Source organism: Phalacrocorax carbo, chromosome 4, assembly GCF_963921805.1.
Source record: "Phalacrocorax carbo chromosome 4, bPhaCar2.1, whole genome shotgun sequence".
In the NCBI taxonomy this organism is placed as follows: domain Eukaryota; kingdom Metazoa; phylum Chordata; class Aves; order Suliformes; family Phalacrocoracidae; genus Phalacrocorax; species Phalacrocorax carbo.
Genome location: NC_087516.1, coordinates 5,147,818 through 5,436,175, shown reverse-complemented (window position 1 = coordinate 5,436,175; position 288,358 = coordinate 5,147,818).

The window sequence follows — 288,358 nt, the reverse complement described above, 5'->3', positions numbered from 1 at the left end:
ACACAGCACGAATAGTATTAGTAGGTATTAGTTCCATAATAAAAGGAAGGAACACAGTCCTGAAATACCTGGATGGAGTCTGAAATACATGAGCATCAATATCCTGACTTCAGTGGCGCTCTGTGTTACAGGAGGTCTTCAAGGTATATGAACTCTGCTGCAGAAATGCTGTCTACAAGTAAATCTCATCCATAGCCTTATATAAAAACAGAGCTGTAAAATATGTTATTGGGTTCTCTAGTTTCACAACTTGCTATTGATGAACCATTCATGAGCTGAAGGCCAACCAAAGACAATGTGCAAAAGGGCTACCATAACACCATCCAGAAGAAAATCAGTAACACTATGCCGCCTCTTGGTACTGCTAGAAATATATTCCTTTTCTCTAACTTGAATCCATTTTGCTAGTTTATACCCATGAAGAATTCATTAAACAGCAACTTCTTTCACATTTAAAAGCTCTTCTCTCAATCATGTCTTCACACTAAAAGAAAGTTAAGTCCTTTTCTGTCAGCTTTCTTCCCAGCTCATATTTTCCACTTATCTACAGACTCTGATTCCAACTCCTTTCTCCAGGAGTGTGGTGTACAAAGATGAGCTCAGCTAAAACCTTGTGAGTGCTGTTGAGTAAAAAGATACTTCTTGATATTACTTGAGTAAAAAGGAAAGATACTTCTCTCGTCTTCTAAGCTATACATCTGCAACAGCGTGCCATCATTGCCTTGTTTTCCACCTGTGATCAACCATAATCCCAAGGTCTTCTTTGGAAGAACTGCTGATTGTTCCTTGTTTTTCTATCTGTGGAGCTGATCAGTCCCACCTACATGCAAAATCTTGTATTTTTCCCCATTAAATTCATTAAATTTCATTTTTCCCTGTTAGTTCAGCTCTGTAAAAATTACTTTGAATTCAAATCCTGTCCTCCAAAATATATTTCCTGTGTCTGTGTCATTGGTAGATTTAACAAAAACATCAGAAAAGGCTGACCTAGAAGAGACTATTGCAGAACCTTCTTCAGTGTCACTTTCCATTAGTACATATACCTTGGGTGCAGTCACTCAGTTCTTTTTGTACCTGGTAGTTTTATCTAGACCTAGTTTACTTATAAGAGTTCCATCTGAGACCACGTCAAAAGCCTTTCTAAAGCCAGGATACATGACATCCACTGCTTCATTCTATCTACAAAGTCTGTTACCTTGTCACAGCGGAAGTTTAGATTGGTTTGACATGATTTGTTCATGTCAAATCTATCTTGGCTGCTATTCATCTCCTACTCATCACTCTGCTACAGGAGCAGAGATAATGATCTGTGTTGTTTCAGTATTGATTTTGTCTGCATCAAAAATAGTCTGACATTTAATGCAGAATTTTGCCATTAATCCAGTTTACTTCATAATCAGGTGAATTAAGGTAAAGTATATAAAAATGCTTTCTAAATACGCAAATAAAACTACGTTGGGCTTTCTGTGTTTGTTCAGTTAGGGGGGTTTGTGGGGGTTTTTTACCATGTCAAAACAATGAGAAGGATATCCTGGGTTTTCTTTTTCAATATAGAAAGTGGCATTGGGAGCTAACTGTAAAATTCAACCAGTTGTAACTATGGATGTCTTAAAACTGCTTCTTTAATAAATATGCACATGTACATTGTTTAAATGTCTGTGAAGCTTTTGCAAAAATATAAAATTAATAATATTTTCTGAAGTGTCTATTACTTAGGGAAGACATTGGAAATACGAGCTACATTCAAATTTAGTAGCAGAAGGGAAGATTTTCTTGCCAATATGTTTCAACCCTGTTGCAGCAGGGTGAGAGGACAGCTCCGTCTCTGCAGGCCACTCAGTCCTTGGTTTCTCTGCTGAGACCGTTAACAAAGAGGCCAGTTAGCACCAGCTGTAATACAGATACCTGTTCACAAGGCTCTGGATGGAGACCAATAGCCATTTCGAATAGGTCACTGGGCAGCCATCTGTCCTTAGTGATCTGCAGTCACTACTGACATGTGCTGGACCTCATCCAGCCCTGGTGAGTGGAAGAATCCTTTTCCTCTTACGAAGTCACTACATTTTTTCCACCCATGGGAAGGTTTTAAAGCAGGTTTTACATCCCCTTTTCACATTGCTGTCCTTAGCCTGCTGTCAGGAGCTAAAATGTGCAGTGACATTCACCATCTCTGGCATCCCAATCCGACAGGGAGCAAGAAAGAGAGAAAATTATGTCTGAAGTGTTCAGGGTGCAATCAAAATCCTCTGCTGTTGTAGCAAGTGAGGTCAGGCTGTGACAGCCCTGCATATGGGTCCTACATCAACCATATATACTCTCCATTAAGGCTTGGAGATTCTCATTTGATAAGTTTAAATCATGGCAATTTATTACCAGAGTGGTGACAGCATTTCTCTCCAACACTGTGAGGAATCTGTCCTTTGGCACACTGAGACACACTGAGATATTCATGTCGTGGTTTAACCCTAGCTGGCAACTCAGCCCCACGCAGCCGCTCGCTCGCTCCCCCTCAGTGGGACGGGGGAGAGAATCAGAAAGGTAAACGTGAGAAAACTCCTGGGTTGAGATCAAGACAGTTTAACAGGGAAAGCCGAAGCCGTGCACACAAGCAAAGCAAACCATGGAGTTAATTCACTGCTTCTCATGGGCAGGCAGGGGCTCAGCCATCCCCAGGACAGCCGGGCTCCATCATGTGTAACGGTGACTTGGGAAGGGAAACGCCATCGCTCCAAATGTCCCCCCCTTCCTCCTCCTCCCCCCAGCTCTATGTGCTGAGCATGACCCATGCGGTGTGGGACATCCCTGGGGTCAGCTGGGGTCACTGGCCCGGCCGTGTCCCCTCCCAACCCCTTGTGCCCCCCCAGCCCCTCGCTGGTGGGGTGGGGTGAGGGGCAGGAAAGGCCTTGGCTCTGTGCAAGCCCTGCTCGGCAGGAATGAAAACATCCCTGTGCTACCAACACTGCTTTCAGCAGAAAACCAAACCACAGCCCCATAGTAGCTACTGGGGTGAAAATTAACTATCTCCCAGACAAAACCAGAACAATTCATTTTCCTTTTGAGCCTGTGAGCCATCAGAAAAGCCCAGAACAAATCTGTGCCTTAGAGACTGTATGCTGCCTATATTTTCTCCCCTTCCTCCAAATAATGCACAAATGACTGTATATGGGCTTTTATGATTGTAACAATGCAGTACAGTGTACAGTGTTTTCAAAAGGTGATAATAAAGGATTAGGATGGGCTTGAGAAAAGTTTTTAATAAAAATAATGACAGTAGCATTTTCCTATGTCTCTTGAAGGCTCTCTCTTTGTTAAACTGTATCTGTACACGTACAAAAAATTGTATATTTCCTTCTGTTAGTACAAAGAATAAGGCAATGCAAATACTAATGTATATATACAAATACTAAGGTATATAGAAAAGTTGTAAATATAAATAACATTCCTGTTACGAGGGAGTAGCAAAAAGCAGAGGCAGTAACTCATTTTAAGGTGTTAACATCTTATCTTTTTAAGGAATTTCTGTGGTTGGATGCCTGCGATACCATGGGATGACTCACGCAGGGTGTCCTTTGCAGTGCTACGGTACTTAATCATTCTATACCTGTGACAGTTCCTGGGAGCAGGGCAGGGATGCTTGAGGTGTTTGGCCAGCTGGAAAGACACTGTCAGTAGATCTACCTGAAACAGTCCAGGAGCAGAGAGAGAGATATTAACCTATATGCAAGATGTATAAACTCTGACTAAAGTCTGTGAAGTCAGTGGAGTCCTGACAGTCAAAGGATTTTTGAGAACTGCTCAGATCAGTAAATCCTATAGCTCTTAAGTTATTAGCCCCTTTGGAAAGGACCTAAATAGCATATTTCCAAACTTTTAATGTCAAAAATGTTTCCTGCCTTCTTCTCAATTTATCTTGCATCCCTCCTCTTCTCTATGTCTTTTTGCTTGCAAGTATACTTTCATTCTGTTTAATCTGGTTTTGGTTTTGTTGCTTTTCATTTTGGAGGGAAAACATACTTTAATAATAAACATCCACTCCAGGAAAAGATGCTGAAATTTTTTTTCCATATCTTTTTATAATGTACACCTTACTTTTTGGATGGCTGGTCTGTGACATCAAAGATCAGCAGAGGTAGCTGAATTTTGATTGGACAGCATCAGTGTCAATCGATGCCTATATGCTTGCTTCCAACAGCTAGAATAAATACTTTACTAATGATCTGTTAGCTCTTTGACACTATGATGCATTAATACAAACCTGGCTAGAAAGCCTCATGCTAAACTCAGTCTATTCAAACTCCTTATTGGATCATTATGATTTATGAACTTAACTTGCTCCTTTAAAATCTAATACAGAAGACATTACAGAAAGAGAAAGAAAACTTTTTAGTTTATCTGGGTAACTTTCCTAATTAGACCATTTCTAGCAAAACAATGCTGACTTAACAGGATCAAAAATTTTCAGGAACGTATCTCTATTTTCCCATTTCTGCTGGGGAAAAAAAGCAAGAAAAACAATTCTTGAAGACCTTAAAATGCTCCACTCTGACTTTTTCAAAATTAAATATTTTGAGCACTGAACTTTCTATTGGAAAACTTTCTTCAGTTTTTCTATTTTTTTAAATATAAAAATATTAAAATCAAAGTAACCTTTAAATAGTAGTTTTATTTACAGAGAATTTAAATAATTCCTCGTTGCAGGTACATCCCATATCCATCCTTCTAAATTCTCTGTTTGACTGAGGTGGAACAGGAATGGCAGGATCATCGGCTTTGCCTGACTTTTATTCTCTTCATTTAACTGGAGTGTATCGGTTCAGTTTTGCTTCTGTGTCTGCCTCTGGCCTTGTCCGAAAAGCGGATCCGTCGCCCGGTGTGCAATGATTCAATAATCATGCACTCAGGAGAGACATATTTATTTCAGAGTTGCGCAAGTCTGGGTGCTCCGTGGTTTTCCACAAATCAAGCACACCGAAGCTGGCTACCTCATTATATTTATACAGTAAGTCCATACATATTCTACTTATCTAATACATATTCATTTTAATCTACATAGGTTGCGTAATGGCATTAAGTCACTCCTCTTGGCTCCACCTCAAATTCTTCTACGCATGCCTTCCTCTCTTCGGGGGTCTTGGTGGTCTTTACAGATGAAGTACCCTAACCCTTTTTACCCATATATATAGTTGCATGTTATGCAAGGACAATTTAAGGCTATTTTCTCTTGCCAACTTTCCATAATTTTCTTCTAAAAGGAACGCTTGTCCTTGATTAAATGGATAATCACTGATGGTCAAGATATTCCATCCCTAAGCTTAGGTTAAATATTAAAGGAGTCTAGATTCACACTAATTAAACATATACAATACCTGTTCTTTTCAAGGAGGGGTTGTTCTCTTACATCAGCCTCAGTCAGGGACCCAGCCCAGTTTTTCCAGGGTTGTCCCTTCACCTATTAGCTCTTGTTAATCTAGAATGTCTAGTGCCTACTTATTTCATGACCCTAGGACCTGCTTCATTCAGTACCGTCTGCCCTAGACTTGATTCATGACCAGATTTAGCATTTAGGGTTTGGTTGTTTTTTTTTTCAGGTATGAGAATGGAAAGCAGAAAGCAAGAAAGCGCTGGTACAATCGATTAGCTACTAGCCACCAAGTAGCGCAAGACCGAAGATCATGAGCCTGGTGTCTTTTTATAACCATTTGATTACTCATGCTAATTGTGTCACATTCTATTATTATATTCTTCCAGACTTTTTTTATACTTGCTTAAATTCCTCTTCCACACCTGAAACATGAAGCGAAATGTCTGCCTCTATTAAACATCATGCATGCAACGCATATATTAGGACTTCTGTAATGTTACAGTGCATATATGGGCACTTACTGTCTGTTCCTTCTTACTGTGCAGTTCCCTTTCCATTGCTGGCATAGGTAGGACCAAAAGCACCCAGTTTTGATTAGGTCGGATTCAGATGGATGCACATCCAATTACTCCATCTGTCCACCACTTAGGATTAACCATGTAGGTTACGAAGCTCTTTTTCCAGTGAGTTGCACCATCACAGAAAGTCATTAGTCATGTTGCAATTAGCTGACTGCTGTAATGATTTTAATTCCTTTTTTTTCAAGACACTGTAAGTGGCCTTGATTTCTGTCACCCTGCTTGAGATTGGCCAAGCGCTGGACTACAGAGGGAGCCATCATTTAGCACTAAGTAAACTGGGATATGTGCAAGTGAGGCAGTGGAACATGTCTCCTGTTAACTCTCTGAAGGTGTTCCATGTCCTTGAGAAAGGCCATTCAAAGCATTATATGTTCTTTAGGTGTCTGCAGTTTGTTATATATACAATTCTGTACAATTCTGCTGCTTGGAGAAGAGCGCGCCATTGCATCATGCATTGATAATGCTGCCTTGGGAAATCTTGATTTGCACACCAGTCTCTCTTCAAAAAATGGCAGGATGTTTACCTGTAAATAAATAACTAAACAAGCAATTTTTTTTGGACAGTTCTCAGTGCTATGTATGCCTCTGCCTGGTGTCACATCAACCTGAAGGCTCTTGCTTAATGACACTGGTTAGACAGTTCCTTGATAGGATCTACCTCCACCACAGTAAAATCTAGGAAAATCAGGTACATTTACTAAAACACGAAAGTGTTCTATTTTGTTTAATGAAGTTAAACAACCTAGCTAAACTAACCAAGTTAAACCTTTTCAAACAAAGTTTAGTACTTTCTCATTCCATACAACAACATCCCTGTGGTTTCTCTGTTGTGTGCTGTGGCTGTAGATGTGCTCAATATGCCAGGCTTCAAACAGAAAACCTTATGTTCGCAAACATGAGGTTGACCTTCAGAGAAAGGAAAGATACTGGAATTATAAGATAGATACAGACCATTTCTACAAGCCTTTATGAACTTCTTCCAATAACTAACTGATCTCACCTTTGGCTGTAACTGCACTGACAGCAGTGCAAACGTAAGAGATACTCATGGAGGCATAGCAGTGGAGGCCACCTCTCCATCAGACTTCTTGGTTTTCCTAATTCCAAACAACCAAGAAATGCCTTCCACTGCCCATCCGCTTCAGAGAACATCTGTCTTCTTGTCTTTTTTCCATTTCATTGACTCTCCATCTATTTTCAGACCTCATCTGAAAAACATTCTTTTCTTCCCTACCATTTCTCCCCCTCATAGCTGTTATTATTTGAAATATAAGCTTTGTGTCTTTTAATAGAGAAAAGTAAGTGTTTATGTGAGAAACTCATTGATGCAAAAATAAATACTGTGGTGACATTTCCCTGAGGCCAGGAACTTGTAGATTCACTTATTTATTATAATCCATTGTTTTGTTTAATTAACATTTTTAAAGAGAGAAGATTCCTGCTCAAAATCATGTCTTTGTGAACTCAGAATAAAAGTTGTTTATCCATGGCAGTACTTAAGTGCTAAACAGCTTTCAAAACTCAAATCATTTGTAAGAAAGAAAAAAAAAGAACAAACAGAAAAAGTATTTGTTTTTATTTTAAGAAAAGCATCTACAGGGTAGACATTAAAATGCATGGTTAGAAAACAAGAAAACAGTATTCTCTAGTTAACTGACAGATGAATGCCACTGCAGCAGTAGTCATGGCAGATTCGGTGGTAGCAGCCACCTCTCAGAAGAACTGGAAAGGGGTAGGATGGTTCTTTTCTTCAGAAGGGTTTTATGCTGAAAAAGACTGACAGAAATCAAGGAAATAATCTCGACCTTCTGCCAATGTCTTCTGAAAGAGGAAGATGCTGCCCATGCACTGCTGGGACCCTGTTTCTGCATGCAATGGCAGACGGGAAGCACCATGGGAAAGACTGAAAGGTCCCTGTCCGTATGACATGATCTTTGGCTTTCTCCTTGGAAAAGAAAAATTTCAGTTGCATGTAAAAAACAGGTTTGGTTCTCCCTCTGCCTGTATTCAGACTTGCCAGCTATTTTTTCAACTACAAGCATTACCAAAGAAAGGAAATAATATAATTACCTCCTGTTCTTCAAAAGATTTTGTAATTGAAGTACACAACCTGAACTTTCAACCTTATTTGAATGTCTGTGCAGCAAAGATGATAATATCCAACCAATTCACAAAAATGTAATGAAAAGTATTTATATTATGTCATTTTCTTTTCCAGGCTCACCTATGGCATGTGCTTTTCTTACAAATTAAATATACAATTTGGGTCAGTGGCTTATTTCAGTATCATATCCTGTGATGGCTGTGTATAATACTGCTTCCTACATTACCAAACACATATTGGAACTCACATGAGCCTTTCAGAAATTGTTAGAATGATTAAAAATATTTCTCTAAACCAATATTTCTCTCTGGTTAGTTCTCAGACCAACCAGTTTGGTCTGACTGGCCAAACAATATCCTTTGAAAGACTTTCTCCACTAAAAAAAAAAAGGTGTTTGAATGGGAAATGTAAAACCAAGAATTCATTTCAAGTTGATATTTAATCTTTTCCTCTACCTGAGCTCTCCCATACTTTGTGAAAATTATAATTCTGGAGTTTTCATGCTTCATGCTTTGACTTTTTTTCTCCTACTGCACAACATTTCCCCTGATAAACTGTTGTTTCTCCCTTTCATGACATTGTTAGACCTTGGGATATAGCCAAACAATTTTTAACTTATTCTCTGAAGGGAAAAAGTTTTAAGATAAAAACAGCTGTCAAAGTAATAGAACTTCCTACAGAAGAAACGCCATTATTCCATTGGCTTTGCTACCCACAGTAAATTCTGCAGTAGTCTTCCATCCCTATCTGCCCTGCCTGCTCCAGGCCACCTAATGTTATATCATGTGTCACTTCTCCTAGCACTTTGATTTTGTTCCACCGGTAAATATAACATTATTAAATCCTGATGTTCTGAAAACATCAGAAACACCTTTAAAGTTTTCAGGAAAAAACCTGCTCCAGAACTGAGTTTATTGTTACTAGTTTTGATTCACTTGGAAGATGGTCTGGCTGTGTTACACTTTTCAGCATCCAAGACACCTAATGGAAAGCTATGACAAACCACATACAGAAGAAATAAAAATTCAGCGAATGGTGGTAAGAGACCTCTATAATAAGACATGCTGATCTTTGGGGAATGATTGCTGTTCTTCTGGATAACATCCTACAGCGACTAGGATCAGGAAAATAAAATTGACTTACAGTTAAGGACACCGTGCGTAGATATTTGCATTGTTTTATCAGGAGCCTAGAACTGTTCGTACAGAATCAATGGAGAGACAGAGAAACACAGGGAGAGACCTGGAGAGTGCTTGGTTAGAAACCTAAACCCTGCAGGTGCACTATGGATGGTCCTTGGAAAACATCAGCACCAGGGTTAATTTGACCAAAAACAACTGACGTACATATGTGCAAACTGTAGGTTTATACACCTGTACCCGAGACAGACATTGCATACCCTTGTTATAAACCCTCGAGAGGAATAGGCATTTCATCTCACACTAAAAGTATCAGCTAGAACAGATCAGATAAATCACACTGTATTATTGACTTTTCCTCTCTATCGACTACAGAGGCAATAAACACTTGCAGATATCTCCACAGGACCAACTAATTCCTCTCTCTTGTCCCCATTACACTTTTTCCCATAAAAGAAGACACTGGTTGCTTACTTAGCACCCTATTTAGTACCAAACCCTTTGTGTTGCAAACTGATACAGAGCACATCAAGTTCAGTCTTCTTTATGACACTTGCAGCTGTGCAAGTGGTTGTGTTGGTGAGTACAGAGGCCATCAATATTCTACTCCACAATACAGAGTAAGGATACGTTTGATGTCATCTTGAATCAGCAAGCGTCATCCAAAGAGGATGTCTTTGATTCCACTTGAAAAGACTTTTCTTGGAATAAGGCTGAGGTGGCAGCAATACTGAATATAGTACAGGTGCAGCACTGAAAGGGAACCTGCTGGTAGAAACAAATCCAAGTACCTGTACCTTTAGTAGTAACTGAAGCTGTTTTATGGAAACAGTCAAGGTCAAGGTTATATAAATGAAACAAGCAATGCAATTTGTTAAACATCTATCCTTCTTCATCTATATCTGGCTACAGTCAGCAAGAGAGATGATCTGATGGATAGGTGCAGTTATCCTGTGCCTGCAACCTGCCAAGCAGATTTAAGTTACCTTAATTCATGTAATTGCAGACCTTTGGCAATAAAGCTGAAACTGCAAAAAATAAGCCATAAATGTCCTTTCCAGATGGTATTCTTACTCTTTTAATTTCACTGGCATGCTTTGCATAGATGGTATTAACCTATATCTTCTACAGCTACAGGTTCAGAACCATACAAGCTACAGTAACATTCCAAATAAGGGCAAATATGTTCCTGGGTCAAGGTTTTCTGAAAGAAAGGACATTTTCCCATTGAGTTAATAGATGCTGGACTATATCTGAGATCTGCAGTGGCTCTGGCCATAGAAACTCTGTCAAAGAACTTTGGGGAAAGTTTGGAAGTCTGAAGTAGTAAATCAATCTATAACATCACCTGAACCTTAGATTATTCAAACACTTATCTTCCTAAAACTGCAGGTTTGGCTAGCTCAAAGCTATCTTCAAATTTGAAATTGAATTTGATAAATGGGTTAAGCCAAAAAGAGCTAAAAATCTTGAATCAAGTTCACCAAACTGGGGAGGTAAATGCTTGCTGCCTTGTCAAAGGAAAACTAAACCAGAATGCAGGGAAACTGTGTTTAAAACCTTTTTTCGTGACAATTTTTTGTGCACATCTTCCAAAAGAAGATCACAGTCTGTTCTAGTTCACCCTGCTGAGCTCCCACAATATCCATGTTGTATACATATTTAAATAATAACTGGGACCAGGAGAGAACCATCAGCACATCCCTGCAGTCTGTGCTTAATCATCCCTTCCTCGCTGAGGGAAGACTGAGTGTGGGGAGTTGTTTTGGTTTTCTTTGGTTTTCAGGGTTTTTTCTGCTGTCAAAGTCTGGTGGCATGGAGGAATTCCAGACAGTTGCAGGGTTGCTATTTGACTTAGTCAGAAGCAAAATATATAGTAGACAACACCATAAAAGAGAGAATTTCTGGTTCTAGACTTCTCTAAAGAAAAAAGATGGCATCTTTTCATGGTTTTCTGACCTTGCTGTCATACAGGCGTTCTCTATCATTTATTGACAGAGGCAGGCTACAAGGACAGGTTGGAGCTTTAACCTGATAGGGAATGGTTGTTTTTAACCATCATCAGAGAATATGTCTTCCCATAAACTGTCTCAAACTCAAGATTTAGTAAATACACAGTATCATGTGTGTGCCTGCACAGAAACTCACACAGATCAACCTGGTGGCATATAAATTTGAAATTATTCTGTACTTACTGGATCTTAGGCCTCTTGCTTGAGGAAAGCAGCCTAGAGCAGAAGATCCCTATGGCTGTGTAAGACAGTTAACCTTTTTACCCTTTTGCTGGAAGCTGAAGTGTCCATTAGTAGTCTTTTTTATTCTCTATGGATTCAGTGACTTAAACATTATTCTAAATTCAAAGATTAATAGATTTTAGCTCATTTCTTTCTGTCCAGGTATTTGTGTGGTTCTGATAAAGTGTTGAAAGAATGTTCAAAAAAATGTTAAAAGTTTTTTCCAGCTTTGGTGATTACAGCTATTCCTACTTTAGGGATTTCCATTTCAGCTTAAAAGTCATGGAAAAACTCTGTCTGAAAAGCAGACCTAGCTCGCTGTCTCCCGGATAGATCATTAGCAGCAGAAAAGGGATTTGGCCACTGAATCTGAAACCATCAGTCTCCACTGTTTCGTCTTGAAAGCTTGAAGTCTGTTATCTAAAGCTATAGCAGATTCTTCTTCAACCTCTCTGTGAGCAAGCAACCACGAGAGGGAGATGGTGCATCACCCAGGGTAGGGGTGGTTGTGCCATCAGTGCTGGAGCCACCGCGACGCTGTGGGTCGGGAGGGGGGAAAGATCGGTTTCAGAGCAGGAATTCATTTGCAGCCTTCAATACTCCATAAAAATGGCAACATTTTTCACAAGGAAGCTGCTTTGCAAACATCAGCTTGTCTAATTCTTAAAACACTCAAGACAAGGCTGTAGAGAAGTAATGCTAGTAACAAATATTTGATTGAATAAAGTCAGCAATAAGGCCTACAAGCAGGAACTCTGGGTCTTAATCCTGTGTCCTTATATTCCTTTTTGCCCCTCTTTTAGGTTTGTTTTCTTGCCACATGATGTTTATTTGATGGTAGAAAAAGAAGACATTACAGAGCGGCTGATGTTTTTGAATAAAGTAATTCAGAAAGACAAGTGACTGATTACAACTGCACAGTGCCCTGAACCTTTGCTGGGATTAAGACCTGAGGGAAATTCTGCCCCTCTTCACTTTGCACTGAACTTGCTGGCTGTGTTAAAAATCTCTCACTCCTTCCTGACACAAGTGTGAGAAGCCAAAGGAAATACAGACTAGGTGATGGCATTTATTGAAAAGATGCAAGAACTATGCAAACTGCTTGTTGGTGTTCGAATTACCAGCAATTTAACCCATCTTGCCAGCAAATCATCAAACAGTCTGAAATAATTCACTCACAGCCTTGGAGAAATAAACCTTTAATCAAATGTGCTTCTCAGCGAATGACTATGACATTGTTTGTGGTTAAAGTTTGTTTAAAACAGAGAGAGGCGAAGAAAATCTTTGCCGTTTGTTGCGTTTTTATTGCTGCAGTGTATATAAGTAGTTATGTACTGAAGTATTGTTTTTGAGGGTATTTTCTTCCCAGGGATTCATTAAAAACTCCTTGTTAAAATGTTCCACATGCTTGACGCGCCATAGCAGCTAAATACAGTGTGCAGTCACATTAAAAGCCATACACCCTAGGAGACAACTTCAATTTTACAAAAAAGGAGGGCCAAGGAACAAAAAGGTTCAACGAAGGGTAAAAGCGAAAAGTTAACACACATAATTAATTAATTTCTGCAATCTGCTTATTATATCTACTCAAACACTCTGAAGCAATTGTAGGAGGTTAAGTTTTTTAAAGGAAAAGCGAGAGACATTTATTACCACCTTTGTTAGCAAAGCAGAAAGTCCTCAATTAATGTCATCTGAATAATGGAGGAGCCGCATTTTAGCACACACTCCTGAGCTAGGCTGAGAGGATGAGTCACTTCTGAGAATGGACAAACAGAAAAGAGGCTTCTGGGATTTGGCTACGGATCTGGTTTTAATTGTGTTAGAAAAGTCTTCAGCAATACTGTAGAAGGCCACATTTAATAAGCTCTTACTATTAGGCTGTTTCTTCCAAGTTTTAAGATTCTCTGGATCAGATTTACATCATAATTTCTCTAACAGAGAACTAAAGTTACTTTCCAGCAGAAGTAAACGGTATAAAAACAAAACCTAAGGCAGAGATAAATATCTTCCCTGATTTCATGCATCCAGCACCGGAGACGGTAACAAACCTGACATATTTATCTATTCAGGCAGTATCTCACTTCTATGAACCATGTTAAGTTATTTTATATAGGGAGAGGCACAGTCTGATTATATATTGTTACTGTAATTTTACCTAGTCACGGACTAGGAGCCCAATGTTTTACACACAGCACAAATGCAAACCAAGAAGTTGATCCCTGTATCTAAGACTCTACATCCCCGTTAAATACTCATCTGAACCAGCTGCATTTTACTTTGGTTAGATGTCACAGGAGAGGTCAATTGTCTCTTCTTATTTTCCTGTCCTGAAGAGCAATATCATATGTTAAAGGGCAGTAATACACCAATATAAAGAATTCATGAACTCTATCTTTAATGAAAAATCCCAAATCTTTTACCTTTTCTTTCCTCCTGAAATACTTGATTTTAAAGTCTTTTCTTGGACCTTTAGCACCTGTAGCACTATTGCAGGCATTCATGTTCTCTGGGGAATGAGGATGAGGGTTTTTTTGAGAGGGGTTTTTCGTCACTTTCAAAGAGTCGTTGGACACTTTCAAGAGTCGCCTGGACAGGGAGCTGGGCTGTCTTGTCTAGACTGTGCTCTTCCTGGAAAGGTTGGACTAGGTGATCCCTGAGGTCCCTTCCCACCTGGGGTTCTGTGATTCTGTGAGGGATTGACTCGTGGGTCACAGGTGCTGCCCAGCCTGTACGCAGACCCAGGCATCATGCAGGTGTACTGGGGCAGGTAACCCTAGCCCAACCTTCCCCATAGATCTGGGAGGTAGACTTGACGTGCTAGCTCTCTGGAGAAGTGCCAGTGACAAGGGTGAAGTGATCAGGAAAGGTTTCCAGGTCTTCTTGCTCTTTGAAGTCTGATGAGGAGCGGCTGAGGGAGCTGGGGGGGTTTAGCCTAGAGAAGAGGAGGCTGAGGGGAGCCCTTCTCGCTCTCTGCAACTGCCTGAAAGGAGGTTGTATTAAGGTGGGGGCTGGTCTCTTCTTGCAAGTTACAAGCAATAGGATGAGAGGAAATGGCCTCAAGCTGCATCAGGGGAGGTTTAGATTGGATAGTAGGAAAAATTTCTTTACTGAAAGAGTGGCCAGGAATTGGAACAGGCTGCCCAGAGAGGTGGGGGAGTCACCGTCCCTGGGGGTATTCAAAAACACGTAAATGTAGCATTTCAGGACATGGTTTAGGAGGCCATGGGGGTGTTGGATTGATGATTGGACTTGATGATCCTAGATGCCTTTTCCAACCTTAATGATTCTATGATTCTCTTGCAAGTGCTCTGCAAAGGGATCTGGGCTGGCTGGAATACCAGGAGCAGGAACGAGCATAGCAGAGCATAGGCTAATTTATGCCACCTCTCCAGTAAATGTAATCAGCTAAAATATTACTCATAAAACCCATTTAGCTGAAGGTAGCTTATTGTTTTTACATTAGTCTACAGTGTAGTCATACTCTGTAGATGGAAATCATCCATCCACACAAATGCAAGTCCATACTATAAGCAGCTTGTTTAAATGCTGGCTGTAGTCAAAAGACAGCAACACACATTTGCAGAAGGCAGCTTATCCTAACTGAGCTGAAAGTCTGAAATAGTTGGGATGAGGACTTAAATGACTGTCTTTGAGTGGACATCTTGCTTTCATATAAATTTTATTACATGAGATGACTTCTACTCTAAGGGCCAGCCGTTAGAGATTAATGAACTTTTGCATCAGGCAAGGCCAGTTTTAATACTGCTGGCCCCAGCTGTTTCCAGGTTATCAGCTTACCTTAAATACTGCAATACTAAAAGGAGCCAGTAAAAACATGGGAGGATGACATTTATTTAAGTAGTTTATGGAAAGTAGCAAACTTCTTATATTTTTTGTGTTTTTCAAGCTTTAGTGTTCATGTTTTTTATTTTTCCAAGAAGCTTTGAAATCTAGAGGTCATCTAGCTATCTAGCTGTCTACTTATAGATGTAGTTATAGAAAAAAGGCAGAGAAGCTGGTACATTAGCATGACTCTAGAATCCAGGATTTTAAGGAAAAATACTAGGATATCTACTGGATTTTGAGCAAGGATAACATTATAGTATATGAGAGGGATGTGGACAATGACCTCAGACATTTTTGTTTTCTATGTTAAACCAAAACTGATCAATGACCCTCCTGGAGACACAGAATATGTGTCAAGCTATTCGTTCCAGCTGTGTTGTCTATTTCATAATTATTCAAAAGGTCCTGATCCTGCCAACAAACTCCCTTTTGTAGATATCTGCATTCATGCAAAATTTCTGCCAAACTCAGAGGCTCTCAGCAGGCGCAAATGGAGTTGACCTTGCACATTGAACAGAACTGAAGGTTAGATGGGTGAGGAACACTGCCAACCTATCACCTGTCCCAGCAATGGGTTGTAAAAAGATGTTCTTCACTGCATATAATGTTTGTTATAATGTGAAACACTTCACTTTTTTTTTTAAATGCCTTTTGCATTGAGGACATCCTGCAGCAAGCACTGCTGTGAAACCATCTGCAGCTACAAGCTGAATTTCCAGTTTCATGTAGGCAATAGGCATGATAGTGTTACCTGAAACAGGTAGGCTAAAGAGCCACTCTAATAAGACCAAAAGAAGAGGCCTTTACTCATTACAGCCAAAAAACATTACAGAAATTATGACTGTTACAGGAGAAAGGGGACTGTTAGGTCACCCCTTCACCATTGCTATGTTTTCCCTGAAGCTTGATGTATTTTCCACCTTTGTCCAGCCTCAGTTTATCTCTCCAACATGATGGGACTCATTCTACTTGCTTTCTCACCACTGTAACAATTTCTTTGGATAGCCACTGCATAGGTCAAGCAGAGCTTTTGCTGCCAGGTTGATGTGACCTTCAAATACAAAACCAGCAGAGTTTTACTGTACTTGACTCACCCCTTTCTTTTATTTCCTCCAAGGATTAGGTGTTGAAGCTGCTTTTAGAAATAAGGATTTAGGTCTTGACCTATAGGAAGGGTGGCCATAGACTTCAACGGGTGCTGGATTAAGTCGTCATCTTGTACCCATTCCTTTTGGTTGCCTGACAGTTAAAGCTGATGTGAAACATCCTGGTGAGGCAAAGCTTTTGGGAAGAGCAAATCAGCCTCTCTTTAGGTCTGAAACAAGAATATATGTTGTAATAGAACAGGGAAAAGACAGAGGTGATGGAAATGAAATTTTCTTTACTACCAAGACTGATGCTACAGAGATTCACCTAAAGGTAAGTAAGACCTCGTGTGTATGGTTGCTTTCATTTTTCCACTGAACCATGAGGAACCAACAATAAGAGAAAAGTGGAGGGAAAAGTCTAAGGACTAGCAGGGAAGGGAATGTATCTGTCATAGGGAGAGCAGAGGCTGGATTTTGGCAGTCATTGGGGCAGGCAGATGAGGTGACAGTCCCCAGTGCTCACCTAACAGATAGCTCGGCTCTGACATGATGGATAGCCTGGCCATTCAGCAAGGTCAAAAGACATTTCCATAGCACAGATGGGAAAAATGCTGAGACACTGCTTCATTGCAAACCTTTTTCTTTTTTTCAGTCACACAGGGGAAAAGAATTCTTTATCTAGGTGGGATATATTTCTGCAGCATCATTTCTTATATCTGGCCTGAGCTGTGTTGCTAACCTTTCAAAGCAAAATAAGAAGAAAGGCTACGCCTAAAGCATACAATCTCCAAGGGTTGGGTCCTAAACACCTTTGTGCTTGGCCATATATTACAGCTGGCTAGAAGCTCACTAAAGCCAAAGAGACATCAGGACCAAGGCATTAGTCGTATGTTTGACCTTTTCTGCTGATGCTGTCTTCCTCAGGCAAATTGTAGGCTTTGAGGTTCGAAGACTTTTGTCCTCATGGCATTTACCTTGTTATAGTGCCTGAGGAGAGAGATAATGGCTAATCTGTGTGGCAGAGGACACAATGATAGAGGGGAAAGAGAAATGGCATGGGCAATGTTCCTAGTGAATCTCTGGATCTTAAAAGAAACACTCCCTGAGCCTCTTTTCTCAAGCGGAGCCCTTCACTTTCACGTGGTTCACATACTACTATTCCATAGGTTCCTATGACAGTAGGAGGCTAGACATGGTTGCCTATCCCTTCCTATCTTCTATATTCCTATGTCTAAGAAGAAAGCTTTCCCTACAGCAGTCAAGTCCATATAGCCAGAGCAGGGGAGCAATGCCAAATTAACTGTGTGTGCAAGGAAAGAGAATACAGGGCTGGTTTGGACTTATAGCTGAAACTCTCCCCTTGCCCTTTGGAAGTAAGACATAAAGCAGATCCCACACATCACTTTGGAAATGGTTAAGGAAGATCAGGGTGATCACAGTCATGTAGGCAGCCACCCCAGGAGGCAGGAAATGCCAAATATCTTTGGGTTTAAATTCTTCCATTGTTTCAAGCAAAAGTGTGCATGTGGCAAATTGTATACAAATCAGGAATTATTCCTGGCCTCCTTTCCTCCCTTTCCATAAAGTGTGAAAGTGTATTTCAGCTCTCTGGTACTGAACAACAGGTAATACATGGGAGCCATAGTGAGCTATTGCTCTTCTAGGTCAGCCGTGGAGAGGGCAGAAAGGAGAAGTTATAAGACACACAGAAATCATAAATAATTTATGTGTATATGGATAAATATTAATTCCACATGACGAATTTAAGTAGGGATCCCTCTTGCAAAGATCAATAAAACATAAGATCCTGCAGTATGATTGTATACTAAGCTATATCTCTAAGCTTATTTTTAAATAATTAAATGACCATCTGACCTTCGAAAATACTGGGGACTCAGCATCTATTAAGAGTACTCACTTCTTTTGGTTTTTTTGTGGAATCTCTCAGCACTAAAAAAAAAAAAAAGAAAAACTCTATACAAATGAACAAATGAAAAATGAAGTGTGTTACCATAGTGCTATCATGATCCACTCCTATTTTCTGAATTATTATTCTCTCACTTGCTTCCTTCAGACTACCTCCCAGTTTCCAACATATGTTTCTGAATGTTATTCCTGAAAAATGTTTTCAGGGTCAGAGGCTGGGGTCATTCTGTGTCTGTGGTAGTTATCAAGTCAATTAAAAACAATATACTCTGTTCCACTAAAAAAGGAAGATCATAAAAAAAAAAAAAGCCCCATATTCCTATATTAAAAAAAAAAAAAAGGAAAGAGATTAAATAGCAGTCTGCAGACTATCATTCCAGCTGGTCTGTGCGGTCTGGTTTTTAGTTTCAGATGCTTGCCCTAGGCCTGCAACAGTCACAACTTATTATGTACTCTCACTAGTGACCATCGGGGCAGAGAGCACCCAAGCAATTCTGGTCGTTGGCTGATTATTGCCACAAAGAACACCCAGTTCTCGTGCCCTCTCCCACTTGTGCATGATTTAGCTTTCTGTAGGTGAACAGAAAAGCCCTCGAGAAGGATGAGAAAAGGCTTGCTTATATTTTCCAAGAATAAAAAGTTTTCAAAGTGTGGGGCCAGACCCAAGAAACAGCGAGCTCAGTGGGGCTCTGGCAAAGTCAGGGTATGGTTATGTTCTATTCCATTGTATAATTCAAGAGGTATTGAAATATCCTGAAGACCTTTTATTGCTGTCTGAGGCAAAGCTAAAAGATGACGTTTACGCCTCCACTCCCAAATTTCCTCAGTGCTTTTGCTTCTTTACTGTAACAGCCGCAGGAGGCTGCATGTCTAGTCAGTGAACAAGGTTTGCAGGATCTGTTCTGAGCTCCCGTGAGCTCTGAGCTTTGCTTGCTGAGCAAAGTCAAGCAAGTAACAATTAACTGCCTGATAATAAAGTAGGTCTTGTCATACCAGCCCTGCAGGAGCAATGTCCAGAACAATTGGCATTAGAAAAGACCATCAGGACCCTTGGAAGAAGGCTATAATTTTTGTGCCAAGTGTTAGTGAGAATAGTAACAGAAGGGAGCCTGAAACATTGTGTGTGAAGCCACGTGCATTTGACAATAAAGCAAAGCAAAGATCAGGGGAGTTCAGAGCTGGAGTTTTGGACAAGCTCTCCTCTGTGTGGAACAGGAGAATTGCAAAATGTGTTTTCTAGGCTTCATTCTTTTTTTCCCCACCTATCTCTTTTCTCTTTCTTCCCTTCTATATCACCAGTTCACCTTCTCCCAGTCAAGCTCTACAAACAACCCCATGTTCAGACTTATATCTGATGCTATTTAATCCATGTCTCATAAGATTCAAAAATTATAAATTTATCAAATAAGTTGTCCGCAATGATGAGGAAAGAGCTGCTGTTCCACATAGCTGGTTTTGTACATTGTGTCTGAGACTCAGTCTATTGTGCCAATGGAAGAATAAAATAAGTAGGAAAATGTTGTCCATTTTTTTCTTATAAACTAAGGCAGGATCATGGAGCGAGATGAGAAACTGATTGGTTGAAGATGAAAAAAGGTAACAACATGGCATTTTGGTCATCCTGTGGAATTTCCTGTCACAGAATTTTGGTGATATGAAAAAGTCAAATAGACTTAAGAAGATAATGGACCTATTAACGCAAGAAAAATCTGTCTCTAGTTGTGGCAGCTTTTCTGAGTCACAAAATCCCTCATATGCAGCTACCTGAAACTTGGGAACATGTTCTGGCAAAGTATTGTTCTGTTCTTTTAGTCTTTTTTAGGCATCCACTAATGGCCATAGTCAAAGACGAGGACCCTGAGCTCAATGGAGAGGTGGTCTGATCCATTAGAGCTGTTCTTAGGGGGAAAATGTCACTGATTTGAGTAGGGCAGAGACTTTCCAGGCAGGAAAGAAGGCTTGTTATGGTTAGCTTGATGTCTCTTAGACAGCTATCCACTGGCACTTCCCAAGCCCAGGGTGGAACTTTTATATATGCTGTGCAAATCTCTGGATTTGTTCTTTGCTTGCCGACACAGTGAAAACATATTTAAGAAAAAAGTTAATTTTCCAACTATTCTTCATATATTTCAAGTTTTTCTACAGAATAAATTCTGAAATAAAATATAATTCTGAGTTAGAAACTGTGGAACTTTTTTAATTTTTGCCCAAAATTTTGTAATAATTTCAACTTGTAGGTTTGATTGTTTTTATATTCTATTCTTTTAGCTTGATTTACCACCCCGTTGATATTAGGCAGCCCCAATTTGCATTTTTCAGTGTGACAAAGGCTAAAGCAAAATAATAATTTAAAACAAATATATCCCAGTTCTAGTACAGTGGAAAGGCAGTCCTCCAAGGATTCTGCCTGCACGGCCAGTGGTGATGCTTGTGTTCTGTAGGGAAAATCTCGCTTCATCAAGTGGGAATCCTGCGCCATAATTTTGCTGCTCCTTTGCCTTTCTGATGTGATGCTCTGGCCTCTGTGCTTGTTTTAAAATAATGTAGCTCCCCAAAACCATGGAAGTAACTATTCCTGAAGCCATGTGAGTCTGCCTAGATTTACTTCTGTAGCTTCAATGAGACACAGCGCTGCTCTTGTCTGGAAGAGAAAAAATAGGAGAAAATAGGAGAAAAAATCAAATGGGACATGGAGGCATGGCAAAAATTAGTAGGTAGCCTGTAGGTATTACCTGCAGCTATAAAAAGGACCTGATCCACGTAGTGAAAAGAAACCATAAGCCAATAATAATTGTCATCCACTTGGAACAGAAGAATGGCACATATCAAAACACACAGTAATCTTGGTTTTAAAGTCTCTATATTCAGCAGCCTCTAATATGTCCTAGTCTGCTGACCCAGGACAACGTGCCAAAGGCATCAGTGGATTGTAATCACACAAGAAAAGTGATGAAAGAAGAGAAAACACAGCTGGGGAGAGACATGTCCCTGTGCAAGTAAAACGGTAGTGACAACCATGAAAAGTAAGAACACAAAAAAGAGAGGGGAAGGCATATCTGGTCTAGGTGCAAAAAGATATGCAAGAAAAAAAAAATTAAAACCACAAAAATCCAAGTAACTGCAGCATCTTGTGCCCCCTGCTCTGGGTGTCACTGCTCGAGCAGGGTGGGGTTGGACAATATGATCTCCAGCAGTCCCTTCCAACCCCCATCATTCTGTGATTCTGTGATCCTTCCAGCTCTCAGCAGGAGAACAATTCAGAAAGCATCATAGTCAAGAAAAACACATGCAACTGAGAGCAATTTTTTGTAAGTGTGTATGGGCACGATTCTAATTACAGGAATAACAGCATGCTGCTCTTCATGCAAAAAGCATACGTGACTCGAGGTTGCTTCCTAACACTTTTTTCTTTACAAGATGAGTTTGAAAAAGTAAAATGAAATTGAATTTAAACTATATTACAATTGAGAAAGAAGCACATAGGCAATACAAGCTTACATCTGAAGCGCTCCGAGGACTGCCACCAGCTGTGGTGCTTCAAAAGTAGGGATGTGAGAGGTCAAAATCTGCCAAAGGCCAGAAGCTGTGCTACCTGATGGAAAGCCAAATAGACTCCATCTATGGGCCTGAGATAAAAAGCTGTTTTATTTTTATGTTTCTCATCTCTCCAGTGGATGGAATACCTCTTCTCTGTTTTGTTTTTTGTACGTATAATAACACATAATATCTCCACGTTTCTATGTGCTGTTTGTCATAATCTGAAATCAGTTTTGAACTTCTACTGCTCAGGTGAGACTACTGCTCTCACCAAGGAAGACAACGTTAGGCAGAACGGTCCTTGCATGGAACAGCACTCTGCCATGACAGGTACAGGTCAGTTATCTGAGCCTGGGATTCAGAAACCTCATCATTCCAATCCTAAATCAAACAAAATAACATCACTCATTCAGCTGCCTCACTTTTTTCTTATACCTTATGCACCAAAGGTAAATAAACCAAGAAACAGAGAGAAATTGCTTCTTTAGAGCTTGATTGTTGGAGCGGTAAATAAACTGTTGGACTGGTAGTGCTTGCTATCAAGCTGTCATCTTCAGAACAATTTCCATGGAGAAAAAAATTAGATTTCTAGCATGATAAAAACAGAATTATTTTTGTTTTGCAGTCACATATTCCTAATAATGTTTCATTTTTGCTTTTTTATTATTATTATTTCCATTCAAAAATGTTTTATTGAATTATCTTTCAAAAGAGAGGCATTAACTTTGGTAAATAAGAAACTGGACATGTTTCTAAGGCTAGGGCAAAGAGTCTGTTAGGAATGCCTACAGTGGCCCCCTGAACAGTGTGCAGCCTGGAGAATGTCATCCTTATCAAAACAGTTTACAGACTGACAAAGGTATCTTGACATTTTGCATGAGGACCTGGCCGCAGCCTAGATAATGACTGCTGCATTATTTTCCCTTTTAATTGAAATTTAATTGAATACTGTGCTGATAAAGCACTCAATTGATTATTTGCTTCATGCTTTTGTGCCATGGGTACATGCTCTGAGATTCTCTGGCTTGCTAAGCAGTTCTCCAGTCCAACAGAGCCAGCGGGACATTTTCCTTAACTCTTTTTTTACCCCTTTGAATGCCCTCTCCAGAAGCCTGGACACCATTAATAGTCTGCTTTTTTTGTATGGGTTTTTGGGTTTGGGTTTGTTTCTTTCTTGTTTTCAAATATTATAAGCAGGAAAAGAGTGTAGCTATGGCCACGTTGTCAGGGAGACAGTGAGAACTTAAGGATCTGTGCTCCGTTTTCTGCATGATCTGTATCAGCCATTTAGGGCCAGGAACAGAAAGGGTCTCGTCTGCAGTGACGGACTTGTAGGCACCTAACCTCTAAACAAAGCCACAGCCTTGAGCGAGCTGGCAAAGATCCACTACAGGAAGGACAGCTAGAGAGATAGGCCTCTCAGAATTGTTTTTCAGGATTTCAAACAATGATATATGCATGATTTACATGTCATACATATTCACCATGTTCAAATTATTTGTTTACCTTGATCGTCTGAATAAGATACAGCGAAAGGCAATAAAATGGCTGGAGGTGTATAATTGCTTTCCAAGATAAGAAATTAAATAGACTAGGGTGCCTCTGCCTGGAAAAAGAGACTTGAAGGAGAAGTTTATAAAACTATGAACAGCATGAAAGAAAGTGAATAGGGAAATATCTGTTCATTTACACGGACAAGTGCCCAAAGACATTAACTGAAAAGCAAGTTTCAAATAAATTGACACTAAAAACGTAGAAATAATTGCCACAGAATGGTGCAGAGGCCAAAAACACAGATGGATTTTAAAAAAGGAATAGCAAAACACCAGGAAGGAAGGTCCTTCAAGGCCTATTAAGCATGAATATTTGGATTCAACATCTGCCTCAGAAAAACCCTGGTCTACATATTCCTAAAATCTGGGAGCTTGCAAAGTAAGACACTAAAATGTAAGCGCTGACCTACATGCCTGCACTTCCATTCTATCCAGCGCAAATACAGTCAATACAATCACTGAAATGGAGGGGGGTGATGCAGCTCCCGCATCACAGGTGCTTCCACTGGATGAGCTGAGCAGCTCCCTAAGCTCTGGAGGGTGCAATTCCGTTATCTAAACATAGGTTAGTGCTGTCTCAGATGTCCTGTGAGTATTGGCTGCTTCTAGCTGATCCTTTAGGAGGGCATGGGTGTCCAGGAGATCCTGTGCCATGACCACCAACACCATGTAGATTGTCTAGGACCTGTGAATCGAATCTCCTTGTGTTGAGACATTTAATTGTTAAGTGTCCCAGCCTTGAATTAATCTTACCGGCCATTGTGAGAAACACAGTAATGGAATGAATGAAACTTTGGTTTTATTCACTATGATCATTCCTATGTTTCTGTCTGTCTCCACGACATAAAGTGGACATAGCATCTTTTTTCTAGGTTTTGTGTACTATGCTATTTGGGCCCAAATCTGTAGTATAAACAATAAAGCCCTGACCCATACAAGTATTTAAGTCTTCCCAACAGCATCAGTTAATCACCTAATGCCCGAGTACATATCACACCACTCAGCGCTATCAGGAATATACCCCATGTCGTATCTTTATTTAGCAGTTTAGATGTTGAATTCCCTTCTTTGCCAGGACCCTCAGCATCAAAAGCTGGTAATCCACTTCCTTGCAAACAACTAGATACAGGAATGCAAGGCAATTCCGGTGGAGATGTTTCTTAAGGTTTCAGTAGGGTGTTAGTTTCTGTAATATTCCGGATTATTAAGAGAGCAAACACAAGTTAAACATGTTGTTTTAGAGACTGCTCCTGGTTATTTGTTGGTTTTATCCAAATGTGTTATGAGGCTTTTTTTTTTTCTTTTTTTGTTGCCTGTTGCTTCTGTCACATTCATTTCATAAACTCACCCTAAAACGAGAATAACCTGCCACAGGAGGATCATGTAGCATTTGGGGATTTCACAAGAACATTTTGCTGGCATCATCCATCCCATGAGTATCCACGTACCCACATTTCCTGGCACACTACCGAAGTGGCTAGGAAACTAGTGAACACCAGCTGCAGCACACATCCTCTGGAGGCACTGGCATTCATCAAAATCAGAGAAAGTCTTTCATTTGTCTCTAAATCAAGCTCTTACTTATTATCTGATGACTGAAAAAAAAAAAGATGGTTCTGAGTCACATAGTTGTATCAAGTAGCATCCCGCCTCCTGAGTAGCATAAAGTAAAGGTAGAAATCAAAGCCTTTTATCTCAGTATATTGCACAAACCAACATATAAATCCAGATCTTTTCATCCTTACTTTGTTCCTAGGTGTTTTCTCCTCTTCTAATTATGTTTCTCTCCCATCCTAGTAAAGTGTACTTTATTTAACCACAGTATGAATATGTATTTCTTCAACTGCTTCTCTGTATGACAGAGTGAATCTTAAAAGTTTTTCAATAAAATAAACACGCAAGGAGGGCAACAACATAAGGAAAGAATGCAGGTAATAGGCCAGACCCTAATTTATTTGTCCATGTAGTTTTCTTGACTGTAGGTAACACTTCCTTGATTGATACCAGATAATTTTTCCCTTTCCATTTAGATATTAAAGGAGGTAATGGAAATACTGAACTCAGAGCCTGATCAGATAGTGGAACAATTTGCTTAATGAGGTAATTATGGCCTTACTATGACCTTCCTGGAAAGCTGAGCTGTGTTTACAATTAAATGAACGCACAGACCTGTTCTGATCAGTGCAGTGACCTGAACTAAACTGCTCAGGAGTTCCAGCTCTGTGGTGCCTGAATGCTGCCACTCGGGCTACACGTGCGTGTGTGCGTGTGTGCGCGCGCGCGTGTGTGTGCACGTGTGTGTGTACGCACGCACATGCACGCTTGTGCTCTCCACCAGCACTGTCTCGTCAGATGCCTTGCTTCTACAACCAATAGGAGTGCTGCAGCAATCTCCATGCCCATACTGCCTACGTTTCATTACATCCCTCTCTGCATGCAGCAGGGAATAATTGGACTTAGTAGTTGCCATGAAACGAATTTTTGCTTCTTTTCAACTAGATCCAGGCTCTTGTGTGGCTTCTTGCCATCAGCAGCTCATTTGGATGCCTTGGCTCATTCAGGAGAGGTACAATGTTCTCCGTGGAAGTATTGCTACATGCAGCATATAGTTGAGGCACTCCAAAGCACACCTCAGGAGTTTCCAGGTTTGTAGCTAGCCCCTGTTTAGTATTTGTGGTATGTGTCGGATGTGTTGACTTCTGTACCTGTACACTTCTTGATTATCTCACTCAGTGCTTGTACCAGGAAAGAGGCTGACTTTGAAATTATTTTCCTTTCTATTGCGTAGTAAATGCAAACCATACTGCAAAGGAGAAGGGGGAAAAGATACTAAGAAATGAAAAAGCTATCTGGGTATATGCACTGTGGACAAACAATTTTCAAAAAGAAATCTGACATTTTATTGGTTGCCCTCCCTAGTGACTAGCACTCTCTCCTGATCTAAATTCTTTGGAATTGGGTTGTTACAAAGGTTCTGAGAAGTTGAATCCAAAGGGATCTCATTAATGCAGAGTAGTTTTACTTTAATATCAAGAGCAACCATAAACTTAGATGCAGTCTATAGTTATATTTGTGATACAGTAGTTTTCTATCTCATCTATCTTATTAGTCCAGAATGACTATTTTTTATTTGCTTTTATTTAACAGTTGTATATACACTTCTTGTTTAAGGGTTTGTATGCAACCCTGTGAGATAGACTGTGTGTCACAGATGCTATACAGAGCACTGTTTGGGAACTCATCGTTTATAGAGATGTAGAAGTAAGACCCCAAATATTTCAGAATAACAGGGTTCAACTCATGGAGAGGCTGAGGATATTAAGGAGAAGGAGGAAATCACTAATTTTCAAAAACAACAGCAGGCTTAAACAACAGTCTCTTTCGGTGTGGTTTGTTTACTGTGTTTAGCATTTCTTACAGCTTTATGATTTTAACCCTTTGACTGCATATATATGTCAGTTAGGGAAGTTCTTAGCTGTAAGTTCACTTAGGCATAATTCCTCATGAACCTATCCTTTTATTAAAAAAAAGGGTTTGTGCCTATACCAAAATGTACTACAGCCAAAATAAACATGCTATTTTCTGATGTTTGATGATGGCATTTATAAATCGCTTATATGTATATATGCACATATACATATTCAGATATACACACTCTTCAAAATACCTTACATAAAGTCATTTAAAAAAGCAACAAACTTTCTAAAATGCTGTAATCCAGTTGATATGTGTTAAAGTTTGAAGTTTTTTTCAATTTTCATTCTTTTTTCTTCTGTCTTCATCAAGGTAACATCATGTGTGACATTCAGAAGACAACTGAAATACCTCCTGGCAGTGCTCATCTCACTGAGTGCATGACCTCAAACGAAAATAAAGCCTTACTAAAGGGCAGTGCTCTTCCAGGGCTGCTTCAGTGGTCTGACTCAGGTCACTCAGCTATATGAGCCCTGGTAATCTTGACTAGTTTAACTGTAAGGTTCCATCAGATCTACGGTAACTTCTTTGGCTTCTGCAACCAACACAGACCCAGGCCTTGGACATTTTGCAGTAACATATGGTCCTGTCAAGTTTGCCTGTGACACCTAAGGAGACAGCTGAAGCTGGAGGACGGCGTGAGAGATGCCCTTCCACAGATGGTCCCATATCACCGCAGAGCAGCCAGCCACCGCCTCAGGCTGAAGTCCTTCCTCCATCCCATGGTCAGCATTTTGCATGGGATTCCAACCTTCGGCTTCCCCTTATCCCTGCCATTCTGCCCACAGAGCCTGAGACACTGGGTGCAAGGCCTACCCAGGCCTAAGCTCAGGGTCCTTTTAATGGACAAAGATGGAATATTCTTAGGGCAAATCTCTCAGCCTCTTTTTCCATGCTGGGAGAGCTGTTGGACTGAAACTGGATGGCAGGTAACAACTGGGTGACGCTGCAGACTGCCAGAGGCATGTTGGAGTTATGAAGCTGGAAGGACAGCAGACAAGAGCAAACTGGACTGTCATCAGCTGGTTAGGGACAGGGAGGAGGATGGAGGGAGTAGAGGCAGCTGGGACTATTCCTTTGTTTCACACCTGTTAGCCAGAGATACTCCAAGCAGGAAAGACATAGGACTTTTAATCCTAGCTGAATTCTCAAAACATTAATTCATGGAGCCTGGCTTTTTCCCTATCTCTATTGCTGTTACTATTTTCATAAGATAAGCCTTCCCCAAAAGTCTTTTGATTAAACAAACAAAAATCTGAAAAGCTTAATGTTTGTAATTTAGGCAGCTGCTCTCAGGGGAAGCCTATGTGCTCCGGAGTTCTTTCCCCTAACCCAGGCAGCTACCTGAAATGCCCGAGTTAGGAGTCAAGTCCCCCCAAGAGCTCTGTATAAGCACTGGTGAGAAACAGCAGGTCTATGGGTGACCCAGCACAGACATGGGCTGGATTTACTCTTTGTAAGTACTTTCATGACTCTCCAAGGAGCCTAGACTGGCTTAGCTTTTAACTTTGTTCCTTCTGCTAAACACCTGCAGTTCACAGGGATGGAACCAGCTTTGTATGTGTAGATCTATGGCCTCAGGAGGGTGAGAGCTCAAACACATCCTTCTGCTTCGCATTTCCCACTGTGTAGGTGGCTCCTACTCAGCAACAGAGGCTTAGCATCGCCCTTGAGAGGTGCTGAGCATGGGAGCCTTGGTAGCTCAGTAACATACGTGCCATTCAAGTGGGGAGTTGTTTGTGGAGCTCTAATGCCTGTTGCAGGGATCTGAATTAAATGCTCTGAATATGCCTGTGAACCTCTTAGAAAGCTTGAGGGGGAAAAAAAACACAGACACAATGTACCTTGCATCTTGCCAGCATGCAATTTGGTGCAAGTGCAACCTGAAAAAGAAAAATCGATGGCTGTGAAAATTACTCCATTATTATAATATAGTAGTTGCAGTTGATAAACGTTATGTTGCCCTGTTACTATGACTACTACATTTAAACCTTCCTATGGATCATGTAAAAAAACCTGAACTTATAGAAAGGAGTTCACCATTAATTTTATCCTTTTTTATTTCTGGATATTATGCAAAGTGTTATAAATATTTATAAGTATTTAACTTAATCAGCAATGCCTATGAAACTAATTATTCTATTAGCAGGAGTATTCAGGTACAGGGCTTGAATAGGAAGATTTGTTCTGTGAGTGAGGGTGGGACAAGAACAGTATGGAGGAGGGACAAATTCTTATTTTACTGTTTCCACAGTTATAAGTGGTGCTTGATTTAATAACTTAAAATCCAGACGTTTTTCCTTCTACAAGTAAAGCAATTTCCCTACTGTTATTTTCCTTTTGTTGTACTGTACAGGCATCCTCTCTAGATTGCCTTGAAATGTTGGTGGGTTTGCTGTTAGAAAGAATGAATGTAATTGGAAAAAGAGTATTTGCAAACAATCTGCTAGAGAAGAGAAAACAAAGAAAAGAATATGAATATGTTCTACTATATTTTAGATACGAATGAAAAGTGAAAGTAGGGCATCCAAAATTCAGCATGAAATATACGAATGAGATTCCATACCTTTGCAGAGGGCCAAAGCTTAGGCAGATGTCAAGTGAAGTAATGACCATGTGCCATCCATGTGCCCAGATATGTATTTAAGACATCCTAATGTGCAAAATTTACACCATAAGACCACTTCGTTATGTAGTTACACATAATCATGGTAACTACAGCCTGATCAGGCCTTGACCTATGGCCATGCTAGTCAGTGAACAGAATCCCAACAAACTATGGGAGCGAACACGGGTAGTTTCTCCATGTTAGATTTTCTGAAGCATGTGGGTCAAAAGCTGTGCTCACTACCACTGCTATGGATTTTGAGATTTCTTATTATTTTTGCTTTAAATATGTAATTGAAGGCTGAACTTTCATATCTGTCAAGCCTTATCTAAGACTTCCAGATATCTCTTCTAGACATCTGATAAAAACTTGACTTCTTTAGTAAGTACCCTCGTCACTTGCTAAGTACCCTCTGGCACTGCAGCCTCAGGAACTGGCTGCTTCTATCCCTGCTCCTTTGCATGGCGTTTCATTGTATCCATGTATGGAGGACTTCGTCACCCACTTATGAGAAATAACTCACTTGTTCACAGAATGCCATAAAATCCTTGCATCTTGGGTCACATCTGGGCAACAAGCCAGCTGTTCCTTACGTTTCCCTTTCCAGGTCACTCCAATACGCTTGTCCTATTATTTGCTGTTCCCTTTGCCTTAAGGAATCTGTGATCAACCTGTCTCCAAAGCCCAGGAGGAGCAGGTAGCACGGTCTTTCCTGTACCTGAAGTGCAGTAGTTTTTGGAAGATTCCTGGACCCTCTGCAGTGCTGGAGTATATTAAGGTCCCTATTTCAACAAAATATAATGCTGTTCAGAAGCAGTTACTTCTCCATCTATGAACTCAAGTGAATCAATCTGCTAAATAAAGTACAAAAATATTGCTTCCAAAAACCAAGCCAATCATGTTAAGAGGATGAATTTCAAATGAAAAATAATTTCCACATCAAAGATTTCTCTTAATACAAACCCCTATTTAAAATGGATCTAAGGGTAGCTAGATGTTTATACTTCATTGTACTGCAAAGACTTTATATGCAGCCTATCAAGTAGAAGCTCTGGCTGCAAGTATGTATATCTAATTGATACTATGCTTGAAGAGGTACAAAAATGATAAAAGAGTTTAATACATGTCATCTGCACTCTCAAGTGTATTGTCCATGTTTAGTAGATGACATATATTTTTCATTTGACTTCCAAAGTGAAATGCAGCTGTTGGTTTGTGTCAAATCAATAAAGACTTAATTACAGTAAATGTAAAAGAATTATGAATAAATGTTGTACAAAGTAAGGGTTTGATAAAAGTGCCTAAGCTCTAGAAATGAACAAGGAAAACTCTGGGGGAATGGGAGGGGGAGGAAAGGGGGCAGGGGACAAATCAAAAATAGAAACTTCTCCCAAAATGTCCCAAGAAACCTTCTTTTCAAATTATTTCTTATGATGAAAGCCCTTTGCTTGTTTACCGTTTCTCCGTAACGATCATTTTACATTCGTACAAATAGAAAGGAGTAGATCCTCATCTCGTTTAAACTGATGCTAATCCATTGACCTTGATGGAATTTTATCAGGTTCTGTTGTGAAACATCCCAGAATAAGCCCAGAGCTTAGGAAATCCCATGCAGTTCATGATGATGTTTTGCAAAGAAATTTTCTAATATAGTCTATTCCCAACACCAGGGATGTATGGTGGATTTTTTTTAATTACTTTCTTTTTTATTTTTTGCCTTGTTAACATTTAACAGCCCCCAAAAAATTCAAAATGGGATATTACAGATAATGTATCTCTTTGGCCTTCATCTTGAAACTAGATCTGAATGAGGCATTCTGTCCTCAGGTCCACTTTAGCAAAATAAGCAGCACAAAAACACAGGCTAGAGCATCAGGCCCATGAGCATCCAGACGTCCTGGCACAAATTTTCATGTGGATCAAATGGTGCTTTCACTTGCACGTGGTTCTAAGGATAGCATCGTGGAAGGACTGCTCTGAACAGAAGGAGCGGAAAGACCACCTTCTCTTGGTGGCTGACAGTTTAGCCATAGTAGCCATTGCCCTCAGATGCTGGCTTGTTTTATTTAATAGTATGGTCATCCTATTTTTAGAGAATCCCATTGACTGGCGTGAATATCAATGTGATTTTCAAGCTTAGTATGAAACCTCACTTGTACAAAGAGGAGATGCGACTTATACACAACTTCTAATTGTAATGTTTTATAAGAATGAGAAAAGAATGAATTAAAAAGGATGATGTCAACCCGGTCATCACTTCTCTTAGGGAAAACAATGTGTCTGCTGTTGTTACTACAGAACTGAATTAACTTGCAGATAATGAGATTCCTGTCTGCTTCCAGCTGCTTTCCTGCATGCATTTGACAGCATGCTGTGTGTAGCCGTGACACTCTGTCTATTCTTTCCAGAATGAGTCTGACATCCAAAGTGCTTTCCATATCTGATATTCACATATTCTTGCTGAATTCTTCAGTTGGCACCTGATACCATGCTGAGGCTGCCTAAAAGTTCATCACCCCTCATAGATGCCAGAACAACAGCACAGGAAGGGCTGAGGTTGCAAGGGACTTCTGGGGTTGTCTATCCAAACATCCCTGCTCGAAGCAAGGAAAGCTAGACCTTATTGCTCAGGGCTGGGTCCAGTTGCATTTTGAGTGTCTGCAAGGATGGAGACTCCACAACCATTCTGGGCAACCTGCTGCAGTGTTTGAAGACCCTCACAGTAAAAAATATTCTTCTTATGTTTAAATGGAATGTCCTGCATTTCAGACTGTGCCCATTGCCTCTTTTCCTGGCGCTGGGCGCCACTGAGAAGAGTCTGACTCTGGCTTGTTTATTCTCCTCTCATCAAGTACTGTTAAGATGTCTCTGAGCTCTTCTTCAGGCTGAACAGTCCCAGCTGTCTCAGTCCCTCCTCATATGAGAGATGCTCCAAGTCCTTACTCATCTTGCAGCTCCTCAGGAAATGCAGTGTTACTTACCACATGGCATTTTCATGAAGAGGCAGCGGTGTCCACAGGGGACAACATACACCAGCTTTACAAGTAAGCATTCTCTAGAGGCATGGGCTGCCTTGAGGTCCTCCAAATCCCAAGGAAAGGAGCATGTGAGCCAGTGAGAAAGGTCCAGCTGCCAAGTGCTGTGGACAGGCAGTCAGTTTGGCCCAAGCCCTTTCCTACGGATCTTCCCGTACAGCAATGAAAAGGCAGCTCTTGTCACCAACCCGTGGTCTGTTCTTGGGCTTTTTATAAAACCACTGTGTATACTTGGGAGAATCTTAGTTCTCTTTTCTAAAGGGACAGAAAGAAAAATCTAGCACAACAGCCTTTGGATAAGGGAATATGGTCTTTCACTTCAGGCTCGTATCTCCGTGTGTGAGTAAAGGATGACCCTACATAGCTACGGTAGGTGCCTAAGAGTGCTCTTTATTGTCAAGGGAAGGTACAGAAGGTAACATGGTCTGACAAAGCCAGTCACACTGGATCAGGGCTTCAGTTTACAGCTCTAGATGCTGTGAAATTTGCAAATACGAGAAAGTGTACCCTGGGGTATGAAATGCCTCTAATGGCAGCGTAGTGCTGGGTTTAGTTTCTCCACAGCACAGCGCACGATCCCCTAGGCTCTGCAGTAGGAAACCCAACAAAAAGAAGCAGCCATTGAAAGGACAGGTCCCAGATAGGATTGCTTCCAGAGAAAGTAGCTATGCCTACAGTTGGTTGCCATTGTTTCTCCCATGCACCTAATAATGTTTTTAGTCATTAATAAGAAATTGTATGTTAAATGTCTATGTTTGTATGTATATAATGGACTCTCTCTGCTATTTTGTTATTTTTAAAAAACAGAAAGCAATTCCAGGTATTCTATGGAGAAGGGACAGCAAGAAAAATGAACACAGAAATAGCGTTCTTTTTTATATCAGTGGCATGTAATAAAAGACCGAAAAGATGATTACATGACTGAATTTCAGATGCAAAGCAATACATAAGAAAATAGCAAAACCACATGGTGGATCTTAAGCAGAGATATAGTTCTGGGCAGATTCAGCTATTTCTTCTTGTTATTTCCTTTGATGTAGACGGCGTTTCTCTTCACTGAAGTTCAGGTAGATCGCTATAACACAAATGACACACACAGATGCCAAAGGCATGGATTTCAGTGGGACTATGCATATTAATACATTTAAGAGCACAGGTCATCTCTGACTTGACTGAAGGGTTACAAGCTAGAAGGGGAAAGCAAAAGGAGCCCTTTCATACTATATTATTAAGGTCAATTTCTTGCACATTCTTAACATTCGTTTTCAATAATTGCTTTTTCTTTAAATATGCACATCTAAATTCTTACCTATGATCCTTTCACACAAGCACTTTGATCCTCCCTGCCCTCCCTGGAAAACAGACCATTTTCCCTCTCCAGTTACTTGGCAACGTGAGGTAGCAGCTTTCCGGACCAGATCCTGCGCTTATTCTCCCTCGTGTAGCCATAGAGTTTTCAAATAAAAGGCAACACTCATGTAAAGAAGAAAAGCTTGGGGAACAAAGACACAGAGTATGAGGTTTAAAGCTCACAGAGAAACAACAGGAGGAATTGTACAGCCACGTATTAAAAAGCTTCAGGAACCTGCAGGTTTGAGGAGGTGGCACCAGCCCTGTGCTTCTCTTATCAGCTCTCCTTTTAACTGACAGCTGCAAATCTCCGAAGTACGTTGTTTTCTTTCGGGTATGTTGGATTTCTTTTCACGCGTTTAGCTTATCGGCTGGTCTTCTGGCAAGCAGCTAACAAATAAATGCATGATCAATAAACAGGCAGGAGAAACAATAAGTCATAGCAGGTGGCTGCAAAGTAGGACAACAGGGTTCTCTCCCTGGATCTGTCGGAAATTTGTTGTGCCTTTATGAACAACGACCTTACCTTCTCCTCTTCAGTTAATACTGCTTTCCAAAGTAGTCCAGGAAGTGACTTCGTGGTCACGTACACATACCCAAGAAAAATTTGGATGCCTGAAGTGTGTGATTGCACCTTTTATGTACCAGGCACAGACTCCAAATCCCCGAAGGATTGTCTGAACACGCATCCTCTGAACAGGGAGACATATAAAACCTGCCAATACAAATGTTAAGCACAGATCTTGTGAAAACATGCTTTCCTACACCTCTTAGGCACTAGTCAGGATTTAAGGGGGATGCCTTGCTCGTGTAAAGCTAGGAATCCCCTCCAAGGACAGGCAAACACGACCGCTTGTTCTGTTTTGTTTGACAGTCTTCATCAGAGCTGTGATACTGGTGGTGGTGTCACTAGCTAGCTTTGATGGAACAGAGAGTTCAACCAGCATGCTGAAGACACACTCCTTTCCTTAGCCTCAGGGAATTGTCAGGAAAGTACAGTAAATATCAGGCTGGCAGCCACGATAAGAGGATGAAGGACTTGCTTTTTGCTTAGTACTTTCAACAGAGGTAGAAATCTTGAGATTTTTTTTTTTCTTCTTTTAGATCCAACAGTCCAATGTTTAAATTATGTCAAAAGAAAGAATCCTGGAAAGAAGTCATCCAAAGCCTCCCCATCCAACCAGGCAAAGATTCTGTGCATGAGGCTACAAAGCTGGGTTAATTTTTTTTCTTACTGTATCTCTCCCTTCTCCTGAAAACTGTTTTGTAAAAAAACAGTGCAGTTTCACTAGAAAACAGGGATCAGGATTCCAGCCCAGCCCCCAGACCTTAAGATCACAGACTGAAAACGCACTTTCTCAAAGCAGTTATTTCAACTCAGAAAAAACCAACACCAAGAAAAAGTCTTTTGAATTGAGTAATTCCAACTACTGCAGATACCTCTGCCCTTTAATTAGGCTGCTTTTGTGGAACAACTTACAAAAGTATCTCTTCATTCCTTCTAATAAAAACAGAGCAGATGAGAGACACACCTGCTTTACTTAAATCTTCTTTGAATGATGGATGTTGAATAAAGGTCTTGTCTAGGAGAACAAACTTCCAACTGAGCATTGTACTGTCTAAAAGCATCTTCAGAGCATAATCACTTTGGAATGATAATTATAACCACATATTTAAACATATTCAGCACTGGAACACAATGTTTGACGTTTTTATGCACCTGGGTATACATATAGCTCCTTTTAAGGAAAGAAATAGTTCTCTCATCCAGTTTTTCCTTCAACATCTTTCATTCTGAAACCATATTGTGAGACATCCCCATAATATCAGAAAGATATTTGAAACAAAAAAAAACCTAAACATGAAAGGACTGTGTAATTCTGCTGTGCAGTCAACAGCAGATGTTTATGAAGTTCAGAAATATTTTAACCTTGCAGCAGAAAAGAAGGTCCTTCATCCCCATTTAAAAAATTACAGAGAAATAATTTTTTCTAAGTGCAGGGAAAATTCATTGATAAGCAGCCCCTACTACAGCAGAAAATGCTACAATCTCTTTATGCAAGAGAAGAAAACAAGAGGCAAGAAAGATAATATATTAAGCTGAAACATGGAAAAATGAAGTGGTATGGCTGAGATGTCAGAGGAACCCCTTTATGGTCTATGGAGAGAAGCCATACATTTCATATCATGTCACCCTAACACAGACATATAGAATAGGTCAGAAGTGCCCATTTCTCCTAAATAAATACCAAACATATATAATTATATACATGTTCCTTTTCCAGGTTAAGTAGAGGTGGCCCATCCACCGTGGTAAAGGCCAGTGATAATTGGCTTTTTGGCAGGAATGGTGACACGTCATGATACCGAGCCCCAGTTTGTCCCTACTTACTCTCGCCCTCATTAACACAAGCTTTTGTCACCCTCGGCAGCTCCAATGGGGTCCAGCTCTTGCCTTAGATAGATAGAGGGGAAAGGTCAGTTTATTTATAAATCATCATATAACATATTTACAATCAAGCATTACAATTTTGCGGTGGTTCCTGCTTTGCTAGCAAACATATGCACGATGGCCACTGAAGAGAATAGTGGTCGATTCAGTAACCGACAAGCTAACTTCTCCTGCCGGGAACTAGAGAGTCTGAGCTCTTTCAGTAGTTCGTAGTTGCCCTGATACCCTTTTCAAAGTGCACCTAGTGAAAATCCTATAAATTTGAGGATATTAACATTAGTCAGTTCCTGCACTTGATTTTTTAGGTGTTGGTATTTCTTAACCTTTTCTGCCGCTGCATCCACCAAAGATGTTACTTTCATACATAACTGATGTGGACAACCAGAGCTTGATCTTCTTTAACCTATAAAGAATCAAGGTGACTCATCTGTTGATATTCATAATATAGCAAGATAAAACTAGATGAAATATTTCTTAATCCTGAAGCCAGTTGGATGGCTTGTGTCTCAAGGTTCCCTCTTCCCAAAGGCTGCTGCTTGTCCTGCTACATTTAAGGAGAGGCTGAGCCAGGAAAGAGCTTTTCCTCTGTCGTAACTGTGTCAAAAGACCCGCATACCAAATTCTGCATTCATCATGAAAAAGCACAAGAGAAGTCTCAAGTTACATCATTCTAGATTTTTTCAAAACTATTTAATGACTGCTTAGCATTCTCACAGACACCAACATCAATGTGAACTGTCAAGCCACAGCAGTAGAAGCTCATATCATTTAACTAAGATGTCTTAACTGAAAACCTAGACTTTCTACGTCATCCTTGGGGCATATAAAGAATAACTGGGCAGACCTAAATTAAGTATTAATTATTCTTCACTGACCATATAAGGGCTGTAGATTCCTAATTTCTAATTTAGGTGTAGCAGTTAGGTGACTGGAAGTACACTGGGTCAATACCCCACCTCATTTCTACTGGAAGAAGCAGAATTCTGAAGAAGACAACTCTGTTTCCTCTCCCCTTACTAAATCTTTGGTGTTGCTGAAATAGGAACAGAGTAAGTTCAATTCTAAAATGTCAAGATGGAATTAGAAGGAGGGAAAAATCTTTGATTAAGAAAAAGAGAAGTACCAGAGAACTGCCAGGTTAGTACATCATCAATTTTACTTCCTTTGTAGGAGCCGAATATTTCTTAGGCCACATTGGTGTTCCTTTTCCTTTGCCACGTGAAAGGGTATAATGGCAGCCAAAGGAGTTACTCTTTTCAGCACTCCCCTTACTCAATGTTCCAGATGTCATGTGAATGTATAGCACTTGTGCCATACCGAAACACATGGAGAATGCATACATGGTATCAAGAGGCCATTTCATAATAAGAAGGAAAGTGGAGACAGTGGAGAGAGGATTCAAGAAAACAAACCAAATAAACACACACAAATGACATAAAAGCAGAAATTAAAAAATAACCACACCTTACATGACGGCTCAGCTGGTGATTAGTGAGCTAGTCTTAATTACATCTATTTATGTTGCTGACATTCACTATGCTTTCCTGTAACATATCTCAAAGCTTCCTAAGTTTACAAAGGTCTTAAATACATGAACCACGTTCACAGTATGATACTAAGACACTAGGTCCAGTTGCTTTGCATGGCTACACTTTATAAAACCTCACATAATAAGATTTCAGCCATGCATAGCCAAAAATAAAGCAGGCGAACGAGGCAATTTTTTTTTCTTTTTTATCAAATGGCTTCTCTTGCAGCTATTCAAGTCCCTTGATATGAATCCTACACATGATAGAGTTTAAAAATTGACACAGAATGCAGCATGCATTGAAACACCAGTTTCTAGTACCCAACAGTGACTCTCTATTAATTCCCACAGTTAACAAACAAGCCCTAAGGCTACAGAAATTCCTATGGCACTTCCCAAAGAGCATTTTGAATCCATTTCCTTCTATACCCATATCAACTCCAATATGTACTCCAGTTAAAACAATGTGAAGTTTAAAGCTCAGTCCTAATGCAAAAATGAACTGACACAGAAAAAAGCTGTACTTATTCTGCAAGACTGATAGAAACACACCTCACCCTGACAAAATTTCAAAGGAAAAAGAAATCTGTAGCACTTTCATATATTTGACGTTTGGAGTGAAATTTATGCTTGGGTTTTTTTATTGCTTGTTTTAGAAACTAAAGTGTTCAATTTAATAAAACTTGCCCCTAGGATAAGTCTGTTTTCCCTTAATAAAGCATGGGCACAAGATTACGAAATAAAACCTCTTCTTTGCACAAGGATTTGTATTTACCATGTAGGTGCAGATCTTCTGGGGGAAAAGGATGAAAAAGAGCATTAGCCTTCAGTTGTGAGCTCCCATGTCTGCAGACACATGGGCGTTCAGCCTTCTCATTTGGACCAAGGCTTTGATAATCTTGATGTTGTGTGGAGTGTTTAGAAGAATTGATTTCTTGTAAGCTGTTGTTGTTTAACCCAGGAGGCAGCTAAGCACCTCGCAGCCCTTGCTCGCTCCCCCCAGTAGAATGGGGGGGGGGAGAATTGGAAGTGTAAAAGTGGGAAAACGCATGGGCTGAGATAAAGACAGTTTAATAAGTAAAAGAAACAAACAAACAAACAAACACACAAACCATGCTGAGCATGACATTATATGGTATGGAATATCCCTTCGGTGAGTTGGGGTCAACTGCCAACTGTCTCCCAACCCCTTGTGCCCCCCCAGCCCCTCGCTGGTGGGGTGGGGTGAGGGGCAGGAAAGGCCTTGGCTCTGTGCAAGCCCCGCTCGGCAGGAATGAAAACATCCCTGGGTTACCAACACTGCTTTGGTCAGAAATCCAAACCATAGCACTGTACATGCTACTACGAAGAAAATTAACTGTCCCAGCCAAAATCAGTACCCTGTGCACAGAGCTCCTGTGGACCGTGTTCTTCAGAGAAGTGGGCTGTGGTTTAAGGGCAAATGGCCAACTGGTTACATCTTCTTCCCAAACAACCTGCTGTCCCCCTGGATAAGGAGTATGAAGAAAATACTTCCCATGATCTCTATGAAAAATAAGATACATAAAAGGTATATTAACTAGCCCATCCAAACCAGCCACCCCTTTCCTGAAACAGGAATTTCCTCTCTACTTTCCTTTCCAAATAAGGGGGAAAAGCTCCTTCAGTTTGAAGCTAATTATAAGACATTTGGAACATTCTCACTAGCAAATCCCTTTCATACAGAGCTTGAAGTTTAAGCATGACTTTGAAGAAAACGTTTGAGGTTAAAAAATGATCATTTAGAGCACAGCTATTTAAACAGCAGTTTGTTTAGGCACAATACGGTAAGGCTGTAATCGTAATGAAAATATTCAGACATTTAAATATACTTATATTATAATAAGAATTAATTATAGGGAGCTGATTATAAAACATAACAAGGAACCCCAAAGACACAAACGATCTCTTCAAGAACTGGTAAGCAAGAACGTCGGTGCTTGAAAAAGTAATATCTAAGCTGCACGTAATTAAGCTTAAAAGTACACCCTAAACTAATAAATAAATAAATAAATAAATGAAAAGGCAAGCACATTTGGACATCTAAGAAACAGTCTTAACTCCTGCCAGTTTTGTTACACTTAAAGATATCTCAGAACATGTTCATAACACAAGAAAGAGTAAAATCTCTGAATTTTATAGATGTTCCAGGGCTTTCTTTCACAAGTGTGAAGATGGCTATTGCAAAGTGGCATCTGCATTAACAAATCTCTTAAGCTAATGAGGCTACCAACACCATCTGTAAAGGAGTTCTGCCAGTAAAAAGATGAAAGCAGGTTATATTTTTTTTCTTCTCTTCAGACTCTAAAGGAAAGCTCCATCTCCAAAATTCAGTATTATTCTCATCATTTCTTAGTCTATTCATCCCCTCAGCTCTTTTAAGGATGGAAGCAGTGACCAGGATACAAAGGATGAAGGATCCTGAAAGTAGCACCAAAAAGAAACAGCCAAAGGGCAGAATGCCGTTTTTTCCCATTTTTTGTCATCACTAAAACTTCAGTATCCAAGACAAGACAGGCAAAGGTATGAGGATCTTCCCCTTCTAAATAGCTTCCCAAATTAATTCAATTTTGTTTGATTTTAATGGGATCCTGAAGAGGTATTTATAGCCTCAACTGGAACAGCTTCTTTCATTAAATACCAAAATGGTTTTGAATATATATTTCTACAGAAAAAAGAATACATTAAACTTGGTTAAATGAGAAATGTTTATGTTCTTACTATTCAGTATATTTTGTGTCTCAAGATAGTTTTTTGCAAGACTTCTGTGTAGCAAATGAATTTATACACTTTCTTTGATTTCAGGACCCTTATTTAAATATTTACCTTTTTCCCCATTTTTAACTGTTTAGGTTACCTCTGATTAAAAAGCAGGACATACCTAGCCATGAGCCGTCTAGCCATTTCCACAAATGAATGCAGTATGAATTCTCTCTGATGGCTTACAATTGAAAATTTTTCACTTTGAATATAACAACTTTGGCTTTAATTAGAAAACATTATTCATACTTGTAGGGAGCTAAATATGAAGAATATGCTTGAGAGAGAAGGACATGAAAATATGGCAGCTGATGAAAATCGTTTTCGTAGTCAGTTTCTGTTTTCTTTTCTCATTGTGTTTTTTCCTTAGTAAGACAAGGATTTAGTAGTGTTGTGATTGCTTTGCTTCCCCTACATTATATTGCAGTTTAACATAGGGTGGAGAACCCATACTGAAAGAACAGTGTCAGGCAATATCAAACGCTGCTTCTTGCATGTTTTCCATAGAGTTGCCTCATGAAAAGGTCCTGCTTTATCAAATTTTCAAGGAAACAACCACGGTCTCTGATTTGACCTTTAAAGTGTTGTTCTGTCCTTTAGTTCCATCATTTGTTATATCAAGGCTGACTCAGTCAACCAAGCCACTGCAGAAGCGACCTTGCTTTCACAGCTCGAAGTACCCAGCAATGCAAATTAACCACAAAGTCCAAAAAAGTTGTTATTCTCTTAACCCACATTGAACTGCATACCAGGAGTGAGGGTCTTACTTGGGATTTTGCTTGTAAAAATCATACAATTCAAAAGCTCTTACTTTTGCAGTCCCCCATGAGAAAATGGAATATACAAAAAAAGGAAAAAACATCAGGAAAGATTTGTTACTGATTATCTGAATAGTCCTTGCCCTGTGTGGGTACCATGCATACTAAACTTTGATGTGAGGCTCAAGCTAGTTCCTCTGAAGGGGTCTAACAGTTATCACATATTGGCCTCACCGATTACTACTGGATATTTTCTTCCAAGCTCAGTGCTTGGCTTAAAAAAAGGAGCTCACACAGGACATCATTATACTGCACTGCTGTCAAGTTCAGAGATGCTGAAAAGACTGCAGGAAGCAAGGCTTTTCTTCGTGCGGTGGGGCTGGAAAGAAAAGTGGGCTCGGGTGGAGGTTAGGGCAGCCGACAAGGCTCTCTGAGAAAAGCTTAGGCTGAGCGCTGCCATTCAAAACAGGATGCAAAGTCTCTGAGACCTTATACTAATGTAAGCCTTCAAAACTGAAGAACTTAGCCAAAGTGGAACAGAAGTACTAAGAATACATACTCCCTGGAGAGTCTTGGACTGAACCTGCCCTCTTTTTGATGGAGTTTTGCCCCAGTCCCCCAGTTGCATTATTATACTAATATCAAGCCACACTCTCAAATCACAGCTTGCTGCCCTTCTGCAATATCTCTGATTGTTAAGGATCCTGACCGATGAAGCTTTTCTTACAAAGTTTAAATAGAAACACCAACAATCCCCTTTGAAATGCAAAATGGTAAGTTTGAAATGTGTTTCTGAAAACAACATGGAAAACCTTTAATCTACCTAAAAAGGAAAATAATTCCTACCAAAGGCTGTCCTCTCCTATACAGTCATTCTTTTGGTATCTAACGGTAATTCTTGATTCATAAAATTATTTTTAATTCATTCACTTACATTTAACTGAAGGCTGTTGATGTGGAACAAAGGGTCTAGGATCTACTATAGCATCAGAAGGAAAATACAGAAGAGGAATAGAGTTCATAGTCCACAGCCAAGTCTAAAATCTCATGTGCTTTTAAATGACCAAGTGACATCATTTCATGTAGTAACAGCGACTGCAGTGGAAAGAATCCTCCAGCAGTTCAATCTGTTCTCTCCAAAAAGATTAACTGTTGCACCTTTCAGAATGAGACAGGTTTTTTTTCTTGAAATAGCAAAGATCGCAATTATTTCTGCAAAACCTCCCGTATTTTATGCACACACATTTTTTCAGTTGTGCAAAATGGACAGTCAGATATAAGAAAATATGCAAATGGAATGGATCATAAAATTATTCTAGTATTTCTAAGAACAAAACTCTTTATTTCTGTTGCTAAGCAAATTAAAGCAAAGAACAAGGTGGCTGCTGCAGGAGCAATAAGAACATACCATTGCACTGTTCACAGCCATGTTTGTGCATCACTTGATTATTACAAAAAAACGTAAGTAGAGTTTTTTCCCAAGATTAACCCATCGTTAAAATGGTGAATTTTGTAATCAGGAAAAAAGTTTTCTATAATTCCTATATGTTAACTTCTCTTTCAACCGTGAAAACATTGAAAGTTTTTCTTGAAAGATACATTTCTGATGTCTCAGATTACAGAAATATCAAAATATTCCCAGTAATTTTTCACTTCCACACACTTAACGTGGGAATAATCTATTTTCTGCTTCATTATTTTTAAGACAGCAATGAACTCACACAAGGAAATTTTGGAAAATAGGAAAAACCCTACTGTTGACAATGAATAAACATTCATAGCTTGTAAAAACAAAAAACTTGTAGCTAATTTTAAAAAATGCTAATAAACCTCAAACTTTAAGACACTGTTCTGGTTACAAAACTTAAAAAAAGAAAAAGTGGAATAAAGGTGAAGATACAAAAACAACATAAATAATTATCATTTTATCTTGAAGGAAATGTGAAGAAATTTTTCATTTTTTTGTATTCATTAAAATAGTAACAGAATTCAGCTTGAATGACTCAAACTTTGAGGTACGCCATTACAAGCCGTTGCTTTTTACAGCTTAAGCACTCAGGAACGAAACTGTTCAGGTGCCACAAACTATTTTGTACGTCAAGTAGGATTCCCCTGTTGTTCTTCATAGCTGACAAAATCGACGGGCTGAGATTTTTCTTGTATTCCTTTCGCAGGATGCTGAAACTTAGTCAGACAATCTTAATATTAGAACAATTTCACTTACACTGGCTGAAGCCAGTGTACCTTCACTTAAGAGCAAGGTCGTAAATGGCCAGAGATGCAAATCCTACCTAAAAAGAGATCTTCTCACAGGAGGAAAATGGAAAGGACTGGAAAGAGACTCAGGTACTCTCAAGTAAGTGACTGTACAAATTTTGTAAAGTCCGTGACTGTATACAAGTTAGATTAAACTGAGTCACCACTTTCAAGAAAAGTATCTTGCCTTTACAGGACATGATTAATCTATTGAGCAGTCTAACTTGACCAAAAGCTTGAATATAGACTGGCAATGTGAAAGGCTGAGATTTAATACTTGTAGAAGTTACTGTTGCATTGCAATTTCAAATGCAACAGTAGAAAAAATATACTTATGCTATAAAAAAAATCAACCAGATTGTAGAACGACGGCTCGTAATGATAGTCCTTAGGCTGAAACCCAAAATAAAGTTAACTCTTACTGTGCCTTTGAAAGGTTTTATGGAATTGCTAAGAAAAAGCGTAGTGAACCATACTACAGTGGATAACCGTTATCATTTAAACAGTGTGTTAAAGGTTGTAACAATGTTGACACAGTAAGAAACAACGATATGTCTCTGGAATGACTCTCAAAATATGATGTTATCCTTTTTTTGTGGTGTTGCTTTTTTTTCCTGTGGTTGCCTTCCTATCCACCCAAAAGACACAGAAAACTGCCAGCGGTCTCAGATGCTGGGATGCTCCTCCTTATAAGGCTTAACATATTCTAAAGAACATGGTCTGTCTTCACCTCAGACATCTCTGTGCTGCTGCAATACGGAAAAAATAGCAAGCAACCTTCAGGATGGCCTAAAACAGAGAAAATTTTGTCCCTGAAAGGACATTACGTTAAAAAAACCCAATTATTTTCTGTTCACCTAAACTAACGTTATTTGTTTACTCTTGTGTAAGGCTACCTGCATCCAATCGGTAACAGCTCTGATGCAGTGCTATTTCTATAGTTATAAGCAAAAACATGGTTAGGAGAGCTTTCAGTCACCAGGGCCCTCTGACAAGGAGCAGCCTGCACAATATTAATCCAAATTTAAGTGCTACATCCAAACTGCCTGCTGAAAGCGGTCGTCGTTCCACGCTGAGGGATGAGACCACCGTCAGTGGTGAGTTCTATGAACTTCTCCATTCTGCCTCCGAAGTCCCTGAAACTTCAGTCCAGCCTTGCTCCCTTTTAAGTATGCTGTGCGTCTTAAAACCTGATGTTGTTTTTCCCCTGAAACAAATAAAGTTGAAGCATTCTAGAAAACTACAACATGGGTTTGCACATCAGTGACAACTTCCTCTTTTTCAATAGAAAATGGGTTTGCAGAAATCATTGTCGTCATGTGGAACCTGTAATTCCAGCCTTGCATTGCTTCCCTACAGTGGCTGCTCTTTAATGGTTGGAAAATATTAGAGCAGAAAGCGCATGTCTGGAGTTTTGAACAAAATAGGTGTCTGTCTCTTGGATTTGGTGCTTGCAGAGGATTTTTACGGAGTTTATACACACACAGAAGCGCAGAAGGCTGTGGCATCCTCCTGCACACAGGCAGATGCTTTGATCCATCACGCTTCAGTCTTTGATTAAAGGCTTTGGGAATTTGCAGGTGTTCAATTAGTCACCAGAGGGAGCCCATATTATTTCATAAACACAACAACAACTAAAAAGCAAAAGAGGGGAGATAACTTTTAGGGTGACAGAGTGACAGAATCGCTGTGTTTCACACAAACGCCCATGTTCCCCCCCACTCCTTGACAATCAGACACCAATAGTTTGTTATCCAGTGCAGGGTGGATTTTTCAGCCACAAAAATATAAAGTGAATTTTGAGGAGGATGAGCACAAGCCCTCTTCTTCTGGGGCTATAAATGATCTTTTTGCTCCTGTATTAAAGGGTGCTGGCAAGGGATCCAAGATGCTAATGGACAATAATATAGTTCAGATGCTGGTACAGCAAAATGCCAATTATCACAGAGCCACTTGTGTGACACCAAATGTGCCAGGATAATCAAAGGCAGTAGAAAGAAACATGAGTTTAGGCAGTTTATCTATTAATCTGTTATAAGAGAATGTTGAGATAATGCAAGATTTTATAAAAGGGGTTTTCACTGGGGTTTTTCTCATGGCAATAGCCACTATCATGTGGGAAACCTACCCTTCTGTGAACTGCAAGTATGCTTTTTCTCCTTATACTAACTAGCAACTCTCTCACTCCTCAGCTTCTGATTTCCTTCCTCACCTTATCAACAAAAGGAAAAATTTACTAAAAGTGGTATCTTTTGTGTGTGCTGTATCTCTAACAACTCACTGACCCTATTCGGATATCTTCCTTAGCTATTCACCAGGAAAATGGCCTCAAATATACCACGTTTCACTTGGCAGTGTTTGCTGTTAGTATCCTCTGCGGAGAATTCTCTGTTTTGCCAATAAAGTGAAGGGAAAATAAAAAAGAGTTAATTTAGTACTTTTCTAAATCTCATTTATAGAATCGCAATGGTAAAATAACTATGCTTTTGAATTCAGTGGAAGTTTTTATATTCAGATCTTATCTGCTTCGTATGGTAGGATAGACATTCAAGTCAGCCTTTGAGGGAACCCTGTCATTGTTATAGCCTATACACATTTTCCTGTTTTCACATATTAATTCTCCTGCAGCCATCTACAAATGATCACAGTAGTTCGGAAGTCTTTGTTTTTCAGAAGTGAATCATTGGTAGTGGAGCTGTCTTCCTGCCTAATAGCAGATATCACCCTATCTGTGCCTTCACCCTTTAATTGCAAGGCAATTAAATTCCCCACCATTTGCAATATCTGCGTCCAGAATGAGTCATCGCTTCACATCACCTTTTAATTTTTCTTGCTTTTGCTGTGTGCTCAGCAAGATGTTGCTTAATATTTCTCTGTCCCCATGGAGCTGGAGCTTTCTCCCTTAATTGTTATTTTTCTAAGCTTTACACTTTAGCTGGTCAAAGTTTTCTCGCATTGTTGCATGAAAAAAAATTATAATAAAATGCCTGTTTCTCACCACAACACTATAATTTTGGGATGTGTCCAATGACACCACATGTAAAGGATAAAGTATGTCTGTGACTGATAAGCACAGATTTTAAGAAAAAATATTCCATCTCCCACAAGGCTGGTACAGAATATCCAGCATTTAATTTCAGATAGGATCTCAAGCATTTGAAGAAACGTTGTTGCATACTAAGAAGGAAATGGTCTGAAATGGTTGGGGTGTGACATATAACCAGATATGTGCGGATGCTGTCACAATGACTATAGACTGGCTTTATCAAAGCGGGCTTTATAGCACAGCTACGGTGAAGCTGCACACTTTATTTGCCAGCATGACCAGGCAGAGACTTTATGGTACTGATGATGTCTTTGCAACTTGATCAGTTGCTGCTGTGCTCTGATGCCAGTTTTTACTAATAGACCTGATGCCAGAGGTATCAGCGGGATGATCACACGAACAACAATTAGTTTTCCTCCCGGGCTCTGCCCTCCATGTCCTTACATTAGAGATGGGATACAAGTATGTAGTAAGATATATTTGTGTTGCCCTTATCCAAGCGAGGGTCTTTCCTTAGTGTTCGGTGAAAAGTAAATCCCCTTTTCTCAGACTGAAGTGACTGGATTCAAATATAAAAGTACCAATGAAGGGAGGTGGGGGGAGAAAAGGAGCTTCTCCTTTTCACACCAGCCATTTGCTAACAGCAAGCTTACCAGGTTAGCACAACGTAGAGAGAGCAGATTGAAGGACAGTTCTGGATTCCCCCTCTTTCAGACTTTGGGAAGGTTTGGCATTTGCTTGTATCAAGCAAAATATTTACAGCTTTAGTAACTTGCACGCAGTTTCTCTGGCTTCCAGATGGGCCACCAGGTTTCCTTCACTTTGAAGTCTTGTTCCCCAAATCCCCACGTTTTACAGTCTATTGTGCTGGGATGAAGAGCTTTCCTGGTGAGCCTCCTGCCCAGTTTCCTCTGCAATGAGACGCTCAGTGCAGAATTATATGTACTTTCTTCAAATCTTTTGGCTTACTAGAGTTTGTGATCTACCTGTGATATCTGGGGGTTTTTTAATTCCATTTCTCTCAGCTATGATGTACAGGCTTATTATCGTTAAGAGAATAAGTCCTGTACAAGGGCCTTCACTTTCACTTCAGTTTTATATAACTTTTGTGTTAAAGTATTCATTTTAAAACTAAACAATCTTGGCCGCCACGCCTGTAGATACATGTGAATTTTTTTGTTTTTGCTGTTTTTGTTTTTCCTTAAAGTATCTCATTTAACCTACACACTTCTTTGGAAGGGTAATGTTGAATTAAGAGGCGTATAATTGATCTGGGAGGTAAACTTATTATAGACAGGGAGTAGATCAGATGCTGATAACTTTATTCATAAAAAATAACAATTAGCTATGCTGACAGAGCCACTATGTTAGGGGGACCACTCACAGTGTATAAGTTATCAGGATCGTTTATCACACGGTGTATTCTAGTATGACAGGTATTATTATGAGTAATAATATATCAATAACTACAACAATAATAATAATCATGGTGTTATAATGTATGGTTGGCCTCACGCAATTTGCAAATGTTTCAGAAGGTGTAAAACCACAGACAATACCCAGAACTGCCAATACACAATGCAAATATATAACAAGAACCAGCTCGTCCCTGAAGTCCTTGTGGCCCATTTTGGAGGGCAGTCGAAGTGACATGGAAGTTTAGTGGCAGAGGCAAAAATAAAATCTAGATTTCCTTTTCTCGATTGTCTCTGCATTGGGCCATATCACCTTTTCTAAGAGGTCTCTGACCCCTGAAATATTTGTTTTTCCTAAGCTCTTCTTATATTACTCTCTGTAGGTTCTGCAAAAATAAGGACATTGATTTCTCTGAAAACAGCTCAAAACAATATTTAAGCTTCTTTTTGATTCCTACCAGACCCTAAGCAGTCCCCTCCTCTAACTAAAGCTGGGGGCGGGGGGGCGGGGAGGAGACAGGGAATTGTTGAATACATTATTTTTTCTTAAATCTTGCAATTAATAGATTTTGTATATTAAAAACTCAGCCAGGCTTACACAATCCCATCAGTTAATGTAGTTTATGTATCTCCATTAGCATGCTTGCTCACTCAGCAACCTTCTACCATATTTCCTTTAGTATCAAGTATATTGCTAACCTTTGCCAGGATACTACTGAATTAAGGTTATTAGCTGCCCTTGCTGTTTTTTTTTTTCTAAAGTTTTTTTGGCTTTAGAGTCTCCTAATCAACTGTTTAAAAGTTATTTCACTGCAGTCTTCTGTGGTGGTATTTGCTGCTTTTAAATACACTTTTTCTTTCCTGAATAGTCAGCACATCTCCACCTCAGAGCAATATATACTCCAAAGAGTGCTAGTGGCCAAACTTTGCAACGCTTTTGAGGGCTCCACAAGATGATAAACTGAATATAGCAGAGTATGTGAACTCTTGCAACTCCTGGCTATATAAATTATAATGAAGTGGGAGATGTGCTGATTATCACATAATACAGATGCATTATGTACAAAATAGGCACCAAGAGGAAAGAACGTGCTTTGGTTTTATCACTCACTATTATGAGAACGAAAGGACCCGGGTATGCGTAATTATAAACTGCAAATGTCATGCCTCCTCCCCTCCTTCCATCATCCAGAAAAAACAGCCCATTAAGAAAAGAAGCAATACCCTGGGTCTTGTTTATTAGCCACATGACATCAGAGAGCAAAAAGCTCACACCTACTGTCTGCAGTAAAAGAGCTTTTATATTTATCTCAGGAGTTAAATTCTGATTTTACTTCTCATGGGACTCAAGAAAAGAAGAAACGTAATTAATCTAGCAAAGGATAAATATCCACTCCTGGTCAACAGCAGCTGCTTCTAAAGTAAACGCAAGAAATACAAAGCAAAGTTTGAGGGACTGAATGAAGCAAAGAATCTTTCTTGACACTGATAAGAAATCCTCAGATTTCAATTAAACCACCTCTAACTAGACCAAAAAGCTGTAAACCTCATGGCTTTTCCATCCTATTTCTGTTTCCTTCTTTTAGCATCTCTTTCTACATCTGTGAAATCGAGAAGTGGTGATTTCCAGAGGCGATGAGCATTCAGAGCCATCACTAAGTCTGAAAAAACCCTCCACTCAGCATACTCTGAGCTCACTCTCCACCCTTGAACGCAACCTTTTACAGACATAATCCTTATGAGGTGTGCCCTTTTCTTATTCTACTGCTCTAATTGTTTCAGTTTGCTTCCAAAAGCAGGTGGAAATCCAATGTCTGCACATCTCTGTTGTGCACAGTCTCCTAGCAAAGATGTGGTTCACTTGCCTACTCATGTAAGCTACTCACTGCCATGCTTTGTTTTAGCTTTCAATTTCATAATATTTTCTTTCTTACTTTTGTCTTCCAAGACATTTAAAGAACCTCTTATGTTTATCTTCATATTCTTCAGCAGTACCGCTTCATTATTCCCATTTGTACATTCAATGCCCTCTTTATAGTCCCTCTGTTTCTTCACATAAAATTCTAACAATACTGCAGATCTTTTTTTTCCTGTAATTTTTAAAGATCTGTTTTGCTTTCATTTAACTTAGAAGATATTTCAGTCATCCAAACTGAAGTTTAATGCTTGGTTTTACATAATGGCATATTCTCCTTCTAAGCTTGCTCTACCACCTCCTAAACCTAGAGTTAATTTTATCAACATTATCTCCTTCCAAGAAGCACCGCATGTTTATATCGCTTATTAAATGGTCAACGGTGTTAAATGTGACTGTTTAAAAGTTTAATTAACCTGACTTTCTGTTCAAAATGCCATCCAACAAGTGACATTTGAAACTGTATAATAACAATAAATAATAATAATGATGATGAATAATTCCTTAAATAGTCTCTAAGAGTCCCTTTTATCACAGCCTGTTCATTTGACTTTACAGGTGTTATCCACTTTTCGGTGACTCTTGAACATAGTGGTTTTCCCCCTTTTATCCCTTGATCCTTAGATGTAACAATTCATTTGCAGCAAATTGAAGTCCTCAGTTGTTACTTGATTTTAGATCACTGAGAACACCCTGCCACCTTGGATTGAAGGATGATGAATATTTTCTGTAATGTTACTCAATGTCCAATAAATCAGGCCAAACCCTCTCTTAAAATTCTCTAAGAGGGTGCAGAAACGATGCTTCATTTACCTTTATCTTTTCCTTCTCCCTGTTGCCCTAGGGAATGTAAGGAAAACTGAATGCTGATTAAGGTATAACAAATCCAACAAAATAGAAATTTCTAACAGAAATTATCAAAGATCTCAGATCTCAACAGGCAAAAATCAGCATAATTTCACAGAAGCAATATTGAGAAATAGATTTACACTGGCTGAGGATGCAGCTCCAGGTTCATAGTGTGGTTTGTAAGCAATGAAAGACATTACATTGCAAACATGCATTTCTGGGTGTCTGGCTTATTTCTTCAGTGAGTTTTGAACCTGTTGACTAATTCCACCCAAATTTAAAAGACAGTAGAGTTTGCAAATAAAATGACATACTATAAATCTTTCTTTTATTTTTTTTGTTTTTCCTTTTTGAGAGTAGAACTACCCTATTGACTCCTCCAGTAAGGATGAAGTTGAGCTCAATCTTTATTAGAAAACAGAGTATGTACTTTCATGTGTGACATGATGCCCAGGAAAAGGAAGCATTAGCTGGAATTTGAAGGCCACTGGGCAGCTCAGCCACAAAGCAATACAAACCCAGGCTTTATTAGTCCCATGCTTTGGATACAATGTGCATAATTTAAGTGTCATGTAATTGTAGTAACCCCTGTCTTTGAGTATGTAGTGATTAAAATTCTTAAATGTATATTTCCTGGGCTTCATAGAGCTACAGCTGCCAACGAATCTGAGAGCACTCAGGTTCCCTGAATTCAGGCCCCAAGGATCCTGAATTGGGTACTCACAAAATGAACATAAGTAATTACAAGGTGCATTTTTGTCCTATTTTGAGTGGAAAATTATTTGCATATTTCATAAAACATTTTCAACCAAGGTCTTCTGTGGCAATGTACAAAATAATTTTTCCACACTTAGAATATTTACGGTACTAATAAAGAAGAAAGTATATTTGATGAGAGAGCTTTGCAAAGAGTCATTGAGCACTCATCTCCAATTTGTGTTTTTGACCCTTTCCCACAGTGTTAGCAGAGGCTCTTGACCAAACTCTCGGAAGAAACAAATGATTATTGCTTCCTTCAGCTGAAATATGACAATTCACACAAGCTCCCTTCATGTCAGTGAAAGAAGGACAGAAGGAACAGAATTGGAGCCCTAAGAACACCGGCAGAGTGGAAATGTCACACACACAAGAGACATTAATTAAAACCTGTAAAACTTAGACTTTCATGTCATGGGAAAAGTTGGTGGGTGGAAAAATCTGTTCTAAATCAGGATGAAATGTTTTATAGGACTTCTGCTTATTTGATACTATTTCTTGGGATACAGTTCTAATCATGGATTCTTTGCTATGATGTATAATGTCAAGGCATTTCACAGAAGTATGGCATCATGCTAGGGTATGTTAGTCATGTAACACTGACTCCAAGCTAAAATGATTATAGTTTTCCTCTTAGTAGTACACCGTTAATCAGAACATTTAAGGAAGGTGGGGTTTTTGTTCATAACGCTTTGCAAGAGAGAGGAGGACAAGGAAAATGAGTATTTGTCCTGACTACAGGGTGCCCAATGTCTTGTGTGAGTAATTAATCTGGGATAATAAACACAACGGTAACAGCAACGGCAAGAGAAAGCAGGAGGATGCAGATGGTTTCATTTCACAGTGCCTTGAGCCCAGATTCTTTACACTATGTGGTAGTTTCCCTTAATCACTTTAAAGGTTCTATGAAACCATATGAAGTAGAATAAAAGAATCATAAACAGACCTTTTTCAATAACTACATTAAGACTACCAACTATATTAAGACTAGCAAATGACGATAGCTATATAAATATAATATCAGAAGTATTTAGTTTAACTTAGCACATGTATTCGTTGTTCTGCCAATACTTCCACTTCTGCTGGTAAATTACTCTCTTCAGCAATAAAATACTGCCTTAGCACTAGAGGAGATGTCTTCCACCTTTTCCAGACATCCAACAGCTTGTGGGTGGGTTTTTGGGAAAACGCTGCCTGCAAGAGTTCACATTTAGCACCCGAAGGATCTGATATCAGACCTGCTAATGTTGGATGAACCCTGTATAACTGGAGGATTCTGGGCTCAGCAATACCGACAATAGGAGATAATGCAGTCACACAGATGAGGGACCAGACTGAGCTACTGGAATTAGCTCTTTTGTGTTAACACAGGTGATAGGAAAAGGTCCCAGGCTTAGCCATTCCATTGCTAGCTGGCTGATAATTCCAGATTTACTGTCTTCCATACGCTACGCAGTGCACAAAACAGTGCGGAGTGTACCTGGGGATTGTCTTGGTTACACGTCATCATGCATTCAGCGCACCAGCTCGCACCAGTACTGAGTAGCTCAACTTATTGTAGCTCCCTACTTACAGGAACCTGGGGAGGGAGAAAAGAAAAACAAAGCACTCCAGCTCACTGTATTTTCAGGTCTAATGGTGCTTGAAAAAATATCTTGACTTCTAATTTTTTTTTGGTATTACATTCTGGGTGTTTCATTTGTATCTTGCCTAGTAAATAGAATTATTACTATATAAGTGCAAGGTATTATTACTACTCATGCAGCAGCCTGTACACAGTGTGTTGTTTCATTAAAATTCAGGCCTAGATGGCTGCTGAGTGTTGGAAAGTGCATTACCAATATAACTGAATTGATTTTGTTGAACCCGTTGAAGGTGAAAGCATTGGGCATAATTTGTCTAGATTTGAGAAAAAAGCCCATTTGATACTTTACCACACAACAGATCCATTTATAAAGCCAGACAGCATAATGCAGACAGAGTAAACAATGTCCTGAAAAACAGACACAAAGGTTAGTTAAAGGAGAACACATAGAACAAAATCTGATTACATGCAGGTTGTTACAAAAAGAAGTATTAAAATCATTCTTAGTTTTGTCTTTTTAAGGACTGTTCCAAAGCTTATTAATCTCAGTACATTATGCTTAATTCTCCCCAGTTTACCAAAGATGAGATGCTGGATGTATGCACTAACCTTTGAAGGTTGGTTCTGGGAATGCATTTCCTAGAAAATATGAAAGATGATACTTTACTTTAACCCACTGCAGACATCCATCAGGACCACCGGAATACAGCTTATTCCATTTTGTCATTGCTCGGCACAGAGAGAAGAGACCGGATAAAATAAAAGTCTTTCCTGACAATTTTTCAGAATCACATAGTAAACCAGTATCTGCTGGTGAGGTGCAAACCCAAAGAAGTAATTTCCCAACGGGTGTCTACAAAGCACATCTCTGCACATTTCTGGGTCAGCTGCAAGCAGAACTGCTGAAGGTACAACTGACTGGTAGGAATATTTCCTGCCTAGTTTCAGGACTATCTAGAGTAATTTGTGAATACATTAATGGTGTCTTATTATTTTTGTCCTATTGGAGACAAAACGTATGTTAACTATTAAAAAAAAATAATATTTCAGGAAATAGTTTAAAAAGTGTTATTTCATATTTTTGGGTTGTGAACTGTGAATAAAGATCAGCTATCCTTGACCTACATGGCTGATGAAAAACTAAGTGGGAGGATGAATTCTGATAGAGAGATATGATGTTGAGAAAAGAAAGGAGTAAGTAGAATAATGTGTCTGGGATTGTAACTAATTCAGAAATAAGTCATGGACTGAAGTGTAACCAGGGACTAGAATATAAATAGGCTGAGCTGAACAATGGGAGTCTGGAGTGAAAGCAAAGTGACAGGGTCAGTAATGGAAGGAAATGCAAATGAACTCCAGAGCAGGATAAATGGATGGATAAGAGGTAATTTCAGGGGTGTTACAGATCTGTGGAAATATAATAATGAGAAACGCAGCATCAACACCAGGAAAATGCAATTTTTTTGGCCATCATTTTGTTACGACCAGAAGTTAATTTTAAGTCAGCTTTTCATCCATCCATACAGGATCTTATGGACACCTTGAGCATCTTACGGCAGGGGATTATACTCATTATTTGTTTCATGTCTATATTTCACCTACGTTTCACCTCCTTGTGGCTATCTCATTTTCCAGTTTTTTAAATGCTGTGACACATACTAAAGAGATATTTGGTCCTGTTGTTCAGTTAGAACAATTTGGATGTGAGGTGATGCAGCAGAAAGTTCTGGAGACGTGATCTCTCCAGTCTTCATCATGATGTAGGGGTTAGGACCATACTTATATAAGCATACCTTTAGTCAGCCCAGCTACTTATTTCCAACGTGTTCTTAAAAATTTCTAAACCACCTATGATGACACTATAGAGCACATCAGTGGGTATATAATTGTGTCAGATAATGCTCTGACATACCCTGATGATATCAGGACTGAGGTCTATATTTCAGCAGCCTGAACCTCAATTAAAAACCAGACTATTATGGTCATCCTGTCAGAATAGTTTCCTGGCAAAGGTAGGAAACTGAGTCACAAAAGAGTGAAATAATTTACTCTGTGTTGTTCAGATACTCTGTATTAGGAGCTGGATCCAGATAGCATGGCCCTCGGATCTCAGCCAAGTGTGGAACACTTTCAGGGAAAAAGCACCATGAATCCTTTTATATGTCCTGCCGTTAACATTAACAATCCCTCCATTATGCAGAAAGACTCAATGAATTTTGTTATCAAATTGTAATTTAACTTTAGAAAATGAAATAAAGTTCAGAATAAAATTATGAATGGCACAAGTAAGATTTTTGCCTACCTGGGATATTCTGTTCTCACCAAATTTTCATAGGGTCACAGAATCATAGAATCATTAAGGTTGGAAAAGACCTCTAGGATCATCAAGTCCAACTGTCAACCCAACACCCCCAGGCCTCCTAAAACATGCCCTGAAGTGACACATCTACACATCTTTTAAACACCCCCAGGGATGGTGACTCTCCCACCTCTCTGGGCAGCCTGTTACAATGCTTGAACCATTCTTTCCATAAAGAAACTTTTCCTAATATCCAACCCAAACCTCCCCTGACGCAGCCTGAGGCCGTTCCCTCTCGTCCTGTCACTGGTGACTTGGGAGCAGAGACCGACCCCCCCCTCACTCCAGCCCCTCTCAGGCAGCTGCAGAGAGCGAGAAGGGCTCCCCTCAGCCCCCTCTGCTCCAGGCTAAACCCCCCCAGCCCCCTCAGCCGCCCCCCAGCACACTTGTGCTCCAGACCCTGCCCCAGCCCCGCTGCCCTTCTCTGGACACGCTCCAGCCCCTCAAGGCCCTTCTTGTCCCGAGGGGCCCAAACCTGAGCCCAGCATTCGAGGTGGGGCCTCCCCAGGGCCGAGCACAGGGGCCCCATCCCTGCCCTGCCCCTGCTGGCCACACCAGGGCTGACACAAGCCCGGGGGCTGGTGGCCTCCTTGGCCACCTGGGCACTGCTGGCTCATTTTGGCCACCTTCCTATTCCCTAAAACCTGACAGGTTGGAGGTATTCAAGAATAAATAACAAGCTGCTGTACTTTCAATTTTACATATGCCTTGCATAGAAAAATCACATTATTTTGCAAAGAATAAATCCATTAGGATAATATATTTTAAATCTTCCCCCTGTGTGCCAGGACTGCCTTCCCCTCTAGTTTTGTAGCATTTATGAAGAGCTTTGTAAGTTCACTCCACATTATAAATGGTATGGCCATATCACATACGTGTTAATCACATACTCTGATACTTCCACAACGCAACAAAGCATCTCCCATTAGTCACAGGATGTGGGCAGAAAGTCAGATACACTTTCACTTTTGGAATGCTTTAAAGGCACATCAAGCTTAAGAGTGGAGAGAAACGGTGTGGTTCAGAGCATCATGATTTTTGTTAGTCAAGCTCCACAGCAGTTTGTAGTTTTCCTTAAACAAAACCTTCATGTTCAGATTGGGATGTTCAGGAGCAAGGGGGACTGGAAAGACCCCACACATTGTGATGCTTGTATCATGACATACTAGGAAAAGATGGATGAAATAAAAGATCTCTCTTCTCCTCAGAGAAGTAGGAGACTGGACGTGTTGTGAAACATAATTAATGGAATGGAACTAGTTAGGATGGGCAAAGAGGAGTCTTAGCTTGCAGGAATACATACAAAGCAGAAAGAGTTGTCAGACTTCCAAACATTATTGCATTCTCCCTTACCCCTCCAGGTTTTTGTTACTCCACCTGATGCTTCATCCTTCACGGAAAAGCTGTTTTAACAAGATGTGTGTATTTGTTTTCCATTTTAGTGAAGACTGATGACTCAGGATACATGGCCAGTGAAGGTGAGTTTAAGCTAAACTGCTTGACTTTGTGCTGAATCGCACATGCAGGCTGGTCTGTCAGCTCTGCTGGGAGGCCACAGCCTGCAGCAGACAGCCAGAGAAGCCAATATCTTCAGAGGCTCCAAGCAGATCTCTCAGAGCTTCCCTGGCCATACTCCTGCCCGCCTCAGGGAACACAGCTGAAATAAAGATTAAGGGCAAAACAAGAAGAAAAACAATAACAGTTTGATAACGTTTGTTCTCCTTTTACAGGTTGCTCATAACTCATAGATCTAGCACATCAAATCTGGAGTGGTTTTGTGTTTGTAAATCTGTTAACCAACTTAATATAGTTTAAAAATATATATAATAGCCCTTTGAAAATATTCTCTTGATATGGGATAGACTTAAGCCCTGAGGTAGGAAGCAGACACCCCTTATAAAAAGGGGCAAGAAACTTCACACGGTTGATTTACACAGATTTACATTGTTGTAAAGCTACCTCCTATGGATCCCCTTGGCAATATTGCCCACCAAATATTATTGTCTTTCAAATGTGGTAAATGGTGGCTTTTCAGAAAAATAATCCCTTGGCAGCATGACTTAGAGTAGAGGTTTTTCACTGTACGAAGGTTTGTCCCGAGGCTTTTTGACTATTTATTTGAACAAGCATACAGCTTGAAGATACTGCTGGAATAGTATCTTACTTCACGGTCCCTACCTTCCGCGTTTTCTAGGACTGTGTAGATAGACACAGCACCAGCCACCTTCCACATGTATTAAAAAGCAAGATTCAGTTTGGAATCAAGATGTGTGAATAAGCAAAAGTGTTGATGACTGTGATCAGACAGGTGTTCAAGAGATTTCACAAAAATTACCCAAGAGATCATTAGGACACTGAAACCCAGTTCCTAAAGTGAAGAATCACAGCAGCACTTCTGTAACCATCCTACTTTAACCTTCCTATTTGCTTGTCTCAATGTTTTACTTTGTAGCAGGGATTTTTGTTGTAGAATTAGCATGATTTTAATTAATTTTTGCAGCCATATGCAAGCTCCCAATTAAAGGCATTACCTCCTATCCATATGTTCTTAATTTTTATTATGTTCATTTTGTGCATTGCCAAGAGAGAGGAAGGTTAATCTACGCTCTGAGATGAAGCAAGCGCAGTCAACTTTCTGTCAGCCACAGGTGGGTTATCCAGCTGCTGCTAACAAAGTGTGGCAAACACATGGAAGTCAGCTCAAGTCTGGCAAAGCTTATTAGCTCCGATGTAGGCATGGCCTTACTGGTTCCAGACCTAACTTGAATGTCTCTATACCATGCTCTCAGGAATGGAAGGGATTTGTTAATGCTGGCCCTGACAGACCTGAGCTGGTTTTGCACAGCTCCATGAGGTTTTTTCTTCATTCTGAATACCCCAGCTCTTTGTACTCTAAAGATTTATTACTGTTGCGTTAATGTGACTGAGCTGTTTCTTGACCTGAGCTGTCACTATGAGTTATGGGACCCAAGCAGCGGGAGATTTATTCCTTGTGTTTTATTGGATGTTTGATGTTTTGGAAAGGGACGACTTCCATTGCCCCACTCTGAAAGGACTTTATGTTCACTTGCCTGAAGCCAGCTCTTCTAATTTGATGTAGTTTCATTGAAGTCAGTGGAGTTATGTCAGGAAATCAGGTTACGAGGGAGAATATTAAATGCCAAATACTTATTTCATATTATTCTTGATCTTTCATTCCCATCTTATATGCTGTTTCTACATTTGCTTTTCTAAGAAGACATATTCCAACCATTTCCTTGGAAGAAAAATGAAGAAAGAGTAATTCTTATAAATATGTATGAAATCACTTATTTTATATTATTTCATTTTGAATAAACTTTAACAAAGGAAAAAACAAATGGCACTGAATTCAATTAATGTTACATGGATTTTCTCCCTTATTTCTTTTAAAACTCAGGCATCTGTTTTAATAAAATGTTTCTGCTATAAAAAATACTAAACATAGTATTTTTATTTGGTGAGGTATTGACTTACACAGACTGTCAGTTTTCCAAGAATATAATCCATTTACAGTTTTGGCATAATATGCCTGTCCTATACTGCTTTTTTAAAGCTGCAGTACTAAATTAATACTTTTTTACTAAAATGGTTTTGATCCACTATAAACTTCACCTGAGGGAAAAGTGAACAAACATTGAACCAATAAACAAAAACAAACTTTTAAAATTCCTCTTGTCATTACCACAGAAAAGAAATATACTGAAGCATGCAATTTAGCAGTTCTCCTTCAGCACTGACAGGTAAGAAGAAAAATTGTTTAAAATTGTTTTAAAAAATCAATGTAAATGTAACACAAAAGAAAGAACTTCCTGTTCAAAACACTGGATTTCTTTGTAGTCTACAAAAGCCCAACCCATCAATAATGTAAAAGACCAATTTACATACTCCACGTAATGCGGGGGGTATAAGAAAGAAATAAGCAATTACTCTGTTGTCACCACAGCAGGTAGCTGAGAAGAGGGCAAGGAAAGAGGAAACAAACAGACGAGGCGTGTGATATTAGCCTGGGGACGTTCACCTTCCGTTCTGATGTACACTGTAAATAAACTCAAAGATAGGCTCATCTTTCAACACTGTAATTTCTCAAAATTGTATGTTTTGTGCACACATAGAGCTGAGACGAAGGAAACAATGTCTGACAATTTGCTGTTAATAGAGACTAGTGACCAGCTCCTGTTCAGAGCAGCAATGGTGGATCTATGAAACAACTCTCTGAAGCACCATGGTTCTTAGGGATATATCGACTGAACACGTCAGTGTTTCGTAAAACGCAAGTTCAAGCAGTCAACCTAGAGATCCAACAACTGGAGGAGATAAAAAGCAGGCAAATCTGGTATATCACCATATTAATGAGTATAGGAGGGATGCCTGCTTCAGCTGACCTTAGGGTAGACAGAAGCAAGTGTCAGTACAAAGAAGAGATGGCTATTAATTTTGAACTCCTCCAAAAGAAAAGGGAATGTAAGACTGACCTGCAATGAAGATTAACTCACAGCTGTAACAGATACACATGAATATTCTCAAGCTGTTTTAAACATCATTCAGCCTTCCATTCATCAATGCTCAAAAGTAATAAAGATTGCAAATCATCCAAGGGTTTAATATCATGTAGACAATCTGACTGTAGGAAGGACTTCAGCACCAAAGGACATAAAAGATGGATAAAAATTGAGTGCTGCTACCAATATACACCAGAAGGTTACCTTTATAATGCTTAATAGCATTCCAAGTTGGAACTGTGTCAGAGAGGAGGGAGAGCAAGAAGAACTGAACCTCTGGGAATTCATGAACTGATTGCCCTTTATAGTTGAGGGAAATCTATTTGCAGAAACAAATTGACCTTGCCAGCTAGATAGAGACACAGATGCTAAATGATGTAACCAGGCTCCAAATCTGCTGAATCACATGTAGCTCTTGCAGCAGTGAAGAAAATGGTGGAGGCTATTTTTACTAGGGAAAAGACACTTTTGATGAAGTAAAAGTGTCTCTATTGAATTCTCAGCAGATATCTAATGTAAATAATGAGTTTATGGAAGTCTATTGTTTAGTCCCATTACCTATTATTTATAACTTTATTAGATTATCTGTTCCCAGTGTCATGTTCACATGTTTGTATTAAAATACACATATATATCTTCACTTCTCATGGTACCAAAAGAACAATTACAGCTGTTGATGCTTACAAGAAAAAAAAGGAGCAGAAAAAGCAGAAATAGCCCCATCTGTAGAAGACATGAAACACACAAAGCACAGACCTAATCTATTCTTTAGCTTTTCATGTTTTTCGAGGACTTTTTTCCCAAATTAATCATGCTATATTAAACCTTGAATTTCCCCACTCTTCCAACAAAATCCCTTTTGCAGGAGAAATTAGCTCAAAATACCTAACAAATACCATTAATATTTCTAGTGAACTAAGGTTGCTGTGGATTGTAAAGGTTTAGACAAGCTCAAGGTGAGTCTGGACCAGTTAATAGTACAAAAATCCATTGACAATTGCTAAATGCAAAGCCAGTGGTGGTTTCTATGCAGGTTTCTGGGGCTGGAAGGATATTCATAGAAAGTTTAGTATAAACTGGTCCTGTTCCGTCACTTTTCCCTAGGCATCTGCTTTTATCTGCTACTGCAAACAGAGTTCTGGTTTAGATGGGCTTTTGGATGGGTCTAGAACAATTCTTATGTTTTTGTGACATCCAGGCTCAGGAAACATCAGTTTTCACACAGTGGTTTATGTTGACCTAGAGAAAAGGTTTTCTTTTCATGTGATGCATCTTAAAAGTCAAACTTAGAGTTTAATATTCCACATATCCAAAGCATTAATATGTATATCTTGTTCACTGCTGCACTGTGTCCTAGAACTTTGCAAATAAGGAGTTTCTCAATATATTCCTTGTTTGAAGGTACCTTTATTCAACATTTCTTTTTGTTTCAGTACCAAAGGCTGGCTTTGACTAACTGTAGAAGGGCAAAGCACAACCCAACTGAATCACAAATTCGGCTGCTTGCTGCAGCATCCCTCTTTCTCACTGCTTTTAGGGAAGGTCCAAAATTAGGTCAGAAAAACAGCTTAGTTTAGGTAGAGTCCAGAGAAGAAATTAACAACTATGTCCATTTACATCAGCTTCCACTGATTAAGCCTTGAGGTTTACAAACTGCATTTGTGTTTGCATTCTGATATTGGTTGAAGGAATTAATTTAAAGTCCCAAGTTATTAATACCATCAAGAAACATGATACCTTGTACCTGAAGGCACAAACCAAATGTCATTGCCTGGAATAGAGTCACAGCAATGCCTTCAAAGGCAAACTAGCTAGCTTGCATACAGATATCAGCCTAGCATGAGCCGTATGCAAACCAGTTTTGATTTCAAGACCCACCCAAGGACCTTCATAAACATGCAGAGGGCTGTTTTATCCTGGCCTACACTCGTATCTTACCTACACTGTTACCCTCATTCAAACTAGCTAGTTGAAGTGGCTGCAGAGCAGATGTAACCTGAGACAGAATTGGATACAACAGACAAGCAACACAAGAAAACAGTCAAACAATCCTTATTAGTGACAGTGAAATCAGGACAGACACAATTTAACTACTGCTGCATATCTTTGAGGACTTTGTTGAAGAGAAAAGTGTTCAGGTGGATTTAAAAGACAACTATGTGTAGGTAAATACTGGTGCAACCTCAAATATGCTTCTACTGAATTCTCTAAATACAGTAAAAATCAAAACTGACCAAACCTCAGGCAGATTCCTCTCTTCCTGGGAAGCTAATTGAATAGATGCATGCACCCTCCCCCCCATTCTCCTTACATCTCATTGTTTCAAATATTTCGATATTGCATTTCTAAAAGGAAAATGGAAAATTACAAAAGCATGTCAATAATATAATGAGTTATATTTATAAGCTTCTTCTTTGCCAAGTGACTCAGGGCACTATACAGACAATTAAAGTCAAATTATAATCACACAAAAATGTTATGAATGCATGTTATTAGCTAATTAGAAAAAAAATCTAAGCCCCAAAATTAGACTAAAAATAAACAAATGTAGCATCAGTAAAAGCAAACAGTAGAGCAAAACAACAAGTTGTTTGTCTTAGTGCTGTTTCAGGAAGTTTAATGATATTTTTATTAATTTTTATGATTTGTTTAACATGTGTTTTGTTGGGTTTTTTACCTTAAAAGACATGAGGCAGGATTTTCAGTCATCCTAAATCCTTATGAAATATTTATAACCTGAAACTTATCTGTGGATGGAATAGAGAACACTGACCCTAGGCAGCTGGGCTTTCTGCAACATGTGCCAAAGAATAGCTTGAAAAATCCCTCCTCTTCAATAGGGAATGACTTAAAGTTGTCAGCAAGAAGGACACATTCCCCTCCAGAATTTGTGGGTGAAAATCAGGGCTGCCGGCAATTATCTCTCTCCCTTCAAGACTAACATCCGGAATATTTTTCCTCCATCCATTAAAAAAAAAAAAATGGAGTCAGGCTTCATTGCTGCAACGTACAGACTGTAAATATTGACATTTTTGTTTTTGCTGTGGAGGTAATTTACTCTGCTTTCTGGTGAGTTCTCTTCTGAGAAAAGATTGATCTATATTTGGACCTTTTCCAGAAAAAGGTGAGAATCCAACCAAATCTTCTATTCATTTTTACAGATGGCCACACTATTCAGGTTATGTTATTTGAAAAGAAATTGTCCTGCATTTCGTATTGCAAAGAGCTTTGTGTTTCTGATTAGTGTTGGACAGACTCTCAGAACGTTCACTGAAGTCAGGCCTGAGGTATTTAGGCAGGGTGGGAGATGTATTTAAGCTAAGTTTGGGCATTGACAGCATCAATGCCTAACTCTAAGCTAATCACCTGAGAACTTCCCATTGTCAGGGGGAAGAAGTAAGAACTCTGAGTGCTCTTCACTGAAAAAAATGAACCTGCTTCAGTCCGTTTCTGAAAGGGACCCCCTGTTTATAAGATGGTCTACCAGGCCCAGTAAAACCTAATTCATTGATGAAATCCATGGTCACTTGTAGAGTATTAAACAATAAATATATATTTTAAAAAGGATGAAATTGGCATCAAGTGGTTATCTACTATGTCTTTGACTCCAACCCAAGTCAACTAAACGCTTACCATTTCTGACCAATATTTATCTACCCTGACCTTAAGTGTTTACAGTGATGGAAATGATGGAATTGTTTCAGATGATCTATTAACCATTTCACGATCCTTACCATGAGCCACTAGAACAGTTTTCCTCTGGTTCAACATAAACCTTCACAGAGGGAATTTAGGCCTATTGGTTTTTAACTCATCTGTGGCCATAGAGAAGAGTTAATTTCCTGGTCTGCAGCAACTCTTCTGTATATTTTAGTACAGCAACCATGCCTTCATTCGATCTTGTTGGTTGCTTTATAAGTGGAGACTTTTGTGTTAACAACCACAATTCAAAATATTTTTACTTTGTTAAAAACATGAAAAAGAAGGAAAATATATTGGACATTTTTACCCTTTAAATACTGAGGCTTTCAAAAATTTTGTCTGTTTTTTTTCCCTTCAGCCCAACAGATGTTACTAATGCCAGTTTGACAGTCCTCAAATACTTTACCTGTTCTTATCTGAAATAATAAAGAGTCAGTTTAGATGGTCTGTAGAACAGTTGTTCATAGCAAAGTTTTGTGTTCTTTTTTTTCCTTGAATGAAGCACACAAATGTGGGACAGCAATAAAGAGCTAAGATTTGAAATAAATTTTTACCTATGCTATTGTCTTTCACAGGAATGCTACAGTTTGGGTAAAGTGCTTTTTTTGTCTTTTCTTTTTGGCTGTTGCACTTTGAAAGATCTCAAATTCTTGTTGAGTAATGATACCATAAGTTTTAAATACCAGATCCTGAATATCCCCATGAGGTGGGAAGAGGAAGAGAATCAGACATATACTGCCTGATTACTCTCAAACTTTACTGGTTTTGGCTGGGACAGAGTTAATTTTCTTCACAGTAGCTCCTATGGTGCTACGTTTTGGATTTGTGACCAAGCCAGTGTTGATGTTTTACTTAGGTGATGTTTTAGCTATTGCTGAGCAGCGCTTACACAGCATCAAGGCCTTTTCTGCCCCTCACACTGCCCTGCCAGGGAGTGGGCTGGGGGCGCACAAGAGGCTGAGAGGGGACACAGCTGGGACAGCTGACCCCAACTGACCCCAGGGATCCCTACCATATTACATCATGCTCAGCAATAAAACCTGGGGGAAGAAGAAGGAATGGGGGGATGTTCAGAGTGAAGGCGTCTTGCCAAGTAACCGGTACGTGTTATGGGGTCCTGCTTTCCTAGCACAGGAAACTAAACACCTGCCGATGGGGATCGGTCAATGAATGCCTTATTTTGCTTTGCTTGTGCATGCAGTTTTTGCTTTACCTATTAAACTGTCTTTACCTCAATGCATGCTTTTTTGCACTTCTACCCTTTTGATTGTCTCCCCCATCCCGCTGTGGAGGGGGTGAGTGAAATGTGTAGGGCTGAGCCGCCTGCAGGGGTTAATGCACAACACAAACATACAGTAAGTACTGAGGAGTGGCAGTATCGTTGCACCGCAGGCAGAGGACAGTGCACTGACTGCAGCGATGTACATTTGATCCCGTGGCCAGGCACAATGCCATTTCAAACTCATCCTTGCTAGGAATCATGAAGTTCCACCACCATTATGTTATGTATCCCTAGCTTAATGAATACAGCCCTAGATGAAAAACAAAAAACAAGCAACCAACAAAAAACCCTAAACCTCAAAAAAAAACCCAGGGTCTTTCTGCTAAAATGGCTTAGGTTAATGTTTTCCTTCACAACTGGGGCCGCCTAAGAGCATGCACAGGATCCGTAATAGTGGTCGAAGTAACAAAATGATTGCTTTTGAAAGTGTGCCCATGCCTTGGTAATGTTTCAAAACACCTTTGTTTATCCCCAGTTACCATCATTAGAATCACCATCAATGTAAAGCTCTAGCGTCTAATTTCTTCCATCTGATTTATCCCAGGGTTCAAAAGAATGTATGAAGGCATGAAAATATGGGGAAGGAAAGATGACAGCTCCCTTTTAAATGCAACTTATTTCAGGTAAACCACTTGTGCTTTCACCATTTCAATGTTAAACATATACTTCACTTTAACAAGTAATCAGGCCCAAAGAGGGAGAAGTAACTAAAGCCAAAAGGGACAGAAAGAAAACATTTCAATAGCAGTTCTTTTCCTTTTCCATTTTTTTCTCCTTTCTTCCTGGATGAAACCAATTTCATTTTCTGAGCCTGAAATTACATTGTAATCTCAAAGCCATTTCTATTCTTTGTGCTGGAACACAGAGATTGCTGGTTACACCTGTTCTATTTTTCTGTCCTTCTGTAAAACAGAAGGTTTGCAGGAGTACTATTTTGACAAAGACTAAAAAGAAAGCAAGAGGCAGAGTTGGTTTACAAGTGCTTTAAAATCTCTTGTGTGATGTATGAAAATTGTATTACAGCTAGTTGTCTGACTGGATAGAAAACAGAAGTACTGCCTCTGTGCTAAGCTTCCCTTTAAAATAAGAAGTCAAACCAACTGCAATATAGTCCTGAAGCATAAAGGACTTGGGTCTGAATTTTGGGGGGAATAAAAAACATCTTCACAAAGAAGATACAAACAAGAAGGCATGAAGACCTTGGTCTCAGGAAATGCATTCGAGGTACCTGTCATGGGTTGAGCAAATGAGATCACTTCTGTATATCACTCAGATTCCAAATTAAGTATAGGTCAAAATGGAAAGCAAATCAAAGGTCTCCATTAAGAACCCTAAAGTAAAATGCCGATGGTGAACTTCACAGTCAAGTCAGAGGCAGGGAGGGCCATAAGCTAGGATTTAGTATTGGAAAAAAGCACAATTTCTCTGTTTTTCCTTTTGTGTAGTTCATGATTTTATTGCAGATCCTTAAGAGTGAAAAACATCTAGTCTTTTTGTCGCATCATTATGCATGGAAATGATTATGGCTGGGCCTGCCCTTACCTATTGACATGAGATAGAGCTCTAGTCTAACAATCATTCACACTGGCACGGGGTGAGAGAAGGTCCTGTCTGGCGGAATACCTTTTCTATTGTGTGCCCATATTTCACCTGATGAACTCTCAGATATAACCATGATACACGTCTGGACATCAATTCTTAACATCTTTCCATAATATAGATGTAACTGCAGTTATGCCTCTGTGCTCAAAACAGGCCTGCTGTCCCAGGCAGAAACGGGCACCTTCAGAAAATGAGTTAGCTATTTCTAAAGTGAGACAGACTTTTGAAAAGTTGACTTAGACAGTACTTTTAAAAAGAATAAAAAGTATATTGAATCATCACACTGAGCTCTCTCTCTTTTTCATATCTTCACTCACTCTATCGGAGAGGCCACTAAGAATGCTGGCTTAGAAAACGATGTTCAAACTAGAGGAATCCCAGTCTTTGGCTGGAAGGCTCCCTCTGCAGCATTTCAAAGCCTACAAGTATGAATACACCCAGTAGTTTAGAGAACAAGTGGACATGTGGAGGTGTTCCCAGGGTAACATACTGCTTCCTAGGGCTCTTTTGTTTTCCGCTGGTGAAACAATTTGATCAGTTCTAAACCTATTTTCTTAATTCTGGACATGAACTCGGCTGTCCTGGCTAGCATGGTAGCCATCCACCAAACCAATCTATAGATTCTGCCCTAGGAATATCAAAATCTGCAGTGTGAATGACTGGCACTATAAAAGTGAGGTAATGTTTTATATCAGATAACTTTCCTGTAATGTGGCATGATGTACAGCACAGGTTTTGCATTTTCTGAACGAAGCTACTGATGTCAATGAATCTAATCACTAGAGAAAGACTGCAGAACTGGAATCACCCTTTTGAAACTGAATACAGGATTAGAGACTCTCAGAGTGTCCTTAAAGGGTTTAATAGAGAATGATGTCCTCATTTTAACAACTTATAGGATGGGTAAAAAAGCAATTTCAGAAAGACTCTCATTTTCTATTAAATTCTATAGGTTTTTTTAGAGTAATTTCTATGGGACTTGCTATTTCAATTTCTATCATTTATGTACAGGCTTGTAAATTTTCTTGTTTTATTCTTAGTAAATCCACCAGGCTTCTCCAGAAGGATCAGTAGGTTCTTATTTTCAAGACATTTAGTTTTGGAAGAGGTGAGGGTTATGTTTCTTTGTTTTAAAAACAAAAAATTTGCTGTCATAAAATTCAAAGTGATCAGTAAAGAGTTAAAATAATTCATAGGCTTCCTCACTCCCACATTGCTGGCAAACAGCTTCTGATTCAGCTGTTGGTAGACTTGCAGCAACAATGTATACACAGAAATTAATAGTTCTACTTATAAAAGGTCTCCATTATACTTGATACACCTGGGACAGCACAATGTAAGCTGTGCATAGCGCATTGTGCATCATGCCTCTTATCTGAAATGAATGGCCAAAGCCTCTGGAAAGCATATGGCTTAAGCAAATTAAGAGAGTCTGGACCTGTTTACTAATGAGGAAAAACCAAGCAAACAAAAACAAACGTATTAGCCCATCACTAAGTAAAGGGCACTGTATGACAGCAACAAAATAAACAAATAAATCAGTAAAATCCAGTAATCCTGCCAAATAAATCATAGGCTCAGTGACAATTAAATGTAGCCTACTTTGACTCATAAATAGCGTCACGTCCTTCCAGGCTAAAAAAAAGACTTTGTAAAACCTTCCATGCAATCATGTTAGTTTAAATCACCTGAATTAGCAAACAGTAGATGGTATTTAATATCACAGAAGCCCAGAAGCCCAGGTTGGAAGGCATCTCAGGGATCACTAGTCCAACCTTTCTAGGTAAGAGCAGGAAAAGGAATTTGGTGGAAAGATCAAGGGTTGTTAAGGTTTGTTGTTTCCTTTTATTTTTTTAAAAGGCTAAGGCCAGAAAAGACAATTGTAATCAAGTGATCAAGGGTCCTCACAGATTGTTAGGCCCAGGTGTGAAGTAGGCTTCTGTGTAAGAAGCAGCCTGGCACTTGTTCGACAGAGCCTGGCATTGGTCTGAGCTCTTCAGAGGATTCCTATCAGCCTCTGACAACAAATCACTCCCTATTTAGGCTGCCCACCAGATTCTAACACTGAGACTCATGGCAAGGAACATGGAAGTATTATGATTTAGGAATAAAGTACTGAAAGTAAACTGAGAGACAAACCAAGCTCCGATGCCCCAAGGTAGCCAGACAGATATGTTTGACATGATATTACATCATATTCTGTCTGCAGGGCAGCATATGGGTTTATGCAAGCTAAGTACAGTTCTTCAAAACCTGCTGGTTAAAAAAAACACTTGATTTTCTAGAACCAAGTGTCATAAGCAAATTTAAATCTTCAGAATATACCTTATTCTCATATTCAAAGTGGAGTCACCCAATCCAGTCAGAGTTCAGAAAACCAGTAAAAATATTAAACCTCCATGTTGTGCCTAACACAGCTTTGTACTACAGACACGACTAAAAGCATATTGTGACTGTGCTATTAATACATTATTCTGGAATATGCTCTCTAATGTCTGCAGGCAAAAAAAAAAAAAAATGATATTAACATTGATAAGCTTGAAAATATGTCTTTATCACCTGAGGTGCTTACTTGTTTACCTTCAGCTACCGGCTTTGAACTGTGTAAGTGCAAGGCGAGAGAAGAGTTCAGCTTTGTTTTCACTGAAGTACAGAAATTTCTGTCAGTTTGGAACACAGCAGTCTCACTGGCTTGTCCCCTCTACCACAATATTTTTCACATAGATTCTTTCAGAAACACAAGTATGCCAGATTACACCGATCCTTCCATGGCACTGAAGTTGTTCCCTGAGATATGGAGTAGCAGAGTTAGAACGTACTAATGTTTTGATTTTTCAAAAGTTTGGGAAAAATTGTCAATCAGAAATTACGGCATTAATTTCTGAACTGCTATCTTGTTGCACGTAGCTCTATGGAACAATAATAAGGTCAGATTTCTTGCCAAGGCATCATTTCCCAACTGAGACAAACATGGGAGGAAAGGAAGGATGCCTAAGAAAACTGAAGACATGGATACGTCCAGAACGCAGTTCTAAGTAACCACGCTCAGTCTGTGTCATACACACACCTTCACAGTCCTAAGCAGACTGATACTTTTAATTGATTTAGCAAGATGTTAGAAAGACGTGGTCTTCCTTGGTGTAGTAAACTTTTTGTGACTACAAGCAGCAGGAAATGAAATCTGAAGTCACGTTTAACCTGTGAGCCAAGAGCCCCTACCCTACACTGAAATTACTGTAATGGTAACACTGCCCATTAAAAAAGAGAGAGAAATAAAAATGAAACAAACAAATGAAAAGCACATAGAAAATCATCTCACAGAAGAATTTTCTTACAGAAAGAGTGGCGTGGGTACATTTTTATGAAGGAGTCAATTAAAAAGAAAATTAGCTAGAATCACTCATGCATGGAGATGCTGACACAGAAACCAGGAACGTCAGGAAACAGGTGATCGACCCTGAACTGAAGTTTAATACCAGATTTAGAAATAGCTGTTGGTTGTGAGTGATGTCTTCTTACCTAGAGTGTGGGATTTCCAGCAACAGTTCCCTTCAAAAACCAGAAACAAACCTTCTGATTTCTAAAAGCTTAGGAGTTAGTGCCAGGTCTCAATACACGGCTCCAAAGTTTTCCAGGGAGCTGGGAGCCTGGGTGAGTAATCTCCTTTTGTGCTGCGCCCAGAGCCTGCTTAGCTTGTGAGACCTAGAGGGAGAACCACATAAGACTGCATCTTTATGTAACACCTTTCTGGGAAAAGAAGTTCACTGTTGCTTTTAGCTACTGTTCCACCGCCTCAGAACACTAAAAGGAGGTAATTATTTGGGCACTGCTGAATTACTCAGAATGCATACACTGCTGAGCAAAAACTAACTTGACTCTTTCCTTTTGGAAAGCTTGGGGAGAATAATTATCTAATTTACAGACACTGCAGAAAATGACTATAATAAATGATGGTCCCTGTTCAGAACAGAATGCATCATACAGCTAGATTAAAATACAGTTAATTGTACAGAATGAGGGGGGAGTGGGGGGACAGAAATAGGATGCAATTTACAAAAGAGAAAACATGCTTGAGAGAGGCATCTCTAAAATACATCTCTAAATATAGAGTGATGATAGACAAGAAAACTAAACCCACAGATTTGAACATCTTTGTGGCTTGAAATCCATGTCCAAACTCTACAGCTGGTGCTCATCTCTTACAGGAAATGTCATTTGTAAACTTTTTGTACCATCTGATTTTAAAGGCCAACTCATCACAACTGAATTATAATAAAGTGTATAACATTTATTCCACTTTCTTTTATTAAGATTACTAGTTCAGAATAATAAAGGGTAGAAAAAATAGGGGGAAATACAGAGGCAGTCAGACAGCAACCACATACTTAGAGAAAAGGGATTGTATAGAATATAAACAAGACTTCCATACACTGTGCCCAGGACAAATATCCATCGACCTGAATATTCTTCAGACTTACTGTCAATTATTATTTTTCCCAGGTTCTGCAAAACTGAAAGATTTGATAAATTGTCTAAAGCTACTTTGATGCTAGTGTCAGGCTCAAGTGAATAATTTTCTTGTGATTCTGGCCATGAGAATAATAACATTACATAAATTCACAGCATTGAAAGTTTTAATCTGCTGCCAGCAATAAAATAAGATTCCTGGAGTAACTATGCAAAGATTTTAAATACAGAAGTAAACAGCTGCTTCAGTCACCCTAGACAATACAACACGTTTCTGTCAAAGCCATCACAGAAACACCAGTGTCCTGGATAATGAGGTGAAAATTTATCTGGAGTGATTAGAGGTAATGGTGAGCTAACACAACAAGAAATCAAAGGATTTAGCTAGAGCTCTGAACACAACTCTCAGTGAATCTGAGGACTGCTCATAAGATCAGCAATTTTTTAATAAGCCAAGAGTACCAAGTGACCAGCTCAGTGGGGTATTGACTTTGGAAAAGGATTCTATACACAGAAGGAAACTTCACATGCAATACTCACACACCTTCCTTGTAATACGGCTTCAGAGCGTGGGAGCACTAGTACAATTACAGTCTGCACAGTTCACAGCTATTCCTGAATGAAGCTTGAAAGACAAAAGAAAAGAACACAGTGAATCGTCTAAGCACAAGTACCCTCCCATTATTTGACTTAATTTTTCTCCATTTAAATACCTTTCTTGTGGATGAAAGGTGAGAAACAAAATGGGGGGGGCGGGGGGGGGGGGGCGAACAAGAGGAGAGAAGAATTGGTTGGATTTTCAACAAAGTGTTCCAAGCGATCGTGGTTCAGACAAAAATAACTAAAAAAAAGATGTTCCAGCTTACTTGGAAACAGGAAAGCTATCAAGCTCCCAAAGGGCCAGTGGGAAATAGATGAATGCATCCTGATTACACCATATTAGAAGCCTGGATATCTCTTGAAATGAGGTCTATGTTGTTGACAGACATCCTGTGCTACAAATAGCACAGGACAAATATGATGAAGACTTGGTACTGAGGAGAGACCGGAATCTAAAGGCTCAGGCAACAGAAAAAATACAAGAAGGGGAATTCTAATTGGACATAAAGGAAAAGCATCTTTGCTGTGATAGTGGTTAAGGATTAAATTATGCCAAGAGGCTGTGGAATCTTTAGCCTTGAAGATTTTCAGAATTTGACTGGATAAGGCCCTGAGAAAAGTGATATAACCTGATTAGACCTTCTCTGAAAAGGTAGCTCACTGGAAGTCTCTTTTACTTAAATCTTTCTATGATTCTATTCTATTAGCCTTCCCAACTTGGAATAGGCATGCGGACCCCAAAACTCCATTTTTTTCGTTTGCCTGCACAGAAGGCAAATTCTTTGAGAATATACAGATTTTCTAATATAGGGAATATTTTCCTGAAGAGAAAAAAAACCCTGAAACCATTTCCACAAAGTGTCTATTTCTCTCCGTTGACTATAGAAGTTACTAGCTTACTTGCAGACATCTCATTCCAGATGTCTAAAATCAGATGAAATAAATCCCACTCCCGGTACAACCATGAACTCAGCACTTATTTCTGCAAATTGCCACTTGCAAAAAATCATACTATACTCTTTCATCCTATAAGATCAGTATTTTTCAAGTGCTTTTCTCTTCAATTCTGTCATAAAAATGAGAGGAAAACAGCAGTTCACTTTAATGACCAGCATAACATTATACTGTTTTGAATCCAAAAGCATGTCTTTCGTTTAATCATCATCCATAAAGATATTTTTTCTTACTTCATCTAGAAGAGTCAGGGAATTGTTAGGTTTTACTGTAAGTCCCCCTGCACGACATTTCATAAGCATAACATTAATTCTGGCACCTTTCTTTGGATTAATCAAAGCTATTCTGATAAAACTTCTAAGGACGGGGCACAGCTGTCCTAATTCGGGCAGTATTTAAGTTTCTCCATGTTCAAATACCACTTTCTGAAAGTGAAACACACCACAGAAATTAATGCACATCTATGGGTCTTACTTTACCATACGTTTTACGGTATGATTACAATAGATTTTCATCCCCTTTCAATTTGAAACAACTGTAAATGCAGAGTAAATATAGCTATTTTTGTAGTCAGGAAGACAAATTACATTATGAATGAATTTTGCAAGTTCTGCAAGAACAACAGCTCTGATACAAAATATCTTGAACAGAAGAAGTGGACAAGAACTTTGTGCAATGCCCACACACCTCATAGACACAGAAAATTGTCGAATATTAATTCTTGGAATGGTGATGGAGAGAGATTAACTACAGACAAGTTGAATTACGCGCCACTGACTTCCCAGAGAATTCATAGAGAAGACTGTGTAGACAGTGAAAACTGCAGTTTCCTTGGACTTGAATTTGCGTCATCAGTGAAGCTCTCGATACATTTGCTAAACTGAAAACTTTCTTAAATGAGTAGACACTGAATAGTTGAATAGAAAGATTGCGACTCACCGTATCACTTTTCATTTGTGCTGTGATTTCTCTTACAGATTGAGGTGGGGTGTTTCATAGTCCCCAGTGACCTGTTTTGCTAACCTCTTCTTTGCTCAGACTTGTCCAGATACCCCAATTCCCTGTCTTGTATCTCTTTAGCTGAATGCTTATCTAGCTACTTTTCAATATTAGGGAGAATAGGGAAACCTGCTTTCAGGCAGACTACTGCATCTTCAGCCCTCCCAAAGATGCTAAAACATAAGTGGTAAGATCTTGCTTTTGTAGAAGAAGGAGCTGTCATCTTCTCTCATTTCTTTAGATCAAAATTGTTTTACAGAGGTGATCTGAGTATTCTTCTGATATAATAGCAACAGTGACTATCTCATCTCTTCCCTTTCAGTTCTATTAAAGAACGGCAAATATTCGTTTTATTTCTAATACTAACCATTAGAGATGTTCAAGAGGTACAGAAATGAACATTCAAAAAGTGAACGTTCAAAAGAATTACCACAGATTTTACCAATTTTCAGAAAGGAGAGCTACGGTGATGGCTAAATGAGGTTTCGTGTGGGCACAAACACCAAGGCTAGAAGTTGAGATGTATATGACTTTTACTCCTTTCAGGAAAATATACCAGTGACGACCATTAGTTTTCTGCAGAGGTTAGATAACACTAGTAAAATATCTGAATTATGTTTATAGTTGCTAATCACTGGGAGAAAGAACACACGTCTTATCTTACATTTTCTAGAACTAAAGGACAGAAGAAAAACAAGTGATGAGGGCACAGAAGTAAACTATAGGTGCTAATACTCCTTCTGGCTAAGAATTCTGCTGTGGTCTACAATAAAATTTTTTGGTTAAAACAACAATCTCCATTTTGCTTCTTTGGGTGATAACCCTCAGACACATGAATTTAGTATAGCAGGTGTAGATATGAGATTCTCTGGGAGGGATGAGCTACTCCATTTAGCTTAAGGACATTTTCCTGAATGTATTTCAGGCAAATAACTTAAGTATCAGTATTTGAATGACTGCAATATGAGATAAAGGTCACATATGAGCGTTTCCTGAGTGCATTATTTCTTTCTAACACTAAAAATTAGTAACATAAGAGTTGCCATCACATTTTATCCCCAGCCAGAACAAAGCTGAGCCCTTAGAAGCCTTTTAGTGTCCTTGGTCACACCATAAATCAGCTAGACTACATCATCATGTCAAGAACATTTGCATAATTCTTCTACTAGTCTGGATTTAATTTGTTGATATTTAAAGATACAGATTGATAAAGTGTGCTGCTGCCTTCTGAACTGTCTCCGCAGGACTTGTGCATGGTCCATGCGTTTATAATGGGTTGTCTTTTAAAGTTTCAGAAAGACAAGCAACATGAATTAGTCACAGAGAAGGTGTAGTGAATGCTTGTGTTTGGGTGTCTTTTCTTAAATTATGTACCTTTTATACAATAGTCAGGAAAAGAAAACAAGATAGATTAGTTCTTCAGCTTGATCCACTGATTTTACTCCAAAGGACAGATTAATTACCCTTAACAAAATTTATTATCACTTACAGTATTATTTGCTTCAGTTTAAATAAATATAAGCAACAGCAAAAGAATATCTAGAAAATATGACTTATGTAATACATATCTAATGCAAAGGTTCAGGGAAGGAAGCTTTTTGAAGAGAAAGGGATCCCTTCAGAACCTCCTTTATGTCCAGCAGAAGGTATCATAATGCTCGTACTGCCATCTAACCCAAGAACTCCACAGACACCAGGCCTCACCTGACTCTATGTGTCTACCACACAGACATCCACACCTGAGCCAATTCGTGTTCAAAGGCTAATCATGGCACCCTCCAGAAGCCTCCTGAATTGTTCTCATCTCTCCACACTACCCTTTCACTAAGTGGCAGGACAGAACCTCCAGTCCCATAGGAACAAAGTGACCTGGAGGTTTCATCCAGTACTTCACCCTGACCAGGTGGTTTGGAACAACCCCTGCACAGTGTCACCCTCACTGGCCTCTCCTCTGACTCTGACATAAAAGCATTCAATCAGCCTGTTGTCTAGTCTACAGAAAAGCTCCACATATCTGAGCAGCTCTTTCTTATAGAGGGTAACGCCCTGCTCTTCTTGCCTGTCTTTCCTGAAGAGCCTGTATCTACCCATCATCACAGAGCTCCAGTCTTACAGGACTTCCCACTCCATCCTGGCAATTCTAATGGTGTTGCAGTTCTGCGTCCACATAGGAGTTCAAGATCTAATTCCTCCTTCTTATTTCCCAGGCTGTAGGCATTTCTGTACAGACTTTGCTGTGCCCTCTTTTGACCAGTTTTATCCTTCCCAAGGCTTTTATTACTCTGCCTCACGCACTTACCACCCCTGCTGTTGTTTATCTTCCCATAAAATGTTAATGTCAACCCAAAAATACATACTTTAAAATGTCATCTGCTTGACAACCCTGTTGGTGAAAGTACTCATATATAGTTTGTGGATGGATCCTGTCTCTTGCTCTGTTTTTCAAAGAAGGACCCATGGCTACAAAAGCCAAGAGGCTGTCTGCAATGGCAGCCACGCAGCCAGCTACTAACTCCCAGGGCACATCCATTTCTGCCGAGTCTGTCTCCTACAGCAAGTCCAGCTTCGGACTACAGAGAGCCCATCAGGGGTCACATGTCCCTTATGTTTGCTCCTAGACCTCTGTAGTGTCTCTTGATTTGCCCCAGGCCTCCCTTGATACTGGTGCTAACACAGATGGTACTGGTGCAGGTGAACAAAATACTAGTGCAAGGGCTGGACAAGCCTCAGCAGTCTCTGCAGTTTTCCAGATCCAGGCCCCTAGTGAGCTCAAGCCTTCTGTAACAGCATGTTCCTTCCCTCAGGGATGGTATTGTACAAATAGCACCACAGAACGCCAGCAGAAGGAAGGGGGCGGGGGGGAGTATACATTTACACAAATATATGTAATATAAAATACACATATATGTGCGTATCAGAAATTGCCTGGTGTTGAGATCCCACTCTCAGTTTGCATCTAACCAATGAAACATATTCTTAGCTGTGGGAGGAAAAGAGTAGACTGCAGCGTGGCCAAAAACTGGCGTGCTGCGTAACAAACCGCATACAACGTGCTAACCAAATAGAATACAAAAAGTAAAAGAAAGAAAGGTAAAAGAAGCAACTATCCTGCTTGTGATAGACTTCCTCTGTGAGCTGGTGTTTCCTGGGAGAAAAAAAGTTTTCAGATTTTTTTTTTTCTCCAGTATTTAATAGGATTCCAGAACATTCATAACCTTGGGGCAGAAGACATTAGCAAGTTGAGGGGTAATCAATTGCCCAAGATAATGCTATACTAGTAAAAGGAAAACAAAAATGTGATACCTAGGAAGCGGGGCATTTTTGTCCCTGGGAAGAACAGTAACTTAACAGATGTTATGAAATGAAGTGTTATTTTACCTGACCAAGTTCTGAGCCAGATTTATCCTGTGCAGCTGCAGTGCTTCCAAAATTTTCTAGCAAAATAAAGACATATATCAGTTATAATAAATCTATAGGGCCACAATGGCATATATACTGTCACGGAGTAATACTGGAAACAATATGAACTGGGAGAGGAGTGGCTGGGGAGCAGCCCTGCAGAAAGGGAGCTGGGGTGCTGCTCGAGAGCAGGCTCAGCGGTGTGCCCTGGCAGCCGGGAGGGCAAACCCCACCCCGGCGTGCATCAAAGAGAACATAACCAGCCAAGCAAAGAGGCAGTTATCCCGCTGTATTCGGCGTTGTGCAGCCTCACCGTGAGCACTGCCTGCACTTCTGGCACCCACGGTTTAAGAAGAATGTTAAGTTCCTTGAATGGATCCAGAGGAGGACAACAAAGCTGAGGAAAGTGCTGGAAGAAATGTCCTGTGAGGACTAGCTAAGGACTTTGGGTTTGTCTAGTTTGGAGACAAGGAGGCTGAGGAGCGACCTCACTGCTCTCGACAGCTTCCTGAGGAGGGGATGTGGAAGGGGAGGTGCGGATCTCTTCTCCCTGGCATCCAGTGACGAGACGCATGGGAATGGTTCAAAGCTGTGCCAGGGGAGGTTCGGACTGGACATTAGGAAGCATTTCTTTACCAAGAGGGTGGTCAAAGACTGGAAGAGGCTTCCTAGAGATGTGGTCGATGCCCCAAGCCTATTAGTGCTTAAGAGGCACTCGGACAATGCCTCTTATAATATGCTTTAAATTTTGGTCGTTGCTGAAGAGGTCAGGCAGTTGGACTAGATGATCGTTTTAGGTCCCTTCCAGGTGAAATGTCCTATTCTATTCTGTTGGATCCTAAGGCTGCCAGGACTTTGTCGCAAGACTGATTAGAACCTTTCTTCTTAAAAAGTACCTAAAAACCACCATGAGCATAGTTTAAAAAACCAAAACAAACAAAAAAACCCACAAAAAATAAAAACAAACCACAAACCACATAACCCAAAAAACCAGAAAACAAACAGATATTGAGGGAAAAAACAAGTATAAGACTTTCTGAAGTGGAAGAAACTCAAGAAGAAGCAGAACAGAAATAAAAAACATTAATTTTGCCTGTGCACTGTGTCTTTGCAGGTGCACATTTTTTTCGTTTAAGCTTGGTCTCACTCCAAACTCTTTTCAGTGGAATCCTGAATTGCAATAACAGTCACCTCTGGTCACTAGGAGAAAATATTTTCTATTACACAAGGCCTGGTTATGCGTCAGTTCCACCTTTCTCAGCATGTTCTGATCTCTGCTGTGCTACAGGTTATGCACCTCCTGCTGTTTGTGTGCCCACCTCTGCACTCCACAAACCGCCTCCAAGTGTAGCCAGCTGCTTTCTGGGGAGAGGCAGCCTCAGCCTTCCTCCAGAGGCCTCGCGCTGGGGACCACTCTAACAAGCAGGCGGGAAACGGCCACCCTGGCATTCAGCCATACCCGTTTAAGAGAAGACGATGTGCATACAGTAACTGAGAACAAGTTAAACAGCTGTAAAATCCCTCTAAAAATCAGAGTTTATTTATTTATTTATTTACCTTTCCCTGACACACTTAGTGAGCATATATGTCTGCGCGGAAGGCTCCTGAAAATCCCTTATCCCTTACAGAACCATTGCAAAGCCTCTTGCTTTTAATGGGATTCCAGCTGTGTAAGCCAGTAGGCTTACCCTGCCACTAACATTGATTTACACTATTACAATGGATGGATAAGAAATTCCCCTGAGAATCTATTTAAAAGAATAAATGTATTTAATTCTATATTTAATAAAAAGAATAGGTTGATTTGACAGAAATAGAGCGAAGGAATGGAAAAATCAGCAGCAAGGACCTTCTAGATCAATCAGTCTTTTTTTTATATATATAATAAAAATACATGGCTCAGTTCTTAGCTTAGTTCCTGGCCAAGCAATACAACATCCTATTTCTCTTCAAACCCCTAAGGTCCTGGCCTGAAAAGCTTTGAGGATTGTACCCCAAATAGTACAGATAAGCCCTCAGCAGGTAAATACATATCAGCTAAAATCATGAGAACATATGGATAGTCTGTCTTCCTAGGGGAGAATGATGCAACTTCATGTGGAAACTGTATACGACTAAATCTGATTTAAATATAAATCCCAATAAAGTAATGCTGATGGACACACCTATGTACATTCAGCATAGCCATAACCACATGGAGCTAGATCCACCTTTTGGGGGATTATTCTCCGAACCACCTTCTGGTGTTTTCAGATCCGACACATAAGATGCTTATCCTGTTCCTTAGACAAGTATCTTGAGATACAGATTGTCGCTGAGTTGCTTCTACAGCAAGTCACAGGTTCTAGAAGTAACACACATCTCCTCAAGGATGAAAAGAAGACAGATGTCACTAACCTTTTTACTACAACCCCCTGTCTTCAACCATCTCTTCTGCTTCTCACTTCGTCCTCTGTGATGTCCAGAAACAGTTATTCAGGACAGACGCGGCATTTGAAAGAGGTTCCTGAGCATTTCCTCTGTGAAACTGAATTAGAAATAAGAACAACTTATGCAAATCAATGCAACATATTTTTTCCACAGCATATTTGAATGGTCTTTTTATTTAAGTCACAACTGTCCTAGGAAGTACCGAGGCATTTAAAGCAGATCCATTCTAGCACCCCATTCTGCCTGTCAGTCATAACTACACTAAGTTTTATGAAACAGACCCCATTCTGATAAGATTTCTTGCTATATTTCATGTAAGTCTGAGCAGTTTCAGAAACGTAACACCAATATATACAGACTACAGATTCACTGAAGCAACATCTGTGTTAAAAAACTACCAAAGCAAGATAACCACTTGCAACGCAATAAAATCCTATCATTTAGGAATATTCACCAAGCTCTCTTGGTGAAAGGAACACCATTTTAGGCAAGCAGATGCAAGGAAATATGCAAGAGCTGCACACACTGACGCATAATTCCAAACCTTTTAGAAAGGGCGACCAACACTTAGATTTCAACTATTGCACAAGGCAGGGATGGGTTTCTACACATCTCTTGCAGCAGTTGTTCATATAGCAGCTGTTGCAAAACTTTCCTAATAAGCCTCACAGCTTCACCCAAAACTACTCACAGTTCAGAACCATCTTCTCATAATTAAGATCATATTTCATCCTTTCCCCAGATAATTGGGCTATTATTTTAAAAGCCAAACACACTTAAGAGTAGGGTTTCTTAGGAAAAAACAGCAGCTATTAGAAAAACAAGAGGAAAGGTGAGACATTATACTGCTACCTGAATTCCACTCCCACCAAAAAATACACCATCTTTCAAAAAATCTGCCAGCATCATTCCCTACATCACTTCATCAGTCAAATATAACAAAACCTGAAAAGTCAGTCCTTTGTAAAGGATAAATATTCTGCAATACTGATGTCTTTAAACAGCGCTGCCAGAGCCCTGAGTACACCAACAGGTTCTCATTGCCCTGAGCAGCCTCAGCTGGGACCTCCACCCCTCCACAGGTTCCCTTTGGCCAGGCACTGCATTTAAGCTCAGACACTTAATTCCAGTCTTTGCCTGAGCTGTACTGTACATGGCTTATGCTTGATTCTGTGCTGATCTTAGTTTGCTTGCTTGCTTGCTTGCTTGCCTGCCTGCCTTCCTGATTCGATCTCGAGCTTCTTGGCAAGTCACTGACCATTGTCAGTGGATCTGCTCCCTTGTTCAGGTACTCAAGTGACATATAAGGTTGGTTTTTGATAGGATAGATGTGCACTGTACATAGGAAGAACTTTATTGGTATCTCTTATCTGGTGCTGTTTTGGGTGTTCCAGATTCTCTGTGCCATGTATCTCTTCCACATAGTTGTTGCAGAAATGTGAGCAGCTGCACTGTAAAGCTCTTTTATCTTGCTAAATTCCTGCCAGAGCTACTGGATACAGAAAAAAAAAATTTTTAAAACCACACAGTGGGGAAAAGGCCTCTACTTCTGACCCTATTTGGCTCATTTTTTTACAACTGATATAAGGAATCTGGGGAAGATAAACACAGGCTCTCCTGTTGTGACTTCCAGTGTTATAATTGTTTTTTCTATACTTCTTTGTAAATGAGAAGGCAAGTGCTCAAGATCTTCTGACCTTACTTCCGTAGAGCTGTAAGTGCCATTAGGCCTACAAGCTCTAAGCTGGTTTACTGCAATAAAGTTCAGATGCTTAAGTAAAATTAAAATACCTCTGCCTAAATACGTATTTGAAGAGTGAAGCCTGTGTGTGAAGAGTAAAGCTGTGCAGTGCTGAAATCATTCATAGTTCCATAAGCTACGGTTACATTAAGCTAGCCAAAGTTTAAAGGTAGATATACCTGAATATGTCTTTAATTCAAATGTATCAAAACACTAATCACTGGTGTTATAATTCATTAAAATCAGACAGAATTAAAGCATATTTTTAACTACAAAAGCATCTGTTAGGTAAAAACAGCTAATAAAAGGCTCAGTTAAAAAAAGTCTGTGTTGTATCTTTCCTTCCAGGTTTCCTCTCTGTTCAGCTTGCTTTGGAGGGGCCGGGGGAAGGAGGCAAAAAGTTGTTCACAGTTCCTTTTGGGACCTAGAAAGGTTTTACTTGTCATTGTTTATTAGACTTTAGTGTGAATCTGAGGTTTGCTGGTCCCATTCTCTGCTGTGTCAGTGGGTAAATACTAGCAGTCCTATTTGACACCACTTTTATTGACAAAATGTGCTCCAGCTTGGAGACTGAGAGTGTTCTGAGCAAATGAGCTTTGGTTACATTTAGAAACATTGCTCCTAGGTTTGTAAACAAAACATGCTGATGGAAGCTGAGCTGAAAGTTATGAAAACATTATGGATAAACTTTAACTTAACTTTAAGAGTAAGAAAGAAGGAAAAAAAAGAACTCTCTTCCTGGTAAAAACTGATTGAGGGGAAAAAATAAGGTTTTCAGATTTCAAATCTGTCTTTTTAGGACCTTTGTTGTTTAATTGTGTTTAATAAATGTTGAATTCACATTCTTGCGAAATGCACAAGGTACAGTCTTCAGGCTGAACTATAATCTCCAGTGTATATAAGCCATTACATCTCCCAATCACTTTTCATTTTAAAAAATAAAAATAAAAATAAGACTGGGTGAATAGTTATCCTAATTTGTGGTAACCTCTCACGTGATGTGCAACCTAAAGGTTTTCTCTAGTTCCATACTTGATTCCTCTGTTGACTCAGATCATCAGGGGTTTCAGCTCATGATCCATGCACAAACTATTAATATATATGTTATTCGTATCTCCTGCAACAAGCCAGTCTTGATATCATAGCTCTGAGTCTCTTCTGAATGGAACCCAAATCAAATGGACTGCAAGGCATCTACAGACATTACAGTTTCACTACAATGGACAATAATATCTTTTTCTTACCTTTCTGATGCTGCCTTCTGTGTTATTATTTCTTCATCTATTATCTTGCTCTCCTAATAAACACAGTCCTCAGAGCCATGAGGGATCCCCCTATAACACTGGGAAAGGAAAACTAGTTATCAATGTGGCAGAAATTCACCCTGGATCAAGTAGAAACAGCCAAGTAGGTAAAAGATGCAACAGTACCAATTAAACATGCAGGGAAAGGATCATTTTCTATTCTTGTTTGAATGATGCTTTAAATCTGCTTTAAAAGGGGTGAACATGTTGAATTTTGTACTGATACACTTACAGATTTGAGACACTGGATATCAGGGAAGGAATATAACTTATAACAAATGATGTATTTGTGTCCTCAAAGAAATAAGCAATACCCATCATAATAAAATCTCAAAAGTGTTTGGGCTATAGATATTCTCCCCCTTGGAGCAAGGCATGGCAAACTCAGATGACTGCGAGCATAAAACAAGAAAATGTGTATTTGTTGGATGAAGACACTGAATCCTCAAAACTCAAGTTAGGAACTGCATAAATTCTTGCTTTGAGTGAGGAGCACATTAAGCATCTTTTGTGGTTGTTTCTGTGATTCAATTATGTGTTCACTGTTGTCAGTAGCCTGTTATGAAGGTGTTTATAAAATGCCTACTAAACTGAGGGAGGGGGGAATCCCGGTATGGATCAGAATATTCAAGTCAATCAATTTACTTATTTTCTGAATTCCTCACATTTGAATGCTGATCTCTCTGAGAAGGAGTGGAAAATAAATACTTATGAAAAAGCAGGGCTTTCAAGAAAGCTGTTTTCTTGAGAAATTGGTTTTGCTTCTTGTGCAAAAGTTTTGATTCTTTTAATGACTCATTCAGCAGGAACTCAATACAGGCTCTTACATCCAAGCTTACACAGTGATATTTGGTACACAGAAATAATTGGCTAGGAGAGTTATTTCAGTACCCATGATCTAATTATTAATGCTCTGTGACTTCCTTTGTCCCTAAGTGTCTTTACACTCACAATATTTTACTTTCATTTTGCTCTTCCTTGAATCTTCTGATGTCATGGTAGCAATTGTGTTAGTGCTGTTCCATGTGACTGAACTAAGGACGATGTCTGAGCATTCATAAGTGATCACCCGATATTTCTCAAACAACTGCTGAGATATCAGGAAAATAACTCTTCCATGAGACTGCATTTCTGGCATAGAAGTTAAATGATATCCAAGAAGTGGATTAAAGCTTCTTATAGAAGTGGGATTGAGTTCTTTCTTTATTACAAGTGTAAGTGAGGGCTTATTGCCATAATTCTGGATATCTTCAAACCTTTAGCATGAGATTGTGACTATCCCCCCCGAGGTGCCCATTTCAACAAGACCACTCTGCTCCCTTAACAAAGAAGAGAAAGAGAAGATACCTCTAGTAAGAATCAGGAGTTTTGTTCTCTGAGACAGGCAAGAAGAGATGGAAGAGACCTGGAACTTGGGACAGGTTTCCAAATGCCAACCAATTGGAAACCTATTGGTTGTGGAGTCCCTTCCCTGGAGACATTCACCCCCCGCCTGGACGCGGCCCTGTGCCCCTGCTCTGGGGGTGCCTGCTCCAGCAGGGGGTGGGACAGGATGAGCTCCAGAGGGCCCTTCCAACCCCCGCCAGTCTGGGATTCTGTAATTAATTTGGGGATGATAAAACTCTGGTGGTATTTTTTCACTTTTTTCACTTTGTTCAGCACTAGGAGTGGGTTATAATCCCACCATATCCTGTGGAGATCTTTTAACACTAGCTGTGAAAAAATTTTAGAAATTTGATGGGTGCTTCACTGAGATTTACAAGTCCCAAAACTTCTAGTGTCCTATAACTCTCTGTTAGCTGATGGAAAGTTATATGAATAATACATGCAGGCAATAAAAATTATATATCCTACTTTCCTAACCAATACAAGCAAAAGGAAAGAAAATTTAGTATATGTCTAATTCCATTTCATTAAACATGTGAATAGAGTTGAAGATGTAGAAGGAAGTTACTGACTGAAAATAATTATTTCCTTTCATTGATAAGGAAATTCTCACCTACGATATCATAACTATGGAGTGATTGGCTACAACCAACCTAACAAAAGTAACAAGTATTCAGCTGGGACCTGTCAAACAATCTGATAGTCAACAAAATCACTGGTAGTGCTTCTGTCCATTTAACACCTTATCTGGATATCAGGTTTTTGTTCACCCAGAAAAGGAAAAGCTACAAAACGATGGCTAATTTCAGTGCAGTAAAATAGAAAATGAGCTTTTGATCACCTCTGTGCGGTACCGCGTTTCTTACAGTCCATCTGCCAACACAAATAATATATTTAAGAAAAGAAGTCTGATATCTGGTTATACCTTCTATAGGAGTACCTTCCAACATTGACAGGACCTTCAGTAAGAGGTTTCATTTATTTGGGAGGGGTTTAGCAGTTGTAGGTTTCCTCTTTTGCATTCACTCTTTGTAGCAAATCCAGTTTCCAGGTCTAAGGTATTTTAGGAGTTTGGTGGTAATCGTCTCGGTGTTTAGCAGGTTTCATGTGCTTTTAGTACCACATCCATGTTGAACTTTTTTTTCCAGAAATATGTCATTTACCAAATTAAAAAAAAAATAGAAAACAAATCAAGAATTGATGACAAATTGGAAGTACTATCTTCCACCTGTAAAAACCCCCAAAACAAACAAAAAAAACCCCAACCAACCAACCAACCAACCAACCAAAACCCAAAACCAAACCAAAAACATGTAAAGGAGAAAATTACTTGTCCATCTATTACTGTACAGGTCATGGTGATTCAGTTGCTCTCTGGAGTACTTAAAAATTCTAGTAGCTAAAAAGCAGAAATGGAAAAAGTTCCAACCACACACATTTTCCTGTTCTACCCTCCAAGACCCAGTTCTAGAACTCAGAATTTTCTTCAGCTAAAATTCTCAGTTGGTAGACAACTTACACAGGGTTCAGGGCCACATGGCAGACTTGTTTGAGATAGATAAACTCAGAAAATCTCATATACAGCAGTGCAGAAATGTCTTTAATGGCCTAGCCAGCTGAGGGAGGCAGAAGACTCAGAAGTGACACCAAGCTGCTGGTAGTGTTCCCAGAAAACTCACGGCAAGTTGAACAAAGAAACCTACTTGTCTGCAATGTCAGGGGAAGACTCAGAAGTCATGACAGTAATAGAAAATGTCTTTGAGAAAATAGTAAGATGCACATAAGTGACACAGGTTATAGAATGGGTCTGAGTGTAATAATGGATGCTAAGGACAAGCCATAAGGATCTACAGTTACTGTAGGAAGATCCTTGAGCAGGAGCTGTGACAACCAGAGACGAGTTTAAATTACATGCTTTCACCTGCCAGTAAAAACCTTTCCCCTTGGACTCAGGAAGAACTGATTACAGGACAGGCAGAGATGACAGAGGAAATGAATGAATTTGTCCTGGAACTGAGAGTTATTCTATCAAAGAAGGGGTAAAGTTGACAGTAATATCAATGGCCTTTCCATTCAGGCTTAGATGAGCTTGGAGGTACAATTCATAACAGTCTTCTCACTGGTTTCTTGAAGAAATCTATTGTTCTTGACAATGGAGCACAAAGCAATTGCTCCTTTATGAATAAGGTTTCTCTTTAAAATATCAAAAAATAGTAGATCCAACACTTGACCATTCCACCTTTGTCAATGTCAGTGAGAAATCACCAGTGGCACAGCTCTTCTATGGAAAATTGTTTCATTCTGGTTTTAGCTATTATGAATGTTTTTCACCTAATAATCCCTGTTAGATTTGTCATTGCCTTTTGTCATCAGGTTGTCCTCTATAACTGCATCATACCCTTGCAGGAAAGGATCAAGAGATAAATATTATTTGCTAATGAAAATTCCAAGAATTTTTGTCTTGACTTGAGTGATTAGTAGACTTCAGGTAAATTCTTCAGATTATTTCTGATTTACTCGGTACACTTTCGCTTTCTTCACTTACTAAGTGAACTGGCACCAATGTTCTCTAGCCCAAGCCTTCTGCAGTACCCTCTGAGCGAGCATTTGGACAATGGGATTTTTGTCTTAGTACTATCTCTCAGCTAAGCTTGTTGGGCTGAAGAGAATGGCATTCATGAGATAGAAAGTATTTAAAGAAAATGGGGAGAGATGGATGGATGAATAGCATTGGGTTTAATTAAAAGACTATTAACATGGGAAGCAATTCAACTAGTCATTGACTTTCAGTATATTGTCTCTATATAATGGGCAGCTCCTGTTCGAAGTAGATTCATTCAAAGCTAATTCTAATGTATGCATTAGACCTGAACAAATGAGAAACCTCCACATCTTCTTTCAGTGATATAACAGTGGGTTTATACACTCACCAATAAATTATTTCTGAGTATTTCTCATCTGCCTGTCCCTCAATTCTCAAGAATCCTCAAATTCTAAAGTGCAAAATAAAAAATAAAAGAGAAAAAAAGTTCTGCTTCAGTTGCTGTGGCTCTCATGACAGTTCAGAACAGGAATGTTTCAGACTACAATTAGAATTCTTCAATGCTGTTGGTTCCTACTTCAAAATGGAAGTAGGATACATTCTGCAAGTGATTACCTGTGGCATATAGTATATCCCAATTCAACTGAAGAGGGGGACTGGGTTCCATTAGCCAAGCTAGCAGAAAAGGGATTTCTTGTCCTATGAGATGGTTCTAAGTATTTGTGAAAATCAAAGTCAGTCAAGCCCTAAACAGAACAGCTTGGGCTTATACTGCCAAGCACACATACATGCAGGTTTTTTGCAGATTAATGTGTCATTTCTAGAATCCATGTTCCATGGGTGCTGTAACGCTTCTCTACTCAGTAAGCACTGTGCAGTTTTTAATCAAGTTTGTAATCAATTCAACCCCAAAAAATGATCAGTTAACATCTGTGATTTTGAACTCCTGCCTCATAAAATAAGCTGTGTTGTATAATGTAGGTCTAATCCATTTCATCTTTACTGAAGGTATTTGCTCAAGTCAGGAAGAACCATGACTAAACTTCAGGAGCCTCTGTTGCCTAATGACTGACTAGAACCAACACCAGAGCATATGTAATCCCTACAGGAACAGTGCTGGCCCTACAAAAAGAAGCCACAGACAGCTGCAGCCAATATTACTGTAGGACGCAAATTTTGAAAGGAAAGATAAAGGTTTTCTCTTCCTAAACTGTCTTGTCTGTGATTGTTTCAAGGGGATTGAGAAAGATACATTCCATTTCCCATCTGGATTACTCTCATGTATTTGATTTTATGGTCATTTTTAATGAAATATATAATTTAATGCATTGAAGAAGTGCCTAGTAATACAAAGCCATTATGGCTGGCCATCATGAGCTACAGTCCAGTATATAGTACAGAACACCTGAAGAAATGAAAGAAATAGATTTCACAACTTATGTTCTATTTTGTGTTCCTTCCTGTATTTTCTTCACCAGCTTTTTGAGTGGTTTTTATTACCAAAGAAGAATGAGATATTTTTTGTGAGATACCTGCCTAGTCATCCATCTTGGGTACTTTAGGAGATCATCTTACTCAAGAGGACTTATTTTTTCCTCCTGTACTTCATTGAATTGCAACTTTTTATAAGTATCAACAGGAAGTGAAAATGCTGAAGATCCCAAAGGAGGCAATTATTAATGATTTCACCTTTTGCCAAGCCAGTCACAGTGGGGAGGAGGACGAACAACTTTGTAAGTGTGAGGTTTTAGTGGATCTGGGCATCTAGATGGTTTCTCTAAGACACCTGTGGATACGTCCTACATATCCACGGCATAGGTTTGATGAGGTGGCATGTATGGTTGACATGTACATTAAAAGATCTGAATCAGGAAACTAATTAAAGCTCAATGAACTTGTGTGGGAAACCTTTCCCTAAGTTTTTATCCCTTTTACCCACTCTATCAGAGGGACAGTATCTGCAGCATACTGAAGATAGTGAGACTTCCATCACAGATTAATATGAAACCTAAACACCTAACCTCCACCTGAACATGAGGACAAACCCCTTCCCTGTGCGGGTGCCCGAGCAGGAGCACAGGCTGCCCAGAGAGGCTGTGGGGTCCCTTCCCTGGAGACATTCACCCCCTGCCTGGACGCGGCCCTGTGCCCCTGCTCTGGGGGTGCCTGCTCCAGCAGGGGTGGGACGGGGTGAGCTCCAGAGGGCCCTTCCAGCCCCCACCAGTCTGGGATTCTGTGATTCTGTGAAATTACTGCTGAGTTATTCATAGCACAACCGACAATTTGTAATAGTAACAAGTACGATTTCCCTGGTCTTTTGCAGCTAGTCCACCATCTCCAGCAAAGTTTTTCTTATGCAGCCAGCACCATTTCTGTAAATTCAGAAACATGACAGTTGGTTTTTTTCTTGGATGTAGCCTCCTCTTCCTAAAGTTTAAAATACAATTAGGAAAGGTATTTCTTATTAGAAACCTTGGCTAGCAGAAGTCTTTGAATGAGTTCCTGTATCAAGGTCTGTAAAAGTGATAGCATCATTTGTAAGAAAGTTTGTGAGAACTTTGCTGTTCATCAGCAAACAAATAGATTGCAGCATGAAAAATTCTGATTTGTTATGTCAGAGTCCTTCTTGAAAAAAGCACTTTGTGAATATATGCTGGCCATTCAGAGGTGAAAAATATCAGTTTTGATTATTTCTTACCAATTTGTTACATTGTCTGCTATTAAAATAAACATGTATTTAAAAAAATCATTGAGAGCTTAAAACAGGTATTGGCACACATTACATTTCACTTAGAAATAAGAAATTAAAAGCTCTTCTCCAACACTGATATTAAGAATGAAGAACATCTGGAGAAGCATATACCACTTCTATGGTGTCATCTCAAAGATATCTCAGGTCCATCTGAAAATATAGCCCCACTGTGTGGAATCTGAACATAAGCTTATATAATTAAGTCATTATTTGACTTAAAATGTTTAAAGACTGTAGAAAATGGCAGGCACATGTCACAGAACCATTCTTTCAGGTAAACTGTAGACAGCAGCACATGGCTTTTTTTGTTTATTTACCTTTCCCTTCATCTTACATGGACTGGAAAAATAAATCCTTTTTCTTTAAAAAAGCAGACTATGAGTGGATGCCTTATTTCAGAATCTTGTTCTTTGTCTGAAGGTATTCTTATGACCCCTCATAGTGGAGAAATACAACTGAAAGACAAGATTAACTTCATTAGCGATGAAAGTCCATCTCATGCTTACCTGAGGTAAGAAATACAGAGCAGACAGGTTGAGATTTTCCACCAGTGAAAATTCAGATTGTATAACAAGCTTTCCAGATGGTTAATACATTTATTAATAATGGGGATAAACAGCCTCTGCTGTGGACTTCAGTGCACTGGTTTTGTTAAGCCCGGCCACATACGTCTAGATGCACCACAGGCTCACTGTCAATTTTCCACTATGCGAGAATTATTCATGTCTAAATGGAGTGGGTAGAACACACATTTGAGAAACTGGGGCACTTGTGCCACCTGCATTTTTTTACTCTTCTGTTTGATAATATCCGGAGTTACTCAAGCTACAGGCATCACAAAATCGAAGAGACAGAGATGGCACTCCCTCTACTTTTTATTATCTGCATAGAGGAATGTGGGGTTTCTCGATGTCTTCCAAACAGCAGTTTCTTGCACTGAGTTACTTCAGGTATGCAATGAATTTTTACACAAGAGAAAAATTAAGTGAGGAGTTTTACAAAGTGCAAAACATCGCTCCAGGATGGTTTTAAGCTGCTTATGAAACATGTTACCAAGGGAATCCTGATCTGACGGCAGATTCTGGAACAAAGGGCAGAACTGTGTGCACAAATACACAAATAAATACTGAAGTGCTTAGCAATTGGACCTCTGTTGTGACACTTCAACCTGAGGGTTGGTCTATAACTCAGGTGAGTCTTTCCATACTGATGTGGGAAGAGGTTGGATACAGTTCACAAATACAGTTTAAATAATGTGGAACAACTTCTGGGCTGTTGTGCATGAGCCAAATCCCAGATGAAAATTCCTTATTGAGAGCCCTGCTTCCAAGTGTTCCACAGAAATCACTCTCATTTCAGCATCTTCACTGAATGTTGAGACATCCCGCCTATCTGCCAACAGCTTTCTAGAAAAAGTGCAGAATGCTATGTTATTTTTTTGCCTTAGAAGAACCTTATTTTGACATCATCGCTTTTTCATGTCAGGGGCCATTTACTGAAATAAGGACCATCATTTTCTTTTCAAGAAGATCCAATGTCTTATAAATTCAAGAAAAAATGTTTATATGATTTACGTATAAGCAAGGGCATGCAGCAGTAATACTGGCATTGAATATGCAATTATATTGTCCTAAGACTAGCCTTTTCTGGTATGCTGTGTAGTATACAGAGGCTCTGATTTCTTCTTTACGTTGGGGTAAAACTCCCCTTCTCTAAGGAAAAAAAGAGAATGTGCAATTTTGACTTTGCACAGCTAAAGTTCAGCTAATCTGTTAATAATATATCAAATCAGGAAGATGGTCTTCTAGAAGTGCTTCAGTGAAGACCCAGTTAAATGTAATTAAAAGGTCTTCATGAAAAATCAGGAACTGACAACAAACTGAAGGAACAGAGGAGAGTAAGCAGACGTGACTATGGCCCGCAGATATATGTGCAAGAGGAAAGGAAAAAGCTATTAGTATAGGCCTGAGTTTACAGCTATCCACAGTAAATGGAAGTTTATGAAGGTGGTATCATTTTTGATAGACCCAGTTTTAAGGGTCTATTTAAGGATAGACCCAGTAACAAGATGGGTAAGATTTGGAGATTATGATTTCTTAGTGATACGGTTTGTAGCATTGCTTCATACTGGGTTTTCCTGCAGAGTGAATTCTGAAGCACTTGTGTAATCAGCCTCTGCAGAATGCAAGACAAACTTACGAAGTACATATTTTACGAGCTGTTAAGTACTTGCCCTCTTCATACTTGCTGTAGGGGCAAAGCAAGATGCATACTCTGTTTTTCCTTTATATTAGGATACATTTTTGTTCAGAATATTCACTTTATGATAATGCACGGCAAACACTGATGTCAATCCACAACCATCTGAAACCACCACAATCATCAAGAAACTATGTGAAGAGCCTTCCCTTCTCCTCACTTTAAAGTTCCGACTCTGCTGATATTGATGGATCCATCAGCAGTGGAGTTAGTCTGCATTTTCCAGAACCATGTGAAGTTCCACTTTCCCTCTTCTACCATGTCTTTCTAGAAAATGATAGAAGGAAGGACAGAAATGTGCTGTAAATGTTCCTGACACGAATATCTATATTGTGTTCTTAATACCCAAAAGGGTGTGCAGGCATTCCCTTTTTTTCTTTTTTTCCACTAATAAAGCATCGTTAAGAATCTTACTGAACTTTGAAGACCTGAAATAGAAAGAGCTCTCTGTTCCTAAAGAAAGCTTTCAGTGGTTAATTTTCAAGTAGTTTTCAGAATTTATTGAAGAGGACATTATTTTGCACTAACAATCATATAAATTCTAATTTCCCCATGAACTGTCTGATTGCAGCCAAAAGTTACAGCGTATGTCAAGCTTTATTAAAGCCATAGGAACAGTAGCAAGCACAGCTTCACAGTATCTTGCATAGAAGAACTCAGTCATCTAGAAATTTGCTGCAAAAACACTGGGAATAGGGAGGAAGTTTGGCCCTCGAACAGCTCCTTATTACAAGCATACAGTCCCCTGTAGTACCGTCCAGCATGCTGGCCTCCCAGGAAGATGTCTCACCTTATTTCTGTCATCCTTGACAGACAGTGTCTGCAGATGGGCAGCGGTATCCTGCAGCTACACATTGGAAAGAGTCCTCTACTCTTAAGGGAATTAATAAAACTAAAGTCTCCCCAGCCCAATTGAAGTGAGACTCTTATTATTACTTTAGCAACCCATCGGTTTAGAAGACCTGTAAGTGTTCAAAAGCCACCCTTGAATGGCTTTGAGGAAAAAGGAGGCATATCTTCAGCTGATACAAGAATGTGACTCCACTGGAGGCTGACTGGGAATTCACCACAACGTGATCCAAGAAATGCATCAGCACCAAGTGAGGAAAAAGAAAGCTCTGCCTTCAGAATACTGATCTATTTTGAAAAGGATTAGCTGGGCCTTTTCTGAAGCTTTCATCTGCTGTAACATGAGGTTTTCATAGGTGAATTGTCGAATGAATTTTGGTCCTTTGTACATAATGACAAGACCCATTTTATTGTGATGGCTCTGGAGCTAAAGAGAGAACATATTTATTTGCTTTATATAATCTAATCACCAAGACTGACATGTTTTCAGAAAAGCTTATAACAATATACGAAATTTACTCCATATGGTCAAAATGAATGGTATTTCTGTATGAATAAGAAAATATTGAACCTGAAGCAGGGATCAGTCTTGGGATAGGGAAATCTGGAACACAGCGGCAGATTTGTGCAAGATCATTCATCAAGCTCAAAATTTTCTGCCTGCTCTTCACACACAGCCAAGGTCTGGTATTTACAATATCTACCTGAGAGATCTACTTTCACTGACAATCTAATCTACTCAGTTGAATTCAGTTAATCCTAATTAATGATGTTCTGGGATCTAAAAATAGCAAACGACTATACAGTATCAATTTAGACACTACACAATATTTGCCAGTTTCAAAGCACAGTACAGACAATAAAGGCTAGATTGGGATGCTTAAGTCAAACCTAGAAGTTAACGTGGAGTCACGATGAAAGTCTGTGCCTCAAGCAGTCATAACCCCTTTCCATGGGGATCCCAAGAGAGGAATGGAGTGTGCAGGCTCCATTCTTTGGTGGATTTTTAAATATGACTGGGTCCTATGCATATCTGTACAAGGAGCTCAGCCATGCCACTCAATACATCATTTTTAATTCCTTAATGTACAGTCCTGGTTATTTAGCTCTCCGGTTTGCTTTTCTTCTGTGTTTAATTCCATTTTGTCACTACTTCAAATCTTTGCTATCTATAACATAGATGTGAAGTGTCTCCACTCTGCTAAGAGATGCTATAAAAATGATTTAGCAATGGAAACACCCCTATTTTCCTCTGAAGATATCTTTGCTACATGGACTTTCATCAGAGTCAAGTTTTTAATTCTGATTTGTTGTGAGTGCAAAAGGATCTCACAGCATTAAGACTGCACAAGAGACAAATCAGCCTGATTTGCTCGAGAAGCACTAGGATCATATTCAGTTCTCACACTGTCTCTCAGAATCTACCTGGTGTTTTGCTTCTCGTCACTGCTGCTCCCTGTCCCAGAGGCCTGCTTTGCTCAACCAGCAGTTCTTTCTGGCTCTCTGCCTCAGACTTCATCTTCTGTTTCTTATGTGTTTCCTTTCTCTTCTTACTCCTCAAGCTTAGTAGACCCAGAAGTCCTCACCCTCAAGCCACCAGACTTTGGTGGCCTGCATTTCATAAATAAATAATTAATCCTGCATTTCATAAATATTAAAATAGTTACTACTCAAAGGACAGCTGTATCATATCAATAGAAAATACCTAGTCTAACCTTTTGCATGGTCTCAGCCAACAAATTCTACATATGGGTTCCTGAACCTACCACAAGCACTGAATTTGAAATAGAGGGCCTCATTTACGAAGCTAGTGAAAGTTAAACACAATTAGGTAAGATTGTAACATAGGCCTTGGTTTTCTTGTCACTTAAACACTTTATTTAAAAAACAAAACTAAACAAAAAACTTAGTCCATTTCTATTTTAAATTTGTCTACTGAATATATTTAGATTTTTTTTTTTTATTTTATCTCTTGCTGAAATGACAACCAAAGGATATTTTTGGTGCAAGACTTCAAGCCTGTATAGAATAATTTAACAATTAGGTTTAAGTGTAAAATTACAGGACACAAAGGAGCATATTTTCCTCTATTCCAAACTATAGGAAAACAGGAAAGCCAACACTGGCAATAAAAGTGTCCTAAATTTCTGATTCCTAATCCTTTTCCTGTTTTATTCTGCACATCTTTTTTCCCACTGGATTAAAAAGGAAAGACAATCAATTCAAATAAACCTCAGAACGGTTGGCCATATTTAGCTTTCACACATTTTTTTAAATGCATTAATTTCATGGACATTATTAAAACAAAGTGTCTCTCTTTTTCTAGATAAGAAAACAGAAAGGGCAGAAAACAGAATCATTTGCTCCAAGTCATACAAACCATTAGTGACAGAGCCAAGAATAAAACTCAGGTCTCCTGGTTGTTATTCTAATGCACTAGTGATTGGATTATGGTGTTTCATCTCTCCTTAGTGGAGATGCTGTTCTGCAGGCTGACCTCTGGAGCCACCACAGACACAAGCGTGACATTCGTTAATCTAAAGACTCTCAAGAGAGTAAGAAAATGTGAGGGCAGGTATTAGGCAGAGGGCAGGCAAACACACCACAAATAAAGATCCAGGCCTTATGTGGAGTTATAGTAACTATTTTCAGGTGAATCTAGCTGAGTCATTAACTTCATTAGTCACTGAAAAGAGAGGATGTCCAAGCTTCAGACTGAAGGAATTTGGAGAATATGCCTCCTTTGAGGAGGTTTTCCTTCAGATCTCCTCTGTTATCTAATATACATTTTATTTTACTGTGTTGTTGTACGCTTCTACGGGAGAACTTATCTTGGGCCGCATATCTCCGGGACACAGGGCTCTACCCACCCTGGGGACAGTGATGCACAGACATCAATATGATGGATACAAAATGTCCGTTTATTTAGCTGCGTCACACGCTTATATAGCTCTTGTGCTTCCTGTTCCTGCCACTCCTATGGGGAGGAGTCTATCTTTCCGTCACATCCCGTGATCTTCCGGTCGCCGATCCCTGTCTATTCCCCTACATACTGTAAACAGGCAAGACTAGTGTAGTGAAAGCAGAGGACTGTGACACTTACAAATGAAAAATGCACTAATCAGGATACAACAAATATTAGCTTGCCTTGAACCCAAATATATGCATACTAAAATAGTGTCACCAACAACAAATAACTTTTCTGTAACACTGTTATAACGTCAGAGAAATGTGATGACTAAAGGTGGAAAAATTGAAGACACCCAAATGATAAGAATGGTGCCAAACAAGGAACCAGATAAGCAAAAGGTACAGCAAATGGCTGGGACGTCCTGCCTAATATGCATGACAGACAACGGGCAAAAGCAAAACCAAAGTAAACACTATTAGGAGCAGATGAGATCCACCTTTTCTGGCTGGGCAGATTGGGAGGGACAAGTAGCATAAACCAACAAGTATGTAAAGGAAAAAGAAAATATCTACCACCAAAAAAATAAAACCTCAACTCTAAAAATAAACCAACAGGAAATGGTTTGATTATGATTGAAAGGTTTTAGGCAACACAAAATGTGAAACACAGATTTTTTTGCCACATGAGCTCTCAAAAAATCTGTTGAAACTACGCTTTATTTGGAGGCCCCTCTATGAAATACAATGTCCTTCATTAAGGCAGGTGATGTTTTCAGATGTGTCTTGCTGAGCTTCTCTTTTATAAATCTTTCTGATAGTTAATGCAAGCAGTACCAGGCAGCCACTCCAGGAGCGTATGACTTGGCATCAGATTACCCGCTGAGTCAATCTAGAGGATCCTGCTTAACAGTTCATATAGCTGAATCTCATAAATAACCTATTTCTCTTTTCCTTTAAAACAACTAAAAGCATTGTGATAAGTAGGTTTGTATGTATGTATACTATCACACAAGAGTTCTGGAAGTCTTCAAGTGATGAATAAGAGAGAGGTTCACAACAGGTTTATTAGCTGGGAACGTCAATCTTGCCAGCAGCAAAAGTACTTATTTCAGTAAACTGTTCCTTGTGGTATAGGGACTGTCTGCAAATCTCTGCGCTGCACTTATCTCTTTCTAGTCATTTTATGATCCTGTGGTCTGAGTTAGTAGCGTTTGAAGATGCGTGCCTGCTCAAAGACATGAGCAAGTTCTGTTACAGAATGAGTAGTGACTAGTAAAGTACTAGATCAAGCTTGAAGTACATGCGTTCTATGCATTTTAGGTTTCTTTCCCCTCTCTATATGGTAAACTATAAAATTATTTTATCTGTGGATCTTTTTCAAAGCTAGCTGAAGCTAACCACAATCTTATCTTTTGACTTCCATAGGCTTAGGGTCAATATTTATACAGGAATGAACCCATGCCATCTTACTAGGGAGGGAAAAAATTATTTGAACCGTGAAAACGGCTGAGCCTTTTGACTTGTACCTGGTGGGAAAGTATATTTTCATTATTTAAAATTTCCAGTTTAATTGTTTCTTGTTTCCTTTGTTCATTCTCCATACAGACAGAACACATACTCATGACCCGTGGTTATCGATTGGCAAAACTGTATTTTCTTTTAGCGCATCAATCATAGCCTCTCAGGCCAAGTACTTTTACGAATGTACATTCATTCAAGTGTTTCTCATCCGCTTTATGCACCATTTACTCATCTGTAAAGATACTGTTCCTTTAATAATATCTGCAACCTATGTTTTATTTAAAAATCAATAACAGAAGTCTGAAATTAACCCATCAGTGCAATAGAAAAGACATCTGTTCGTCTTTGGTTCACTGTCCGTCTTTAAACTTGACCAGCTAATTTGATCAGTGATAGCTGCTTTTGCTATTCTAATCTTTGACTCACTGTGCAATTCCTCTTTCTGTAGAAGTCTGGTCCAGACTTCAGAGGAGTCTTAGTGGTTTAGAAGCTCAATGTCTTGACTTACAAAGAAGGCTTAAGGTTTCCACTGAGTAGCCAGCAGAATTTACAGAAGTGGCTTAGTAAATTGGATGTTAAACCCCTACTGAAAATCAGCCAGCCTCCTGGAGAGACAGTGCTGAACACATGAAATCTGGGGGGAAAAAACTGAAATCCATCCATTCAGAAAGGGGACAAGTCAGTGCAATTTTTGCCATTATTGCAAGTGTTTATTCTATCTGTCCATATCCCCAGTGATGATTTGCACACATTGATGGAAGCAGGTTATATCTACATGTTCTTGTTTTATTAAACTTCTTTATGAGGGAATGATATTATATATTGTGTGCAGTGTTTCTGTGCATAAAAAGGGGAAAAGAGAATGTATTTTCCTTGGAGAATAGGATTTATGTGCTGCAAATGTCTGATATGAAGTAATGGTTTTGTGAGGGATTACTGTCAATACTGCCTGTTTATGAATCAAAGCCTATTCAGCAGTCATAAGCAGCTGGAAGCTGAACATCTGGGGCAAGACTCAGCAGAAAATTCTGCTACCTCTAGATATTGTCTTTGTAGGGGATCAGTTTATCTAGGTTGAAATACAGGCCAGCTGTGAAAAGCCAAATTGAGAAATAAACCTCGCTTAATGGAGCAAGGACGGCAAAGATGACACAAATGGAAGTATAGAATCTGTTCCTCAAGAACTATTCCCTTTCCTCAAATAATATGCATAGGTAGAGAGAAAAGAATTTGCGTGTACCCTCTATGGCGCACACCAGTGCTCTATGGGCAAGAAGAAATGAGGGAGAAATAGAAAATAGACTTCTCAGGCAATGGTCTACAGCTATGGGTTTAGCACCTCCCCTAATGCAGATTCAAACCCGGGATATTAGGAAACTGCAACTCACGTCACTGATAGCCTTGAGGAGACATCCAGCTTTGCTTCCTAAATGGGTATGTGACTAAATGGGATTGGCCGGGAGAACATATTTTACCAGAAATACAAAGTAATTTCTTCCCTAATTGCTAATCTGTGCTCAGGCATTCAGTGTTCTCTCCAGGCTGTACAGGGACATGCCTCTTTTCTTTCTTTAAAAATGTTCAACAAAGTAATTTCAAGCTTTTCTGTTGAATTTGATGTGCCTTCAATTAGACCTTTTAAAAAGTGTATAACAGAACTCTTTGCCAGTAATTAATTCTTCTTTTTACCATTAACGAATGTTACAAAAGGCTGCAATTTTAATGGCTGCTGAACACTGGGTAGGGAAATGAGGTTCCTCCAGGTCCGTTACTAACTTCTGCAATCTGACCTGTTCTCCACTGTCATAACCATGGTATTATCAAGGTTATCTACTAAAACCAAGGTCTTAATTTCGTCACATGGAACTTTGGCTGACAAACCTAAAGCACTCTTTTGCATGCTACAGGTCCACGTTTAGCTAAAAGCATTTTGGAAGATTACAGCCAAAATAGTCCTGTGTTACTAAAGACAAAAGAAGAGGAAAATACGTTTCTTTTGTAAGAAAGGAATCACACCTGGGGAATTTTAAATTACAACTCGTGATTTCCTTTAAATCCTACTTAGGTAGTAGACTCGTAAGAGGAGAATTGTAAGAGATACCTGGGGTGCAGAAAAATTCAGAAATTAAGTCATCTTACCATTAATAAATTGAAAGCTAAATATATGAGCTAAAATATTTTTAAGGTTTCTTAGCTCAGTGAAGAGAGAGAAGCACTACCGAAGCATATTTCATCCTGAGGATATCGGTGGGAGGACAACTAACTCCCTGGAAACTTACAGTGGACGGAGATCAACAGGCCACTTTAGAATAGACTATTAAATTCAAAATAGCTACAGCTAGATAGGATGAATCGTACACTGTCTGAGAATTGGGGGACACTCAGAAAAACTGCTTCAGGAGAAAGGGGCTTGGAGGAAATAAGAAAATCAAACCGATTAGGTGAAAAAGAGAGTCTTGGATTTTCATGTTCTTGGTTCTTGTCATTCAGGAAAAAGGGAAGCCAGTGAGTTAAATGGTGAGAGGGTGGGAGGAGAAAATACTTTTTTTCCCCTGCCAAAGATTCCAGAAGTTGGCAGTGGAAACAGGTATGGGTGAGTAAGGAGTTTGAGACAGGCACTGGGCAAAAGCAATACTTAGATAAGTCGAGGGGTTGATGGACAGAAAGAAGCAGTAGAGACTGATTATGAATTAAGGCTGTATGAAGGATAGGCACTTAAAGGCCACGGTAAGAAAGAGAGTTAGAAGAAGCCAATTAAGAAAAGTGACTGGATCATGGGATGTGTGACAGGGAAAGGAGGATGACACCTTTAAACACAGTGTTTGAGGCCCTGGGAAGGGAATCTGAAGGAAATGAGAAGCTAGGACTTTTTGAGCTAAACAACTATAAAGTGGCCAAAGGAATAGCAAAGACTTGGTTATTCAGTGTAAAGAGTGAGCCTAAAACGAGCAGTTGCTCATAAGAAAGAGGCAAGCCTGCATCAGGGACTAGTCTGAAGGCTCATGCTTGAGACAGGATACAGCACGCTCAATGATGGCCCTACAGACCACTCCAGAGGGAATTAGTGCTCCTCCACACAGTGCCATTTTTATTTTCAGTTCACTTATTGGAAAAAAGCTCAAGGGAAAATACAGGAAAAAAACTTGATACTATGGTAATGCTAATATTCCCTAGCTTTCGTGCACTCAGCTTTGCAACTTAATTTCAGGAAATTAATGGAATTGTTCTTCAATGTAATTATTTATTTGTAATACGGTTGTGTACAAGTTTATAAATTCTGATGTTAGTAAACAAAACTTACGTTCCCTGGCCTGGGAAAAACAAGCTTTTATATTAACAGCTAGTGTTGCAACATTTTGTTATGTCTTCATGTTCATTAAGTCATTTTTCTTTACAGCTACTGCAACAGCAAATGGTTCTGTCATTAAGCTCTTCATAGAAATTTACTATGATTTTACTGAAATGGAAAAGAGGCAATGCTTTGAGACTTTAAAGAATTTCTTAATGCACTTCACTAATTTCTGCTTTATATGAAAACTGCTCTTCATTATTAATGCTGCTTCCCCTGCCTAAAATAATTCCTGTTATTGCCATCTCCATATTCCCAGCCATAGAATGGGTCTGCTGGCTTGTCAGATTTAATCTTTAAAAAGCAGAAAAGTTATCAAAATCTGTCAAAAATATAAGTGCATTAACATCTGATTTAGCCCACAAAGGGAAGGAATGAAGTGTGATGGGTGTGGGTGAATAGACTAATGAAATTTTAATGGAACTTCAGTTCTATTTATTGGACCTGTATTTGTCACAAAGTTTATTTCTTTTGTTGCTTCAAAAATTGTCAGTGTTTAACAGAATTCTGACTGTCTGCCGTACTACCTAGAGCAATTCGAATAGCCCACAGCTTCTGCAATGTGCCATTCTCCAAAGAAAAAAAAACACCAAAAAACCCCACCAAACTGCCACATAATATGTGGTGAAAGGAAAAACACAAAATAGAATTATAAACTCTACTAATACTGGAATTTTATGTTTCTGGGAAGAGACTGGGAAGACCACGGTGAAGGTAACAAATTAGGTTAACATGGTTAATCTATTTTTTTGTTTTTAGAATGACTCATTTCCAATTGTATTTCAATTACATAGGAGGTTTCCAGACATGGCTCACTGTCTTATCCCAGGCCTGGAAGTCTCTGCCTCAGCTACCTTCCTGTCTAAGACAATGAGGAGCGGATAGGAAAGGGAATAAAAATTATAAACAGAAGGCGCAGTATATCAGCAGGTAGCAATCAAGAGTCCAGATCAGGTTTTGTGCCAGACCACAGAAGGAAAACATTCCCGTAGCAAGAAGCAAACAAAGCTTTGAGTTCAGTGCCTTGAATAAGATAGATGAGATCAACACCAATGCTCATACTTAATCATTAAGAATTGTTCTGTGTATATATTTTCTCCAAACTAGAGCCTAAATAATCACCTGCTTTGTTCCATAGTTCACAGCATATTTACAACACAATAACATCATCTCACAGATAAAGGGCAGAAAGATTGAGATTTTGCATTATTTCCTGCAGGCAGAAGCAGAAATTAATACCTTTTTGTACTGACCCAAATCCTTAAAATGGAAAATTTAGCTTTAGTATTTTCTTGAAAACAGGAAAAAGAACTAAACCTGAAGATTTCTTAGCATCTTGCCACCTATGTCTACTTAGAAATATCAATATTGAAATATTATAATGCTTCTGAATCTAGTCCTGATTTGAAGGACTTTTTCAAATGTATTTCTAAATGACTGTCCAAATTCTGACGCACATTCACACACACAGAGTCACATCCTATGTATCTTTGTATTTCAGGGCCTTCTGCCATCCTCTGATCTTAGTTTAGTGAAGAAAAAAAAAAAAGAATGAAAGATTATTTAGATGCTTTATATTTACAACTTCTGTCCTGTATTCTACTTCCCTTTTATTTGCTTTTATTCTATCTTATAAAAGCAAACAGTTTCAAAGAAAAAAAGGTTTCAAAGAACAGAGATTCAGAGAAAAAATAATATGATTTTCACACTGCCCAGAATCTATTCCAAGTGAGCAGAAGCTGAAAGAAGGAATGATGTGTCATCAGATGGGAAAGAGAGGAGAGATTCAGGTGTCTCGTCACTGAAATGGGTTTTGGATCAGACTGTTGCAATTAGCAATCTTACTCGGTACTTGCTTAGTTTCTTAGTACACAAAAAATCACTGAAGTTCAATAATCAATCCCCAAAATAGCAATTAAATAAATAGAACAAAAGAGAGCAATGACAATGGTTAAAGAAAGTCTCTGTGACAAAAATTGCATAGGACTTCCCTCCTGTTGCTGAACCTGCTGGGTTGTACCAAGTGTTTCAATAAAGCATTTTCTGCTGGCACTCCCAAAAATACACATTAGCAGCTTCCATGTCCAGGGGGTGATTATGAAAAACAATTGTTGCTCCAACCATACTCACATATGATTTGTGCTTTCTCTATTGATAAAGGCACATCCAGATGGGATGGACCAGACTTCCTAACACAATTTATTTTGCAAGAATATGAACATATAACCCACAAATAGCTGAGCCATAGGACCTCCAAAACTCTTTGCCTTCCAGTGAGAGTACTTCCCTCATGTTTCTGGCCCTCAGCTTGGTACCCCACTTCTAACACTGCTAAGTAAGTACAAAGTACAAAGTACAAATTGGTTTGCTTGAAGATTCATTTCCTCTTAGGCAGTCTCAGAAATAACAGCTGAAAAGGTGTGTGGGGGTTTCAGGAATACATTATATATAAAACTATGTTACGTGAAAGAGCCGTGGATTTGAGGGAAGCTGAGGTTTGCTCTGCTCTTTCCTTGCCTGCCTCACACAACTGGCTTGGGTACACAAATAACCCAAGACTGGCCAATTCTAATACACCCTCTCACAAACCCTGTCGATCCATTGGAGCAGCTATAAGGGACAGAGGCTGAGTGACTTTTCTTAAGTCTCCAAAACAAATTACTCCAAGCTTTTGTAAAATAAGAGCTGTCTTCCAGTCTCAGAAGAATCAGGATTCCAGCCCTCCTGTCTGCAATCAGAGGAGCTCAAGGAGGTGCAGTATTTTAGCATGATTTATGTGTTCAGCACAGACATATGTCTGAGAAAGACTTTTCCAAACCAGCTTTGGACACACTCCAAAGCCAGTTCCAGCAGAGATCAAGGTCTGACGGAGCCCAAAGCTTATGGCTTAGAGAGAATTATTAGAAAAGCATGGGATCCGGGGACAAATAGCTAAGGAGTGCGCTCATGGTCAGTGCCCTTTATTGTTTTCACTAGACCAGCTGCCTCAGTCCTTGGGCAGGCAGCCCTCATTCCTAGGCAATGTCAAAATTGGACAAAAAAATTGGGTAGGATTTTTTCTTGGCTAAGGACAAGTGTTGGGAGGGGCACAGTGATTTGGAAGACAAGAAAAAGATTTCTTTCAGCACTGCCTGTCTTCCAGACAGTATGTTGTCTCAGGATGCTGGCAGCCTACTTGTGGCTCCTTGCTAAGTATTCTGCAAAGCAGCAGGGGACAAGAGACCTTTCTGTAAAGACTTTTAGATGACCACAGACTGCTGAGCACAGCATGATCTTCTTTATGAGTGGATTGAGACAGGCTTTTTCTTTGTCTATAAGGTTTGTGGGCAAAGCCAGTAAACCAGTATTTTTCTTCATATCAATAAAACATCAGGACTCCTTCCAGTAGATGAGTCCCTGCCAGCTGATGATTTGAGTCTTGCTTCCTGACTCATTGCTCTTTGTCCTGGCTTCCATACTCTTCTCTTCCCCCACCCCAAATAAGATGCTGAGACAACTCACAGTTCTGGGTGCTGGGAAAAAAAACCAATAGTTTTGGGCACACTTACATGTTTGTTACGGGACAAAACCACCTGGATCCAGTCAATTTCTAGGGAAGTGATGAAAGACATTAAATTGCTCTCTTTTGCTCTGTGAAGGAGGGACTGAGCCAGTGGAATCGGGTTCTTACTGCCCTTCCCGAAACAGGCTCTGAGGTACGGACACTGGTGATTTGATGTAGAAGTCTGTTCCTGGGGGACTTCAAATCTGCCTCGGTTTTCACATGCTTTCTGCACTTTTACTTTGCTGCACTGGCAGATAATGAACTAATCCAGGCTCTGGGTAGGAACTGCTGCAGGCAGAACGGTCTCAAGTCATGGAACTTTACGTAATTTATTGCGAATCAACACAAACTTCTGATCACTTATTCCAGTATTGAGAAAAAGGGCACACACTTTTAAATAAACTAAGATGGACACCTATCATTGCAACTCCTGAATTTCAGTTTTCCTTAGTTTTGCCGCAAGTTATACTCAGTCTGCCCAAATTCCTCCAGTGAGGCGAGTGACACACGAGGTGGAGGACGTGTATGACCCTCCATTTGAGCCGCTCATTGCTTTTCTGCCATGCGTTGCTTACTGGTTTTCCTGTTGCACTGTTCCTCAGGGTCTGCACCCTGTGCACACCACCCATGTCCGCAGCCCCTCGGGGGCTGTGTCTGCATGGATCACCCACAGCTGCTGTCCATCAGGGATGTTCCTGCCCCAGCAGTCGCTGCGACCAGCACAGGGCAGTTCGTGGCTTCTTCCCACACAGAGCACCACTGCAGCCCACACAACGTTAACCTTGTCACTTGTGCCCATGGCAGTGACATGTCACCTGGAGAAAGCTCAGGTGCTTGTCCATGTTGGCTGAGAGCAGAGGTGCCCTAACTGAACAGGTCCCTCTTTTATGATCCTCAGCTATGGAAATTAATCAGATTTACAGGACTTCCACAAAATTACAAAAAAGGCTCGTAACAGACTTAAATGAACATTTTCCAAGTCCAGCATTAGTCCTGTATTTTCCCTCCACTGCTCCCCGCAGAGAAGTCTAAATCAACATTTTTTCTGTTTGATTTTGCCTCTCTTATTAAAAAATAAGATCAAATTTAATTTCTGAGAAGGTGGCATTTAAATGTAATGTAATTTCAACATGTTTTCTGCTCTCAAGTTGTGATGGAATAGTACCGCTGTTGTGAATATTAACCCCCATAGATATTATTTTATTATAGTTATGTGTTTTGATAGTCCAGACAAGCACGAAAAGCTATCTGGGTGCTATAAATTGAACAGATTAGCTGTAATGTTTTGTTATATTTAGTATTACATAAAATAGATTTGCTTTATAGATTTAAATACAAACAGCTACCTCATTCATGCAAGGAACATTTTCTCTGTTTACTGGACAACAAATCACCAGCTTAGCACTGTGCTTTGTGTTCTTAAAAATCTTCATTTAAATTTTCTTTAAATAGTTCTCCTGTTATGGACTCCTCTTTATGCAGATACCATAAGTCCTCTTGTGGTGAGTCAATGATGGTTAAGGGCCAAATTCCTGCCCAGCTGCTCACTTATGCCCCCCTCCTCAGCAGGACAAAAATAAGGGGAGAAAACAAGATGAGAAAGCTCCTGCATTGAGATAAAGAGGGACATTGCTTATCACTTACAGTCATGAGCAAAACAGGCTCAACTTGGCAAAAGATAATTTCATTTGTTGCCAGTTAAACTAGTTTTAGGTAGTGAGAAACAAAACCAAATATTAAACCACCACTTTTCCTCTTCCCTCTCCCAGGTTCAACCTCACTCCAGCCCTGCTGCAGGCAGCAAAGAGGGAAAGGGAGGGGGACAGTCAGTCCATAACAGCTCCTCTTGTCCTCTCACACTTTTCTCCTGCTCCAGCATGGACTGTCTCCAGGCTGCAGTCTTGTGGGAGATCTGTGCCAGCACAGGCTCTCCATGGGCAGTGGTTCCTTCAGGAAATATCCGTCTGCTCTCGCATGGGCTCTTCCACAGGCTGCAGGGAAATATCTGCTCCACCATGGAACACCTCTTCTACCTTCCCTGACCTTGGTTCCTTCTGTTATTCCTCACTCTTTTCCCTCCTCCTCTTTCTGTCCAGCGTTTTATGCCCTTTCTTAGACGTGTTTCCCCAGAGGCACCACCATATTTACTCACAGACTCAGCAGTGTCCTGTGGCATGTCCACTGTGGAACTAATGGTGTCTAGCATGAGGTAACCCCTGAGCTCACCCTGTCACCGGCATCAGGAATAAAACTCCTTAACACCAATGTAGTCTTAAGAAGCAGGCATTCTTTATTACAGCTCCAGATGCATTCCTCCTAGCGTGCATAGCACAAGCCACAGTGGACAAAGCTTATATTGCTCAGTTATACATATGCATTAGATTCACTGGAACTAATTATAATACTTGTATCTTAATTACCCATGTGTTTTATGTCCCTTAGGAGTGCCTGAAGAGGTATCAGGTGGTCTCCGGTCGTCCCTAGTGGTTTGCTGAAGGGGTATTTTATGTGTCGTTTCCATAAACTCTGAGTCCCTCTTCCACATATGGCCATGAGTTGGCCCATCGAGTGATCTTATCACAGTGTATTGCAAGGTGTGTTGGTTTCAACTGGTGTTCTGACTCTTATCTAAATGGAGATGACCTTAGTTCCTTTTGTCTTAGTTTTGACTGGCACCTGCTGCTATGTTGTTTGCATGCCTCCAGGATGTTCCCCATCAAGCTTTCAAAGATTATTTCCTTGAGTGCATTCTTGCCTGAGGTCCCTACAACAACCCCACTGAGGCTTCCCAGCAGCGTCCCACCCACCCCCAAAACCTTGCTACAGCCACCAGCACAGGTACCCAACCATCTCTTACTATCGTTTAAACAATAATGGCTGCACAACTTCTTACCCTTACCTCAGCCTCTTTAGCTCACTGCAGACACATCCATACAACATTTTGGTACAGCAGGACAAGCTGCTCTACTTCTCCCTGTGCTTCACCATTGCCTACCCTTGTAGGCCACGTGCTTTGTGGGTGGGGGTTTGCTTCACCCTCCTGGTACCACCCCAGTGTAATCACTCAAAGGAGTTCCACCTGCAGAAGTCCTGCAGTGCCACTCTAGAGGTTGCTGTGCAATTGTGCTGCTTGCTGCTGCTTCTAACTCTAGTATTTTATTTATTAATCAGTGGTTTGAGAGCGCATTGGGATCCTGGCAGCTCTGAGGAAGCCATTTTGGAACTAGCTCCTATTTATGGAATTTCTTGTTCCCTGCCTGGTAAATGATAGCACTTATTTATTTATTTTATCGAGCAGCCCAAAAACCGTTATGTTACACGTGAAAGATATCGCACTGCATCGTATGAAAGTGCCTTGGGTGTAAATGGCAGTGGTTTTGCAGCCCCCCGGAGCTGTAGGAGTGGCTGGTGGAGAAGGCTGTGAACTGCTCTGTGCCTCTGGAAGAGGTGGGAACACCCACCCCCACCCCCCCCCCGCTCCCAAATTTTACAGGAGTGCATGGTGCTGCTGCTCAGGTATATGTAAGAAAATACAGCAACTGCTACAGGGAGGAGATGTGTGAAAAGTCATGGTTTGGGGGAGTTGAGGTTTCTTTTTTGGGGGTGCGGGTGCTCCATGCCACGGGAGGGGCCTCCCTCTCTGAGGGGGCTGCAGCCTGGAGGTGACTCACCTCAGGGCAGGGATACTGCGAGGGGCTGTGGCCCTGGGGGCCCCCAACATGGAGGTAGGGGTGCCCCTGAGGGACTGCAGCCTTCAGGGGACCGACCCAGGCTGGGCAAGGGATGCTCTGGGCACTGTGGCCTGTGCTGGAGCAGGAAGAGGCAAGGAGTATGGCAGAAAGGAGTTAGGAAGGAAGGAAAGAAATGGTTATTTGCTGACCCGATGTCCTGCGCTGCCTGTTGCCTCACAGAAGGGATGGGGGTGGACTGAGAGTAACTCCCCCGGAAAACAAGGCAAGATAAAGTTAGAAATGGGGAGGAGAGGTATTGGATTAGGGTTGAGCCTGGGGAAGGGGGAGGAAAGGTGTTTCCTTTAGGTGTTTATTTTTTCCCTCAATACCTAAACAAGTAATCAAAAGTTCATATTAATTTGTAGCAATGCCCTGGGTTTGGCTGGGATGGAGTTAACTTTCTTCTCTGTAGCTGGTGTAGTGCTGTGTTTTGCATGGGGTATGAGAATAGTGCTGATGGCACGTTGATGTTCTAGTTGTTGTTAAGGAGCAGCTAAGTGTCCCTAAGTAGCGCCTACACCAGCCGGGGACTGTTCCAGCTCGGCTCTGCCAGGGGCACAAGAACCTGGGAGGGGAGGGGGCACAGCCAAGGCAGCTGAGCCAAACTGCCAAAGGGGTCGTGCTCAGCACATAGAGCTGGGGGGAGAAGAAGGAAGGGGGGATGTTTGGAGCGATGGCGTTTCCCTTCCCAAGTCACCGTTACACATGATGGAGCCCGGCTGTCCTGGGGATGGCTGAGCCCCTGCCTGCCCATGAGAAGCAGTGAATTAACTCCATGGTTTGCTTTGCTTGTGCATGAGGCGTTTGCTTTACCTATTAAGCTGTCTTTATCTCAGCCAAGGAGTTTTTTCACTTTTACCCTTCCAATTCTCTCCCCCGTCCCACTGAGGGGGAGTGAGAGGCTGTGTGGGGCGGAGCTGCTGGGACTAAACTACGACAAGTAAGTTAAACGACATGCCCTGAGTCAGGACTGTGTTGCCCACTGATGGAGTGTGTGGGCAGCACCAGGACCAGGCACGGCCTGGGGTCGGAAATTTCTGCTTTGTGGTGCAAACAGTGTGTAAACAGGTGATGGACAGTTCTGTGTTTATATTATGGTTGTGATGATATCGAAAGTAGAGCTTGTAATGGTTGTATCTTCAAACAGTTCTTAAATATATGCTTCACAGAGGCGAGGGGTGGAATGTTTTGGGCGTAAACTGCAGGGTTTCCGTAGCAGGGGAAGGTGGGGTGACCTGTGTGAAGGCCATGGAGTGCCCTGTGGTGGTCACAGCCGCTTCCAGCACTCCCCGCTGGGTGCCAGACCCACCAGGATGAACCCTTTCCATCAAAGGTAGGGAGCTAGTGGAATTCCCAATATGAGATACCACAGGCAGGGCTGACCATAAAATCTCATTTCTGAGATGGTTCCGTGGGGTCTGGTGTGGTTTATTTGCTTCTGTGGAGTTTTTAGTATGTGTTGTGTTTTGTGGGTTTCGTTTGGTTTTTTGTTGGTTTATTTAGAGTATTTTGGTGGAGTTTTTTGTTGGGTTTGTTTTTGGTTTTTTTAAATCTTTGGGCTTGGGTGCTGCCACTGACAAATTTTGGAGCATCCTGCATTGTAAAGGTGGACAGCTGACTCGTTATCCCTCTGCTTCTTCAGCAGTGGCTTAGATTAGATAATTTTGGACTGACGAGTGTAACCCTCCAAGTCGGTGGAGGTCACACCAGCTGACCTGAGTACTATTAGATGAAAGGGAAAAAGGGGGCGTAATTTTGGTTATGAAGTCTGACATGGCTATTTGTGATGTGGTGCTGTATTAGCATGCATTGATTATTCAGTTTGACGTGGTCATTTAAGATTAAACACTGAATTAGTGTTGGGTTTTTAAAACTGGGGAGAAACATTGCTAGACTGTAAAATTTAACATACCAAGAGCTTTATGCTTAAAGCGTTCTTACTGGGTAGCCTGCATTAAATTATTATTTTGTTTCCTTCAAGTCCTTTCATACCTTATTGAATTATTTTCCAGGTGGGAAAGTAAACTCTGTGGGGCATAATAAAGCTCCAAGATTGTCATTCTGATCAGTTCACAAGTAATCTATAATTTACACTAGATAGAAGAGGTTCAAAGAGGTTACTAGTAATACATTGGAACTTGCTACATGTCATGCTAAATGCTTTTCCCCTCCTGTGTGATACCTCAAACAATTTGGCCCTTGAGGTTCGGTACTTGGGGACTGTATCTGTGCTGGGTCATGTAGCAATTTGTGCATTTGCAAAATTTTGTACGGTGTTATCTTTTTATCATTGTAAGAAAGCCATGTTCTACCAACAAGGTAACAAAATCTGTTTCTTGGCATACACACTTAGATGGTAGCATGGGAAAAAAATTATTGTTTTTTCTCTCATAATTCTGAGTATAAAATATAGAAGTTAAACTTTGTGTGTTATTTTATAAAGTCTTGATCTCCTGAAAGGTATGGGGATGATCTTTAATTTTCTTTCCATTTCATAAATATGCATATACCAGAAGTATTTGTTAATTTTTTGAAAACTAAGGAACTGTTAGGAGATGAGAGAGAAGTAGTAGTATAGAAGAAACAGCCCTAGTCCAACAACTTTTATACCTGCATTGTTAGAGCTTCGTAACAGTTACTACCTAATATTTAGCTGCCTGCCTTCAAAAGCAGAGAAGGGTTTGTTAGCTGGCTGTAACCAGTAATCTGAATTTTGAGAAATAATGCAACAGAAAGGGCAGATTTCTTCACCTGACTTCCAAAAGCTCTGCAGGGCGAGGAGAATAATGCACATACGTCAAACCTTCTGCTATGATACTTAAAACTATGGAAGGATCAAGCGCATTTTCTATGTTGTGACTGAAGTTTATTACAGTGCTCTTTAGGGTTAAGAGCCTTTTGCTTGCAGAAATCTGTGGAAAAGAAAGGGTGCACATAGTCTTCCCTGAAGTAAGACATTTTAAATATTTTGAACTTAAATATTTTTAATTTAAAGAGATGTACGAAGTATGTCCTATCCATCTGTAATCATAAATACGCTCTATAACTATACCAGAAGTTCCACTACTTACTGTTTCTATCTACACGGGACAAAAGTTGCAGAGAGACATCGGGTTCGTACAACCACTGCCGCAATTTTCTTTTTTTGGATACTTGGAGCCTGATGTTTTAACTTAGCTTAATAGACTGGCATCTCTGCGTACACTCTGCATAAATATCTTCCTCGTTGCCAAAAGTGAGGTGCACCAGGCATGGTTATTCAACAGACGTTCGGATTGCGGAAGCTTAAATCCTGCTACAAATCTCTTCTCTGAATTCTGTCAAACAGCTGTGAAATTTTGCATATCCTTCACCTTTGCTCTATGTCCATATAAAAATTATTGTGGATTTATTAGAAAAGTTTTGTGCTTCCTAAAATCTTGAAAATGGTCAGGACTTTGTGGAGGGTATCTTAGAAACCTTCTGCCTAAATGGTGTAGGTAATGCTGGCTTTCTGCTCATTCCGAAGTCACACTTAGCTGCAGAGTTAGTTGGGTGTTTTCTTGTGCGTGTATGCATCCAAGGATACAGAGTAGGTATTCCTGGAGCGAAAGGAAAGGATTTTTTATCTCTGACCTGCAGTAGCTCCCACTGCCTTGCTATGGTGCTGTCACCTACATAGTCTTAAACTCAACCCCACAGCCAGTCTCCAGTTACCACAGCTCCCATGCCAGGGTTAGGTTGCTGACTGTCCTGTACCATGAACAGGGGAGGTGGTTGGTGGGGTGGCAGAAGCATTGGGGGTAGGAGGTGATAAGAAACTAAAAGGTTTGCTCAGGTAGTTCAGAGGTCCTACCCTACCACCTAATCTAATGTGCTCCCTAGCATGCGTCTTGGCATGCAGGTGCGGTCTGTAAGATTGCCTGTATGAAGGGGCAAGAGGAAGTCTGAGCTGTTCTCGTTCAGATCAGTCCTATGTTATTTCTGGGAGAACCTGCAAAACACAGAAATACCAAGATTATACTTAGATCCCTTAGCAGTGATTTAGATTCAAGCAGAAGAGTTATTTTGAAGTCTTACTGTGAGCCAATAATCAGGATGATATTTTGTTGTTGTTGTTGTTCCACAGCTTGCTCTGTTCAATCTCTTGCTTCTGTTGGAGTTGAGGAGCTGGGTAGTTCTGATTCATCTGTCACTTTGTCAGGGTGGTATTTATTTTTTTTTTTTAAAGATACAACCTTATTCCTTCAAAACTACTGCATTTCATAAACAGTCAAAACCTGCCATATACTGGATATTCAAATCCCATTTCCAAAGTTAGTGTGTTGTGGTTTGAGGCATTCTTTGCTCTCAGACATGATATATTGTCAGCATAGTTACTAGAGTGACTGAAAGGTACAGCACAATGATATGAATATAATGTTTCTACAGTCATGAAACTTAATAGAGTGCTAACTGGAAAAAGCATTAACATAAAGTTGAAAAGCAGCAGTTAAGAGTTTGATGTTTGAGGTTCAGATTCAGCTACACGCTCTGTGAGCTAAAGTTTCTGCTTTAGGCTTTTTTACAAGTTAATGCAGTACTGCTGAACTGCCTGTGTTCAAACTGTGCGTGTGGAGCAGCTCATAATTTGTCCTCTATACTTTTGACTGATAATCTCTCATGGGGGGAAAAATCAGAGCTGAAGATTTCAGTGAGGAAGCCTAAATACAATAAGACTTAGGACTTTAATCCCATATCTATTGAAGTTAATATTAACTTAATAAGCGGGTGTGGAGTTACAGGTATGTGCTCTTACCTGAGAAAGTTCAGCAAATTTAATATTGATGTTACGAGCCAGATTTAGCAGAGGTAAGTTGCAGTACTCTCTGCTGGAAAACAGTGGTTCATATATAACACGGTTTCTAAAACAAACGTTGGTCATTGCATTTCATCTACTTGTCAATTTTATTTTTGTTAATCCTGCAGAAGACTGTATTTCTGTAGTTTTCAGATTTTTTTTTTTTAACTAATGTTGCTATAATGCTAGGGTTGTGAAGTCTAGAAATGCTTACTTTCTAGTCGGGAGCAGCTCACTATTGCTTTTTTTCTGAATGATTAATCTTTTACTATTCTTCTGATAGTTATCAATACAAAACTACGTCTTGTTTGTACAGGTAGACTGGGGGTGGGAGACGGGGAAGCAGCCTGAGCCTAGCTGTTACTGGAGCTTTTCAGCAAGTCAAAATGTACATTTTCCTGATGGTATTTCAGTTTTCTTTCTAGAAGTGACAAAGCTAAAAAAGCATATGTATGTCCTACCTGTTAAAATATAAATATGAGCAGGGAATATTTCTGAATTGTTGCATCATTCTTTAATACTAAATTGTGGCACTCGTAAACCTCAGGCCTTATATCTATTCCTGGCTGTGGCAGAGGGACTCTCTCATTGTCTAACTTTATTAGACCATTTCACTAATATTTTTTTTTTCCCTTGGGGAAAAACTCAGTCTTCCACCTTTTAGATAGGTTATCAGAGCAGAAAATGTCTCTTTACTCTTTTATGTGTGCAATTGATATATCTAACAGAACAGGGCTAAAATCTCAGATGAAATCTTGGATCCCAGCTAATCCCCTCGGATTTTTAGAAAGAATGTGCTTTTCATAAAGGCCTTGGATTTTTTCAGAATTCTTCAGGGGTTTTTATGTTGGGTGTGGTTTGTTGTTTTTGTTTGTTTTTTTTTTTTGCCAGGTATAGGTATAAAAATCTTGCTCTGCAAGATATGTCTTACTTTTTGGATGTTTGTCTATAGAAAGCATTAACGTACAATGCAGCTTGTAATCAAAATTTTATACTACTATTGCCACGGTTTTTGTAAAGTACTAAGTCTACTAAAATATGAATGCTTGTGTCAGAAATAATGCTGGCTTTTACATAAAAATATGGCATACTCCATCACTGAAGCATCTTGCTCTGCTGATGGGCAGGTTTCAGTGAAAGCTAGTTCAAAACATGGCAACAGTGCAAGCTTTAGCGTTATGTTGCTGTTCAAAAATGTGCACGGAGCAGCGTGGGCACTCTTAGAAGCCTTCAGCTATGGTAAGCTCTATTAAGTGCTTCATGGCATCACCTCAGTTATTGACTTGCTACTTCTTGTCTTCTCGCCTACTTTTTGGTGCCTAGGAGTGTTATTAGACCTACTAGTTTACTCTCCAGGGAGTCATAAACAGCAAATTCCTGTTGGAATGTGTGCTGTGTGGCCAAGACTGGTGCACGAGGAACATCAGCAGATCTATAACCAGGCAGTTTGTTTAACTTGTGAATGAATATAAAGGTACTCAGACCTCCAGTTCTCCTGTATGCAGCATATAGTTAACTTACCCTGTTGCTGTGAGGGTGACCAGCAAACGTTTACACTGAGCTCGAGATGCAAGAACCATATTTTTTTAGAGTAGTGTTGCTGGAACGGTGGCAGTAATTCTGGCCAGCCTGAAGTGCCATCCCCGAGATGCCCGCAATCCAGCGCAGCGCAAGCAAGCGGGTCAGGACCAGTGCTGAGCTCTGGGAAGGAGGGATGGAGAAGCTGGAGTTATGACTTCACCTTACCAGTGTGTGCTGTAATTACTTATTTTCTTAACAATAGCTCTGTCATGGCTGATGGGTTAGGACTGACAGGCTTTCAAACAATCTATCTACCTTTATGCCCTTAACATTAGAGTGTCTGTGCCTAGGCCATTAAAAAAACAATGTCCATGTTCTCTCTCCCTCGCTCCCTGCTATATCCAGAGAACCAGGCTGGGGGATTGCTCAGCTCTTTCTAAATGAAAGGATTTGAGGAAACTGCTGAACTTGCAGGAAATCTTGGTCAGGCTTTTCATTTGGCTTTTAATGATGCAAGCTCAGAGGCTGCTTTTATTCCTTCTGGCTCAGAAATTTCTGTTTGATCCATTTACTACTGGAGTTCTCGTTCCTACCATCATGACCTGCCCTACACCAGGCAGCAATATAATAATTTCAGGAAAGCCCAGCTTCCCAGCCAAGTAGGCAGAACTGTTTCTTTAAAAAGTTCTGAAAATCAGGCCAGGATTCTGCCGAAGGTTCGGTAAGGAAGTAGCCGCGCAGAGCAGCACCACATATACCTGGTTGTCTGTGTTCATGCAGTGAAAAGGTGCTACTCGCTGGAAAAAAAAGTTATTGTCTTAAGGACATGCAGATTTTTGTGTAGCTAGATAAAGTAGAGCTACTGAAAGGGTTTGAAAGCGGCTACAGCGGTCTTTGCTCTACCTGGACAGGAATGACATCTGGATATAGGAACGGGCTGGTAAAGAGAGAGGAGAGCAGTAAGTTTCATGTTACAAATAAGTAATTTAAAACCAAATTAGAGAAAGATGAGCTAAAGGACAGATGGAGGTAACAAAAGTCAGCAGAATCGTGCAATGGGAAGAGAAATACCTTGACCTGACACAATAGCTTGTGGAGCATTCAGAGCACATGTGTCACTGCAGCTCATGGAGATGTTACGAGTTCAGATTTCTTAAACATTTTTGGACAGAATATAAATGACAGAGGCCTAAAAGGGGTTACACTAACCTGGTTTGCTTCCACATACTAAATTACGAGAACAGAAAGGAAAGCATGAATTTCCTAGAATAAACTGAAGTTATTTGAAGTCTTAGAGTTTGAAGGTACATTTCCATTCTTAAAGTAACCTTTGTTGTAGTTACATAGTTCTTAATATTCCTTCTTCTCATAAAATGCTTTCTATCACCAGTGAGTGACAGTTAAACCAAAAATGGATGCTGCAATCAAAGACAAACCACAGTAGCGAAGCAGTGTTTTTTCTGCCTATCTGACACCTGTTGGGGCGCTTGAGGCTCAGCCACAGCTCTCAAACAACTAAAAGAAGAGCAAAGATGATACCAATATAGCAACTAATTTCTGAAGAATTTATCTGATGCACTGCAAAGTGAGCAAAAAACCTCAGTATTGCACTCAGCTATATATCTGAAGTGTCACTTTAATAACTATAGATATAAAATGATTAAAAAAACCCCAAAGAATATTTAACTGCAAGGATTCACTCTTCCCATATTCAGCATATGCCATTGGCACTGCTGCCTGTCATCAGTCAACCTTCTGATGGGCTAAATGTTGCTTAAAAATTAGGTGGGCATTGCTTATTTGGCTGATAGTTTGCTGCTGTGTCAGACTTTACTTGGATATTTAAACTACAGTCTTTTTCCAGGTTACTGTATCTTTTTCTCTGGATGGTGCCATTAATGTCCCTTTTGTTACCTGCCATTTTCTTAATTTTTTCAAGCTCATAGTATTATACTTGCCTCATTTGGGTTTTGCCTTCTCTGGCTGGAACGTCTTTAATATGGAATTTGTGGTTCAGTGCAAGCACAGACTGAGTTATTGTGTTACCTACCAGCATCTTAATCTCTTAAAATTTGGTATAAAGTGAAGTACAGACCATGCACTTAGGAGTATGAGATCTAAACAGACAGATGAGACGTGGAGGCTCAGAGTAGAAGTGACTGGACTGAGAATAGAACAGAAATAGTACAATTACTGACCTTTCTGTAAAAGGAGAAAGTAGATGAAAGCTGCCTCTGAGAGCTGAGGGGTGGTGTTTTTTTGGTGGTTTTTTTTTGTTTTGTTTTGTTTTGTGTTCTTCTGGTTTTGTTTGGTTTTCTGGGTGTTTTTGTTTTGGGTTGGGTGGTTTTTGTTTGTTTTTTTTTTAAGTGCTGCAAGTGGGGATACTCGAATGTATGAATGGACAGGGTGTCAGTGAGCGCTTTAAAGAATGTAGCTTTCTCAGTGGATTTTTGGCACTGATAGTTCTTATATCATGTTTTATTCATTAAATGACACAGGCACCCAAGGAATAGGCTTTTGCTAGTGTAGGTATCAGCAAGGGGTTTACTCCTCTCTTCCCGCTTTCTCTGACTGCAGGAAGTTTTACAATGCTGTGTGTATGTGTCTTCTGGATACGTTAAAGGGTTGTGTTTTGGTTTTTGTTGTCTTTCTGTAAGGGCCTGCAAAACGCTTCATTTGAGCACATGTACTCTAGTAGCTACGTAAAAATCTGAGGGAACTTGTGATAAGAAAGTTGGGAATAAATCGTGCCATATAATGGACTTGCCTCTTTGACCTTCAGTTCATCTTGAACTGTCTCCAGGGCCAACTCACTTCTTCCAGGTGCAAAGTTCTACCACTGATGTTTTGCAAGTGACAGGAATGCATTTGTTCAGGGAGGAAATCTGTGATTTGGAGATTAAAAATGGGAAACATCCATGCAAGCCTAGCATCTCCTACCATGTTTCTCTTCTTCCCCACCCCGTCCCTTTAAAAGTCTTTTACTAAATACAAGTAACTATTGGGTTGGTTTTTACTTTTTCAGGTGGTCAGATCTTTGGAAGACAGCCCTGTATTGTGGGTATTCAGCATCAGTGTTGTGTCACTGGCGTTGGTGTATAGTTATGGAGTAGATTGGTAATGAATTTGCAATGGACAGTGTACATGAAAAGGCCATGACCTGAGTTACAAAGGAGGGAAATGTAGCATGCACAGCTGCCTGAAAGGCAGCCCAGCCCCATATTTGAGGGCTACAGCGTTTCCCAGTAGCTTGGTTAGTTGTGCAGCAGAAGGAATTTCATGTTGTGATGGATTTTGTGGTTTGAAAGCTTGACTACATTCATATTAGAAGCAATCTGCCAGCTTTAAGTCTTTATGAGAATGGTTTATTTCGGGGGGGGAGAAATTACTTGGGATTGATTGAAATATTATGGTAGGGGTAGGTGGGAGGGACTCTAAGTAATCTTCTTTATTGTATAATCCTAACTATAAGAAAAAAATTCAAAACAAAAATTGAAGTGAAAAATTTTGGGAATTTGAAATGGTCCACTCCAATGTACTGAAATCTTCCCTGGTTTTATTTTAAAATCAAGTTTTGCTGAAATTGGCACTGATTTGCAAAGTCCACATTTTTCAGAGCTGTGACAAAAAATGGTTCACTTCTTTTTTTTTTCTTCTTAACCAGCTTTACATGGAAATTTACTGATGTTGGATGAGGTCTATATATCCTTTTAGAGTTTACAGAATATAAGTAAAACATGATAACACCTGTATTTCAACTGTAATGTGGTAGAAGATGTACAAGTGAAACAGAAGAAGCACAGGACTGTCCCAAGAGCTTGCATTCAAGAGAATTTAAGAGTCGTGAGCACAGTGAAATAAGTCAGTTGCCAGAGCAGTCACAGCTACTGACTTGTGAACCTTGCTCATAAATACTGTCTGCAGAAGTATGTTGGCTTTTTGTGGTTGTTTTTTGTTCGGTTTTGTGGGTTTTTTTCAGTAGCAGGAGATCAGAACAGGAAAAAATCCATCCAAACTGCATGGTTCTACAGCCTCTAATCCTTCTTTAAAGAAACATTAAAAAAACAACCAAACAAAAAAACCTACCGAAAATGCTTTCGGTGACTTCTGACTTTCTTTTTGTTAAAGAAAGGAAGCCACAGCTGTGACCATGTGCAATTTGTAGAATTATTTAAATGGAAGCGTGAGCTTTATGAAATTAACTTATATGTAAATACCATTATTAAGAATTTAAGCAGCTCTGACTATCGTTATATTAACGATGCCCTTGTGTTGCAAAAAAACCCCCATGTTACTTTTGGTCTATTGAAAAGGAAAAGCTGGCCGATAGCTTTCAGCAACAGAACTCCTGGTTTATGTAAGCAAGAGCCAGCGTTGTTGGAAGCAATGCTGAACATCGCTATACCTAACATTTATTCACCTGTCTCTAAAGCGAGACTTACAATGCATATAAATCCCTATTCAGTTGAGAAGGAAATGCTGTGTACCATAAATGAGCTTTACAACACCACAGCAAAAGGAGTAGAAATGGACATAGAGCAGTATCATTTGCTCAGTGAGAGACGGAAGACGAAGTATTAAATATTAAAAACATGAATAAGTATGGAAGTGTACATAAGGTACATATGTGTTTTTTAAAAACCAAACAAGCCAAAGAGACTTAGGTGCTTTTCAAAGCTAGAAATGTAAATAATCCTGTTGGTTGTAGCTAGCTGGTACACATATTTAAGATGCCTACGTGAGCAGAAAATGCTAGTTGTCCTGCTAATCTGCTGAATTAGCTGGCTAGTTAAATAGCTGACAGGTGGGAGAGTAGCATGGTAAAGAACGCATTGGTTGGCAATACCCTCCTCACTGGATCACTGTGCAGCCAACAGTGCAAGGATCATGGTGCCATAAAAGTACCAAAAAGTAGGGGAACGGTCCTGTGCTGTAGGAGTTAAACTGTTCACTTGGGAGTGTGACAGTGTGCTATCTAGCATCTGTTCCAGTGTGATCTAAAGGCTGTCTAACATAACTGGTAAATTGCCTGGGGGAGGAAAACCTGAGATTTGAAACCTGTTAAATTTTTCTTCTAAGGGATATGTATGAACCAAAGAGGAGCGCGGAACTGCTGAGGTTGGTGGACGCCTCTTGAGATGGTGTGGTCCCACCCTTCTGCTCAGTGCGAGGTCACCTAGAGCAAGTTGCTCAGGGCCATGTCAAGCTGGATTTTGGGTATCTCAGAGGATGGAGACTCCACAGTCTCTGGACAAACTTGTTCCAGTACTCGGTCACCTTCACAGCAGGAAGTGTTTGGTGGTTTGGGGTTTTTTTCATGGTATTGAACCCTTAGCCAACTGAGTCTTCCAGAGACATATACAGAAACTGTATTTTGCATTGACATGAAAAGCCAAAAATCATCCTTGTAACAATACTCAGAAGCGTTCCTTTCTTCCTTCCTCCTGTACACCATGTTGTACAGAGAGGAAGCAACCCTGTACCAACTGTACTGTGGATGTACTGTACTGTGGAGTTAGATTGTCTGCTCATTACAGTGACTAATGCAAACTGAGCAATTAGTCAAGATATGAGTCAGGCCTTTCTCATTGCTAAATTAATCAATGGTTACATCTGGGCTGAACTTTTCAGCCAAAAATGCTATGCAGAAAATGCAAATTCAAATTGATGTAGAAATAACACCGCTTCCATGTCAGTGCTGACAAGTAATTTCAATTAGGAAAGTATGACCTTAAGAAAATCTGAGATAAATTGAAGTATTTAATCTCATATTGACTGCAAGATTTTCAGCATTATTAATCTAACTTTTTTATGACGTGGAGCCCCTTGTTTGTCCTCAAACTTCTAGTAAATATTAGCGCAACAGAAAAATTGCCTTTTTTTGCAACTACATGAAGAATTCTTTAATTGTAAAAGATCCATCCTACTTGCCTTAAAGTCCTGTTATAACACTGATCAATTTGAAGAATTGATTGTTGTTTTTGACAAATTGGCCAGTGTGATTGGTCAGTATTGTGGCAATGTCTTTTAGTCCCCAGTCATGGAATGAGACTCTGTTATGTGTCTTTCATTCACAGAAAAATAAAAGAACAGAGCCAGTTGCACCAGAGATCTGGCAGTCTAGCAGCGTTCTTTTGTAAGAAAACTGTAATGTAAGAAAGGTCTGTAATGGCATCCAAAAAAAAAGTGGCCTTCACTGAATGTTGCTATCTAGTGAATAATAATTTTAGATAGTAGCGATATTAAGATGTTCTGTGCAAAAATGATTTCTTATTTAAATATTTTGTAGGCATTTGCTAAGATTACGGCCAGAGCTAAAGATGAGGAAGTAGGTGCACTCAGCAGTAACTACAGAGAGTAAAGCAGGCCTTCAAAAATAGCGATTGTTTTCTTGTGAATAAAACAAAAATATGGAAGGAATGGGGCTAGGTTTTGGGACCACGGCTTGGAAGCTAAGTTGATTAAATGCAACTAATGGGAAAGTAAAATCTCTTTTACGTTTCTGGATTTGTGTAATTGCTTCCCCAAATGACTGTGGTCATTACAAGTAAAGAGCTGGTGCTTACCCTTGGCACCAGAGGGGTGTAAGGGGTCCTAGTTGAAGTGCCTTGTAATAGACCTCATTTTGATGCACAGAGAACAGAAACAAAGAAGGTGCCTGCTTGTCTGCTTACGTTATGCAGAGGCATTATATTTCACAGGAAAAGCCCAGAAACACAAAGGTAATGTGAATTTTGTGCCTGATTAGTTGATTCAAAAGAAGTTTTAGTGGCTGCTGCACACTTTATACACCCTTAACGTCCTGCACAATGAGAACAGTATCTAAATCTACTCTCTAAACATCAACAGCAAGTATTAGTGTCATGGGAAAATTATTAGAGACAGTTTAGCTACCAGGGGATAAGGTTGCTGATTTTAGTCCTGGCACTGCGACGTTGCTCTCACGGTGGTCTAACATACTGTCCCACCACAGCTTTTTTGACCTGTGGTAAGTTGTCTGGTTTTGCATCGAGACTGTTACCGTCTCCTGAAGTAGCTTTTTAAAAGCTATTTCTTGGTTGTGACTGAAGCGCAACCTCGCTGTACTTTAACTGTACTGAGAGTCTGAGTGGGTGTAGGGTATAACTGGCAAATTTCTGTTTACTGAACTACGTCCTCGATCCTTTACATTTAAATGGTAACCCCACGGTGTGCTGAAACCAGAACATTTAAATGACCAGGAGGTTTCCCTGGGAAAGCGTCTACCTGATAATGTAGCAGGAATGCAAGGACCCTTAATCAAACTAACTGATAGATTCTTCTCCTAGCTCTTTCTTGAAACTGTTTGCTGTATTTCTGTGCCCATCTATTGTTTGAGCTGTCATCCTTCCTCTGGGGTGGTCTTGTTCTCTCCACTGGTGGCTGACTTGGCTGCCTTGCAAGTGCCAGCGTGCTTGCCTGAAATAAAATCCCGGGGAGCAGGGGGGACAGTTTGCTAAGGGTTTTGAGATGTGTGGCTGGGCCTCTGAAGCGCTGGGGCTGTCAGACTGCCTGCTGGCATGCCCTCCCTTCTGAAGGAGTGTGCCTGAAGCTGCAGAATCAAAATCAGCAGGGCTGAGGTAGAAAGGGAAATGTGCGGCTAACCTGGAGTTTCCATCTTCCTTGCAGTCATCTCCTCTGCCTCTGTCCCTGCAGTTCACTCCTGTCTTAGCTATTTGTGGATTAGGCAGAAGCAACAATTACCAGAGTTCCCCAACAAATGGAATTAGTTTGTTTACCCTGTCTAGACTACCTTAATTTCCTGATAAATTTTGTGAATCAGGCCTCATCCTTTCTTTGACTGCTGGCTCATTGACAAAACACAACATCTCACTGTAGGCTTAAAAGTAATTTTACAATCCCTATTGCTAATATTTCTCCCACGTTGGTTCCTGCAGATTTTTTCTAACAACCTGTACTCCTGTAGAAAACTTCTAAATGAATATCACCCAGGATCATCACTTTCTGCCTGTACAGGCATCCCCTGCTTATGGTCTGATGTTAAGTTACACCTGACACCTGATATAGCCATAGGCATTCCGCTTTTTGATATAGAAAACTTGCCAGTTGGTAGAAAAATCAGCAAGTCTCCTATGAAATAGCTGTCCCTGAGATGGCTGAGTATAAGATGCTTTCACGAGGAGGCACAAGAAAACCTTCGGGAAGATACTATGTTGTGACCTATTCGCAGAGGGGGTTTCTGCTAAATCCCCATTAAAATTAGCTTAAGTCCAACAGCATGTCAGTTTATAATCTTCTCAGAACTCCTGTCATCTCTTTTTAATATTTATAACTCTGGGCATTTAAAAGGATAACAGGAACACTCAATCATTTTTTAATCCAGTTAAACCTAACAATATCTTGTGGCAAAGAGTTCCACAGCTGAGCATTCTATTACAAACTATTCACTTTTAATCAATTCTGAAATTGCTCATATGAGAGCTTTTTTGTTTGTTTGTTTGAAAAGGTTTTGGATTAAGGGTGAAACTAGAGAAAAGCCTGACATCAGGAAAACAAGAAAAGGCAAGTTGAGTTCTGAGTCAAGATTGGGAACACTGCGGGCTACTCTTTTTTTGCATAAACATTTGGTCTTTTTGAATGCTTATTTCAGCTGATGTTTTCAGTCCCTCTCAGTTCATTCATCACCAAGAAAAATATTCCAAAAAGGGCAAAAAAGAAAGGGGAGGGGGAGGGGCAGGGGCAGGCAAAGGGAATGCTAGGAGGGAACTTAAAAATGGGCAAGAGAGGGAAAGAACTTAAAAGGCATCCAGCCATTTCTTGTTATGGAAAGTAAGCTGTCTTCTTCTGCTTGACTTTTTTTTGTCTGTTTATATATGTCTTGTTCCTCAGGGTGTCGTTATCTCATAATGTTCTCGCCTCAGCTGCAAAAGCTCCAGGTAACTATAGTTAATGTGCTAAACTTTAGCTTAAGAGTATCAAAGAAGCTGCACGTTGCAATAGTGTCAGGAAACTTTGGAAGAAACCCTACTTTACTCCATTAAGCCTTGTACAGGGCTGCAGAAGGGAGTGAGAGGGGTAGCAGCTGTGCATCTGGTTTTGTTAGTGTTGAGCATAATTCTGCAGAGGAAGAGCACTATCAGAACAAAGACTACAGGGCAGAGGTAGGAGTGCATGTCATTTTCCTTAGGCCAGCGTTATGCCTGCTTCAAAGTTAGAGTTACATTGACACCAAATAATCTTTTAATATTTATAAATATAAGCAACACAATCTAAAGCTGAAGAGGTTGTGCTATTGTGAAAATGCATTCTGTCTTCAGAGAGTATTTCAGTGAGGATATATTGGGTGTGATACCTTTCTTGCTGGTACTACCTCATTGCATACTTGTGTTTGAATGCAAATACTTCATTTTCAAATGTAATGCTAAGTTCCTACCTGTAGTTCCGTGTATCCATGCTTCTCAGAGTCCATGTTTTGATTGACTTTTCAGACAACTTTTATCTAATGTCCATAGAATATATTCCCTAAATGCAGAGTTAAATGAGCTTGTTTGAGTTCCTGACCAAGACGCTCCAATATATGGATGTCTGGCCTGGAGGAAGGTTGTCACAGAAGGATGGCTGGTTGTGTATGTGTATGGGTGGATATGTAAAATATGTATGAATAGTGTGAATTTTTTAGGTATGCTGTAATGGCATCTCTATTTGAAATGAAGTCATGGCAGAGTTACTGGATGATTGTGTAAAGTATATCTTTTAGTGTATGAGAGAGAATAGAAACTTTGAAGACATTTCCTGCTGCATAAGTAATAATTATGGGTGTAAATCATGAGTTCTGAGCTTGGGTTTTCTTTTGTGTAAGTTCCTGTACAATGCTGATACCTTTTGTATGTAGGTGCCTTATTGTAGTTTTAGCAACATAATTGACGTTGTACACCTTTTACGGAGAAAAGTGTTTACAATGCAGTATCCTGTTTTGGTATAGTTTTAAGTATGCAGTTTTAGTGATACAAACCTATACCTAGAGCAGAAAGTGGTGAGAAATGAGTGATTATTGGACGTCTGCAGGCTGCTTTGGGATAACATGGGGCATTCTATTGGTTTAAATTGATCTGGGAAATGGTCCTAGGAGCACTAGCTAGTAATTTTAAGGTGCTTTGCCCTTGTGAAGTAGGTGGAACAGCAACTACAGCTGACCAAAAAAAAAAAAAATCTGTCAATCAAGATGGCTAAAGCAATGTGAATGATTTCCCTTCAGTAATGCAAAATAGACGGAGAGAGATTAAAAAACCCTATAGGCTATAACGCTTACACAGATATCCCAAATTATCAAAAAATATCTATGTGTGAGGTTTGAACAAGTGACGTTAACAACCAAGCACAAAGACTTCCAGTCCTTCATGCCTGGTGGTCATTGCACAAACATATCACCATTTCCCAGGCTAGAAAGACTCACGTGTCTAATTCCCTGCAACCTCACATTTTTTCAGTGTTCATGTGTTTTTACAAATCTTTTGTTGATCCCTCTGTACTGATTCACAGAACCCCAGGTTGGAAGGGACCTCAGAGACCACCTAGTCCAACCTTTCTAGGAAGAGCACAGTCTAGGCAAGACGGCCCAGCTCCCTGTCCAGGCGACTCTTGAAGGTGCCCAACGTGGCTGAGTCAACCCCTTCCCTGGGGAGATTATTCCAACGGTGACTGTCCTCCCTGTGAAAAATGTCCCTCTCGTGTCCAATCGGAATCTCCCCAAGGGCAGCTTGTGTCCATCCCCCTTGTCGTCTCCATGGGACTCCGTGTAAAAAGGGAGTCTCCATCTTCCTTGTAGCTGCCCCTTAAGTACTGGTACATGGGGATGAGATCCCCTTTGAGCCTCCTTTTCTCAAGGCTGAACAAGCCTAGTTCTCCCAGCCTATCCTCGATTAGTTTCATCCTTCTAAGGGCCACCCTTTTATTTTGCTTCTGTCTTCCTTTGGCAAACCAGATATTAATTCTTACCATTTTCATCCTGTCACTGATTAACTCTTTTTCTCAAAGACCATTCAAGCATACTGTAGCATGGTATAGTGCTTTCATATCTACTTTTTTTCTGGATTGCCTCTTCCCTGGGGCATGTATCCTATTTAATTTTGTTTTAAATAGCCAAACTACATCATTTTATGGATCTGTTTATGATCAGATAGTTATGCATTTTTGTGTGTTATGAATATTGAAAGAACATAAAATGAAAAGAAAAAATATAGGGTTTAGGTTGGGTTTTTTGTTTCGTTTTGTGGTTTTATTTTTTTTTAACCCTGTGTTCTCCCTGCTCTACTGTTATCAGTGTAAATTATCAGTGAAATAAAAGTAGTCTTGCACCCATGAAGGAATTCAGTTTGGGAAACAGCAGAATAGCGCAGAAACGGTCGTCCTTAAGACCTTCCAAGATATGTTTTCTTAACTCGTAACGTAAGCAGAATAGTTGACTGTGGTAGGCAAATTGAAGAGCAGGGTAGCTAGATTGTGTTATGAGAGGAAGAGGTGGAAGCAATTTTAAATTAGTACTCATAAGTGCTGGAAATTACTTGATTATATTCTATTGCTGGTTATGGCACAATCTGTTTATTATATACTATAAAAAATGCAAAGGGTTCTGCCATTATCCAGGTGTTTTCAGAACTAAAGGTTAGTATTAAAGCTAGCTATTTGATTTCCAGGGCCAAATCTAAATACCCTATGGGCTATTTTCAGTGTTGGTTTGTATTTTAATGTTTAGTTAATAGAACCTATTTTAAGGCTCACAGCAGATTTCATATCTGGCTTGTTCCCAGTTCCAGGTCTTTAAAAGATTACCCCAAGCAACTGCCATTGTACCTGTCGAGGGCAGGATGAAGGGAACCTGGTTTATGCCCAGTTTTTCATGAAGACTTTGCTGCTGTGCTCTGTAAAGGTATGCACTCATACCTCCTTTTCTGAGAGCATTAGTAAGGTCTCTTCCATATACCATCTCTTCAAGAAACCTGTGCAGCTTTTTTTTATAATTAACCCTTCTAATAAATACAGGTGAAAATGAGCAGCATGATAAGAGTTCATTCAGGAGATAGAATTAATGGTGACATAAGCTTTTTCTGGAAGACATATAGAAGGACACATTGTGGGGTGCACAGCTGGAGACGCAGTCTTGGAAGGAGACACTCCATGCTGGAGCAAGGGTACCTTGGATGGTAACTGTGGGCTATGGAGGACGCATGCTGTAGCAGGAACAACCCTGAGGGACTGCGGCCTGTGGGTGACTGACACTAGAGCAGAAGAAAGCAATTTAAAATTGAAGAGCAGTGGAGGAAAAGAAGTCAGAAGCAACTAGGGTCAGAAAGCAACCATTATGCACTGACCCCAACCTCCTGAACTGCCCACTACCTAAGGGATTAGGACAGGACTGAGTATAACACATGGCAAGAACAATGAGGTGGGGAGAGTAGAGGTGCTGTAGAGGAGGCTGGGAAGAAGGTCTCTTCCTACCTGTCTGTTTAATTGTAGGTTTGGGTGGTTTTTTTTTCCCCTCAGTACCGAACTCGGTAATCAAAAGTTTGTGTTGATTAGCAATAAATTAAGTGAAACTCCCTAGTCGAGACTGTTTTGCTTGTGACAAGTGTATAAGGGGTGTCTGCACCTTCCTTTAGATTTAACTATTAACTCAAGGCTTTTTGTGTAATTGCAGGATAAGCTTGAATCCCAAAGCACTGATATCTTGCAGACATTTCTCTTTATTCACTGTGTCTAGGGTTGTATTTTGGAGACTCTAGGCTATACATAACTCTGTATTTTCCTATTTTTGATACAACAGGAAAATTTCCAATGGGTCCAGTTTTTGAGTCCTGTTTCCAAGAAGTTAGGAATAGATGGATTGGTCCCTCTTTGCCACCTCTCCACTCCTCCTTTCACAGTTTTCCAGGCCTAGAAAATAACATTTGAAGTCAATATTGCCTTGCTGTCAGCCAGATAAAAATAACCCTTCTGAAGCAGAATACAAGAAGCTCTTTTTCTCTTCAGTATAGGAGGGGGAGGGAGTGTGGACTTCTAAAGGGAGACTTCTGTTGCACAGGAGTCTGAAAGAATTTCACTGTGATATGGGAAGGCTCTCTTCCCCTTAAACTATTGATTAGTTTGTTTGCTTGCCTTGAATGCCAAAAGGGAGAACACAGAACTGATGCAGAATTGCAGAGTTTTTATTATGAAACACTGCAAGCTAAATAAATAACAACCTTGTGTGTTTGCTAGCTGCTTCTGCAGTAAAACCCCATAACCTACATCTGTTAGTGATGTTGACCTTGGGCCTACAACACCACCTAATAACTTTCAGTTGACTAGTGAAAAATACAAGACTGGAATGTTTGGTCTTGGACTTGAAAAATGATTTTTATTGAAAGAAGTAACATTTCTAAGCTTTTGAATCTATGCCATATTCCATTGTACTTTCTTCTGTGTAGCCCTGATTCTAAGTGTGGCTTTAAATATCTGGCCTGCGGTCTTTTGTTGCATATGCCTCCTGTATAGTTGGCAAAAAGAAACTTTTTAAAAGCTGACTTTAATTTACTGATGCTGCATTGCCCAGATCAATATCATTGCATTTGGAAAGGCTACCCTGCCATTAGATTTACCAACCAGAAAATGTGGACCACTTAGAGGCTTGACTTCAGTTCATATTTCTAATAAATCTTCTAGAAATGTAGATTATGATGCAGCATTTTTTTGTTCTTTGGAAGTGGCAAAGAGATTCCTCAGTACTTCACAGGGGCCGCTCTATCGTTGCCATATATTATCCTACAGAGTAGGATTAAGTACTTGTGCTTGTCTTGCACTGTTTTAGAGCCAAATGCTTTCCACTTTACTGATGTAAATAGATCCAAGAGGTGTAATGGGACTGCCTAGGAATGAAGCAAGCAGAACCTGGTCTATAACATCCATTTACACAGTTTGCTCTCTTCTCTTCTGTATACTTCATTGTCTGAATACCATTAGCCAGTAAACGTGTTAAGGAAGTGGCCATCCTCTATTTATATGTTCAAATTTGTCACTTTGATCATAGAGGGTACGTTCCCTGGCTATTAATCAATATTAACGATTGAATTAAAATAAGCAGTTACAAAGAAACACTTCTGTGAACAGCCTCTGATTTTCCTTTCCATTAATCCAGGATAACTACTTCTACTTTCCTTCTTTACCTGCATTCTTGGGTCACATTCCCCATGGGGATGTCCTCTTTTGTTAGATTCCTTTACATGTAAACTCACTAAACTTAACTCAAAGAAAGAGGAGGATGGAGAGGAGAAAATGATGCAAACTTGATATGTTGCGCCTGAGTTACCATAGTGATAACTCTGACTACTCTTCACTATAAAGATCTGTATATGATGAACAAGCAGATTGTGCTGCTGTATAACAAAGTGATGGAGTCCTATTTCTCCCTCTAATAAAACCACTTTTGTCTTGAAGTTACCCTAGCCAATACATGTTTTAAAGTTATGTGAAAGTTTTTCATGATAACTTTATGGATTCATCTTGTAACAAGCAGAAATTTATTTTTATGCTGGTAGCTAACAAATGGCTATGCTTAATATACTTGTATTTGTAATGAATACCTGGAGTCCTGTTTTTTTCCTTTTAGTGGCCTTTGAATATGTTTTGGTTTTGTGGTGTGGGTTTGTTGTTTTTTTTTTTTTTTTTCTTTTTGTGGATATGGGAGATAATAATGATCAATTTCTAAGTATCAAAGCATGACTGTGAAATGCTAACTTCTAATGCATATTCCACATCTGCAGAACTAAAAGGAATTAGCAAGAAATAAAGAGCAAATCTTTGCTGCCTTCTAATCCAGCTACCATCTATCTGGTGGTGCCTTTAAATCTATAACCTCCAGTTTCCCAGTAGAGGTGTAAATGTCTATACACATTCTGCAAACAGAAGTACATAGCTCTAAGGTTCAGGGAATATCACTGTTCATGATGCCCTTTAGAGAAGTTATCGTTTCCTTCTAAGGGCTACTGGACTCCAGGCCTTCCTATGCCATATGGAGATACATATATATTCCCTTCATTATGAAAATTCAAATATATAACACCACCTTTTCTTTGGATGTTTTGGCCTGAAAGTTTCAGATACTGTGTGCGATATTAAATTGCATATCTGTAAAACAGCTTGCAAACATTATTATTGCTTGAATGGGTTAATTCTGCTGCTAGGCCTGCTTTCCATTTAACTGGAACTGTTATGTTCTTTTATTTTTTTAATTTATTAACTATTCCAGTGACATAGTAGTAGAATGGTAAACTCATTAAATGAGTTACTTTGGGGTTTTGGGGGGGGGGTTGTTTTTGTTCTGTTTTTAACCTGGAATGTCAGTCTATAAAAGTTCAGCAACGACAAACTTCAGCTGGCTCAGAAAAGATGGTGCTGGGGATTTGAGATGTTCCCTTCTTTGCAGTCAGTATTTTGCTACACGCCAAGGTGATTCCAAATCGCAGTGATTGATAGAAGTTACAGGTTCTTTATTACTATTCTACATAAATCTTGGTCTTTTCATGGCAGACATGCATCTAGAACTTTTAACTCCATCTAGAAAAGATATTGGGAAGGATTGCGTCATTCATGTAAAATACTTGCTTCTAAGTAGGAAGGTGTTCAGTGTAGTAGCAAGAAGACTGACTTCTTGTATTCTGGTTCTTCGGGTGGTTATTCAAATTCAGATTCTGTTACAGACTTCTGGTCCCTTCTGCTTCTCAGTTTTGCCTGTCTACCTAGACCTGCTGCGGGTCACTCCACGGTCTTGTGTCGAAATGTGCCGTTGCTTTACAGAAAGTCATCTGAGCATGAGTGGTTGAATATATCTTATAGAATGGCCTGTGTGGAAAATAATTATCCATTTCTGTGTGGTTTATTTAGCCTCCCCCTGTAGTCAGTAGCTGTCACTGAGATGTGTGTGAACAGCGAGTGTTTAGCTCGCTTCAAAATCACATTGGTTATATAGCCAAGTCCTGGAAGTTCTAGGACCAGCCAGAGTTAAAGATAAATATGACCTGAGCAATCATTTAGCTTGCCTGGCTCTCTTGCTCCTGGGGTTCCTGTCAAGAATAGCTCTCTTTGCCAACAAATTACCTTGCATGAGCTGATTTGTGGTAACTGATGCTTGTGTATTCTTACCTGCTGTGTATAATTTAGGACCTTCCACTTAATCTTCCTTGGAGTGCTATAATACAGAGTACTGACCTTGCCTTGCGTTTGATTGGTACAAGAAGCCTAGGGAGCCACTCTGCCAGATACCAGTTCTTCCTGAACACTAGCAAAAGTGGTTAAACACTGAACTGTTCTTTGTCTGTATATGATCTATGTGTTTTAGCCTTGATACTTTGTTAATTCAGTCCCTGATGAATTAGGTTTGATTTTTTTATTGTCATTTTTATTTACTTGTTCATGAAGGATGGTCTACTTGTTTTGTCTGGCATAAAATGAGGACATATTGATTTAACTTTACTGTAAAATTCAATTATAGGATCAGCTAGATCTTTTTTAATACATACCACTTTTCTCTTTTAAATGGTGTCCTAAGTTGTTTAAATGTGTGTGTTATTGGTCCACTAATAAAGGGTTGTGGCTTTGTCCAGTAAAGAGTATCTCTGTCCACAGAAGTCACAGAGAGTGGAAGCAACGGATTGCAGCTTTTGCCTTTTAAGTCTTAAAACACAGTGATGGTCAGGATGATAATCACTCACTCCTAGGTTGGACAGCAAGTACTATCTCTATTTCTTTTACTTCTTAGTCCCTAGTAACTTTTATCTATTTTTCCTTTTGCTTTTGCCATCTTTTTTCTAGCAAGTTTCAAGATTCTCATCCATAAGTCATTGCAGGAAGGGCACGGTGATTGGAAATTTGATAAATTACTTCTTGTAATATGATTTAGCTTTCCAAATGTTCTTCATTCCACCAGCATTTTTCTCCTCACTTGCTCCATATGTTCACTTTCTGTCATCACCAGCTGTAAGAAATGCTTTTGGCTCTTGACTCTAAGATGTGTCCACTTAAAAGCATCGTCTTCTAGGCTGCACATTTGTTAAAATACAATCTTCATTTTTACTTTTCCTTTGCTGATCTTGCTGTTCATTTACCTGTGTGGCTCTGTAGCTGAATGCTCCTGTGTTTACCACTTCTGAGATAGAAATAGTCATTAATAATCTCAGCCTTGTTTTAGAAAGGGCATGTTTGCTGTAGTAACTTTTTCTTCTTTCTCTCGCTCTCTTCTTTTCTTTTTTAAATCTAACCTTCCTTCTGGTGTTGGACACCACCAGGGAAAGAGTCCAGGAGAGCTCAGCTCACTATTGTCTAGCTTAGTCTGGTAATATGCTACTAGTCATGATACTTATATGTCAGAGGATTCAGAAAGCTCCTAGTGACTATGAAAGAATGGAGTCTGACAATAATTAATGTAGTTCAAACAACTAATGTTATGGTTCTTAGAGCTGGAGGAAGTTATGTGCCTTTTCTTGGCCTTTTTTTCTTAACGTATCAACTCGGTCCACTTGGTACACAAAGCAGAAGATAAAAAGGAAATCTAACAGTTAATACATTAAATGCTAAAAATCATTCTACTTCTCTATAATTTCTGATCCCTGTTAAGTCCGATATACACATTCCCCTGATGAGCACATATCCTGTTAATGTAGATTATTGCTTTGGAATTGAGTATCACCTGAACTTCAGAATTAAACTTAAAACACAGATTCTAAAATGTCCAGATTGGAGTTGTTTGTTCTTCTTCCTGCTCGGAATGAGTCAAGTACCAAAATCTTAACTGCTCTGGAGCCTTTGGAAAAAGTCAAATAAGAGAAACAAGGTTCTTTCTCTATCTAGAAAATAATATCTCAGTGACAATTTTGTGTATAAAAATGAGTGTTTCCTCAAAGTACTTGGGTTCTCAAGATTCTTACCCTCTAGTCTCTCACCACTGCTGCAGAGGTGGGTGCATTCCAATGTTGCCATATAACAGGTTTGACAAGTGCTTTGAGCTGAACAGAATAAAATTACCACACAATTAATCCACATGTTGGGAATTAAGACTCCTATCAATTTGTGTTCCTCCTATGAAACAAATGCAGAATGTGGAACAGCACCCGGTACTGCACACTAGCGCTGTTTGGTGGTTTGGTTGGGGTTTTTGTCACCATCAGCTTGTCTCAGAAATAGTACAGGGCTTGCTGATACTAAGATTATAATGTAAGCGCCGAGGCTCCAAGGTGTTATACTTTGTCCAAGGTTTAGGGAGCTCTGTTGAAGACATTTCTACACATTTCAGTAACGTATATGTATGTGTTATTGAAACTTATGTCTAAGAATCTCAAACAGGCTTTTGGATTCCTCTGCTTCAAGAGAATAATTTTTCTCTGGGTATGTTGCAAGCAAAGGGTATGATGATAAACAATAGAAAGAGGCTACCTGTGAGGATGGGCAAAAGAGAGGGGACTGCAAATGAAAGGAAGAAATAAAACGAAGCTATCTGAAAAGTAGTGATGAACTAAAAAGAGGTGGTGGCAAGGAAAAGAGAAATAAGTTTTAATTTTGATTTTTAGACGCTGCAGGATAAAAGTCAACTCTCCAGTAGAAATTTTTGATTCCTGAAGACTTATAGCAGTTAGTTAGCCATAAATGATTTTGTCTTAAATAATAACTTAAAAACAAAAGCCCATAGACTTACTTCCAGCTTTTCCAATGTGCTGTAAATCCTTCAGCTGAAGTTATGAGAAAATATGTGAATTAATTATTACCTTTTTTTTTTGCAAATGGAAGGAAGTTAGATTATTTTTTTTTGTCACAGTACTGCAACAGGCGAGTGATGAACCACTGACTGTTCAGTCACTCGTGCCTAACATTACCTTAGGGGATTTTCCAGATCACAGCCTGAAGATATCGTAATGTAGATTGTTGGCTTTCTTACTACTACATAGTTCCTAGCAGTTCAAATGCTACTAGCTGGTGTATGCTCTTGCGAGCACAGTTCTGGGCAAGAAAACATGGAGTTGTATAATTCAAGCATTACAGCTCTGAGGGTGTTTTTATACACACTCTCAAGCTGATTTGCTGCACAGCAAGAGGCAGAGAAACATATTTCATCTTTGGAAATCAAAGAAATGGACCAGTACCATCTCTTTAGAGTGGAGAGGCATACTTCTGTGCTCATCAGCTATTCAGCAGAGGCTGCCATATGCTTGGCTATGGGCATTGTATCTGTATGTGTCTTTTTATGTATCTATATATAGTTGAAAATCTTGTATTTTTTCTAAAAACTGGGGGCGGGGAGGAATGGAGAAGTGGAGCAAACTGTAAGATTATTCAGATGAAGTAAAAAAGAGGGATATTATTGGAATAAAAAGATGGTTTGAAATGCAGATATTTGCTTAGGCTGGGGAGAGCTAGGCTGAAAATCCTCCTGTAGCTGATTCGGACCAGAGACTATATATTTAGTTTTCAAAATCCAATGGGTGTCCTTATCACTAAGCTATTGAGTGCTCTGAAATATAGGCCATAAATGGAACAAGTGTAAATGTTCCTTCAGACAGCTTCGATAAATAGCTGAATTGAATGCCTTTCTTCCTGTTTTAACAAGAAATTTCTCTCTTAAATACCCCCCATCTCTGCTATTAAGGGTATTCTGTACATGCCATGAAAGATTTACTGGTGTCCCAGTGGTTACAGCACTCACCTGGGATAGGGAAGACTAGTTCAAGCCTCTGCAGTAAATGAAGCTGAGAATGGGCATTAATATGTCCCCCACATATGGTAAATGCTTTAAGTGCCTCTTCTGAAATAGGCATTTATTTCAACCTTAGAAGACATTAAATTTATCTCTCTGCAGACTAAGAAAATGTTCACAGCCTAGGAAAATCATTCATCACCCAACTAGACATCTGAACAGTCTGCCTCCCCCTTCTGACTAGAAAAATATGATCTGAATAGTTGCTGTGGGTTGGAGTTTCCAAGCACAGTGAGCAAGGCTAATCCAAATGCCTTAACCTTTCAGTTTAGGAACTCACAACTCTTTGTCTGGCGGGAGTCCAGTTAACCCTGCTCCTTTTTGAATTTACTCTGTTAATAGTATTGATTGAGCTGAGTAGGGTTAGTGCCACAGGTGCCATCTTGCTTCTCATAGGTGAACTTGGAACACACAAATTCAAGGGAGTGAGCTCTTCTGCCAGGAAGAATTACTTACTGTTGAATTTATACCCTTTCATAAGAGAAATTTTCCAGAAGTAAGATCAAACCAGGAAAGGATTTTCAGATTGGCAAGAAGCAGACAACCAAAGAGCAAGTTTTAGCCACTTCTGCAGAGTTTATTTTTGTTCTTCAGTGCTGGATGCGTCAAGTGGCAGGCTTTCTCCAGCTTTCATTACATAGTTTTAAATGGTGTCACTAGCAGAAAGGGAGGTCAAGACAAAAAAAAACCAAAACACAAGTGAAAGTTATCTTAGCTCAAAGCTCCAGGTAAAAGCATGTTGCAGGTGAGAAACTCTATATAGTGTCCCCAGAATACTGAACAAAGAAGTAAGCCAGGACAGAAGGAAGCATCCTGACTGTTCTGCTAAGTGACATTCAGTTTTAGTCACCAAATCTTCTTCCTCCGCGTCTGTGTCTAATGGCTGAGTTTACTCCCATTGTAAAATGTCTAAAAGGATGTTAACCCCCTTTTTTTGAAGGGAGAATCAAATCTGTTAAACACTGGCGAGGATGCTGACATTCTTTTAATTACAGCAAGTAGGCAAAGACTCGGTTAACTAAGGGAAGAAAAAACCATTGGCTTCTAAGTAACATTCACTAAAGCTGTGTGGCATTTTCTCAAACGACTCATGTTGTTAAAGAGCTTGTGGTGCTAGATAGCTGGAACTTTACAGAGATGTGCTGGTTTTGGTGGAAGCCTCCCTGGATGACCTCTCATTCCAGACTCATGCTAAAACAACCCATTTTGCAGTTGCTATGGCACTCACCAGGGATTCGGCAGATGCAGGTTTGCCAAGAGTTAAGTGCAAGGATTGTAATCTGTGGAATTTATCTAACTTGTCCAAAATAAATGGAGTCCGAAACAATTGTGTAAATATAGTCATCTGTAACAATATTTTAAGATACAGAAGTATTTTTAAGAACCTGATTAAATCTGCAAGCTATCAAGATGATGTATGTTGAAATAAATACAGGGATATATTTGTTTGTGCATGTACTGGACTACTGGGTAATAGCCAAACTCGGATGCTCAAGGCGTATTGAGAATGTTTCTTGTGCCAAAAATAATACAACGTAATAATAGAACAAAGTTGAAAAAGAAAGTGTTGCAAACAGGTGTTCGGTTTTGGGTTTTTTTGGGTTTTTTGTTTGGATTTTTTTTTCCTTTTATACATGGGAAATGAGTCAGGGATTAATTTACTTCCCCAAAGTTATGCCAGAGGAACACTGATGTTAATTGAACTAAAATGTGAAAGCACCAACTCTGAAGCAGGGTTACCCTTGGCTCAGTAGCTTTCTTGACCAGAAAGTGATGAGAAACAGTGCTCCCATCCCATGCTTGTTTCTTTAATGCATTTTTCATGGGGGTGGGGTGGGGAAATCCATGTTTCACCCCTTTGCAAGTCAGCAAATTGGAGGAAAAGAAAAAAGTACTTCAGGTTAACCTTTCCTATAAAAAGTTTCAAAAGGCATTCAGTATTGATCTTAATTTCTTAAAATTATTTCAAAACAAAAACTTACTACTAGCTGAAAATATTTCCTTTTCACCCCTCTTTGAAAATAACTGAAATGGAAAATATTTCGCAGGTTTTGGATGTCTTTTTGAGTCCATTTCTTAAATTAATTAGTCAATATTGACATCCAATAATTTCAGTTCTGCTGAGAAATTGGGGGGAAATGAGCACAGAAATAAATAGTGTTTATCAAGCTGTTGGCGTGCATGTCCTATTCAAACAATTTGAGTTTCTCTTGGACTAATGCTTATCACAATTTTTCCTCATCCTGTATAGTCAGCTGACATACTGTAACCTTTTCAGTTTTACATACAACCAGGAAAAGCAACGTTATCCTTTATATATCCTTTATTTCAGGAGTAAGGGCTGCAGATGTTCAGCATGATCCCATTAATCTCTTAGTATGTGTTGAGCTATAGAAACTTAAGACTGAAAGTCTTATGCACTAAAAATCAGAAACAACTGTATAATAAATATGTATTTAAGACGACCTAAAATCCTTAGATCTTCGCCAGACACTGTTACAGCTACTAGAATTCTTTCCAGTGAGAGGCATCCAGATGGTAAGCTGAAGAAAGGCTAGTTCAGATTCCAGAACTTTACTTCAGGATGTCAGAATTTAATACATAAAACATAATGGAGGAGCTGAAAAGCTTAATTTATTAACGCACTGTATAGGGATCTCCATCAGAAAGGTTTTCTGGAATTTTGGGAGAGGAGTAAGAGAGCGCCATATTCCAGCTGAAGTAATTGAGTTAGTTGAATTACTTACCGACAAGAGAGATACAGGATGGAAACTCTTAGTAATTGGATGGATTATAACGTAAAATTACTAGTCTTCAAAGGATAGGACAAATAAAATCTGAAACCAGTGGGGACCTAAATCAAAAGTGCTTTCATACTTGTCATGTTATTCAGTTGAAATCCAGCAAAATCAGTCCCTTAATGATATGATAAGTAGTAAATATTAATGTATGTTTTCTAGATCAAAACATTTTAACATGGAAGATCAATAGACAACTAAGTCAAAGCTGCTTTTTAAATCAATCTAATCCAATTAAGTTTGACTGGATTAGTGAGGGAAAAAGAAATCCCTATTGATGTATTGCTAAGCGAATGCAGATGTGTTACCTTCTAGTTCAGTGTTTCTTAAACCTGAAAAGGTTTTTAGACAATAACTTAACATTCTGACGTGTTCCAGAGATGCTGGCTTGCATTTTGCATCAGACAGTTAGTACTGCTTTGTATGTTGTGTGTGTGAATGCACTCCCTGCCTGTGTGCCCAACTTCCTTCTCCTTGTCTGTAACTTCTGAGCTTTGTTGGCTTTTGTCTGCCAATGGTGGGAGAGTGAGGGGAAAAAAAAATAATTAAAAAATCTACATACTATCTTAAGAAAAATTTTTTTTTAAAGTGAATAAATAGTGGGGATCACTCAAGATATATATTACAGTACCTGACACGTTCTCCTTCGTATTAGTAAAGAACCTGTACTGGGGAGGGAAGGGGAGCGAGGAAAGATTTGGCCAGAGGTATGGTGAGCGTGCCTAACAGCATGCAGGATTTCCATCAGGTCTTGCACAGGGATGAATCACTAATGACTCACCCACAGACAAAGGAAGAAAGTCTTAACCTTTTTCACAGTTGTGAAGTGTTTTTGTGTGTGGACATGAGGTGGAAGTGTTATCTTCGTTTCTTCTGGGGTTCAGTTCAAGGGTGTCTTAGAATGTCATGGATGTCTTAGAATATTTTCCCATGGTTCATTTGGGACTTACCTGCCACTTTGGTGTATGCTGGGTAGTAATCGTGCATTTTCCCAATGATTTTCATGTGTGTCACTGCAACATAGCTGTGTATATGGCATAAATTCTAATTCTTAATGAGCAATAAATGGGGAGATGATCTAGAAAGAGAGATAGTAGGAAGAGAATGATTTTCTCTTTTTAGAGAAAATGTTCAGTTTATCGTTACTATTTTTATACACTGCTTATGTAAATAGGAAATGTCTATTAAGATTGCAAAGACAAAAAATTTAAGGTTGTGAACAATATGGGTAGAGTAAAGCCCTGCTGTTTAAGATGGGCCCATGGCTTTCTGGCTGTGCAAGCAAAGCTGTGCCATCTGACATATATTTTGAAGCCTTATCTATCATAATCTCCTCTACTGCAGTTACCACACACACACAAACCAACACCACATACAAAAAACCCCACCCCAAAACCAAACACCCACCCAAATTAGCATCTCTTTATCTGCTAGTTTGCACTGCAGAAAATTAATAAAAGAGCTTGCTATGTGGGTTTCGGTAGGGCAGCATTCAAAAGAACAAGGAATTCCTTTTTGTTCTTCCTGTGGATGTGAAGAAACACAAAAAGTGAATGGGACGTTTTAATTATTCTCATTATAAACATCTTCATGTAAAAGTTAGAATGCTGTTGGATAGAAAATGTATGTTTGCAATGTATTTTAGAAGTGCGGTGCATTTTCTCACTGTATCAGTCCAGCTTGAGATGTAAAACTTCTGAAAATGCTGGAGGCATGGGAATAAAATTATTTTTATTGGGTTTGGTGTTCCTGTTTTATCAGGACAAGAATGGAAATTTGGAGAAAAAGGAAGTTATGCAGGAACTGCTTATTGACACAAATATATATATTTCAATAATTAAAACAGTTATTAAATAGTAAAATAATTCCATAGTGAAACTTTCAATTAGCACAAAGAACGTTCTTCTGGGTATTTTTATGAAATAAGCATAAAGTCTTCCTATGTTATGTTTAACCCAGTACTGAAGACAGATCTTTGCTATGTACTGCAGCTAATTAATGGGGCGTTTTTGGTTTTATTTCCTGGCTGAACAAGACATTCCTGTATTCTTCCTTTGCAAAAACAACTTTTGGATTCTACTGATTTTGACCAAATTCTGTAGAGGTGTTAAAGGCAAGGTGTTCCCCTGGGTTTTATGTAACTAGGCAACTGTGTAGCAGAGACCATTCTCATGGCCTTTACTTCACTACAAGAAAGGTCATATGATTTTCTAATCACTTTATTAGAAATCAGGAAATATGCTGGCGAAAAAGAAGTTATTACTGTCCCAATAATGGTAAAAGATTAAGTTAGATCTTACAGATTATTAATCATATGGGAATCTAATGCTGGAACACAAAATTACAAAAACAAGCTTCACAAATACTCCTTGATATTCATATATTTGAAGGAATTGGAAACGTGTTGAAACAGTTTCGACATTAATGGCTTGAAAGGAAGGTAATCACATGGAGCCAAGAAGTGATATGCAAGAGATTAAATATTGTAGTGTAGGTGTTTAACAAAGCTGTGTTTTCAGAGGAAAAGAGAAGCTTGAAAGATGCGTGGTGTTTGGATACCTACCTTCCCATCATGTCTCACCCAAAAATGAGTGTTTCGGGAAAAGTGGAGGAATCAAGCTATCACATATAGTGCTCCCAAATGTTCTCTCTGCTCACAGCCATTTTTAAATCCAAGTCCTTCCAGAGAACCTAGCGGTTCCTGTGTTTGTTGCAATCCTCACCAAACTTTCTGTTCAAAACCTTGCACAGTCTCTGTTGGAGTCTTTGTAAACTTCTAACAGCTGTAGCTGCCTTTAGAAGGGGTTCCCCAGCTCGGGTAACTACACAAAAGGCATCCTTCCCTTTTCTTTTTTCTTCTTCCTGTTAACTTGGCTTAATCTGTGGTCATGAGTTCTTCCATGGAAGGAGTGAACATCAGTTTTCCCTGTTGATCTCCTTGTCTCTCATTATTTTATACCTTTTTTATCATTTTCTACCTCAGTTATCTTTTTCTAATATAAGATGCTGTAACAATGACACCAAACCTCTCACATCTCACTGTTGTTCTGAGCCCCTTCCCAATCACCTGTTCCTGGGATGGCAGACCATATCCGTGTAGTTCTTGAGGTAAAAGTAAGCTCTGGATTTATATAATAGTATAATGCTGTTCCCTAGTCCTTTTCTGATTATTCTGTACCGAATTTTATGTTGACACTAATAACACTCTAAATTTAAGTCCAAGAGTTCATTCTTCATCTAGAAAAAATATTTTTGTATCAAAGTTTTTTGGTTATTTTCCCCCTAAAACTTACTCTTTTTTTTTCAATTCTATTTGAAGCTATGGGAGGGAGGAAGGAAGGAATGGGAGATATTTTTGTCCTTCAAAGGTACATTTACTAACAATGTAGTAGTTGTGGCTTAAAAAAAAAAACCTAAATAAACCAATTGTTCTGATGATTGCAAAATGTTTTAAGTTTCCAGTAGAATATTAAATGGTTACATTATATCTCATTCTGTAGCAGAAAGCTGGGAATAGAATCAAAATGGATTTAAACAGTAAGGCCTGAAAATTATTTCCCCCACCCCAAAGTATCATAATAATAATAATAAATTTTAGCTTTTATTTTGAAACTGGAATATCCAAATTGTCTAAAATAAAAACTTGGTTTTCTTTTGATTTCTTTATTAAATCTGGCCAGCTACAAGATCATACTCTGTGGAACTGGGCACAAAGACATTCGTAACAAATATACCAGTATATTGCATAAGGATTTGCTCAGTGCCCAATGAAAGAAGCCAAAGCACAAGAGACAGTCACCAAGGGGTGTCAAGAGTAACAAGCAGATGAGTTCTAATAGAAAGACCAGTAAAATATCTTGCTGATATTCAGAAAAGGGGCAAAATAGCAGACTGAAGCTAGTAAGGCTGAAATATATCCCCCTCTTTTAAAATATTTTTTTTCCTCATCCATCTGTCTAAGGGCAAAAAAACCCCAACACATCATTGAGAATTTATACATAGCCAGCCAGTGAGAAACATGAGCCCTCAGTGCAGAACACATTAACGCTTTGCAACTGTAATTTAGAGGCTTTTAAACATCTGTGCCCAATAAACTCATTCTAGGTATTTGAGAGGTGACAAGAATCTCTGAAGCAACTAAGTTTTGGGGAACAGATGAAGTACCAGAGGATTGGTAATGGGATAATTTGGTGTTGGTCTTTAAAAAGAGAAGGGGAGGGGAGGAAACCTTGGGAGTTGCAGATTGATCAACTTCAGGTTACTTTTCAAGGAGAAAGGGGAAAAAAAAAAAGAGCGCTATTTATATCACTAGCAAGAAAAAAAGGACGTGAATAACAGTTATGGATTATGGATTTAGGTCAATTAACCCAGTTTCCTCTACAACACACTAATCAGTGCTGTAGACAAAGCAGAGTGTCTAAAACAGCAGTTATATTAACAACGGTTTCCACCTTTTAGTAAGTAATGGCAACAATTTTAGTAAATCTTTTCACCTGACACTCTCATAAGCAGCCCAGGGATCCATATCCTGAATGTAATTTGAAATATGCTGAGATTAATACAAAACTGTCTTGAAAAAAGTATGGAAAGTAGTTATCAGAGAGATTTATTATCAAAACAGAAAAATATATTTAAAGAAGTTTCCTGGTGTTCTTGGATTTGATATCAGTCAGTACTGTAGTCAGTTTTTTAGAAGATAGGTCATAACCTATGGTCATTAGATTTTCACGGCTGTGGTACATTGGCAAAAATCATTTGGACTTTTGTTTATTCTTTCAATTTTAAGACAAAGCCTCAAAATAATCAAAGGATGCCATTCACTACAGAAAAATGCAAGGTTTTACTTTAGCGCACAAGTAATGAGTCAAAAAATCTGAGGGGGGGGAACAGCCAGCAAACTGGTAAAACTTAATCCAGTGTGACGGCATTCTGTTTTGGAGTGTTGTATTTCAAAAGGACACAGAACACTTGAGTCTGGGGAAGAATAGGGGTCTGGAAACCATTGACTATAAGGATGGACAGAGTGGCCTGAGGTCATTGTAATTGAAATGTGATAGAGACTATAAAATTATCAGTACCACAGAAAATGTGATTTTGGGATGATTATTCATCTTTCTCTTTTAATGTAATAAATAACAAAACTGCAGAACTTTCACAGGATGTTGTGCAAGCCCCAAAGCATGAGCAGTTCAGAAAAAAATAAAATCGTTAAAGTAATGGCAGGAAGCTCCAGGCTGCAGTTGCTGCAGTTTTGAAGAATAATACGAGGGAGGTCTCTCTTCATATCCAGTTTTTACAGGATTTTTTGAACCCATGTGTCACTGACTGCTATTAGAAATAAAATATTATGGTATTTGGCTATTTGGTCTGATGCAGTCTGGTCATGCAGATGTTCTTATGCTCCACAAAGAGAGTTAGTGGGGTGGGATGCAATAAGTATAGTATTTTCTATATGTGGCCATATACAAAAAGAACATTTTTCCTGCTCATCAGGTGGTGACTGCAAAGCAGTGACTTAGTTTGGTGGGTAGGGAAACTCGTATTCGGCAATTGCAGTGGGAGGAAGCACTAAAAATGAAGGACTAGTATAATGAACTGCTAGAAAATATGTAGCCTTGCCACCAACTTTGGAGACTTTTGAGAACAGGTTAGAAGAATATTTGTCATGAAGAATTGCAGGTATAGTTGACCCTGCTTTGCAGGAGGATAAACAGCAAGATTTCTTGAGTCCCTTCAATCCCATCAATCTATGATGAATCTCCCCCTCAGTCTCAGAGAGAACAGATCGCGGATAGGGTAATCAAAACCTCAGAATTTAAGGGATTTGCAGTGTGATGATAACTGAGTGATGGCTCTTGTCAAATCTGTCTCCAGTCAGTGTGCCAGTTGGCAGCAGTATTGGCAACGAGCTCAGTTCCCCTTTTGACACCAAAATGGATAGGTGGATTTTTCTAAGTGTGGAGTTTTTTTGATACTAAGTTCTGTTGATTAATTTTAGTTTCAGGATTAGAAGTGTTTGGGGCTAAGCAATTTTACAGTCAGAGGTGAAGTATTATTATCTATCAGCTAGTTATATCTTTCCGTTCTCCTTGAAATGTGAAAAGAATAAGGACTGTGAAGTTCTGCATTATGTCTCTCTTATATTGGAGTAACGCAGCTGTTAAGGCCCTGCTCATAAATTTCCATTTTCTTCCAAAATGTGCATCACATATAGATTAAATATTTAATAAGAACCCCAATTAAATTTCTCTCCTTTTTCCTGAGGATTTCCTTTCTGCCTATACTTATTTTAACTGAGCCAAAGGCAAACAATAAGTAAGGTTGAAGATGGATGTCAGTGGTACACAGCTGTGTTAACAGTTAGAGTACAAAAATATACACTTTAGTGCATTATAGAATCTCACAGGATAGGAGTGTCAGCAGGAGAATACTTCAGATTAGTTCTGTAGGTTCTTAACTGTGTAAATGTGAATTTGGTGTTTGCTTTGAATTTTAATAGCCCCGAAAGATTAAAAAGTATTTTTACCTTTTTGGAAGGCAGGGATTTTGTTATAAAACCTGCAGAGGAAATAAACATAGAAGTATTCACCTAGGGCTTGGTCTAATTCACATGTAAGCTGAGACAAAAGCTTTTGTTGTCTCTGACAAAAGTTGGCTTATTACCTATAGTTATTTTCTTAGTCAATTAGAGTGGGACTACTATGACCCCTAGGGGGGCTCATCATAAAGATGCAGTTCAGGAGAATGTCTCCCTGTTGGAGTTCTACTCGTTCTGCTGAGTTTGGATGTGTGAAACAGCTACTGATGTAGCCACCTTTATTTTTCTCCTGTCATGTTTTACATCTGTCCTAAATCATGCTTTATCATTTGCTTGAATTTATTTAAAATTTTATGCATGTGAATCTTGCCTACTACTGCTAATACCAGCATAGATTAGAAGGATATCAAGGTTGCCCAGTGTGTTGCCAGACATATGCTGCTGGATCTATGATCAAAAAAGCCCCCCAAAACCCAAACCCAACCCAGAAACAAAACAAATCCCCCCCACCCCAAACAACAAAACGACCCACCCACAACACAACAACCCCCCAAATCAAACAACGCCAGACTGAAACAATACAAAAACCTCAAACAATAAACCCCCCTACAAAACCAAACACCTTCCTTCTCAAACAAACAAAATCCCACCATCGTGCGCATCTCTCTATACTGTTTGCAGTTATTTAGATGTCTCATGCTTGACAGAATCATAAAATCATACAATGGTTTGGGTTGGGAGGGGCCTTTAGAGGCCATCCAGCCCAACCCCCTGCAGTGAGCAGGGACACCCCCAACCAGTATCTCGTCGCTCAGAGCCCCGTCCAGCCTGGCCTTGGGTGTTCCCAGGGATGGGGCATCGACCACCTCTCGGGGCAACCTGGGCCAGGGTTTCACCACCCTCATAGTAAAAAATTCTATCCTTATATGCAGTCTAAAGGAGGGTAGATTTAGTTTCAAACCATCACCCCTTGTCCTGTCACAACAGGCCTTGCTAAAGAGGCCTTCCTACAGCCCCCCTTTAAGCACTGGGAGGCCGCAATAAGGTCTCCCCGCAGCCTTCCCTTCCCCAGGCTGAACCACCCCAACTCTCCCAGCCCGGCCTCGCAGCAGAGGGGCTCCAGCCCTCGGAGCATTTCTGTGCCCCCTCTGGCCCCGCTCCAACAGCCCCGTGTCCTTCCCGTGCTGAGGAGCCCCGAGCTGGAGGCGGCGCTGCAGGGGGGTCTCACAGAGCGGGGCAGAGGGGCAGGACCCCCTCCCTCGCCCGGCTGCCCGCGCTGCTGGGGATGCAGCCCAGGGCACGGTTGGCTTTCTGGGCTGTGAGCGCACATTGCCAGCTCGTGTCCAGCTTTTCACCCCCCAGCACCCCCAAGCCCTTCTCCGCAGGGCTGCTCTCAATCCCTTCGTCCCCCAGCCTGTTCTGATACAGGGGGTTGCCCTGACCCATGTGCAGGACCTTGCACTTGGCCTTGTTGAACCTCCTGAGGTTCACACGGGCCCACTTGTGCAGCTTGTCCAGGTCTCTCTGGATGACATCCCGTCCTTCTGGCGTGTCAGCTGCCCCACTCAGCTTGGTGTCACCTGCAACCTCGCTGAGGGTGCACTCGATCCCACTACGTCATTGATGAAGATATTAAACATTACTGGTCACAGTACAGACCCCTGAGAGACACCGCTGATCCACCTATGTATGTAAAGTTTTGGTATAAATGTACTCACACAACAAATTCAACATTTCCTCCTCTTTCTGCCACTATGTGTTAGGGAATTCGTAAGCAAAAAGTCGTAGTGACTTTGGAAAACTTTGTAGTGGGGATAATCCTGTAGGTACTAGATAATTAGATATTTGGAGAGCATGCTTGTTTCATTATTATAATGTATTATCTTAAGTAGTATATTAATCCCACAGATAACTCGATACCAGATCATAGTCATGGTTCAGCTAATATTTAACACTACACCATCACTACACGATCACTGCCTTATTTTCTAACAGACTGCACTGTGCCTCCTAGTGCAGTGTAATAAAATGTGCTGTTTCATTTAGAATCAAAGTTGACGATCGTGTCTCTGTACTGCACAGCAATGGTTACTGAGTACGGTCCGTTATTGCTGGCCAGAGTAATTAGGATGGACCACTTTACTGTGAACACTGTAAAAAGTAATGTTTTGAGGAAGTGCCTCCGTGTATAACAAACTCGGCAGAAGGTACCCTGATTTTGAATTTGAAATACAGATGTAATCTGTACAATTACATGACAGGAAAAATATTGGAGTATAAAATGTTGTAACAATTCAGAAAGTAAATAGCTGGCCTACCTCTCAGTAGAATATTTCATAAGTTTCAGAATTTCTCACACCTTCAAACAGCCAGGCTAAAATGTTCCTCTGCTAAAACGATCTGTCTGTACAGTATTAAAAATACTTGAGAAGTTTTGTGAGAGAGTGGATTTCAAGAAATACATGCAGTTCTTCCATTTCCTCAAAAAAAATTGAATTCTGCAGAGCTTCAAATCTTCATATGTCCTTGTCTGGTCTGAGGGGCAAGCATGTTTATCTCACTAATGTGAACTACACTGCATGTGAATGTTATAGTGGTTTTCTGTTACCAGAAGTAATGTTACCAGAAGTAATGTTACCAGAAGTAATGTTACCAGAAGTAATGTTACCAGAAGTAATATAACCAGAAGTAATATAACCAGAAGTAATATAATGCATGCCAGATTACACACAGGTGCTCCCTGTTTCCTTACCCTCACCCTTGTAAATGCCAGTTCTTCACCAGCCAAGGAGAGAGGCAAAGACCCTTAGTGTAGAATTACCAAGGGAATTTATTCTTTTATATTTTAGCTATGTGCATAACGGTGCCCCAGCCTAATGCGTGGAGGACCCTGATAGAGAAGAAAGCAGGGTTTATATATGTTACAATACAGTTTTGTAGACCAATCCAATTACTCATGTTAAGGGATGGGCTAATCAGTTATTATTGCTCATGTAATCAGTACGTACGTAACCTATGCAGGATCAGTGAGGCGTGGAAACAAACCCTACAACTCACGAAGAGTTATAAAGCGGGTATGTTTATTGCAGCGCTGGGTGCAAGGGGGATCACTCCTCCTAACTTGCACACTGCAAGTCATGGTGGACAAAGCTTATATTGCTCAGTTATATACATATGCATTAGATTTCCTGGAACTAATTATAATACTTGCATCTTAATTACCCGTGCATTTTAAGTCCCTTCTTCCACATATGGTCACGAGTTGGCCCATCCAGTAATCTTGTCCGTGTATTGCAAGGTGTGTTGGTTTCAAGTGGTGTTCTGACTCTTATCTATATGGAGATGTCCTTAGTTCCTTTTGTCTTGGTTTCCACGGGTACCAGCTGACAGGTTGTTTGCATCCCCCCAGGATGTCCCCCATCAGGCTTGGGAAGATTACATCCTTGAGTGCATCCTTGCCTGAGGCCCCTTACAACAGTGGCAGTCATGAGGCTGTTGCCTCTTTGTCTTGGGTGCTTCTGAGTGGAACCTCAGGGATCATGGGGTGGTTTCCAGACAGAAGTTTGGTAGTTCTGCAGTGTAACTTTGTTTAGGCACTTTTTGTCTTGAAGCCTTTCTGAGTCCCCCAAAGCAACAAGTTTTAGTCTTCGTGCAGGCTGTTCCTGTTATCTTACAGCCCAAGGCTACCTCATTGTTCTGGCTAAGTTTTGGCTCCTGCCCCAACCTTTGTTGAGCTACACTAGATTGCATTAGTAACGTTTAACTATTCATCCCCTGAATCATCAGTACAGCCTGTCTTGTGCAGGTTATATGGATGTATGGCCTGTGGTGTGATAATCTTCATTGTTCTAGACCCATGTCCTGTGCAGGTGGGGGAGTTTATCCTGGATCCTGGTCATCTGTGGTTCTGCCCATGGTTATATGCCTGGTTTCACTGAAGGGTAAATCTTCTGGTTTTTTGTTGTTTGTATGGGGTGCCTCTCTGGTAAGATCTGGCTTAGTTTGGGTCTTCAGGTCATGTCAACCCCAAGGTAGAAGCTCATAGTTTGAGGTAGCATTGTTTTCTAAGCAAGTAGTATTGCAGCTGTACTTCTGGCTGCACTTGTCAGCCACTCCTTCTACCCACCCCCCAAAAAAAAACCCCAAACAAAAAAAACTCAACCCAAAAAAACCCAGACAAACCCCCAAGCCTACCCAAAACCAAAACCACCACCAAAAAACATTCCAGTGCATAGCTCCTGTTTGGGAGCAATGATGGGCAAGAACCCTTCAGGTAGTCTACAAATCTAATTTTTCTACTAGCCTTGATAAATGCATAAGAAAATAGTAAAACTCTTCAAATTCTTCAAAGGGCTTTTGCAGACTCTTGCCTATGAGACAGAAGATGCATGATAAACATCCTCTAGGCAGAGTTCAGAAATAATCCTGACAGAATATAGGCTTAAGCTTTCACTTCATGTTTTATCAAAACTACAAATAAAATTTTAGAAGTCTATGAGGAATGTTGGAATAAATCTTTGCACACCAAAATCTGAGTTTTGTAATCTGAAAAGGCATGAGTTAATCTAAAATCTGTTCCTATGTATGACAGAGACAGTGTTCCTGTAATAGGCGACGACTAGCTTTGAAGTTGGTGAGTGCTCCACTGCAAGAGAAGCACACCAACCATTCCCCTCTTATTTCAAAACCTTTGCCAAGGTTTTTTAGTTTAATAGTATACTGAAGTTTAACTCCTGCAGGAACTTCTGGTGAAATGGCCGCGTTAGCCTGGGATGTATGAGAATCAGACTTCTACACCTCTATTCTTTGTGACATACCGAGGTAAAGTTGTCTTTTACACTAAAGGTGTAAGTGGTGACTTGATCCTGGGTCTCCTGTTTCACTGCTGTCACCTTATTCACTAAACTTAAGGTGGGTGCAATTCTGGGCTAGTGTCAGACACTCACTCTGTAGAAATCTACATTTGAGTAGTCCCTGTACACTCCATTTAAATGACAGAAATGGGCTTTCCTACACTCTTGTAAGACAGAGTGACCTGTTAGGCTAAATTACCTTTCTTTCCCTTGAACAAAAGGAGAGCCAAGAATGGTTACCTCAAAGTAAGCCAACTACTTGGGTCAAATGAATCCTACTAAATTTGTCTGCTAAAAATTCATTTCTACATCTACTGCTGGCATGACCTCCAGTGGATTTAGCTGAACAACGAATGGTGCTGGAGCCATATAGAAGAATTTCTCCCTTTCAGCATCAGATGCTGGTGGCACTTGTCTACTGTTTAACCAAAACCCACAGTACCTATAATATGTATAACTAGCTTGGGCTTTCTGACAGCATTTAAGATAACAAATGTTTCTATGCCATGGCCATGGCAGTTTGTGCCAGTTACCTAATGAATCTTTTGGTTCACGTGCAGTATATATTCTTCAAGGTATTTGGGTGACAAGCCCAAGCTGTATATCAAATGTATGTTTATCTTAGTTGCTTGCATATACAGCTCTGGTAACTGGGTAAACATTGGCACTGAAAGAAGACATATAGTATCAGAGAGGTCTTAACAGGAAAAGTAACCAATTTATGGACTTGAAACTGAGGCTAGAAAAGTGAAGTGAGGAAAAGAGACTTTTTAGGATAGTTTTACATTTAAAGACGACTAATGACTAATGAATATTGCAGTGTTTTACCAAATGTTTGTCTAGCCCACTGCAACTGACCAATAAACCCCTACAGAAGAGATGGGCGAGGGTGATGTGCCCGTGAGGCTCAGGGAATAATGCAGGATGGGACTGACCACAGCCATTACAAAGAAGCTGACTTTATCTCAACACAAAGGGGTCTGGAAGGTGGTCTTTAGTGTAGATAAACAACTATCGACAGCTGAGTGGATCAACTGGTAGTATAAATATTTCTCCCGGATCTCATTAGAAGAGTATGAATGTCTCCCTGAGTTAGCCAGCCCAGCATGGAAGGAGTCAAGATGTGGCTCAGCTCAAAATAAAATACAAAAGCTGAACAACTAACAAAAGATTTCAAAGAGAGCACTGGGCTTGAGGTGACTTCATCCCCACTGATTAGGGATGCCAAGCATTGTGATGGTGAGCATACTGTAAAGATGGGTAATAGGAACCACCCTGCTATCACAATTGAGCTGTATATTACACTTAGCAATATATAGCAATTGCAACATATATTTTTGTTGTGGTTTTGGTATATTTTTTACCAATGTGCTAAATCAGAAATCTCATGTAACATCAACTGTCTTCAGATAGTAAATTTTATATTAAACATTACATTCTCCACATGTGAAACATCTAAAATAACTTGGTCAGAGTACTGGGCTGTTGACAGTCACTGTTAGCAAGCCTGTCAGGAGAGTCTAGTTTCCACAAAACACATGCTGTCATTTAACCATAGATGATTTAGCTTTATGTAAGGATTGCATTATTGAGTTCCTGCGGCTTGTGTTGGAGGTCATAGATTAAATAAGAAATGACATTTTCTAAAAAATCAGATGCTAATGGTCTTTGTAAATAGGTTCTCTTAAAAAATAAGGGTAATGTAGTTATGTATGCCTGTGTCTCCAGTATTGCTTGCTGAATACCTTAGAGTTCTTTTTTGTTTATATTTGCAGTGTCATTCACCTAAAGAAAAAAAAAAGACATTTCTTTTTACAGACTACCATCTTGGGCACAGAGTGGCCACGTCCGTGTGTGTGGGATAGGCCTGAGCCTGTTCAGGTGTTATAAGCAGTATAACCTCATTAACAAGGTACTCCAATCTGTCACGACTCGGCTGTGACACAGGGTTTGAATTGTCAGTGTACAGCAATACATTTTATTATATTTGAGCTAGTTCAATATCTTTACAAGATGCTGCAGAGGGCCCTGTTGGCACTTACCATGTGACTTGCCAGAGATTCCAGTGGATACTTACAGTGCAGGAGAAATCTGAACGCAAGTCCCTCCAGCCCTAAGCTCTCCTTCCTCTTCCACCAGCCCTTCTGCTGTCATTTAATAGACAGTAATTTGAGGTGCAAACACTTTCCAGAGCATTTTCAGGAAAGAACCAACTTTCGGATGGGAATAACTGATGATGGCAATCTGGAGACAGTTATGTAATTGCCTTTTCTTTTTTAAATATTTTCACACTGGTTTTCATGAGCATTGAATTACTATTGGCATATTTTCCTGCTTAATAAGTAATTCTTCAAGGCATTGCCTAACCAATTAAGACAACCAGTTATGCACCTCCTGAGAGCAATAACAGTGTAAGTAATGGAAACCACCAGGTACGATGCTGAAAATGGGCTGCTAACTATTCCTTACTGCTCCTTTAAAATTGCTCAGGGTAGTGGAATGGATGTCTTTTTTCCTTGCTAACAGAAGGACAAAATTATTTGGTTTATTGTTATTCTTTCCTAAGCATAGCTAGTGAGCATTCTTGTGCAGGAACATAATGTTTTAAAGACATTATTGTGGTATTGTAACCACCTACTGTGTACATCTCCACCTGTTTTATACAGCTCTAACAATTTCTTCCTGGTTTGTGTGCAAAATTTTCTGATTTTTAAGTCTCAAGCTAACACAAAAGGTCAACTGGAGATAGCATTTCCTTCCATAATATAAAATAAGGACAGAAAGTTTGCCTAGTGATGTCAGATTGGAATTTTGACCTCAAATATTCATGAAAATGGGTACCTGCTAGCCTGGCTCCAGTCCGCACTCCCGTATGTGGGGATGTTACATGAATGGTCAAAGGAAGGTCAGAGAATTATCATTGTCTAGGGCAGTTAAAGGAACATTTGCTGTGTTTCTAGAATACCATAGAGTCTGGAAAGGATTCATCTGTGCAACTGCTGAATCAGTGGCTTATATCCACTAACTGTAATTATTGTAGATGCTAATAGCACTTTGCCAGAAGAATGACTACCTGCTGGAGGGATTCAGAACCCTAATGTCATGGTGTTAAAAGGGGTTCTGTTAGTGACCTGTGGGAGCTCTTTTTTGTGAATGATCACCTCCTCAACCCTCTCAAATTATGACCCTTCAAAATAGGCCCGCATTTGAATGAGGAGTTGGACAATATGTCCTCCAGAAGTCCCTTTCAACGAACAATTTTTTAAGCTTTTCTGATTTCTAAGCACATATGTATGCATAAAATACTTGGATATTTTACAAGTAAAGAGTAAGTTGATTTCTGGGCTGAAAGAGTTTACAGAAGGCAAGAACACCTACAGTACCTTACGTGAGGCAATGTGGAGGGGTTTTACTGGTGAGGAGCAAGCTTGGTAGTGGTTTCAGTCAGAAAGACACTTGATAAAATAATTACAGGTGAGGAGCAGGAAAGTGCTTGAAGAAGAGGAGGGCATGGATAGATAATGCATAGGTACAAGGCAACTTTCTATTCTAAGGACAGAAGTAATCTCGCCACACAATACAGTAGCTATCTAAAGGTTAAAATACTAAGTTAGTTTTCTGGACTCCCTCTTCAATCAATGGACAGATAATATTTTAGAGGACAACTTGTCCTGTGTTAAAACAGGGATAAGTTGAGATGGTCACTGATAATAAGATTTGTTAGCATCACAGTAATATTTTAAATTACAAACTTTTTTCTTCATGGTGATATCCATGCCAAGTGTTGCATTTAATTTAAAATATTTTATAATCTTAACCTGATTTCAGTTTAAATGTATTTAAGGATCCCATTAATCTAAGTTGTAGAAAAAACATATCGTTTAATGACAGATTTAAAGCTGGAAACCTTTGGAAGAATTCTAATAGATGAGCAATTCTAACATTTCTTAATTTTTCTCTTGTTTGGGTAATATTGGGAAGAGATGAGAAATTCAAGTACAGTAGTACATTATGTAAAATAAATCAAAGAATCACAGAATTGTTGAGTTTGGAAGGGACCTCTGGAGGTTATCTGGTCCGACCCCTCTGCTCAAGCAGGGCTGCTTAGAGCCAGTTGCCCGGGACTGCATCCAGATGGCTTTTGAATATATCTCCAAGGAGAGAGGCTCCACAACCTCCCCGGGCAACCTGTGCCAGTGCTCAGTCACCTTCACAGTCAAAAGGTGCTTCCTGATGTTCAGAGGGGCCATCCTGTGTTTTAGTTTCTGCCCATGGCCCCTTGTCCTGTCACTGGGCACCAATGGAAAGAGCCTGGCTCTCTCCTCTTTGCACCCTCCCTTCAGGTATTTGTATATGTTTATAAGATCCCCCAGAGCCTTCTCTTCTCCAGGCTGAACAGTCTCAGCCCTCTCAGCCTTTCCTCTTAGGAGACATGTCCCAGTCCCTTCATCATCTTCATGGCTCTTCACCCTCTCCAGTATGTCCATGTCTCTCTTGTACTGGGGAGTCCAGAACTGGACACAGTCTTCCAGGTGCGGCCTTGCCAGTGCTGAATAGGGGGGAAGGGGTGACCTCCCTGAATGTGCTGACAAATGTGAAGGAAGGTTTCTGTATTCCTAGAGATATTCTAACCTTTGTCAAAGGTGGTTTTCCATGGGCAATACATTGTTTAGGCATTCACCAGCAGCACAACGTGTTGAAATGCATATTTATTTACACATAAGTAATCAACCTCAGGAGAGCAACTGGTTTTATCTTGTCACATTTTTTGTGTCTGCCAAAGGGGAAAAAAATGCAGTAGCAATATTTAGGGTGAAAGAAATATTTTAGTTCTGTGAAAAATGTGTTAAGGTTTCAAAACTTCTGCATTTCAGTGAAACCATTACTGTTTGTATTTTCATGGCCAGATGGTGACTAGGGAAATAGCCTTGCTTTTGTGAGAACCAGCTTCAGGTTTTTGTGATGGTTGATTCAGAGAAGAGGCTTTTACCTGACTCCTTAGCATAGCATCTGAATTTGATAACAATGGGTTAATGACTGTCCTATTCCTGTCCATTTCTGACTTCAAGAAGAAATTTTGTTGTGGGCTGAAAATATTCTCCAATCAAAAATGTTTGGTTTTTTTCTTTTTTTTTTATATAGCTTTTGTTATATGAACTAGATCTCAATAGAAACTTTAATGTTTTTTTCCAATGACCTCAACAGCAGTAAGAAAGGAACTGAAGCTAAACCCTTAACCATCAAGCACTGACTTTTCTTCCTTCTGCAAATGGGTCTTGTTTGCTTTATAAGCATATAAATTCTATGGAAGTGTGAGAAGCTGATTAAAGTTACAGATAGTGTCACGAGGAATGGATGGATCTCTTAGTCAGTTAAGGGAGAGTTTTGAGAGAAACAGCCAAACTTCAGACGATTAAACAGGAATTATAGGGGACTGGTATCAAGATAACTATATCCATAATACCATTTAATGCCAACATAACCTAGGTAAACACGTCGTAAATTTGGGTGAAGTTGTAGCAAAACTAGGACCAACAGGAGAGAGCCGATTATGGCAGGGTTGCTAATTAGGGAGGACAGAGGGACAGAGAAGGCCGGATAGAAGTACAGGCATGTGAAAATGCAGAGTAGGCAGGATAGAAGGGGTTGGTTGCGTGTAAGCAAGGTGCTGGTCACTATGCTTTTCTTGCTGAGGCCACAGTCTGCCTTATCTGCTTATTAAAGTAATAATTCTTCTTAAGTATTTTTGGTGCAAGTATGCTTTTTAATTTTTTTGTGTGTGCTTTATGTGCCTGATGTGCTAAGTCAACTTTCAGGTTGGACTAACCAGGGAGTAAGATGAGATCTGGAAGCCGAGCAACTGAGTGCACCGTGACGGTGCTACTGTACAGGTCCCACCTGAGAACGGCTGCTGGAGAGGCGTGGGTGGCGTGTGTGAATTTATGTTCCGGTACCAAACCTCAAGCTGGTCTAGCCAGTGAGAAGACAAGACCTCACTGGAAAGACCTGAGGTTTGAGGTTGTGTGGGGTTCCAACCCTGGGACCGGACTAATGTCAGGGGCCTGCAGAAGAGGGGAACACCACAATGAGGCCAAGGTGAGGGGTAAAACTAGGTGAAGACTTGGAGGTTGCCCCTTGCTTAGCCCCCAGCCCCAGCTGTGCAGACTCCATAACATGCCCCTGCCACTCCCTGCACTACTATCAGCTGCCAGAAAATTAGGCCTAAACTTAGGTCAAGAGGCTAGGCAGTTTCTAACAGAACACCCTGGGGGAACTATTTAAACCGAATTAAGCAGCTGTCACCCAGCCGCAACTAAACACTAAGCACAAGCACAACTCGTAGTTGAGGGTTTAGTTGTGTGGCTCCTTTAAAATACAGAAGCGTGAACATTTTTGCTGAACCATGAGGCCTTCCTCCCTTCTTGCCCCTTGTTTACCTACCCAAACAGCCCCTGTCAGCTCCAAAGGTCGTAGCAGGGTGTGCTGTGGTGATTAAGGCTCTGGGTACAAAGATATGTAGGGACTAGGGGCTTCACACCAGCTATAAAATCAGAGCATGGGAGTAACCCAGGGGAGTCCCCACTCAGCTGTCCTGAGACCCCCCACCATCTTCGACCCTGCCATAGACTACTGGAACACCAAACAGGTCGTATCCCCCTTCCCTCGATTTCATGTATCTTGTTCTACTGATTTCTGTCTGATTATGTATTGGACTTACTATAGGTTAAAGTGACTTGCCTAAGGATAGTGGAAAACTTAATAAAATTGTGGTATATGTTACCTGCCTGGTGTCTCGTCAGTGAAGCGCATTAACAGAGAGAATCTGTCTCGCTGCAGATAACGATCCAGGAACAGAGCATGACAGACGGTAACCAGGAAAGGGGCCTGGGTCCATGCCTACTGGGTCCACGAGATTATGGATAGACTTAAAAGTCCATGCTGGTATTGTAGGCAGCGATGAATGTGAGTGTGTATGCTCTGCTGGCAAGCTGCGGTCTTGATAAGTTGGAGAGGAGGAACAGGGTCAGGCTGTGCTGCTCACGTGTATGCGAGTGCAGGGCCTTGTGATAATCTGAGTGCCAGCAAAAGCACTGTTCTTGGTCTGCGTTCATCTCTGTCATTGGCCATGTGTATTTTATACGTGCATGTTTGCATCCTTGGAGCGTGTGCTCAGCTTTGCTGGCTAGACCTGAAAATGTAAACCACGGGAGCCTCATCCATCAGATAGGGATGGGAGGAATCCCCTGGCTCTCAGGCTCCACCAGGCTGGCTCTCACAGCTGGGAAGGAGACCTCTCCTGAGGCCCATGGTCTGCCAGGTTTGTCTACTGGCAACAAAGACTGACAGGTTTGTGGGCATTTTGCTAACGCATAAAAAATATCTTCAGTGGCACTTTCATCTTCTCCCTTGGAAGCCAGGCATAAAAACAACAGGGCAGTGAATAGAAACTGAAGGAAAACAAACTCAACAAATAATCTATTAAGGCGAAGACAATTAGCCTGAAAGTAAGTTATGTGAATTTCAACTTGACAGTATTTGTTAAATTCAAGTTTTATAGTTTCTAAACATTTTCTGCTCTGGATGCAAGTATACAATAAGGTGCTTTTTTTAATGGATTAGAGAAGCTGAATGTGTTAGCTTTGCTGAATATGTAACATAGCTGTATTATTTACATGTTAAAAAAAGTATTTTCCTTTTTCACTATGAATGGTATGCCACTTGAACAAAATAGTACTACTATAAAATATTATCTACAAGTCTAAAATATTCAAACTTCATTCATTTAAGTAAAATGTGTAATTTGTTTTCATTCAAAATTTAATCATATTGACTTGCACAGCTTTCATTAAAACACCTCTGATGATTATCTCGCGGCTAAAAAGACTAATGATGGACAAACTATTAAATCCACAAAGTAATGAGTGCTGAGCATTAGAACAGGTGCCTTATGGATAATACCATATGCTTTGAACTGAACTTCACTGGGAATTCCTATAAATTTATTCTGGTATTAAAAAGTAAACTGTCTCTCATCTGTAACAATCTGACATGTACAGATAACAGATGGCTTGGAAGGCCTTACAGGTTCTTTTTCCTCCATAAAGAAGTGTTAAAAATGAAGCATATCATCTATTATTTTCCTGTGCCCTTTTTATCACTTTCTGACTAAACAGAAAAGTGATGTATTACAAGGCAGTTGCCCACACTGTGGCATTTCAGATGTGATTATCAAAATGCACCACACTCGTTGCTGAGTTTTTTTAAGTGAATGTGACAGGAGTTAACATTTCACAAGTGCCCACTCTGTAATCTCAGCGCTGCAGTAATTCATTGGGTTGTCTGCATGACATGGTGGGAGTTCCCGCAACTCCATGGCACAGATTTTAAATTTCTTAATCTATACAAATCTACAGGCTGCTATCGGGGATTTTTTCTCAAATTATTCTTAGAAAGTATCTTTTAAAGGTAGCGTACTTTGCAGACTAAAGCTTTCACTTAAGCTAAAGTTCAACCAGTTTGCTGTATCTAGCGTCGCTCAGCAGCTGCTGATTCCCTCAAGGACAGTACCTTTAAACTATGCAAACTCCACAGAAGAAAGCATGTTGCTAATCAAAAGCTGGATGACTTTTATTAATCTGTGTCGGTATTGATCAGACACGGTGACATGGCAAAGGGAATTGTGTTGACCGTTGAGAGAAGAGACTGGAGAGACCAGAAAGCAAGAGGATCGCTGAAAATCACTTAGACTAGTACACAAGGAAGTAGAAAAAGTCACTAGTTTTGAGCACTGCTCAGAAGAAGCTACTGTTACTGTCACTCCCCATCGCTTTCACCCTTCTTTAGGGAGGTTAAAGCCAAAAACTTCAGGGGGAGAAAATTCCTAGCTTCTCAGCTTATTCCTCTGTCTGGATGTACGTTGGTGTCTGACAGCCAGGTTATACAAACATCCCTAATGCAGACATCATGCATCAGTAATAGAAAATAAAAGGAGCATCTTGTACGTTTATACAGGTTAGCTGCTTATGAGGCACGCTAACAAACCATAGGCTGTCTGTATACATTCTTGCACAGCATCGGTATGAATCGTGTGCTGACCTCCATGCAGAGACCTGTACCTCTGTGTGATTCTGCCAATGATAGAAACGTTGCATTTATTACTCTGTTGGAGCTACCACTGACGCGTATATCAAGTTTTTAAGGTTTTGTTCTCAAACTCTCCAAGTTGCTCAGCATTCCCAAATAACTAATTTACAACTGCTTTGTATCAGAGGCTTGAGGGGGTAGAGGGAGATGAACAGTGAATTTCTGTGCAGATTTTCACTGTTCTAATTTATATCTCATTATAATTCTTTTACACACAGGTTTTTGTATTCACAAACAAATGTTTCTGCATAAACCTATTCAGTTTGAGGGGTTTTTTTGCATCTTTCAAGGAAGATGGACTTCCTCCTATTTCATTATATTCAAGGGAGCCTTTCCAGGCATGTTATAGGCTGCAGTATTTAGTGCTTTTTAGTGGAATGGAGGGATTTGAAGACACAGGTGATGGAGGTATCAAAAATTACCAAAGATGGGCTGTGACTGTAAGTTACAGTTATCTATGGGCTATTTAAATCTTTCATTTGCCTCTATTTGTTTCCTACTGGATGAAGGCTTTTGCTCTGCACTAACAATTATGTTTTAAAGTTGTTTCTGTCAGCAGAGTAGCTCATTCTAAGAAGAGTCAGACATGTGAGTTGATGCCAATGTCCTATGTCAAACTGAGTAGCATTTACCTTTTATGCTTTGATTAAAATATAAAAGGACATAAGTTATTCTACCATTTTAAGCCAGATGAGAGTCAATACATATATAAAGGCTGTCCTTTGCTCCCAGCTGTCTTCAGTATTATTCCATGGTAAAAAGTGATTTCAGATCTCTTCTGCTGTTTGGGTCGTTTACTTCTAGGAATAAACCAAACTCTCTGATATCCAAAGAAGTCAGAGGAACACTTTTGTAATCACTAAACTAGGTGTAGAAAAGTAGTATTTAAATGGGAATATCTTTTATCCCATCCCCTCCCTATGCTACATAAAATCTGGAAAAAATAATACATGAAAAGACCACAATGGAACTATTCAAAGTCACGTGAAAACATGGTCATAAAATACAGATGAGGGGAAACTGGTGATCTGAGTCTTCTGTGAATATGCAGCTGTATTGCAAGTAGCAGACAGTTTCCTATTGGTATTGCAATCCCGCACTAGTTTTATAGAAACACTAAAGCTTTCTGATAATGATTTCAATAAACTAATCTGTGACATCGAGGAAATCCTGACCACAGCCAAAACAATATTTGAGGAGGATGTTGATCTGCCAAAAGCGTCAAATAAGGGCAAGATAAAACAAATTGGTCATGTGTCCTCCCTTACCTTGTAGGAATAGCTGAGGCACCTAACCCATTTCCTGGTTTTTAACAGCCTGAGGAAATATCCTTTTTAACCTTATATTTTATTCTTGATGTACCATGTACTGTACAGCTACTTTGAGAATAAAATTATAGTTCTGCCTAGATGATGAAGTCTTATGGAAACAGCAATTCTTTCAACTCTTCAACATAAATGTTACCTCTGGAAATAGAATTATGAAGCATATATATGCTGTTGAAAGATTTGAAAGGAATTGAGACTTTTACTGGGGAAGAGCAGGGCATTAAGGGATCTTTCCTGCCCCACCTCCTTTTCTACTACCATAATAATTTCAATTTGCTATATCCCAAACTGCTGCAAAATGTCTTTTCCCAAAATCAGTACTTTAAAAAATGTCTGGTTTTTAAGGGGTTTTTCTCTTTTTTTTTTTTTTGATTTCTTAAGAAAAGTGTTGTGGTAAAGAATTCAAAATCTCGCAGCATTTAGAAAAAATCTCTAACAACCTTAGTATTTAGATAAAATAACATAATATATTATTTAAGTCTACTAAAATGTAGTAAGATTCTGCAGTGCACACATAAAAATCCAAATTTTGCTATCTCTAATCGTTCACACACACATATCATAATCTATTTGATTTTACAATTCAGAAAACTGAGAACATCCATTCAACCCCACTGCGAGAAACACATTAGCAGCTAGGGAATCCAGAATCAAAAAATGCAGCATTGTACATTATTAAAGGAGGGTTGTTTGTCCTGCCAACCCATTCATTGTGCATAGTGATGGGTTGGCACGGTGCACTTGAACCCATAATCAGCGAGTACCGTCAAAATGAGTTATTCATGAATAGCAGGCCAATACCTGCCTGGAGTCCTTATTTCATCTGGAATCCTATGGTAAGCAAAATGATTTCCACTGTCACCACATCATTAATCTGTGGTTTTTAGACTGCATCGTATTTCCCTCTGTGTGTCTGAAAAAAATAATTTGTCTAGTAGAAGACAATCTTTCCTTTACATAGAAACACAGAACCCTAGGTTGGAAGGGACCTCAGGGATCACCTAGTCCAACTTCCTAGGAAGAGCACAGGCTAGACAAGACGGCCCAGCACCCTGTCCAGCCAAATCTTGAAGGTGCCCAACGTGGCCGAGTCAACCCCTTCCCTGGGGAGATTATTCCAGTGGTGACTGTCCTCACTGTGAAAAATTTCCCTCTCATGTCCAATTGGAATCTCCCCAAGAGCAACTTGTGTCCATCCCCCTTGTCCTCTCCATGGGACTCCTTGTAAAAAGGGAGTCTCCATCTTCCTTGTAGCTGCCCCTTAAGTACTGGTACATGGGGATGAGATCCCCTCTGAGCCTCCTTTTCTCAAGGCGGAACAAACCCAGCTCTCCCAGCCTGTCCTCGTATGGCAGCTTCCCAGTCCTCTGATCATCTTGGTGGCCCTTCTCTGGGCCCCTTCCAGCCTGTCCACATCCTTTTTGTATAGCGGGGACCAGAACTGCACACAGCGCTCCAGGTGTGGCCTGACCAGCGCTGAGTAGAGCGGGATAATGACTTCTCTATCTCTGTTGGCGATGCCCTTTTTGATGCAACCCAGCACCCTGTTGGCCTTCTGGGCCGCAGCAGCCACTGTTCGCTCATGTTGAGCTTCCTGTTATAACAGTTCTGCACCAACAGGGATAACAGACATGAATTTCATGTTGGTTCATTAGGACTTTTGTACTTCCTGTGTTGATTCCCAGACTCACATTTTGATTTGAATGACAGCAGTATAGATGCCATCAGCTGATAATTTATCTTTTGTTCTTTGGTTATTATTCAGGTGGATGCTTCAGTATTCCCAATATCAGGCTGTGCATTTACAATGCACTACTTTGGTGTCCCATTGGAGGCACCAGGGTCATCCTAGCAGTTGGGTACATTTATATGATTTTATGTGCTTTGACTTTTTTAGTTTTTCTTTTTTTCATAGGACCATAGAGTGGTTTAGGTTGGAATGGACCTTTGGAGGCCATCCAGTCCAGCCCCATCTGCAGTGAGTAGGGACACCCCCAACCAGATCAGGTCGCTCAGAGCACTGTCCAGCCTGGCCTTGAATGTTTGCAGGGATGGGGCATCGACCACCTCTTGGGGCAACCTGGGCCAGGGTTTCACCACCTTCATTGTAAAAAATGTCTTCCTTAGATCCAGCTCAAATCTACCCTCCTTTAGTTTCAAACCATCACCCCTTGTCCCGTCACAGCAGGCCTTGCTAAAGAGGTTGCCCCCATCCATCCTATAGTCCCCCTTTAGGCACTGGAAGGCCGCGATAAGGTCTCCCCGCAGTATCAAAAGTTACATTACAGCCACCAGAGATCAAGTCAACAATATCAGTAAATATAGTTTAGCGAGTACAAGCCTGAAAGTGATAAATTGACCCACAGCTGATTTAGTAGCTCACTAAACTGTGATAGCCCTGCTCACTCACAAGATCAGATCATAATGGCAGCTTAGACACAGCTTTGTAGATTACTGAATTTAAATGGATTTTATCTATGGTCTATAACAAGGGGAATAAGGCCTTACTCTGCACGCAGCTGGCAGCTGGTGCCTCCAGTTATGCCACCATTTTTGGTTGGGTTTTGGTGGAGGAGGGAAGAGGAGTTAAGGGGGAAAAATCATGCCAAAGGGAAGAGCCAGACTGAAGGGCTGTGTGGCAAATCAAATAAACAAAAGCCTTTAAAAGGTAGAAATTATCCAGTGTCCCAATGGCATTTCCCTTTTATCTTCTACAATATTTAAGTCTAAGGGGACAAGCTGTAGCACAGGATACAGAGAAATTATACTGAAGGTTCAGGAGGTGAGATAGAATTTGCACTAGTATAACTGACAGGGTTTTTTTTTTTAAAAAAAGAAGCTTTGTTTGTTTTGTCCGTCATTCTTTTGTTATGTGGTGTTCCCTCACTATAATTCTCTCACATCGTTCAGTGAAATGATCCTTTGTGGTAGGAACTGAAAAATATACGTTACAGAAGTGAACATGCAAGCAGGTTACTTTATGTGATTAATTATTCAAGGATATATGAGCCAGAAACCCAAACCTAGTAAAAAAATCAGGTAGATGAGCAATTTATTTCCTGGGAGAAGAAGATTTAAAGTTTGGCTCTAAGCAAGTAAACAGCCCTTCTCACAGTAGCACAGAGTAAGGAATGTTATGCTTTCTGTTAATAAGCCTCTGAATAAAAAAGCAGAAGTTAATGCATGGAAGCTAGTGTACATCACAGAGTGGTTTATTATATGCTTCCTTTTTGCTGTAAATTAATATTAAAATATGAATGGGGTAAAGAGAAGAGGAACTGAGGTGTAGATGTGACCTGTCATTTTTATCTCTGCAAGAAGGGGAATTTCTATCGTGTTCTCACCCTCACTAGAAAGCACATTTTAAGTGCATAAATACATATGTGTGTATGATTTTCTCTTGTGAAGCTGTTTATAGATGTCTGAAGCCATGCACTGTGGGGGGAGAGTCATAAACATTAGTAACGGAGAGTACAGAATACCTACTGATACAATTACATGTTCCTTCCCACGCCGCAGGGCTGTTCCCTGCAGAGGAGCTGTCGGTGGTTTGCTGGCGATGTTCTTGTTTCCTCTCAACATGCAGAAGCCCAAGCCCGTTGTCAGCACAGCTTCCAGAGAGGATCGGTAGCCAAAATTACACCCTTTGTTTTGTTATTGATAGGCAGCTGAACATAGGTTGAGTTTCCTCTTTACTTGTGGAGTTCAGCATTTTCCTAGGAATCATATCCTCCCCTGGCAAAGGTTATGAAAAATCCTTTAAACTGTGGATTACAGAGTCTCCCTGTAGAAAGACCTAGTAGGATTCAGGCCCAAAGGGCATGTTATGTATAAATGTCATGTATTAAGATGAAAGAAGGAAAGAAGCTTCTGGGTGACATTGTGAGGGAAACTGCTCTCCTAACCCTAATGCTGGCTTTAATCAGGTGAGGTTTGATGTTATGAGGCAGTTGCCTCAGGTAATTAGTATTGCTCTATTTCAAAGGTTTTAAACTTAGTCCTAGTACTCACAAACCAAAGCTATGTTACTTGCAAGAGCCTTGTTTTGGAGTTAACACTGTGTAGGAAACAAAGAGCGCAGAAATCCCATGCGCCCAAACCTTAAGGACCATAGCATCTTTTTCTTCCTCTTTCCCAGTTGTGTAAGTGTTTAAGATAACTAAACTGGCTCTGATCACCACTGTAAAGTCCAGCTTAAAGTCAAAATTGTCTTTTGTGCCCAGTAGCATGGCAGTAGCCCTGTCATTGTGACAACCCAACCCAAATCTTTGGACAGTGCAGTGACAGTCTCTTGTGTTGTATGACACTGGACTGAAAAGTGCTGAAGCAAATGTGAGACAATGTCAAATCCTGATAGGTGAAATCGTGATGAAGATTCTGCTGGACTGTGTCATGTTTGGTTTGACGAAATGGTATCTTGCTGAACTACTACTTTAATTACTTTGTGAGTTGTCCTGCTGAGCCCACATGTCACACTAAGCAGTATAAACAGCAACGTCAGACGTTGTTACTCCTAATAAAGTTGCTGGTAATCTGGATGGACTCAGAATAAGTTCCATTTTTAGTTTTGTTATGAAGGAACGTAGATTCTTTTTATATGGCTTTTTGGGTCTTATGTGATGTTCAGTAATCCTACTCTAACTGGAAGACTGTATTTGCTTAGGTTGCCACTATATCCTCTTCCCATCTTAAAAGAGCTGCCAAATGTCTGAATACGTAAGTTGTGTCCTATTCCTTGCTATTTTTGTGGGTAAATAAATAAATCAATGAAACTCCTAAACTTCTTTTCAATTACATTTACTAGCATCACTTTCTGTCTCACATCTGACTTCCAAACTTACAACAGTATCTTCAGACTGATGTCTTGTTGCTTAGGCCCATCCAAGACAAGACATCAGAAACAAGACAAACCAAAGAGGTTTGGTAACCAGAGGTTGCTATTGGGTCTCTGAAATGTGCTATCTTGCATATGGGATGATTTGAAATAATAGACATGTTCTGGGGAGAGGCAGAAGTTAGCAGCTTGGAGTGTTTTCTGGGAGGTTAGCATTGTATTGTAGCTAGCACTGCGACGGGTCAGCTGCAGACGTGATCCTTCTCTAAGGGAGAGTCTGTAGATTTCATTAGAATAATCACACTGCTTTACAGAGGTCTTCCAGCCATGATGTAATAGAATATCAAGTGCATGTGGAAAAGGAATTAGGAAAATGATGACATAATAGTTGGAGAGTTCCAAAGTTACATGAAAGGACAGACTCCTGGGAATAGTGTCTGGCCTTAAACTTGAAAAAGACCAATAGTTTCATACTTCAAATGAATTAAAAAGTGGGGAGGGGGTGAAAGGATCAAGATTACCCCTTATTTAAATTTGTTCCATCTCACTGGGATCACATAAGTGAAAATTTGTAGCAGATACTGGCTTTTGTCATTGTAATGCTAGAGCTGTATTGATTAGCTCCTCACAGTTTGATAGCTGACCTGACATTGAGCCAACAGCTGCAACAGAATATTTTGTCACTGTGTATTTTCTGCTCACCTGTTGTGAACATTTTAATAAATGTGTACTGAATTCCACAAAAAAAAGCTAAAATCTGAAGAGAAAAATGAGAAAATAATGTTTGAAGGTGTGCCCTGCTGGATCAGATCAGAGTTTCCATCAGCCTTAACAGCGTAATCTCATGTTTCTCACAACGGTCAACATTCCTGCTCAGCGAGGGAACATGAGAAAAAGGACAAACGTAGTATAACCAGAGCATGCCTTTCAGCAGCGAGGAAGGTAGGGATTTCTAAGTTGGAGACTCTCTGGATTCCTGTGTTTCTTATCTACAGGCAGCAATTTCTTCAACCTATTTATTTTATCAGCTACAGGAGTTGTTCCTTTAGCTTGATTGGTAGGCATCTGCCAGAAAGCATTGAGGTGCCTGAGTGTGTCCAAAGAGCAAGGAAGCTGGGGAAGGGTCTAGAGCACATGTCTTATGAGGAGAAGCTGAGGGAGCTGGAGGGGTTTAGCCTGGAGAGGAGGAGGCTGAGGGGAGACCTTATCACTCTCTACAACTACCTGAAAGGAGGCTGTAGTGAGGTGGGGGTTGGTCTCTTCTCCCAAGTCACCAGTGACAGGACAAGAGGAAATGGCCTGAAGCTGCGTCAGGGGAGGTTTAGGTTGGAGATTAGGAAAAATTTTGTCACCAAAGCATTGTCAAGCATTGGAACGGGCTGCCCAGGGAAGGGGTTGAGTCACCATCGCTGGAGGTAGATGTGGTGCTTAGGGACATGGTTTATTGGTGGACTTGGTAATGTTAGGTTAACAGCTGGACTCGATGATCTTAAGGGTCTTTTCCAACCTAAGTGATTGTCAGTGAACACTGAAGAGAATCAATCATACAATGCCTGAAAGAAGTCTTAGTGCCTGAAAATCTGAGGATCATGCTGACTGAGGCTGGGATTTTGCTGGTGAAGTGGTTGTTCTTTCTGTCAGTTGTCACCAGTAAGAAAACTCAGTAACAAGCTTGTGTGCAAAACCACGTTTTTTCCCCTTCTCCCTCTGCCCTACCACTCACCAGTAAAAACTAAAGCTTGACAATCCCTGGCTAACAAAGAAAATTAAGAAAGTGACTGCCACTTAATGACTTTATAAATGATTGCCTACCACTGTAATAAGTAATTATCGCTTTTGTGCTTTAATGCAATTAATTATATATGTCAACTTAAACAAGTGCACTTCCACAGCTACGAGTTGAAAAGCAGTAGTGGTTAGAAGGGCAGGAGTGCCAGGTCCTTTTCCTATCACTTATGGATGGAATATGCAGGGTTGAATACACTGATTGTTCTCGTCTCTCTTTTACTGAAACAGCTTTTCCCTCGTATCTGTCTGAACCTAAAAAAAATCCTCTTACAACATCTAGAGGCATTTACTATAGAAAACTCAATGCTGGCAATGTTACTTACTTGAAATGTTTGCAAATCCTCCTTTTTTCTTTTTCTTTTTTTTTTTTCCTTTTGCTTTTGTCAAAATCTGAGGTCTTAGATGCACTGTGTGAACAGACTAGCCCTGGCAATCTAGTTTAGAAAAGTAATTGCAGTCACTGGGAGTCTGAACTATTTTTGTGGTCCCCAGGTTCCTGTGGAGTATTTTGCTTTCACTAGTGGAGAAAAACTATGAAATATGGCCAGGCGGTACGTGAATAGTGGGTGATTTAGATACCTTCAAACTCATGACATAATCACACAGAAGGACACGGCGTTGCCAACGTTTAGGGCATTTAGCATCAAATGCTGATAAACCTAGTAAAATTTAAATTACATCCCTAATTACCAAACACATCTCATCAGTTTCTGTCACTCATAGCATAAATGTGAAAAGTTGGCAGAGTTAGATCACTTTACTACTCTGTTTACTGAAGGGCAATCTTTATGAATTTACCTCTGGAGAGTAAAAGACTTCTGACTTTTTCAGTGCTACATCAGCTCTCTGTCTTCTCTTGCATACAAATACTTTTCCTGATGCTTCATTATGAAGTGAACTGCTTTAGAAGATGCCATCACTTTTATATGGGTAACAGTGCTGAATGATTAAATCCTACTGTCTGCACTTTCTATAAAAGTCATTAAAGTGGAAAAGAGCTACCTCTAAATTGAAATTTTGCCTTTAAGGTCATTATCATTTTACCTCTTCTGCCTTGTCTGACACGTACCGGTGTATACTCTAAGAGCAGAAAAATACACCCAATTTCTAATTAAAAAAACAAAGCAATATAATCTCTTGTCAAATCAGAAAATGGGAAAATATCCATCAGCTCATTGTTCTCACAGCCTTCAGGTTTCATGTCAATGGCCCATAAAGCTATTCTCAAAGCTGTCCTTTCCTCCTTTTTTCCCCTCCACATCATTATTGTTCATCATCTGATTCTTATAGCTGTGATGGTGATGATCAGCCTGATTCTGTATCCTTCAGCAGAATAACACCAAAAACTTAATTCGAAATGCAGGCTGGCATATGTACCTTAAGCTCTACTCATTTACCTGTTCCTTAGACTCATTACTAATCCCAAATGCTGATTACAGTGATATCAATGAGATTTTAATAGCTTTGGTGGGTAATATCTCATTTAACACTCAAATGGAAATTATCTTGTGTATTAGCTGGCATGCACCAGCAGCTGGGATTTTCTAGTATTAAATATGGGTTTAATAAAGAAAAGTAAAGTATACCAATGCCCTCATACACAAACTCTGTTTCTGCAGAAAATTACTGGAGCATGTTCAGTGCAATTGGTCTGTCTGAGGGTGGGAAATATCCTTTGTCAGTTTATTGAAGTAATCAGTCAAGGACAGTAGTAGCCTGTACAGATTCTCCATACCACACCGCTAGCTGAATGTAGTTGGATGAACCTTGTAGCCTGTTTGCTTGTACCTAAAGGAACAACCTGAGGGAACTCACTCTTGCAAAACCCATATCATCTTATCCTAATTCTATAAAGATAAAAGACATGTCATGAGGAGAAGCTGAATTATCCAGCTGGTCGGGCATTGGATGAGAACCCTTGGAAGCTGGGGCTAAATTAATCTTCTGCAAAGGGGCATCTAAATATTAGATGTCCTTGAAGTAATTGCCCTAAGTACTTCAAGAGGACGGTTTATCTGACCTAAGACCTCTACTTCAGATGTGATTTGCTTCTCTTTACCTATTGATTATAAAGGATATAGTAGCTTTGAATTTAAGCTGTATTGGTAGTGAAGTAAAAGTTGGGAAGTCCTGCTTATCAGCTCTCACCAGCATTTTGCAAATCTTCATGCTTCCTCTCCACCTTTTACTTTCCTTTATTTAGATTGGAAGCTCATCTAGGGTAGAGAAGGTTCACTTTCTTTAAAAATGCCTGTTGCAATGTGATTGCAATCTCTTTTTGGATGCTTAGAGGCTGCTATAATACAAATTGCAACAAAAGCCCACCTTTATCTCAAGAGTTAGCATGTATATATGCACACATTCACACACCTGTATATTTGTTTAATGGAATAACACTGTTTATACTTGGCGAAGGTCAATGTTTGCTGCAAAGCAAAAGTCTGACCTTTAGTATCTCAACCTACATATGCTTAAGCAATGATCCACAAAATGTTAAAAAAACTTAGTGAAGCGTTTTTAGGAGGGGCACTTTCAAACAAGCACAATGTTTGACATACCTTTCCTCCATCAAAATTATTTGGAGATTTGCCTGATTTCAATGGCAAAGGTCTTATTGTCAAAAGAAGGAGAATCAGAGCAGTGCTGAGAACTCAAAAATACTCCGCTCCTGAATTCATGCGCATTTCTGTGCAACCAGATTTCTAAATCAGTATATGGAAGTCATGGCCCATATTGGCCAGTGTATGTAAGTCATGGTCCAGGGTACTTGTTGCAACCTATGCCCGTGTCCTTTCCACCTTTTTGAGCATCACTGGGTGTGACCAGGTCATGAACTGTGGAGCAGCTGAATTTTTCCTGAAATCTAGTCCTTTCTGCTTTGCTTATCAGGGCTACAGTAAGGAAATATGTGGCTTTCTTTAGTAAAAAGTTTCTAATTTCTTCTCCAACCACCACAGTTTATCTTTCACTATCAGTCCTTGTGAATTTAATAATCTGGAATTGACTTAGTGTTATGAGGAACGCTGGAATTTAAATCACTCCACTCATCTCTACCAATAGTGTGACAACAGGAAGGGTAATTTCACCTCTGGCCATATGTGCTGGTACTCCTAATCTAACCAAAAAAATGAATAATGGTAATGCATCCCTCAGAGATGTTGGTTGGCTTGCAAGAATAAGTTTTTAGGAGGTTTATTCAGTGCAGATTTTGTGAGAGAGTAACTAGAGTGGTATTTGAGGGTTTTATTTATTTATCCTTGAATTTCAATCTCAGGTGGCATGTGTATGTGGGAAAATGAAATTACTGTATAAGACAACTTCCTGAACATTGAATGTTGGATTCAGGCTTAACTGTTTTCAATGGCTTGTGTTTTGGTTTTGGTTTTGGTTTTTTGTTTGTTTGTTTTCCATTCATCTCTCTTATGAGTGGGATTCAGCATTTGTTGGAATGTGGAGGTGGTTGGGTTGTTGTGATATTTTATTTGGATTTCTTCTGTAAGGTATGTTACTTTTAATATTCTATGAAAAAAATTGTACACGGCAAGTTTGCTGCAATAACATTCAAACATTCAAAATATATCAAGGACTTATAACAGCTTTAACTAGCTGGTCTTTTAGCATGCAATCTTATATTTAGCTATCATTGTCAAAACAGAGAATGAACAAGGTTATATCTGGGGTGTCTGCAGAGCAGCTGAGATCACACCCGGCCCAATCTGCAAAGGAGTCTTAATATTCCCAGACACCAACCAGCTGTGCCTTCTTTCTGAAACTGCGGCTTCTCACAGAGATGCTGCGTGTAGCAGGACCTGCTTCTGCTTATTTCAAGACCTGACATACCTGTTTACAGTATTGAATTTGAACCATTATAATCTTCACTAGATACTTACATTCTTTGAAGTCTGTGCACATGCAAAGATTTCTCCTTCTTTGGCTTCCAGTGAAGTATATTGGTACTTGTTTATTATCAGATTTATCTTTAGATTTTTACAGTCTCCTTTCCCAATTGCATACTATTATCACCTCTTTATGCTAATGCTCTCCCTAGCTGCCAGTATTATCACCCCTCCATTTATCTTCTTATCGTGTGTGATCTACAGTACTCATTAGCTTCCTATTCTCAGATCACTTTTTGCCTTCTCAGCATGCCAGATGACCCTTTTATCACTCAGCCATGTTTCACAATCAGCCCAGATAATGCTTCATACTTTCTTACTCTTCCCTTAGCTTTTTATTTTTGTGCTGCTTATTACCTCTTGCCATTCATTTCTCTCCAACAAGCCTTGTTTTAATGCTTAATCAATTAGACCGGGTTTTTGTTAGTACTCTACCAGTTGTCTTCATTGCAGGGTAGTACATTATTGATTTCCATGGTTCAATATAACAGAGTATATAATTCCTAGCAAATTTCTTTCTCCATCAAGTTTATTTGATCCGCCCTTTTCCAGTCTCCTCTTCAGCCCAGACTTCATATTCATGAGGCCACCAGTACATTAACTGCTTAACTCATTGATTCTTACACCTTACAAAGTGCTTCATCCATAATCTTACAAATTCTGCCTGAATTCAGCCAACTTGCAGTTCTTGCTCTGGATATGGCTACTTAAAGCACTTGTTTAATGTGTATTTTAGACAATTTATATGCCTGAGTTGATACTTTTGCAGCCACTGCATAAAATGTTTTCAGCTCATTGGCTCCAAGGTACTTAAACTTGTATTTCCCAAAGCTCCCTTCAAGTTTTACGATTACTTATGTTAAATAATGAACTTTTTTTTTTTTTTTTAAAAAAAGAGGGTTGGTGGTGGTGGATTTGTTTTATCCTAAAGATCTTTCATTAACAGCTTGACTTTGGGGGCTGGGAGATTTGTAGACTTTTATATATGAATCCTTTTCAAAAAGAAGGTTTCCTTGGTCCTATGTAAAACCCCCTCAGTCTCACAGGGGTTTTAATAAGGTAACTGCTCAGGTGTCCGTAAATCTAATCTTCCTTATAAAGTTCCAACATTCAAATCTGGATATTGCATAAAACGCTGTAAACTATGTAATATGACGACAGAACAAAATGGAAAAGAGCAATTAAATACATTTATGGATAAGCAAATAAATTATTGAGCCTAGAGCAAGATTTACATACGTCATGGGTTGTAGCACTCCAAGGAGTAATCCCAGGAATGGATAGCATGGCTTCAGTTTTCCTGTTAACCTTAAAAGATTCCTGAACTAGTGGAACTTTTTGCAGTTCTGGATTATGCGGGAATGTAATAATTACAGACTTCTGAAGTGTTGGGACCTTGTATTTGGATAGCTATCCTAAAATGTGTTTTGGGTCTTTCTGTTTTAAGAGTTTTTTCAGGTTTGATCAACCTCCTGGCTTTGGTGAACAACTGTGATTATAGAAAGGACATGGTCGATCCAATTCAGAAATTTGCTGAAGGAATAAATAAGTTCTGCAGCAAAAGAAAATCCAGCAGTGGAAAAAGCATTGACTAAAAGGCTCAATGCTGAAGATAATTTCTTTCCATTTCAGACTTATGACTCTATGCACATACAAAACAGTCCAGCCACAAATCAATATGTCTCATTCCTCTCAGAATACGATCAGAATAGATGGGAAGTTTTTTGCTACAGAGCATATATGAGGCTAAATCCTGCATAGTTATGGCTGGACTATCTGATTACAGATATTTTTATAGTGTCCTACATTCTGTACAGTGCTTTATCCAGGAGCAGACTGACAGGGGACAAGAGGGTAGCGTGTAAGTTTAATAGTCATTCATTCATCTTCTCTTCCTGTTGGACAGGCAACACATGGGGTTTTCTGGTCATCTTCATCATTAGTCACCTGGAATATTTTGCAGTGGTCTAACAGAGAAGTATTAAATTCTCTGATTATGATGTTATGAGGAGAGGTTGTAAAAAGTTTAGTTCATAAAAGGGAAAAATATCTTGACACCCTTGCTTTCATGTTGGGAAGGAAGCCTAACCAAGATGACTGCAGATATAGTCACAGTGGAGAGGCGTGTTACCACTAGGGAAACAGCAATCAGAATCTTTCACAATTCTTTAATACCATATTGACTTTGTGCTTGGAAGCACTCTGTTGGCACTCTTACAGGAGGTACTTACAGGCTACCCTCAGACACAAGTGGCAGAGGCTAGAAACCTGTTTAACCTTGAGGTGACTCTAGTTCCAAGTTAGACTCTTCTTCTAGAGACTCCTACTTCAGGGTAACAAGGAGGTAAATTAAACCTGCTTTTGAATTTCACAGTATTTTTATTATCTGAGGAGGCAACCCCCTACATCTGAAGGAAACAGCTAAATCATACTAGTCTTTATGCCTATTACTGCCATAATAGCTGAGATGATCTTCAAACCATGGCAGATGTCGTCATGAGTACGCTGTCCAAAGGAAGGATAAAAACAGACCTCATGTTCTTCAGGTAATGGCTGCTTTCCCCATCAAGGATGTCAGGAAAGGGCTGTGGTACACCAGAACCTTATTAGTTTATTTCCCAGATGGACAAACATCTGCAGAGGAGACGCATTCACATACGTGTCACACTATGGTAGTGGAAACTTCTGGTATTTCCTTCCCATACCCATCTGCTGACAAGTAGCAGCTTGAGAGCCTATTTGGTCAGGAAGTTAACCGCAGAACTTAGAATCTAACATAGATCTATTATCAATTCCTCCTTGTTTCCCTATGCAGAAAACATGAAAAAACAGACATCTGCTAAGTTTTTTAGAATTATATTATAGTTTTCTTCTTTAATGTAAATCCGTGATTTTCCCATCGGCCACAGTCTTTCTGAAAGTAAAAGTGAAAGCTGCAGAAGGGAGGTGCTTTGCATAAATTGGGTTTTCCTTCCCCCCATGAAATAAGTGCATGGAGTGGCTAATGAGGTATGTATTTGTATATGGCTGAAAATGACTGTGAGTCCCTATTTCACTCATACAAACTATTTGATTTCTTACATTATCAATGGATAAGTAAGTGCCATGGGACTGCTCTAGTAGACAAAGGTTCATAAATCAAAACAGAAATTCAAATGTGGTTTGATCTCAGTTGTTTCTCCCAGTACATACATGTATTTCCTTCAGAAAGTGTCACATATACAACAGCATTAAAGAACTTCAGGTCATGTTACATATTTGAACATCAAATGCGTGAATAACAGATCTGCTTCTTATTGCCATGTAAGAGATATAAAGGATCAGATGGAAATCATTGGAAATTGATCTTAAGAGAAACTTATGTATTTTGTATACAGATAGTTGTAATAAAGACAACTTTTTCCCTGAAGAGATCTATGGGATAATTCACAGGCTAATGTCCAGGTCAGGTAGTATTAGAACCTGCTCCTGCTTTGTTGTCAGGAAAAGAGCTAAATGTTGTTATTCTTAGATACTGAGATTCACAGCTCAGTTAAAGGACATGTAGCTGTATTATAGACTTCCCCACACAGCTCTTGCAACATACATTAAGGGAGTGGGGTGTAAAATACCTCATTCTGTATGTTGCATTCAGCCCTTGATGCCTTTTGAACTTTCTAACTTAAAAGTTCAGCACTTCGTACCTGTTGCCAAGCTGTTCTTATTGATAGGAATCAATCCTCTGGGCATAGATGTAAGCCACAACTAGTGTTTTGTGGAGAACTACTCGATGGTGAGAGGCTAGGCAACATTTTGTCCTCCTCTGCCATCAGTCACTGTGTTCTCTGCTCGCCCTGTTCCTTGATGCGAATTGTACTGGCAGAGACGCGCAAAGAGATGCTGAGGCTCCTTGTCTCACCTATGAGCAACGTTCTCAGACATGGAGGCAAATGAATGGTTATGTGCTATATCAATGCCACCACCAAAAGCAGATAAAATGAAATTATTTGCTTCCAAACACATCTGTATGGAGATGAAATAACACTATGCAAAAGGCTTCTCAAAATGATGTTGCAACACTGTGTGATTTAAATCTTTTTCCTCTCTTTTTTTTCTCCTGACTTCCCTAGACCTTTCCTCCCCCAGGTTATATCGCTGGCGGCCCTGCCGTACATGGAGGTTATAGAATGTATGCTGTACACCTGTACACAAGCTAAATTCATTTGGTATGTGACAAAGATATTGTAGAACAACCCCCCAACTGGAGTGGAATTTTTCCAGTGTGCTCTTCTGAATTTGAACTCTGCTCCCATGAAAGCACAGGGAAGGTTTGCCTTTAGCATTAGAGAGGCTAGAACAGTTAAAAACAAGTGAGTGAGTTGTTTTAATAATTAAGCAGCTGATTTTTCCAAGTCTTCTAAATTCAGTTTAGACTGCTATGTGGAGGTCAAGAGTAAATGTATGAACAACCATAAACCTCAAAAAAGGATACTCATTAAAAAAAATCACAAGCTAAGCATGCATGAACACATCTTACAAGCTACATTTTTAAAGTATAACGTCGTGTAATGGTGCAACACGTGCATAAAACCGTACCGCTTCATCACGCCCTGTTTTTTCATTAAATAAATCAGTACTTGATTTGAAAAGTCTATATAGCATGACTGTAAGCACATGCAAATTAGGTTCTTATATGCGATATAATACCTCTTATTTAGACCTTTGCATGACAGGTAATTCACACAACATCCCAAGGACGTAGAGAATTATTCTTATCCCCTTTCCACAGAAAACTGGCTGAGGTGTGGATCAGCCAGGGGCAAACTCTGAAGTGCTCTAACAAAGGCCAGACCTGCAAACTGGGTATGTTGGCTATTTAGCTTCAAACACATTTACTATTCCCTAGGCCTGAAAATTCAAATAACAAATAAAGGTTTTCTGTTTGTTTCCAAATCTGCTTGTCCTGAGCAGTTGGTTGACAAGTGTCACTGGGTTTCTAAGTGAGATGGCACCTAAGCCCTGCCAGGTATCAGCACAGCGGCACACACCATCGTGGCAAACTCCTTTATGGAAGGGAAACCTGTCCTGGCAGCCAGTCTGCTTGCTCAGTTATCTCTTTCATCTGGAAGCAAATTCCTGAAATGTAGAAGTTAATACACATAACATGTAAAATGAATCTAACCCTATGAGACTCCCCATGATGTACACAAGAAACCCGCGGCAAAGGAAGAAGGTGAGCTTTAGTCGCTTCTCCCTGTCTGTCATTTTCCTTCTCTTCTCCCTACCAGGGAGGCCTCTGAACACACTTACTCCAAGTGATCAGGAAGTGCAATGCCTAATACCAAATAAATGCCCTTCAAATTACCATGAAGAGCAGCACAGCAGAGCCATGTAGGATGTAAATGGGTTTAGAGAGCATGGCTGTGTTTCACAGAAGTACAGCAGATGCAAGCATGTTTTGCTGCCTGTAAGTTTTCCAAGTACCCCTGTGCTTTGGGGAGTTGACCCCATACAGCTCTTTAGGATAAATCTCCTTACCCTTCCTCTGATAAATTTGATTTGTGTTTTAGAAAGAGGATTCACCCATTGTTATTTCAGTCACATCATGTAGCAGCCATCAGGTAATAAAGGACTTCTGACTACTATCGACCCAGACATCCTTTGAACTGACAACCAGAGGTTAAAGGCTTATCCTACTAGCAACCCTCCTCTATTAGCACGATTGTTTGCAATACAATCAGCAGGGAATAACTAATACCTGTGCCTCTGTTCAGGCCCGGGCATGCACACAGAACAAAAAGAATTTAGTAGTGAGTGCATACAGGGTTGGAAATAACTGAAATCCTGTTGACACTGCTCACTTATTTGACCCTTTAAGCTAACAGGCGTTTAGTTTCACTGGGACTTTGAAATTGGCATTGAATAGGATTCCCAGTGAGTTTTACATTCCTTGGCAGGTAACCAGATGATACACTATATGTCTAGTAAACCCATTTCTACACTACATTAGAAATTTATCAAAGCAAGTCAAATCACTTCTCTACAAAAATGAACGAATCTTGAGAGAATTTTGTGTCTGCGCTTTTAGTTCTTCTGTCCCTGGTTATGATTTATAATTTGGCAGTTTGTTTCCTTGAGCTGGTATTGAATTCACAATGTGACTTTCTTCCATAGTAAAAAAAAAATGTTTCTTTTTTTCTTGTGAAACAATGACTATAGAAGCACTGTACCACATAGCTCAACTAAATTGAAGCATGAAATTGCCATATATGTATTTCAAAGCTGTATGCCATATTTCTGCAAACTAATCTGAAACTACCTCCAGATCATTGTTTGTCAGAAACAGTGCTTTGCGTCTTTACATTTTCTTTTGAAAGCAGTGCTATTCTGTGTTACAGGAAATGGTGACAAAGTAAGATTTATTTTTCATATAAATAGATTTTATGATCTTTCAGAGAAATGTATATTGCATTACTTTAACATAGTAATGTAAGAAAGAAAGAAAGAGAAAACCTACACGAGTTAGTGAATGTGCTTTTAAAATGTGGCGTTTGCCAGTGTTCAGTGCCATTTCAAATACTCAGCCTGACCATTTCCATGGTATTTTGCTGACTAGAAAATTCCTGTGCTCATTGTATTGAGAAGTATGCCTCAAAATCTTGCTTGAAAAAGGTGTTTCTGCCTTACCAGGTGCTAATTTCCAGAATTTTCCCGAGACTGAGCAAATATTTCAAGAAGCAGGGCTGGGGTGTGTGTGTGCAGGTTTAGTGTGTGTGTGAGCATGTGTTTGTGTGGGAAGCTGTATGCTGTGTTTTGTTTTTGAGGGAAACAGTCTTGTGACGCTAGACAAGGAGGAATTTGATCTTTAAGTCACTTGGTAAAATTATCAAAACCAGTTCAAGTATCCTGGAAATCTCCAGCAGAGTAGCAATATTTTCCTATTTCTTATTTCTGTGGGAAGGGAGAAAGGGAATAAAATGGCAAATGGAGGACCAGGAAGGGAACGGGGAGCATTAGAAGATAGAGCTTGCAGATCCCAGTGTTGCCAGGAATCCTTCAGGTTTGGCATTGCTTCACCCCATCCTGCCCTGCCCCAGCAGTGACTCCCAATCCACACAGTCCCACCTTTTCTTAGCTGTTTATGTGTTTTTTAAAGTTTGGGAATAGCTACACAGATGTGCTCTGTTTGCATTGCTACCCTAAGAAATTGCTTATTTTGTGTAATTCTTGGTAACGTTGTATAAGGAGTTTCTAAACAGTTAACATATAATGAATAGATGAGAAAAGTTTGCTGAATGAATTCTTACAATCTCAGCAGGAAAATGCATGCACTCTGGATTGTGCTCCGTAGCAATTAATGGATCTAATTTATTAGAGGAGATATTCCCTAATTAACCCCATATCAATTATATGAAATTATAAAATATATATGCAAATAGACGAGAAAGTGTGTATTACACTGTGGTTTGGCCTATAGTGGGCTACATATCAGCAAAGTGCAGGCTACAGACAGAACCACTTTGTCGCAAGGAAATGATCAGCACTGCTTTGAAATGTACTGAAACGTGGAGCATTAAATTCTTCCATCTTTTTATGCATTTTATTTTTCCTGGCTTTGACAATCTGTCCCATACTTCAGGCAAAGATCAGATTTGTGGCAGAATCAAATGCTCTGTTATGAACTGCTGGCGGGTTTGCCTTTTCTATTTTAAATTATCAAATCAGGCTTTTGGTTTGTCTAAAGTACCTCTTTTTTTTTTTTTTTTCCTTTTACTTTTTTATTTTCTAGCTTGTCTTCTTGCCTTGGTGGCTCTGTTCTGTGGCTTAAACCTTCTCACTGACACTGCTTCGTAACTCAGATTTTTCTGAAGAGGCTGATTTGTCAATGGCAGACCTAAAACATGTTCAGTCCTCAGCTTTAAAAAAACAAATCATGGGCTTCTGAGATGACCACCATGATTTAGAGTCAGCAATGCTGACAAGTACCTCTTTTATGCACACTTACTCGATTGACAGCTATCACCCTGCTGCAAGTGAACAAAAAGTAAAAATTACACTGTACAGCACAATCCTTTGTTTCTTTCAACATTACTTGAACAGATACAAAACTATAGAAGCTTCAAATATTTGATTGCAGTGGAATCTATGTGCCTTTTATCACAGAATTGTAGAATCACAGAATGTCCTGAGCTGGGCGGGACCCACAAGGCCCATCGAGCCCAACCCCCATCCCTGCACAGGACACCCCAAATTCACACCGTCGCTCTGAGGGCCGTGTCCAAGTGCTTCTGGAACATCGCCAGGCTGGTGCCGTGATGCCTCCCTGGGGAGCCTGTTCCAGGGCTCCACCACCCTCTGGGGGAAGGACCTTCTCCTAATGCCCAGCCTAACCCTCCCCTGGCACATCTCCCTGCCATTCCCTCGGGCCCTGACGTTGGTCACCAGAGAGCAGAGACCAGCCCTGCCCCTCTTCCTCCCCTTGGGAGGGAGCTGCGGAGCGCCATGAGGGCTGCCCTCGGCCTCCTCTGCTCCAGGCTGAACAAACCCAGGGACTTCAGCCGCTCCTCGTAAGGTTTCTCCTCTAAACCCTTCACCAACTTCATGGCCCTCCTCTGGACAGTCCCCAGTAGCTTTATACCCTTAACGTCCTGTGGTGTCCAACCCTGCACCCAGTGCTCAAGGTGAGGCCGCCCCAGCGCGGAGCAGAGCGGGACATCATCTCTAAGGAGAGAGACTCTACAACCTCCATCACATAGTTGGATATCTCATATAATATGGATCCTTTCCTAATGACTGCCACATGAGACCTTTTAAATATGTATACATTTAGACAATATCACACAACAAAAATTAAATAATTTTATTAAATGTTACTGATTTGAAATATTTCTCCAATGTTTTCTTTTTAGTACTCTGTGGAGGAGTCCTTCAGATTCATATATTTCAAGCACAGCTTTTTTTGTTGTAAGCACGTTTTTCAGATTTGAATTTAGTTCTGATTTATCCTGTCTGCTGTTTGTTTTCTCTTGCCCAGGATATTGCCTGTACAAGTAAATGTCTTCAGTATAGTTCATCATTGCTGAGAATCCGATATGAGATACTAAAAATGTCCTTTCCAGACTCACTGCTAGACATATTAGGTATTGCGTATATTGTGACTTATTCTTTCAAAACTAATAATTCCTTCAAAACTATTCTTCCGTTTGTATGTATGTAATTTGGACAATAGGGTACTTTTATTAACCTTTGTTTCCTGTGGAGAAGTATGTATATGTGCTTTTAATTTGGAAAAGATTCTGCCTTTCCAAAGCTGCTTCAACTCTCCTTTCTACTTGGCAGCACAGGTTCTCAAAAGGTTTCCATTTTAAGCCTTGCCTGCAAAAGAGATTAAGATTTTCTTTTTACATCAAGATGCTCCACGTTACTAGAGGAGACCAGGCTTTGTTGTGTATTACCTCAGCTAGTCAGCTGACAAAAATGCTGTCACCTTTCTTGATCTCCTGGCTTTAAATTCATCAGGGTTAGGAAATGTCTTACCTCCTTTAAGGATTTACCTCAGGGTAGATATCACAGTGTAGGCGCACATTTTTAGAAAGCAGTTTTATTGTAAAGCACAGGGTGGGGTTCTTAAGTTTTCACATTTATTACATTTTCTTGTTTCTTATACGCTCCTTCAGTCTGAAGCTTTTTACACTCATACTCTTCCAGTAAACATTTAGTTCTGTCTCTCTTTATATAACTCTTCCATTTCTTAATTATTACTTAGTAGCCTTCAAAAGCTACATCCTGAACTGGAGATCTGATGTTTGAGATGAGGAAAATAAAGTCTTCTTTCATAGAAAATAAGTTTTCTTTTGCCCCCTTTTTTTCTAATTTAAATCATCCTGGATAATACAGACTGAAGATTTAACTCAGACTTCACTGCTGGGTTTCTGATCTGTAGAACAGAGCTGTAAATAATGGAGCAAACAGGAAGGAAGGAGAGAAAAAAAAAGTATCCTTCCAGCATTTTTGCAACTCTATCATTGTACTATCTTTTGCCTAAATTAAGAAGTACTATTAATACTATATTGGCAAAGAGAAATCCAGGAGAGGTCAAGCATTCATTGAACTGAGTTGAGTTCTGTACTAGGGAGAAAAGAAAGGAAGGAAAAAAAAAAGAGGGAAAAGAAAGAGGACATACCCCCTTGTCACTGAATCCATGTAGCCTGTACGTCCTTCAGGTCTTCAGCAAAACTTCCAGACTTGGGGGCTTGAAGTCTGCAAGTTTTGCTGCCGTCATCAAGTCCCTATGCAAAGGACCTCTGCCAGCACCAGTCCCTACTGCTGTCCTCCAGCCTGCTGCTCCTTCTCTAGATTGCTTACGGCAACAGAGAAGCCTAGAAAGAAATCATTTGCAGACTATTTCCTTCAATAACCCTGCATCACAAAGAGGCATTTTTCGTAGCTTTATCAAGTGTTTTAAAGCCAAGTATGAAATGGGGTGATTGCCTTACAGATCCCAACTTACCGAAAGAGACTGTAAAGTCGTGCCTAAGTCACTTTATGCACGTTTGAACTTGAATCCCTTTTAACAGACTGTTAATGCCGTTAACAGTTTCTACTAATTGATTATAGGAAAATGTTACCTTTCAGCAGCATTGTCTTAAAAGGTCATTTCACTCTAGATAAAAAAATGTCAGCATTTAACACCCCCAACCCCCAAGACAGAGGATTGTGGCTAAGAACTGAGCCCACAAAAGCAACCTTCCTCTTGAGCCTACAAGAACAAGAATCCTTCCTCCTCCTTCTTACTGCCCTGCTCAAGAGTTTGGGATTCCAAACAGGTCAGATTCTGGCAAAGACGTGTCTTCTGTACTTGGACTTACTTTCTTACATGCCGACACTGTTATCCCTGTAGTTTGTGGAAGGAAAATGTGTGTGCATATAACTTAGAAAATAATCTCACATTGCAAAATTACGTTTCTTTTTAAAATGTGGTCCAGTGATGTTATATTTCTAGAAAAAACAGTGTTTTCATACAGTATTTCTTTTAATTTACCAGCCCAGGGTATCTTCCAAGAAGAGTGTTTGGAGGATTTTTGGTTGCTTTTAGCTTAATTGCTAGCTTTCTGGTATACTAAGGAGAAGCCACTTGAACAGTTTGTCAGGTGAAGAAAACAGCAGTCGGAAAGCTTTGCCCGTAGAGGCATACTAATAAAAGGTGAACAGCTGTCAATTAATTTTATATTTTGTAGTTCATTTCACTTGGAGTTAATAGTGTCCTGTTCATTTGGGGCTGTTGCCTTCAGGATCTCAGAAGGCATTGTAGTGATTCTCCATTCAGTCCCGAATTCAAAACTATTAGCGAGCTTAGCAAAGCCGTAATGACCTAAGTGGTCTAACTGAAAATAACATGGTGGTTTGCACAATCTCATCCTAAAGCATTTTTATTTCTGTCCACTGAAGCATGTGGAGTTCAGATGGAACTGGACTGGATTATAACATCTGTTTTAAAACCACCTATTATTGCTGCTACCCTCATCCTGTCATCTCTGAGAAGATGAAAACATATTGCACAGTCCAGATTTTCTTGCATTAGTTACCGTTTTCCAGAATGTGTTTGTTTGCTTATTTCGCTTTGTTCCTCTGTGTACAAGTCTTAAATGTCCAGTTGTGTTTTATGAAATCTTACTTAAGGGCATCATTTCATATTCCTGAAGAGAACTTAAATTTATCACCTGTTTAAGAGGAACAGTGACGAGACGACAGAGAATAACATTTTATTCTCTCCGTTAGTGCAAAGCTGCTCCTTAGTCATGGCCTTCTCATTTGTGTTGCTCATAATTATCTGAAACTGGTCATCTGAATATGAGTCAGGTTTTAATGCTTTTTTCCCTCCTACTAGAATGACAATAAAGGGGTATGGAGCAGGCTAAAAAGTACTGGGTATTGACTCTTTAAATATGAATATCCATAGACGACTGTGTATTTATTTAATAATACTGTGGCTGCTGTTGCAGTATTAAAGGTTATGTAAGACATTTCTAGGTGGTCGTTTTGTTTGTTCATCCATTCACATTGCTTCAGAATGATACAGTTTTTCCTCCTCGACCCATTTTGCAAGAGGTATTAAAACAGCTTCAAGCATATTCCAGCAGAATCACTGATGCTTTAATTTTTATGTCTTTGATTTACCCTTTAGAATTCCCTGTGACCACTGGGATGTGGCAAACTATTTGTATGTTTTCTTTCTAGCCCTGATAATGAGTTTGTGTTATTCAGTAAAACTAATGGTAAATTTTTGCCCTTCATCATATCCTTCCATCAAGTCTTCCTGCTGTGCTGTATGTGATACTGTGTTAGGAGTTTAATCATGTTAGAAGAGAAACAAAGGGGGGTGTGTGTGTGTGTGTATAAAAATATATATGAATAAACTAACAGACTCATCTTTTTCTGTTCCTACATGTCTGGATTCAGGTCAGAAGTGACCTTTTTGCCATCTAGATCCAAAAGCATGGATCGTTACTTGGGAATCAGGGTACTTTCAAAATTCAGCGCTCAAGTGTATGGCTTGGACCTCTCCATGCTTATCTCAGGTTTAAGCCTTTTTTCTTTCTTTGCAGACACAGAACTGAAATCCCAGGCTTCAAAGATGGAGTAGAAGGTGTAATGCTGTTACACTAGTTCTCATTTATAGAAGCTGACCAATTACTTGCCAGTACTTGCATTTGTTTGGACTTCCTGTGATTAAATTTATTTTTAATTTTACTGGCCGATGCAATTCATTGCTTGCCAGTACTCTCATTTGTTTGGCCTTCTTGTGATGAAATTTATTTTTAATTTTAAAGTCACATTTTTCTACAGGAAGGGCAAAAAGGGGCACTGTGTGTAACTCCATGACGTCTTACACCTCCATGCATCTTTTATACAGGTGCAAAAAGAAGGTTCTCGGCTTTTGTTTTCACTCCCTCTGTAAAGATGCAGAATCACTTTCAGAATAAGAGTCAGCTGGCAACTCAGACCCATACTGAGTTAATCAGAAAATATATATCATTCCTTGCAAAAGCTCAGAAGTTTGTGTTTGGCTCTTCAAGGACAAGTTTTATCAAAACAAAAGCCATATTGGTGTAGCTTGAAGTGAATATTCTATTAACAATAAATATATTCTGCCTTCCTAAGCTCCCTGCATAATAAATGGAGATGCACTTACCCTGTTCAACATGATTTGTGTTCACAAGCAGTTCAAATATTCATCGTGCTTTGGTTTACTAGTACTTGTGATATGAATAGTCAGTATCAAAATTGACAGAGAGCCCCTTTCTCCTATTGTCCGTGAGACACCCCTTTAACTGCCACTGCAGATGGAACCGAAATGTCTGTTACTCAATAATAAAACATTTGCTCTTGTTGCATCTTGAATTAAATCAGCCCTAAAAAGTAATGCTGAGATCTAACTAAAATCACTGCTCAAGTGCAGAGGAAATAGCTTTCTGCTGTACATTATTTATCTCACTTGGGGCGAAAGCGATGCTGCAGAGATGCAGCAGAGTGCGTCCGGACTGACTAAAACCCCTAGAAGACCAGAGATGGGCTAAAAAAATTTCTTACTCTTGTTTTGGCCCCTAGCACGGAGATGGATGTAATTGTTGTCCTGTGTAACAACTTCATAAACAGGTACACAGCAGCCCTGTCACATGCCTTCTTAGGTCTTTTTCATCCCTCCTATTTTTCATCATTACTGTCTCACTGCCCTTTACAGATTGCAAGCAGGAGGCACAAGGAAAAAGTGCCATGTGTTTCTCTAAGAGAAATGAGGTAGTCATGTAAGAGGTCTTCAAGGAATGAAGTGACACTTTGTGAGATAAAGAAGTCTATTGAAGAGGTCTCAGGAACTCAAATCTTCAGCCTAATTTCTATATACCTGTGCAGAGATTTCAAATGAAAATATCAATTCAGTTAATCTCCATTTTTTCTTGGAAGTCGGCATGCCTCTATAAAGTTATTTGGAATTCACCTTTAATTTCAGCGAATGCTGGGGTAGGTTTCATAAGTATAAACAGTTTGCTATTTGAATTACCCAGTGACTCAAATTCCTTTGCAGCCAGTCTTTATATTTCCTCTCTTCTCCTACTTTTGTGTGGACCAGCTGCCCTTAAGCTGCACTTAAACTAATCAAGGCAAATTGGCCTTTGGTCTGTGCTGTAGACACCTGTGTCCTTTTGGGAAGGAAGTGGCAGGTGGGGATGAATACAACTCTTTGTCTAATGTATGGTTTCTTGTTTTGCTCAGGCATGTAGCCCCCGTATCTGCAAACTAGAGAGTAAGTCAAGTAATTCTTTAAATATGTCAAAAAGCTGCATGAAAGGAGAAAGTGTTCTGAGTACTTTCATTGTTCTTGCTTCCATTTGCAATCTAATGCCTAGTACTTAAATCTATCTTAATTAAGGATGTTTCCACTGAGGTGGAGAATGCGTTTCATCTGTATATCCATTAATCACATTCTCATTAACTTAACTATTATAAGGATGTTTGCCTCAAACACATTAGTGGATTTTTTTTATCCTACTGTCTGCAATCATTAAAAGGGGATTGCTTTCCCTACCCATAGTGGGTAAACCACTAAGTGTGGAAGCATTAACAACTAGAAAGTGTGTATAGGCTAAGCTGTTATCTCTTTAGAAACTTTTAAAGCATTTTACATGCTGTCAGAGAGAAAGGGACAGGAAGCAGTTTGGTAAATGAACAACACGACCAATGGGAAAAGCAACAAAACAAAATAAAAATAATAAATAAAATGAATAGATTATTAAACCAGTCAGAGACATTGTGACATCCTGCATAACACAGGCCATAGGACTTTGTCTGAAATAATTCCTTTGTCTTGGCAATATTGCCTAGTATTTTATTTTTTGTGTTCAGTTTTATTTTAAAAATTGTTTAAAGTGGATGGAGAATCAACCATAGGGCTGATGAAGTTTTTCAGTTGTTCACTATTAAATTATCTTCCCTATTAAAAATATAGATTTTATCTATTACCTAAATGAAATTAGCTACAACTTTCATTCATTAAACCTTATTATAGGAAATGCCTTGAAAGGGATTTCACAAGATTGTCTGGTCCATCCTTCTGCTTCTTGGCAGAATCAAATACACGTTTCCCTTGCCTCAGGGCAGGATCAGCTCTGTCTGAACCATTCTTAACTAGTGTTTGTCTAAACTGTTCTTGAAAGATTCAAATGATTTTATGATTCATAATATCTTCATGATCTAATTCATAAATCTATTCCAGTACTTAACTCTACTTATCTTTAGAAAGTTTTTTCCTGACGTCTAACTTAAATCTGTATTTCAGGAATATAAGACTCTTATTACTTGTTCTATCCATTGTGAAGAAGGAAAACAGATTAGGTCTTTTTTCTTCCAGCAGTCTCATATAGTTGAAGACTATGCACCTGCTCTTCTCCCCACAGTCATCAGCTCTTATATGCTAGCGTTAAATTTCCTACACTATAAACTCTTTGTCAACTTCTTAGTTCTGTAATCATGATTCTGGTCATCTTTGGTATCTCTACATATTTCCAATATTAGTGGTAAGTCAACAGACTTGATTCTATTACCAGTAAAGGAATATGGGTCTTGTTCTTACTTTTTTTTTAACATATTCAGCACTAACATTAGCCTTTCGAATTATAGCACGGTGCTTAAATTGACTTCATCAGCCAAAGAGACAAAGTCCCCTATCCTGTAAATATGGTTTGTGTTTACTGGATGTAGGTAAAATCTAATTTTCAAAGGACTGAATTCCTTTTTGCTTCCTTCATAAGAGGGACATACTCTACTATTTTTTCTTAGGACAGTCACGGAAAGAAAAAAGATCCAAGTTCTCCGGGAATTATTTTGTTGATGAACTTACAGGACTGAAACTTGTTTCTTCCCCTAATGTGTAAGAAAAGCTTACACCAAGTTGCAATAAACTTTTTCGAAATGCGTGCTACATTCTTCACTAAAAGAAACATGTGGGTAGGCTTGTAGTAGCTTAGCAGTGCCATAAGTCTCCATTAAGTAGAGATTTAAAAGTAAGCTTATTAAACAGGCCCACCATCCAGCCCTTATTATTTTTAACACTTGAATATAATAATTCCCAAGATGTGCTACATTTTAGCTTTATGGCCGTATATGAGCTGGCAGAGGACTGGCACTTCAGAAGTACCAATTTCTAAGGTGAGATAAACCTTATCTGATACTTTAAATAGTGTTATAAGAGTTGAAGGAGGAGCAGCAAAAGCATTGGAAGTTCCTTATTTGGAACAGTTGCAATTTGTGAAGGTGTCTTCAGATGTTCATGCAAGATTATGGTCACAATCAAGACTTAGATTGAAGGTAGGGTCATAGAAGGAGCAGGAGTAGCAGTAAAACAGGGTGTCTGAAGCCATTTGAATAAGGTAGGAGTAATTTTAAGGAGGTATTCCAATGAAGCAAGATTTGAAGATTAGGAAGGAAAATAAAGCATCTGTTACATGAAGTGTCTGCATCAAGAACAAGGATAGATGTGATATTTGGAAGTTGCTATGGAAAAGAGCACTCATATGATCCACAAAAGTTGGTATCTATGGAACACCTCCAGAAAGCGCTATAAAAATGTTTCTTCTACCTTCTCCATTCTACCTTATAGAGACATGCCTATCTCGGGTCATCAAATATCTTCCCCTTCCCATATAACCTGTGACAAACTTAAAACCAGTACCATGGTATGTTAAAGTCTCAGAAACTTAAATGCTGCCTGAGAGATCAAGAGAAATCAAGGCCAGCTCATGTTCCGGTAGTAGCAGGAAGTTTGTCAGATGAAAATGCACAAGTGAAACATATCTATGAGGGTCTGGAGAGCAGGTTTTATGAGGAGCAGCTGAGGGAGCTGAGGTTGTTTAGCCTGGAGAAGAGGAGGCTGAGGGGAGACCTTATCGCTCTCCGCAACTACCTGAAAGGAGGCTGTAGTGAGGGGGGTGTTGGTCTCTTCTCCCAAGGAACAAGCAATAGGATGAGAGGAAATGGCCTCAAGCTGCATCAGGGGAGGTTTAGATTGGATAGTAGGAAAAATTTCTTTACACCAAGAGTGGTCAGGCCCTGGCACAGGCTGCCCAGAGAGGTGGGGGAGTCACCGTCCCTGGGGGTATTTAAAAGATGTATAGACTTGGCACTTCAGGGCACGGTTTAGGAGACATGGTGGTGTTGGGTTAATTGTTGGACTTGATGATCCCAGAGGTTTTTTCCAACCTTAATGATTCTAAGGTTCTATGATTCTATTGGTGGGAACACCCCATTTCAGGGGTAGTGCCTTGCATGTCACAATTTCAGTCTGCTCACTGTTTCATCTCCTCCTACGGCTAAAAACTTTTACCTGAACTTCATCCTTCTTCACTCCAGGCCTTTTCTTCCAGTACTCATAGTTTGAGACTGAATAATTCCCTCCTTTCATTTATATCCTTACCTTGAAGATATTTATAGACTAAGATCACGTCGCCCCTGAGCTTTTGCTCTTCCAGACTCCATAAATTTAGCTTCCTTACTCTCCCACCTTATGTTTTATGATCTTATAGTTCTTATATAAGTTTTGTTTCCTTATTTTGGATTTCCCTACATTTCTTCTGTTCTTTCCAAACATTGGGGAAATATGTTCCCAAACTATTGTTCTGATGTTGTTTCTTTATTATGGCATTCTGTTTTTTTTTTCATTCTTTAATCCAGATAATTATCGGTAATTATTATTATGCTCTTCCTCTTTAAAAACAAGTAAATAGTTGATGACAAATTTCTCAAAGCTCTCTATAATTATACAAAAGGATTCATGTATTCTGTATTCATGTCACAAAGGCTCCTGAAAAGGTAGATAAATACAAGTTATTAGGATCTTTGCAAGGGTAATCAGATACAAATATTTCATCTTTATTACACAGAAAACTACATCCATTTTTCTAATGGTCTTTTCTGTCTTTAAATCCAGTGAATGGTATCAAGTCCCTTGTGTGAACACTCCCTTAGTGAATTTAACAGTTTAGGAACAATTTTTCAGCCTCAAAGGTTATGATAGGAATGGTTGGTCCTCCTCTTGCTTGCTTAATGGCTAGTGAGAAATTGATAAGTCTCCGGCAGCTACAGTTTCAGGTAAATGTTTAAGAAATATTTAGCTCAAACAGTAATATTTCATTTCTCTAATATTGTTTACCCATGACTGAAATCTTACTGTCAGCCCAAGAAAAATCAAGTTGCTATAAGAACTGGGACATTTTTCAAACAACTACATAAAGAAAACCTTGATTAAAAGAAATTTGAAAATAAGCATTATTAGCATTACTGTTAAAAATGTTGGTTTTAAAAAAATTCTTTGGAAACTTAATAAATTTGAAACAGAAAGCTTTTAAGTTCTTATTTATGAGATACAATGGGATCTCAACCTGAGATTAAAACTGTTTAGATTAGGCTACAATTTCATGTTTCTTTTATTTTCTGTGACATCTCACTGGCTGTGAACAACCCAAGCGTTTACATTACAGGATTGTCTTCCCTGCTGATAAAGGTGATTGTTTAATGATAAGTGGTGTTGGGCTGAGCGTGAAACTTATGAAAATAGGGCTACGTAAGGGTAGTCCATAAATGCCATGAGAAATGTCCCGCCCTATGTAAAGGACAGTCCAGCAGGTCCCACAATCCTCTAATACCCATAAAATCAATTTGGAGACTCTTTCTGTGCATTAACAGATTAAAATGAAGCTGGTTTTAAAGCATAATGCAAAGAGTAGAGTGGATAGGTGAGAAAGTAGCGCATGGAAGACTTGGGTTCTTCTGTCATCACTTTATGTCAGGAATCTCTGGGAGATGTCTGTCATTTTACTTCGGTCTACTGCAATCTAAAAGACTCATGATGAACTTTACAAAACCCTTAACAATTTATTAGAGCTGGGAGTTAATTTATTAGAGCCAGGAGGCACTATTATCACTGTTTGTTCATGTAGTTCTCAGATTGTTTAACTAGAAGAAATAATAGCCAAGAACTTCACTTATACTTTTCTTTGAGGAAGTGCCTTAAGTCTGCTAGATAGACTTAAACAGACAAGTGAGCTTAGGCCATTGCCCAGAAACGTAATGCTATGTTTTGGGGTCGATCTTGGACGCCTTTGACTGTGGAAGGAGTACGCAACATTAGTATTGATGGGAGCAACACAGCAATGTGGAGCAAGGAGTATAAAGAAAACATTGAGTGTCTGGTGAATACAGAACACTGCCTGTAGGATTAAACCGGTCATTTGTTTATGGGATTTAGTTTTATTTGTATAGTAAATTCTGATAGATGAGGCCTGTCAGGTTGATAAGGTTACTTTTGTGATGTTATGTTGCCCATAATGTATTCCAGCAGTTTGGAATATGACTGAGAACTTCCAAGGGTAAACCCCTTGGAAGACAGTGAAGGGGGGAAGCATATGGAAAGGTGCAAATTCTTTCATGGGTGAAACCCAGGATGGGGACTCAGGAGACCTGATCCATTTCTAATTCTGGCACAATTCTCCTTCACAACTCTTCAAATGACACTTCATTTACCTGTGCTTCAGGTATCCATTCGCAAATGGAAATGATAATCCTCAAATCAGACAATTCCTTCTCCCTTTCCTTTTCGTATTGCAAAAGTATTAGAGCAGGACTATGTTTCAAGAGCTGTTTGTACCTCACCTATCACAGAGAGTCCTTCAAACACTTCTGTAATGCAAGTACAAATTAATAAATGCATCTACCACCATTTTCTGGAAGTGATCTTAATTACAACATTTTTCAGAAACCTCAGTATTTTTCATTGGTGTAAGTACAATCAAGCCTGAAGAACAGGAAAAGAGAAAGAAAATAGGGGTGCTTTAGAAAAAGGTATTGAAAACCATAAGTGGTGTTAGATGAAAGCAGATTTACTTAAGAAAGTCGAGTGAAAAGAAGCTTTGTGACAAGAAAAGGACTTTAGCAGGATACTTTGATTTCTTTTTCCTTATTTGGTAGCACTTTTTCTTGAGAGTTTAATTACCAGGTTGATTAGAAGGAAGGAATTTGTGTTCATAAATGGCACTTATAAAAATCATCTTTTCCTTCTTGGTCTCTGAACGCAAGATGGTCTTTGATGTCAGTTTAACTATGAATAATTGAATAAAAGAGCCAAGTATACTACCTGGAAATGGAATCATTATAGGCTACAGAACCCACCTTAAAAAATCAGCTTGATTGTATTTCTTATGCTCAACAGATCCAAAGTTTTTATAAATTATAACTTTGTGCATGCATAGTTAGGAATCTTTACATTAATTATGAATATAGCATATTACTACTCTGTATAGCAGTGTTATAATTAATGCTCAGGAGTCAAAATAGGGTGCAGTTACTCTTTAGTAATATGCAGTCTTCTGTAAGAGACTCTCTAGGAGAGCTTCATTCTTAAAAAGTAGCTTTCAATATGCAAATAGAAAAGCCCCCTCTACATCAGATGGGATGCACTTACTGCTGATAGTTACATACGTTTTTTTCTGCATTAAGCAAAGGCAGACAGGTTAGGAAACAGCAATGTTTCTGAGGTAAGGAACAGAGATGCCTCCTTACCTAGAACTTGTACTATATGTTCAGCAGTCTTGGAACAAACGCTAAGGTTTTGAGATCACAGTGACTGAGCCACGGCAGCCCAGATCATTGCAAATTCCTAAAAGTGCCGAAAGCAAAATCACATAGGTTTCTCTATATCAGTACATTGTTACCTCTGCACTCAACTTAAGGGACAAGGAGAGCACATTCCTTTTCCTCTCTGCTATGCAACTCACAGCTACTTTAATTTTTGTAAAAAGACTATGTGGTCATTGACCAGAGCAGTCAGCCATGACGATTTCAGAGGCATCTATGAAAATCACAAAATCCAAGTCCAAAACCTAATTTGGATTGATAGAGTGACTTTTATTTTGCTTTATGTTTCATGCTTTCTTATTACCTCACTGTTTTCTTCAACTAACTGCATTTGGGGAGTCAGTGTTTCTCCCTGTTTGGCCCAATGAGGTTTTGTTAGAGCCCTTGATCTGTTCTGTCTTCAGCCTCTCATTTCTCTCCTTTCTGACTGCCTGTTCTTCATGTGCACTTCTGGTTTTTCTCCCTTTTCTCTCTGCATTGTCTTTGCCTTGGCTATTTTATTTTTCTCTATTTTTCCTCATCTTCCTCTTTCCCCTTCTCACCTTTAAACTGCATCTCTAATGCTATTCAGTTGTTATCCTGCTCCCCACTATGCCAAAATTTCCACTTCTTAAGAAAACAGTGGCCCCCTTCTGCCGGCAACCATTGATTTCACGTACACAGAAGAGAAACACTGTTCTGCACAGTACAGAAGCTGCCTTTCTACCCCTGTGAGACAGCTGCTGTAATATTGTGTTAGATAGCACAACGCTGCCTGAGCCCATCCAGGGGCGGGCACTGAACAGAAGTTTTTGGAGGACTCCCCAGCCAACTCTGCCAGCTGAAGCAGGACAAGAATAAGAATGTGGACTGCCCAGGGAACATTCCTCCTCTGCTTTAACTATGAGGAAGTGCCGTCTCTCTTGCCCAGTCTTGTTTCTGGGTCTGCAGGCTGGTGAGATGGAGACTCACAGTAGCGGTTCACAGACAGTAGCAGTTCAGGGGAAATATGGGTCCCTTGGTGGGTGGGAGGGACAATCCTGTGATTCACAATGTGGAAAAGCCAGAAATTAAATTTTTTTTTTTGCTTAGTTCTTACTGGCAAAGCCTGCTCCAAGATATCTCTGCATACCAACAAGATTTGGAAAAGGGGCAGCCAGCAGTGAGAGAACAGAGTAGAGACTAATGCAAAGCTGAGTACGCTCAACTCTGTGGGGCACTGAAGGAGGTGCCCAATGTGGTTGAGAGAAAGCTGATCCTCACTTACGAAAAATACAGCAGTCAGAGAAGGAGAAACTGTTTATGTTGCATTCATTTTATTTAAAAATTACAGAATGAAACATGGAAGAGAAGCAGCTAATTGAAAACAGTAAACACATTTTCCAAGGACAGCTCAGGCTTGGCTTAGCTGATCTCCTGTGATGAAATGACTGGCTGTATGGACAAGGATCTTCGTGTCATATTTATATGTACTCGCGTGCATGTGCTCTATCACTGTCTTTGTAGTCCTGTACAGCTTAGATGAGAGGACTGTGAAGTCACATGCTGGAAAATGGGTTGCATAACAGTTTTATTTAGGTTACCTTTGAAGGCTTATTTACTTTGGTGGATTTAATTTTCTTGTTGCCTTAGGCCTGTCTGGAGTTTTTATTACTATTTTTACTATATAAAGCCTTTGCTAAAAGGTTAATCAAAGCGTACCTCATGGAAATAGTGACCAACTGTTGAATGGGTTAAGCTGAGTATATTAATGAAGCAAGGCGAGCAGTATCACAGCTAGAGGGAGAAAATAAGGGATATAAATTTATGGGGTATCAGGTGCTCCTGTGACCATGAGATAGACCTTTGTGAACTTCCCAGTCCACATACAGGTATGTTAATACAGAATTGTACCGCTCACTGTATATAAGTCAAGTCAGAAATTTTATATATTCTGAACTGACCTAGCAGGCATAGTTCTCTGCCAATGAGTTCTTACACGTGTATACAGGTACATTAACATTTTGTACCTATTAGCATGTTAGGGCTATGCCTTATGATCAAACAGGTTGAATTTGTGCTGCCAAAGCCAACTTACAATGTTTTGTGTTGTACGGCTGGCACTGGCGTCTCCAGATAGCGCACGCGCTGCTGCCGAGGCCTTTAGGGCGGCAGTACGGGCAACGTACGTGCATGGTAACAGAAAGGACCAACTACTGATGAGTACAATGGCAGCTGCTGACTATATCATGGGCTCGTTTTACCTGTCCAATGCCATAGTCCCCAGGAATAATCACTGGCCCTCAGGCCAAGTGGGGGAGAGGGTTTTGTGTTCCCGTTGCTCAGAGTCAGCCTGTGTAGAGAAGGCTGACTGACTTCCAATGCGTTACTGCACTGCATTGGCCGAGTTTCCTGTGGGCTCCATGTGGTGCCCCATGGACCCTAAGGTATCATGAGAATTTTTAATTCAAAGTGCTTGAGATAATACAAAGTGTGTGTGGTAGTTCAGCAGCACAGTGCTTTCATGCGTGACATCGAGGCTACCATGTAGCATGAGGGCACTGGGGGCGTTTTAGGGCGCAACAGTAGTCGGGTAGATTTTGGAGGCACCCTAACGTGTTATAGTCTATATCCACACCCTGCCTGCAACAGAATGTGTAGAAAACTATTTTCCCTGCTCTGTCTTAGTTTATGCTTGGAGAAAACTACCTGGTTTCCCAAGAAAATTACCACATAGGCCATTCAAGTGATCAGGAGAGCAGAACTCCTGAATGAAATGGTGACTACGTTTCCTCAGTGATAGTGTACACATGACTGTGAGGATATGTTTTAGGGGTGAACAGATTTGAGCCTTGCCTCATTTTTCTGGTATAGCTGGAAAACATTGTTAATACAAATCATTTGGCTCCAGATTCTTTCCTGAGACTAGCAAATCACCAAAACATATTAGTTAATACAGAATGAGTTCAGAGTTTCTTTCTTTGGGCAAAAAGTATAATGAAATTCCCTTTAAGTTTATCAAAAAAATATTCTGAAGTGAGTAGAACAACATTCACCTGCAGGACCGTTATTAACAGTGTAGCCAGGTGTTCTTGGTTGTGTCCCCTCAGCCATGCCCTTGTCAAATCCTTCAAAGGCAGAATGCCACGTCGTTGTCATGGTACTACAGGGTAATATCCAGAAGCATGACTGAATGACGAAATGCAAATCTGGATGTTCATGCAAGACTGAGTTACACATTTCTGCAGCTTGTTACTGAGTTAAATCAGTTGCTAATTTAGCAAGGGAAGTGCTATAGGTGGTGGTTCTGCTCAGCGTGTTATGAATTATGGATCGACATTTCTTACAAAGTCTCACCCTTGACCATGTTTTTATTTAACTGGAATTACCCACAGGTGTGACTACGGTTAGTGTAGCCTGTGGGACCATGCTGAAGTGCAAAATTTAATCAGTACTTAATGTGACCGTGTTATAAGTTTCTACATCTGTCAAACAGCTTGTTTCCTTCCTTTCTGCTTCTGGTATTTTTAAAGCTCTCTATATGGTCTTCACTTTGCTGCAGAATGTATTAAAAATTTTTATAACCCTCACAAAGAAAATAGGTAGCATTTCATTGACATCAGCAGCGAAACTGGCCTATATTGATTCAATGGCACTTAGTATTTACTAAATAATTTCTTTAAGAGACCTTGCTGTAGTTTAAGTAAGAAATAAGTATCATAATACTTAATTAATGGCTGATGAAAATGAGGTGCCCAAAGTCTGGTAGCACTTGTTAATAGTAAAAAAATAAAACCCACCTCATTTCTCTTGAAGCCTAGTCTGTGCTCGCTGGGTTGTACTGCATATACTGTAATTATTTTAAACCATGTTTTATGCTACAGTGTCCTATCCTTAGCACTAGAGCCATATGCATTAATAAACACTTTTTATTCTCTGTTTATCTGAATATACGTCCCCATTCATTACAAATATACTCGTGGGAGTTTTCCTTACACAGGTGTCTAACTGGCTATATTATTGCATTGGCGCACTATAGTATTAGCACATTATAATAAGACAGGGCAAAGTATCATCTAGTGATAAGGATTCTTCTATTTCCTTTCTCATTACAATCCTCTATAACAGATGTTATATCATCATTCATTTTACAAAAGTTTTCCGTGTACAAGTGAGATACCTAACTTGTAAGAAAGCAATCCGGGCTATTTTCATACGTTTCGAGAGACGGGATTATTTACATTAATAGGGTGAAATAATGCCATTCTAAAAAAAATATGTATAAAGTAAGTAGCTAGATAATTTTATGGCTGAAGCTTGATCCAAATAATTCTATATGTTGACTTTGGCATTATAATCACATATATATGGACCTGATCAATAGCACAGAAAACCTACCTAAGTTTTAGAGGGTAAAACTCCATTGAGAAGAATCTCATCCTCATATTAAACTGGGATGAATTTCCTTCTGGAAGATCATATATCTTTCCCTGGATTGTAAAAGGAGCCTGAGAATGCAGATAAAGGTAAAGATTTAAAATGGTAAGAGGTGAACAACACCCTGAATGTTAGTATGAAAAGGAAGATGCTGGAGTAAGGAAATCACATGAAAAATTTTCTTACTGTCCTGAAATCCCAGAATCCCAGACTGGCAGGGGTTGGAAGGGACCTCTGGAGCTCATCCCGTCCCACCCCCTGCTGGAGCAGGCACCCCCAGAGCAGGGGCACAGGGCCGCGTCCAGGCGGGGGGTGAATGTCTCCAGGGAAGGGACCCCACAGCCTCTCTGGGCAGCCTGTGCCCCTGCTCTGGCACCCGCACAGGGAAGGGGTTTGTCCTCATGTTCAGGGGGAACTTCCCGTGTTCCAGCTTGTGCCCGTGGCCCCTTGGCCTGGCGTTGGGCACCACTGAAAAGAGCCCGGCCCATCCTCCTGACACCCACCCTTCAGGTATTTATAAGCATTGATGAGATCCCCCCTCAGCCTTCTCTTCTCCAGGCTGAACAAGCCCAGGTCTCTCAGCCTTTCCTCACAAGAGAGATGCTCCAGTCCCATGATCATCTTCGTAGCTCTCCGCTGGGCTTGCTTGAGCAGTTCCCTGTCCTTCTTGAAGTGGGGGGCCCAGAACTGGACGCACCACGCCAGATGTGGCCTCAGTGGGGCAGAGCAGAGGGGGAGGAGAACCTCCCTCGCCCTGCTGGTCACACTCCTTTCCATGCACCCCAGGACACCACAGGCCCCCTTGGCCCCAAGGGCCCGGTGCTGGCTCAGGGTCACCTCACTGCCCCCCAGCACCCCCAGGGCCTTCTCAGCAGAGCCGCTCCCCAGCAGGTCCCCCCCAGCCTGTGCTGGTGTGGGGGGTTGTTCCTCCCCAGGGGCAGGACCCTGCACTGGCTCTGGTTGAATTCCCTGAGGTTCCCCTGGGCCCAGCTCTCCAGCCTGCCCAGCTCTCGCTGGGTGCCAGCACAGCCTCTGGTGCATCAGCCGCTCCTCCCGGCTTGGCATCATCAGCGAACTTGCTGAGGGGACGCTCTGTCCCTCCGTCCAGGTCACTGATGAATATGTTGACCAGGACTGGACCCAGCACAAACCCCTGGGGAACACCACTAGTGACAGGCCTCCAACCAGACTCTGTCCCATTGATCATGACCCTCTGAGTTCTGTTTTTGAGCCAGTTCTCTACCTACCTCACTGTCCTCTCATCCAACCCACATTTCCTTAGCTTGTCCTTGAGGATATTATGGGAGACAGTGTCGAATGCTTTACTGAAGTCAAGATAGACAACATCCACTCCTCTTCCTTCATTGACTCAGCCAGTCATGCCATCAGAGGAGACTATCAGGTTGGTCAAGTATGATCTCCCTTTGGTGAATCCACGTTGACTACTTCTGATAACCTTCTTTTCCTCTACATGCATGGAGATGGCCTCTAGGATATGTTTTATTACATCCTGTTGGTCATATTAAATCTTTATACACAGTGCTCGTCTCACTTTAATTCTTATTTAGAATTTCCTCAGATATATTCTATTTTTCCTCCACAATTTTGACCAAGGCAGAATTTATGGATTTCATACATTTTCTGGGATTTCTGGATGTCAGCCCCATCAGACACTGATCAGACTGCAGGAACTCTGGAAACTGTTGATCTAGCTGCTTCATATGTAGTTGTCAGCCCAAAAGGAGGAGAAAATCTCCAAGCATTCCCTATCAAAGGTTAGCTAAACTGGAAGTGCTATGGGATTTTGAACTAACCTTGTTCTTTCTGCAGAAAAACTGGGAACTGGCTAAAAGCAGGTCTATTGTAGATCCAGTCCGACACACACTCACTTTTTGCTGCTCCTGCAGGGGGCAAGCTGAGCGCATTGCAGAGCAAACCTGTTCCTCCTTTTTTTTTTCAACTGTACAACATAGATCACCTCCCCAGTCATCTCCTCCACCGTTAAAAAATCTCCCTCCGTACCACCTTATTAATACCGAGATTAATACTCTAGGTACCCATGAAAACTGCCTGCCCTGATCCTCCCACCACAGGTCTTCCAGAAACCTCTGCCATAAGATCATTGGATACGCAGGGCTGTTTATGTCTGTACTTCTGATTGGGGATATCTGATCTGAAGTGTGGTATCCCCACCTGCCTTGCTAACATCATTTATTATTTAATAAATGTCATAATCTTTTTTTTGCCCCTCTGTATTTCTTTTGCTTCCCCTTTATCTGTCTGTTCTTTTATTGCAGCTATTGGATTTGATTCTATCTCTTACACTTGACTGAACAGAAGCAGTTTGTGAGGTATTCCCCAGGGGCCAATCTGCATGTTGTTCTTCAAAGTTTGCATTGTCAGAGCCCTCTTCACCTTCTGTTTCTGAGTTGTCAGAGTTTCTGTTGGGAATTTTGGGTCACAGAGACAACACGGCAGCTGCCTTCAGAGTCTGTGGAAACACTCCCAGCCAAAGTGTTTGAGGCAGTCGCGTTGCTCCCAGGCAGATGATGCATCACAGATGAACGGTCCCCATTTTTGTTGGCTTTATCTTTTGCGGGCTGTTCACAGAGATAAAATAACAACAAGCAGTATATAGATGGAAAGAGAAAAATAAAAGTGTCATCTTACATGAACTCAGCTCCTCTTGGGTTTTGTCTGTCGGTAGTTATGATAACGGTGATCAGAGTAGGTTAACTAGCGCTGGCCCAAGGCTATGTAAGGAATACCTGGTTAAGCCTGTATGATGGCTTTTATTTCAGAAGAAACCTGATCTGAACAAAGTGTAGAACAGGGCTCTCCTCTTTCTACTCACATACTGGATGATTTGATTACTGTGGAATTTAGCCAAGAATGGGCTTCTCTGTGGCCTGGAGCCAATTTTCCAGGTTCTTCATTCCTAAAACTAGTTCCTTCCTGATGGATTATCACAGCTACATTGAGGAAGCTTACTCTGTACAATGGGAGCAGAGACATTAAAATCCCTAATCATATGCTAACCCAAGACTAGGTGGCATCAGCAGGCACAATATGGATATGTCTAAGCTTCTGTGAAATCTCTGTATTTGCAACATTACACAAGCTTCAACAGAGACACTAAGCTCCAGATACAGTACCATGTTAATGTGGCTAATAGATGCCAGACCTCGATTGCCTGTTGCAGCTGTGTACTTGGTAAAAATACCGGTTTGAGCATTTGGAAGCTCAGGAATTTCTCTGTTATGCATTGTAGAAATGTCTTTCAATACTTAGCATTTCACTTGACATGAGTAGTGCATCTTCTGAATCCATGAGGGTTCTTTTGGACCTGAGGGCGATGTGCAGGGAGATGTGCCAGGGGAGGGTTAGGCTGGGCATTAGGAGAAGGTCCTTCCCCCAGAGGGTGGTGGAGCCCTGGAACAGGCTCCCCAGGGAGGCATCACAGCACCAGCCTGGCGATATTCCAGAAGCACTTGGACAAGCCCCTCAGAGCCATGGTGTGAATTTAGGGCTGTCCTGAGCAGGGACAGGAGTTGGGCTCGATGGTCCTTGTGGGTCCCGCCCAGCTCAGGACACTCTGTGATTCTATGATTATTTAGAAACTGACTTCTTGCATGATATGACAATCTTTTAAGAGTGTAAGATAAGGTTTTTGTAAGAGAAATTTTCTTGTCCAAAAGGTAGTTTTAACTTATAACACAGGTCCAAAACAGTCCTGCTTAGAGAGTCTGTTGGATGGAGGAATGAATGTCCTTTTACACTTCCCTGGCCAAAACCTTCCTGGCCAATATTTAGAGGGCAGTTCTACCCCATTCCAAATCTTCTCCCTTTTTATATGCAACATTAATGTACATAGAACCACTGTATCTGCTTTTTCAGAAATACTTATGGTTCTGCAGATCCACTGGAGACCCCAAGTAACAAATGAATAACACATAGAGCAAAAGCAGATTGAAATATTCTTTGCATTTACTTGGTGAATAATGGAAAAATATCAGTGATGGTGAAGTAACACACTGCTTTTTCTTGTATATTGTAGCGTATTCTGCTGAGTTTCAAGTTGCAACCATAAAGCAAAAGATTCACCATGATATCATTACTTTAAAACCTGAGGTTAAATTGTCACTTGTAGAAATAGCCATTTTTAGTAGTGTCATATTCACATAAGTATGGAGTGGATCATCCTGAGAAACTTTGATTCTCAACTGGTTGAAAACACCAATGCAAAGTGGTATCAGGGAATTCAAGGAGGCTGTGGTACTGAATTCTGCGTAGTGAAATATGCTTGAATATGTATTCCTTTCTCAGTACTATGTCCAAAGTCTTGTAAAATGAAGCAGTGCTCCAGGGAGAATTCCTTAGGTCAATTCCAATTTTTTATGGCAAGTTCTTGCTCTCCAGATCTAACTCTGGATGGTGAAAACTGGTGAACACTCAGTGTCTTTAATCTCTTTATGGTTGCTTTGATGTGCAGGGTGCTGAAAAAAACGTGACTGCACCAGCAGCAACTTCTCTGTGCAGCTTCCAACAACCTTAGCAATATGAAAAGACACCGCTTGAGTGATACAGGAAACTGAAGATGTCAGGAAAATTTCTGAATTTTCAATAGCTGTTAATACAGAAAAAGCCTCACAGTCTTCCTGAAATAGTTCCAGTTGTAGGAAAGACATTGATTTTATAGGAATCGCAGAAAAAACAATGCCATGAAATAAACCAATTTTCTACGCACTAAGTCTTGTGTCCAAAACAGTGAGGGAACAAGAACTCAATGACTGCTGAAGTTGGTACTATGAAGTCCTGTCTGTTTTCCTTTTTACATACAGCAACAGCAGCAGGACTAGAAACCATGTACTACATTTGAAATTAAAATTAATTTTTCATGAGAAAGCCTATTGATGATAGTTTTTCCTCCTGTGAAAGATGTTGTTCTATTGGAAAGATGGCTTTGCTTGTGCATATTTTTGGTATATCAATCACCTTTGTTACTAATGACATTACTTTTCTATTATTGTATTTGATAGAATCTAAATTTTAAATAGGAATATATTCAGGATAAAAGTGAAGATGTTTAAACCTTGGTACAAACTACCAAGTTAAACAGCAGGTTCTCTATGTCCTGATAGTCTTTTTATTAAAATGTCATTGTATTCAGAGATAAATTTTAGACATACCCAAGCAATGTTTCTGCACTAAGTTCAATACAGGCACAAGGGTGAAGCATAGGTGTTTGTAACATGTAAGTAATGGAAATAAATTATAAAATTATTTCCTATGGCCTGGGTATCCCTGGAGGCACAAGAACTGTTAGCTGTATCTGTATGCCTGTTCCACATACTTTCATACAGAATAAATTCCATCCATTTTTGGTTCTAAATTGGTAAATAAAACATTCTGGTCTCTTGTTGGTTTCTTTTGCATAATTCAACTGCATGCTCTGATTCTTTGTCATTCTCCACAGAACTTCCTTTTGTAAAAAACAAAGTATTGAAAACTTAATTCTGATACATGAGATATTTTAAATGTATTTTAATATTTATTTCATCACATAGTCCTGTTAGTATTCATCACACAGTGACACATTTCCACAGTTCGGGAATGTACTTAAAAATGTGTTGAACTTTAAACTCTCGGAGACCCAAAATAGATGAGCATGAACTTGAATTTCATGCAGAATCAGGATCATAATCATGTTTACATTAAATGAAGTTATGCTCTTACCTTTTCTGCTGTATAGGCATTAATCGTCCATGAAATCTTTCCATTTTCCTCAGAATATGCTTCCATATAAGTGTCTTGCATCAATTCACAAGATGTTGTTTGCACTGCTTACTCATAAATTCAAGGTAATTTCTTTGATCAGTAATAGCTTCTTTATACAGTTTCTGCCTTTGATTTAACCAAGATTGATTACATTTGCAGAGGGTTTGCTTGACTGACCAATTTCTTTTCATACCATTTACAGTCTTTTCATGTCTTTAAACTTCCTAGGTTCATCCTTATCACTCATCTGCATTCACAAATTTTCATTTGACGTGTGCTATATAATTCTGACTGAAAAATGGCACCGGAACTCCAGCTTATATGTATAAAGCATAAATTTTAAGTTTGGCCACATGTTTGATAACTAAGGGTTTATAACTTGGTTTTTAGAAATTTCTCTAGACTAAAATGCCCTCTTTGGTGGCTCACATGAGAAGCAGGTTGTTTTGGGGAAAAAGTTGAACAGTGCTTCTCTGGACATCTGTCTCTCAAGTATTAATTCCTACACACATCATCAAGAGATGCCATTTAGACAAATGCATAAATTGGATGGAATATTCCTCTTCCATAAGCGTCATAACGCCAAGTGCCTCCTTGATAGAGTTATTTATAGAGAGCTCCCCACCACTTCTACTTTTGCATGAACAGAAGAAAAAATAGAAATTAGTAATCACCCTCTTTAATATGGGGTTAAGAGTTAGCTCAGGGAACATGATTTCTAACAAAATCTCTTTGACTGTAAGTCAAAAGGAATAGAATTTGATGTTATCATTTAAAAATTACTACAAGGCTTGTTACTTTCTTTTTCTCATGCAAGATGCCCTCATTAACTTCGCTGTCACAAAGATATATAGCATACAATTCACATCTCTGTAGCTATATGAAATATTTATATGCAGAATGTCTTTTTTCTCTTTGTCCCCTATTTTAATTGAAGGTACTTAGCGAATTACCTACGTATCTGTGCATATGTGTCTCCTAGGTGTGTCCTCCTAGCACAGTTCTGAGGAGCTTTGAAATGAGATGGATGGCTCCAGGCATGTTCCAGTAGTTGTGTTCAGCCCCCAGTGTGGCTATACCAACCTCAGAACATCTTCCCTGGTGCCTGGTGACCAGGAACGTCAGAAGAACTGACTTCTTTCTCTGCCTCCTATTTCCCTACTGAGGTAGCTCTCAGGAAGGTCATTGTAAAATATTCAGTGCCATGTCTGAGCAACACAGGATTTATTCTAAACACAATGCTAAGACACAAAAATCACTCAGGTACCACATTGATAACTAAAGCACCCACGAGGTTGCAGAGCAATATAAAGAGTTCACAGAGCTGGATATACCAGAGCTTTGATCTTTTCTAGATTACAGGTATCAAATATAAAAGCTGTCTTTGAACACAAAAATGCAAATTAATTTCACAAAAACACCACCTAGCATCCCTACAAAGATTCAGCATCAAAGGTCGGCTTTGAAAGTTTAACTCCAGTCACAGAGCCCAAAACTCCTAATACGTCTTTAGTCTAATTCCAGATAGGACGATTTCAGACAGGCTAAACCTTTAACAAAAGAGGTCCAGCCAGGAGTGCAGCTGGAAGTCTCTGACAGACATGGCAGGCAGGTGGACCTATCTCACCTTATATTTGCCATTACTAAAAGAGCAGAGATGTTCAATGGTTACATTTTAGAGTTCTGCATGAACACAGCCGATTAAGCCGAACATAGGTACGGAATTCCAAAGAGGATGAAAGTACTGATTGACGTAGGATAAGAAAATGCTGATGTGCTACATTCAATCGATGCTTGGGAAAATGAGCGCTGGATGTGTGCCAGGGCACTACACGGATACTGTTGCCTTGGGTAGCAGCAAGGTAATTTTTGGTTATCTCCTATGGTTTGTATTAATTTCCTGATATTTTAATGAAATTCCTTCATTGTAATTTACTGTTACATTATTCATTGTTTGAAACTTTATTCCCTGAAAGAAGTAAAACTGAATTGCATTGATATCAGTCAACTTTGCTTAGTTGTTTGATGCTTGAACCTGTGTTTGTATACAATAGAGGGTTAAGTCAGAACTGGCTTTCGTGATGGTATCTAGAACTGTTGAGGCAACAAAGAGCCATCTGGCATATTTAGAGTTTCCTACATTTTTCCTTTATATGATATTTCTTTACTTTGTATTAAAAATTGTCATTTGTTGTTAGTTTTATTTTGACTGACTTGCGTGAGCTCCATGGCCACTTTTCACTTGACTGGAAGACTGGCAGCATATTTTCCATATTATGATAAAGGATATCCATATAGATTCTGCTGTGAGGTTCCCTATAGCTTGGCATTGTAACTTACCAGATCTTATGGGCTCATTTATGCAGTACTACTGCTCTGACCACCTCAGTGAGCTCATGCGGCCTTTTCACATCACTTACAGATGTGGTTTGTAATACCTCAGCAATGTATGCTGCAGGCACAGTAAGAAATGGTAAGTTGTCTATTGTTCTTAACTCTAATGAACTACCTTAAATTAAGGTAAATTAAGAGACAGCCTTGTTCCTTTGTCTAAGGATGGAGCTGAAAGTCAGAAACTGTTAATCCAGTTCTGAGCCTTTCTATTATTGATTGCTCATTGCATAGCCTCAGACAAATTCATTTAACCTCTTTGTGCCTCAGTTTGTCTTTCTGCATAAGTAAGATAGGAGCATTAAAAAAGTTACCACTTACCTTGCTGCCTGGTGTCTGTTTTAGAAATACTGAGCTGTGTATGCATTTTTGGTGGTTTAACCACAAACTCTCCTGTATTTGTAATTAGCGTGCTGGATTCACTCCACACATTAGGTATAATTTTATTTGCATTTTAACTTTCATTTGGGAAGGGAATTTGGGCGACATTAATTGATGTTTTCAGAGACACTTACATATTCATGTTTCTTTTTGAAACCCTTAGGATCTGGAGAGACGCTTTTAGAGAGAGACTTTTTAATTGAGTTGAAACAATAACCAACACAAAAATAGTAGAAAGTATTTCTGGGGTTGTTAAGCTCAGTGAATTTTTACTAAGTAAGTTCTTCATTTGGCAGAAGACAGCACTGGTTTAAATAAAGGTTCAGTGTTTCATTCAGCTCATACTTTTCATGCAGATGTCTGCAATTTCCTTAGTAAATTTAATTATTCTGTGCCTAAATAATCCTCTATAAAATGCGTATCCGTTATACTCTATGCATATGTGCTTGTAATGTTTACAAATATAAATAGAATATATTTGTATATGTACAAATGCTTATGCACGTATGTGCAAATCACAGATTGCAGCACAAGCGCTGGAATTCAGTGACTGAATGTACATTGCTCTGTATTTTTGCAACCTGTCACATGTTTCTGTGTGTTGCAAAACATGTGCTGGAAGAAGGGAAATTCCTGTTTGACAGGGAGGAAAAGATTATTCACCTTGAATAATTAGCACTGGGAAAGAGCCCCAGAAAGTCACAGCTTACAGGTTTTGGGTTTGATACTTGGACATTTCTTCTCCTACTGTATAATTGATTCCAACTTGGTGTAGAACTAGTGTCGTACCTGTGTTTAAACTATTCTCATTTTAATTCACGAGAATTCTCTGCTTCGCAATCCTTAAAGCCAGCTCTTCCATGGACAGCGGACAGTAGAGAGGAGAGAGAGTTAGTGAAGCACAAAATCAGGATCGGAGGCCTTGGAGGTTTATAACCTCTGCACCAAAATGTCGATGTAGCAAAGAGCAAATAGGGGTGCTCAAGCTAACGCAAGCGAACGCTGGGGGCAGTGCAGTGGGCCATTTTTCTCAATGAAGTCTTCTCCTTCAGCTGAAAAGATGGATTACATTTTAACATGTACTTACATTTTAAAAGGTGCGGGAAAGGAAACTTTGTTTAAGAGTGCGCATGTGATGGAAGGAGCTAAAACAAAAACCCATTTATTTGGTACCATATAAGAATTTTTATTAGCCTAAGTATATAAACGATGTTTCAGTTCAACAACTTTTTTTTTTTTAACAAATATGGTCAGCAAACCGAAAAATGAGTCCCCATCCCCACTCTGTAATCTGATGTCCTCACCATGCAAGGACTATTTCTACAGTTCATCACTGAAATGTTTTCCTCTCTGCTGTGCTGTAACTAGAGCATCACCCGGGAGTGATTGTTACAGGTTTGCATGCCACAGGCATTTAAAATCTTGGCTGCCATTCTAGAACTTGAACTAGCTGCCAGTGTAATCAATAGTGAAACGCTTCAAATACATGTTTCTGCTTAAAGTAATAGCCATGGTAGTTGTAGGAAGAAAGGCAGTCCTGACCTTTTTAATAGATTACTTGCAGTACCAGAAAGAATGGGACAACCTGTAAGTGGGTAACCATAGATTTCACATTTACACAATTTCACTATAATATATGGATTCATTAACTGAAGGGGAAAACGCAGGGATTTAATAGCAATAACATATATTTAAAGAACTTTTCAACTTCACCTAAATCCTGGCCAAATTACATTGGAAGTCTGATCTTTCATAGTAAAAATTTCATATGCTCCTAGCCAAATGCAAAGTATGATGGTAAGTTAAAAACTAGGTGAACTCAGACAAGACTGTAATACTAAATAATGTGCACTATAATATTTAAATCTGTAAGCCTTCATGATTGCATACTATTTGTGCTGGAGATGGTTTGATACTTTCATGGTGGAAATAAAGTAGTACAAAACATAAGCATTTTGAATATAATTGCTAACAAGGCAACAGCGAAACTTCAGGAGAAATACTTTGGAATATAACATCTGGGGAAATACATATTCAGAAAGATGGAGATATAAATGCAAGTTTCAATGTCATATTCCTCTGTATCTTAGAGAATATCATTCTGATAATACTGGAGGTAGTAGATGATGTGGGAGAATTACTCCAGGATGAGATACTAAACAAATTGGAAGAACATATTTAAGCAGAAATATTGTAATTGCTTGCTGCAGTTTTATGTTATTGGAAAGAGTCTGGTCATTTCGGCACCAGACCTAGCACATAAAATTTTATTGGACGTTTTTATACAGCTGGTGTTAAAAAGGGAGAGAATTTATTGAAACCAATGAAGTATACTCCTCTGGATGGCTTTTTTCCCCCCCTCATATACACCAGTTTTACATCATTGTAATTCCATGGATGTCTGTGGGGTTACTCTTGATTTCCACTAGGATAAAAGACGTAAGGATCCTGCCCCTTTCCTTCCTGTCTGCGTTTTTATATAGCTACAGAAGTCTTCCGATTTAAAAACCACAACAGAAAAGAATAGTGCAATGATTTTTGTTTGTTTCTTTATTTTTTATTCTCACATTAAAAAAAATCAGTTAGTGTTTTTTATGGCTTTTTTGGGGGGAGGGGAAGGGCAGGGGCAGTAAGAATCTAAAACAGCCGATCATCTTCTTTGGCTTTTGGGGTTTTGTCCTGTTTTAGCCCTGAACTTAAAAGACACCTTCCTAAAGTAAGGAAAAAATTTAATGTATGTGTCTTAGCATAGCACTGAAAATGCAAATAGGTCTCCCAAGCTGCAGATGGTTTAGTTGCTTGGAAATAATTGTTAATATATTTAACTAATTCAATTTATTTGTCTTAGTGTCAAGCTGTGATATGGACATAATATTTAACAACAAGCACTCAGAAGCTTTGTTGGATGCCCTCTGTTAAACACCTTCATATCCTCATGTTACCCATTCATTGTTGAATATTCTACAAGAATAGGGGAAAACAAGACTGCAAGATTGCCAGAACACATGAACGTACCTCGCCAAGTCAGCATCCGTGCTGCCTACGCTAGGTCTGGTAAATGTCTAAATCCTGAAAGCATCAAAGGACAGAGGTTCCACACCCTTTTAACTCTATCGGACCAGTGCTTCACTCTACTTACCAGTGGATTTAAAGTAAAGATGAAAAATCTATGACATCTTATTCTATCCACAGTGGATATGGAGAATAATTTTATTCCTTTCAACTTTGCAGGTCTTCTTTGCATGCTTGTATTTGAAAACCAGTACTATGTGCCCTGAAAGTCTTCTTTTCTTTAGGGATTCCATAAAAGCTTTCCTAGGTCATGTTTTAGTTCTTCAGTTATTCCTGTTGAGGCTCTCTGAATTTTCCATCATTCTGGAGGTACAGTCAGTCAGCAGGACCGAACATCTTACTACTCTAAGTGAGATTTTAGCATTTCTTGAAGGCCGGAAGGAACATTCACCTTTCATGCAAATATTCATGATCATAAAACCTAACACAATGTTTCTCTTTCTAGCAGCAGACTGACACTGTTATCTGATATTAATTTTCTAATCAAGTAGAATGCCCGCTTCCAAACATGCTGTTCCCTATCTTCTATTTCTTGTAGATACCTATCTTTTTGTACCCATCCTAGTGAAATTCTGAGGAGCATATCTGGTGGTTAGACTAGTGGTAAAACCTCATTACTTTTTTCCTGAGTTATGGCAAGTACTTCCTTGATTTTTAGAACTCCTGATTTAGTTGGTTTGTTCCCAAGACGTTGTCAGAGGTGCACGCAATATATTACTGATACAGCATACTACATCTTGCTCATGTGAGAATATATAAGTGCACTTTCATCTGGGACAGTTTGCAGAGACAAACAGTTCATACAGAAGACCCAGAGAAGAATAAAGAGAAAACACTGAAAAAATAAATTGGTTTGTTATGGTATTTGTTACTGTGGGGTTTTTTGGGGTGGGTCCAGGATACGTCACAGCTTTTCCCAGTTTTTCCCTGTCAGTATTTACAAATAGAGTCGTTCAGCTATAGCTGTCACTAATAAAACAGCACAAACACATCATTTAATTCAAAGTGTTTTACAGACATTAATTCCTTTACTGATGAAGGTTTGTTTTTTGTTTTTTGTTTTTTTTTTTTCGAAGTTCTCCACATTAAAGGAATAGGAATTTTTGGTGTATCTGTTTTTTCAAACAGTTCAGGATCTATTTTGGCAGATTTTGTAGGGTAAAAATTATTAAGTGATTAAACTTATATGCAAGTGTCATAATTTTCCTGAACTTAATGGATAAATAGGTGGGTTGGAATCAAGGTACCAGCGAGTGTCAGGCAGTTGCTTGGCTTCGTGCCACTGATCTTGAAACTGTCACTGTTGTCCAATAAAGGGACTGTCTAGCTCCAGTGAAGAAAATGATATGGCAGAATGTGCTGAGGTGTTTCTTCGCCTTGCCCTCTCCTCTCCACCCCCCAGTTCTTCAGGATTCATTGTATTTGGGTCAGGAACAGGGAACTGTTCCAGCAAATATACTGTTGGTCAAGGTCTTGGCCCTTAGACCATTTTCCTCTCCTCTCCCAACATGCTTTTCTAGCCTTTGTCCCCCACGTCCCTGAAGTTTTATCACTGAGCAAGAAGACCTGTAAGGCCGAAACAGCATATATAATGCCTGCCAGAAAAAGTGTCTGATCAGCTGTAGTCATCTGTGAATCCCTTCCCTGCCCTCCCCTCCCCTTTCCCCTTCCCCTTTCCCTTTTCTTTTTTCTTTCCCCCAAGTAGAAAAATCTTTTCATTAATTTTAGCTACTTCCAAAATTCATATGGGATCCATTATTGAGATGTGCCATTTGCTGGCAAGCCAGAGCCAAGCAGTTAGGGGACTTGGTTTCAAACCCAGTCTGTTCCACAGCCTGTTTGAGGTCCGCTTTCTCTGTGCTCCCCGGCGACTTTTGCACAGTGGTAGTTCTGAACTAAATTTTTGAATCTGTAATTCCCTGCTTCGACCATTGTACTCCTACTGCTTCTCCTACCCAGACATTTTGTGGAGGTGAAAAATCCTCTCATCCTGCTCAGAACTAAAAACTAAAGGATGACTGGCATAGGAAGAATTAATTGTCATTGTCCTAAGTCACTGTTTCCCTGTCAAGCATATTCCCATATCAACATCTTACCAAAAAGACGGTCTGTACTGAATTTGATATGACAATTACTCTTCATAGATGGCCACGCTAGTATTTCTCTGGATAGATGAAATTTCTTAAAATGTCTGTGTTTAGTCTGAGCTGACACCACAATCCTGTGGCACTGATTTCCCTGCAGTGACTGGCAAAAATGACATTCACATTCCAGCCCTACAGAGGTCAAACACATGACTTTTTGCTGGCTCCTTTTGCAACACAGCCTCCCCACCACTTGAATAATAGGTGAAGCTGTGCAAATTCAGTGAGTCTGCAAAGAAGCGGTGACTGGTGTGTTGTACATCCAAACTACGACCAGGATTAGCTTCCCTGTCTGAACCTGGCTCCAGACTTTATCTCCACTTTTTTTTATAGTCATGAAGGACCCAGCATTCAAATGCTGAATTCTCAGTACCCAGGCAAAGACAATATTTATTTCATTTTTCTCCCCTCTGCGCACACAACGTCATAAAAAGAATAGTGGTAGCAATTTGCATTTATATACACTTTTGCAATATCAGATTGTCACATTCATTAGATTAATGTTCCATATTTATAGTTCTATCAAGGAAACTTCGTAATCAACAGTGGGGAAGCCCAAACCTCACAATACTGAGGGCTGCATTAGCAATTTGCCAAGAGCCCGAGGCCTGCACAGAATTTGCATAGTATATTTACATAATATGTTTAATAAAAACAAGCATCCATAACTATGATATTTACTTCTATTTGCCCCTTACCTGACTGCTGAATGGTAACTATTAGGGTTTCCCAGACCCTCTCCTCCCCTCCCCTGCTCTGCATGTACGAGTCCTCAAATCCAAAGGTACAGTTTGGAAGATGGGAGCAGGTAAATGCTGATGTTCAGAGCACTGGCTGAGATGGAAAAATTAGGTCCTGTTTCTCAGTGTAAACCTCACTTGGTGACTTTGACGATTCACCCGACCTACCTGTAAGGATGTGAAGGATATTTGCTTCATGTGGCTACCTCGAGCCAAACTGACCCACCAGTGTGCGTAGATTTCAAATGAGATGTGTCGAGTAAAGTGGCAAATTGTGGCGAGTGTGCTACTACAAGATTTTGTGTCTCCTCATGCTCTCAAAGTCATTTCTGCCTTTTATTTTCTTGTTATCCTCAATGAACTTGCTATCCTTGAAGATGTAATATGATACTAAAATGGAGCTTTAAGTAACAGAACATTTGAAAGGAGGAAAAGCAGAATCCAAGAGCAATTCATCTTATCTACCCTGGACACCCACATCCAGAGTGGATAAATCATTCTGTGGAGATGTCTGTCTTTCTTTACCATAGTTATAAAGCAGGTTTAGAATATTAGATTAGATAGACGGATTAGATTTACTGATGTGTAGAAACCATTTCTGACTCAGGAAGTCTCTGAGCTAGAAGCAGCTGGCCCCTGACAGCACACAGCAAGATGGTCTATTTTCCTGCAGTGATTCTTGCTATGAGTCCGTTTTTGGCTACTGACAAGAGACAAGTTGCTGAGTTAGGCAGACCATCTCAAGTCCCTCTTAACTTGTAGATGGCAGAAATTTGCTGATACAATTTGGACTTTTAGCTGGGAATGCCACAGAAATTAACTGAAGCTTCAGCCAAACTAGTTCTACCAGGAACTGATCCTTTTTCCTGACTGATGTGAGTTGCACTAGAACGGTTTGGATAAGAATAGAAAAATAACATTTAAGACTTGTCTGCCAAAAGGCTTGTACTCACTAGGTTCAAATCTACTTGGAAGCAATCTGCATCTCAATCAAATTCTTCTTATGTACTAAGTGTGAAGGAAATACAGTAAGTATGCTATGTATAAGAACTCTTGAGTGACTGTGTTTGTACTGCACATCGAAATGGCAATCCCCAACTGCTATTCTGTAAAATTTCCATCTTTTCCAGGGAAATTTCCATCTTTAACCAGTCTTTTTTACTCAAGTGTCTTTCCTTACTCTCACATTTACATAACCAGAAGCCATCCTGCTAATTATATGTTGCTACATATCCAAAAGTCTTCCATCTATGATGACATAATCCACAAGTGAGCGCCACTGCAGTGTGTTGTGGCGCGGCTTGTTATGATGTTGCACTTCGAAAATCTCCCTTCAACATGCCTACCGGTCCTCTATGAAGAGAAAAATATTTCATGCGATATGCTCTTGATTCTTGATCATGTTGCCTTATTGAATTTAATCACAGCCATGACCCCAGGGTCCTCCTCCTGCTTCCCATTTTCAGACTGTCAGGACATATTCTCAGTAATGATCTTCCTTGAAAGGTGTATGGTATGCAACATCATTACCTCAGTAATAATACCATGTTTTACTGTAACATGGCCTTCTGCATGCAGGTATTTGCCCATTTAATTATCTTCATCATTATATCTACCATTAGCAACAACCTTTCTTCTTCCGTGGGTTCAGGATAGTGAGAATTCCCCCTGCCCTCCATTACGTGGTGTTAATCCCTGATGGCATGGCAATGAATGCTTAAAATTTTTGAATGCTGTGTGTGTAAATATATCCATACTCTCTATTACTCTGCCTACAAAACATCAGCTTCCCCTCCTTCACCCCAGCATCCTGCAGTCACGAGCACTGAACAGAACATGCAGGATGTGGTTTCTGCAGAGCATCTGTATTTGCACGCTGCCCTGGTCTGCGGAGCTGGGAGCTGTCGGAAAAAGCTGGCTGGGTGGGTCTGAACAAAACTCTCAGCTGTGGTCAATACCTGCGGATTCTGATGAACTAGTTACCCATGCTAGTCCAGGGCATTTTTAGAGGAGTTTGTGTGTGAAAAAGAAGAGTTTCACACAATGGTTAAAATCGTAAGTGCATTAGTTACTGTTGCAGCATATTGAGGCCTGAGGATCTCAACAATAAGAGCAGGAAGGAGGCTATTGAACAAGCCCTTTTTTTCCCCTCACATGCAAATATACTTACAGGAGATACAGCTAGGATAATACATCTACCTACAGATTATGGTGCAACTGTGTCAGGCACAGCACAAGTAGGAATGTTACATGAGAGGGGGCAAACCATAGGTGACCACAGGCCAGGCAGTGCCTTCGCCAGCCAAGGTGCAGTTCCACAGCACGTGAACACAGCCGGCAGGGCAGGGCGCTGATAACAAGGTCTGCTGGCAGGCTCAGGAAGGCAAGCTGAGGAACCAGGTTGCAGGTCCATCCGGGGAGCCCCCCAGTCAGGAGCAGCAGGAGATGGGACCAAAGACAGAAGTAGAGATAGGGCTACAGCATGTGTCTGAGGGGTCCATATAGGAGGCAGTGTCAGAGATGTGACTGGAGATGGATGTACTTAACAAGATACAGCTAAGGTCCATCCAGGAGACACAAACAGGGCTTATTACACTTACAAAATAGGTCAGACAAGGGTTGAAGGCCAAGGATGGAGCTTAAATGTAACTCCTGAGCCCATGGGCAAAGGCTGGGGGTAGGGGCCCCAACAGACCCTCCTGGGACTGGTCAGGAAAATTAAGACCCATAGCCCCATTTATGTCATTGACATTGTTACTGCTAACTCCCTGGAACATAGAAGTGCAAAGAACAGACTTCAACCAATTTGCTTTTCATTATTTTCTCTCTTCTGGCCTTAGGACATCTAAGTCAAACCTTTAGTTTTTGTACTCCAGGTGATGTAGCTAATCTAGACACTCAGATTGCTCCCACCACTGTAATGCTCCATTAGCATAACGCTGTTGTCTTCAGGTTTCTGATTCTCTGTGAGACCATGATAAGGACTCCAGCACATGCAACACTGTCCTCCTGTTCACTTCAATGAGTATTATATAAGCAGATTGCTTTTGGCAAGAGGTTAGCCTGTTTTCTAGTGCAAAACGAAAAATAGCTTTTCACATAAATCTAGGGAAACCTTTTCTTTCTTTGAGCCGTATTTAGGGTTTTGTGTCAGACTCATTCTCTATTTTAAAAATGGGTGATGTATGTAGCTATTAAACAGTTTGCCTCTTTTTTTGCCTATTCCCTTTAACTGTCAACATGTGGGAGATGAGAATAAACTATTTCAGCCATTGGTATGTTTGTATTTGAGCAAAGCACTTGTGTGGACAAGAAAAACCACATTCTGTCTCGATTGAACTTGTTCTTGCTTAAAAATATTAGGTCTGTCAGCCTGAATCATCTCAAAGGCTTACTGAGCTGCTCACACCGGTAGCTGAAATGCAAATGAGATCAAAGCCTGAGAACTGTGTCCATTATCAATTGCCATTTTGTCATCTTAATTTCAGCGAGTTGTATTGAATAATTTGCCTTGCCTCTTTCTTTGTTTACTGCTACAGAACAGTGTATGATCTGCGTTGTCTCCCTCACTTCTGGTCCCTGAGGGAATACTCGGTCTGGTCTGATGCTGTGCTGAGGCAAGACCATATTATTATTATTGCCACCATTTTACAAGGCAGCTTAATTTATTTTGCAAGGAATTGCAGTTATAGAGTCAAGAAGGGAATTTCCGGATCGTCCCTGTGTGGACTATCAGGGCACTGGAATTCTTGTGATTCCCAAAAAAATTCAACACCCAAATATAGACCTTATATTCTCATTCCCAAAGCAATATGAAGAATTCTTTTGCAGTTGGTTGGTATGTTTTTTCTATTTTACATCTATGATGTTATATTTCATCAAAGGTACAATCAGAGAAGCCTGTCCTGCATAAGAACTGGGAAAAAAGTAAAGTTTAATGCAGAGTAGAAGCTGTAACGATTCATTTTAAAAGCCACATATATGCCTGCAGAACTGCTTTATCAGAAAACAAGTTTCACTTCCATGATGTACAGCTCCACTGTGGCTGAGGTCAGGAGCTCCTGACTCTTGTCTTTTGGCACCAGGTAAAGTTTAATTTTCTTCTAAATGAATCCAAAGCTCTTACTGGTGAATGTCTCTTGGTCAGTTCCTTGCTACACACAGTATACTTATTTACCTTATATTTCCTTACTTCAAAAGCAAATCTAGTTTGTTAATAGGACTGTAAAACAATTATCACAGCATTGTCTTCATTGACAGAGAATCATTATTCCTGGATCTTTTTGCAGTAGCTGAGAATCGAGTTCTAACAAATTCACCTTCTGTTTCTCTATCAACATTAAACAAATCTATAAACCAATTAAGTTTTTTATAACCTTTCTGAGGGAGAAATATTCCAGGACACAAAGTCATATTTTCCTCTTTTTTAAAAATAACATCTCACAGTGAAGTTTAAATGTCAGAAGCTTGTTTATGGACAAAAGTAATATATACTCAATGTATAAAGTGGGATAAATTTGCTATTCAAAGGGATGCTGCAATCAAGCCTGGATATCAAGCCTGACACATCAGCCTAGTCTGAATTTTATGTCAGACTCACTATTAGAAATAGAGTAACTTAGTTTGTTAAAAATTGAAACATTAGAAAGACAGAAGGTCGTTGCATTGTGTCTTTTGCAGTGTTTTTCGCACGTGCAAGGTGAAAACAAATTAAGCAGCAGTAGTTTGTAATACTTCTAAAAGCGACAAAAACGGTGCAGTGCACTAGACAGTCAACTTCCAAACGCATGTTGAAGTAACCTGGTGATGTATCCCTAGGATCAGGCAGGAGAATTAGTTGCTAGTAGTTTTACTACTTAAAATAGTCATCGGTTTCTGTTGTTAGGCCCCGTAGGTCTTCCCTTTCCCACTTTTCTAAGCTTAGTGTCTCCCTCTCCCTTTCACCCCTCTCTCTTTAACAGCTACAGCTTCCGTAAAGCCTTTAGCATTTCCCTGTGCCAGTGCTGGTGTTATGCTGGAGCCAGGCCAGTTTATACCAGCTGGGAATTTGTTCTAATGGCTCTTTTGGGACTTTCCTCACTCTTAGTACCAGACCTCATACTCAGAGCTATGACTGGCTGCCTAGCCATACTCTCCGGTTGTTGCAGAGCTCAGCTGTCTTTGTTCCACCACATTAACCATTCAGACAATTTGACTGGGATACAGTCGCTTAACACTGAGCGTTGGGTATCTTTCCCTCTTCAAATGCCCAGATCGTCTCGCATTCCCTGATAGTGCCAAGGGACACCCCATTGTATTCAGAGAGAAAGTCAAGCCAACGGGACTGAAACGCTGTAACCAGATGAAGAGCCACAGTTCCTGTGTGTTAAGAGCAAAATGTGCAATGTTCTGCTTTCCTCGGGGGCAAACACCATGGATATCAAGAACCTATGTTGCTAGAAGATGGAGTCTCAATAAATATCAAACCCCTTGTTCTGTTCCTGTCCCTGACAGAGCACACTAAATTGACTTATCCAGTCCTAAACAGAGGACACCAGTGAAAACCCAGAGAATCCACAGATAAAATTTCAGGATGCTGGAATTTTAAAAGAATCCAAGAAACAACAACAAAAACTTTTATGAAGTTCTAAATATCAATGGTGCATACAGTAGATACTTCAAGTGCACTCAATTATAACACATCCGTGAATTGGCAATGGAAAAATCCGATTCCAGCATCAGAGATGACTTGCAGCTGCAGCTAATAGAGTGAGGGATGTGAATACAGAGAGCACTTATATGATGAAGGCAAGACCGGCAATCAGTTGTATACTTCAGAGCAATAAAGCACAATCAATCTGACAACAGGGCCACATTGTTAACTGAGCCTTTCTGTTGAAAGGAGTTGCACAATGGAAGGGCCCTGTAAAAAAGCAGCCACGCCCTATCCCGTTCTTCTCTGTGTCATTTTTTTCTTTACCCGTTTTTTCCCCTTCACTTTGTAGCTGAATTTTCCTCATTAGGAGGCGATTCTTCAGAATGGTTAAAATGTTATCATTTTCCTTACCTGGCTGACATTTGTGTCTGCCTTCACATCAGCAGTTCAGGTCACAGAAATGTCTCACTGCAAGCTATGGCTGCTGCCCAATAAAGGAGATGCAACTCTATAACACGCAACAGCATAAAGGTGTTTGGGTACTCTATGTCGTGGCTTGGTCAGCATGCAGTGAAACAGAAGACACAAGTTTACTTCTCCTAGATTTCAGTACTTATGAGTTGAACGATGCAAAGATCACTGTTCAATTATATTAAGAACAAAATGTTCTTTTTTTCTTCCCCAATCAGCAAGTTTTCCACCAAAACTCTCTTTCCTCCCTGCCCCACCATGGACAAACATATATTAATATTCCTGGGGAGACCTAACTCTTTTCAGCTGAGCTAGCTCTTCAGAAAAGTACGATCCTTTCCCTAATCATTGCAAAATTCTTAGTTTCTAAAGCCTTTGTAATGTGCTTTTTCTTTTCCAGAAAGACCCACCATTTGGAAGTTTCTTACAGCTACAGTGGCTTTTAAGTAGTTTCCTATCCTGAGCAGCAACGGCTACCTGACTGGTATCAGCCTTCTTTTATAAAAAACCCTGACAGGCTTATGTCAGTCCTGGTTCCATTTTTACAGCACTGAGGCATCCCAAACATTTACAGAGAAATAATAATTAACTGCTAGCCCCTGAACAGAGCATCTCACTGTACAATTTAAACATGGTCAGCAATACAAAGAAATACTCGAAAGGGAAAGAAAGAGCCCCTAACAACGAGGGAAGTGGTTACAAGAAGTGGAAATCACAAAGACAAGATCACGGTCCTTATTACATGGTCTGTGCAGTAACACATTGTGGTCCTCCTCTCACTGAAATCAATGGCAAGAGTCTACAGTCTTTAATTGCAGCAGGGTGCAATATGGGGGAAAAAAGGGTATATGAGAAGGCAGTGCATGTGTGAATAAAAAAGATAGATGAAGAAGGCAGGTGCTACCATTCTGGTTTGATAAACTTTGACATTTGCTTTAGACTCAGGCATCTTGCGGTGGCACTGGTAGCTGCACTGAATGCAAAGTGAGAATTAACTATTCACTGTTGCAGCGAGAACATGAAAGTGGTTGCCTGCACTGTATGTCTCTCTGGGGTGAGAAAGAGGGATTCAGTTCCTCATTGCATTTCAGGAGCCTCCGGAATTCTAAAAGTCTTCATGTGTCTGCCATGAAACAAATCCTTTAATAAACAAGAAAAGTGAGGTGCAGCTAGCTGTAGAGATACTGTTTGTGGTAAAACACCATCATCTCTGAAGTAGAAAGTTGCGGCAGTTTGCTTTATTCGATGCATTGTGGTGATGAGGCATATATGAAACTGAAATTAAAAGCAATATAAATCCATGTTAGGAGGTGGTTCCACTGAACCTGGTATGTCATGGTACAGAGGTACGAGGAGCCATGCAGGCCCAAAAGGAAGGATGGATCACAAATGGCAATGTTCGTGCCCATATATGGATCCATGTATATCTCAAAACTCATGCAGCTTGGCACAAAACGGGTGTCCCAGATTAAAGCAACAGATCATTGGTAATCTCTCTTTAGAATGAGTAGTAAAAAATGTAAAGCAAAATTAAATCTTGGTATTAAAACCTTCTATTAAAAGGAAAATCTGGGATGATACACAAGGAAATATTGCTGTACATGTCCTGTTTTATACTCTGTCCCTAAACATCTGCTATTTGTCACCGGCTATGAGGGAAATGGACATTTCCACCACAGACTGGGATCCACCTGGCTGGAGAGCAGCTCTGTGGAAAGGGACCTGGGGGTCCTGGTGGACAGAAAGATCAACATGAGCGAACAGTGGCTGCTGCGGCCCAGAAGGCCAACAGGGTGCTGGGTTGCATCAAAAAGGGCATCGCCAACAGAGATAAAGAGGTCATTATCCCGCTCTACTCAGCGCTGGTCAGGCCACACCTGGAGCGCTGTGTGCAGTTCTGGTCCCCGCTATACAAAAAGGATGTGGCCAGGCTGGAAGGGGTCCAGAGAAGGGTCACCAGGATGATCAGAGGACTGGGAAGCTGCCATACGAGGACAGGCTGGGAGAGCTGGGTTTGTTCTGCCTTGAGAAAAGGAGGCTCAGAGGGGATCTCATCCCCATGTACCAGTACTTAAGGGGCAGCTACAGAGAAGATGGAGACTCCCTTTTTACAAGGAGTCCCATGGAGAGGACAAGGGGGATGGACACAAGTTGCTCTTGGGGAGATTCCGATTGGACACGAGAGGGAAATTTTTCACAGTGAGGACAGTCACCGTTGGAATAATCTCCCCAGGGAAGGGGTTGACTCAGCCACGTTGGACACCTTCAAGATTCGGCTGGACAGGGTGTTGGGCCGTCTTGTCTAGACTGGGCTCTTCCTAGAAAGGTTGGACTAGGTGATCCCTGAGGTCCCTTCCAACCTAGGGTTCTGTGATTCTGGGATTCGGTGATTTGTGTTGACCTGGTGCAACCGTCCTCTGTTCCTCGTTTGGATTTATATCAGAATTGTTTGTTTGTGTCATGATTGAAAACCAGTAATTTCAATTACAATGATCTCAATCATTCTGTTCTGCATGCCTTGTAAGGACCGGACCTCAGAAATCCATGTTTATTGGCTGAACATACAAACGCTCTGGTGCGTTCATATTGAAGAGAATAATTGCTTTGGGCATAAAAGGAAGAAAAAAATTCACTTGGAAATTTATTTTACTCTAATGTTTAATCCATACATTAGTATTTCCTCCTTTTTTTCTTGCAAAACATATATAATTCTTTTTTTTATTTATTTCCTTGCAATTACTATTTTAAACTGTCAGAGAAAACTTGAATCTCTTTTGTCCAGCTAAGTGGTGTTATGCTAAGTAAAATCATGGAATCCTCAAAGTAAATAACATATGCCTTTGGCATCTTGCATACATTATTTGAACAATTGGGCACTTTGCATTAGTCTTCTTATAATGTGAACCTGAACATGGTTTGTATAGATTGAAGGAAAATTGAAATTCCTCAGGAATGATTGGTGCACCGTAGATCAGTTAGAGGTCATCATGTTATTTAGTGTTTTATGGTGAATAAATCAGTTGCTCAGTTCAAAATCCCGCTTTTATATGAGCTATAATACATAGAGTTCTTTATGGCAAAGGAGTGAATTTTTATGAACTGAAACTGAACCACATTATCCTGTAAAGTAATGGGGCAGCTACACATATAATGACTAGGACATCACTCACTCTTTTTGTATTCCCTACATCACACTGAGCACAAAAAGTCTGAACCAGGTAGATCGCTCCTCCCTAAACAACAGGGCGCTTGAGGCAGTGAGGGTGGGAGTTTCGTATCTAGTTTAAGATGATTGTTTAAATTCCATAACCTTCTGAATAAAACCCAATCAACTAATAAAGCAAGATATCTACTGCAAAAGAAATTATCTACTAATAAAGCAAGATACCACAAAAAACATACACCGAGCCAACTTTCCAAAGGGACAGGCAGGTGAAGTAGCTATTTACAGGTGCTCAGACAAGTTGCTTATCAATGAGTATTGAGATGGTGAATTGCTCTTCAGAGCACACAAACAAGATCCTTTGAATCTGGCACTTGATTTACAGCTCAGGCTTTTGCATTATATTGTATGCTTAATGCCCTTTGCTTTTGATTGGTGAGACTATAAAAATATTCTATGAATATAATACATTCCAGACCATTTATAAATGACTCACAAAAGTGGAGGAGTCACATTATGAAGCTTGATTCATCATACACTTCAGCTACCACAGGTATTAATCCACAACCATTAGTGAAATGCAGAGCAGCATGTGGATTATAAAAAATTTGTATAAATTTACTTGTTTCTTAGAATTTATCTCATCATTTTCCAGCCGAAATTGGTAAGAAAGGTGAGAAGAATTGTCTTAATAACTGAGGATAACGTCTTTCCCCAGTTTTTGCTTATTTTTGCTTTTGCTTTATGATAAGAGGAAAAATATTGATGAATAAATGTATTTTTTATGAGTAAAATAACATTACATAGGGTTCGGGATCATTTGTCCCCTGCTGCCAGACATTTAGAGCATTTTTTGACTGATTCTTAAATAAATTTCAGTACGTGTTGTAAGGAGGCTCTCAATGACTTGATTAATTTTCATGTGCCCATTCCAGCCTCTTATCCTTGAAGAGAATGAACATACAATTACCTTCATTAGCAATATAACAGCTGATGGTTGCTTCAAACATGCATTTGGCTGACACTTCTTTTCCCTGAATTTGCAGATCTGAAGTGACATGAAGCCCATGGTAGAAATTGTTCTGACGAAAATCTTTCATTTTCTACATTGGTCAGAAAATTTTCCAACCCTGCTCCCTTCCTAATCAAAAAAGGAAGATCTAAGAGATTTTTTTTTTCACAGTTTAGTGTAACAGCAGCTAAGGGTGCAGAGTAAAGAGGGGATTCATTTATCTTAAAATTCAGTTATCTGAAATTTGTCTCATCTAAAGTAACTGTCTAGGTATCTTGTCAAGGGAATGGAAACAGATAAACAACTCTAGAAGGTAATACATCTTATCTGTACTGAATAGCATCTTAGAATGGGCCTATTTCTCACTCCACTCACTCAAAGTGCCAAGGCATCTGGTTAGACTTTGTGTTTAACTGGTCTTTAAAGAAAGTTACATTATTTTAGAAAACTGTAAATCTTTTGCTTTCAAGCATTTAACAGGTAATTCCTAAGGAACCACTTCAGGGAAAAAACGTGGCTGCTGTGAGATTTATCACTTTGGTTTTCAACTTTAATACTATGTCAATGCTGGGGTTTTAAAACAAACAACAAATATTTTATAGATCAAATATTGATTTCACTATAGACCTTAAATTGAGGCACTGTGAAAAGCAAATAAGAAATAAAGGTTTTGGTCTTCTTTTATTACCGAAATTTAACATAAAATGTTAATGTTATTTCAGCTTTGAATAGGTTTAAAAATCATTGGTGTAGAGAAAGCCTTGCACAGGACCTTTAAACGAAAGTTTTTAGATTTAGAGAGTCTTACTTGTCTTTTCCATTGTTCTTTTTATCTTCCCGCTGGCGGGTTTTTAAGAAACCATCTATTAATAATGTCTGTTCTTCCTTTCCACCCTATGGGAGACAGAAGGAAATAATCACATTTTGTCAGAGTCTTAGAGAAAATAGAAGCATCAAAGGGCTAAAAATTTATTTCAGAGAAACAGTGCATTCAATATAAATTCATTGCTATGGTTTTTTTTTAAATAGTGATTTGTGGTTTTATTATTATAAAAAAAAGCACCTGCTTTGCCTGTAACTGTTTATGAGCTAATGTTGTAGATGTCATCTCTGCTCATTCCCAAATCAATCAAAAACCTGAGCATAAAAAACTCAATCAATGAATATAAATATTATAAAAGCAAATCAGTCAAAACAAGAAATCCATAATAAAATGAAAGCCATAACAAACATATTTTCCTTATCTGGTTACTAATATTTTTCTTAGTGAGATTTTCCTTGTTTTCATATTTGAGGGCATCAGTGATGTGGCTCAGCGTCAATAGAGTCCTGATTTACAGGTCTTAGTGTCTTCTAATCTCTCCAGTCTAGGTATAGGTATAGACTGTAGGATGTAGGTATTGATAGAGCTTCTTACATTAGAAATACCTGTACAAAACTGGTGGGAAGCATTGCCATTCAGGTAGTATTCATGACCTCCCCAAGAAATTTGGTCAGATACAATTACAAGAAAGGAACTGATAAGCAGCTGAGCTGGCCTTGTAACAGAGAGTTTGTTTGAACCTCATTTACCACTAGCATAAACTATTTTAAAAAATATCTGAAGACTACTGCACATAGAGGTCATCAGCTGTCCCTGGCAGATATGTTGAAGTCCCTGAAAAGGCATAAAACCTATTTTTGAATAACAGGAGCTTTTAGAGGGTGACTCATGGGCTAGAGAACAGAGGAAGAAAAGACTGGAAAATAATTTTCAGCCAACATGAGTTAGGACAGGACAAATACACAAGGACAACCAGAACCCAAGCTGTCCTACGGAGATCCACAAGATCCATTTAAAACTGTTATCTGTAACTTAGCTTATTTGTAAAAAGTGTAGAGATAATTTGACATAACCTGTAGGATTTGATAATAAAGTCACACCTTAGATGATACAATCTGTCGCAGTATTTGTGCTTTGAAGTGGTACGGTAATCTGTAATAGTCCCTGTAAGAGAGATCTGTAAGAGAGATTCTCCTGCCCACCGCCTTTGAGGACCAGATGGTAAGTGGACTAAAAGTTTTGCCCCCACTCACTGCGCCCAACTTGTGAATGTTTCTGGTGCTCAGCTGGTTGCAGTGTGGACACCAAACACACTTCGCGGTCATTTTTTGGTATATTTTCTTGGTCACCTCTATCTATGACATGAGCATTCATGGTTCAACTTGGTCACCTCACAGCAGCTACAAGTGCTTAACACCTGAACTCCAGCTACTTGAGCAGCCTGACTTGCTGTAGTTTAACTCTCCCAAGGCAGGTTTGCTAGAGGATTACGTATAATTGACAGAAACTGTGGTAAACAAGAACAGAATGTGGTCCTTTTTCCAGCAGCAGAAGAAAGAGCATTTCTAAATGTGACTGCAGTGGGTTTCGCTCTTTGGTGAACACTGTTGTGGGAGTCCCTGCCAAAATCTGTAGAGCCAAATCAGGTCCCCATCAAATTCATTGATCTGAGATGGTGAGGGTAGGTGATAAAAAATATAGAAATCAGTTTCCAGTTAGGACCTTTAAAGCATCAAAGGTGCTTTTTGTGATCAAAGTACGAGCTACTTATGAAGAAAATGAACTCTCTTCCAGCCAAAACCAGTACACCCCTGTTTTGACAAACCTTTCCTCCTAACAGGTTTAAGATTCTGTGTTTGAAGATTTTGTTTGTGGTTTAGAGGATCATCCTGATTTAACAAACCTCATCTGTCAGTCTTCACGCAACCTTGAAAATTTCAGTCTAACAGAACATCTGAGAAGAAACAGAGCTATACATTAGAAACAGTGTTGGCAGATTGATAGAGGCACATACAGAGAGATCTTTATTTCATGAGTAGCCTAAGGGAGCAAAGTTGGTATAACTTCTGTTTTAACGGGGCCTGGAGGAAGTGCAAATTGCAGCAACTTAGATTTCTCTGATGTTACCCGCTGTGTCTAGATATAGTTCCAGCCCTTGAATATAGTGATGCCTGTTTCATGCAGAGTTGTGAGTGCTAATTGTCTGACATGATACCCAAAGACAACACTGAGCAAACATCTGTGGTGCTGTAACAGTGCTCTGATACGCCCTGGCAGGCTGATTTTCTGTGTTCACAGGTAGACAGCTACCAACCTCAGCAGCTGTAATGAATGATCATATCTAAAGCATGAGTGTTTGAAATGGAGGTGTAGAAAATCTTGGGTCACCATGGTTGTATTGGGTTTGCGTGGCAAGGTTTTGCTAGCTGGGGGGGGGTACAGGAGTGGCTTCTGCAAGAAACTGCTAAAAGCTTCCCCTATATCTGATAAAGCCAGTGCCAGCCAGCGCCAAGATGGACCCGCCACAGGCCAAGGCCAAGCTCATCAGTGAGGGTGGCAGCGCCTCTGGAATAAAAAATTTTAAGAAGGGGGAACAAAAATAAAACTGTGAAATTGCAGCCAAAGAGAGGAGTGAGAGAGAATATGTGAGAGAAACAGCCCTGCAGACACCAGGTCAGTGAAGGAGGAGGGGAGGAGGTGCTCCAGGCACCAGATCAGATATCCCCCTGCAGCCCCTGGAGGTTAGCGGTGGGGCAGATATCCCCCTGCAGCCCCTGGAGGTTAGCGATGGGGCAGATATCCCCCTGCAGCCCCTGGAGGTTAGCGGTGGGGCAGATATCCCCCTGCAGCCCCTGGAGGTTAGCGATGGGGCAGATATCCCCCTGCAGCCCCTGGAGGTTAGCGGTGGGGCAGATATCCCCCTGCAGCCCCTGGAGGTTAGCGGGGGAGCAGATGTCCCCCTGCAGCCGATGGAGGACCCCACGCCAGAGCAGGTGGATGCCCAAAGGAGGCTGTGACCCTGTGGGCAGCCCATGTGGGAGCAGGTTTGCTGGCAGGACTTGTGGCCCCGCAGGGGACCCACGCTGGAGCAGCCTGTTCCTGAGGGACGGCACCCCGTGGGAGGGACCCACACTGGAGCAGTTCATGAAGAACTGCAGCCCGTAGGAAAGACCCACCATGGAGGACTGTCTCCCATGGGAGGGACCCCACACTGGAGCAGGGGAAGAGCGTGAGGAGTCCTGCCCTTGAGGAGGAAGGAGTGGCAGAGACAAGGTGTGATGAACTGACTGCAACCCCTGTTCCCCGTCCCCCTGCGCTGCTGTGGGGGAGGAGTAAAGTTAAGCCTGAGAAGAAGGCAGCAATGTGGGGAAGGTGTTTTAAGACTTGATTTTATTTCTCATTACCCTACTTTGATTTCGTTGTTAATATATTAAGCTAATTTCCCCAAAATCAAGTCTGTTCTGCCTGTGACAGTAATTGCTGAGTGATCTCACTCTGCCCTTACCTCTACCCATGAGCCTTTCGTTTTATTTTCTCTCCCCTGCCCAGTTGAGCAGGGGGAGTGATAGAGCGGCTTTGGTGGGCACCTGACATCCAGCCAGGGTCAACACACCACAGTGGTTTATATACTTCATAGTCCTGGGGTACAAATTCACAGGTAGCTTCGTCTTTCTGATAGTTGCTTCTACCAGAAGAGAGGGTTGTTTCCCACTCCTTTGATAGTTCTGCTTCTCTCTAACTCACTGATGTCCTCCCAGTCCTATCTCGTGCCTTGCTTCCATACCCATGCTGTTGTATCCTTCCATGAAGTCACTAGCATGCAAGAAAACAATCCAGCCTTTTTCTTTTGGATTTAGTTTCTGCTAAACTAGTGGCATAAAGCATCTCATAGAAGGGTTCAATGTGCACCAATACCTGATGGGAGCAGGAGAGGGTGGGTGGAGAGGGATGGATAAGAAGGAACTTCCAGTTGTGGTGACAGTTAGTACATTGGCTCACGACGTTGCATGGAATGACATTCTTAATGCCAACCACTTCTTGCAGTATATATTACTCAAGCTATAAGTTGTGGTTTATAGCATACTTTTTCTAGGAAGGACAGACTGTCTCTAGATTTTGCCTGGGTACGACAGCTAGTGCTGATAACCGCTTCAGGCAACAAAATGTGAATATGAGCCAGAACCCACAGAACTGGTGGCTGTGGAGGAGTGAAACACCTGAGCTCACTGCCACCTGGGTAAGTTAAATTTATGGGTTTAGTTACAGCAGCACAGGTTTTCATTCAGTTTGCAAAACTGAAGTCCAGGATGGCTCAGTAGAGGCTGGTGTCATGGTTTATCCCCAGTCAGCAACCAAGCCCCATGCAGCCTCTCACTCACTCCCCCCTGGTGGGACAAGGGAGAGAATTAGAAAGGTAAAAGGAAGAAAACTCCTGGGTTGAGATCAAGACAGTTTAACAGAGAAAGCAAAAGCCATGCACGCAAACAAAGCAAACCAAGGAATTCATTCCCTCCTTCCCCTGGGCAGGCAGGAGCTCAGCCATCCCCAGGACAGCAGGGCTCCCTCACGTGTAACGGTGACTTGGGAAGGGAAACACCACCACTCTCAACATCTCCCCCCCTTCATTCTTCTCTCCCTGGCTCTATATGCTGAGCATTACCTCATATGATGTGGGACATCCCTGGGGTCAGTTGGGGTCAGCTGTCCCGGCCGTGTCCCCTCCCAGGTTCTTGTGCCCCCGGGGATCTGGATAAGTCCTTGGCTACTCTAGGCACTGCTTAGCAACAACTAAAATATCTCTGCATTATCAGCACTGGTTCCAGCACAAATCCCAAACACAGCCCCATACCAGCTACTATGAAGAAAATTAACTCTACTCCAGCTGAAACCAGGACAGCTGGTCGCCAAGAAACACCCACAGTGTTACTTGGGTGCGAGCTACTTGTTAGAACCTGGATTGGTTATCTCTGCTTTTCGCGGCAGGGGTTTCTCTGAACATGTTACAGACATCTCCTTTGAAATATTAGGTCAAAATTAAAGAAAAGACTTAGAATTTAAACTGCATTTTTAGTTTTAATTTTAATTTAAACTGCATTCGTAACTCAAGGTTGTGAATTCTGCTTTTAAATGAATGTTTAATTTTCATATATTTTACAACTCATAACCCAGCCAGGAACCTTCAGGTCAGCATTTGGGATAGGTATTTTTGCTACTCTTAAAGGACAGGCGTTTTTTATTTTTAAAAGGATAAGCTCTAAAAACAGTGCTTAACTTTAATAGCTAGAGTTGGAAATAATTTCATATTTTGGCTTTCAAACACCTGCCAACAGAGAATTGCTCTCTACGCTATGTTATATTTTTAACTGTCAACATCAGGCTCAGTGTCAGTGCCAGACAAACTGTGACACTAACTAGTCTCTAAGTGTGAACTGGAATCCAACCTAGGAAATTCTAAGATGAGGCTTCAAACTCACATCATAGCTCTATCCATTCATTTATTATTTAGAAAAAATGGTCTGTAATGTTTTATTTCAGTAAACTAAAAAGGTAGCTTTCAGCACTTCTGGCACAAATCCATAGAGGGCTCAGTTCCCAGTCAGACAAAAAAGGTTTGTTTGATTAACGTTTCCAAAGTTCTTGGTCCACCTCTTGTATTATTTAAGAAACATTCTTAAGCTAATGATGTTTGGAGAAGCTTTTAAGCAGGCTGCTCCTGCAGGTTGATGGACATATTCACTTTCTTCTTACATTGTCATGCCTTGAGGAATCTGGCAACAGAACCATAGCAAGAAAAGATGAAGAACAGCTTGTAAACTAGGGAGGAGTGCTTTCATTAGGGAAACCAGGGTGAGTCTTTCACTCTTCTCTGCACATTTTCAGCTGCTTTTATCCCCATCTTTATTCACACAGGCAATAGTCACGCCAGATAAAGTATACGGGAGGATCTTGGCTACTATACTTACGCTTTACTGCAGACGGAGAAGTTTCTAAACTTCTGGATAACTATTTCAAAACAGGAAGATGAAATAAAATTCTGCTTTTTTGAGCCTTGAAAAAATGACACCTCTGCCTAGTTCTTAATACTGTTCTTGATAACACACCACATTTCATTGGCTTCTTTGGCTGCCTTTACACACTGATCCACTTGTTTTAGGAAACTTCAGTTCAAAGTTTGGCATCATAAATGGATGATTCACATTATTGTTCTGTAGATGTGTTACAGTACCTCTAACTACATAAAAGCACTTCTGCCACTTTTTTCATGATTCACTCAGTTTTATGAGGTCTTTTTTTGTAGTTCCTAACCCTCAATGTGGCTTCTGGGTAACAGATAGACATTAGAAGCACCTGCAGATGTAAATATTTCATTTTCCATATATTTATTTTGATCGGTGAGGGTTTCGTTGAACAAAACTAGCTTCAGCCCTCTTTCCTATGAGACACCTTGTGTGCTTTTTGGCTTTCCCCCATTCCTAGTTTAAATATTTTTTGATGACCTTGCATGGGTCCATTTGGATTGACATAACTCTTCCTTCTGGTACAGGTTCTTCAAATCCCAGAAAGTTCCCCATTTCATAGTAAATTTAAGTCTCCTCTCTACACCACCATCTCACAGCTACATTGAGACTCTGGTTCTCTTGTCTGTCTTTGAGGCTTCATGTTTGACAGCATTGTAGAAACTGTTAGCGTGGGGGTAGCAGCAGCTTGAATAGAGCTCCCAGAACCACTGTCATCTACTTTTCTGCTGTTGGTGCTAACAGACCTCAGGCACTGGATCCTACACTGCATATCTGTACAACTTACCTTGTGAGGTCTAAGAGTCCACCTTTTCCATCCAACAGCAGGTAAGTTACTACGTGGTCCTCTCACATACCACAAATGCAGCTGTCTATGCACCTAATAACTGAATCTCCCATTCTTGCCACCTGCTGCTTCCCATCGCTGAAAATCCACAGCAGCAACATCCTAGGTGAAAGAGGGGACATCAGCATGTCTCTTCTCGGGACCTACATCCCTCTTTTTCAGCTGAATGTCCTCATTCTCCGAGACTTAACGGGCTGTTGTTTTCGAGTTTCACCAGGTTATAGCTATGGGACAAATTCTACAACAGCACACCTTTTTCTTCAGCTGTGCAGATAATGTTTCAATTATCGGTTGGCCGTGATGTGCTCCTAATACTGTATAAGTGATAACTTACAAGATCAATTCATCTTTCTCTCTCTCTGACAGATTGCATAGGCTTCAGAAAAGAGTTTTGTCTGTCTCTATTTTAGGAAGTATGCAGCTTGCTTTAGGTGCTACCCAAAAATAGTATTTGCTCATAAGCATATGTTTACCTGTCTGCCTGGAGTTCTCCATCTCTGTGCAGGCTGTATGTGCTGTGCAGTAGCTATGGTATTTAAAATAATGCAGGTAAAGCTGATGTCTGGGGGATTAACTAATTCTTCACTTAATTGCCTTCACAGATATAAGGTTAAAAAAACTGTCAGCACTAAGCAGCAAGAATTACAGTCATTCTGTCAGTGGAGAGCTCGGTGGAGAGTATGAACTTCAGTAGCACCCAGTGTATCATTAGTTTTTGTGTTATTTTCCTGACCAATCTTAATGAATCATAAAAGAGCTCTGAAGATTTCTGAACTGAGGAAATAAGTCCTAAATAAGAAAAAAACCCATATTTTCTTTTCAGTTTAAAGTCTATTGCTTATGCATAGATTTCATATACTTGTGCGTTTGGTGTGTTAGGTACTGGGTATGCACAACACAAAGAGATGATCACTTAGTGTACAATTTGAAAATGCAGTCAAGAGTCCGATAGAGTCTGACCTGATGATTGATTTGCACTATACACTCTTAGTTCTTTTATAGCCGATGGAGAGAAATAAGCATATATACAGGATGTAATTAATCCTCCTGCTTCCATTCAGACATGGAATTGCATCACATAAATATAAACTATAGATAGAAAGCACATGCTAAAATAATACTATCAGGACCATATGTTACTTTGTATATGCTGATTAAATTTGGCATGTGCCCGATTCATGTATGTAGTTTTCATGTGGATTGTTGGATGATTTTTGATGTGAATTTCCACTAGTTATAATTAGCTTTTTTACTACAAATGATACAGTAGGATCAAATATACTGTGGAGTCTTGTCCTACAGGTAAAGTTTTAAGCTCCCAGTGAATTCTATAATATTGACTTTGGATGTGTTGGAATGTAACAGAAAAGTAATTTCCATATTCAACAGGTTGGGATGTAAAAGATGTGTTCCTTATCCCAGGATAGCTACAGTAAGAGCAATTAACTTTGTCATTGTATCTCACACCTCCTCTAGTGCTAAAAAAATACCCCAAACATACCGTGAAACTGTATTGACCATTGAATTCAGATCTCTGTGCGCTCACATAGAGGAGGGTCCAAACCGAACTGTCAGCATAGGTTTGTAGTCCTGAGCCGCTCTCATTATGAAGAACCCGAAGTGATGTAAAAACCCATTAGTAACCAAAAGCAAGGTTATGCTACCTACAGTGGGCAAGGGCACATAATGTAGAGAGCTGTGATTTAGTTCCACATTGTCTCGTATCTCCTCCTGGCAGCCCAGGATAAAAGGTTTCTGCAAAGACCCACATTAATATACTTCTTACACTTCTAAAACTGGATTGATCGCTGGTCCAATCCATGTTATCAATATACAGCGATACTGATATGCCCTGTGACCATTCGCTATTAATGGTAGCTATTACTGATAAAGCAGATTGTTGCAAAAAATATGGTTTAGAATCATTTCTAAGTAAGTTTCCACCTCTTAGAAAGTCTGAGGTTGTTCACTTTGTAGCAAGACAAAGTAACTTTCAAACTCATTAGTAGCAAGAAAATATCCTGATATAAAAATATCTCCTGTTGTGCTGGGTAGGTTTTCCATAAATGCACAGTATGCTTTCATATGGAAAAACAATTATAGATTAAGAGAATGAAAATACAGACAAGAACAAAAGTTAAATTCTCAGACTCAGGGTACACCTGAAATTCAAATAAAATGGCAATGGAAATGGTCCTTATAAAAACTAATCAAGCAATTATACTTACAGGAAATCTTAATTGACTGTGTGTGTCTTTTAAAATTGTAAACCATATCTCTTACACTGTCTTCCTCTATTTGGTAAGTAGGTTAGCAATTAAATCCCATGTATTGAAATTTTTGTAGTGGGTGGCTGAGGAAGAGTGTTATGCATGGCATTTACTCTCTATTCAATTTTTTAAAGCCATGTTTTACTAAATAGATTATTTTGATTTCTCTTTGAAAAAAGAAAAAAAAAGCAACAAAATTACCATCCTGAGTTGGAACAAATCATAATTAATACTGTGTGGATGAAATCAGGCTTTGTTAATCCAATGAAAGGCTTCTTCCCATTACCATTCCAATCACCAGTCATCCCCAGGATATTCAGCCCCCTGAGCAGGAAGGAAGGGACAGAGAGGAGAATAAACTCCCCTTAATCCAGGAGGAAGCAGTTTATGACCTGCTGCTCCACCTGGTTACTCACAAGTCTATGGGGCCAGATGGGATCCACCCGAGAGTACTGAGGGAGCTGGCGGAGGAGCTCGCCAAACCAATCCCCATCATTTACCAGCAGTCCTGGCTAACAGGGGAGGTCCCAGATGACTGGAGGCTTGCCAATGTGACGCCCATCTACAAGAAGGGCCAGAAGGATGATCTGAGGAACTACAGGCCTGTCAGCCTGACCTCGGTACCAGGGAAGGTTATGGAGCGGTTCATCCTTATTGCAGTCACCAGGCACGTGCAGGACAGCCAGGGGATCAGGCCCAGCCAGCGTGGCTTCATGAAAGGCAGGTCCTGCCTGACCAACCTGAGCTCCTTCTGTGACAGTGTGACCCGCCTGGTGGGTGAGGGAAAGGCTGTGGATGTGTCTGCCTGGACTTCAGCAAAGCCTTTGACACTGTCTCCCACAGCCCCCTCCTGGAGAAACTGGCAGCTCGTGGCTTGGACGGGTGTACTCTTGGCTGGGTAAAAAACTGGCTGGATGGCCGAGCCCAGGGGGTTGTGGTGAATGGAGCTAAATCCAGCTGGCAGCTGGTCACAAGCGGGGCTCCCCAGGGCTCAGTGTTGGGGCCAGTCTTGTTTAGTATCTTTATCAATGATCTGGATGAGGGGATCGAGTGCACCCTCAGTAAGTTTGCAGATGACACCAAATTGGGCGGGAGTGTTGATCTACTCGAGGGCAGGAAGGCTCTACAGAGAGACCTGGACAGGCTGGATCGATGGGCCGAGGCCAGCTGTATGAGGTTTAACAAGGCCAAGTGCCGGGTCCTGCCCTTGGGTCACACCAACCCCAGGCAGCGCCCCAGGCCTGGGGCAGAGGGGCTGGGAAGTGCCCGGCGGAGAAGGCCCTGGGGGTGCTGGCTGACAGCCGGCTGGGCATGAGCCAGCAGTGCCCAGGTGGCCAAGGAGGCCACCAGCCCCCGGGCTTGTGTCAGCACTGGTGTGGCCAGCAGGAGCCGGGCAGGGATGGGGCCCCTGTGCTCGGCCCTGGGGAGGCCCCACCTCGAATGCTGGGCTCAGGTTTGGGCCCCTCAGGACAAGAAGGGCCTTGAGGGGCTGGAGCGTGTCCAGAGAAGGGCAGCGGGGCTGGGGCAGGGTCTGGAGCACAAGTGTGCTGGGGAGTGGCTGAGGGAGCTGAGGGGGTTTAGCCTGGAGAAGAGGAGGCTGAGGGGAGACCTTATCGCTCTCTACAACTACCTGGAAGGAGGCTGTAGTGAGGTGGGGGTTGGTCTCTTCTCCCAAGTAACTAGAAATCAGATGAGAGGAAATTGCCGCAAGCTGCATCAAGGGAGGTTTAGATTGGATATTAGGAAAAGTTTCTTTATGGAAAGAATGGTTCAAGCATTGCAACAGGCTGCCCAGAGAGGTGGGGAAGTCACCATCCCGGGGGGGGGTTCAAACAACGTGCAGACGTGGCACTTGGGGACATGGTTTAGGAGGCCTGGGGTGTTGGGTTGATGGTTGGACCTGATGATCTTGGGGGTCTTTTCCAACCTTAATGTTTCTATGATTTTAAAGCTTTCCTTCTTAATATTCCCCTCTCCCAATATTTAAGCCCTTTAAACAAGGTTAAACTTTCAAGAATCTGGAGTTCTTCAGGCTTATAAATATCTTTATATGAAAATTCATTCTAGTATAAAATGTGTGGAATCTAGTGGAAGAGATGTCAAAATACAAATCTAGTAATTCCCATTCTGTCACTATCAGTTGTCAGTCCAAGGCAGTTCACCATCCAAGATATGGATATTATCAAAGCCCTTGCTCTGACTTTTTTTTCCTTAGTCAAAGCCTGAAAATGTAAATAAACACAAACCATTGACATTGATACAAATCATTGACATTGACTTTTGCTCGGTGATCACAGCGCATTCATCTTCTTACCTCAGCCTATGGGTTCCAAAGAAGGTACAGCAAAGAAATTCACTTCTCTGAGGGAGGAAATTGTATCATTTCCTATGTTTTGGGAATGTACATTGTCATTAGAAATACCTTTACTATGAATAGAAACACACCATCAGAATGTGGCTACATCATATCCTCTGCTAAGCAGTCACTGCAACGGTATGTAGAAAAAGAACCATTCAATACCTATTTCAGAAAAGACTGCTGCCCTTGCAGGAAACTAACTCAGGCCTTGAGGACCAGTAGGCCAATGGGATGGCATAGACAGAAGCACATGAACATATGTATTACAGTACCTGTAAAAGAAGCCCTACACTTTCTGTGTGGATGTGATGAGCACACATATGTGTGCTATAGACTACCCAGCAATTTTGTCAGATCTCATTGGAAAAAATTTCCAGCCCCTGTGGACAAATATTTCTGGAAGTGAAAGAAGACATGTATTGGAAAATCGTAATATAAAACTAGCCTTACGAACTGCTCTTTTTCTAGTTGGTCCGGTCATGCGCAGGAAGGTCCACATGGTTAGGATTCACTGTGTAGATTAAGGCCCGTCCCGTCAGGTGTCTATAGGTAGGTGTCTACATGTGAATTAGATGTCCAGGTTCCCATTGCAGTCAAATGGAGTTAAGTCACTAGATCCTTAGAGTCCCTTGGTTACACCTCCTCTGACTGAGCGGCTGATGCACCAGAAGCTGTGCTGCCACCCAGCGAGAGCTGGGCAGGCTGGAGAGCTGGGCCCAGGGGAACCTCAGGGAATTCAACCAGAGCCAGTGCAGGGTCCTGCCCCTGGGGAGGAACAACCCCCCGCACCAGCACAGGCTGGGGGGGACCTGCTGGAGAGCGGCTCTGCTGAGAAGGCCCTGGGGGTGCTGGGGGGCAGTGAGGTGACCCTGAGCCAGCACCAGGCCCTTGGGGCCAAGGAGGGCAGCGGTACCTGGGGTGCATGAAAAGGCGTGTGGCCAGCAGGGCGAGGGAGGTTCTCTTCCCCCTCTGCTCTGCCCCACTGAGGCCACATCTGGCGTGGTGCGTCCAGTTCTGGGCCCCCCACTTCAAGAAGGACAGGGAACTGCTCAAGCAAGCCCAGCGGAGAGCTACGAAGATGATCATGGGACTGGAGCATCTCTCTTGTGAGGAAAGGCTGAGAGACCTGGGTCTGTTCAGCTTGGAGAAGGGAAGGCTGAGGGGGGATCTCATCAATGCTTATAAATATCTGAAGGGCAGGTGTCAGGAGGATGGGGCCGGGCTCTTTTCAGTGGTGCCCAACGCCAGGCCAAGGGGCCATGGGCACAAGCTGGAACACGGGAAGTTCCCCCTGAACATGAGGACAAACCCCTTCCCTGTGCGGGTGCCAGAGCAGGGGCACAGGCTGCCCAGAGAGGCTGTGGGGTCCCTTCCCTGGAGACATTCACCCCCCGCCTGGACGCGGCCCTGTGCCCCTGCTCTGGGGGTGCCTGCTCCAGCTGGGGGAGGGACGGGATGAGCTCCAGAGGTCCCTTCCAACCCCGCCAGTCTGGGATTCTGGGATTCTGTGACTCTCATAGGAGCATGGACAAGTATTTCACATGTAGACACCTACATGGAAATGCTTAATTTAAGATGGTTTGATCTTTAAACAGTGTCACACACCATACTGATACTTAGATTCCTCATTCCAGATTTGCTGAAAATAAGCATTCCTGTTGACTGACGATCAACGCTTCTAAATATCAGGCTATTTTGTTAATGTGCAGGAACACAGTTCTCAATGAAATCAAATAATTGTGCATCCATAATTTTATAAAGGGCTTGTGTACCTATGCAAATGAGTATCTTTAGGCAAATAGATGAAAGCGATATCTCTTGAATATTTAATAGCTGTGTCTAAACTGGCCAGTGTGTGGTCTTAAACATTGACATGTACAAGCTGCTTAATTATGAATACTCTCTCTGACTTAGTTTTGGCTCATTCTCAGTATCCCAAACTGTACATGGTCACAGTCTGGTGGGTACCTGCTCTCAAGTAGTGATTGTACCTTCAGCAACCTGTTCTGGAGGGAAAGAGTGTTCAGCTATGTGAATGCCATGGCTCCTTCTGTTAGGGCCAGAGAACAGGTAGAAACCACTGCTTTAGTTACTAATATAGATGTAGCTAATAAATATTTGACCTCACTTTTTCTCTCCCTTTTCACCCAAGATCTTTCAAACTAGGCATAGCATTCATACAAGGCCTGAACTTCTGTAGTGCCAGAGAAAGCAACCCATCGGCTATAGAATATGTATATTCTATGTGTTAAATATTCAAGGAACAATGCTACACACCTTAAGTCGTTAAAGCTACAGTACATGTTGGTTCTGAGACTGAACAGCGTCTGAAGCAACTTCAGAAAAAGAGGTGGGCCACCAGTATCCCCACGTGGGTGCATTATCTGTTGCAGAGCTGTTGCGGTTTAACCCGGCAGGCAGCTAAACACCACGCAGCCGTCCGCTCACTCCCCCTCCACAGTGGGAGGGGGGAGAGAATTGGAAAGAAAAAAGTAAAATTTGTGGTTTGAGATAAAGACAGTTTAATAGGAGAGAAAAGGAAGGAGAAATAATAATAATAATCATAATGATGATGATGATGATAATAATAGAACAAAATAAATAGCAATGTACAATGCTGACTGATGCCCAGCCTGTTCCTGAGCTGCAGTTCCCACCCCCTGGCCAACTCCCCCCAGTTCATATGCTGAGCACGATATCATACGGTATGGAGTACCCCTTTGGTCACATTGGGTCAGCTTCTCCTGGCTGTGCCCCCTCCTGGCTTCTTACTGGCAGGGCATGAGAAGCTGAAAAGTCCTTGACCGGTGTAAGCACTGCTTAGCAACTACTAAAACATCAGTGTGTTACCAACGTTATTCTCATGCTAAATCCAAAAAACAGCCCCATACCAGCTACTGGGGAAAAAAAATTAACTCTATCCCAGCTGAAAGCAGGAGCGGAGCTTGTCTGCATGTCAGAAGTGTGCCTGTTTCCCAGCTGCGTCATGCTGATAAGCTTGAAAAAGTAAAAAAAGAAAAAGGAGCCTGCTGCTCTTGTCTTTGCTTTTTAATACAGTTAATTTAGAGAACATCTTTTTGTCAGTTTTTGATCAGAATTATAAACCCTTGATGATCTGAATTTAATCAATATGAATATATTTCTCTCTATCATGTCAGTGCCTTTCAGAGGAGAAAAGTACATGGTTAACACGTTGAGGGTGCTCTTTGCTTTTACACAGATGTGAACGTGTACAGAACACACATGGAAGTTGTTTAGCCCCCGTATAAAAAACCTACAAAATATAGACACTCTTGAGTTGTTATTAACCAAGCTAATGGAGAAAAATGTATTTTGAAAGATTTCTATTAAATATAAGTGAAATACTTAACCTTAAGCATGCTTGATATTGCATTAATATTTTAAAGATTAGCATTTTCAGACTGTCAGTCAAAAAGCAGAGGAGAAGGTGGATAATCTCTGTGGTTGAAAAGGTTAAAGAGGGAAACGCTTGCAAATCTTTTCCTCTGTGAATTCTTTATTTCTGCTCTAAAATAGCACAAATTAATAAATAAACAGAAAGCCACTAAAAAGTAAATTTCTAAGGAACAGACTTCCAGGCTATATTATTAAGGCCAAAAGATTAGCAACATCCTAGAAAAGTAAGTAATCGTTATAGCTGTCAGCAAAAAGATATTTCAAGGGTATGAAAGCCTCATTCTGTCTGGTGTAAACTGACCACCAAGAGCTAGGAGGAAGAGAAATTATGCCTTTATACACTTGCTCCATGATAATTAATAGCAATTACAAAATTTTTTTGAACTTTTCTTCGGATTTGAACTTGATGGACCAGCTCCGAGTTCAGAGTGCTAGTCTTATACACTGTCACCTCTGAAGGTATCCAGTACAACTTTCCATTTGGTTATCACCATGCATTAATGTAGACCCTCATCCTCAGCATTGTAAGAAATATAAATTTGAAAATTATTCCTTTTTTTTTTGAAGAGTATGTTCTACAAAGAATGTATTTTATCCCAGTCTTCTTATCTAAGCAGGCCCTTCTCCCAGTGAACTGGCCAGGTCCATACACTGCTATCAATATGGTCAGGCATGCCAGTGTCAATCTTTGCATAGCCGGAAGATTCATGCATTCAGGAAGCATCATATTAACTGTATGTGCTCAGACTGTCTGATCACAATCGTGACAGGTCTATCCACATCCGTGCCTAGGCAAAAAGTTTCCAGGAATGATAACAAGCACGGGAGCCTGCTGCTAGCAGAGCTGGTCACTCAACCCACTCCCAGTTGCCCTCTTTTCTGGATGTTTCTCACACTGAGGGAACCAGATGGCTCTGACTGCACCAGCCTTCTCCCGATCGGCATCTCTCCCAAAAGCTTTTCTGTCCTTTGTACCCGACCATGTGAAGTGACAGAGATGCCTTTTATCCTCCACTAGACAGTGGCAGCAGGTGTCCTAGCACCAAGACATTATACTGGAGGCTGACTCTGGAGGAGTCCAAGGAAGAAAGGCCACTTGGATTGTGCCACCGGTCTACTCTCAGGCCTCTCATGGACCTCAGGCTGTAAGTTAAGGAAGGTCCCTGCACTGCTGGTGTCTTTTTGGCTTACTGACACATTAGGGACTATTAGTTCTTTAAGAATCCCAGCTCTCTACTTAACACTGCAGTATTTATTTGCTCATCTCTTCACTTACAAAACTGGACTGTTCTTATTGTAAAATTGTCATATATATTTTTGGCTCTGGCCAGTGAGTGTTCTTCCAAATGAGTCTGGTCATTGAGAAGGGGCTAGAGATCACTTTCAACGGGCAGTTGGGATGCAGCCACTTCGTTTTGGAGTCCAAAGAGTTCACTAGCACAGACATGAACCGTACCATGACCATTGCTCTGAATGACCGAACTGAATGATTGAACTCCCAAGGACATTCAATTTTCTATTACAGATGTAGCCATTGTTCATCACTGATCAAACAGAACAGAATAGGAAAAATTGTCTACCAGCTTGCAGCTAAATTATCAAAGCCATGACTCTTTTTTTTACTATGTTCTAATCACTCCCTTGTGCAATGTATCATGCATCTTCTAATGGTTTTCATCTTCTGTCACATAGTTTTTAAGCGGTTAATTATTCTACTTACATAATCAGCATGCACACAAATTCCAGGCTGTAGCATCCACATCTACACAATCCATGGGGTTTTTTAGTCTTAGTGACATATTTGGGCATTTTCCAGTTTGTGCATCCTTTTGTACTGAATGCACCTGTATCTTTCCTACCCAGTACCCTGTAACTCTCATGAAAACCTTCACAAGTTCTTTGATGCATTGCAGACATCCACCTTGTTAGTCTAATATGCAGGTCCTTCTCAGTTGCTGTGTTAAGCTCACTATTTCAGTTGCACAGTTATGACAATTAAACTTCTCATCTGTTAAGTTTCCATGGTACTTATTTCTCCTGTGTGCCTTTCCTGTTCTCTGTCTCCATCATCTACTTAAAAAAATTGGAGTAATTTCTAGTCTGCTTTTGTGCTGTGCCTCGCTGACTGGAGATCTCTTTCTGTTTGAGCTGTATACCATGTTGTAAAAATCCCCACAAAATAGCCAAGTGATGTTTTATAATAATGAATTTTCAAATAAAACAGAATTTGCGAGTATTCAGGTCTTAATTGTTCTCTCTGCATTAACAGTGCCCACTGTCATTTATAATTCCCTAAAGATTTCAGTGCTAATAATATTATCCATTTCTTTGGGACCATGGACCAAGGATCTAGTCATAACATCCTCATAGCTAAGCTGAGGAAGTGTGGGTTAGATGAGTGGCCAGTGAGGTGGATTGAGAACTGGCTGAATGGCCAGTGCAACCAGCACAGGCTGGGGGTGACCTGCTGGAGAGCGGCTCTGCTGAGAGGCCCTGGGGGTGCTGGGGGGGCAGCGAGGTGACCCTGAGCCAGCACTGGGCCCTTGGGGCCAAGGGGGCCAGCGGTGCCCTGGGGTGCATGGAAAGGAGTGTGGCCAGCAGGGCGAGGGAGGTTCTCTTCCCCCTCTGCTCTGCCCCACTGAGGCCACATCTGGGGGGCTGCGTCCAGTTCTGGGCCCCCCAGTTCAAGAAGGACAGGGAACTGCTGGAGCAAGGCCAGCGCAGAGCTGCCAAGGGGATCAGGGGCTGGAGCATCTCCCTTGTGAGGAAAGGCTGAGAGACCTGGGCTTGTTCAGCCTGGAGAAGAGAAGGCTGAGGGGGGATCTCATCAATGCTTATAAATATCTGAAGGGTGATCTCCAGAGGTCCCTTCCAACCCCCACCATTTTGGGATTATGTGATTCTGTAACTGCACATCCCACTTATTCAAAGAATTGTGCATTTAAATTTTCCTGTATCAGCAGCTACGCTGTTGACTTATTTTACAGAGCTGAGTTGTAAGACAGACAAGCAGATGACAAGGGACCAATGTACAAGAGACTCCTGTTCAGTTTAGTCCTCAGGTGTGAGATTATCCTACAGACAGTACTGAAGAGAAATCCTTGTGTAATGAATGTCCTGAAACAAACTTCCTGTGCCTCTGTATCCGCTCACATGTGATGTTATTACATAATCTTGTTAATAGGTACATGAAGCTTCCTTTTAAACTATTTAGATTTTCAAATCAAATACTTCTGCTGTGGGGCTTTTCTGGAAACTCATAGCTTCAAAGCCTAGAGAGGTTTTTATTTAAAAGTGAATGGAGCCATGGTCAATTTATTAATTTCTGTGCCAACACTTTTGTTTAAAATATTTTACAGTTTGTGGTTTTGTAAACTAAGTTTTACAGAAAGGCTGTGTTTTACTAAAGAAAAGAAAACAAATTCTGGTTATATCTCAGACTATTTCATGATCATTCTAGCTGTTCTTGTCTACATTTGCCTCAGTGGACAGATCTATGATGTCAGCTAATAGGTGCCCAAAAATGTTGCAGTAATCGAGATAGGAGCTGCTATCCTATGGGAACCATAGAAAATTATAGGTGGAGATGATAAGGGGATGATAACACCCGGAGTACAGGCCCAATGATCAAGATGATTTTGATGATATAGGAATAGAACACAAAAGCAGGAGACGTAGGGTAATATTTCAGGGGTTTTATCAAATAGAGAAAGTCAGTGTCAAGGAAGAAAAAGAGGGGACCATAACCAAAATCCTTCAAGCACTAAAAATAGGAGAAAGAAAAAATAGAGGAACTACTGACAGAAGAGAGCTATGCTGAAGGAACTGGAGCTCACAGCGTAGTACAAACAGTAATATCAAAAAAAGCAGGAAGACGAGCATGTATTGTCAAAATAAGTTGGGTATAAATGATAACATTATTCATTTTAATTTTTCCATACCTGTATATAAGGGATTAAAAAATGGCTTTCTGAGACTTTACAGGGCGAGGAGTATAAAAGCCTATGCAAGGCAGTGCAGAGTCAAAGCAAACTCCCCCGCCAAGCTCTGAAACGAAACACTAGCAAAGTAAATACATTCAACAGCAAATACAGGCGTGTGGCTCTGTGCAAACTGCGCTTTGCACTAGAGAGCAAATTAGTCCCCAACCAGCACAAGACCAGAGCTAATACAAAATAAACACAGTAGCATCCTTTTTTTTTTTTAAACTCTGAGCAAAGCACTAAAAATCGAGAGCAACTCTGAGTGATAAACATCACTCCCTCTATAAATGACTAGTCCGTTGCTAATGGCAACAGCTCTGTTCCTAAAGTTAGCTGAGCTCTTACAGTGGCAAATTCAGTGTCCTCACATAACTTGCAGGATTTAGCTCGTCAGTTTTGCCAACTCCAACACACCTAAGCGTAAACTTTTCCTTTCTCTTTGCATGGTATTTATCAGAGAAAAATACAGTTAAAGCTAGAGCCTGACTTACAGTATCCCAAATACATAAATGGATCAATATTTAGTCTTGTCGGTGTGTGATGCCATTTTATCCCAAATGAATGTGTATTTTTAAAAAATAATTTCCTACAGAACTATAGGACTTTAGTTCCAGATGCAGATGGTTGGAAGTAATCAGTCCAAATTATGGGACACCACTAAAAGGGGACGTAGAACTAACCCATGTATTGCTTAGGGTTTCAGACTGTGGTGAGGAGTGTTTACTGGGATGGTGCGGTGTGAGAGGCAAACATTGTTAGTTTACGGTTGCAGTTTTGCAAACAGATACACACTATATCCGATCTCAGGGTAAACGAGATGATAAAAATAATCCCTTGTCATGATTTGTGAGCCTTCCTTTTGGTTTCAGAGACCTTTTCTTTAAAGTCAACGAGGAGAACAAAAATATTTACAGAAGAACATTTTACAGCTAATTAAGAATCAGTTTTGGAAGTGTCTTATGTTGTTTGGACTTTGGTTTTGAATTCCAATAATTTAGAAAATTGTGAGTTAGAAGTGGGATGTCTAAATTGTATTAAACAGTGTTTAATATTTCCTTTAAAAATTTAATTTCAAATATAACTTTGATTTTTTTAAAATGAAAAAAATGCATTTGAAACAAGAAATTTTTCCACATAATTACAAAATTATGGAAACAATTTTCAGCCATGTGTTGGTGACAAAAAAGATACATGGGGAAAGCATCTAAGTATCAGTTCATAACCTTTACGTTACTGTACTTGGATGAAATAAAAATTGTTACTTTTCCTCTTTTATGGGTTTTCAAAGGAAGGCATAATTATCTAAAGTCAACACTGACTGTCCCACAATTAGAATTATTACGGTCACAACCAGAAGCCCCAAAGAGAACCAGGAGCTGGTGGCGTAATGCACTGTAAGAGCGCGGTACATTAGGGGGATCTACTCAGAGCTGCGAATCACCTAAACTGATTGAGGAAAAGAGTAAATCAGTGCACTTGGTAACTCTAGGTTGGACCTGTCTGTTCCATTCTGTGCAGTTTTATATCATAGTCATTGCAATAGTGTCTGGGACTGAGTTTTGTAATGACATTTAGGAACCCAATTCCAATTGCTTTTTCTGAGGGTTAGACACACAGAAGAGGGCTCGGAGGAAGGTGAAAAAAAATAAGGACATACTTTTTTTTCACTGATTTGCTGTTAACAAGGGATGATAAGTTTTTATGCTGCTTTTACCCAGGCTGAGAAGTCAGCACCGAGAGCCAAAAGAGCTGATGAATCAGGTCATGGATGCTACGAAAAATGTCTTTGAGCTTCACAAACTTTACGCCCCTTTTCTCTGAAACATTTTGTGGTTGTTACTGCATGTGCAGCGCACTTCCCTGCCAGGTAAATAGAAATCTGCTTCCTGTAATGCTTTACATTTGCTGCCATAAAATATAAAGAAAAGCATAAAATATTTAGGAAGATATAATTTTATAGTACATTAAAAGTAAAAAAAAAATTAACAAGCGTGACAGGTTAACATTTTACAAGCATCAAAGGAGTAGGTGAATTATGGCATTATCGGCAGCAGAACAAGCCATCGCGATTAGCCCTGGAGTACCTTATTTTTCCAGACCGTTTCTAATTAGATTCTTGAAATGAGACCCTGTTAGTAAACCCCTAAATTACAGGCAGTAAAACAGGGATTCAATCCAAAAATTTCTGGTGTGGTACATGACTGTGAGCCCGACGCATTATGTTCTGCATGCAAAGCATCTGAGCTGTACATGTGCAGAATGATTATATGGAAAATGGGGGGGTGGAGAAGAATTAAAAAAGCAATAGAGGAAGTAACAACTCCCCATGCAGGTGGCTTTTGTGGATATATTTGCTAATGGAGATGTTGCCATGTTGTGCAAGGGGCCAAGACTACTCAAAGGTATTTTGCAGAAAAAATGGTGGATTTCCACATGGGCATGCTTAAGAACTTAGGTGCTCAAGATCAGGAATGAGAAAAATCACAGTCTAAAGCGGGAAAGGGAAGGGGAAGGGGAAGGGGAAGGGGAAGGGGGAAGGAAAAGGAAAAGGAAAAGGAAAAGGAAAAGGAAAAGGAAAAGGAAAAGGAAAAGGAAAAGGAAAAGACTGTCTAACAGGGAAAAGAAGCCAAAAACTTTATTGCATCTACAAGCATGCAATAAAAGCCATGAAGCCTCCCATTGATAAAATATGATATGGAACAACGTACCACTGCAAGCAAAAGCCAGTATAGCTTGGACAAACCTTTCTTTTTTTGACATATCACATAAGGTGTAAAGACATATATGTATGCATATGAGAAAAAATAAAACACCTGTATTTAGATTATGCTAAAGTAAACATTACTCCAGGTTCATAATACATATTTGATATATATGACTGAACTGTTTTGTAATTTTAAAATAAAAAATTATCTAAAATTAATTATCTAGATAATATAAAATATGAACTAATTATATAAATAATCTAAAATATAAAGTGAACTAAGAGATCAAAGTAGGATTCTAGTTAGACTGTGGTCTAAGGTTTGCTTTTAGCTTTTTCATTCTCCAGCCAAAAACATCTGACATGTTCGTCGTTCTCCTTGAAGTTAAACCAGTCTCTTGAGTTGTCACTGAGCGAACCTACCAGTAGAGATACGGGAATCAATTAGATGCTTCCTGAAAGCAGATCCTTTGCAAACAGTAAAGGTATAAACAAACAGAGGCTCTGAGCCAGGGTAATTACTTTAGGAACCTAAGGTAGATATAGGTGTGATTAAATATTAGTTTCTTAGTAGAGGACACAGGAAGGAAACCGGTCACCTGAAATCAGCAGCACAGGTTGCCCATGTTGCTAGTGAAGTGAGATAGGTGTTTCTGAAGGTTTCCAGGGGGTTCTTTGCTTTACCTAATTACCTTTACTGTCAATGAAATTACTGATGTCTGTAAGAACATGTAGTATGAGTGGTACTGGAAAGAAATGGGGACTTTCACTCTCAAGCTTATTTTTTTTTTAAAGTTAGGGATACTTTCCTACTATGCAAAAAATTAAGGCAAACAAAAAATTTTGGAGAAATAAAAAAAGGAAAAGGAAAATATGTTATTGAAAAACTAGAATATATGAAATGGGGATGATATAATAGGTAGGGAGCTCATGAAGGGCAAGTCCATGACCATGTCTTTTGTTTTATACCATCTGTGAAACAAAATAAATAATTGACTCTAAGAGCAACAAGAAACATGAGAATATGAAGCAAAGGAAAAATTGACGGGGAAGTTCCATGAAAATTTTGTTAACAACGTGGTCATTTCAGTAATGGAATGGAGATGGGAAATGGCTCCTGGAGCAATTTGATTTTGATCTTTCAGACATCTGGCCTTGCTGGATCCAGACAGAAGGTAGAGGTAGGTTTCTATTTTAAGAGGGAACAGGCCAATAATAGAAGATTTTGCTGTTTGTCAGAATTGTTCTTACAGCGATAAGCTGTATGCTCTGAAACTGCCGGGGACAGAAACAAATTGCAGCAAAGAGAAGCTTTTGATGCTCATTTCTTAGGCAGAAATGATAAAATATATGAAAGGGTCAAATGTAAAAGGAGGTACCAGGACCAAGAGGAAGCACCTTCTATTACTTTGGTCAGTCTAACTGAACATTGCATATGTGAAATGGTAAAAGATGACCTAGGAAGGAGGAGGGCAATTGCTGGTATCAGAGACACTGACCTATTAGCATGATTTCAGTTACATCTAGATCTCACTCTGGTAAAAGCTCCAGCAGAAAAAAAGTATAAAAGCTGTATAAGTCCTTTAATTTAGTAGCAGAAGGGGAGATAATCTCAGACAACGACTGAAAAAAGAATGAAGACACAAATAAGGAAAGGCTTCTACTGAATTTACTACACTAAGAATTGAAAGTCCAAAAAATTCCAGTAGGGCAGGGAGATTGAAAATCTGTGGAAGATGTAGTAAAGCAGAAGCCACAGCTGACAACTGTGTTTAGCAGAAGAAAGAAGCTTTAGTTCATACCAGAAGGCGAAGCATTATACAGCAACATGCCACTTTCCCACAATAATAAAAATGATCCAAGGAATTTTATCTTTAGGTAGCAGTGAATCCTTATTGCTGTTATAACACAAAAGTCCAGCATGAACCCAAAATGCTGAAATTCTTACCGAAAAATGGTTATTATAATTTCAGTAATAATAGTTTATAGTCAATCTAATAATGGATATTTGTAAAGGCAAATGAAAATACATAGAGGAGTAGTTGCATTGGATGCAACATAGGATATTTGTAGTCAGTATCCAGACGAACTGGAGAAAAATACAGTTCTTGGGAAAATATAATGCAAAGACTGATGCTTTCCCAGTAGGTGGCCAACAAGAGAGGGTCAAGGGTGCATCAGTAGTAAAAAGACAAATTACAGAAGAGATGTAACCACATGTCCTTATGGGAATAGAAGGGTTGCCAAGAGAATATAAACTCAAACAATGGCCTCTGACCTCTGTATTTTCTTGCTTGAGAAGGTAAGAAAAGAGTAGAAGAGAATGGAAGGTACAAGAGGTATTTGACAGACAAAAGTACTTAAGGACTCATATGCAATGAAAGTCCAAAATCTCAGCAGAAAATCAGCATATGTGTGCGGAAAAAAACCCCAAGCTCCTTATATTAGCTTGTTTACCATAAGCCAGATAGTCTCAAAGTTATATACTTTGAAAGTCCTCTTGGCCTTCCTCCTCCCTGGCTTTTTCATGAAAGAATCTAAGCATTAACTGTATTCATCATTATATTTGGAAGGTACTGTGTCAGCTGGCTCCCAGTCAGCATCACTCTAGCAACAGAAAATCTCTGAAAAAGAGATCTCAGATGGTGCCAGGGTTGCTTGGCATCCTTTACCATGCAGAAGATGTGTTGGTTTATGACAGAAATAAACCTGAACATGATGAATTTTGATGTACTTTCAACAAGCTGGCCTTGCTCTGAATGAGGCTACTACCTGTGAAAAGGAGCAGAAAAAACGTGTGCTGTTTAGTATTAAGAAATAGGAAGATCTGATGAACTGTCACGTTTCTGCAGTTCCAGAAAAAGCCCAGCAAAGTTTGAGAATGCAGCAATGTTGCAATGGTCAGATAGACCAGGTTTTGGAAAGCAAGTAACAAAGCCATTTAACATAATTAAAGAAGCATTGGTACATCGACCTCTTAGGCACAATTTTCCGTACTGTGCCTGTCATCCAGGGGTAAAGACAAGGGATGCATAGTTGTTTGTTATATCTCCTTACAAAGAAAACCTATCTGGAGACAAAAAAATCCCCACACCCTGTGGTATTCACATCAAAAAGTAAAAGAGAAATAAAAAATTGGTACGTTCCAGTGTATAGGCTGCTCAAAAGCCATGGGGACTTGCAAAAAGCCTAGTCTTTATGTACTTGGCTAGTTTGGTAACACCAAAACAGATTGTAGCATCTCTGCCATCACTGGATTCATATTCAACAAATGACCTTTCCTTTGAGATTTAAAGACTCTTATCAGAAATGGTGCTGTCTTTTAATCTTTGATAGCAGCACATGTTCTTATGGGAAGACTTTATTAAACAGAAACTCATGTAAAAGAACAGACTTTGGAGGAAGATGCCCAAGTAGCTATATATTAATATTGACCTGAAAATAATGATACTCTGTCAATCCATAGAAAGAAAATGTATTCATTTTTAATTCATTATTTATTCAATATAAATCAAATTTATTCATTGCTGCCAAAGAGGAAAGAGTCAAGGGGGTGGAATCCCAACAGACTGATTGCCACAGTAGTAAACACAAGCTGACTTTCAGATACCTGACATTGGGATTATGTAATGAAAGGGGTTTTAATCCTCTGATACTTCAGAATAGCAGCTCTCCAAATCCCGAAGAGAGGCAAGAGAACAAACAAGGGCATAGCATGAGTACAGCAGTTTTTAGGGTCTGACTAGCACGGTTCAAACCTAAGTAACAGCTGTGAAGACTATAGCATGGGAGGGAAAATAAGCAAACAAGAACATCCAGACAACCCCCCCCCAGGAAGCAGCTGCTAATATCATTAATCTCTACAAAGCTACCTGACAGACCTTGGCAGCAGACAGCAACAGCTTTTTTTATTATTATTATGTTTTTTGGAAAGGACACTTGTACATTATTGTAGCGGATTACTTCTCCATGCTTACTGACCCGGCGGTACTTTCACGGATGTCAGCTGCACATGTCGTCCAACGACTAAAGCCAGTACCTGCAAGGTGTGCAATTCCTAAACTCTTCATAGAAGCCTATGGGCCTTATATTAACACCTCTGATGTACATCTTGTATTTTCTGAAAATGTTGATTTGTTTTAGGAGTCCTATCAGAAGTCATGTTACCTCCTCAGCAAAGAGGAGGTAAAGTGGTACACACTTAAAAAAAATTGGGAAAAATCATAATATCATAGAATCATTAAGGTTGGAAAAGACCCTTAAGATCATTGAGTCCAACCGCTAACCTGTCACTGCCAAGCCCACCACTAAACCATATCCTCAAGCACCATGTCTACCCTTCTTTTAAACACCTCCAGATGTGTGTGTACAACAATTATGATGTATTGATCACTTGCGTCTGGTTTCTCTCCAGTAGAACTGTTGATGGGCAGCACATTACGAATGACTCTACCTGGAGCCTCATTAAACTTAGACCTCCAAAGCCCGGCCAGAAGGAACTGCTAGAGCTAAATCCTAAGATATAAACTTGGCAACCGTAATGGTTCAGCATACAAAAGGGAAAACCACTCCTAGAACAAAAGGGTCTTTTTTTATTTTTTGCCTTAAAAATCTTCTGGTGCTCTTTGCCAGAGCTCCTACTTGTGATGACTGCAAAGGTATTTTTTCAAAGGAACAAAGTGCTACATTAATATTTCTACTGCAGTAAAGAGAAAATAGGTAACTTATAATGGTGACATGAGTTAAAAGCAAGGAGGGATGTTCTCCTCCCAGTCCCTCTCCAAGTCTCAAGGAGCTGCACATAAAAGCATCAGGAGAACTGATCCAGCCTAATCCAAGTTCAGAATTCAGTTCAGATTTAAGTCTATGGACTGGATGGAAAGATATATCAGTGGAGACAGCTTTGAGTCATTTGAGAATGTTTCAAACTGTTGATTTAAAGAGACAGGGCACATTTTATCATGGTGGACAAAAATATTTCTCAATTTATTTCATGGATGTGTCAGGTAATGTTATCAGTGAGTCATACTAGCCATTAATTCCTTCATAAATGAACCTGCTTAGAATTTTAATGGTGAGATATAAAATAACTGTTCAAAAAACCTGTCGTCTACTGAAGTAAATAGAACAGCACGCATTTGAATTTAGAACAGCACACAAAACGTCAATCATTGAAATTAGAGATACGTTCCATTCAAAATTTTATGCATGAAAAGAAGCAGTTCTGAAGCTGTGGATGATATAAAACCTTCCCATGCATAGTCATACATAGATACATTATCATAGATTTTTGTGATTTAAATAGTGTTTCGTCTTTGTCTCTATATTTTGTTTCAGTATCATATTCAGACTCATACTTATGTATTCAAATGTTTGGTTCTGCACTGTTTTATTAATATCACTGTTCTGCTTCTTGGGAATTTCCTCACAAAAACTGATACAAAATATACCTGCTCTCTGAATATACTAATTTCTATCCTTTTTTATATCAGAAATTTTATTTCTTATTGTTTCCCTTAGCTTTTAGAGCATGTAGGCGTAACTTTGCACTGCTCCAGGGAGTTGAAGTGTATTTTCTTTGTAAATTTTGTAACTGTTGGTTTTGTGTCTTTGGAACCAAGAAGAGGCTAGAGATTTCTTCCAGGGAAGAAAGCTCTGCTATAAGTGTTTGACACAGAGGGATTGATTTGCTAAACCATTTGCTTGTTTGTTAAAAAGATGCATGTCTCAATTTTTGCTTGCATTCCTCTAGGAGATGCCAGTCCTGAAACAAATCCCAGCTATGTCTGGCAGCAGGGAAGGACCTTTTTGCTGCCTTTTGGGGAACTGGTGTGAAGCATATTTAGTTATCATGCTCCATGACAATTTTGACATTTGCCAACTAGCACTTTGCTGGTGATTGCCCTCTCATGGCTTGTGCAATAGCCTGGCCCTTGCAGTTGTTGTGCGTGAAGCCACCATATTTAAGACAGTTTAGCTATATACATCATCCATCCTGTGTTACTTTCCCGGAAGGCCAAAGAAAGGACCTTGGCTCCTGGTCTTCAGTGTACAGACAGACCCTACGAACCTGCAGTTCTTGGGCAACTGCATATTTTAGCTGAGTGCAGAGCCAGCTTTATCCTCCAGTGAGCTCTAATTGCAGCTCCCTACCTCAAATACACAAGATGTAGCTGAGACCAGCACTTCAGACCATAAAGAAGGATAAATTGTGCTAAGGTGGCCCAGGACAGAGGTGAGCAGCTCATATTCTGGCACAGATTATAGCTGATGCGTTTCAGAGCTTGGGTGGCGTGGCTGCCCCCCAGCAAGCCGGAGATCACCTGTACACACCTTGGTGCTTTGCATGTCTGTCAGCCAAATATTCACTTTGCGCATAGTCACTATATTGTATTTATTTTTCATAATCTTCGCCTTTTATATCTTTCAAAGTGCTCAGCCGAGGGTTACTCTTTACTTGGCTTGATTTTTTACACCTAATGAACACTTTTGCTATTTCTAGACAGAAATAAATATAAAGCTGGGGCTAAACTGCTACTGCCCCTGAGTTTTCAACAAGCTGACTGCCCCCCTGGTCTGGATGTGTTATATTCCTGCCGCTACCAGTTCAGGGTACTCGCGGTATCAGGTCTTGCAGTTTTTCTCTCTGAGGTAATGGTGGACTTAGTAAAACTGCATAGCTACTATTCAAAACTGCAAATGCTAGAATTGCTGAAGAAAAAAAAATCCTAGCTTCCTAAAGCTCCTCTATTTTGCTGTACTTCAGTTGCTGTATTTTGCTATTTGCATAAATATGTTCTTTGTGCTTTCAACATTCGGTGTCCCATAGGTGGTGTTAGGGAGGAATGAGTGTGAGTTATTCTCCTAATATGGTAGGGGAAGGATTTTTTTTTTTCCTTCACCTTGTTAGGTTAAAAGATTTATAACCAGAAGACAAGATGAATAATTCTTCTGAACAATGTCTTGTAAGTCTGAGAAAAAAAAAAAATTCTCACTTAAATTAATTACACTTTGAAGCTCAACATTTTTTTTTAATTTTATTTTACCTGAAGCAATCCAACTGAAATGTAATTGGAGTGTTGTTTAATTAAAAGTGGAGAAATGGAACAATTGCAGAAATTGTTCCAAACGCAAAAAATATATAAATATATTTATTTCATCACAGCAAAGCCAGTGAGAGGGAGTTTCAAAAGACATCCTCCTCACGTGGCTATTTCCTCTGTGCAACTAAACAGAATAATTTACAATCAGAATTTATTCATGTGTTTGAAACTGCATCTCATTTTTCACCTCAGGTGTCTGTACCAGAAACCCCTGCCAACAATAAGACATCAACAGCTGCACAATGTTATCACACAGGAAATTTGATTTTCATATGCCTGCCCGTTAAATACAGGCCGCCACCTTTACTGGTTAGCGTATATAAAGGGGGACACAGTAATGGATAAACGTTTGGGGACTCGCAGTTCCTTTTATAAATAGATATGCATTTGCTATGTCTGTAAGAGGCAGTTTATGACACAGTTCTTGCACTTTCAAAGTGCAGTTATACTTTATCCTCATAAACCTGGGTTCTCCTGGCAGGATCCACAGCTTTGGACCTTTATTTCCTTTAGAACTTATTAAGCCTCTGCTGTTGTAGCACTGCAGTACATAATGGTTTTTAATGCAGTTATCCTCATTGTACCCTGCATTAGTATTTATGGTTCTAATCTCTAGTGGGAGAGAATTTTTGTGTTTATCTTCCAGTGAAATATATCTAGGCACCACAGCTTGAACTTCCTGCAAAAGTATGCTTGAGATCTCTTCTGTGGCAGCTGTGCAGATGTGGTTCGCTTCAAAAAGACAACTAGAGAAGGGAACAGCATCAGACATGAATCCCTTTCTCTCAGGAAGACACACACCAAAATTAGAGGTGTTCTAGGTTTGAGTCCTCCCATTGGAGGTCATTTGAATCCTTCCATCTTTCAAGTGCATTAATTGGCAGAAGTGGAAGGAGTAACCTCTTTCCTTTCTGGCGAATTTGTTCCACATTTTTAGGAGGTAATTTAAAATTAATTTTAAAGAAAAAAACCCCAAACACCTTCATATAAAAGTAGTATTTTATGCTGAAGGCATGTGTGGGTTAGATGGGACACGTGAGTACCAGTCTCTATTACACATCATTCATAAGAACAAATAAAGCCATTGGACATTTTAATATTTCTAGCATATATCTTTTAATTATTCTTTCCTCCCCCCCTATTTACTTTGTTATGCTTTGCTGTCACCTTTGCAGCTTCTGCAGTGATTTGTCAAAAAGGCCTCTCATCTGCTAGTCCATGCAGAATATTGATTCTGTGCTTAACTCGCTGGGCGAATCACACGGGGCAAAAGTTTTTGTGCCTCTTGCATGAGAACTGACCTTATGCTGAGCTTATGACTCCTGCTGAACAACCCTCAGGGGACAGATTGCTGAGGGAAATAAAATATTGAAAAGGGGAAAAAAAGAAGATTGATGTTGCTATATTGTGTAAAGAAGAAACTAATTAGAAAACAAAAGGCTATGAAGAGATACTGAGAGGAGAGATTAGCATAAAAGTGACGGAGGAAGAACTTTGACTTGGAAAGAAGCGAGGCAGTTGGGGAATAATTTGAATACTATATACAAAACAGTGAAATTAAGCAAGCTTATCTTTCTGGTGAGGAGGGGATCCAAGGGTTATCTGGTGGAAGAGGACAGCTCAAAAAAGGAAGTCTTAGTGGCATATGCTACAGAGATTTGTTGCCTCTTTTAGGTTTGCCATAGTTGGATGTTTTTGATGTTTCTGGAAGCCAGATAATGTATCGTCATCAGATGCTGAGATTATTTTGTACCTAAAATAATAGGTATGAAAATAGCACCTGACACAATACAGACATCTTTTTCACTCCTACTCTCCAAAGGGTGGGGAAGAAGCAATATCATGACACCAGCCATAATGTGACGGCTCCTGAAAGCTCACACACATTCAGCCTGCACTGCAGAGCTGCTCAGCTCCATCAGTGTGACTCAGATTTTAAATTATAAGGGCTGCAGTTTTCACTTGCAATGTTCAAGTGGGCATTTTAAAGTCAAACCAAGCTTGTAAAATGTCGAAATTTGTATATTTAGAGCTGTCTTGTATCACGTACTTTCTGCTATCTTCAATTACACTAATAAAATTTTCATTTTAGGAAAGAGGTTGGGTATAAAACTGGATAAATTCTTTGAGTTCTTTTTTCTTTTCAGATTATTTATTAGTGATAACAACTAATGTACTGCTTAAGGGTAATGAATCTTATTAAACGCACTTTCAGTTATCTCACAAATTAATACAAGAGTGCAGTTCCACTGCTAAAGACCTACAGAATAAGACTGGCGGAAGAACTAATATTTGCTTCTTATGAAAGACTCCTATTGCCTCCAGCTAAATGATGTATACCCAATCAAGTTCTTGTTCCTAATAGAGATGTAACCTATGTAAGCAGATTAAAACATTATGTACTACTTACGGAAGATGTCTACAGATTTCATTCAGAGGGTATGCCCGCTTCTTGCGAAGACTACATGACAACCCATTCATTGTTTGTGGCTACTTCTCAGCATGTTTAGCAGACATTCTGGGTAAACTCAACAATTACCTAGTCCATGATACAGCTCAGCGTAATCACGCTACATCAGTATGAGTGCAGGGATTTTGTCTTCAGTCATAGGATTATTCCCTTAAACTGCAAGTTTATTTTGGAGGTTAAAGCCAGCTTTCTAAAAAGCAAGGAGCGTGCACACCTAGCTTCCTCAAGAAAATGTGGCTATATATTCCCCAGCTTCTCCAGCCAGTTTAGCATGGTGCCTGGCTAATTGTCAGCTCCCCCACCTTCCTTTCTCCTACCCCTGTTCTCATAAGCTGGGCTTTGGCTCTAGGGAAATACTAAATGTGACTATAATAAGAGAAAACTCGATGGGAATGGTTATTTGCATTCCCTTTAGCCTGGATATCCTGTTAATAGTCTGTCTCTCAAGCACAACGCCAAGCTGGAATTTAAATGCATCTCTGTGGCCCCTGTGCACTGTTAGAGAGGAGCTACTACAAAAAGTCAGTCTTATTTTGCCTGCCGAACACAACAGAGAAAAACGTAAGGAAGGATTATTAGCAAAGAACACTGAGGAAAGAATCTGGAATAGAATGAGATCAGCCGTCGGTATTTATAGTCAGGAAATTCTTCCTTTCCATAATTCTGGAGTGAATAATTTCCTTCCTCCCCACCGTATGCAGCTGACACGTTTGACCACTGGAAGGGATAGCTCCTAAATGGAAATTTTTAGCCAGCATCTCAGCAGCATGGAGGTTTCCCATTACTCCTCTGACCAGGGTCAGGATATGCCTGCTGCCCACGCATGCTGCTTGGTCTCCTCTGACGCTGAACAAATTTTCAGGTACTGCAAAGGAAAGGCCAACAAAATTGTTGAACACAGACAAAACTAACAAAAACTACATCAGCTGCAAAAAGCTCCTAGAGTTTTCATTTCTTCAGAGACCAGAATGGTCCAAAACTTTGGCATAATATGAAATTTTTATACCAATTTCAAAAATAACCTAGTATCTTAGCCATGAAATGCACGTTAGCAATTCACTGAACCCATTTCACTATTGGAAGTATTTGTTTATTTCTCATTAACTCACTGGAAAATGAATTGACTACATACTGAAAAAGAAATTTTCTTTTTCTTTAGCTACTTTGTAGAGGGTTAAAGCTAAATTCTGAATTTGACAGTTACTTCATTTTTTTCTTTCATCTTCTTGACCTTCTGTATAATTTCTATTCTTTCTTTATGATTTAAATTCATTTTTCCCTTGAAGATTTCAGAACTGGACTATCACCAACACTCCTTGGAAACAGATTGAGTTTTTGGAATAATAATAAAGTTTTCTTTCTTTTCTTTAAAGTTTCCTTCAAACATTCTTTAATGTTTTCACCTTCTTGTTTTCAGTTAATTTGCCATATTCATACCTGTCTGTCTTCTGAGCATCAGCCAATGTATTGGCCTGCTATTTTTTCCCCTGTCATAATTAGCACACAGGGAAATATATATGCATCTTGAGCTGTATAGCAATACATATTTAGAACACACTATTCAGAAACACATAAGCAAAGCAACTGGTAACCAGAGCTGTTACCACCTGATTCTTTACCTGAAAACACGCGGGTTCACTTTGTATCATATATTTTGCACCAAATTAACAAGCCTGTGAGCACTTACTTTAACTACTCAGCGCGCTGCTTTCTGAGCTGTTGTATCAAGTCAGACACAATTATACCCCTCAGTTTTAATGGATTCTTGGTGTTCCTGACTGCCTGCCATATAAAATTTTGTCACATAGCTACCTACTGTTAAAGGTTATTGCAGAAGGACAGTAACTAAAGCCAGAGAAGACCATTAGAATGTCCAGAATGGCCTTTCTATAATAGAGAACAGAGCTGTACCCAGCGATTCCACGGCAGGGCTCAGCTCTTCTGAGCTCCCTCTCAGGTGAAAATGCTTCTGCAGAGCCTGAACTTGTAACCAAGCAAGCAAGGACTCACTCAGAGGTTTGTGGAGGTGATGGCAATCAGTAGTTTCAGCTGATTTCCAGTGGGAGTTGTCCATGTCCTCTGTTCTGAAAATCAGGTTCTATTTAACAGAACTACTCTCGTGCAGAAGTAGATTTCCATGCACGAATTGCCAAAGGTTTGTGAAAATTGATAGACAGATTGTATAAACTGTTTTTTGTGTAAAGCAGGATAACATCTATCCACGCAAAAAGTGTGAAGTGAATTTGATGTCAGCATCCTTGGGATATAAGTTCTTTTTTTGTTACCTGCATACCCTTGCACTGACAGGTACATAGATAATTTTGTTTTATAGTTGTGCTACCTTGCAGTTGCGATAGTACTAATTTATTGAGAGTATCCCTTAACTAATCCAATATATACTACAAAAGAAAAAGACCGCCCAGGTAAAGATATGTAATAATGTACCACTGGATTCCCCCCTATTAATGGTATAAAGGTCGTGACCTCTCATAATGATTTTATCAATTACATATCAATTATGAATTAAAGCTCCATTAATCACATACCGGAGGCTCAGTTAGGTCTTTCTGCAGAATATAATGCCGCCTGGGCAGTGAGAGGAATGCTAGAGGAGAATAGCGCTTGATCAAATTGTTGAAATTGTACAAGTGGATTAGAACAAGAAAACAAGATGCAGCATAATTGCAAGGGGCTCCTCTCATAAATTGTCAGCTAGCCTTTGCACCTTGAGCTGGAAATAGTAAGACTAATAGATACGGTTTTATTTCTTCCTCAACAAGGAGTTTTCTGATAAAAAAAACACTGGACAGTTTTTTTTCCTACGCCGTACTTTTTAACTCCCTTGCTACTGTGGACCTAATATTTACAATATGCTCTTATTGCATATTTGCATATGAAATCCCAAGTGATGACTGGGAGGTTTTTAGTGTGAACAATCAAATGAATTTATTTTGATTAAATAGTAGAAGGGTTATCTTTAAACTTCAAGTTTGGGAATATAAAACGATTACCAACGGATAGTGGTAAAAAAGCATGTAGGTAGGTAGGTAGGTAGGTAGGTAGGTAGATAGATAGATAGATAGATAGATAGATAGATAGATAGATAGATAGATAGATAGATAGATAGATAGATAGATAGATTTCTTACCAGGGACAGCATTCCACATACCATATCATCACGTTGTTTACCTCTGCCTAATTCATCAGAGGTAATGTTGCATTGCATGAACCAGTGTTAACTTCCACTAAAGCAATTCATAGAGTCCTCTAGCAAACATAATTTTATGGATGTTTACTAATCAGAGTTTGGAGAGTGGGTAAGATGATGCAGAGGAAAACTGAATTATATCTCTCCATGTAAGTTTTATATAGCAGTGGTTTACACTTGCGGATCTTAAGCAGGATTGCAATGAGACACAAAGATACTCTGAGTCAAGATGTCTCATCTGACTGAAATAGGTAATGCCATGCAAGTTTCTGGACTCAAGGAGTGAGCTGTTGTCTGGAGGATCAGATGCTCTTTTATAGCTCGATCGATGGGAGTAGTGCTCAGTGGTCAGCAACAAGGGTTGGACTTGGGTCTGGACACACATGTTGGCTGAACGTAATTTTTCACTGGTAGATCAGCTAGTCACTTGTGATAATATTTATGATGAATTATTACTATATTAGCTCTGCACACAGCGTATTTCTCACTCCTTGTGGACTGTGGCGGGAGCCTCAACCGTTACCTGAGACTAGATGCCTAATGTTAATGGTGGTGGATAAAGACATTAAAACTTTATGGAGCACCACTGGTTGAGGAGGTGTTCAATTTTTCTTTGCTGTGCCTCACACTGGACTTAGGCAAAAGAAGGCCTGCTGTGCAGCACATAGTTTTCAAAATCCTGGCCTTTCTTAGAAATGGGTAGGTAACAGTATTTGCCAAACTTATAGGAATGCTTTGAGCAACTTGCGGAAGACTTTGAACCCAGAATATAAGGCTGTATTATATGCTAAGGCTCGACTACCTCTGTATTTACACGAGATAACAGCATTGTACATATACAGTGCCCTACAGGTTTTTATCCCTTTATGAATTTAGGCAGTTTTTCAAACAAAGCATGTATTATGTATGCAGCGAGGGAAATGTCTGCTTCAGAGAAGCTGATGTCTCAAAGGTAAACATGTATAAATGTTTATACATTTTTTAACACATATTATGTACCCAGAAGAGCACAACAGCTGCTTCAGAGTTGTGCTGGTCTCAGTGGTAAATAGGTATTTTGGCAGTTGCTTGAAACAGAAATGACTCTCCGGTTCCATTCCATTCTAGCCTCTCCACTTGTTATTCTAATGATTATTCCAAAGGAATCAGGTGTCAGAGTAGATTGATTTCACTTCACATGAGGATTCTCATAGATTAGACTGGTACCTCTATGAAAAGCTGTGAGTAGAGGGCATCTTTTAGTTTTCATTCTCTGAGTCATAATTTAGTCTCTACTTCTCCCTTGACCTTCTGGTTTGCCTGGCCCTCTAACAGAGATGAATTCTTTCCTACTCAGTATCATCCGGGTGTACGTGCACACTTCCACGCGTGTAGGTGTTCACCAGCTAGCCTCATCCCAGCTAGCTGTAGCAATCCGATTGCAATGGCATGGTACTCCCTAGGTCTGATTACTTGCCCTAGTCACTATCCAGAACACCAGATGAGCTTGAAACAAATCTCATCTCTACTGTCAACACTGAGGGAGAGAGCGCCAATGCTCACACGTGCTGCAGTGACTTTGCTGGCGGCTGGATAGAGAAAAATTGGCTACACACATTGAAGACATAACTGGATGCTTCTGCAGCCTGCAAGAAAGCAGAAACTTGCCCTCTCCAACCTGTCTGTCCCAGCACTGGGATCCACAGCTCCAGCAGTCTCCCCAGTGGATAGTTCACAGGTTTATTTTCACATTCAGGCCTACAGCCAATCACTAATTAAGCCCCAAGCGCGCACATCATGTGCATCACAGATGCTTCTATGGGTTTTATTTTGTAATTCTTCTGGCTATGCTAATTTGCTATAATACTAGCTCACTATCTTAACTAAAAGCCTCTGCAGTACTAGAGATGGTTGTTAGCTATGATTAGTCTTGTTGTCATGTATGTCCTGAAGTTTATCACCCACATCTAATATCTCTGGTCTGTGGTAGCTATTCCAGTTGTTTCCCCACTTCCTCCTCGTGGCTCTAAACGAACCATTTCAACTAATGGGAAGGAATAGATCATACTACCTCTGTTGCTCTATGGGTTTATCTGTGCCAAATACTTTTTTCTCTTTTTGTATAGAAGAGTGGTTACCTGACAGTTTGCCCCACTTCATAGACCACTACATCGGTGCAAGCTCATTTTCATTGTAATTATTAAGTTCAGCTACTGAACATTAAATGCAGCAGCACATATATTGGGATGTTTTCTCTTAGACTATGATAAGGGTGTGATAAACTCCAGTAGATGGATGTACAGAGAGCTGAGGGCTCTTATGTGCTAAACTGCTACAGAAGGTTCTCCAGAGCTCATCTGGAGAGCTCATCTCTGAGAGTAAACATGATTCATTAAATCAAACATGAGAGTAAATGTTATGAGATCATCTGTTCCAGTACAGTTGCTTTCTTACGTATCAGGACAAGAGGAAACAGAAATATCACTGAATGTATTAAAAATGTACTTTATTGTTATTTATCCATGAGTTATCTTAATATTCAGTGCCTTAATAACAGATTTGAATTCTGCCAGAATTTTTTTGAGTATCATACTGGATATGGCAAATAATTCATGCAAATTCATTCATAATATTAAAAGATTAGACGACTCACACAGTTGGTGATGGGATGAAGAAGTAATCATTGTGAAATTACAGACTGAACAGGAAGTAATTACGGATACATTTAAGCCAACTACAGTTTCAGTACATAGTTTAAGTTAGTTTTGTAGACTTCCTCTTCAATGAAGAGCACTAGTCACCTCCAGAAAGTAATTCATCTCACCCATCAGAGTTACTGAGGATGGATAAATTTTGTCCCAGGAGGTGAATGCCACCCTGAAATTAGTTTTCCTATCTTACGGTTATTCAGTGTTCAACTGATATGAATTTAGTGTCTTCAGTGTGAGTTCATGCAATATTCTGTATTCACAAACCAGCATAACATTTGCTGACAGCCTTAGATTAGATGAAAAGACAGGGCAAAGTGAACAAATGAAATATTTGACTGCTGCTAGAAGATACAGATCAGGAAAGATTAGTTCTTCTTGCTCTTAAAAGAAAGCTGTAGTCCTGTATGCAGTTCTTGACAGGATAGCAGAGGTAGTTTAATCAATGTTCATGTTAGCTAGAGAGATGAATTTATTAGTGTTGTAATTCCCTGGCACCAGCATCACATTGACCCACAAAACAATATTTGAAGGGCTTTATTTAACAGAGTAGTTACTGGAAGTTGGCAAACAAAGGCAACGCTCATCAAAAGTAAAGGTACATGTGGGTATCTAATGACTGAACTGCATTTCAAAGAATGTGCACTTTATAAATACTGTATGTATCCAGATTCAAGTGATAAAAATCCATCTAGGATGTGATTTTTAGACAGGAGACGAAGGAGGTGAGGATGTTTAGGTGAGAGATGCAGTACAGTATCTGTACCATCAGCATCAGACATATAGAGATGTTGTTTATCTTGCTTATGAGCATCTTTAATTGAGATTCTATTGCCTTTACTCTCTTATCTTAGCTTTAAATGTCTTCAGAAACTTTCTGATATGTTCAGATATTTTAAACTGGCGTTCTCTTGATGTGTCTGTGTGTCTTGGTTTCTTATGAAACCCTAAAAATTGTTTCCATCCACATCCTAAAGAAAACTCCAGCTATTGCAGGCTCAGTCTACTCAAACTTGCCACATGGCTCCTGCAAGTCTCCTATCTCAATACATTTCTGTTCTTGTCTACATCAAATATCTATGCCTCCTATGGCTATGAGGGGATCACAACTTCCTTATCAAATCCCAATCTTTTTTACAATTTTCTTTTTGTATATCAGATTGGCGAAATAGCTGGTCCTAATGCAGCACATTAGCTTCTGTGTCTTTAGTGATTAATTTTCAGCTGCGATTCTTTTCTTTCATATCTGTACAGTTGGGATTACCAGGTGTTTTCCCAGACACTGGGTGGGACAAGTACTCTGGTTTCAGGAACAGGCACCATTAGGTACATTCAGTCTCTGACACTTGAAAACCTTTTCACTTTACCTGACTCCATTATGTTACAGACAAGCGATCCTTTTTCCTATTAACTTTTGGTCAGCTACCTTGTACCAGTCTTATCTATCAGCCTTTCCATGAATTCATTAATCCTAAAGCTTCCTCAAAATATCTAATCTCCTCTTCTGAATTCCTTTCTAATGATCTGGAATCATGAATACTGAAAGATTTACTACGGACCTATGACTTTTCAGTTCTTCATCCCTTCCCACACAGCTCTTTTTGTCATGTGTCACCCATTTCAGCCCATTCTGACTCCAAATCCCATTTCTTTGGACCTTCCGGCATGGAATTAAAAACATTTTCATTCTTTAAATATTCCATTACCTCATTTTTCCCTGAAAGAGAGAAAGGAATCAAACCTTTCCTTTTTTAGAAAATTTCAAAGGAAAAAATTGCTAGTCTGTAGCTCAAGTCTAATATCTGACTGCTGGTCACTGCAAATTAAAGTGAAGACGTGGGCAAATTTCCCAATAGTGGAAGAGAAGGATGGGGTATGGATCTCTTTAGACTTTATCTTAATTAATCCCATTCATTTAATACTTAGTACTTGAATCTGGCTTATATCCTCATAGACTTCTATAAACGTTCATCGCACAACTTCCCTAAAATAGAACCAGACTATTTCTGCTTTACAGGAAAGGATTCATCAGAGAAGTTAAATGAATAGATCAAGATAAGATCAAGATGAAAAAAACAGGTTGACCAAGATTTCCAATCTCTTTCAGTATCTACCTATTTCTGTTCTACATTTATGGCCAGGACAGAGACACTCCTTTGTATCCTATCATGAATCTGGTAGCTGCATTGGAAGAAAATTTAAATCTAAGCACAGCTACTATTTCATAGTGGCTGCTGCTACTCACGTCATCAAAGAGTTGCTTTTGAAGCTTTTCCTGACACAATGTTTATTCCATTACTTCTCTAATTGTGCATAAAGGTCTTCCTCTGCATGCTGACAACCTGAGCAATGATCGAGGCTGAGTAGATCAAGGCCATGGTTGCTGACTCTCTTGACACATGTTCACCTCATAGAAGAGTCAGATCTATCAAAAGGTATCATCCTACTCAGAAATCTGGCCTTTCTCATGCTCTTACTGCACCTTCTTTTTTTCCTCCAGACTGAGTGAGTGAAAGAAGTGATGGATCTAAATGGAGGAGAAGGAACTTCACATGCTGAGGGGTAGCAAGCAAGGAATTGCTTATGGGTTGAAGAAATTATGTCAACTTCTGTAGGATAGGCTTCTGTTATTTGCAACAGCTTGACATAGCATGTCATGGCACTAGATTTCAGTCTTAGAACAATAATTTTTTTAAGTTGGAGACTATTTTGATCCTCACTATTAACCTTCTGTATAGTATTTATGTTCCTCTGCTCCACTTCAATAACATGCTATCAAATGTCTGGCTTCCATTTTATGTTTCTAAGTTGCTTGACATTCTTAAGCCCGGTCTTTGTTGGCGTATCCTACTTGACTTTGTTGTCTATGATAAATGCAGCTAAACTGCAGTAGTAAGGTATCGCAGTGGGATCTCCAGTGACTATTTTATATGTTGAGAAGAATCAATAACTTTTGAGTTTAAGACTTGCTTTTGCTCACATGTGTCCTTGAACAAATCACTTAGCCTTTGGGGAAGAATCCTTCAAAGTTCCAGAGCTATGGTACAGTTGAGGCTTTTGTAGGAGTTAAGTACAGCTGTGAGCAAAAATACCAGGTTTATTTCCTTTCCTTTGTTTCCTTGGTATGGATTTCTGATTAGTTGTTTGGGTCTTAAACTCTCATTCTTATCATACACTCTTCTTTGGTCTTTCCAAACATACAGGAAGCTACAGAGGACCCTGCCTAAGGGCCTTTAAAAGGACAGTTGGAAATGAGTGTCAAAAATGTTGATTCTTTTTGACTCCTACCTCCCCTCAGCCCACACATCTCCCTGGTTATTCCTTTGGAAAAGAACCAGTCAGAAAATATGGTTGTGTTATGGTCTTGGTAAGACCTTGTACAACTCACTTTCTTCATTCAATCTTTTATATCTAGCAAGTGTCTTTTTTAAGGAACGTGCTGTTGCTACGCAACTGTGAATGCACCATACAGAGAAAGGGAGCAGAGAGAGAGATGAAGGCGAGAGGGAGGTAAAAAAAGAAAGATGTTCTTGGAAAAAAAGAGGGAAGTCATAGAGTATGATTTGAAAATTGAAGATAGAATAAGCTTTTTCTCTTTCTTTAGCCTTGTGAAGGCAAGAGGCAGACATGGAGGAAAACTCCCTTGCCCCCCACTCCTTTTCTTCCCCTTGTCCAATCACCCGCAGCTTGTAGTGCACGGCCAGACGACTGAACAGTTTGAGAAATAGGAATTTATGTGCTTGAGGGGCCTGACTGGGATTCAGGAGGTCTGTCAGGTATTCTCTGCTCACCAATTGTTTTTGGGGTCACCTAAGGTAAACTGTTTAATCTTCTGTCCAAACTACATTCCTCTAAAACAAGGATAATGTCTCTGATTTCTGCCTTGTCAGTTTAGACTACAGAAGCTCCTTAAGAAGCACTGACTCGACATCCCAGTGAGGTCTCAGGGTCTCTTTGCTTTAATGATAGCATAGAAAATAGCAGTAAGATAAGGATCATCATGCCTTACTCAACTTCCCTCTCTGATGGTCCAAAGCATCTTACAGCTTTTGATGTTGAGCTATAGCATATTCCCATTCGGTCTCATCCCCCACCCTTTAGGGCTGTGCTTCATATGCAGGAGGACCTAACTTCACCCCATCTAACTTTAGGCTTTTACAAGAAAGTATTTCTGTTTCTTGGAAACCCAGGCCCCTTCTGTGCTCTGCGGATATACCTCTAGATATAATTCACACTTCACAAATGCCCATTTTGCTTTCTTTTGAACATCATCTAGCAAAATTCTAGGGTAAATAGGTGTCAAACCTGGGTGCCTGAGTTAATTCTCTAAAGTTGAATAAGATGTATTCAGGCCAATGTGGTTTTCTTCTCCTTTTTGTATGTGTTTTGCTGTGTGGTGTTTTCAGACAGTGGAAATCTTCCCTTCTGTCCTGAAAGGAAATTTCCAAACGGAGTAAGAAAAGCAGCAGAAGGTAGAACTGAGCCTTGCAAGAGAACTGGCAGGACGGTGTTGCCTCATTTAGAATTAATTTATTTGTGCAGTCTTGTTGAAGTAAAAGTGGCATCTTACTTGCTCTGATGAAGACAGAATTAATTCCACATTTCTGCTTCTTAGAGATATTCACTGGTGTTCAGCTTTTTTTTGCCTGTGATAGAGGGTCATTTAAAAACATAATTGAGAGTAAAAGCCCCACTGTCTGTACTCACATGACACTGGTTCCAAATATTGAGGCCTTATCTACTGCTTTGAAGTTTCTCTGCATTTTGTTTCAATAATTGATGTGGCTGATGTGAAGTACACATCTTGGTAAGGAGTTCTTCTCACTGTACCTCGCGGTGTATCTCTACGGGGCAAGCCAAATCTCTCTTGCATGCCTACCTTCAGTATCCTTTGTCTATCTTATCTACTCAAACAGCAAAGTTTTTGGTGGAAGAGCTCAGCCCTTGGGCAAAGTATTTAATAGTGGAGCATCTAAGGCATCCTAGAGCAGGGGAGTAAGTTTTGTTTCACATTATCCATCTACAAGTGGGTCCTGGTTAGGATACTGATAAAGCTTAATCATGCTAGCTCAGCTGAACACCAGTTCAGGACAGATCTTTGATTAAACTGGTCTTCACTTTGTGTTTTCACTTCCTCTGTCTTAATGGAGAATTTTTTTCTAAAAAGTAGGACTGTTTTCTAAAACTGTTGATGCCTTTTTTTTGTTTTGTTTGTTTATTTTAGTAATACCAGAAATTAACTTCTCTTAATCTTAGCTGCCCCTATGGTTTTTCACTATAACCTTTCCTGCACCCATGACTGTGGTCCTCAGGTCTTGAATCGGGACTCTTGGGGCTGTCCGGTGCAATGAGTCAGTAGCACAGAAGTGCTTCCCCATGCTGTTCGGACACTGATTCCAAAGCCATCGTGTTTGTCGAGTTCTGTACATGCCTGAATGCCTGGTGGAGCAGGTGTTTGATCTGCATAAACATACCTTCCTTCCGACCTTCTAATGGCCAGTGTGAAACAAACAGGAAGGTTCCTCAGTGTAACTTGTAAGGAGATATAATTAATTTTAAAGTAGTAAATAATTTTCCATCTAGAAAGCCCGTTTCTTTTAGCTCGTTAGCAGAGCTGGAGGATCAGCAATAAGCATGCCATTTTAATGCAAGCTTCAGGTAGCTGATGTTAAATTTTGTATTAACTTCCAGTGATAATTAAGTGTGGTCAACAGCCTTTGACTAAACAGTGTGAGTCTCTGGAGACTGTAGAACCACGATCTCCAATTTACATACTGTATTTTCTGCATCACAATGAGATTTTGACAAAAATTTAAAATGAGCTGTCAAATATACTTTGTACTTTGAAAGTATGTGATACCTCATGGGATAAGAAATAAAAGAGAATGAAAACCCAAAACCTTTGTCCTAAATTTGAATTGCCGGTTGCTTCTGTTGGGCAGTGGTATGACCACAGAATGCATTTTTTAGATATACACTGCATGTTTTTTAAAGACATAAATGCTTTTTTAAGAGAGTGAAACCCTTCCCATAAGCACAGTGACGTGTATCCTGTACCTTACATGATGGAAGCAAGATTGACTTGTTTAAATAGCTACCACCAGCCACGTCTGATGAATGTATTGCTATAAATGACCTACACTTTTCACACCCTTCTGCAAAGACCTTTTTAGACAAAGAGTTAGCTAGTCTCCAATACTGCAAAGGTTTTAGCAGTGTCCTAGTCATGTGTTACACTGAATCATAAAACCCAGTTCAATTCACTATATATTTAGCTTTTACAAAGTGAGGGACTAAGAAAATTCCCCAGTAGGTAAAATAATATGTACTTTTGATATGAAAGAGCAACTTTGATATTAAAAAAAAAAAAAAGAGGTAAAACTTGGCCTATATTCCAGCTATACAGTTATACTGTGGGATGAAGAATGAAAGATCACAAGCAAAAAATCGCTGATATCACTGTTTTCAGATCTGAACTGCTAAAAATTAAAATGTTCTTTGTTAATAACTGGCTATTCAGAGAGCAATTTTAACAGCAAGATCACCAAAAGTGCTTTGCAAACCAACATTCAGACTGTAGGGGAGAACTTGCTTTACATACATCAGAGCTGCAACAGTCCTGGGACAAGCAGGTGCTGAACACTGCAACGCTGCACTTCTTATGAAGTTATAGAACTGCGGTGGTATTTTTTCTGTTAATTGTTTTAATCTTGCATTAGAGCAAGATTAAAATTTGTTTTGGTTGGGATGTAACATTGCCAAATAAAAGAGTCCACTTACAGATAGCAATAAAAATATCAAACTGAAAAAAGAAGATTTGTCAGGAGCTTCTGTCCTTTTTTCTTGTAAAATTTATAGGAAGTCTTTTTTTCTTTTTAAAGTTCACTTTGTCTCCTGATTTGTGAGGAGTTTTCAAAGCCATATATAGGTATTTATTTTTACCCCAGAATTAATGTGAGTATTAATTCATAGTCCTGGCATTTAATTAAACAGTGCCTGAAAGATGTGTCATTATTCCAAGTAAATATTTGAATAGTTTTTATAACTGATGTTGGTCAAAGACCTCAATAGTGATCCAAAACAAAACACAACAAAGATCTTGAGATAAAGATCTTTCTCTCTCTTGATAACCTTAGATCACTGCAGACTTCAGTAACTTCAACGGATCCTGCAAGAACAAGACCGCAGATATGGACAAATACTGGGTCAATAGACAAATAGGCAGCAAACCCAATACTTCTTTTATGAGATACTGGTTTGGTACAGTAAAAATCAGGGAAGGGGGCTTGCAGAGGTTGCTATAAAACCTGCCAATCACCCTGCTTATTAACAAGGCTTTCTGGAATCTTCACAAGCAGAAGTTTCTACCTTCAACTCTGTTAAAAGGTGCAAGGGACATTATTATTGAAAGTACTTTCCTTTACAGACCAAATAGTGGTCCCTGCCATCAGGTCTGATGTAACATAGACTTCCTTGTCTAATAACGTGAGTCTGCGTGAGGGAATATTCATTTCTTCTCTTATGGTGAGGACTGCGTTGGTAACTCTATAAACACTCAAAAGTCCTGGAAGTTCAAAAAACTTACTGATTCAGAAGTTCCACGCAAGAATGTTACCAGACTCACATTTCCTCTGGAGTGTACAGTGTCTGATGTTTCATGAGTTTACAAACTTCTTTTATAAAATTTAATTGCAATTACATACTTATCTCGTTATACAATAATAATCTCTTCCTAACACTTTCTTATGTGAAAAGTGATCTGGCTTATGCATCGTCCAAGAAGGTCACTTGAACAATAATATAATATAAAAAGCTCTCTAAGGATTTAAGGTATGACTATAAATTGAAGAACTGTGTCTGGCAGCACATTATCACTTACTTCATCAGAGTCAGAGTCTGTGTCTATACTAGTAAATTAAACAGTGACAGAGAATATTTCTAAGCACTGGGACTTGAACCTTTCTACCCTTAAAATTTTAGGGCCTTCTACTAGAACTTTTGCAAACAGAAAATACTCTTCATTTAGAGCAAAGGAAAGAGACCTTTCCTTTACAATATGCCTTTTGGATATACACGTATCTGCCCTGTTTTAAAGACAGGTGGGTTTTGTTTTATTTTTCTCTCCTCAGTTTAAAGATTTCAAGAGCTAAATGTTGGGAAGGAAAACACCGTTTGAGAGGCAAAAGGTTTTTTATTTAAAAAAATGGTTGTTTGGAATTCTTCGAAAGGGATTTGAACCCAGTAGGCACTGTTGAAAACAGAATTTTGTTTCATCTATTAGAATGAACAGAAGAATAATCTGAAATATGATATAGTAGCCTAGAAGAGTGGAAGAGTTTCCAAAAGAACACCTTGGAACTGATTTTATTTAGTTATTAATCTAAAGGACAGGTGAACAATAAGTGAAGTAAAATTTAAAGGAACAGAGTGCAATGTCTTATTTCTGGGAGAGAAGAAATGTTGTATAGCTTTTGCCATCCAGGAGTGAGGGGTAGGATTCAGATGCACTGTACTGTGGTGAGTAGCTTGGACATAGACATCCAGGGGGAGATGGATAAAATAGGTCAGAGGACTTACTCCTTCAAACTGCATGTTCCTCATGGGAATGGGAATAGCTGTTACAAGCAGGTATTAACTCCATTGCTCAAAGGACCAGTGAGCCCTTACTCAGAGTATTGTCTTCTTCTCACATTGAAGAATTCAGACTAACCAAAGACTGGCCACCAAGCTTCTGGCCGGGGTGGCAAGGCAGTTTACTAGAGGAGATTGGAGAGCTGCCTTGCTTAGCCCCATGAAAATAAGCTAATCAACGATGGCATGTCTACAGACAGCAGTGGCAGAGATTCCTATGAAGAGGAAAATACTGTGTAGGCTGAAAGACAAGGCTGGTGCAAGAAAAAACACATGAGAGAAGACTGCTTTTAACCATCAGGGTGGTAAGAGTCTGGAACAGCTTTCCGAACAGAGTAGCAGAAGTAAAAAGTTTAACTATTTTAAGAAAGAAATAGATCTGGTTAAAGCACTTAAGGATGAGATTGCCCATGTTAGAAAGAACCTGAAGACCCAAGAGGTTTGTTCTATTCATAGCTTCCTTAAAACACCTTTAAAAATACCACAAAATTTCCTGCCCTGAGAACAAGGGTAATCTGCATATACAATAAATAATCTACATATTCATGAGCAGAAAGTGTTACAAATATTGAGAAAGTACAGAGCCAGTAAAAAATTATTATTATTTAAAAACCAGCAAAGAATGACTCAGGTGGCCTTGTATGTTTCCATAAGGTTATAGAAGGAAGGGAGTAGAAATCATGGGAATTAAACAAAAGGCATTTTTGCTTAACAGCTATATGTCTTTGCTATGTTTTACTGGCATTACCTTGGCTGCATCTGCCACGTCTGTCAGGCACAGAAGAAAGAATGTGCCTCCTACCTCTTCTTCTTGGATCCATCCCTTCAAGCTGTAGCCTTTCATCCTGATTTTCTTATGAAAGGGGGCTATTTCTTTTTGTGAAACTTTCTCGTCTTGCTTTGAGTGACTGGCGTGGATTAGCATATACCTTCTGCATCTAACAGTCAGCAAATGACCTTTCACAAGACTGTAACGCATTCTGATGCTGATAGCTTTTGAATGATTCAATATACTGCCTATCTCCCAGGTGCAGCATCTGCAGCACTGTACTTAAGGGGGATGTAGGGGAATGGTAATTGCCCAAGCCTCAGTTCACAAATCTCCTTCCTAAAGTCTTAGACCTCTAAAATCCTATAGTACGTGAGCCACTGTGAGGGAAAGGTGAGTGTTGTGTGGCACAGGTTCATGTAGATGGTTGAGAGAACAGACAGACCTTTTTCAATGCAATGCCCCACTGAGGTGGACTCCTCTGCTTGAAAATCATTCTCCAGGACTAATAATGTAACCCATTTGTATCTGCTGTGTAATTTATAGTTTATATTTTGCTGCAGGGATCTAACATGTAAATGTGAATGGGGATCTGGGCTGTAGTTCCATATTTTTAAACTAAATAACTAAGAAAGTTGCTTCAGTGCATGCTGCATGCTTAATCACCTAAATAACTGCTAAATTTTCAGAGACTGGGAACACTTACCTCTTCCATTAATTAAGCAGAACATGTTCTTGAACCGGCCTTCTGAAAATCAGAACACTCAAGTGCATAAATTTGGAAACAAATATGACTGATATGCTGTAAGCTGATTGTCTCATGTCTTAATTTATAATAAATAAACAAAAATAAATGTAGTCACTAATCTGTTATGATACCTCCATGACAGATATGTCTAACCATGTGATTTTGTTCCTGTCCTTCCTTAGCAAAAATTGCCACTGTCCTATTTATTTGCTCCGTTCATTATGTTATGCCTAAAATTAACCTGAAAATTGTTTAGTACAAGCAAGTCCAAGCATACCTTTGGGCCCTGTGAAATACTCAGAAATGCTAATGCAGTGCTAATAACAAAAGTGGGGTGCTGCGAAGCTCAGTGAATTACTTAATGTTTATAAATTATTTTGAAATGCTCAAATGAAATAATAATAATGTTTCTTGCAGTTATGCTATTTTTAGATACCAGGGCTCTCAAAACAATGTGATAAACCTAAGACAGGAAAATCTATTTTTTTTAAAGGCAGCTGAGTGAGATTACTCTTGTCAACTACATAACACTGAGGATCAGTTATATCCACAGAATATGGTATTCAGGAAGAAGGAACCCTGTTTCAGGTGCAACTGTTGTACTCAAAGACAGATCCCGCTCCCAGAGGATGGTACACACGTACAGTATCCGTCAAACCCACCACGGCCTCATGGTGCGCACACTGAAATATTACCAACTGTTGCTATTTCAGGTTTGGTTGAAATTTTTTTGGAAAACAAATTGGATCTAGATAATCTTACATGAGACTGCTCTTCCCTCCTGGTCTACCTTGATGCCAAATACGGCTGTCTGCCCAAGGTCAGCATAAAAGTCATATTGTGTACTCCGGATCATCAGTTCAGATCAGGTCTGTGCTGTGGATGATCCAATATAGCACTATAGCTTTAGTAAGTCATAATTATGAGCTTTAAAAGTATATTTTTAAAATTGTAGATGATTTAGCTAAATGCAGTGGGACACAAATTATAAACTGACTGACTTTATGAGCTAATCAGGATTAATAACGTATCATCTATGAGCTCAGTGAAGTTCCTCGTGTTTTTGATAAGTGTAAAACTTTGTCCATCTTTCGGAACTACTAATTTGAGCATGGGGTGATTTCTTTTACATCACATATTATGTAGAAAGAAAAGACTCCATTCCAGATATTGTAGCATAATATAGATGCCGTTGTTCACATCACTCTGTGAAACAGTGACTGGTACTATTGAGCTGCAAAATGTGTATTGTTAATCATTGGGTCATTAACCTTAACAATGTCAATGCTTTCCCCTATCAGATTCAACTAAATGACTGCCCGAGGTAATAGTTAAGAGAACATTTCACACAGATGAACATATTAATGCTTTATTTGGTTCTAAATGCAGTGTGAAGGATTTAGGTAGGAGCTAATATATGTGAAAAAGAAAAAAGAAAGATGCAGTATAATTGAAAAAAGAAAGTTAAGACTTCCCAAAAGAAAACGAGTAGTCCCCAGTTTTCTGCAGCTGAGAATTGCATACCTATCTCACTCTATTTTTAGTTGCAATCATTCAGATAAAAAACTATGCTATTCTGAGAAGGACTTAAATCAAAGGCCTGAGGTTTCATTAGAAGCCAGACACTTTTTTAACGTCTAATCTCCAATTTCTATAACTCATGTGAATCCTCTGACTTGGTGTTTCCACAGTAAAATGCAGATGATAAGATTTTCTTCATTTGGCTACGGCCCGAACTGTGCTCTGCCTACATCTGGAAAAGCGGGTCTTACACATCCCTCTGATGTGAGACGATACCACTATTATCCACAGAAATGTTTCTCTTGCACATGTCTAGTACAGTTGACCATACCTGCATAAATCAAACACAAAGCCTGTGCTCACTGCTCTCTTTGCACCAGAGAAGAGCCTGAGAAGATGTCATCCAGCAATAGACTTCTGCCAAAGTAACTTATTTTGCCAGCTGATCTTTGGAGACCTCTGCCCAAGGCACGTACCTCAGACCTAGGCTAGAACTGGGTGGCAGGCTAGATTAATTTTCCTGATGCTGCTCCTGGATACCACCTTTTCCAGGGACCTGCAGGAAGCCTTTAGTCATTTCCTCTGAGTCATTTCCACATGGGCATCTATCACCTTGTGGGGCAGCTCAGAAAAGCGGTGGCACAGAATAGCCTGTTGCCGTTGCCTGAAAAAATCACGCAATCAGCAGCTGTTTCCCAAGTTGCACTCAGGAAAAAATCTATAATAATGTGCTGAAAATTGGATGATTGGACCTGGTGGTCTGCAAGAGGCCTGGAGGATGTGTGGAAAGATATTAAAATTGAAGGTCTTTTAAAAAAACTGCACCAAGCTTTTCACTGCAAGCCTTTTCAAAAAAGCTCCGTTCTGGGGCTTTCACACTTCACTTGGAAGATTAAATACACAAAATGACACGTTTCAAAGTGAGTTCCTATTAATCTGTTAGATAGCCTAATAACTTACTTCTGTAAACTTGTAGTATTGAGTCACATTTGCTATTGAAACTAGTCTATCAACGTTGCTTGACTTAGCAATAAGCAAGGAAGAGATGGTATCTCTTATCTATATCTGAGTGTTATCAAAAACCAGAGATAGGAATTAATTAGGGACTCCAAATAGCAAGTGTGATAATGTCTAGTGGGTATTTAGAGAATCAGGCCCCTGATTGTTTTAGTTTTAATTTCGTTCCCTCACTTTTAGTTGTGCTCCTCTGAAGGACCTAAAATTTCACTCTCCTGTCCTAATACCCTTTGATGACTGTTATCATGTTCTCCTAGTCACCACTTAGCAAAATTACACTATTTGAGATGGCTACTGAAGTTGATAAGTGGTAAATATTATTACACAAAAGATTCTTTGTTGTTAATATCATGGAAAATTTGGTAGATTTGTTGTTTCTCTCATACGCATGGATATAAATCAGTTGCAATTCCTAGCGGATAAACATCTATAATTCTGCAATAGTTGTGCCTTTCCGCTTGCGTGCGCTTGGAAAGAAAAATTAGGTGGTGTGTTAATTCGAAGGAATTTAATGTCCTATTCCTTTTTGGGATTAAGGATTTGGATGTTGATGAAGGGAAGTAAGCTTTTGTCATCAATTTTTGCAAAACATTTATAATCTCTCTTGATTGTATTTAGGTTTTTTTTGTATTGTTGCTATTTCTTTTTTATTTCACTCATTTAAACAGCCACTCTATGAAAGCTTTTAAGTACTACAAATCTATTCTGGTAATGAAGAAATGAATGTCAAGCAAAGCAATTTTTTCTAAATTTACAACTAATTCTCTTAGACAAGATCAAAGAAAATATTCTTGATATCTAAAAAGAAGACCAACCCCAGTTACATCCACTGGCACATAGTAAGGTGGCATTCTTAGTCATTAACAGTTTGCCACAACTATTGCCAGTCATTCCGTGTCACATTTGTTTACCTAAAACTGAGAAAGTACCGGTAATAATATTCTATAGAAATGAAGCTTCTGCAGCTGCTGCTAGGTCCAACAAGATGTAAGTTCTATTTCTGTACATGTTCTTAGCCTCCCAGCCCACTCTCCCTCTCCAGGTAATTGGAATTTGGCCCAATGAAGCTAAAAGAAATGAACAGGAACTAAGATAGTAAGACGCAAGCCAAGAGTCTGAAAGGAGAAAGCAGTTGCAGCAGAACTAGCTGGGTATCGAACTGGTTCTGTATTCTTAACATTTACGTGCACTACTGACATAAGATTTGTCCTACCTGGGACAAACTGTACATTTTCTTGTCTTTCAGCATAGTTTCGATTTGTCCTTTTCATTTTGTTTTCCAGAATAGTTCTGACTTTCATTAGCCTGACAGCATCGTGCAAACAGTGTATAATCTAGTTTTAATAGTAGACTTGAAAAATTACTAGGTTATACAAGGGAAATCTTTGCCCCACTAGACACATTTTCCTCCCTTTTTGCAAGAAGGTACTAGAAGTGCCTATAAATTCCACTTGTGTTCTGGAAGATATCGTGCTCTAGAAGTGTAGTAATAACCAGGACTGACTGTTCTGGGATGAGAGCAGCTTGGTCTGGGAGTACTTAGTTTTCCTTCTGTGCTGCTGTTTATCCCACAGTGGGAAAAAAGCAGGCTGTTGCAGTAGATTTAAACTTGCAGTCCTACTTAGCCTTATGGATAAATCATTAGAGCCTTATTCCAGATCTGGTTTTGCTGCTGCAAATCATCTGTCTGCATACATGGCAACTCTAACTCTTAAAGATGATCTCAGATGTGCTCCACGTGGAGTATAGACCCACTCAAGCAGCATAATAAATTAGGTTGTGACTGGCAAACAAATATGTGATGCTGAGTAAGACAAGCAGCTATAGCTATATCTACTCCATAAGACAGAAAATGAGTCAGAGTTAACCAGGATAATGCTTATGGGTTGATGTAGAAATATAGCTGCATCTGCACTCTGTTGGCATTATTTTAATGGAGGCTGAGAAACAGAGCTTGTTACCTCAGACACTGGTGGCGTTTAATGCTTTGGGATGTTGATTAGTATCTCCTCATGGCACTGTATTGTACCATGTCAGCCAACCATCTCAAGTCATCCGTAGCTTCAGGGTCCTTACATTTTAATTTATTCTGTAGCATAAGCACGTCCTGCATGTTCCTAACTGGGAAAATCGGAATGCCTACAACTGCGTCCTCACACAGGCATTGCTTTCCCCACGGTGCAAGTATAAAAGGTGGTTTAACTATGTGGTGGTGAAGCCATTAAAATGTCTGTCTAAAATGCAAAGTTTTTCATCAGCATTTGCATAACCTGCGCATACTTACAACTATCCTTGCTCAGTTATGACGCTTTGTCCCTATTTTTCTAGTAAGCAAACAATTCCAATTCTACAGTTTTGCTTTCTCTATATGAATATTTATATAGATAATGATCTAGGAATGACACTGTAATACTTAGCTGTTAATCTGATGTGCTGTTGATTAGTTCCAACTGCTTGAGGATATCTGGGCTGACAAATTCGTGCTCTAGATAGGTAGTTATTTTATTCATTTCCTTAACCTTAATTATACATGATTCAACCTTCTTTCTAAACAAGTACAGCATCCAGGAAAATAAGTTGGTGAATCAATAAATACTCTTTGTAATAAATACTCTTTGTTCTTGCAAAGGAACAACAAAGTTCTGGGCCACACTACTAGGGTGAAACTGTCCCTGTTGCTTTTTTCAAAATATTCCTTCCACCTATAGCGACTTTTTCTTGCAATAGTGCTCAAAATATACAGGCATTTCATTTTCTTTTGCTTAAGTTGGCACTTTTCTCATTGAAGGCCCTCAAGGGAAGTGGAAAGTCTGAAATATGAAATGCGATTTATGCTTGCCTTGTAAAATGCCAAGGAAACTGCTTTAAGACCATAATAACCCTTGCTGCTCATTGCATGAACATGCCTATAGAAAATGTTAATTTAATCAACAAATTATAGCTTAACACAAAGCAAGAAGTGTGGAAATACTGGCAGAGGAGGAGGAAAGGTCTCTCGTAATTTTTATGATTAATCATGAATTTGAGACTCTATTATTCTTGCATAAATGAAGAACTTCTCCTAAATGGATTATGTTGCACTTCCCATTCATTTTATTTCCCGATTCACATCTACATACATGTCCTATCAAAATTTATGAGAACTCATTTACGCTGACATCAATGCATTTTAGTGAAAATGTTGATTGTTTGGTTTGGTTTTTTTTCCCCCCTTGTTTCCTTGTCAGAGAGGGAAATCAAACAGAAAGCTAGTACTTTCAGAGGAAACCCTGCAGTTTTCAGGAACCTGCTGGTTTCTACCAGTATTTTTGGCCCATGGATACTGATCATGGGATGCCTCACACCATCTAATTGTTCCCTGCCAAATGTTGAAGCAATGAAGTTTGAAATATGAATATTGGAGTAAAAAGAAATGGAAATAGGTTTCTACGAGTCAGCTTAAATATCCATTTACAGCAGGGCAATATTACATTTTCGAAGGCGTATATTAACTCATTAGATCACCTACAAATGGAGTGTTAATTAATAATATTCATAATACAATCCAATACAATTACATTAGCAGGAAAACTGTCAGATCTATTGTAGCTATGTCATTGAGGCATTAATCCTAAAGATAAGGGACCAAATCCTGCTCTGTATTTTTTTCAGCTTATACATGTGGTAACTCTAGCGACACAACCTGGCCGTACCTTTATGTGAGTGAATAGCGGATTTCTCCCATTATCCTTTAATGAAAAGCTTTCTGAAAATACCTCTCAGTGAGGCATGCTTGGCAACCCATCTTTTTGGTTGATAATAACTCAAATGACAAAATACTGTGTCTCAGCTCTGCAGTTTGAGATGTACATGGAGGAGGGCCACGGAGGGAAAGACAGTGGCTTAGAGTCAGTTTTATATGCCCCTAATGCTAAACTCGGGTAATCCTTACTTCACTCTAATTAATGTCCACCTACAGAAAAATCTCCAGGTCAAAATTTTGCACCCGCAGTAGGTGTAACGCCAAGGACCAAAAGCATAAAGCTTAAATCTTATAGATTAAATCACTTTAGGAATCCTTAAGTAGCAAAACAGCTTATGCTTTAGCTGGACTCTCCAGCACAGCCAAAAGAACTATATGCAATATTGTTCTGGGTATCTTACCGCTTAATACAATGGACATTGCTGACTCACTATAAAAATAATAACAGTTGAAAAAGTAATTGGTATCATTATTATCCTGCCTTTAAAGCATATGGATTTTAACTCAGCAGCTGGAGGGGAAAAAAGAAAAAGCGTAGTTCCTAACAGTTAGTTTATTTTATTTTTAAAAATGTATTAAGAAATTATCAGTCAAATTAGATCATTATCGAGATGAGGTGAAACTGAAAGATTGATGTTCTGATTGCAAACACACCCTTTTCCCTATTCAGGGGTGTATTGTCTAGACTCAGCAGAGAATTATCTAATTCTTGTGGAAAAGGAATTTCAATTCATACATTAAAGCTGAAGTCATGTCAAAGTCCATCTGACTCCCTTGATACGTGAGCTGCCACCTTGATTGTCAAAATAAGAACACAATTAGGGATATTTTGAATGAAAAACATGATTTACTGCAGCTGGAGTTTTTTATCAGGATTATAAAGGACTCGTGCTCTCCATAATTGATATAGCAATGGATCCCGTATAAGAAAAGGATCCTGTTGCAAAGCCCATGTGTGCTGTACAAAAGGACATAGAACAAGACTCTCAAACTTTTACTGTGCTTAGCACTTAGGCAAAGGGCTGGGAGGAAAGTGAAGATGGAATAAATCAATAAATACAACTAGTTTCCAAAAAGAAATGTGTTTAGAAGCAGAATAGATATATACCCTGCCTCACTCAAGAAAAGGGACCTGCAACAGCGTGGGAAGGGCGGGAAAGGGTCAGAGGAGCAATAGGGCCAAGTGTGAGGAGGCAAGTGATAAAGTGACCGAGGGAGCTATGTCTAGTGGACATAAATGCAGGCCTTCACACAGTCAATAGAAGATATTGATTTACTGTACTCTGGAGGCTGCTGATGGCAGAAACAATCTGGTGCAAGACAGCGTTACACACTGGAGCTTCTTGGTCATCAAACATTTATTCCAATACTAATTCAAGGTGTATAGCCAACAGCACTAGTAACTAGTAGTTTTCCGATTTCTAAATTTTCATTACAACCAATGCTACTGCATTGTGCTAACTTGGGCTCATGCCCAAGTATGAATGCCAAGTATTGAACAGGCACTTTTTAACCTTTTTGATGTTTAAAGACCTTTATGAATGTTCCTCCCTTGTTTTTTCTTCCAGAAAGAATGAAAATTTTCCATCTCAGAAAGAAAAATAAAACAAGTAAGGTAAAAGCATGTACACTTCCTACAGAACAATTAAAGAAACTGAGCAACCACATATATGCTCTGACACTAATAATTGGCATGTTACATGAGGTATTTGCCCAAGGTCTTTGCATGAATCCCGAGTGACCAGCTGGCAGTTGCCTCTGGTCTGGCTTCAGCTTTCTGGAATCTACAACTGTCTTGCATTTGCTTAACTTACAGAAGGGGACGTATATTTTCCCTCGCATGAAAGGAACAGCAGCCTTGTCATTTGACAAACACGTCTCGCGGGTCTGAATGTGACTCTGTTTCTGAATTGGTTCCCTAGTGCTTTTACTTATGTACCTACCTATTTCTTTATTTATTGTCTCAAGCAAATAACCCAAGCCTCTCTGCCGTATGTCGCCCAGCTTCACCAAGAGATTCCACAGCAGTTCCCATTACTACCAGGGTGCTTTTCATTGACAGTTCTCAGCTTGCCTTAGTCCATTACTTCTTTTCTTCTTCCGGTTGCCATTTTTTTGTCATGCCTTGCTGATCCCATCACAGATCCCCACGACAATTTTTAGCAGTCCAGCTGCACAAGTAGAGGTTGCTAGACTGAAACTCAAGAACACAGTCTCCTTTCCAGCAAGGCATTTGCGTGGCCAGGCACTCCAGAGGATAGATGCCAGTACTTGTACTGAAACTCAGGCTTTATATTCAAACAGTTGTTGAGCTGTAAGGAATGGTGCTATGGTTTCATAGATCATAGAAAGCAATAAAGGTATGTCTAGCAAGTGACTTAGTCTATTCATCAAGAATTGTCTTATTCCCTGGGGTAGCTATTGCATTCCTTGAAGCAGCTGAGATTTAAATACCTAAGGTAGCAGGTCTTCTACCAAAACAATTGGGAATTTCTGTTAGAGAATCACGTACCAATGTCGTTATTAATATTAGTCTTAATTACATTACATGAGCCTTGATTGCTTGTGTAGCCTTAAGAGCTCTAATCAAAGATCAGTCTGTAGGAAGGAGCTGTACAAGGGAGAAAAAGCATGTTCTGTACCTATGTTGTTTGTAGTCTTTAGATCAACATGGTGTAGCTGTCCCAGCATGAAGACACAGATGTCAAATTTAAAATGAAATGGAGGAAGCTGTGTAAAAAAAGCTTTCCCTGTAGCCAGTACAAAACTGGAGGGATGGGTAGTCTGAGACAAGGCAGGTTTTAAGGGAGGATTTAAAACTGATAACAGAATTCCTTCTCAAAGGTTTAGAGAGACTTTTTCAGCAGAGGTTGTAGCAGGTAGAAGTGTTGATAGGAAAAGCAAATGATCGATAGTAGTGCAAAGTTGAGGGTTGATATCTTGTTCAAATCACAAGTCTTAAAGGAATGGGATAAAGTAAATGACTTTTTAAAGGCTAGCACAGAAAGCTTGCTTCGTGTATGCAAAGGATCAAGCCACACGTCATGGAGAGAATGGTGCAATCAAAGCAAGGTGCCAAACCTAGGAACTTGAGTAGTGATTTCTGCACGGATTGAGATCCCAGGTGGGTGAGGCAGTTGATCAGTATCAAGGTGAAGAAGCAACCACACTTCATGTGTGTTTATTTTTAACTCTCAGTGATGATATAGCAGTCAGCAGCAAAATTTGTCAAAGTCTGACATAGGAATGACAACTTGATGAATAGAAAATGTGTGAATTTTCTAAATCCTAAGTTATTCCCTCATTTAAAAATATGTGTTTCCTCACAGGGCACTGTCATGATTCTGAGTCTAGCTAGTTTTGCAGGATTTAGGAGTCAAAGCTCTCGATTTTCACAGCATCGGTGTATGACAAAAATTTTTGTAATGGTTAGGTGGTGTGAGGTCAAAAAGGAAGACCATCTAAGCCACGAAATACGGGGCACTACATGAATCAGGGTAATTAACTTATACAGAAGTTGTATTATGTTCGAATTTGTATATACAGAAGTTGTACTATGTATAGTGTTTAGCACTGGTGAAAATAGGCTCAATCGTCTGTGCCATCAAAATATGGACTTTTCTGAAGTGGCACAATGCATTAGGAAGAAATGGAATATTGAGTAAACACTGAAGGAACAGGTTGATAATTTTTAGGGTTTGTCAACTGCTAAAGCAACTACTTTCGTTATGCTAATTAAATAGGTCATTTCCACCAACAGAAAAGGGGAACTACTGAAAGTAATGAAACCACCAGATTGTACTTTAATACAATGAATGCAGAGAACACTGAGGTCAACTTCTGCATTTCATCTGGAAACCACAGGGCTCAAAAAGAAGCTTTACTGAACCCAGTCCAGCTTTGGTGTGAGAGCTCCAGGCCTCTTGCTCATGCTCCCTCAATAACCATCCAAAATGCTGAATGAATAAGGTTGAATTCCTACAGTGAGAGAAAAAAGTCATGCAGAATTAAAGGCCGTATGCAGGCACAGAGGAACAAAAAGGTAGGGACTAGATTGCATAGGCAGCCTTAATTTTGGCACAAGAAATTTCTGCATATGTAAGTTCAGAAGAGTTAGGTAGTGTGTGTTACTGATATGGATGTTCCAAATGGGAATTTTTAACAGTAAGAACAAACTAAAAGACCCCCAACTCTTGATAAGCAGAACTATGTACAGGTAGCAGGCCATTACTATCTTTTATTTATGCGAGCATGATAGGATGAAAGAAGTAATATTCTATATTCTATCACTCAGAGAGTTGTTGATAAACGAATAACCAGAATGAAAGCAGAACTTAGCAATATGTGGAAAGGAATTGCTTTTCCATAGGCACAACCAGAAACAATTTTAGTGATTTATAAATTATATGTAAGTGTTCTCTCTTACTTAACTTTCTTACAGGAAAAAAAGCCATAAACTTCTTGGCTGTAATAAACAGACCCCTCCATCTATCACAACAGTTGGTCTTAGGAAAAATTGGTTTTAGGCATTTTCAGAATTTTTTAGCAGGTTTCAGGGTTTCAGTTATAGATTTTTTTCCCCATCATGGATGTGCCCCATTAATCAACTACACATTGTTATTTTAGGTCAAAAGCGCTCCCAATAATTTTTCATTTGATAAGAGGTAATTCTTTCAGTACTGTTTCCAGACTAGTTTGAACATTGTGCTGTGCATGTGGAAGAAACTTCAGCTTCTTGTACAGAGAGAGGCTGTCCCAGGGACTGTAAGCCTCGCAATTGCTTTGCAAAAATAAGCTGTATAACAATTCTGGTTTTTTGGAATTGCTTTAACAAGCAATCAGTGGTCATATAATTCTGCCACCACTGAAATGTAGTATGGTATCTATACTGATAAACTGATTCACTCCCTGTTTACCTCCAGTATTCTAGCTTTTAGATTATTGTACTGCAAACACATAATTTAATTCCCAGGGTCTAGCATGGAGGAAGCCAGTTAGTTTCCCTTGCTCGGTAATTTAGGAATAAGACAAATGAGAGGTGTATTCAAAAGAAAAAAAAGGGGAAAAAAAAGAAAATTATTTAAAACAAAACAAAACAAAACAAAAAGACCTCTTCCCACTGAAAAAAAAAAAACAGTTTGGCTTTTTATTAGGTAAATGTTAAGCTGATGTCACCATTTGGGCTAAGGAAAAGAGAAGTGATTTGATTTAGGAGGGAGACATCCTGACACACCTCCGAATCCTGCAGCCTGGCACTGTTTGGTCAGTGGGATTCTGCATGGGCCCAGGGTGGCTGGGTCATGGTGAACATGAATGTGCATTGGAAAAGAAAGCACAGGGTAAAGCAGCATCAGTCCCAAAAGTCTCAGTGAGGCCTGATGACCATGCAAATAACACCTCTTCCTCTTCTATTATAGTTCACATTTTATGAAAGAAATGTGGCCCTATTGTACTCTGTGAAGGACTCCTATAGCATTTCAGGAGGGTCAGGATTTCAGTCGTATATTCTGAGATGGATGTTTAAATCCAGTGTGACAACCTGCAAGTGCTTCTTAATACGATGGCACCACTGGGTTATTTGGGGTGGTTGTGTGGAAGCAGAGGATGGGGCTGTCACATCTGCACTTTACTGTACAGAATAATGAAGCTCACCTTTTTATCGCTCCTTGTTCCAGCCGTAGTTGTAGTTACAAGAAAGTAAGTAGCTATTTTTTTAATATTCCCTGTTGTAGAAAGGGAAGGTTTTATGAGAGGTGGGAATAGGACATAGACCTCATCATTCACCAGCCAGACTAGCTGAGGTAAGATTTTATTTTTTAAAGGCTAAGTAATTTACTCCCCACTCTGAAAAAGGAAAGCACAGGCAGCATTCTTGCTAGGCAATAATTAAATCCTTCTTTTCTTCCTGGGACAGTGGCTTCTCGGGGAGTAGCTGCTATGAAGGTAATAGCTCCCGCTAGCGCCGATGCCGCTCACTGGCGCTGCCCACCTAAGTCTCATTTGCCCAGTGCCAGACTGCTTTGCAATAAACAGGGACAGATCTCGACCTGCCTCCACTTCGGTGCGAGCGGAGGGTTCGTATGGGATGCTCTCAGTGCCTCACTTTCAGAGCCTATTGCATTTTTACTGCCACCCAGCAGTCTCCATGGCAACCCCCACTGCAGCGCAGCCCTGACGTGTTGCATATGTGCAGCACATGTTTTCTTTACCTCCTTCTTTAAACACCTTATTTGTTTTTGGTGGGTTTTTTACTTTTTTTTTCTTTCCTTTTTTTTTTTTTCCCCTACAGGCATAATGACTTTAATACAGATAATGAGCCTGCTGCGTTGCCAAATGAACACTTGGGTAGCTTTCCAGTAGTCCTTTCTGGGTCTAAAACATGCACTGATGATCAAGTGTCTTTTTCCTACACTGTTTCCCGAGGTTAGTTTATAAATGCATGTTGGTAACGCTAATGATACAGCACTGGTGTTTGCGCTGCGAAATCTACATACAAATGAAGGACAATTAGGATGTATGCAGTCATGCATGATCATTTCTGGAGCCATTGAACAATATTTGTGCTTTTTTATGCTTCATCTGTTCTGAATTACATGTCTCCCTCAGCTGGAGCCCTGTTGAAAGCCTTGTGCAGAGGGTAAGGCTATTATTGTGCAGCTTATTCCTGAGAGCAAGAATTTTGCAATATTGTTATGAACTTCAAATCTTCACAAACTGTATTTGCATGAATTACCCCGTACCTATGATGCTCTGTCAAGGATGAAAAGAATACCATAGGGCAGCCTGAAGAAACCAACATCTGCTTTTGGACATCTCATATTAGCTGTGACATTACCCACAGGAAATTCCTTCCTTTCTACTGGTGGAACTTCATCTCTCTGGTCCTAAGAAGTGCTTTTGTAAGAGTAGAAAAGGAAAAGAAGAGGAAAAAGAAAAAGAAGTAGAAGAAAAAGAAAAAAAAAAAGAATAAAAAGATAAAATAAATAAAAAAGAAGAGAAAAAAGAAAAATGAAAATAAAAAGAAAAAGAAAAAGAAGGAAAAGAAGAAGAAAAAATAAGAAAAAAAGAAAAAGAAAAAGACAAGAAAAAAACTTCTGAGTGATAAAAACCCAATTGACAAATGACTAATAGAGAGTCCTTGGAAAGCAAATAAAAAGTTACATCAGTGTTACTACACTGCTTCCAATAGCACATTTAAAGGAACTCAATCAAAGTGTGTAGACGAAGCATTTAACCTCGCCTGACCTTGAAACCAGTCCATGTCTTCCCTTCTCTGATCTCTTGATCCCATCTGAGTGTTGAGAATATTGTTTCCAGGAACACATAAAGGGGAAGGATCCACAAGCAGACAGTGACATTCAAGGACTTAACTAGATATTTCCAAGCTCACTTTGTTTGTGATGTAAAGGAAAACATTTAACCTGTCTCATGTAGAGCTCAAATGGAAAAATTAGTTTTGAGTGTTTTACATCACAAAAATCATGCAAGGATAAACTTCACTGAAGCTCATGCAGCATTCAGCCAATAGAGTTATCAGTAGAACAGCTTGAAGGTAGTTTTACATTACAAAATGGCATTATAATTTATTAATATTTTTAAATCATAAAGGTTTTTTGGTGAAATTTCCCAAGAGAGAAAAATTCTTTCCGGTTAATTCAAAGGGAACGGTGAAAGTAGCACAAGTTTTCTCATGAGAGTGCTTCTGTGGGGAGAGGAAGCTGGAAAATTGAAAACTCTGCAGCTGAAGAGAGGCTGGAACAAGTCTCTGGAAGAGTCTCCTGTTCCCAGACTCATAATCTAGTCTCTAAACGATACCAAATGATGTATGATATATTCGTATGTTAAAAAAGAAAAAAACTAAATGAGTCAGTTTTGCCTAAAAGGGTGTCTTAGAAGCTTATATATGACAGGACATTTTATAGACGCGAGTTCCCACCTGATCCTGAAACTTAGGGTTATAAATAAATGCAGAGAGTCCAGCAAGAGAGAGTGTCACAGAAACACCCCATCTTCCAGTGTTTTCTATAGCCTAAATCAGGCACTTGTAAAGCTTGAGCGCAGCGGGTGTTGCTGAACCCATTCTTACGCAAAGGAACCTAATTCTTTTGAGGTACAGGATAAGGAACGTAAATAACTCAGGTATTTCAAAGCCCACCCCAGAAATTCTGAGTGATTTTTGAGCCATTTTGAGGATCTGTTCGGAAATAGCTTGCCCAATAATACCCAAGAAAACTCGCTAGAAAAGGCGATTGAGCCCAGGTCTCTGACACCACCTGAGCAGTCACCTTCTGGCTGTACATTGTGCAGAGAAAACACACATTAATCCTAAAGCTACGTCAAGTGAGGCTGCCTGCAACCTTCACTGAAGTGTTTTCTACAGGAAGCGTCTGCCAAATAAGTAAATGAAACAACAGTGTAGAAAGATGCTTTTGCTTTTAATGGAGAGCATGAGATTAAACAGTACCTGCCAAAGGAAGATGGAAAAGGACAGTATGTTCCTTCAGTTCTTGTTGTTTCGGAAGGCAGGATACTTTGCAGAAAGGCCATATTCAGGAATTCAGTGCACTTTTTGTAAGAAATGAAGCAACAATCATGGCAAAAATCTTGAAAAGGAAAATTTACTCTTTTACCTTTTTGATTCTGTCCTTTAAGATAAAAGATCTTTGTGCAAATTACGTAGTAGTGAATGTGGTACAGGAAAAAGTAAACTGCAGATACAGAATAATAAAGCCAGAAGACAGATAAAGGAAAATAATTCATAGAAATATGCCTAACAATTTTTCCTTTTGTTTGTTTTCCTGAAAAGACATTGTGTGCCTTATCACAGTCAAGTAACATAAATGTCGGGTTCACTGCTATGTCCCCTGACTGCCCACAGAAAATGTATTTTATTTTGCTACTGGAATTTCTTTTGCAATGAGCCTACCAGTATTTTTCTGAAATGAAAGGTGAGTGCAGTTCTCAGGTGGAGCACTCAGGAGCTCTACTGTACTGAGCAAAACTTACATTACTGTCCTGAAAGGTCTTGCATCCTCAATTTGGCAGACTGTGACACAGCCCCCAGATTATTCCCTGTATTTGAAAGGGAAAAACAACTAAAAGTCTGTTTTAGCAGAAAGAATCTAGGGCAAAAGTCAAAGGAGATCTAGGCAATATATTGAACAGAATCTGGAGGGTAACTCAGCTGACTGAATTCAGGTAACTAGCTCAGGGTAAGCTGAACAGGATCCAGGATGCTACTGACTCTATTGATTAGATCTCCATAGAATATAAACAGGAGCTTAGGCAGCTACAGTGCCTGCAGACATTGGCACGCAGGTACTTAAATTTTGGCATCATTAATTTGGAGCTGAATTCCACCGAGGCTCTCTCCTCCGCAGAGCAACAGACCGCAACCGTGCGATCTCAAACCGCTCTGCACCTCTCAGTGAGAGGCCCTGGGTAGTCCCTGGACATGCATTTGCCTTTACCTCTGCTCCGTGGTCGCTGCTTACGGAGCAGTTTTGCCATAAATGCTTCGAACAGCTACAGGCTGTAATAGTTTTTCCCCCCGCCCCAACTTTTAAATTGTCATAATGAGAAAATTTGCTTCTTTTTCTGTTCTTCAGGGATTTCCTATGAAAAATCAAGAAGTATTATTTTGGAAAGAGTGGGTTAGATCTACAAAGCCAAAATGAACATGTAATGCTGTCGAAGGAGATCTGTGATCTCTAACTTTGTACTTATAATGAAAACAAGTTTTTCACGTATCAATAACCTTTCTTTAGGTGGGAGACAGGGCTTTCTCTGCAAACTAAGGGTCATCAAATTCATCATCACCTTGTGCTTTATATCGGGTTAATGCCTTGGACTGCTTTCACCAACACAGCAGACTAAATATTTTTTTAAAAGAAAAGAAAATAAAGAAGAAAAGAAATGGAAAGGAACATCTTCAAACTGAACCTTAAGAAACAAAGCATTCCAGAGGGCATGCACAATTTTTCCTGAGGAGAAAGGAGAAGAATAAAAATGAACCACAAATGATGTATTTTATTCATGTTGCTAATTCTTGAGTCTTAATCCAAGGGTTTGCCTAGACCAATACTACTGTAGAAAGAAAAAAAAAAAAAAAGGAAGAGAGAGTGGTGAAGAAAGTTAATCACCTCATTTATGTAGTCTCGGTCCTATTGAAAGATTTGCTGCACCCTTTAAGGCTTCGTCTCTAATCAAAGAACAGAGAAAGGCTTTTTAGGTGCATGATTCATAGCACGTACAGTAAATTTTTGGTTTGAACTGCCCTGTAAACGAGCCTGTCTCGGTGGGCAGAAGCACAAGGAACTGGTCCCCAAACATGACTGAGTTGGATGTCACTGGATAGTGCAAAGATGCCCCAGTGACAGCATGAAGTAAAATTTCCGCACTGATGAATGACACAAATTATTATCCTATTTTCCAGAGGTACTAAATTATAACGCTGTTGGGTATTTGCCCTGTGTGGTGCCATGTATTTATTCTTTTATTCCAAGTCAGATAGTGTAGTTATTGCAGATGAGTGAGAAGTCTTTAAGCGCCAGAGGCTAAAGAGATTTTGCCTCCAGATAAAATACAGGAATTATTTAAGAACGGAAAAGTATTGTAAATTTAATAACAATCATGAATAAATTAAAATAGCCTAATTAAAAATTATTAAAATGATAGGTTCTATAAAAAAGCCTGACTGTGGAAAATGTTCTGGTCATATGGAAGCATTTAACTTCCCATCCTGGTGACCGCCTTACAGATGATATCTATTTTTTGTTGTTGTTGTTGTTGTGCTAGCATGGTGACTTTGTTTTGCATCTTCTCTCATGAAATGCCGCAGTTATGTAGTTCAGTTTGAATTATGTACGTATTATACTCCATTGCTTCACGGTTCTCTTTACGGCAGTCAACGACAATCACAAACAAGGAGTAACAAACAAAAACCCCACGGCTGTCTTCTGTTTGTCAGGACCTTTCTCCCTGAATGGCCACAGATGCCATTCAGGAATTTGCTCCTGTTGTCTCATGCAAATATTCCTCCATTAATCATAATTATCTGCTCCAAACTCTTTTTTGACTTCACCTCTTCTAGGAGCTTATTTGCTCTCTCTTGCTGAGACATAGAGCTTCACTCTGCGTTGGATTCATTACTCAGAACTCTTTACTACTCTGGCAATAAGAGCTAAATGATGTATTGTTGATCATGCAGCATAATAAAGTCCAGCTGTTTGGTAGCTGAAACCCAGAGTGAGTTGTGGTTCTTTCTATACCAATGTATTCGGCCATTTCCTATAAATTGCATCTCACATTATCCTACAATTTATTTGCCTTCTATCATGCGTTCCTCATGTATCTACCGTTTACTCACATTCTGCCATCACACGTATTACATATTCTTGCCCAGTTACTAAAGCTCTCGTCCGTGAAAGCGCCCACATACCATCTGTGAATCAGCTGAATTTGATGTTCCTTTCCTAATGGTAGGGTGCAGCCGGCAGTAGCTAGACCGTAACCTTCCCGCTTTCTTGTACTTGGTCCAATGTTAGAAGCAGAATCATCTTGTCTTTCACATGCAAATAGGTTTTACCTATCCATAGTTGCAAATTAAGTGGTTCATCTCAGGCTCAAGGTAACCTACGAACAACATTTATAAAGGCAGGGCAGAAATGCGATGCTTGAACATGTAGCTAAAAAGTTACTGCTGGCAGTCAGGGTTTTAAAATGGTTTAAGTGGTTGCATAAGTTTAAAACTTCATGGCTTTTCGTTTGTTAATTTATTTTTGTGTGCTGACATGTTAGGTGTTTTTCTTGATTTTTTTTTTTTCCCCTGAACTTTTTCTCATTATAGAATTTCCAGGAACCTCCACTGGAAAGAAATACATATCCACATGTGTAATGTATAAATATTTATATGTATATCAATAAGTACTTTCTATGGAGGAACATTCCTGAAGAAAACAGAAAACAGCAAATAGACAAACAAAACCCCAGAAAAGGAAAAGACATATTAAAAGATTAAATACAAGAAACCTGGATGGTATTTTTAAAAGATATGATGTGATCTCTACTTAGCCAGAAAGCTGAAAGAAGAAACACTTGTACTTCAGACAATGAAAGCAGAAGAGTTCCAAATACATAAACCTCAGCAGATTTAAAATATACAGAAATCTCACATTCTGTAGAAATCCACAGCGAGGAAGAACCTACTGAAGTGAGGGAATGATCTTTCTGTTGTCTCAAGGACAAGAGACTGTCTTCAACACGACCCTCCGCTGCTCATGCAGATGAGCCTGGGCCCTCTGTAGGACAAGCCCGCTCTCCCGAAGGGCTCGCATTTGCACCAGCTCTCCATGAGACGAATGCATACAAGTGGACAGGGCTGTGCAAGAGACGACTAAGAAATACATTTACCGTAAGATAGCGTCCTCCGTGGTAATTGCAGTTCTGTCTTCTAGGAAGAATCTAGGTACACCTGCTGGCAAAAGTGTATGCAGACTCATAAAAGTGTATATCACTGATGAATAATTCTCTCCTACAATACTTACTCCATCAAATTAAAAGTAAATATTTTATGCTAAGGAATAGAATATTCTTAAGCTGATCATTTTGCTTATATACCAGGAATTCTGCTCCTTGGGGTTGTTTTTTATATTATTATTTGTTACTAGTTTCACCATTGGTATTTTAAAAAGTCGTATATTAACATATGTGCTATTAAATGATTCCATATATACACCCAAAATATAGTCATTTATGTAATGTATGTAGTACTTAGTACTGGCACTAACTTCTCTGTCTAGAGTCCATTCCACCTTTACTGGAAAAAAAGCCCTACAAAACTATAATGTTTTAACTCTTTAACCCCTTTTTGATAAGTATTTAATCCCATTATAATACAATTTTCCTGGAAAAAATAGAGTGACTAATATTTTGTTACAATAACTCCCTAATGCCATATTCCCTAACAAAACTCTTAGTTCATAATTCCTCTGAAACAATCGCAGTCTTCCAATATGTACGTGTACTACCCAACTGGGGCACATTTTTTATTTTGGCTGGATTCCTTTCTTTTCTTTCTTTCAGTTCTTGAGGCAGAGAGGTGGAAGGCTGACAAGAAACCAACTATAAATCATTCATTTTCGAAATTATGTTTTGACCAATCTCTGGAACCGAGGAAATTATTATTGCAGGCTTTGGATGAGGTCTAAATTATGCCCCAGGCTATGGTTCCCTCAGAGACCATACAACACCTGAAAACTGCACATTCCTGCCATTATTTTCTTATCCCACCTTTTCCAGTATTCCCAGGTGGAAGGTGATAGTCTGAAGGACAGGAAGGGCAGGAGATATGATCGGAATTTAGACTTTGATTTTAGAGGAATCATTAGGTTCTGTGTTTGCTCCAGTCCTGTTAATAAAGCCACAGAAATTTCTAAGTAATTTCTAAAATATCCACAACAGGGAATTTAACTGGTTTTTTTCAGTAGATATTTTTCTAGCACATCTGGAAGATCATGTCAAAGGAGATTCCTTCTCCCTCTTCTCTTGGCACAAGTTGCTCTGGGACAGGATTGCCTCGAACAAGAGCAGTCGGGCAGGGAAGCCGTAAGGAAAGCAGTGACTTGTGCTGTTATTGACCTTTGGAAACCTGCGCCTCTGGAAACCCGGTACCAAAGCCTATAGCAGCAAAAATTAGGCTGCACAAGGAGCTTTAAAAAAAACAAATGAGCTGAATCCTATCACATCCAGGAGGAAGAGATAAGTGGTGGTTTAGCCACTGAGGTACCTCCACAGTAAGATAGGAACTTATGGGGTAAGGGAAAATGATTCCCACCCATGACCTAGGCTAGTGCAAGCGAGCCCTTTGGTTGTGAGAAGTGTGCTTTCTGTTATTTCATTGTATATTGACCCCCTTTTTTCAGGTAGTGACAGTGGCTGTGCTGAAATGCCTGCCTGAGCCTGTTCAATAGATGTGAAACAGCTTTATTAAAGTAGATGCCAGGTTTTGCCAGGTGTGGAGGCAGCAGCTGCTTCCTCAGGCAGACCCCCCGCTACTCCTCCCAGCTCCTGTTAACCACTCTTAGCCTGAGTTACTCTGATTTTAATTTCCAGCTGCTGGATTTTGTTATGCCTATGATTTTCATAGTGTGGAAACATTTAGTAAAAGAGGTCTTTCTCTGCATACGTACTTACAGATAATCATAAATTACCTTCCTGTCTCTTCCTGAAGCAGATTAAGTAGACTGAGCTCATGTGATCTCCGTCTGCGAGGCATATGTTTAAGAATACAAGACAGCTTTATACAATTTCTCAGAAATACCTCCAATTTTTTAAAAGGTCAGACACCAGAACTGGGCATGGTGTTGCAGTAATGGCCTACTGATGTTTTGTGCAGGTATGTCCTGCTTCCTTCCCCACTCTTGCACTCGCATCACTCATAGCACTCCCATGAGATGCTTTAGCTGAGATGGAACAACCTATTAGTAAGTGTATTGAACAGATTGGAGCTGTACTACAACGAGCTGAATGGAATATCTGATTTAATGATTAGTTTTATACTAATGCATTTATTCACAAGCAGTACAGCCATGGTAGTACAGAGGTACTGAAGTCCTTCCCTCCTCCCTCGTGCACACAACACGCTAACATTGGTGCTGCCCTGTTGAATTCAGGTAATGCACGGAGGTGGGGACGCTCTATTTGGTGCCTATCATGCGTTTGCGTTTTGCTTGCTCAGTGGGCAATTTAAACCCCTGTTTGAATCCTGGCTACCTAAAAGTGGTGTTATTTGGGGTTGGAGGAGGGAGGGTTGTGGCTGGAAGCTGTCTACTCTAAAGTGGAAGCAAGCATTTCTCTTGCAAACGAATAGGATAAGTGAACTGGTTGCGTTCCTTTCATCTAACTCATCTAACTCTGCTGCTCACCACTTCCTGCGAGAGATGTAATTACTTTGATTCTTGCTTCAGGCCACTACTGCCCTTTCAGTGCTACTCTGCAGCTGCTGAACTCCTACGGCTGAACTCCTACTCCTGCCCTATTATAATTCTTTTTTTTTTTTTTTTTCAAACACCAGCAATAACTAGATTATTATGTTAACACTGATTTCATCTGATGGGCAACTCAGTCTGAAACACAGAAGCTCTGTAAGTCTTGTAGCCACATTGGATATATATGTAATGACTTAGGTTTGTCTTATATTTACTACCTGTCAAAATGCAGGTGATGGCGACAGGAAAAGCTATTATTTTTCCTATATCTCTAAAGTTTGGAAAGGTTTATACAGGTTTTTTTCATAAATTATCCACTAACTGATAATGCCACATGCAGAAAGGTCCAATATTTATCTTTATAATGTATTCTGAAGCTTAATATAGCTTGCAAGGATATGTGAAGCCAACAAGGCAACCTGAATTAAAGGAAAGAAATTTTAGGTTGCATATCGCAAACCCACACTTAATTGTGAAAATTCCTAGCTTGCTTTAAACTTCAGTGCCTCTTATAATCAGGATGATTAATGATTTTGCATACAGTGTCCTTTACAACTCAG